The sequence below is a fragment of the Mustela nivalis genome (genome assembly GCF_964662115.1).
Source record: "Mustela nivalis genome assembly, chromosome: 7".
In the NCBI taxonomy this organism is placed as follows: domain Eukaryota; kingdom Metazoa; phylum Chordata; class Mammalia; order Carnivora; family Mustelidae; genus Mustela; species Mustela nivalis.
The window spans coordinates 95146101-95421257 of NC_139026.1; the positions used below are offsets into that span (position 1 = coordinate 95146101).

At 47.5% G+C, this 275157-nt stretch overlaps 19 protein-coding genes, 1 long non-coding RNA gene and 1 pseudogene across 76 annotated transcripts in view; 9 read left to right on the forward strand and 12 right to left on the reverse strand.

Annotated features, from left to right (window-relative positions):
* Positions 1–8325: 8325 nt before the first annotated feature.
* Positions 8326–12895, forward strand: MYL6B (myosin light chain 6B). Of its 2 annotated transcripts, XM_082741775.1 has the most exons (8): positions 8326–8658; positions 10096–10318; positions 11054–11081; positions 11318–11461; positions 11691–11864; positions 12378–12455; positions 12598–12636; positions 12777–12895. In XM_082741775.1, the coding sequence occupies exons 2-7, from the start codon at positions 10142–10144 to the stop codon at positions 12624–12626; spliced, it is 630 nt and encodes a 209-aa protein (XP_082597901.1). In that variant the 5' UTR covers positions 8326–8658; positions 10096–10141; the 3' UTR covers positions 12627–12636; positions 12777–12895. The 2 variants fall into 2 exon arrangements, with proteins under 2 accessions (XP_082597901.1, XP_082597902.1); XM_082741776.1 differs by lacking the exons at positions 8326–8658; positions 10096–10318 and adding an exon at positions 10578–10754.
* LOC309869941 (myosin light polypeptide 6) lies at positions 12852–16356 on the forward strand. Of its 7 annotated transcripts, none has more exons than XM_082741783.1 (7): positions 12861–13051; positions 13499–13526; positions 14400–14543; positions 14772–14945; positions 15039–15116; positions 15416–15460; positions 16167–16356. In XM_082741783.1, the coding sequence occupies exons 3-6, from the start codon at positions 14474–14476 to the stop codon at positions 15442–15444; spliced, it is 351 nt and encodes a 116-aa protein (XP_082597909.1). In that variant the 5' UTR covers positions 12861–13051; positions 13499–13526; positions 14400–14473; the 3' UTR covers positions 15445–15460; positions 16167–16356. The 7 variants fall into 7 exon arrangements, with proteins under 7 accessions (XP_082597908.1, XP_082597909.1, XP_082597906.1 ...); XM_082741781.1 differs by having other exon boundaries at positions 12989–13257; XM_082741782.1 differs by lacking the exon at positions 15416–15460 and having other exon boundaries at positions 12852–13051.
* Positions 16357–17098: 742 nt separating this feature from the next.
* Positions 17099–38723, reverse strand: SMARCC2 (SWI/SNF related BAF chromatin remodeling complex subunit C2). Of its 16 annotated transcripts, none has more exons than XM_082741690.1 (30): positions 38375–38572; positions 36126–36245; positions 35065–35150; positions 34537–34618; positions 34343–34435; positions 33678–33747; positions 33382–33451; positions 32534–32609; positions 31963–32094; positions 31742–31857; positions 31244–31368; positions 30129–30188; positions 29990–30027; positions 29574–29704; positions 29215–29286; positions 26318–26431; positions 25720–25873; positions 24940–25032; positions 24588–24704; positions 24434–24496; positions 23831–24089; positions 23434–23595; positions 23091–23155; positions 22809–22944; positions 22561–22727; positions 21603–21737; positions 19817–20195; positions 19413–19496; positions 19068–19133; positions 17099–18524 (listed from the first exon to the last, which is right to left on the reverse strand). In XM_082741690.1, exons 1-30 carry the CDS (start codon positions 38483–38485, stop codon positions 18448–18450), a joined length of 3453 nt encoding a protein of 1150 aa, XP_082597816.1. In that variant the 5' UTR covers positions 38486–38572; the 3' UTR covers positions 17099–18447. The 16 variants fall into 16 exon arrangements, with proteins under 16 accessions (XP_082597816.1, XP_082597815.1, XP_082597804.1 ...); XM_082741689.1 differs by having other exon boundaries at positions 24588–24707; XM_082741678.1 differs by having other exon boundaries at positions 19068–19496; positions 24588–24707; positions 38375–38723.
* A 10113-nt stretch (positions 38724–48836) lies between these two features.
* Positions 48837–79293, reverse strand: RNF41 (ring finger protein 41). Of its 4 annotated transcripts, XM_082741749.1 has the most exons (8): positions 79087–79272; positions 76483–76667; positions 57532–57644; positions 54764–54875; positions 53442–53713; positions 52560–52695; positions 51970–52073; positions 48837–51157 (listed from the first exon to the last, which is right to left on the reverse strand). In XM_082741749.1, exons 5-8 carry the CDS (start codon positions 53588–53590, stop codon positions 50806–50808), a joined length of 741 nt encoding a protein of 246 aa, XP_082597875.1. In that variant the 5' UTR covers positions 53591–53713; positions 54764–54875; positions 57532–57644; positions 76483–76667; positions 79087–79272; the 3' UTR covers positions 48837–50805. The 4 variants fall into 4 exon arrangements, with proteins under 4 accessions (XP_082597875.1, XP_082597873.1, XP_082597874.1 ...); XM_082741747.1 differs by lacking the exon at positions 54764–54875 and having other exon boundaries at positions 79087–79293; XM_082741748.1 differs by lacking the exon at positions 54764–54875 and having other exon boundaries at positions 78916–79277.
* A 189-nt stretch (positions 79294–79482) lies between these two features.
* Positions 79483–85341, forward strand: NABP2 (nucleic acid binding protein 2). 7 transcript variants are annotated; one of them, XM_082741764.1, is made up of 7 exons: positions 79483–79554; positions 81404–81505; positions 81859–81997; positions 82139–82210; positions 82386–82467; positions 82572–82635; positions 84808–85341. In XM_082741764.1, the coding sequence occupies exons 2-7, from the start codon at positions 81427–81429 to the stop codon at positions 85005–85007; spliced, it is 636 nt and encodes a 211-aa protein (XP_082597890.1). In that variant the 5' UTR covers positions 79483–79554; positions 81404–81426; the 3' UTR covers positions 85008–85341. The 7 variants fall into 7 exon arrangements, with proteins under 7 accessions (XP_082597890.1, XP_082597889.1, XP_082597888.1 ...); XM_082741763.1 differs by lacking the exon at positions 79483–79554 and adding an exon at positions 79755–79970; XM_082741762.1 differs by lacking the exon at positions 79483–79554 and adding an exon at positions 80856–80978.
* A 176-nt stretch (positions 85342–85517) lies between these two features.
* Positions 85518–91790, forward strand: SLC39A5 (solute carrier family 39 member 5). 2 transcript variants are annotated; one of them, XM_082741791.1, is made up of 12 exons: positions 85518–85606; positions 86312–86380; positions 86678–87032; positions 87951–88134; positions 89154–89316; positions 89494–89663; positions 89865–90005; positions 90377–90473; positions 90549–90719; positions 90842–90922; positions 91066–91256; positions 91538–91790. In XM_082741791.1, exons 3-12 carry the CDS (start codon positions 86749–86751, stop codon positions 91679–91681), a joined length of 1626 nt encoding a protein of 541 aa, XP_082597917.1. In that variant the 5' UTR covers positions 85518–85606; positions 86312–86380; positions 86678–86748; the 3' UTR covers positions 91682–91790. The 2 variants fall into 2 exon arrangements, with proteins under 2 accessions (XP_082597917.1, XP_082597918.1); XM_082741792.1 differs by having other exon boundaries at positions 91066–91166.
* On the reverse strand, positions 88395–109631 carry ANKRD52 (ankyrin repeat domain 52). Of its 2 annotated transcripts, XM_082741789.1 has the most exons (29): positions 109489–109627; positions 109084–109167; positions 108534–108612; positions 108263–108333; positions 106789–106989; positions 106157–106244; positions 105873–106015; positions 105362–105574; positions 105017–105095; positions 104596–104710; positions 104327–104409; positions 104103–104220; positions 103828–103896; positions 103506–103646; positions 103349–103429; positions 101839–101950; positions 101568–101639; positions 101073–101274; positions 100708–100795; positions 100514–100631; positions 99484–99703; positions 99192–99279; positions 99001–99084; positions 98745–98890; positions 98443–98525; positions 98151–98233; positions 97876–97967; positions 97270–97424; positions 88395–88620 (listed from the first exon to the last, which is right to left on the reverse strand). In XM_082741789.1, the coding sequence occupies exons 1-29, from the start codon at positions 109513–109515 to the stop codon at positions 88498–88500; spliced, it is 3258 nt and encodes a 1085-aa protein (XP_082597915.1). In that variant the 5' UTR covers positions 109516–109627; the 3' UTR covers positions 88395–88497. The 2 variants fall into 2 exon arrangements, with proteins under 2 accessions (XP_082597915.1, XP_082597916.1); XM_082741790.1 differs by lacking the exon at positions 88395–88620 and having other exon boundaries at positions 91751–97424; positions 109489–109631.
* A 6854-nt stretch (positions 109632–116485) lies between these two features.
* COQ10A (coenzyme Q10A) lies at positions 116486–119971 on the forward strand. Of its 2 annotated transcripts, none has more exons than XM_082741836.1 (5): positions 116486–116853; positions 117398–117544; positions 118335–118527; positions 118752–118853; positions 119159–119971. In XM_082741836.1, exons 1-5 carry the CDS (start codon positions 116720–116722, stop codon positions 119324–119326), a joined length of 744 nt encoding a protein of 247 aa, XP_082597962.1. In that variant the 5' UTR covers positions 116486–116719; the 3' UTR covers positions 119327–119971. The 2 variants fall into 2 exon arrangements, with proteins under 2 accessions (XP_082597962.1, XP_082597961.1); XM_082741835.1 differs by lacking the exon at positions 116486–116853 and adding an exon at positions 116881–117263.
* A 677-nt stretch (positions 119972–120648) lies between these two features.
* CS (citrate synthase) lies at positions 120649–150423 on the reverse strand. The gene is made up of 11 exons (XM_082741823.1): positions 150190–150423; positions 134631–134681; positions 133970–134077; positions 132773–132838; positions 132280–132411; positions 131837–132025; positions 123708–123907; positions 123128–123257; positions 122910–123011; positions 122505–122714; positions 120649–122202 (listed from the first exon to the last, which is right to left on the reverse strand). Exons 1-11 carry the CDS (start codon positions 150229–150231, stop codon positions 122032–122034), a joined length of 1401 nt encoding a protein of 466 aa, XP_082597949.1. The 5' UTR covers positions 150232–150423; the 3' UTR covers positions 120649–122031.
* A 4747-nt stretch (positions 150424–155170) lies between these two features.
* Positions 155171–155614, reverse strand: LOC309869971. Its single transcript, XR_014314385.1, has 2 exons — positions 155480–155614; positions 155171–155357 (listed from the first exon to the last, which is right to left on the reverse strand). It is a non-coding gene; the product is annotated as an uncharacterized lncRNA (long non-coding RNA).
* A 151-nt stretch (positions 155615–155765) lies between these two features.
* On the reverse strand, positions 155766–158931 carry CNPY2 (canopy FGF signaling regulator 2). Of its 3 annotated transcripts, none has more exons than XM_082741846.1 (7): positions 158418–158800; positions 158127–158209; positions 157729–157841; positions 157459–157574; positions 156547–156750; positions 156299–156395; positions 155766–155928 (listed from the first exon to the last, which is right to left on the reverse strand). In XM_082741846.1, the coding sequence occupies exons 3-7, from the start codon at positions 157814–157816 to the stop codon at positions 155885–155887; spliced, it is 549 nt and encodes a 182-aa protein (XP_082597972.1). In that variant the 5' UTR covers positions 157817–157841; positions 158127–158209; positions 158418–158800; the 3' UTR covers positions 155766–155884. The 3 variants fall into 3 exon arrangements, with proteins under 3 accessions (XP_082597972.1, XP_082597973.1, XP_082597971.1); XM_082741847.1 differs by having other exon boundaries at positions 158127–158190; positions 158418–158746; XM_082741845.1 differs by lacking the exon at positions 158127–158209 and having other exon boundaries at positions 158418–158931.
* On the forward strand, positions 158005–179136 carry IL23A (interleukin 23 subunit alpha). 8 transcript variants are annotated; one of them, XM_082741837.1, is made up of 8 exons: positions 173637–173925; positions 174292–174364; positions 175275–175362; positions 175849–175906; positions 177017–177585; positions 177811–177912; positions 178428–178574; positions 178680–179136. In XM_082741837.1, the coding sequence occupies exons 5-8, from the start codon at positions 177409–177411 to the stop codon at positions 178839–178841; spliced, it is 588 nt and encodes a 195-aa protein (XP_082597963.1). In that variant the 5' UTR covers positions 173637–173925; positions 174292–174364; positions 175275–175362; positions 175849–175906; positions 177017–177408; the 3' UTR covers positions 178842–179136. The 8 variants fall into 8 exon arrangements, with proteins under 8 accessions (XP_082597967.1, XP_082597970.1, XP_082597964.1 ...); XM_082741844.1 differs by lacking the exon at positions 177017–177585 and having other exon boundaries at positions 173604–173956; XM_082741843.1 differs by lacking the exon at positions 177017–177585 and having other exon boundaries at positions 173703–173925.
* Positions 159343–173431, reverse strand: PAN2 (poly(A) specific ribonuclease subunit PAN2). Its single transcript, XM_082741803.1, is given in 27 exon segments — positions 159343–160060; positions 160379–160576; positions 160831–160924; positions 161260–161439; positions 161572–161715; positions 161805–161962; positions 162547–162637; positions 163060–163119; positions 163256–163408; positions 163410–163427; positions 163699–163846; positions 163949–164022; positions 164554–164652; positions 164841–164947; positions 165084–165220; positions 165315–165514; positions 165642–165770; positions 166048–166167; positions 166376–166495; positions 167527–167623; positions 167821–168163; positions 168557–168824; positions 169223–169300; positions 169462–169582; positions 169695–169864; positions 172680–173075; positions 173338–173431. Coding segments are annotated over 26 exon segments (3624 nt in total). The 5' UTR covers positions 172962–173075; positions 173338–173431; the 3' UTR covers positions 159343–160025.
* A 1062-nt stretch (positions 179137–180198) lies between the features above and the next one.
* Positions 180199–200058, reverse strand: STAT2 (signal transducer and activator of transcription 2). Of its 6 annotated transcripts, none has more exons than XM_082741809.1 (24): positions 199928–200058; positions 197612–197697; positions 197301–197454; positions 196854–196949; positions 196586–196675; positions 196419–196494; positions 195877–195944; positions 195568–195716; positions 188003–188161; positions 187809–187901; positions 187433–187492; positions 187027–187047; positions 186719–186812; positions 186521–186568; positions 186355–186438; positions 185892–185990; positions 185661–185796; positions 185487–185539; positions 185266–185360; positions 184576–184712; positions 184215–184397; positions 183921–183978; positions 181795–182114; positions 180199–181510 (listed from the first exon to the last, which is right to left on the reverse strand). In XM_082741809.1, exons 4-24 carry the CDS (start codon positions 196914–196916, stop codon positions 181368–181370), a joined length of 2229 nt encoding a protein of 742 aa, XP_082597935.1. In that variant the 5' UTR covers positions 196917–196949; positions 197301–197454; positions 197612–197697; positions 199928–200058; the 3' UTR covers positions 180199–181367. The 6 variants fall into 6 exon arrangements, with proteins under 6 accessions (XP_082597935.1, XP_082597932.1, XP_082597930.1 ...); XM_082741806.1 differs by having other exon boundaries at positions 197612–197825; positions 199928–200054; XM_082741804.1 differs by having other exon boundaries at positions 195877–195962; positions 197612–197825; positions 199928–200054.
* LOC309869970 (large ribosomal subunit protein eL6-like) lies at positions 191375–192668 on the forward strand (annotated as a pseudogene). Its single transcript has 2 exons — positions 191375–191908; positions 192124–192668. The product of its transcript is annotated as a large ribosomal subunit protein eL6-like (transcript).
* Positions 200059–200721: 663 nt separating the features above from the next.
* On the reverse strand, positions 200722–205668 carry APOF (apolipoprotein F). Of its 2 annotated transcripts, none has more exons than XM_082741824.1 (2): positions 205481–205668; positions 200722–201708 (listed from the first exon to the last, which is right to left on the reverse strand). In XM_082741824.1, the coding sequence occupies exons 1-2, from the start codon at positions 205527–205529 to the stop codon at positions 200834–200836; spliced, it is 924 nt and encodes a 307-aa protein (XP_082597950.1). In that variant the 5' UTR covers positions 205530–205668; the 3' UTR covers positions 200722–200833. The 2 variants fall into 2 exon arrangements, with proteins under 2 accessions (XP_082597950.1, XP_082597951.1); XM_082741825.1 differs by lacking the exon at positions 205481–205668 and adding an exon at positions 204283–204401.
* A 4202-nt stretch (positions 205669–209870) lies between these two features.
* Positions 209871–236743, reverse strand: TIMELESS (timeless circadian regulator). Of its 4 annotated transcripts, none has more exons than XM_082741799.1 (29): positions 236581–236743; positions 224384–224544; positions 224081–224234; positions 223843–223957; positions 223684–223746; positions 223082–223183; positions 222745–222900; positions 222372–222505; positions 222086–222173; positions 220642–220818; positions 219964–220181; positions 219618–219721; positions 219301–219470; positions 216191–216325; positions 215941–216092; positions 215153–215250; positions 214941–215061; positions 214625–214826; positions 214226–214371; positions 213539–213624; positions 213335–213449; positions 213161–213246; positions 212792–212934; positions 212444–212618; positions 212295–212363; positions 212053–212171; positions 210857–211082; positions 210630–210734; positions 209871–210490 (listed from the first exon to the last, which is right to left on the reverse strand). In XM_082741799.1, exons 2-29 carry the CDS (start codon positions 224478–224480, stop codon positions 210417–210419), a joined length of 3630 nt encoding a protein of 1209 aa, XP_082597925.1. In that variant the 5' UTR covers positions 224481–224544; positions 236581–236743; the 3' UTR covers positions 209871–210416. The 4 variants fall into 4 exon arrangements, with proteins under 4 accessions (XP_082597925.1, XP_082597926.1, XP_082597927.1 ...); XM_082741800.1 differs by having other exon boundaries at positions 213161–213243; positions 236581–236737; XM_082741801.1 differs by lacking the exon at positions 220642–220818 and having other exon boundaries at positions 236581–236698.
* Positions 236744–238224: 1481 nt separating this feature from the next.
* Positions 238225–241330, reverse strand: MIP (major intrinsic protein of lens fiber; the record flags this gene model as incomplete). Its single annotated transcript, XM_082741828.1, has 4 exons — positions 238225–238516; positions 239818–239898; positions 240314–240478; positions 240971–241330. The coding sequence occupies 4 exons, from the start codon at positions 241328–241330 to the stop codon at positions 238331–238333; spliced, it is 792 nt and encodes a 263-aa protein (XP_082597954.1). The 3' UTR covers positions 238225–238330.
* Positions 241331–253083: 11753 nt separating this feature from the next.
* Positions 253084–255156, forward strand: SPRYD4 (SPRY domain containing 4). Its single transcript, XM_082741829.1, has 2 exons — positions 253084–253256; positions 253565–255156. Exons 1-2 carry the CDS (start codon positions 253172–253174, stop codon positions 254101–254103), a joined length of 624 nt encoding a protein of 207 aa, XP_082597955.1. The 5' UTR covers positions 253084–253171; the 3' UTR covers positions 254104–255156.
* GLS2 (glutaminase 2) lies at positions 255122–270191 on the reverse strand. Of its 4 annotated transcripts, XM_082741818.1 has the most exons (21): positions 269733–270189; positions 269487–269583; positions 269346–269375; positions 267001–267026; positions 263794–263893; positions 263230–263351; positions 262483–262612; positions 261871–261950; positions 261621–261784; positions 261347–261405; positions 260019–260051; positions 259675–259733; positions 259098–259164; positions 258896–258946; positions 258496–258672; positions 257670–257801; positions 257464–257556; positions 257235–257296; positions 256659–256735; positions 255953–256016; positions 255122–255800 (listed from the first exon to the last, which is right to left on the reverse strand). In XM_082741818.1, the coding sequence occupies exons 1-21, from the start codon at positions 269912–269914 to the stop codon at positions 255644–255646; spliced, it is 1962 nt and encodes a 653-aa protein (XP_082597944.1). In that variant the 5' UTR covers positions 269915–270189; the 3' UTR covers positions 255122–255643. The 4 variants fall into 4 exon arrangements, with proteins under 4 accessions (XP_082597944.1, XP_082597946.1, XP_082597943.1 ...); XM_082741820.1 differs by lacking the exons at positions 267001–267026; positions 269346–269375 and having other exon boundaries at positions 269733–270191; XM_082741817.1 differs by lacking the exons at positions 267001–267026; positions 269346–269375; positions 269487–269583 and having other exon boundaries at positions 269733–270043.
* A 346-nt stretch (positions 270192–270537) lies between these two features.
* LOC309869965 (RNA-binding motif, single-stranded-interacting protein 2) overlaps positions 270538–275157 on the forward strand; it is an 82831-nt gene continuing 78211 nt past the window's right edge. Inside the window, exon 1 of the mRNA XM_082741832.1 lies at positions 270538–270652. The gene's annotated coding sequence lies outside the window, so the exon portion shown is untranslated. The remainder of the gene's footprint in view (positions 270653–275157) is intronic.

The following is a 275157-nucleotide window of genomic DNA, read 5'->3' on the forward strand; positions in this document are numbered from 1 at the left end:
CAAAACTCAGTTCTACAAGGCATTGTCAAAATTCACCTTATTAGCAAAAGCTGAATTCAAATTTCATGCCATCCATGAATGCAGCTCCTATTTTTTCAATAACTTTCATACTCACTGCTGGTCCTCTGCTGCCTCTGTTTCCTTCCCACCAACTTATGAGAATTCTCAAGCTGTGGCCATGGGGGCAGAGCTGCCTTCCCCCCAACCCAGAAATTTAAGGAAGGAAAACCCAAGAGGAACTTACATTTCTAAGGCCTCTTATTGAGTTATTCGATACTGGGCATGCGGCCCAAGGCCTGCTGCTCTAGCTGGCTTCAGATAATACAAACAGGGATCTTGTAATGTGTGACTTTAAAAAGGACTCTTGACCTAGTTCATCATTTCAAGTAGTTACATTTCCAGAAAACTAGAGGACATGGCACAAATTCTCCCATCCAGGAGGTCCCTAATCTTTCCCAACCGTTGCCAGTTCCGCATATATAAGGGAAGAGGTACTGATCTACATATTAAATGCAAGACAAGACACAATTCAGTACATTGTGGTACTTATATATACAAAGATGGAACAAATTCAGGGTCATTAATCACAAGAATTAAACAAATGTATATCTGTTACTTCTCAAACAGCTGGCCAAGATACTAACACATACAAGATGCCTGCTTCTTTCAGAGAAAGGCAGATACCATTGCATATAGGTAGACTATCACTGATATCTGCAAATACTACCCTCTTTTTTTTTTTTTAAGTTTTATTTATTTAGGTAATCTCTATACCCCATGTGGGAGGAAGCATCCCTTCCTCCCAAGGCAGTTCTGAAATCACTTGGTCCACTCTCCTTCCATGTGGTAGTTAGGACTGATGGAGTACTCGAACTCACAACCTGAGATCAAGAGTCATATGTTCTTCTGACTGAGTTCACCAGGTGCCCCACAAATACTGCTCTCTTGAAATGTGACTTTACTGGCCCAAAGTGCTGTAGTTAACTGGATGTGGCAGTACAGTTGTCTGCCCAACAGCCATTTTCCCCTCTTCCCTACATACAGAATCCTAGAGCATTCCTGACAGTGTCAGCCCCAGGGGATTCATCAAAATCCTCTTTGCTGGATACTCTTTCCCAGCCTGCCCTGTAATGTGGGGTGGCTCTGTGTAGCCCCAGCTCTAGTCAATAAGATGTAAGAGGAAGTCAGCTGGGGACTAGAGTGTCAACAGAAGAAAGCCCTCATTGCCTCCTTCCTTTACCATTGGGTCACTGTTGGAAGGATGTGATGCCTGGAGCTTCAGCTACCTTTTTTTTTTTAAGATTTTATTTATTTATTTGACAGAGAGAGGGAACACAAGTAGGCAGAGAGGCAGGTGGGGTGGGGTGGGGGGAGCAGGCTCCCTGCTGAGCAGAGGGCCAGATGCGGCCTCGATCCCAGGACCCTTACATCAGGACCTGAGATCAGGACCTGAGCCAAAGGCAGAGGCTTAACCCACTGAGCCACGCAGGCACCCCGGCAGCTTCTTCTTTAAAGCCATGAGGTGACTACTATAAGGAGGAAAAGCTAACATGATTAAGGAATACATATTTTATAAATTAGGGTCATGTGGCATACCATACAATAAAATATTATTCAGCCATTTAAAAAAAAAAAAAGGAAAACTTGCCATTTGCAGCAATATGGACGGGCCTCCAGGGTATTATGTGAAATGAAGTAAGTCAAAGAAAGGCAAATACTGTTATGACTTCACTTGAATGCAAAAACAAACAAAATACTGAACTCACAGATTGTATATTTGAAAGTTGCTGAGAGGTAAGTTTTCATCATAAGAAAAAGATTTTGGGGGGCGTGTGGGTGGCTCAGTCATTAAGCGTCTGCCTTCAGCTCAGGTCATGGTCCAAGGGTCCTGGGATTGAGCCCCGAATCACACTCCCTGCTCAGTGGGGAGCCTGCTTCTCCCTCTCCCACTCCCCCTGCTTCTGTTCCCTCTCTCACTGTCAGATAAATAAAATCTTAAAAAAAAAAAAAGAAAAGAAAAGAAAAAACCTTTTCTAAACTATGTGTGGTGATGGACATTAATTACACTCACTGTGGTGTTTACCTCACAATGTACACAAATATAGAATCATTGTTACACACCTGAAACTAATGTTACATGTCAATTATACCTCAATACAAAAGAAAAAAAAAGAACTAAAAATCTAAGATTAGGCAAACAGAGTGATTATATACATAAAACCAAACATAAGAAAGGTACAAAGAATAAAGGGGAGCTAAGGGACGCCTCGGTGGCTCAGTTGGTTAAGCGTATGGCTTTGGCTCAGCTTATGATCCCAGGGTCCTGATCTGCCCGGCTGGGGCCTCGCTCAGCTGGGAGCCTGCTTCTCTTTCTGCCTGCCACTCTCCCTGCTTGTGTTCTCTCTCTCTCTGACAAGTAAATGTATAAAATCTTTAAAAACTTTTTTAAAAAGGACAGCTAAGAGAGGAGATGAGGGACCTTGTATCATCTCTGCAAACCTATGTCTACCTAACACCTCCCGTCCACTCTACTCCTTAAAATTATTTTTACACAAAGCTCACTCTGGCCTCCTCTGAAATCTGGCTCACCTCCCAAGAGACCTCATTCACCTGGAGCACCCTCAAGGGGAGACTGCTCCTTTTCTGTGAACCCCATATTCTTATACCAGGAAGTGAGGTCCACATTCTCCTTAGACCCCAATGCTGTTTCCCCACTGTTATTCTCAGAGCAGTAAAAATCTCAGCTCCTCTGGAGTTGATGCCAATCTGATACACTGTCTCTACCTTTTCTCATCTCTGTCATTCACTAAATACACAGACACTCAATATTTACTGAAGGGTATGGCACTCTGAATACTGCTGTCACCGTGGCATCTGCAAGGTATAATGGGGGCTATTCAGTAATTAACATCAAAGTTCCTCATTGCAGTGGACAATGTAGGTTTCCTCCCCAGTGTCCCTTCTACTCTTCCCCATTTGGATGGACTCCAGTCCACGTCCAATGGCAGACAGACCCTGACTGGCCTATCAGAGTAACATCTCCTTGTCATGGGGGCGGGCAAAACCCCACGCCTAAGCCAAACAGGGCATGTTATTTCCCTAGTCATGCTGATTAATTCAAAGATGGATGGGCATTTTTCTTAATCAGGCTAGTCAAAGTGAAGTTCAGGAACTGATTCCAACGGTGAAGAAAAGCTCATGCTACTGTGCCTGGTTGGCTCAGTCAGTAGAGCATGAGACTCCTGATCTCAGGGTCATGAGAAGAAAAGCTCATGCTGCTGTGCCTGGTTGGCTCAGTCAGTAGAGCATGAGACTCCTGATCTCAGGGTCATGAGTTCAAGCCCCATGTTGGTGTAAAGCTTATTTAAATAAATAAATAAATAAATAAATATTTCCAAAATAAAAAAGAAAAGAAAAGCTCCCTCTCTTCCTCCTGTGATATAAGGATGTGATACCCATGCAGCTAAGAAGGTATGGCTCCAGGAGGGAATCCAAGTATGAAGTCAACACATGAAGGACAGTGGTAAAAAAATTAGAAAGTCCTTTTGTGATGTCATGAAAGTTCTGGATCAAAATGAACTTGAACCCCACCCTACCTCTTGACTTTTCAATTACATAAGTCAATAAGCCCTCCCTATTGGTTAGCCAGTTTTATTTATTTTATTTTTTAAGATTTTATTTATTTATTTGACAAACAGAGATCACAGGTAGGCAGAGAGGCAGGCAGAGAGAGAAGAAGGGAAACAGGCTCCCTGTTGAGCAGAGAGCCCGATTCAGGGCTTGATCCCAGGACTCTGAGATCACGACCTGAGTCGAAGGCAGAGGCTTTAACCCACTGAGCCACCCAGGCGCCCCCACAAACCCTCTTTGATTCAGATTCTCAATCGCTTCCATGATCGTCCATCATCCCTACTCCACAAAACTCCAACCCATTACCATTTCCAGCTGCTGCTCTGTTCTAGCTCAATCATCCAACCAGCTGAGTACAGCTGGAAAAGGAAATCACTACCTCGTGGATTGGCATTATTACAAACTCATGATCTTCCATGACAACCACCCTCCATGCTACTCAGCAAGTTCATGTAGGGAGCACAGAGAAAGCAACTCAGTAAATGTCAAATGAGTATTTGTGAATGGGTCCCCAGTAAGCCACCTCCCACTTTTCATAGCACCTGTTTCAAACCTTCACCACTTTCTCAAGTCACCTTCTCCTCCTTCCTCTTTTAGCAAATCAATCACCTCATGTTCTACTATAGAGTAAAAATACCCAGGAACTCTATCTCCTGAATCCCTAATCTATTTCCTAATTAACTTACTACTGTCAGTATCCATCCTTGACCCTTCCCTTTTATCCAGAGAGCCATTCATTCTCCAGATATTTGACTGCCCAGTACATGCCAGGCACCCTACTCTGCTTGGCCCCAGAAAGTGTGTGTGTTAGTAGGGACAGGGGACAGAGACAGAAAAGACAGTGGCAACAACCTGAAAAAAAGGAACATGATCCCTTTGAAGATCTGAAAGCTAGTAGATGTGGCTGGTGTAGAGGTGTGGCTGGTACAAGCAAGCAGCGTTTGAAACTGCCGGGTTTTGTGGCCCAACTAAAGATTCAGTCTTTATCAAAACACATGGAAGGATTTTAGGTAGGGAGATGACATAATCAAATGCACATTTCAAAAAGATCACGTCTCTTATTAAAGCTGTAGTTACCTATGTTAGTTTGTTCTCTGTCCTTTCCGTAGCTAAAACTACCTTAAATAGATTTCCAGACCTAACACAGACCTAGAGTCAGAAGCTCTGCAGGCAGAGCCTGGAAGTCTGTCTGTTTATAAAATTCCCAGGAGATTCTAAAGAACAGCTAAGTCTTGGGGTGCCTGGATGGCTCAGTGGGTTAAAGCCTCTGCCTTCAGCTCGGGTCATGGTCCCAGGGTCCTGGGATCAAACCCCACATTGGGCTCTTTGCTCAGCAGGGAGCCTGCTTTCTCCTTCTCTCTGCCTGCCTCTCTGCCTGCTTGTGATCTCTGTCAAATAAATAAATAAAATCTTTAAAATAAATCTTCAAAAAGAACAGCTAGGTCTGAGAACCATATTTTAGAGCAGTAAAAAAAAAAAAACAAAAAAAAAACCTAGCATACTTACATATATTTCTTTTTCTGCTTATATCTTGCATCTAGTATGGTCTTATTAAAAATGGGACTTGGGGAGCGTCTGGGTTGCTCAGTTAGTTGTTTAAGCATCTGTCTTCTGCTCAGGTCAGCTCAGGTCATGATCCCAGGGTCTGGGATTGAGTCCCACATCCGGCTACTTGCTCAACGGGAAGTCTGCTTCTCTCTCTGTTCCTCCCCTCTCCTTGTGCTCTCTCTCATTCAAATAAATAAATAAAATCTTTTAAAAAATGGGACTGGGGAAAGACTTTATAAACTACCCATGTATCATGAAACATCCTTATTATCCTCCTCCTTCTTTCTGTTATGGTTAACCATGAATACCACTTCCTGGTCAAAATGCCAAAGGACTGAGGATATTATTCCTAACAAATTCTCTCCTATTTACTTAGGAAATAGTGTTCTCTCTTCCTAAACTATTATACATCTTAACACATTAGCTAGTGTTTAAAGAGCTAGTTAAGCTCTACAGGGTGAACCCACAATTAATTAAGTAACTGAAGATCTATAGTGCTGTGTAATTCCAAGAGTTGTTCTATTAGTTTTTTTGTTTGTTTGTTTAAGAGGGAGATAATGCATGCATGCAATGCAGGGGAGAGAGGCAGAGGGAGAAAGAACGTTAAGCAGGCTCCATCTCACAACCCTGAGATCTTTTTTTTTTTTAAAGATTTTATTTATTTATTTGACAGACAGAGACCACAAGTAGGGAGAGAGGCAGGCAGAGAGAGAGGAGGAAGCAGGCTCCCCGCTGAGCAGAGAGCCAGATGCGGGGCTCGATCCCAGGACCCTGGGATCATGACCTGAGCCGAAGGCAGAGGCTTAACCACTGAGCCACCCAGGTGCCCCACAACCCTGAGATCTTAAAGAGAGTCAAAATCAAGTCAGATGCTCAACGGATGCTCAACTGATTGAGTCACCTAGGCGACCCTGTGCTCTTAGGTTTTTTTTTTTTTTTAAGATTTTATTTATTTATTCGAAAGAGTGGGAGAGCACAAGCAGGGGTAACAGTGGAGAGAGAGAGGGAGAAGCAGACTCCCCGCTGAGCAAAGAACCAGATGCAGGGCTCAATCCCAGGACCCTGGGATCATGACCTAAGCTGAAGGCAGACACCTATCTGAGCCACCCAGGCGCCCCTCTCTTAGGTTTTTAATGTGTATTTTTCTTTTACTTTTAAAGATGTGCCCTTTCTAATTATTCTATGTTGAAACTAATATTAGAATAAATATGTAATCCCTAAAAACTTACAAGTCAAATGCTATGTGTGGAGAGAGGAGAGAGGCATTTGTCACAGAAAATCCAAAATCCACACATGTTGAAGAAATCACCTATGCCTGGTTAAGATCATGTTCAGTATAGTTTGCATTATTTATGATGAAAAAAAAATAGTACAAAGAACAAAGGAAATTCTCCAATCTGTTTGCCAAGAGTCTTCATGTTTTCTCTTTGCACTACTTCTTTATAAAGCAGAAAAAAATGCTAGGAAGTGGGGCGCCTGGGTGGCTCAGTGGGTTAAAGCCTCTGCCTTTGGCTCAGGTCATGGTCCCAGGGTCCCAGGGTCCCAGGGTCCCAGGGTCCTGGGATCGAGCCCCGCATCGGGCTTTCTGCTCAGCAGGGAGCCTGCTTCCCTTCCTCTCTCTCTCTCTGCCTGCCTCTCTGCCTACTTGTAATCTGTCTGTCAAATAAATAAATAAAATCTTGGGACGCCTGGGTGGCTCAGTTGGTTAAGCAGCTGCCTTCGGCTCAGGTCATGATCCCAGCGTCCTGGGATCGAGTCCCACATCGGGCTCCTTGCTCGGCAGGGAGCCTGCTTCTCCCTCTGCCTTGCCTTCCACTCTGTCTGCCTGTGCTCGCTCTCACTCTCTCTCTCTCTGACAAATAAATAAATAAAATCTTAAAAATAAATAAATAAATAAATGAAATCTTAAAAAAAAAAATGCTAGGCAGTCAGATGATGCTATAACCGCTTCTACTTGACAAAGTGCCAAAAGAGGCCTACAGCTAGATCAAGGGGAAGAGGGAAGAAGAAGAATCAGATAAACCACATTTTCCAAATCAACTACTGCTAACATGATGAAAGACACAAAAAGGCATTTGTGATACAGCTCTTCCCCAGCCTCCTAACCAAACACTTATGCTCTCATATTTCTTCTTGCTCCATTTCTTCAGGTCCAGTGATCGTTTACGGGTAGAAAATGGGGAAAAACCAGCAACTTCATATGTTGGGAAGAGTAAAGGAAATTTATTTCACACTTATTCACTACTTACTCTGTGCCACGCCCCATTCTATTTTACAAATATTAACAGATCTCCTCCTCCCAACAGCCTTATGAGCTAGCTACTACTATCCTTATTTTACAGATGGAGGAACTGAGGCACACAGAGGTAACTACACTTGTTGGTTACCAGCAAATACCTAGTAGAAACTGGGTTCCAATATAAACAGAGTGGTGTGAGCCCTTCTCTTTGGCTCCCCCTTTGCTGCCTGAGATAATTTAGCCCCTGGAGCGGTAAGGGCTCGGTGGAGGCTTCTGGGGATAGTTGCTTAGATTTCTACTCTTCTGAGCAGCTTCCCCCAACCAGCAAACATCACTTAGTGCCCATCAAGTTTATTTATGCTTCACCCTCCCAAGCTCGCACGGGCTTTCTACTCCGAACCTCTGCCTGCACACCTGCCCAGGTAGCAAATGCGCAGCATTTACTGACCCAGGGCCTGACCAGTTGGTTCCCCCCCAGCACAGGGCAGGGAACCTCTGATAATGGTTTGGGGAATGAGATGTCCAAGGCTAACAGAGATGTCACAGACTGAAAGGGCTGGAGTGCCAAGCCTCCTTTCCAGGAGGACCCGTGAAGTCCCGACCGCGGTAAGGAGAAACCTCAACTTGGGAGAAACTGGGGTAGGGGACCAAGCTTAATCCCAAATCTTAACAATGATTTCAACTACTAGCTCATTTAAATAAAAGGAGAGAAGAAAAAGAAACACTTTGGAGTTATTGTTCCAAGTCCCATAACAACTCTGTGACCTCTGCTCTCTTCTACCAAACCGCGAGTAAGCTAAGCCGGGGCGCTGAGTGCACCCCACTACGCCTTCCACCCGGCCCGCGGTGTCTTCGGCCCTCCCCCTGGTCCGGCGTTCTCCCACAAGCCGATTCGGAGAAAATATCCCAGTCCGCACTGGGGAACTCACGGCTGGGCAAGGGAGATATCCTGGGGGCCCCCCATACGCTTTTAGGGTCAGGGGAGGGGACTATAACTTGAGCATTGCCTTTTAGTTCCGGGACAAGAGGTGCGCCAAAACTTCCTGAGTCACCAACCGCTCCCACCTGCCGGAAGCCACGCCTGGGCGTCCTCCTCCTGCTAAACAGCTGCGTCTCCCGTGAGCCCGCGGGAGCTCGAGGACTACGACTCCCGGCATGCTCCGAGGCCTCTGGAGTTAACCCTTAGGGGCCCGCAGCCTCCTCCCAGCGCCCCGCCTCCACCCTTACCTGGACCCCGCAGGGTGAGTTTTTGCGAGCTGGGGAGGGACTCTTTCCTTTATTTAAGCTTGATTTAAGGTGTGCGTGCGTGCGTGCGTGCGCGTGCGTGTGTGTGTGATGTATTCTGGGAGGGTGGAATGATTCTGATTTTTCTAAAATGGGACAATGTTCAGTAATGAGATTCAGACGCATTTTTGCAAGTGGAAGACAGATCATCCACTCTGAACCCCAGGGTCTAAGGGGACTCACTACTATCTTACTCAGAATGCTGCCTAAATCCTTTCCTTCCTTTTCCCTAGAACAAAAGTAGCCAGCAACCTCCCCCCTCTCCCAACCACCTCAGACTTAGACCCAACCCTGGTGGCCCCTGTAAGGTTTGGGACCTGGGGCCAGTGTCAGAGTTTTTATTATTCTCTGGTTGAGGGGTAGGTACCCTTGGAGCCCATTGGACCTCCCACATCCTTTTGGATTAGAGATTTTAGGATTTAGGCCCTTTGCCTCTCAGGGCCTCCTGCCCTTCCCCTCAGGTGCCACCACAGAGTGAGTCCCTGCAAATTCAGCTGCATATTCAGCAGGCACCCTACCTTTGTCTGACCTGAATGACCATGGGCTTGTGGAAAAGGGTTCCTTCCTTGGGAGTATGGGTGGTGGGCAGTAAACCTGATCCTTGCCCCCACCCTTACCCTTAATACAATACTGGGAACAGGAGACAATGGGGGTGTCACACTCCTCTTTCTGTTACTATTCTTTATCTATATTGTGCACAATTCCAGTTCTGGGCTGGGAGGGAAGGCAGCAGGGACTGTAAATTTGGGGGATTATTAGTCTATGGGGTCAACTGCCCCTGTTCCTCAATCGTGGTCGGAGGGGAGTGGAGGAACTGCTTATTCTTTTCACCTTTCACTGCTCCCAGACCCCACTTTTTTTTTTTTTTTTTAAGATTTTATTTTTAAGTAGTCTGCACACGCAATGTGGGGCCTGAACCTACAACTCTGAGATAGGAGTCGCATGTTTTACTGACTGAGCTAAGCAGGTGCCCCTCCCAGACTCCTTTAACAATCCCAGTTCACAAGTTCCCCCTCCCTGCCTCAGCCTTCAAGAATCTAAAGCTGCTAGAAAAAAGGGCTACTCTGTGTCAGGGGGTTGAGGCCTGGAATGCCTGCATCCTCTTCTTTGCTTCACCCCTATGTCAGTGTCTGTCACTGTTCTCCTGGAGGTTAACTCCCTCATTCTGGGCCATCTCTGGCTTCCTTCCCCTGCCCCCAAAGGGGCCATTGTTCTGGCCAGCATTTGGGGCCAAGTGAACAGAAGCGAGAAGACCTTGGGACAGGAGTCCTGAACCATAGGAGTCCAGGGCAGGCCAGCATATCTCTCCTCTATCTCACCCTCCCCACTGCCAACTGGCTCCCTGCCCCTGCCCCCGCCCCTTGACATCCCAGACTCCCTGGCTATTTAAACAGAGATGGGTGCCCCCATCGGCACACTGTCCTTTGGCCACTGGACATCATGCCTCCCAAGAAGGATGTTCCTATGAAGAAACCGGCAGGACCCTCTATTGCCAAACCTGCTGCCAAACCCGCAGTTGGAGCCCCTTCAGCCAAGACCAAGGCTGAGCCAGCTCCAGCTGCCCCTCCAGCCCTTCAGAAAACCCAGGAGCCCCCCATCGATCTCTCCAAAGTGGTGGTGAGTTCTGGGAAGGTGAAGAAAGAATTTGGAAGGATGATACAGGGTGGGAAACAGCCTAGGAGATGAGGGGGTATCTAGAAAACAGGGAATCAGTGAGCACCAGCAGATACTAGAGATTCCTCTTAGTCCCCTGCCCTGCCCCCCGCCATTTCAAAGCATCCAGGCTTATGACTCTGCTGTTCTTTTTTGTTCTCTCCCTCTAACCTATAACATGTGTGTGCGTATGTACACACATTCTCACTGACCCCCCTGCCAGAAGCAGGGACCTGTGAGATGGGGAACATCTGGGTTCTGAGGACGGTTTCAAGGTGAAGAGAGGGAGCTTGTGCCTGTGCCTGGCTGACTGTTCAATTCTAAAAGCCACAGCTCTGAACCCCAGGAGGGAAGGCTGAAGAGGACAGACTTGTTAGACAATCACAGCTGGGGGCCAGGGGTAAATTTAGCCTTTGTTCAACCCCCAGTTATGTGAGGGATGCAGAGCTCAGGGCACTGGAGGGAGGGAAACAGGTGGCATGGGATTAACCCTGTTCCCAGGAAACCCTCCCCCCCATAATTCCTACTCTTGGGATTCTCCCAAGGTCCAGAGCTGGGAATGGGACTGAGGTGGCTGGGCTCCCAGCCTGGTCTCGTTGGGCCCCTCCCCAAGAGTGGCTGCCAGTTGGTTGAGAGGAGTGCTGGAGAGAGATTGAATGAGCCCTGTCATCCCTCCTCACCTGCTCTTTTCTTCCACAGATCGAGTTTAACAAGGACCAGCTGGAGGGTGAGGAGAAGCTGGTCCCTTAAGCTCCACTGTCTAGTCCCAAGCCCCTGATCAGATCCTCTTTCTCTTCCCCTGACTCCGGTCCCAACCTTGAAAACTTCCACACTAGTGGTCTTTGGGTTCCCTAATCTGCCCAGCTCTATCACATAGTTTCTGAATCTCCTTTCTGTCAGGGGTGGGGAAGGGGTGGCGATGGGAACCCCTGGTCCCAATACTGACCTTTGCTTATACTTCAGAGTTCAAGGAGGCTTTTGAGCTGTTTGACCGAGTAGGGGATGGCAAGATCCTGTACAGTCAGTGTGGGGATGTGATGAGGGCCCTGGGCCAGAACCCCACAAACGCCGAGGTGCTCAAGGTCCTGGGGAACCCCAAAAGTGATGGTGAGGGGGACGCCTGGAACACTGCGGGTTTTCAGTGTGGTGGTGGAACCGAGGAATGTTGGCAAGGTGACAGAGGATGCTGGGGTGGGTTTCAGGACTTCAAAAACTATCAAACGCGGCTAGAAAAACAAACTGAATGTTGAACAGGATGAAGGCCTACGTGGTAGGGTTGGGAGCTGGGTCCAAGGTGACACTGCACTGACCTCTCCCTCCTCTTTTCAATCATTAGAGCTGAAGTCCCGGCGTGTGGACTTCGAGACTTTCCTGCCCATGCTCCAGGCCATAGCCAAAAACCGGGACCAAGGCACATATGAGGACTACCTGGAAGGGCTTCGGGTGTTTGACAAAGAGGGGAATGGCAAAGTCATGGGAGCAGAGCTCAGACATGTCCTTACCACCCTGGGTAAGAACTCCTGTGGGTTGGAGAGGAGGGGGTGGACCAAGGTTAGCCAAGTAGGCAGAGCCAGGGAAGGATTATCGGCCTATAGGTCATGGGCAGGAGACTGAGAAGGTCAGAGCCATGGCGGCAGAATCTGAAGGGCTTCTTCCTGCAGGAGGTAAAGTGGGGGTAGATGCAGATGCCTCCCAAAGGACAGAGGAAAGAAGATGAGGTGGAAAACCTGATTTTCTGTTGTGGAAGAGATGCTTGTGCTCTGTGATCTGGTAGCCCCTTAACCCTCTGGAATTCACTTTCCCTCTGTGAAGCTTTCACCAGGTGCTAGTGCAGGTGAAATGGAAAACAAGATCCAGGGACAGCTTCTAGCTGTTACCATTACAAGGAGGGGATTCCTTTGGGGTTCTGTTGCCATGAGCAAGTTTCCAAGGGTGGGAGAAGAGAAGGTACCACCTAGGAGAGAGAGGCCTGGTTGGTGAGGGATGGAGGGCAGGGACTAAAATGCTATGTCTTGGGGCTCAGGAGAGAAGATGACTGAAGAGGAGGTGGAGACTGTTCTGGCAGGACATGAGGACAGCAATGGCTGCATCAACTATGAAGGTGAGGGGCCAGCGAAGCAAAAGGGACAGGAAAGAAGGGGAGGAAGGCTCGCGGTCTGTGGACACCCGAGGCCTAGATTGTCTAAAATCAGATGGATTATCCAAGGGCCCGCTTCTGAACCCCTCTTGCCTCCTCTCTGCAGCCTTCCTGAAGCACATCCTAAGCGTCTGAGCTCCTACAGGTAGGGCTCCTCCCTCCCCACTCCCCGAGAGGCAAGTTTCCTTTCCTTTCCTCAGCCAAGGCAGGAAAGCAGGGAAGTGCGTTTTCACGTCCTGCTGCGCGCGAGCGACCGGCCTTGGCCACTTTCATGTTTTTCCACAGATGCGGTGGGGGTCGGACACTGCCCCACCCCCACCCCCCTCCTCTCCGGCAGGCGGAAGCACGTTCCTGCCGCTAGGAGGCCACCTATTGTTTCCAAATAAAGAGACGATTCCTCACTAGGCGTCCGACTGTTGCTTTCTTCCGAGGTGGGGGAGGGAGGAAGGAAAGGGGCAGTGACCGATATCCAATCCGATATCCTCTGATCTTCCTGCTGGACCGAGTAGCAGGCTCTCCGCGCCCCACTCGATCCGCTTCTACGGTTTCCTCCTAGCCAGGTAGGGATAAGCCGAAGGAAGCAGCGGCGGGCCCCGCCCACCTCATTACTAATATAGCGAAGTTATCTGCATAAAGACAGGCCAGGACTCCTATTGGCTGGATCATCTGAGACTGACGTCATTGAGACGTACTAAGACTAGGGTTGGGCTGGGAACCGGAGCCATTACTGCAGGGAAAGGTCCCGCGGAGCGGAGCGGTCAAGATGGTGGGGCCCGGGTCCTGGAACGATGAGCGGGATTTGGGGCGAGAGGCGGGAAGTCGGGGGTGGGGGTTTGCAAAGGGAAGCTGAGGGCCTGGAAGGTCGGGGGTGGGGTTGGAAAGTTTGGGGGTCTTGTTCTGTCGGAAAGCGAGTCCCCAGCTTGGAACAGGAGTTTGTGGTTCAGTTTGTGGGACTGGGATAGAAGCTTGGGGTTCAGATGCTGACTGCTCCCCTCTTCCCTGAGCAGTGTGATTTCACCGAGGACCAGACTGCAGGTAAGTAATCTCTGACCCCTACTGAGGTCATGTTTAGGGAGAGGGACCCCCGCCTCTAGCACCTACCTCCTAACCCCAACCTGTCATCTCTTCAGCGCCCCCAGGGAAGTACTTACCGAATTCCCTTCTCCCGCTTTCTGGATCCTCCATTTTCTTTTCTCACTCTTTCTTCCTCCCTCCCCTTCCACTCTAGATCCGAGCCCCAAGCCCCGGGTGAGTTTTAGGTGGTGTGGGTATGTGAAACAACTTGGTCACCTAATGCCTGTTGTGTGTGGGATGTGGGGAGGGTGTATTAAGTTGCCTGTGCTCCTCTGTCCCTTAATCAGCTTCTGCCTCTTTTTTCCTCCTGTGACAACACCCCGCGCCCCCCCCCCACCCCCAGCTTGGAACTGTGAAGATTGTAAAAAGCAGTGACCTGGAATCTTGTGAAAATGGGGACAGGGGGATTTGCTGAGGATATTTCATAGCTGTACCCTCTGAAGGTCTCTTTCTGTACAGGAGGGGTGGGAAGTATCAGGCTGGGATGACCCCAGTCCCAGGCTGCTGCTCCCACTTCCTTATAAGGACAGGCCCCAGACAGGGCGGTGGCAAATTCCTGCCCTTAGTAAGAGTAGTGAGGCAGTTGGGCCGGCTTGCTGTAGGCAGGGGGGCATGTGAATGACAGTTCTGCCCAGGGAGGGAGGAAAGCTGTGTCATTATGTGGGACACCTGTGTTGGGAGGCAGGGACACTAGGCCCTCTTAGTGGACTTAGGTGTACAGTGGTACAAATACCTGATTTCCTCAGCATGATCGAAGTTGAATGGGCAGAAGGGGTTGGGGGGGTGGGGTTAACCTGCCATATGCTTAGTGCTGATGTATATCTGAATCTTCAGAGTTCAAGGAGGCCTTTCAGCTGTTTGACCGAACAGGGGATGGCAAGATCCTGTACAGCCAGTGTGGGGACGTGATGAGGGCCCTGGGCCAGAACCCCACGAACGCCGAGGTGCTCAAGGTCCTGGGGAACCCCAAGAGTGATGGTGAGGGTCCTTGCGGACAATTTCTCAGTGTGGTGATGGGCCTACAGCTCTTCAGCTGAGAGCTTCCCTTTATCTGCATAGGCCCAGAACTCAGGCAGGTTTATCTCAGCTAGCAAACCCAACAGATTTCTCCTGCTTTGAGTGGCAGCCACCTCCTCACTCGTGGTCCCTATCATGTCCTCAGTCCCAAGAACCTGCGTGACTTTCCTTCCGCCTCCTTTATGGCAGAGATGAATGTGAAGGTGCTGGACTTTGAACACTTCCTGCCCATGCTGCAGACTGTGGCCAAGAACAAGGACCAGGGCACTTATGAGGACTATGTCGAAGGCCTTCGGGTGTTTGACAAGGAGGGGAATGGCACCGTCATGGGTGCTGAAATCCGGCATGTTCTTGTCACCCTGGGTAAGGCTCTACCCTGGCTCCTGGAGTGGTGGTGCCACCTGATACATGCCAGCCACCCAGTCCCCAAAATGCATTTTTTTCCTCTCTCTACAGGTGAGAAGATGACTGAGGAAGAAGTAGAGATGCTGGTGGCAGGGCACGAGGACAGCAACGGTTGTATCAACTATGAAGGTGAGGGATGAATTGGGGCTCTCGTGGACGAAGTTGTCTAGGCAGGTCACCCCCAGCGTTTGGGGCTCTCCCTGTCCCTGGGCTCCAAAAAGAACCCGGAGGCAAGGGGCAGGGCCCAGCCCAGCCCAGGAGTGGGAGGCCATGGGAACATGACAGGAAAGGAAGGGGTAATGTGTAAAGGGGATTGGGAGGTGGGAAGGAATGGGAAGTCAAAGGGAATGTCTGTTCCTCCATCACCTGACCCCTTCACCCCACGTCTGTGTCTTGTCTTCACCACGAATGTCTCTTCCTTCCTGCAGCGTTTGTGAGGCATATCCTGTCGGGGTGACGGGCCCATGGGGCGGGTACGGCTCCTCCCAGCCTCCCCTTCTCTAGTTGCCCCCTCCCCAGTGTTTTTCTGCCCAACCTCTGCTCTCTAGCCCCTGCCCTTGCCCTACTACCATCTGACTTCCTCCTAGCATGTTTGTGCATGGAGCTGACTGGGAAGGGGAGGGGTTCCTCAAAGAGGAAGACAGCCTGGGGGTGTGGTACCTCCTTTTCTCCTAGAATGGGCTCTGAGGTTTTGCTTATAGGGCCCAAGGTGCTGGTGTCTGGGAGCTCACACCAGCTTGTTCTGGTCTTGCCTAGGGGTGATCCTCTGGCCCTGGGGCACAGGTGGTTGCCATAGGGGGGTTGGTTGCCTGTCCTGTTGTGCTGCTGGAGCTGACTAGTCTTTTCTTCTCTCTTCTGCTGGGCAGCTTGGAGGTACCCTAACCCAAACCTCTGTCTTCTCCTGCCAATGGCTGACAGTAGCTGTAGGTGTAGTTAAGAACTTTCCTGCCTCCTGCTGTGTTCTCGCTGCTCAGGGTGGGGTGGAGGGACTAATAGCGGGTGCGGGGGGAGCTGGGGGCCGAGAGAACTGGGCAGATCAAGGTGGCTCCTCCGCAAAGCCAGGGTTGGTTTCTGCGGGCGCACTCCTAGGCTACCTTCGTGGTCCTGTGGTCTCCTGGCCCCTGGTGGACCCCTCCCCGCGGCCCTCCTCCCTGGCTCATCCCTCTCTCCAATCCACAGAGCTTGTCCGTATGGTGCTGAATGGCTGAGGATGTTCCTGGTGTGCCCAAGCCCCGTGCCTTCCCCTGCGTGAGACTGCATGTAGCCCCAAATGTGTCCTAGGTCCTCTTGTCACAGCACCTCTGCCAGCTTGTCTCTTGGATAATATTTGCTGTCAGCAGTCACCAAATAAACTTGCTCTGTGCCCTAAGTATGGTTCTACTTTCCTTCCTGAGCAGGGTGAAGGGCAGGAGAGACCATCCAGGGTCCTAGGCCAGGGGCTGGGAAAGCTTGGGGAAGAAGGGCTTGTAGAATCCGTCTTGGTGTCATTTAAAGACTGCTGGCTCCATTCATTGATGCCACAAAGGCTACCCCCTGGGGGATTAAGGAAGCCAGACATACCCTTAGGACCAAGGCTGACCATGCTCGGTGCTGTCTCTACCAGGAGGTCCTCCTAGCCCTCCAGCTGGTTCAACCCAGCCCTCATCCTCCCAAGCACTGGTGGCCTCTTGTGGGGAAAGCCCAGGGAGTGTATGATGGAGCAAAAGCCAGGCCTTTGTTAGCACTGCCCACGCCTGTCACTTCATAACACAAATTGTGAAATGCCTGCCTTCTTCCCGCCTTAATAAGGAAAGGAATGAAGCCCTTACTTCGGCGAGGATAAATATGTAAAATCTCTAGGTTGTGGGGACGTTCTTCCAAGTCTCAGCTATTTTTAGGGCAGGTGAGCACCTCTGCCTGGCTCCCACACCCCAGGGCACAGTCCCCACGGTTGTGCTGCCTGCAGCCCATTGCAGAGAGAGGCCTAATGGCTGTGTCCCAGTGGCTGGCCCAGTGCCTCTCCAGCCCAGGCGAATGCCCCTGGGAAGGACTCCGGGAAGGCTGCCCCAGTCCAAATCCCCCTGCCTGATAGCCACAGGTCAGAGAACACAGAAGCATTCACAAGATGGAACTGAAAGCAAATTAATTTATAAAAAAAAAAAAAAAAAAAATGAAAAAAGGGAAAAGAAAAGGAAAAAAAAAAGAAAATTTACAGATAACCTTGAACAGAAGAAAGGTGCCAAGACGCAGAGGAAGAGAAACACTGGGACGTGAGGAACAAAGGCCTGGTGGGAGGGACCAGGGAGAGCTGGTGGGAGGCCTGGCGTCCTGGCTGCCTTCACATCAAGGATGAAGAAGGGAAAGGTGGTAGGGGAGGCAGTGGAATCCAGGGAGCAGAGCCAAGCTGCAAGCTGGGGGTAGGCACTACCCTGGGTCGGGCACCCCTCCTCCACTGTCCCCAAGTCCCAGGGAACCCCTAGCTACCAGTCAAGGTTCTAAGGATCTTGGTGGAAGAGGTTAGAGGGGTGACCCACCAAGTAATAAGAAGGAGGTGCTTAAGTGCTTTTTTAAAAACTCAGGTTTTTACAATTCCCCATCTTCTCTAGCTCCCCTCTCCCATGTCTTCTAGGAGCCCAGGGACTGGGCCCAGGGAGGAGGAACAGTGCTCTTTCTTCCTCTATTACCTATCACAGGAATCCCCAAAATACATTTCCCCACCAAATACACATACGCTGACATCAACTACGCAGGTGACTTTTAAAAACACAAAACTGACATTCAGGGGCAAAGGGGTCATCAGCTGAGCTGGGGTGGCCTAAAACAGCGACACTGAGGAGGCAGCAGTAGAGATCAGTAGGAATAGACTGGGGATGGGGTGGCCGAGGGAGTTTGGGAGTTGCTTCGGGCACTAACAAGGGGCTGGAGGAGACAGACTCTGCACCCTATTCTATCCCCAGAGCTCTCTCCCAGAAACCTTAAATCCCCTTTATCCTGTCACCTCCCTCCAAAAAATGGAATTTTTTTTTTTTTTTTTTTTTTTTTAGTGGGTGGAGGGAGCTCCAATGTGGCTTTTTTATATCTCTCTACTTCCTTTAAAGGGCTTCGTTTTTTTTGTTTTGTTTTGTTTTGTTTTTTCTTCATCCATAAAAAATGCAGTAGTTTTGAGGGGTGCACCCTTAAAAGTGGTTAATCAGAACCTTGTATAAACACCTTTCCCCAGCCCTTTCTTTGAGGGCAGCATCCCCATCCTATCCTCTCTCCCAGACATTAGAAATATCTTTTAAACAGAAGTCCTTGAATAATCCGATATAAAAATGCACGCCTCTGCCAGGCATGGTGGGGGCTTTGGAGGGGCAGGAGGAGCTTTCCTTACGTAGTGATGAACTCTCCAGGCTGGGGAAGGGTCCCAGTGGTGGGGAGAGGGCTGTTCCTGGAAACTTGATCTCCATAGGGGGTGAGAGAGAGAGGTCTGGCTGGCTCCTCACTGTGGAGGTGGCACAGGGGTGACTGTGCCTGGGCTCGGGGCCGTGGGATCTGGAGGCAGGGGGGTACCTGGGTCTGTGGAGAGAAGGAAGAGGAATCAGCCAGGTGGGCAGCGGAGGGGTCCGGACCCAGGCCACCAAAGACAAACAGGACGGGGCACGCATGCAATGGGTGGGTAGGTGACCGAGGCAGCCTTCCCCCAGCGCTCTCTCCCACCTCACAGCGAGAAAACTGAAACACCCCAAATCTTCCTGCCCCCAAGGGAACTCTCTCTATGGGGCGTTTGAACGTGATGGGAACAAGCAAGGGGGTGCCAGTCATCATGCAAACAGGTAGCTGTTTTTCAAGTTTACAACTGAGACGCTGTGCCTTAGGACTCCTCCGTGACCCACCAGTGAAAGGCCCCAACGTCATCCTAGAGGTGGCGGCTGCCGGGGTGGGGAATGGCAGAGGACAGCCAGAGAGGCCCTTCCCCCTGTGTTCTAATTTACCAGAGCGAGCATTCAAAAAGGATGGTGGAAGTTCTATTACCTAAGCCCTTCCCCTACCTGCCCCCCGGCCCCGTCCCTCCATGTGGACCCCTCTCCCTCACCCTTCTCCCTCCAGGACCCTTCTCACCTGGCAGTGGGCTGGCACTGGGCAGGAGGTTGCCCTGAACAGCTGCCACAATGGCAGGGCTCTGGGCTGCGGCGGATCCGAGCCCCGGCCCGAGAGGCAAGGAAGATGGCATGGTGGTGGTCGCCGGCAGGTTAGGGTGTAGAGGGTTCGCCATGGACACAGGCAGGTTAGGTGGGGGGAGAGTGCCCGGGGCGAACGGGAGATGGTGGTGATGCCCATGCAGGTTAGGAGGAGGGGGCAGGTTAATACTGATGGAGTCGGCTAGACTACCAAATGGGATGACGGATGGAGCAGGAGGAGGAGGAGGAGGTGGCATGCCGAAAGGCAAACCCAAAGGAGCATTACCCGCCACGCCTGGGTGCCCGCTGCCTGGCACTGCCCCTGGCATCATTGCGGGAGGAGTTTGTTGGTTGGGGAACGGTGAGGGGCCTGGGAAGAAAGAGAAGAGACCAAGAAGCTGAGAGGCAGAAAATCTCCCTTCTTGACTCACTCGCACAGCCAGGATGCTCTAGCCACGCCCCAGCACCCATTTGCCTGACGGACTCAGTGGTAAATCCTTAGAACAAAACCTCCAAGGCCTGGCCCTGGGGAGGGACCCCTGTTGGCTCAGGGATGTCACAGAGGTGAGCCCATCTGCAGAAGTCTCTAGTCCTGCCCTGTATCCCTTTTGAGGTGGGAGATAGGAATGTTCACCCAGAGGCCCTCAACCCCACCCCTGGTCAGCAAGAGTTCCAGAAACCATCACTTACCATGGGGTCCAGGGGGGGGTACCCCTGGTGGGACTGCCCCAGGCTGGGGGGCTCCAACTGGTTGCTGCTGCTGTGGCCCCGCGGCTGACCCTGCCTGCCCAATCTGTTCAGAGGGGCCCAAGCTTCCGGGGGGAGCCCCACCGCCAGCAGGAGCAGGGGCGACAGAGGCTGGAGCCATAGCCAGGCTGTGAACCACGGGCGGCCCAGTGCCTGCAGGTGGGACCGGCTGGGAGCCCGGGGGCAGGGCTGGCGGGGGCTGCTGCTGCTGTTGGTGCATTTGCTGGAAGTGCTGCTGCCGGGCCCTCATCTCTGCATACTTCAGCTGCTCCATATGGAAAGCTTGTCTGTCGGCCAGGAGCTGCTGCCTCTGATACTCCAGCTGCCGGGTCCAAGTGAGTACTGTTACCCATTACCCATGTGCATAAAACCCTGCCCCCTGCTCCGCCCTCCAACACACCCTGTCTCTCCTGGCCAGTACCGGCACCAAATGCAGATGCAGACCTCATGCTTGGGCTTCCTGGGCCCTGCCCTGTCCTCCCCACCACAACCCCCAGCACCCGATCTTCTGGCTGCCTGCATGACTTCTCACTGCAGTGGAGTTCACCTAGTAGGAGCCCTTACTCATTCCAGCTCCAGAGCTCTGAATCTGTCATTTGTTTCTTCTCTTTTTTAAAGATTTTACTCATTTATTTGAGAGTAAGAGAGCACACAAGCAGAGGGAGCGGCAGGCAGAGGGAGAGGGAGAAGCAGGCTCCCCACAGAACAAGGAGTCCAATGTGGGACTCAATCCCAGGACCCTGGGATCATGACCTGAACCAAAGGCAGGCACTTAACCAGCTAGGCCACCCAGGTGCCCTCTGTTATTATCTTCTTCTTTTTTTATTATTTTTTTAAGATTTTATTTATTTGTCAGAGAGAGAGAAAGAGAGCACAAGCAAGGGGAGCGGCAGGCAGAGGGAGAGGGAGAAGCATGCTTCCCCCAGGGCAGGGAGCCCGATGAGGGGCTCAATACCAGGACCCAGACATCATGACCTAAGCTGAAGGCAGATACTAAACCAACTGAGCCACCCAGGTGCCCCTCTGTCATTATTTTCATTTGGAAAATGCCTCCAGTTCCTGTCAACTCATGTTCTCTTCTTCCCTCAAAATTGCCTAAATACTCACCATTCTTAGGAAGCCATCACAGATCAACTCTTTAGCCTCTGAGCTTTGCCTTTATTTTGTTATCTCTCAGGACTTTTAATCTGAATTTGTCAGATACCTTAAGCATTCACTGTTTTAGATGCCTCCTTACTGAATATTGGATGTCTCCAATTAAACCGCAGGTTCTGTTAGGATCCCTGTCTTGCATTTCTTTTTATATCATCTCAGAAACAAAATGGTTCAATACCTTGTCCCTCCCATCCCCTTACCAAGTTCACCTTCTGGATCTGAAGCCCCTTCCCTCTCATCATCCGTTAAACCTACTTGATGGCTCAACAAATACTTATTTACTGAAAATCCAATGTACATCAAACACTGGTCAAGGACCTGGACATGAGGCAATGGAGAAACTGACTAGAATTTCTGCCCCAGAATGTCAACATTCCGTGGGACCTGAGGTTCCAGGTTTCACCAGTGGGCCACTTGTCCTATACTGTCCGGGGCGATTGCCTTCTCCTCAGCCGTGAAGCCCTGTCACTCTCAGTCTCCTGCCACTGCTGCTCACCCCCCCTCTAAACACAGCCCCCGTTGGGTGTCAAGGTGTGGCCCTGGGCTCCACAGGCCCCCAGGGGATGGTACTCACTGCCTCCCGCTCCCGGTCCATGATGGTCTCTAACTCTTCAAAGTGCCGGAGTTTGATCTCCAACTTTTTCATCTGGGTCTCCACCAGCAGGGCCACCAGCGATTTGATCTTCCTCTCCTCCACAGCGGCCAGGTGCTAGGGAAGGCAGAGAGGGTGTTGTGTGAGCGGGAGGGGCCCACTGGAGGTGGGCTGGGACAGAGCGGTAAGGCGGCAAGTTTTAAGAAAGAACTGGCTGTCGGGCGCCTGGGTGGCTCAGTGGGTTAGGCCTCTGCCTTTGGCTCGAGTCATGATCTCAGGGTCCTGGGATCGAGTACCGCATCGGGCTCTCTGCTCATCAGAAAGCCTGCTTCTCCCTCTCTCTCTCTGCCTGCCTCTCTGCCTACTTGTGATTTCTCTCTCTGTGTGTCAAATAAGTAAATAAAATCTTTAAAAAAAAGAAAAAATGTCTGTGGTCACAGCCCACAGAGTAGCAAAGGCTTCACATTCTTAAAAGTACATGAAAGGGGCGCCTGGGTGGCTCAGTGGTTTGGGCTGCTGCCTTTGGCTCGGGTCATGATCTCAGGGTCCTGGGATCGAGCCCCGCATCGGGCTCCCTGCTCCGCAGGAAGCCTGCTTCCCTCTCTCTCTCTCTCTGCCTGCCTCTCTGCCTACTTGTGGTCTCCGTCTTTCAAATAAATAAATAAAATCTTTAAAAAAAAAAAAAAAAAAAAAAAAAAAAGTACATGAAAAAAAAAAAAGAGTGAAAAAAGATAAGACAAGGTCAAATAACAAGAGGATAAAACCAGGCCTCATGGCAAAAAGCTTCAAATTGCTTTGAGAAGAGATGATCAACTCTCCCTCTCAGGTCAAACTGAGAAGGAAACAGGTCAGCCTTATGGAAGCAAGTGGGGAAGCATTTTCCCGCAGGGGTCATGAGATCAGAGAAGGTGGTGGCGTCTTCCGGGACCCTGGTCCTCACCTTGGCCTTCACTGCGGCGGCGGCCAGAGCAGCAGCGGCAGCGGTGGACAGATTGCCCTCCCCGATGTCCCGCTCCACCTTCGTCTTCCTCTCCCCCTCTGACTCTACCACATCCTTCAGCACTTCCTCCTGCCCTTCCTTTGGCTCCTTCTCCTTCTCCGTGTCAACTGGGCCAAGAAGAAGGTAGGGTTAGGGCTGTTGCCCACTTCCGTCCTCTGGACACCCAACTACCATGCTGGAAGCCTCACCTATGGGGTCCCCGTCGCTCTTCTCTGATTCCTTCTCACTGTCACCTTGTTTCCCTCTCTCTTCGTCCTTCTTGGGGACCTCACTGGTTTTCTCCTTTGTTTCTTCTTCGGCAGCCCCAACTCCTTCTCGGGGTTCCTGAGGTACCAGTGAAAGAAAAGTAGATGGCATCAGGTTGGCTGGTCCTGACACAGGGGCCAGTCTGGGAAGTGATTATGACTTCCCTCCCCACACTGCCACGCCCGGCCTCTCCACCCTCCCAGCCCAGCTCATTCCTGCTGCACCTTGGGCTCCTTCTTTTCCTCCGTGGCCTGGCCCTCTGCCCGCGCCTCGTCGGTCCCGCTCTCCTCTGGGCCCAGGGGAAAGAGAAAATGGGAAATGTCTGATGCAGAGGCTGTCCCAGGATCGCTTTCCCGAAAGCCCACTCTCCTAGCCAAAATCTTAGTGCGAGGGTTGGCAGGGAGCCACAGCTCCTAAGAGGGAGTTCTGGGGAAGAGAAAACCCCCACCAGTTCCCCACGTTGGTCTTGTGCTCTGAGGACAAGGCGAGGCAGGGATGGCACGGGGTCACCAAGTGGCGGGGGCTCTCGGTCAAAGGGGAAAACTCTGGGAACCCAGCAGTCCTCACCGATCCGCTCAGGCTCGTCAGAGGTGGTTCCTGCGATACCGCTGCTCTCCAGACCGAAGGCTGGGTCAGCCTTGCCTGTCACTTTGGCTGCCTCCTCCACTTTCCGAACGTGGGCCTCCACCAAGGCTGTGGGCACTTCTTCCTTCATTTTGGAGAACTCTTCTGCAAGATCCAGAAAGGACAAGGCTGGGGGCAGGGGCAGGCAGGCCATTTTGGCTGTCCCTGTGAAAGCTGCCTCAGAAGCCCATCTCTTCCTCTAGGCCAGCATGGAGCTCGACAGGTGCCTGAGCGGACGCCAGCGGCAGACAGTGCCAGTAGGGCAGCCAAACTTGAGGGTCTTTCAAGGTCTGAGTAACCAGCCTTTCAAACCAAAGAGGCCAGGACCCCTCCACATTACCTAGGGCCGACTTCGCAGCAGCAGAGGCGACTCGAGGATCGACGACAGAGGCCAGGAAGGCAACAGTGCTCATAACAGGGTTGCCTGACTGACTGAAGGGGATAGGCTGGTAGGCCAGGGGGCCCAGGGAGGCCTCTGAGTCCTCCAGGTACGGGTCTTCAATGGGAAGACGAAGAAAATGCAAGATGCACTCATCCTGCGTGCGGCTTCCCACGTGCTCTGACACTTTGTTCCAGTCATCTTTGTACATTTCCAGTGCCTGGTGGTAGTGGTGGAGACACAACTTCCTTACTTAGCCACTTTCCTTGAAGGTCAACTCCCCCCATCCTACTAAGGGCAGCGGGCTTCAAAGCTCTCTGTGTTGTGGTATTTGTGGATTCTGCTGGGTCCCAGGGGAATCTCCAAGTAGCACTACGAGAGGATATGGAGTTAATGAAATGGCCCAAATGCCTGGCTTGGAGCTGTTCCCTGGGGCAGGTGCAGCAGGCATTGGGGAAGAGAGAGACTGGGGACGAGATCACGCTCTGCCCACTCACGAGTGCAGCTGGCACCCAGGCCACTTCCGTTTTTCAGAGAAAACTCTCCTTTCCTTGCCCCAATTACCTCCAGGAGGAGCAGGGTCTCCTGTTCTGTCCACTCTCGAGTGGCACTGGCCGCAGCTTTACTCTGCAGGAGATATGGGTGTGTCAGAGAGAGGAGCCCATGTCTACTGGAGGGTGAAGGCACCCCTGCCCGGAGTCAGCCCACACCTCTGTACCTTGGAGGGGACGTTCTTCTTCGTGTACATGTCTGTGCGCAGGCCAAAGTTCTGCATGTCTGTCGGTTTCTCTTTGCCCTTGTCAGAGAAGTTGAGCATTTGCTGGGAAGCAGAGGTCTGCTATTTGCGGAGGGGAAAGAAAATGGTGAGGATGGGTGACCCCGGGAGCCAGGGGCGGACAGAGAGAGAAAACAGACAGAAGGAGCTTCCTTCCCAAAGCCAGGGACACCCCTGGGTGGGACTTCCTCCCTCACTGCTGTAGCTCCTCTGCTCTCACATCTCTTCTCCCCGGGCAGGGGCCCCCCAATAAAGGGGCAAATAAGAAGCCCAGCGGGGTCTACACCCCACCTACCAGCTCTGGCTTGCCCTTAGCCGTCTCTGGCACCAGGTCATCCAGCTCTTTGCCCTTTCGCCCAGCCTTGGTATCAGCATCAACCTGGCGGCCCTGGGGGACAGAGCTTGGCGTCATGGAGGCTGGGCGGAAAATGAGCAGGCCAAGGCCCTGGAGGCCTCAAGACCAAATGCTGGGCGGCTCACAAGCTCTGGGGGCACTCATGCCACTGTTCCGTGTTCCCATCATGATTAATTAGATCTGTAGTTGGCATGATCCCCATTTATGTTCACAGGGAACTTTATCGTTTCCCTCAGGAGCTGGACAGTTAGGTTCTAATCCTAGATTTGGTACTTTGTGACCCTGGGCAAGCCACATAATCTGTCTCCGCTTAATATCTGTAATGATGGAATGGAGGTGGAAAAAAAAATGGAAGTGATGATAAGTATGAGGCAAAAATGAAAAAAATGCTGGAAATGCCACAAAGTTAAAAAATTTCATGCAACTTAATTTTCAGCCATTTTTCTCTATCTGTTCCACGCCCTACACTGGCCTGTCTGCTCCTCAAGGACAAGGAGCATCTCTTCTCCCTCAGCAAGTCCTTGCAGTCTTAGGTACAGAGACTGAGAGAGGGTGCTAAAAACACGGGGCTGACTCCTATGGCCCTTTGCATCCCATGGAAAAGGAAGAAGCCTCAAAACACTCCTGAACCATTACCCTAAAAAAACAGAAAAAGAAAAGTCCAAAGAAGCCCAGTTTTTCCCAGCACCCCCACCCCGCCCCCACAGCCCCTCACCCTACCTGCGGGGTCTTCGGCTGTAAAGGCACCAGCCCGGAGGGCGTGTCTGCCAGGACATGGAAGTGAGAGGTGGGCGGAGGCCCCATCGGGGTTGGTCGACTCTCAGCATCCACCTGGTAGTTAATAAGACCCCACTGCTCTAGGAAGGCATGGACCCTGGCAGGAGAGAGGTGGAGATAGGGTCACGTGGGGCTGCCGGAAAGGGGTGGGGTGGGGCATAAAGTTCCCTCTCCCCAGCCCTCTTCTCTGCCCATTCTATTGCCTGGCGAACCCCTAAAGGCCAATGACATCCAGGCGTCTGCCTCCAGCCGGGACCTCTCTCCATATCCACCATCTCCAAACATCTCTTCCTGGAGAGTCAGGAAAACTGAACCAGGATCCCTCAATGACAAACGCACTCCTCCCTTCTTCCACATGCCAAAGAATGCCACTGCCATTCCCTCAAGCCACATGTGCCCTGAATGTGGACTGTGCCTTTCTCTAGAGGTGGGTTTTTTTTTTTTCCTGTTTGTTCCCCTATGCTCTTCGCTGCCAGCTCTCCTTCTGCCAAGAAGCGTCTGTGGCACCTTACATCCCCCCTCCCCTCAGCTGCAGACCCACCTCATGATGGCACAGACATCCCCGGCCAGGTTCCTGCGGCAGGCGGTGGAGGTAAGATATTCCTGGGGGTTCAGCCGGTAGGTGTCAATCATGAAGTTTCGATAAGCCAGGTAGCTTAAGGGAGGCGGGGAGAGAGAGATGAATGAGAGGAAGGAAAGTAAGTACGCTGAGGACTGAGGGGTAGGAAAGGTGATAAAAGAGTGGATGGTTCCTCCTGTGTGACTAAAGGAAACAGAGTGGGTCACAGGCTGTGGTGAACACGGGGTCCGCCATGTGCTAGATGCAAGGGTTTCCAACGTTGCCACGTTTGCCTTGATGGAAGTGGGATTCACTTAAGTGAATCATCTCCTGGGCTGTACTTGGGGAAGTTTTCGTCAAACTTTTCATCAGGCAATCAAAAAGCAAGAAAAGGTACCCTTATTTCCAAAGGCAGGTGTTAAGGGGAAGACTTTATCCATGCATCCGACTGTAGTCAACATGACGCACTATAAAGGATATATGTTTTGGGGCACCTGGGTGGCTCAGTGGGTTAAAGCCTCTGCCTTCGGCTCAGATCATAATCCCAGGGTCCTGGAATCGAGCCCCACATCGGGCTCTCTGCTCAGCAGGGAGCCTGCTTCCCTTCCTCTCTCTCTGCCTAACTGTGATCTCTGTCTGTCAAATAAATAAATAAAATCTTAAAAAAAAAAAGAATATATTTTTTTACTTTTTAAGCCCCACACTTAACAGGGAACAGGTGTGGAGCTTGCTGAGGAAAAAAAAGTATATATATATATATCTGTATTTTCTTTTAAAAAGATTTTGTCAGAGAGAGAGAGAGAGTGAGCACAGGCAGACAGAATGGCAGGCAGAGGCAGAGGGAGAAGCAGGCTCCATGCTGAGCAAGGAGCCCAATGTGGGACTCGATCCCAGGACACTGGAATCATGACCTGAGCTGAAGGTAGCTGCTCAACCAACTGAGCCACCCAGGCGTCCCTATCTGTATTTTTTAATTAGAGAGAGAGCATGCACAGGGAAGGGGCAGAGGGAGAGAGAATCTTTTAATTTTTTTTTTTTTAAGATTTATTTATTTGAGAGAGTGTGTGTGAGTGGGGGAGGGACAAAGTGAGAGAATCTCAAGCAGGCTCCCCACTAAATGTGGAGCCCAGTGTAGGGCTTGATCCCATAACCCATGAAGTCATGACCTGAGCCAAAATCACTAGTTGATGCTCAACTGACTGAGCCCCCCAGAGCCCCAAGGGAGAGAAAGAATCTTAAGCCGGTTCCACACCCAGTGCAAAGCCTGATGCTGGCCTTGATCTTATGACCCTGAGATCATGACCTGAGCCATAACCAAAATCGGATGCTACCGAGCCACCCAAACACCCCTAGAATATATATACATATATATATATTTTAAAGATTTTACTTATTTATTTGATGGAGATCTCAAGTATGGGGAGAGGCAGGCAGAAAGAGAGAGAGGAGGAAGCAGGCTCCCGGCTGAGCAGAGAGCCCAATGTGGGGCTTGATCCCAGAACTCTGGAATCTTGACCTGAGCCGAAGGCAGAGGCTTTAACCCACGAGCCATCCAGATACCCCGAATACATATTTTGAGGGTGGAAAGATCTAAGTTCAAATCCCAGTTCTACCATGATATCCTCAAGCAAAGTACTTATTAAAATTTTTTGAACCATGGTCTCCTAACCTGTAAAGTGGAGTGTCTGCTGAGCAACAGAAAGACCTGGAAAGATCTAGTACAGTGCCAGGCACATTTCAGCAGCTCAGCAAATAGTAACTATTGGGTGCTACAGCATACAGTTTGAGAACATGAGCCAGTCTGAAGGACTCAGATCCTGGTTTTTCTACTCACTGTGTGACCTTAATCAAGTGATTTAACCTCTCTCTGCTTCTCTGCTCACTTCCTCTTTGTATCTCAGTTTCCTAATCAGTAAACTGGAGAGGAGAATAGGACCTACCTCTAAAGCTGATGTGAAGATTAGTCAATGCCTATAAGACACTTAGGATAGTGCCTGGGAGATAGTAAGCTTTCAGGAAATGCAGGCACTTATCACTATTTACTATCTTAACCAAGAGAACAAAGTGTAGAACAATTCTAGATCAGGCCCTGCCTACGCTTGTCACCATGTTATTACTCTTTTCTCTTGCAGAGAGCAAGCTTCTTCATATATACTGCCTTCCCCGGGAAGAAGAGCAGAGAACCATACCATGCTCCAGGGAAAGAAATATGGTGGGAAGGCAAGATGGCCCTAGAGAGGGGAAGCTGAGGAATGGCTGGGAAGCAAGCTCAGGGAGATCAACACTTTCTCACCCTTCTCATTACATTTATCCTGGAGCACCCCTAGCCATAGGAGATTCCCAAGACTCAGTCAAAGCTAAATAGGTTTTGCTTGAAGCAACACCCAAGCCCCAAGCCTGTACTATACACAACACTTCTCTCCAGAGAGCCTTCTCCATCCCTTAATTCAGAGTCTTGGATCTTCATAGTTCCTCCTCTTCTTTTTCTATTAAAACCTACTTTCAGGGACCAGCAAGGTCATTTACATTTTAGTCAGAGCTATTATGTATGCTGAGGATACCTGTGTTTTGGATATCTTAGTAATGATGTAAGGCTGTGGACTCTGTTGAAACAAATGGAGGCATCAGAGCAGGTACCCATTTTGTACAGAAGACCATGCTTAATGTTGCCCCCAGGCAATCCTAGAGAGCACCCTACTGGGGTCACAGTGCTGGGCTGGGGCTGCCTGTGGACAGAGATCATGTCTTTGCAAGAGGAGCACAGTGGCTGGCTTTTGCAAGGAGCACAAGAAATATCTGCTCAATGGGATATTGCTGGATCAGGAAGGATTATCAGGGACAGGAGGGAGAAAGAGTGTCGTGAGCTAAAATTTCCTTACATTTCTGGAGTCTTGGACTTGTTCTTGCCGTTAAAGAACTCAGGGAGAGCCCTCCGCTCAATGGCATGAACACTGCAAAAGAAGACAGAACAGATTCAGAAGGCACTGGTGGAGAGATGGGAGCCTCAGAAGGAAAAGCCTAGATGGGAGGGAGGGAGAACACAGCAGTCGTCCCTTCTTTGGGGAGACCATCCCCCAGGGGGTGAAGACTCAAAGATACGAGCTTCCCTAAAACCAAAGTGTTCCCCAGTCTACCCGGCTGATGAAGAAATAACTTATTTGGAGACAGGAAGAGGAACAACATGTTGGCCCCAGAGGCAGGGCAAAAGAGAAGCAGGGAGGCATTGGAGTGACAATACCTGTTATAGTCAAACCAGGCGGCGTAGCTGGGAATGATGATGTGGTGGGTCTGCTCGGTCACGTTGTCCTCATGGAGGTCCGGATTCTTCGTCTGCTCCCCCTTGTTCCCCGTACTGTTTTCATCCTCATCCTAAAAGTATGGAGGATGCTGGACACTCAGCATTCCCATTATGCCCCTGGCAACCCTCTGCTTCTCCCACACCCCAGGAAGTGGGCACTAAGGGTGGGTAGGGAATGAAAAGTTACAGGCCCCAGAACATGGAAAGGGTCAGGGTTTTGAGTTTTGAACAATAGCCAGAATTAGTCTAAGGTGGGAAAAGTCCAGGTAGTAGAAAGCTCTGGGTAGAAGGAACTTTATAAGCACAACTCAGAATCCCGTAGAGAGGTAGAGAGGGCCTCTCTAAACTGGCTCCACCTTGCCCGTGGTTTCCATGCTTTCATCCTCCTGCTCATCTGAAAGAGAGAGACAGGGAAACAGAAGGTTGGAGCCTCCTGATGGGCAGGAGAATCCCACTCTCTGAAAAGGCTGGCAGCTGGGCACCCCCCATCCTTACCCAGGTCAGTCATGGTGCCTCCTTTGACTGGGGCAGACTCTGAATCCTTCTTAGTGTTGACTGCCAGGAGAGAGAGTCATTTTATCAGACAGGTTCTGCCCAAACCAAACCCTTATACCTCTCCACCTAAGTTAACAACTCTAGAGATCTCATCTCCCCTAAGTTTCTCCATTGGATCGCAAAAGGTGGTAACTCCCTCTGGGCACAGTCATTCTAGGCCTTGACACTCACTTGCCACTTTCCCTCCTTCCCCCACCAAAAATTCACTTAACTTTTTTCCTGTAAAGAAGCATCTTCTACTCAATGGGAACTCATAAGGCATTCCTGTCTTTGACAGGCTCCTCTGGTCCCTGTCTGTGAGTTCTTAATGGACCGAGACCGAGTCTGATCAAATCCCTGTGCAGAGTTGTGGCTGGATCTTCAACATTTTTTAAAGCACAGGGCTTCCCTTAACTGAGTCCGTACATGGCAGCTCCAGAGAAAACACGAATACAGAAGAGAGCCGTGTGATTGAAGAGAGCCCTGTGATTGACAACGGGGTGGGAGCCAGCGCTCCTCTCGCTCTGTGGCCCCCGCCCCCACCCCTGAAATACGCGCCAGGATATTTGCAGCTCATCCATGGAATACAGATCATAGTCCCCCTTTGGAACTGTACCACCCTCTAACACTGCAGAGCAATGGTCTCCAAAGTGGGCTTTTCCCATAGGATGCAATACAGGCAGAATACAGGCAGAGAATTGCAGAATTTCTCTTTGTATTTGTATTTTAATCTTATCCTTTACCTTTTCCCACTTTTACGTGACATTTGCATGTGTTTCATAATGTTCCTAAAGTAACGGTACATACATATACGTACAACGGTATATACATCTAACTTGTGCTTCAACACTTTCCTGCTGAGGGTACGTGATCAAAAGCAGTTTGGAGACAACTATCATCAGGCGCAAAGCACAGTCCACAGCTCCCATATGGATAAAGTCAGAGGACTGTCCATGATGATGAAAATAACTTTAATAACCAGCTAAACTGAAAGGGAAGGTCCTCCTGACCTGGAACTGGGCTGGGGAACTCAGCCCTGACAGAAGGTAGGTCCCAGGAGCTGGTGTGGCCCATACCTGTTTTAGGCAACGTCACCTCCTCTACGTTGGGGACTGGTGAAGGCTCATCCATGTCCTTCGTCAGGTCTTCTTGCTCCTCCTCTCTGTGGCCACGCTTCGACTTGGTGTAAGGTGTCGAGGGACTGGGAAGGAAAGGGAGTGAAAGATAACCCAGTCATCCTTGGACAGGAAGTCCCTGGAAGTTGACATTCAAGGGGAGTGAAGCCAGAGAGAACCCCAAATGTGGAGCTGAGCATACACAGAAACCAATCACTACAGAGTACTCAGAAGGGCAAAGGCTTCCACCAGAAGACTTAGCTCTGAGTTCACTAGTGGCTGCAACTAGAACTAACAACTGGGGAGCTAGAGAAGACCTCATCTTCCCTCTCAGAACATCCAGGAATCTGGCCTACCCCAGCAAGGGCCAGCTGGGTATGGGAAGGAGTTTGTCCTTCCTTCCTTCAACATGGCATGGAGAGAATGGTAAAGGTGGGGGCAGGGTAGGAGCTGGCATACCCTTTCTTAGCATTTTTCTTCTTAGCTTCCGGGGTTGGTGAAGGAGAGGGGGAGCGCTTCCTCTTCTTATAGTTCCCTCCTTTCTTGTCCCGCCGATCTGAATCTGGGCTGTTCACCTGCAGGTTGGAGAACTGGAGTGAACGTAAGCCAACAAGCCCCACTGAAGACCTATCCCAAGGCTTCAGCTAAGGGACCAAGGAAGAAAGAAGAGAAATTTTCACCTCATCTGTCAGCGTCTTAGCTGATATCTTCTTTCGGCGGGAGACAGGGCTTTTGTCGTCATTTACCTCGTAGTCTTCCTCGTTCATCCATTCATTGAAAGTGTCTGTGTCCAGAATCCACTTTGCATGAACCTAAGTATAAAGGTATGCTTTGCTGGAGAGAAGTCTGAAAGCCACAGCTGTCTAGGCACCCTTGACGAGAACCCCAAGGACATGGGCTCTCGAGCTTCACTTCCGAAGAGTGGCCTGGTTCTGGTACAGTCATGGTGAGAAAGGGAACACAAGCAGGGGGAGTGGGAGAGGGAGTAGCAGGCTCCTTCCAAAGCAGGGAGCCTGATGCAGGGCTGGATCCCAGGATCCTGGGATCATGACCTGAGCCAAAGGCAGACACTTAATGACTGAGCCACCCAGGCACCCCTCGTCTATTAAAAAAAAGATTTCTAAGTAATATCCACATACAACGTGGGGCTCGAACTTAAACCCCAAGTTCAAGAGTCGCACACTCTACCAACTGAGCCTGCCAAGCACCCCCTGGCATAGTTTCTTGGGCCAGGAGACAAGAAGGGCTCACCTTCCTAGGTTTCTCAGGAGTTGGAGCATCTTCCACAGCTGCTTCGATTTCACTGGCTGGGATCCACGTGTCGTAACTGCCACAGGAGATTGAGTGTGAAGCGGGATCAACAGGATGGAGTCACGGAAAAGCAAAGTGCAGATCTTTTACTTTTTCTACTTATAAAAAGTATAGGGTTGATGGGTTCTTTCTTGGTATGGCTATTTTTCCAATTAATATTGATATCCTTTCTTTCTTTTTCTTCTTTCTTTCTTTCTTTCTTTCTTTCTTTCTTTCTTTCTTTCTTTCTTATGGTATTCTTTCCATTATAAAGTAATAAAAACAACTCCAAAAAAAGGAAAGAGAGAAAAGAATCACCCAACATAACTATTTGGTATGTACTTTTTCTCAGCAAATTTTTCCTGTACAATTTTGTTTTTACATAACTTCAGTGTTATTTTATAATCACACTTTTTGCATTTTATATTTATCTACAAATTATCCATGTGATTTCTTTTTTTCCCCATGTTATTTCTATCACTTTGATGGCTGCATAATAGTCCACTCAGTAGATATGAAAACTGCTGAAGCATTTTCCCACTGTTAGACATTCAGACTGCTTCTAACATTTATCGGAGATTATACTGGAATAACTATTTCACATATAAAGCCCCAATCTTTTTAGTCTAACCCACATGGGATAAGTCCAAACGTCTCCCAAGACAGAAAATTCTCATAATAGAGAGGAGGAGAACAAATTAACAGAACTAAAAATAACCCCCAAAGAGTGTCTGCTTTCTTTGCTAGATGTTCTAAGGCTTCTCAGTCTGGCTCCTATACTTAAACCTACCCCAGGACCCTGTCCTCACCTGTCAGGATAGTAGCCCCAGTGCAGAAGAACCTGCTTATCCCGCTTCATGACTGGTCGTACCCATTCCTCTGGGGATAGAGACAGAACAATGAGAGATATAAGCTAAAGGCATACACAGAAAATAACTGTACACAGCTCGTGTTGCAGCCAGAGACCTGGACACAGGAACATAAGGCAATAGCAGGGCACAGCATCAAAAGGAGAGAGGAGCCCAGGCCTTGTACAGAGACTGAATGGTTCCCAACTCCTTGTCCAAGCTGTCCACTGCAGAGGTCAAGAAAACCCAGGTCTCACCTTCTTCCAGGTTCCCTGGGACAGGATACACAACATGGGAGGCATTGTTCTTATCTTCAGTGACTGTTCCCTGGATGCCAGGAGGAAAAGCAGGTAAATAGTCCCCTCTGAAATACTCATGGGTGTAAATAAGCCAAAATAAGACCTAACCACATATCTGCCTTCCTAATCATGTTTTGCTCAGAATGGTATTAAAGTCAGTTTGCATTTTTTAAACACACACCAGCTGAGAGGCAAAAGGAAATAGCTAGGATAGTGCTAATAATGAAGAAAAACTAAAGAACTAAAAGTTGCTACAGATAATCCTCTGAATACATAATCTGCACATGGGAAATGTGAAGCTGCCTGTCCCCAGCAATGGCATCTGCTTGTTATTACAGAGTTCCAGAGTAGATGTTTCATTTCTCTGAAATCAGGCAATCTCTGGCTTTCCTAATCCCCAGGCCAGTGCAGTCTCTAGAAACAGGGATCTAAGCCTGTCAACTGGGAAATGGGAGTGAACTGAGAAAGAGACGCTCAAGGCTTTAACTCTAGTATTTTTTCAAGTAGGCAGAGCCGCCTTTGCAGTAGAAAATATGTCACCCAAAGGACAGCTTATTGTACTGAAAACATCAGGAAAAAAGAGTCATGGAGTTTCCAAAACTTCCTCTGACCCACCCACTCACCTGGTGTCTCTTGATAATGTCCTTTAATTTCCCCAGCAGTTTGGGTTCAATTTCTGGGCACAGAAATATGTTAGGTCGAGACAGACAGTTATTCTGTAGGGAGAAGAAACAGATGCAATGAGATCATGGGAAAGGCGTGTTTGGGATTTTCACTGAGGGAAACGAGATGGACAGGGGAGGTTCTTGACTATTACCTGCACCAAGGACTTCTCAATGGTCATGAACATTTCCACGTTGCGGTCCATGCGTGATGGATTCTGGAAATCGTAACGCCGCCTGGAAAAGAGTCAATAATCTGAGTGATTTAGATCAGGCTCAAGACAAGGTTAGGGTATGTGGCTTTTTAGCATGGGAAATCAGGATGCAATCTTGCTCAAAACTGCTGTCAAAATGGCCTGGGATCTGGGGTTCACTGATCTCAACTCCAAATCATTTTGTACTTCATCCGAAAGGACAAAGAGAAGCTTGAGATGTCAACCAAAGAATTCCCTTCCCTCTGTGATACACACACCAATGCACACACACATGCTTGTTCACTCCTGGAGACTATTTTGGTTCTGTCAGCCACCTTTCTGACCCAGCACATCAGGTCTACTGATCTAGCAAAGTAAGAGACTCACAAGAATATCTACTCATGCTCTCCCATCCCAAGAAAGACCCAGGAAATCATAAAGGGGGAGTCCCCCTAAATGTTAAGAACCATAGAGAAGAAGAATTCTCACCATCCCTGGTCACTCTTGAATTTGTAGGCAGCTGCAAGTATGTGGCACAGGGAGCCTCCTGCTTTGAAATCTAGGAAACATTTGATCTACAAAATTGAGACAAGAAAGAAGAATGTGAGAGTTATATCCTGAATTCCCTTACTAAGAATCCTTTCACAAAATCCCATGCTGAACTAACCTTGCTCTCAAAGCTGGAATTCTTTTTTCTTTCTTTTTTTTTTTTTTAATTTATCTATTTATTTGAGAGAGGGAGAGAGTGTGCTGAGGGAAGGGGCAGGGAAAGGGAGAGAGAGTCTTAAGCTGACTCCTCATTGAGCATAGAGCCTGATGCAGGGCTTGATCCCATGACCCTGAGATCACAAACCAAGCTGAAATCTAAAGTTGGAGGCCCAATCAACTGAGACCTCAAAGCTGGAATTCTTTAACCTCTACGCCATGGTATCACGTGGCCTGGAAGGCGGCACGGGGAGAAACCAGTATTCATAAAGCCCCACCTTGTGCCATGTACTTACAGGGTTACCTCACTGACCAGTACAGAAACCCTATAAGGTAGAGATATTAATCCCATCCAGAGATGAAGGAACAGATACTCAAAAGGTTTAAACGGATTCCCCAAGATCACAGAGATACCAAGAGGCAGAGTCAGAATTTGAACACAAGCCTACATAAATCCAAATCTTGTACCCTTTTAACCATGCCATGAGAGTTTCATATATGAGCTTCGACACTCTCGGATAACCTGCTGAATGAAGTTTTGTGGGTTTTTGTTTTTTTTTTTAAGATTTTAAGCAATCTCTCCACCTAACGTGGGGCTCAAATTCACAACCCCCAGATCAAGAGTCGCACGCTTCACCAACTCAGCCAGCTACGTGCCCCTTGTTGCATGAAGTATTATGAAGACAAAGGGAGTGGTAAACTGGGGACTAGGGCAAGCCACTGACAGCCTCACTAGGGGCAGAGATAATAGGCAATTATCAAATCTCAAAAAAGCATGAAATTGATAAAAACCCCACAACTCCCTCTCCAGTTTGGAGGATTCATTCCCTGGCATTTGCACTCACCGGCAGTTTCGTGAGCGGTGCATTGCTGACATGTTTGCCAAAAACTTCTTCCTGAAACTGTAGCAACTGTACAACCAGGCTAGACAAGGACTTGTTGGTAGGTGGTTCAGCTTGGATATACTAGGGAAACAGAGGCAAAGGGAAGAAAAGCAGACCCCAGATAAACTATCCACTATCTTCTTATTTCTTCCCCCAAGGTTCTGGAAGCATCTGGGGTAGGAAAAAATAGTGTCTTCTTCTCCCATATGTCTAGTTTCTATAAAGAAAATGGCAGAAGGGAAGCCCTCTAAGCCCCTCACAGTAAGTTGAAATTCTGCTGCCCCCAACCCAGCCTGCCAGCACTCAGTGCTGGAGGCAAGTGGGGCTTCCTACTTTCAGCTACACTCTGAAATTGGAGTTGAAGGACCCTGATTTCTAGTCAACAGCACTGAGGGCTATAAAATCCTAAAGGTTCGTTAAGTTCAGGCAATGGAAGGAGTGTCTCTGAGACTCTAAACAAGACAACAGTGTATTTCTTGGGAGCAACTTCTTGGAAGGCCAAGACTCCCCCTAACTTACTAGGGGTTACAGGGGGTTATAGTCTTATCAGACTATAGACTATAGTCTTATTAGACTCTCATAGCTTAATAAGAACGGTGCAAGGAAGTGAGGCAAGACAAACTAAGAGAATGAGCTTGTGTGTTCTGTTTCTCCTAGGAACTGGGCACAAATGTCTTTGTAGGCTCTCCTAGAAGGCAAGAACCAAGCTACCACCAGCCTGGTGAGAAAGAGCAAGGAAACATCTCTCCTTTCTGAGGAAATTGTATCTGATACAGGCAACCCTGGGCCTTCTTACGCATTTCCATGTTATGCTACCTAGTATCCTAGCCTCCTGTTCTAATTTAAATCTGAGCCAGGAGGCTAACTTTCTCTTTACCTTTTGACCCCTGTTTCCTCAACCCTAATCACAGAGTAAAGTGCTCCTCTCAGTGGGAGATGTAAAGAGAGCCTTGAAGGAAAAGGTAAAGGACAAAGAGCTAAGAACTTGAAAGCTGAATTTGAAAGCTCACAGGCTGTCAATCCCCCCAGGGCTAGAGACTAAGCCCCTAGACTGATCTCCCTTCCAAAAGGTCAAAGGTGGAGGCCTGGGAACCAGAGCCTCACGCTGGGGTACAGGCATACCACAGACCCAACAGCTGTTTGTCAGGATTCTGACACTCAGAGAGACCTCCGAGATAGGCCAGAACCAGGATCAGAGGGGTGTACTCCTAAACCACCCATCACATTTCTGACAGGCTGGAAAGCTGGGCAGGAAGAACTGGGGAGCTAAGGAAAGCCAGAAAGAGAACCTCTAACTGGGGGTAGTGAAAGGGAAGAGGCAAACCATCTCCACAGAAAAAACCCACGTATAGATATTCCTTTCAACCAGGCCTAAAGACAAAGACAACACCAGGAAGAGGTCTGACAGAAAAGTCAGGTAGGGCTTTTTGAACCCTTTGTTCACTACCTTATTATCTCCAGTTAAAGGCTAGGGGGCTGGAGATTTAAAGCGTGTCTTAGCCTCTGAACCCCAAACCAAAGGCAATGCAAGGCCAGGTGGTCGGATGACTTCATTGTGAAGCTGAGGGATGGTTTAAGAGGTCGCTGCCCAGGAACTGTTATAACCTGGCTCCCAAGGGGTTTTGTTGTCCCTTGGGTGGAGGTGGGGGACGAGCAGTGGAGACAGGTGTGGGGGCTTCTTCAGGCTGATGAGCAGCCAAGGGCCTGCTCTGTGGCTGTTTACCCTCCTGCTTTCATCATCTCTCCGAACATACACAAAGCACTAGGGAGGCCTCAGCCCTGCCGGTACCTGGCTCCGTGGAGAGCTCTGGCGGGCACCGTGGCGGGCACGCTGGGGCGGGCGAGACGGGGCGGGGGGGCATCGGGCACCCAGTCCACCCTCGGCCGCCTCTCCCGGAAAAGCCCGGAAGGCTCTGGCCCAGGGGAGGGTGGGCGGCTGGCACCGGGACCCGCCGGGCAGTGGAGAAAAACAAGGGGCAGAGGGCGCAGCAGGGAGGGCGGGGGCTGGAATCCCAGGCTGCGGGGGGCGGGGGGGGGCGGTAAAAGAGGCTGGGGGAGGGGCGCGGGGCGCCGGCGGGCGCGCTGGGGCTGCTCCCGAGGCCGCGGGGGAGGGGCCGCGGGCTACCCGAGGGTGGGCAGGATTCGGGGGGGCTCCGGGGCCGCGGTCCCTTTGTCCCGCCCCCGGCCCCCGCGCGGCCCTGCCCGCGTACCTTCTTGTAGTTCTTGCCGAGCCAGAGCCTCACGTTGTCGAACTGGGTCACGGTGTCCGCGGCCTCGTAGTACTTCACGTTGGGGCCGCCGTCCTTCTTCCGCACCGCCATCTTCTCGGGCTCGGGCCCCGCCGCCGCCCGCCCCGCTCAGCTCAGCTCCCGCCTCCTCCGCCTCCTCCTCCGCCCGCCTCCCGCCGCCTCCCGCCGCCGCGGCCGCCGCCTCCCGCCGCCTGGGCCGGCCCCGGCCCGCGCAGCGCCCCCTGCCGACCGGCCGGGCACGGCGGCGGCCAGGCTCCCGACGCGGGACCCACCCTGGCGGCCTTCCCGGCGGCGGCGGCAGCGGCGGCGGGAGCTTTGGAGAGGCAGCTGCTTCCTGGAGGGGGCGCCCACTCTCCTGAGATCTTTCTCTACCCAAGGCGAAGGCTTTCCCCCTCCTTGCCTCTCAGCCCAGGGAGTGGGGTACCTCTCTAGCCTACCCCAAGCCGACGTCCGTCTCTGGAGGAACCCCCAGCTCATAGTTCCGCGTGGTCCTTACCTTGCACGTTCCCAACCCCACGGAGCCCTTAATCTTAAGGAACCCCAGACCCCTTTCCCCAGGAAGTTTCTTTCTTTAATCCATCCCCAGGACTTCCCCGTTTCAACTCTTCCGGAGTCTCCCTCACCCTTAACACCTTGCCTCAGCATCCCCTCTCACTCCTTAACCGGAGGAGTCCTCTAGCCGCCACCCTGGGGCCGAGCCTCTTCCCTCCAACTGAGTCCTCTGCAGGCCGCCATCGCCTTCTAAATAATTTTGCGCTCTTTGAGACCCCAATCTTGTCTGGGCGGGAGGACCCCCCCCCAACTCCCTCTCTGGGTCACCCGCTCCATCCGCTTGTTCCTTTGAGTGGCGTAGAAGCGAGGTAAGGGGCGGAGGGCGGGGGGTCCCAGGGTGTGTGCATATGGGGTCGGGCCGGCTTCCCATTGCTACATTCCCTCCGTGGTCGCTATGCGGACCCCTTCTGTAAGCGCGCGGCGAGATATGGTTTTGGAAGTCACGGTGGCCGAGTGGTTAAGGCGTTGGACTCGAAATCCAATGGGGATTCCCCGCACAGGTTCGAATCCTGTTCGTGACGGCCGCTTTTTTCCCCCTTCTTCAGGATACGTAAAGGGGACCCCCCGCACACGTGTCTTTCGTGCACTTCCCTTTCTGTCCCAGAAATAGAAGCCGAGAAGTCTCACGCCTGAATTGGGAGGGGGGAGAGAGGGAGGTGATCAAGGGAAGCTTAATCGTGCACAACTGTACTGGCTGCTAAGACACAAGACACTTTCTGAATCCTCTAACTTCGGGTTTGTTAGAACTTGGGCACACGTTTCATTCTTGGGGACGGGAATGGCAAAGGATTTGGTTGAAGAAGGGTTAGGTTTTTGAAAATCTGAATGCCTGTTGTGATATAATAGTCAAAATTCGAGTTTCCGGGAAAAGAGGGCACCTCTGGGTTTCATGACTGGAGGTGTGATTATAACTGAGACCCAGGAAAAGGCTTTTCTCTTCGGATTTCTTTGAGGAGGCTCATCTCAGATATCACTGGGCTAGGAGGAAGTAGCCTGTTGAAGGGTAAACACTACAGATCTAGCTGCAGCTGGAGTGTAGGAGATACTTTTTACTGATTGCTCATTAGGTGCCAAGTGCTGTTCTAAATTATTCGTGTATTAACCAAGCTAGGGAATTCCTTTTTAAACCTCTAACCTTCCTGTATTCACCTTATCTGGTTCTTCCCATCCCCTAATTTCTAATCACGGGGAATATGTAGGATACTTGTTGAGGACGTTCTTTTTGTATTTCATTTCTTGCACAGCATCATTTTTTCCAAGAAAGAGCTGCCAAAGGGCAGGGAGTTCAAGAGTAATTCACAGAGCTTTATACACCTTTCTACTTTGCAGTTTTCCACCTTCGTTCGTTTTTCTCATACTCTTCTTTCTGAGATCATCCTCACCACTGTCTCCTTCCCACCCTGGCACCCTCATCATTTATAAATTCCCATCCTGCACATCCTTTTATCCTTTCTCTTTGAGACTCTTGATTACTCCAGCTGGAACCTGTTGTTCTACCACCGCCATCGACTCCGTTGCATGCAAGACATCTCCTTTGACACCTCTTTGCAAGAACTGATTAAAAGTTATATTTATTCTGCTTCCTAAACAGATCTTAACTCTTTTCACATTTCTCAGGGTCAGTGCAGTCTAGGCCGACCACTTCCTAGAGTCATTGGGAAAGTAGATTGTGAGGACCACATGAGTTACTCTATGTGAAGCTGCACTAAAGCATCCCATTGCAGGGGCTCCTGGGTGGCTCAGTCAGTTAAGCAGCTGCCTTCGGCTCAGGTCATGATCCCAGTGTCCTGAGATTGAGCCCCACATCAGGCTTCCTGCTGGTGGAAAGCCTGCTTCTCCCTCACCCTCTGCCTGCTTGTGCTATCTCTCCGTCAAATAAATAAATAATTTTTTTTTTTTAATTGTTGTAGCTGGAGATTCTAAACCCTCCCGCAGCTGCTTTCTGTGTTTCATGAGCTGGTCCCTTTTCACTCACCATTCTTTCCTATTCACTACTTTCCAACCACTGGCATAGTTCCTGGTCTAGTATTTGTCTATGCTCATGCTATTCTCTGCCTGAAATAATCTTTCCCATCCTCACACATCGATGTTGGTTCTCCTGGGAAGTCATCTCTAACCTCTTGTCACCCACCATACCCTAATCATGTTTTGTGAAGTCTTTCTTCCCCGGAAGAACATCAACTCTTGGCACATATAAGCCACTCAATTAAAAAAAAAAAAATTTTTGTTGAGTAAATGGATTTTTTTTGTTTTTATAGTAGGTATATATACATGTTTTAATCTTCACTCAGAATGGACTATAAGGTTCTTGAGAGTTAGGGCTGTGTATTTTTTTTCTTTTTCCTTTACTAGGCCTTTATACACAGATGTGATCAAGTGTGTCCTGAATGAACACTCTTAACAGGCTCAGTACTCAGCTTCCTATCAAGTGCCATTTTGCGCATGCTCTCAGTTATGTCTGGAGAGGCAAGACCAAAATTGACCAGCAGAGGGCAACCAACAACTGTATTGCGAAGGGAAGGCGGCACCTTTGCTTACAAAATGGAGGACCTGGACGGATCTCCTACTCGGAGGTCCTACCTTTCCCTCTCAAATACTTCCCTTGTAACTGTCATAGATCAGAGGCCAAGACTTCAAACTTTAATGTACAATAGGTAATTTCAGATTTCTACCATCCCCACAGCTCACCTGAACTCCCCAATTCCTTCACCTTTCCTTTTCCATTTCAACAATTCTCTATCCTGATACATTTCCTTTGGTTATAGGATCAGGTACCTCCAGGCATTCCTTCGTTTCTGATTCGACATTTGACTTTGCTCATCTGCCCTAAAGCTACCTTCTCCACCTAGTCTTGTGATTCCACTCATTTCAACCTCCTAAGGAAATTTCCCTTAACAACGTTCCCTAACATGTTCAAATTCTATCCCACTAGATCAATCCATTAAATCACAACTAACCTACACTCTCACCTGACAATTCCAAATGATCACATTGTTTTCTACTTCCATTTTTTTCTTCAGGTTTTATTTTTAAGTAATCTCTACACTCAACTTGGGGCTCAAATTTAAACCCCCAAATCAAGAGTCCCATGCTCCACTGACTGAGCCAGTCAGGAGCCTCTACTTCCTTCTATTTTTTGAATGAAATGTATACACTCTGCCTCCAGCTTCACACTATCTTAATACCCTGTTGTAAAAACCTTTGCTATGTTTGAAACCATTGAGATCTTACTGGACTTCATAGACACTGTACATCTCATTTTTCTCCCTCCTCCTGTGGAATTCTGCGAAAATCTTCATTTTTCTCCCTCCTCCCAAGACAAAAATCCCAAGCTTAAATTGTGGTCCTATACCTTCAGCTATCTATATATCCCCTAAAATGCAACAAAACTTCTCCCTTCCCAGAATGACATTCTTTTCCCATTTCTGTTAATACTGTTCTTGCAATTCCATGGTTTCCAACCTTAAGAATTAATTTGGCATTTTTCTTTCTCCCATGCCTGACATCCATCAATCATTGTTTCTTCTACCACATCATCTAATTTGTTACAGTGGGCTTCCTGGTGCCCCAGTTTCACCACACTCAGAGTTCTACAACACTGGTTTCATCATATTCCTCTGCCCAGGGACTTCAACGCCCCATTTGATTACACAAATGCTCCTCTGATCAACACTTAGCCTAAATCACCCATTAAAAAAAAAACAAAAACCCAAGATTTGATAGAGAGCAAGAGCACAAGCAGGCAGAGAGGCAAGCAGAGGGAGAGGGAGAAGCAGGCTCCCTGCTGAGCAGGAAGCCTGATGTAGGGTTCCAATCCAATCCTAGGCACCAATCCTAGGCACCCCCTGAATTACCCGTTATATTTATTTATTTTTTAGATTATTTATTTGACAGACGGAGATCACAAGTAGGCAGAGCAGCAGGCAGAGAGAGAGGAGGAAGAAGGCTCCCCACAGAGCAGAGTCTGATGTGGGTGGGGCTTGATTCTAGGACCCTGGGATCATGACCTGAGCCGAAGGTAGAGGCTTTAACTCACTGAGCCACCCAGGTGCCCAGTGAATCACCCATTTAAAAAAAAAAAAAAATCCTTGGGATGCCTGAGTGGCTCAGTCGGTTAAGCGACTGCCTTCAGCTTAGGTCATGATCCCAGGGTACTGGAATCGAGTTCTGCATCTGGCTCCTGGCTCAATGGGGAACCTGCTTCTCCGTCTCTCTCTGCTTGCCAGTCTGCCTGCTTGTGCTCTCTCTCTGACAAATAAAATAAAATCTTTAAAAATAAATAGGGCGCCTGGATTGCTCAGTGGGTTAAAGCCTCCGCCTTCGGGCTCAGGTCATGATCCCAGGTCCTGGGTTTGAGCCCTGCATTGGGCTTTCTGCTCGGTGGGGAGCCTGCCTCTCTGCCTACTTGTGATCTCTTGTCAAATAAATATATAAAATCTTTAAAAAAAAAAAAAAAGACTCTGCCTTCAGCTCAGGTCATGACCTCCGGTCCTGGGATGGAGCCCCGCAACACAAGGGGCTTTCTGCTCAGCAGGGAGCCTGGTTCCCCGCCCCCTCTGCCTGCTGCTCTGCCTACTTGTGATCTCTGTCAAATAAAATCGTTTTAAAAAAATCTAAAAATACATAAATAAATAAATTCTTAATCCTTTCCAGCAAGATACCCCCAATCTGTTCAGGCTGAGCATCCCCACAGCTTAATTCCTTCTCTCATGCAGCTCCTTCACCTTATAGCCAAGTAGCTAATGTCACCCTATACTGATCTTTTCAGTGACAAATTCTTAGATCTTAACCAAAATTGCTTTTATGTGACTAAAAAGCTCATGTGCAGACATCTGACACACAAGAACTTACTGTCCCTTTCCAAGTTGCTGACTTGTTCCAAATGTTAAGAGGTCTGGAGCTCTGTAGTTTATCCAGTAATTATTAGAGGACTTCCGCTGACATTATCTCAACCTACACTTATCTCAGGAATGTGGTCATTGCACAAAAAGATTTCTGGAACTCCTTTATGGCTAGTTTATGGGCCACATTTAAATGATTCATTACTTGAATCAAAACACTTGAATCAAAACACACACCATAATTCTATTATTATACCCCAAAAAATCATTCCTTCAAAATTACTTTTTTTTTTTAAAGTGGAGGCATTTGCCAACTTTTTCTTCTATTTTTCAGATTAAAAAAAAAAAAAGATTTATTTATTTGAGAGAGAGAGTGTGAGAGAATGAGCATGAGAAGTGGGAGGGTCAGAGGGAGAAGCAGACTCCCTGCCGAGCAGGGAGCCTGATATGGGACTTGATCCTGGGAGTCCAGGATCATGACCTGAGCCGAAGGCAGTTGCTTAACCAACCAAGCGACCCAGGCGTCCCTATTTTTCAGATTTTGTTACGGATTACTTCTGGGTTTCCCCAAAGTCCCATTCTTAGACTAACTTCTTGCTCTTAAGTTCCATATCCATGTTTCCATTTACTGGCTAAACAGCTTTATGTGGAAGCATTTTAACCCAAGTTCTCTAAATGAGCTCATTATTTCACGCCTGAAACCTACTCATCCTCTCCTCTCTATTCGGGTTAGTTAATGATCCTATCTTCCATTCTCACAGACAAGAAATGTTTGTCTTTATCTGTGATTCATCTTTGGTTATGTACCTCGTTATGTGCAGTGGTTAGGAGCCCAGGCTCTGAAAGGACTGTGGGTTCAAATCCCAGTTCTGTTCATTACCCATGTGAATTTTGCCTATTTCCCCATATAGAAACTGGAGATGGCAAAAGCACTTTTTAATAAAATGGTTGAGAAGTCAAGATGTTTGATACTTAAAATAGTGCCCGACTCACAGTAAATTCTCAACCCCTTTTCCTCACTGCCAGTATCCCAACCTGTTTAGAACACAGTTCAGTGATTCTCCTGAGAAGTAGCTCACCATTGGTAGTAGGTAGTTGACCCCTTTCCTCCTTCTTGTCCCACTGTACTGAATCCTTATTAGCAATGTATTCTTCTTCATTTCCCATTCCTTGTTCAAATTCATGTCACCTATTGAACTACAGGTTCCCCTTACCTGTTTCTCAATTATTTGTGTATCCTAAATGCCTGACACCACATGTGACACAGGCCAGGTATGGTATAAATGTTGGCTGAGTCAGTCTAGTCAGTTACTAAGGCCTGTCAATTTTCTTCCCTGATATCTTGTCCTCTTTCAAGCTCTAACCCCCTTGCATGAATTATGGCAAAGCTTATTTAATATTGCCACCAGAATCATGAGGTGGAAGTTACTCTTGTCAAAAACTTACCTGTAAAACTAAAGTCCAAAAGCCTCCAAAGAATTGGCCCCAGAATAATTTTCTAGTCTTATTTTCTATTATTTCTTTTGACGAACACTATGGTCCAGATGACACTAGTCTCTTCCTTCTTCAACATGTCCTTCACCTCCACTTATTTTCATGCTATGATCTAAACCTAAAGCAGAGGTTGCAAATTGATGGACCCCAGATTTTGGGGGGGGGGGCACAAGTATATTTTTTATTTGAGCCAATACTAGGCTCAATTTTGGGCATAAACACTAGGATGGCCAATGGTTCTTTAAAAAATAAGATTTGGCAATGTGGGGCCCCTATTCTTGTGGGGCAACAAACTACCTGAGGTGCATTGCTAGCTATCCCCTTCTCTCAGGGCACCTAGCCAGCTTTTATTTTTTTAAAGAATTTATTTATTTGACAGAGAGAAATCACAAGTAGGCAGAGCGAGGAGGGAAGCAGGCTCCCCACTGAGCAGAGAGCCCGATGTGGGGCTCAATCCCAGGACCCTAAGATCATGACCTGAGCTGAAGGCAGAGGCTTTAACCCACTGAGCCACCCAGGTGCCCCTCCTAGCCAGCTTTTATTTTATTTATTTTTTTTTTAATTTTTTTTTTTAAGATTTTATTTATTTATTTTACAGAGAGAAATCACAAGTAGATGGAGAAGTAGATGGAGAGGCAGGCAGAGAGAGAGGGAAGCAGGCTCTCCGCTGAGCAGAGAGCCCGATGCGGGACTCGATCCCAGGACTCTGAGATCATGACCTGAGCCGAAGGCAGCGGCTTAACCCACTGAGCCACCCAGGCGCCCCTCCTAGCCAGCTTTTAAAAAAACTTCTCAACAATGCAAGTGTAAATGAAGAAATCAGGCTAATGGTGGGACAACCAGACCTATCTCCTGATGTTACATAACATAAAGACCACCTCTCCTGTGATCTCTTCTATCCCCAAAACTGCTTAACTCGAATCTCGCAGACTCTAGATCTGTTTAGTAAAAAATAGGGGGAGGAAGTTAAGGGACACTGTGAAGTAGCAATCAAATCCAAAAGACCGCTCTCTAGGGTAACTGGCTCAATCTCTTCAACAGATCACTGTTACAAAAAAGGTTGTTCCAGGAATCTAGATTAAGAGTATAAATGGGGTACCTGGGTGGCTCAGTCGACTGAGCATCAGACTATTGATTTTAGCTCAGGTCATGATCTCCAGGTCCTGAGATGGAGCCCTACGTCTGGCTCCACGCTCAGTGCAGCATCTGCTTAGGATTCTCCCTCTTCCTCTTCTCCCCCCACCCCAACTTACATATGCCCTCTCTCAATAAATAAAATCTTCTTTTAAAAGAGTGGGGCGGGGCGCCTGGGTGGCTCAGTGGGATAAGCCGCTGCCTTCGGCTCGGGTCATGATCTTGGGGTCCTGGGATCGAGTCCCGCATCGGGCTCTCTGCTCGGCAGGGAGCCTGCTTCCTCCTCTCTCTCTCTCTCTGCCTGCCTCTCTACCTACTTGTGATCTGTCAAATAAATAAAATCTTTAAAAAAAAAAAAAAGAGTGGGGAGCCTGGGTGGCTCAGTTGGTTGGGTCTGCCTTTGGTTCAGGTCATGGTCCCAGAGTCCTGGGATCTAGTCCCACATCCGGCTCTCTGCTCAGTGGGGAGACTGCTTCATCTCCTCCCCACTTGTGCTCTCAAATAAAATCTTTAATAAAAAGTATATGGGTGCCTTGGTCATTAAGCATCTGCCTTCGGCTCAGGTCATGATCCCAGGGTCCTGGGATCAAGCCCTGATTCAGGCTCCACACTCAGTGGGAAGCCTACTTCACCCTCTGCTTATGCATGCTAATAAATAAAAGCTTTAAAAAATAAAGGTATAAAAGATAGTTAAGACACATAACCTGGTGTAATGCATGCTTCCTGGATTGGATCCAGGGCTGGACAAAAATTAGCTCTAAAAGTACTTTTCTTGTGTACCTAGGTGGCTCAGTCAGTTAAGTGCCTGCTCAGGTCATGATCTCAGGGTCCTGGGATCGAGTCCCACATCAGACTCCCTACTCTGTGGGAACCCTGCTTCTTCCTCTCTCCTTCTGCTTGTGTGCTCTCTCTCAAATAAATAAATTAAATTAAATTAAATAAATAAAAGTACTTTTCCTGAGACAACTGGAGAAATGTACATATTAATTTTAAGAATTTGTTATGGTAGTAATGTAGAAAATGTTGATTCTTCAAATTAAAGTACCGAGGTAAAAAACTGAAACCAACCTTCATACTCCTGCCCATTCTTCTGGCCTTCAAAGTCTAGAACAGATTGGCAAAGTTTCTACACAGCCAAGCAGCAAGTATTTTAGGCTTTGTGGGTCATAGTTCTGTGGAACTACTCTGCTCTGCTGCTGTGATCTAAAAGTAGCCCCAGATAACACATAAGCAAATGGGCATAGCTGTGTTCTAGTAAAACATTTTTACAAAAGCAGGGAGCAGGACGCAAGCTCCAGTGTGCCAACCTCTGATCCAGAACAGATAAGTCTCGGAAACGTGTTTCCTGGTACCCATCTGAGTTAGTGCCTTTCCCTTCCCTCTGTTCACATAATGCTTGCAGATCTACTTACCACATTGATTACATCTTATTCTATCATATATTTATCTCCCTTGTGGAGGAAGTGCTTTCAAAGCCGGTGCCACTGTGCTACATGACACCCATCCCCACCTGAGTTCCTTGCACAATATATCCAGTGAGTATTGCTCCCCCAAACCAAATCTACCCCAAAAGAAAGATGCAGCACCCTTTGTGACACTCAAAAGAACAAGCAGCAGGTCCTGAAAGTAATTCTGAAGGAGCATCAGGCAAAACAAGAGCACTCCTCATCTCTCTAGATACTGTATATCCACTAGATAGCCCGAGTGTCGCCTCTGCCGCTCCACTGTGACGTGTTCACCATAAAGCATCAGACCTCGTGTGCACGCGAGTGTAACAGATGCCGTGGGCTCAGGGATGTCCTTGCACCCTTTTGCTTTTTAGCCTCACTAGAGTACCTAGAGAGCTAATGGATGTACATTAAGTGCATCATAAATGATCAACAAATTTAAAATATACTACTGGGGGGAGCAATTTCCTTTTTCTCAAGACCGAGGAGCAGGTGGCAGCAAATGCCTGGGTCAGGCTTCATCGAGACTTGACACCAGAACAGTACAGTCACCCCCTGCCTCTTGTTTCCTTTCTTGCTTTGGAGACGCTGGGTAATGGAATCCCAGATTCCACAACAAAGGTGCTTGTGGGACAAGGGAGAAGGGTGTATGCATATCTTCTGTAGAAACTGTCCTAAAATTCCAGGAGCCCTTAGGGGAAGACATGGAATTTGGGGCAAAGGCAAATGCTGGGAAGAACACATGTTGACTACTACAGAACAGGAGACAGGAGGGAGGGTGATAGGAGGTCACAAAGGGCAAAAAAATGAGATGCCCACTCCCAGACAGACATCCTGCTAAAACAGAGCTTAGTTCTAAGACAAGGGTACGTTATAAAGCAAGAAATAAGGTGAGAGAAAGGCCAAAGCAGAGGAGAAAGCTTCACGAGAAAGGGAGTGATGTTGGATTAAGAATTGAGAGTTGAGTAAAAGGTTTATTATTAGTGCAGTCAACATCATGGAACAGCACATATAACACAACCAGCAACCCGCAGAGACACTAGTGCAAGGGGAGGGAAGCCTTAACTGAGCTTCCTGGTTCCGTCTCAGGGTGACAACAGGAGGGTATGGGCCTTGGTAAGGCAGGTGAGGGCAGAGGGGAGCGGAAGAAATGTAGTAACCAGACTAAGTATAGCAGCGATTTCAAATTCCTGAGCACAAGGTCCTGGAGCTTCCCTACTCCCTTCAAGCTGTAACCCTCACCCCACCCCATTCCCAGTGAAGCCATGTCCCAACTCCCCAGGCCCATAGCAAGCTGGCCTGGAATAAGACTCCAGAGAAAGAAGCAGCTGTTATATGGCCCTATCTCTTCAACCCCCCTCCCACCTGCTTATTAAAATAATCACACCCTCTATCCCTTCCTTTCTCTTCCTCTACCAGCCACCCTAGGGATTAAGGAATGTCCAGGTAGCCAAAGATGGAGCTAAAGTCCTTAGAGGGCATGGGCGAGGCCAGAGCACAGCCTGTACTCAGAGGCAAAGAGACATCACGTCTTTCCCATCTTGCCTGGCGCAGCTTAGAACCCAGTTCTGGATCTCCAAGGAAACCGGGGGTGGGGGGGTAGGAATGTCTTCAAAATTAATACTCTATAAATACAGAGTTTAGCAAGGAGACCCATGGAAGGGCTGGGAGCAAAGTTCTCCAGAGTGCACAGGCATCGATGCTGGACTGTCATACCCATCACTGGAATAGAGGAAGCGCCTTGTCTCAGATGGGGTTATGGCGGGTTGGGGCAGACAGGTTCAGCCGAGGACTCCCTTGGCCCTTCCTATATTAAAGCCAAAGGTTGTGCTGAAAAGGAAAAATATAAAACAGATCCCCCACCCCTGGCCCACCCTATCCAGAATCCCCAAAATAGGAACATCAAAAAGAAAGTTTTAAGCTTTGTTAATTTTTTTTTCTTTTTCCTTTCTTAAAAAAAAAAGTAAATAAATTAGATTGCCAACAATGTGGCTGGGCTGGAAAAGTGGGGTAGCCATAACCAGGCCATTCTTTAAAAAAAATAAAAGGAGGGAAGGAAATACGAACTAAGGAATTATCAAAATAACTGGTTAGAATCACAGGGCTAGAGAGGGGTCCAATGGAACTATTATCAAGTAGGCAGTGCCTACCTGATTTCAGCAAAAGCCAGAGAGCTGCTGCTTGCTGGGCACATCCACCCCAACAGACTAATCCCCTACCCCCAACCCTGTCATTCCCTAACATTGAGAAAACGTAGGAAAGCAGAGCTCATCTGGAAAATTCCGGCATCCCAGCCTGCACACCTGCAGAACCAGCAGGAGCCTGCGCCCGGCAGGTGGGCTGGACAGGGTATTGCTTGGCACAGAGGTCCAGTCTTCCCGTAAGGGTCATCAGTTCCTGGTCTCAGAGCCGGTTACTGGCCTTACTGCATATTTCTAGGGTTTCGATTCCACCCTTACAATTTCTTCGGGATGTCTGCTCCCCAGAGCTGCCCTCTCATGCTGTTTAGTGTCAACAGGCCTGCCCGCTCCGATTCCCTGGTTTTGGAGGAGGAGGAACGATCAGGTAGTCCTCACTCTGCCCTGATCCTCTAGAGAAAAGGAATTCTTTGTGCTTTCTAAAAATATCTAGAACCAGGGACCCTGGGCAGGAAAAGAGATATAGAGGTGGGGACTTTACCCAAACTGACTAAAAATTTACAGACATCTTAGGGGAAGAAATTAAGCAAAAGGAAGAAATCTGGGTTTCCCACCTGAAAGGCTGAGCAGAATGCCCTGAGCCCTTCAGTGCCAGAAGAACAGGGAAACGGTGCGGCCCACATGTAGGCCACTATACTGTGGATAGGAGGGAGGACTCAGAGGCCGGCTGCTGGAGTGATGGGTCTTCTGGTCTCCATCTCTTCCTGCTAGCCCATGGAGATCTCCTATATCTCTTCCACGCCATGCGCAAAGATCATGACAAGGCCCGGCTCCTGCACCATGTCGTCACCCATGTGCTGGTTCTCACAGGCCATCACGACGACAGCCTGCTTGCCAGGGATGCGCTTGGCCACATAGTTCTCATAGTAGCGCCGGTTCATCTGTCTTGTCTCTAGGGTGGCCAGACCCTGCGGCCAGCTCCGCTCGTGGGCATTTTCAATCAGCTCGTTGACGATAGAGGCGGGACAGCCACTCTCCACCAGGGAGCGCTTGATTACAGCCTGGAGTACAGCATCTGGGGTCGAGATCATCCCTCCCCAGCGGGTCACTCTTGCAGGCTGCAGGGAGTTCACCCACCTGTGTGGACAGGGTGGGAGATGGTCACTCCAGCTCATTCCCCTTCTCTGCACTAGGCTTTCTCTCCTAATAGGAAGGACCACCCGCTCTGCACTCGGCCTAACCCTGATCTTCCATTTTCCTTTTTCCATCACTGGTTCAGAAACTCTACATCTTCCCCTGGTTGGTCCCATGTGAGTCACTACTTGTCACTCACTCACCAGATTAAACTCTACAACTGAAGAGTTTGTCATTTTTCTTAAAAATCCCAATACTTAGCACTTACGGCGCCTGGCACAAACTAAGTGTTCAACAAATGGGTACTGATTGAAGCCCCAGTCCCTGTGCCCCACGTGGCGCTATTTGCATGACATTTATTGATTCACACCTAGAATTTACAGGACTCCAGCACTGCAAGGGATTTTAGACTTTGTGTATGCTGCGCTTTGGATCACTCTCCTGGATTTGCATTCGCTCTCTTTGGATTGTAAGCTACCTGATGACAGTGACACTATCTCTTTCTTCGTGGCCCTCCTAGCCCTCCACAGCCTTTAATGCAGGGCTTGGTACCTGCAGGTACTCGCTAAAATCTGGATGGACTGCATCCTTGGGTAAGCTCTCCCTTCCATCCATCCAAAAGAATATGAGAGATTCTCTAGTGGGCTGAAAGTTATCCTCTTCTCTGTTCCTGTCCTTCATCCCAGTGTCTGAAAAGCGGTGGCCCCACCCAGCCCTCTTATTACCCTACTTCTGCCACTCCCCTGCTCCTCCTCCATTCAGGGCTGGGTGCAAGGACATGGAGCAAGTGACTCCGCATCCTGAGTGACACTCACTCTAGGATCTCATTGTATTCAATTGTCTCCTCCAAGTTCTGCAGGTTGGGGTTGACGCTGCGGATAGCTCGCATGTATGCCTTTAGCAGCTGGATATCTCGCTTCTGTGGGAGCGAAGAAGAGTCAGAGATGATGGTTAGCGCAGACAACAAATCAAAGACAGAAGTGTGTCTTAGAAGGAGGGTGACTGAGGGATCTGAAGAACACCAAGACCTGGAAACTTCATGAAGATGGAGATGTGACGGTCTCATTCACTGCTCTATCCCTGGTGCTTAGCAGGGTGCCTTCTTAGAGGAGGCATGTAATAAATGTTAGGTGAATGAATGACACTGATGGGATGAAGGAAAGGGAGAAGAGCTCCAGGCTGATTCCCTCCCAGGCCACAGGCAGAGTATCCCCTTCCCTGGATGCACACACACCTGTGCAGACCTGCATGCTCACAGGGGCGCATCTCACCCCCAGTTACCAGCACATGTGCATGGCATGTGTGCGTGTGTGCGCACACACACATACCTATCTGTTACATATCTGTTTTACGCACTTATCTGCATATTAGGGACAGGCTCATGCCTATGTTCTCTGGAGCCCACCTGCTCGGCCAGCTGGTGTTTGTGCTCGGCTGAGGTCTTCTCCAGCTCTGCGATGCGCGTCTGCTGCTGCTGCACCACGGAGCGCAGGTGCTTAATGCAGTTGTGATTTGGCAGCTCATCTTTGGGCATCTCCAGCCTGCCACCCAGAGAAAAGCAGAACGGGAGCATTCAATGGGACGTGTAGACAAAGGCAGGAAATTGATGAGAGGGCTTTCTCCTAGCCCAGATTTCGAATATGCAGGCCTCCCTCTCATTCCCTTCGCTTCCTTTTCCCCAGCTCTGCTCCCCGTTCCCACCCCGTACTCCTTTGCTCTCTACTTCTTCTGGGCCTCTTTCCCTTTCTAAGACAGTGCTTTATCTACCACATGGCTCTCCTATCTTCCTACAGATTCTGCCGGTACACTCATTCCTCCTGAGAAGCTCTAGATTCACGGCCTCAGCTAGCAGCATTTAATCAAATACTTCACACCCCAAAGAAAGGGAAAACGAAAACAGGGCAGGAGGAAATATGAGAAGCCTAGAAATTAGAGCAGTCAATCTGAAAAAGAGAAAGCGGGTACCGGGCTGACAGGGAAGAATAAAGGAAATCAGTCCTTATTATTAGCACACCGACTGGGAATTGTTGCCTCCTTCCTTTTATATAAAGCAAGAGCGCAAAGATCATAGTTGGAAAAGCATCACGGAAGTGAGATCTTGGGGCAGGGAGCCAGGGAGGCCAAGGACACTCCTTGCGTACATTCAGAGGAGACCTCCTGAGCTGGTGGGCAGGGGATCTGGAGACGGTGAGTGGGGATGGGGAGTGTGGTTGGTGGCGGGGTGGGGGGAGGTCATAAACCGGAAGGCCCTTAACTGTGTGGGGCAGAGGAAGGGAAGCAATCTCACCCGCAGCCCTGCTCACAGGTCACAGGCCGTTTGGGGTTGTGCTCACAGTCACTGAGGTGAGACATGAGGTTGTCAAGCCGGACAACAGCACTACAGCCAAACACAGCGTTGTCGCAGGCGATCTGCAGCTTTGACAACATGTTCCGCATGATCCGAGGTACTGGGCGCAGGTGGGCGACCGTCACAACGCTACGGTCCACCGGACATGTCTGCTGCTGAGAGAACCATTGGGTGATGCAGGCATTGCAGAAGGCATGCTCACAATGAGGTGCCTAGAAGGAAGAGCAGGGCAAAAGGGGCACAAGAGAATTAGCCGGAGTTAAGAGCCTGAGTATGATAAGTCCACAAAGCCACTCAAGCTCCTGAGCAGCTGCCAGGACCACGGGTCCCCGGGGGGCACAGCAAAGTACAGATGTGCCATAGTCAAGGCACTGTGTAGGACAGGCTTCAGACAGATTTCCTGTGCTCAGGATTCCAAATGGATTGTGACATAAGACAAACAAGTACAAAGTTATATAACAATAAGAGGTATAAATAATATTCCAGGACAATAGGAGAGATGACATGAGGCAGTTGATTATTAATTGCCGACTGGATTGCATACACAGTAACTGCCAAAGTCCAGAGGAGGATGAGATCTTTCTAGGCTAGGTCAGTCAGGGCAGGTATTTATGGTAGAGGACATAATTTGATATGGGTCTGGAAGGATGTGTGGAGAGGACAGGGAAGAGATTTAGTGCAGAAATACAATGTAAGAAAGCAAAGCAAAACAAAACAAAAGACTGGAACTCCTGGTGCGAGGTTACGAGTCCTCTCTGTAGGGGCCCAAGTTCCTATCTTGTGAGGGTTGATCTGAGGCATTGCTCTGAATCCTAATGGGAAGGACTAGCCTCCAAAATAGGGTCATTTTCTCACAGAATTACATTCTTTTCAGTCTCATAAAGATCGTATTTCAGCTTACTTTCTTGATAACTCAGATAAACTCTGAAATTAATCCCTCAAAGTTAGAGGATTCCCAGGCTTCTGTGGAGACACCATCTGCATGGGACAAACACAGCAGGCACTTAGTAGTTGATGAATAAATGGCATGCCATGTCCCAAATACTCTGCTAGGTGCTTAAGATACAAAAGACATCTTGAAGGCAAAACCTGTCTCACAAAAGACAGGTTTTGCCTTCAAGATGCTCACAGACACCAAAGACTGGAAACGTAGAAAGACCTTGGAAGAAGTCATTCTCAGGGCACCTGGGTGGCTCAGTCAGTTAAGTGTCTGCTTTTGGGGGCACCTGGGTGGCTCAATGGGTTGGAGCCTCTGCCTTTACCTCAGGTCATGTTCCCAGGATCCTGGGATCGAGCCCTGCATCGGGCTCTCTGCTCAGCGGGGAGCCTGCTTCCTCCTCTCTGCCTGCCTCTCTGCCTACTTGTGATCTCTGTCTGTCAAAAAAATAAATAAAATCGTTAAAAAAAAAAAAAAGTGTCTGCTTTTGGCTCAGGTCATGATCCCCGGGTCCTGGGATCAAGGCCCATATAGGACACTCCACTTAGCGGGGACTCTGCTTCTCCCTCTCCTTCTGCCTGCTGCCCCCACCCCTTGCCTTGTGTGTTCTCTCTCTCCCCCTCTGTCAAAATAACATCTTGGGGGGGGAACTTATTCTCAATGTCACTAATCCAACTGTCAGTAGATTTTTATTTTTCACTCAAAGACATATCTGAGTCTTTTCAAAATCTTTACAGACCTTATCTCCAAAAAAAAACCCCTAAATTTGTCCACTTTCCCCCATCTGTCCTGCCTCTAACCTAGTTCACCTTCATTATTAAGTATGTCTTCTGGTTGGCCTCCCTACTTCTACCTACCGCTTTGTAATTCAGGCTACCTTCATCAGTCAGAGTGATCACCTCAAAATGAGAACTAGATCTTATCACTCCCCTGCTTAAAACTTTACAATGGTTTCTCATTGTGCTTAAAATAAATCCAAAATCCCACTCAGGACCTATAAAATTCTGCTGGATCTGGCCCTGTGCCTCTGACCTCTCCTCACCTCACACCACACTCCCAGCACTGTGTTCAGGCCATTCTGGCCTCCTTTCTATGCTTTGTTTACATCCAGATCACTTCTGCCCCAGGATCTTCACTTTTGCTGCTCCTCTTTGCCTGAAATGCTCTTCCTCTAAATTTCAGCATGAATGTTCCCTTATTATTCAGATCTCATCCCCACTGTCACGTCCCTCATGACCAGCCCATCGAATCCTGCCACCCCTACAAAAATATACAGAATGTGCTATGTTCTGTGTAAGAAAAGTTGGACAAATAAACTAATACAAAGAGTTAACTGTCAGGGTGGTAGGGATTACATGGGCTGGGACGAGGACGGAGAGTGTATGCCTTTTTATACTGTTTTGATTTCTGAACTGTTTGAATTTACTGCCTATTCAAAAATTAAATAAATATGGGCGCCTGGGTGGCTCAGTGGGTTAAGCCGCTGCCTTCGGCTCAGGTCATGATCTCAGGGTCCTGGGATCGAGTCCCGCATCGGGCTCTCTGCTCAGCAGGGAGCCTGCTTCCTCCTCTCTCTCTCTCTCTGCCTACTTGTGATCTCTCTCTCTGTCAAATAAATAAATAAATAATCTTTAAATAAATAAATAAATAAATAAATAAATAAATATGTTGGAGGTGGGGGAACTGCCTGGCTCAGAGGAGAGTACAACTCTTGATCTCAGGGTTGTAAGTTTCAGCCCCATATTGGCGGTAGAAATTACTTAAAAAAAAAAAAAAAAAAAAAAAAAAAAAAAAAAGATGTAGGGAAATCAGCATTCCTAGCACGTGCCTTCTCCCCTTGGTATGTGGCTGCTGACCCGGCATCCTGAGGTCTGCCTGACCTGCTCCTCAGAAGGCAGAGGTGGGGGAGTGGGTGTGGCTCCTGATTTAGAATGTCACGAACCAACACTGACTTCTCCCCACGTGACTCACCTCAAATGACAGTGCCAGGGGAGGGAAGAAACTGACACAGCCCATGACCTCTTGACACCACCAGGAAAGCTTGCTACATGTCCAGCCAATCTGCTTCTAATGGCAGTAGGCTACAAAGACCTAGGCAGGGAATAGGTCCAGGGCTAGCGGCCACTGGAATACAGTCTGATTTTCAGTCAACTTGGGCATCTGCACTCCTTTGGGTGGTTGAAAACTGGAGTAAGAATAAACCCAAAGGATCAAGTGGAGCCCCTGGGAGCTGTATAAGCAGTGAGTGGGGGAAGGGCCATGAGACCTCACTGACTAGTGTCCTGGTTTGGAGAATGGGATTAGGTCTAGCTAGCCAGGAGTGGCAGAGGATTAATTGGTATTTACAGAGGGTGGCCAATAAGAACCATGCAGGATGACATCCATGAATACTACTGCTAAGGATTCATCTCCCTCATTATACTTGCCTGTTAATCAGGAGTTTCTCCTCATACTTGCCCCGGGAAGACAGACTCTGGTCTGGCAAGGCTTGTAGAGAAATGACCTAGTGAAGGGGGCAGCTTTCATATCAAAATGCAGAGTACAAGGCTGCATCAAAAACTGGTTTTTCTAATAAATCCCAGGAAGAAAATAGGACAATACATACAGTTCCCACTCCCTGTTACTTAGTAAGTAGGCTGAAAAGGCCTGCAGGCAAACCGGCTGATTAAGTGAAACATGACATTATCTTGAGAGAGAACTTATCGGGAAAATCCAGAAGTTCACTCATAGCTAGGAAGATGGAACCTAGTCAGAGCCCCGGCAGAGGAAAGGAAGTTCCTGAGCTACTGTCAGAAGACAGAAAAAAATTTCTGACCAATGTACAAGTGGAAAAATCTCAGTCCGGCCTCGGAAAAACCTGGAGCACTGGACTTCTGTGGCATCTGCCTCTAGACAGACTCTGGAAGGTCCTGTTCCTTTCATAGCCGTCACTGCTCCTCTGTACCAAACCTCTAGTCTCTGTCCGTGTGGCTGTCAAGGGGGTCAGGGGAGGGGAGCCAGAACACAGTGCCTTCCCCATTGGTCCCATCGCCTATATTTTCTATTAGCGCCACTGTCTAGGGCCCCACCAAAACTGCCATCAGACCAACTCACCTGGACTGGCTCCTCCAAGACCCCACTGCAAATAGGACAGATAAGGTCTTCGTCAACATCCCCCTGGAAACGGGTTACATCATACCCCATGTCTCATCACTGAAACCCAGGACCTGGAAGGAGCAAGAGAGGGGGGGAAAGCCAGTTCAAAAGAAGCCAGAAACATGTGCCAATTTGCACTTACTGTCAAGATCCATTCATTTGTTCAACAATTATTTACTGAGCACCTACTATGTGCCAGTCATTTGGGGGGGTGAAATCTGACTCAAGAAACTTAATCTAATGGGAGAAGATAATAAATAAGCATACATTTAAAATATGAAATGACAAATGCCTTGACAGGGCATTATAAGGGCAAAAAACGTGGATACCTAACCCCGGCTAGAAGGAAAGGGTGATTTTGGGAAGTTTTATGGGAGCAGGTATCATCAAAGGACAAGCAAGAGTAGCTAGGTGTTGGGGATGGGGGCAGGTAAGGGCATTAGCATTAAGGCTGTAAGAACATGAAATTGCAAAGCCCAGAAGCAAGAGGACATATGATGGATTCAGGGAACTCTGAGTGGTTCAGAAAACGGCATTCAGAAAATGGCTGATCTGAAGGATCCAAAGGAGGGAGTGTCTAGATACAAGGCTAGAGAGGCAAGCAAGGGTCAGGCCACGAGAAGTCTTACGTAAGGAGTTTGGGCTTTATCCTGAAGGCTATGGGAAACCACTGAAAGACTTCAAAGGAATGATGCAATGAAAGTACTCCTCACTCTGTCAACATGGGTGAGACTGGAAACAGGAAGAACGTGTAGGCAGGAGAGAGACAGAGATAGTCTGAAGTTAGGTGGTGGTGATGAAGATAGAGAAGGGAGGTTCAGGAGAGCAAGGATTCAAAGAGCAGGGAGGCTGCCGTGCCTCTTCTTCAGGCTTTCTAAGGGTTAAACCCAAAGAAGTCACTGAACGGTGACTGAAACCCTACTGTGGATTTCCAACTGGTGGGCTAGCTGCATTGAGGATGAGCACCTAATACAAGGACAGCCACACCACAGACCAGCCATCAGTTGTGATGTCCTAGAAAAGACGAAATAAGAGGGTTCTCGGCAATTTAGAATCACACTGTCTGACTCAAAAGGGCAAAAAGAACGGGATGCAGAAAGACCTCACGAGGTCAGTGCAAGCTGAAGTACAGCACTGGATTGAGTCAAGTGACTGGATTAATCGGTTGCTATTCACTAGGCATGTGACCTTGGGCAGGCTATATGAACTCCCTAAGTCTATTTATTTTTTTAAATAGATAAAATGGGTATAAATAATAACAGAAGTGACTTTCACAGAGTTATCCACAAAGAGATGATGTATATAAAACATTTAGGGCCACTTGGTTGGCTCCGTCATGTGAGGGCCCAACTCTTGATTTCAGTTCAGGTCGTTGTCTCGGGTCATGAGATCAAGCCTTGCGGTGGCCTCTAAGCTCGGGAGGAAATCTGCTTCTCTTCTTCCCTTTTTCCCTTTGCCCCAACCTCCAGCAGCACATGCGCTCTTTAAAATATATAAATAAGGGACGCCTGGGTGGCTCAGTTGGTTAAGCAGCTGCCTTCGGCTCAGGTCATGATCCCAGTGTCCTGGGATCGAGTCCCATATCGGGCTCCTTGCTCCGCAGGGAGCCTGCTGCTCCCTCTGACTCTGCCTTCCACTCTGTCTGCCTGTGCTCGCTCTCTCTCTCACAAATAAATAAATAAAATCTTAAAAAAAAAAAAAAAAAAAAAAAAAAATATATATATATATATATATATATATATATATATATATAAAAATAAATCTTAACAAAACAAACACATTTAGCAAAGTGCCTACTGGCCCATAGCAGACACTCAACATACAACAGTAATCACTATTTATATGCATGTTTAATTTCTACTACTTGATTAAAAATTCCTTAAGAGCAGGGGCGCCTGGCTGCCTCAGAGCACGTGACTCTTGTTCTCAGGGTCATGAGTCTGAGCCCCACGTTGGGTGTAGAGATTACTTAAAATGAATAAAATTAAAACTTAAAAACAAACAAACAAGTAACTAAAAATAAAAATTCCTTAAGAGCCGAAACTTAGGTTCTACGTCCCATGTAGCACCAAGCAGAGTTCTTACATGTCACTAAAATGTTTGGTGCATTCATATGCTGCTTTCAGTAGGAGCTTCCAGCAGTGAGAGCATATAATCTCCTATTTCACCTAACATCCCATTTTCTGTAAATAGAACCGGTTTTCATTTAGGAATCACAGCCTGCCTCCTTGTGGATCCTCCTTGTGGACAGTGAGAGTGATGCCTGGCACTTCTGTGGAGCTCTCAAGGGTGTCTTTCCCTGAGGATTGCATAGCTGGTAGAATGTATAACCCAGAGTGGTGAGAGATCATTTCTGCCATTAATGAGGAGGGTCTGTTTATAGAATGAAGGCAATAATGAAGAAAGCAGAGCTGAGCGGCGCCTGGGTGGTTCAGTCGGTTAAGTGTCTGTCTTCAGCTCAGGTCATGATCCCAATGTCCTTGGATTGGGCCCCACGTGGGGCTCCCTGCTCAGTGGGGAGCCTGCTTCTCCCTCTCCCACTTCTCCTGCTTGTCCTCTCCCTCTCTCTGTCAAATGAAAAATAAAATCTTAAGAAAAGCAAGCAAGCAAGCAAGGAGAGCTGAGAGAATTCAGATGAGATCATTTGAGGTCCTGCATTCCCCCATGCCTGAAGCCACAATCACCTTTTGAACACAGTTACATGAGCCAACAAATTCCCTATTCTGTGTAGGCTAGTTTGAGCTGGGTTTTTATCTCTTTCAACTGAGAAAAATGCTGGGGACGCCTGGCCTGTTCAGTTGGTAGAGTATGCGATTGCTAATCTCAGGGTTGTTGAGTATGAGCCCCACAGTGGGTGTGGAATTACTTAAAAAACAAAAAACAACCGAACAAAAAAAAACCCAAGCCAAACCCAACAAAACAAAAAAAATTCAGTAACGGCTAACAAGGCTAACGGGTACAAGAAATCCCTCTATCCATTTTATACAGGAACAATGACACCCCATGACACTGTTTCATTTATATTGACCTCTATCACTGCCATTTCTCTATACACTTGTTCCTCCTTTTTTAGGGCCTAAAGCTTATAAACAACCCCTCTGAAACTGTCACTGTCTACCACCTTGGCCAGACTATATCACATATAAAATGGGGTGGGGAGAGGGTACCTACCATGTACGTGTTTCCCCTCAGACCTCTGATCCGTTCCAAGGCCAACATGATAGGGAAAAAAATGGAAGCAAAGGATATAATTCTCTTGAATCTACAGTGATGGATCAGGATGAGTACATAAACAGTGATACTGAAGACCTAACACAATAAAATGTAAAACCCGGAACCAAGGTCCCTGTGAGTCTCCCTGTCGCACCTCACTGAACTGAACGAGGATGGAGATAAGAGAGCAAGGGTAGCCCACGGTGTCTTTGGTCTGTGTACTGCAATTACTAGGAGCTGCAGTGGGCCCCATGGCACTGGTGCCCCTGTAGCCACACTCCTGGGCTTGTGCTCCTCTCTCATCTGTCTGGCTCTGGTGGAGCCTTAGTGCTACGTAGCACTCCCCCCCAAGCTACAGCTGATTGGACAAAGGGTTACCCTATCCAAGTGGGGCCAATGGAGCCTATCCCTGAGAATTTATTTGAGCTGAACTCTAAGAAAATTAAGTTAGTCTTTCTCTGGTTGTCATATGGACTGAGGAAGACAAAATTCTACAGATGGAAAGAAAAGCTTGGAACAGAGACTGTGAGAAAGGCTCAGATAAGAGCTGGAAAGAGTCCTGAGGCTTCAAGTACCTAGTTTGATCCCAAGGCCTTCCTGTCTTTGGTTTCTGTGAAACATCATAGTATCCTCTTCTTGTTTATGTTACTTTGAGATGGGTTTCTCTACCTTACAGCCAGAGAATCCTGGCTTCTACAATAGCAAAGAAATAGCATATTAATATCAGAAGTCGGACAGGGAAGGATAAATTAAGAGCAATGTTTTTCTTTAATCTTAAACCTGTTTAGCCAAAAACCATACTGTAAAACAATCTACATAGTATTCACTTAATAGACATTTACTGAGTACTATCTATACATCAATAAGCCTAATAAAACCTAGTCGCTGTGAGGTAAGTGAAGAGGAGGAGAAAGCACAAGATATTAGAGGAACAAAGAGGGAGTTCTACCATCGAAAAGAATGAAAACTTGCCATCTGCAATGATGTGGATCAAACTAGAGTGTATCATGCTAAGCAAAATAAGTCAGTCAGAGAAAGACAAATATCTCATGATTTCACTCACATGTGGAATTTAAGAAACCAAGCAGATGAGCATAGGGGAAGGGAAGGAAAAATAAAGATTAAAAAAAGAGGGGAAAGGCAAACCATACGTGACTCTTAACTACAGAAAACAAGCTGAGGGTTGCTGGGAGGTGGGCAGGAGATGGGATAACTGGGTGATGGCATTAAGGAGGGCACATGATATGAGGAGCACTGGGTGTTATATGTAAGTGATCATCACCAAATTCTACTTCTGAAACCAATACTACACTATATGTTAACTAACTTGAATTAAAAAAAAAAAAAAAAAAGGGAGTTCGAGATCAGACTAGGGATGGTCAGAAAGACTTCCCAGAAATGTCTCTCAAAATATGTCTAGAACAAGGGTTCACAACTATAGCACTAGAGGCATTTGGGCTAGAAAGTTCCTTGTTGTAGGGGGCTGGCCTGTGCACTGAACAATGTTTAGCAGCATCACTGGACTCCACCCTCTTGAAGTTGGTAGTAATCCTCGAATCACGACACCCAAAATGTCTCTAGACATTAGCATATATCCTCTGGGGAACTAAATCACCCGTGGTTGAGAACCACTGGTTTAAAAAATGAGCTAGCATCATGGAGCAGGGCATGGGTCTTCTAGGTAGATAAAATAGCATGAAGCAAGAAGTCGCTAAGGGTTTGTGCAGAATTATGCTGAAAGAAGTGCAGAGAGGCGGGCAGGAGCCAAGCACTGAAGGCCCTGGGACATTTCACCAGACTTAGAATTAACCTGAAAGTTATGGGAGGTACCTGAAGGATTTCCTTTGTTGACATATATTTACATGTTTTAATCTTTTCTTTTTGGTGCCTGGGTGGCTTAGTTGGTAAAGCATCTGCCTTCGGCTCAGGCTGATCCCAGGGACCTGGGATTGAGTCCCTTGTGGAGCTCTCTGCTCAGCGGAGAGTCTACTTCTCTCTCTCCCACCAGCCCTCTGCCCTGCTTGTGCTCTCTCTCATTCTTGCTCACATTATTTTCAAATAACCACAATCTTTAAAAAAAAAAAAAAAAACAAAAGACACCCAACTTTTATTTTGACAATTTCAGACTTTCTGAAAAGTTCCACAAATAGTAAAAAGAACCCATATACCTTTCATCTAGATTCCGTAAATGTTAACATTTTACCACATCTTTTATAATCCCTCTTGATATACATGAATAGATAAAAAATTTTCTGAGCTGCTTGAGAGTAAATTATATCCTGGATGCCTTTTTTTTTTTTTTAAAGATTTTATTTATTTGACAGACAGAGATCACAAGTAGGCAGAGAGGCAGGCAGAGAGAGAGGAAAGGAAACAGGCTCCCTGCTGAGCAGAGAGCCCGATGAGGGGATCGATCCCAGGACCCCGGGATCATGACCCGAGCCGAAGGCAGAGGCCTAACCCACTGAGCCACCCAGGCGCCCCCTGGATGCCTTTATCCCTGAACTTTTTTACTGTGTATTTCCTAAAAAGAACACTCTCTGGGGTGCTTGGATGGCTCAGTCGGTTAAGCATCTGTCTGCCTTCACCTTGGGTCATGATCCCAGAGTCCTAGGACTGAGTCCCACATTGAGCTCCTTGCTCAATGGGGAGCCTGCTTCTCTCCCTCTGCCTGCCGCTCCCCCTGCTTGTGCTTGCTCTCTCCCTCTGCCCTCTCTGTCAAATAAATAAGATCTTTAAAAAAACAAAAACAAAAAAACCACCACAACAAAATTCTTATATGATAGTAAAAGTAGAGAAATCAGGATATTAACATTGACAGGATACTGTTATTTACAAAACCTCTTCCAATTTTGCCACTTGTCACAATAACCTCTTTCAGCAAAAGAACATTCAAGACTATGTATTGCACTGAGTTGCCAAGCTTCTTTCAACTTATTTTAAGATTTTATTTACTTGAGAGAGCGCATGTGGAAACAGGGGAGAGGGGCAGAGAGAGAGAATATCAACCGGACTCCTCACTGAGCATGGACTCTTATGCAGGGCTCAATCTCATGATCCTGACCCAGAAATCATGACCTGAGCCGAAATCAAGAGTCAGACACTCAACTGACTGAGCCACCCAGGAGTTCCTTTATTTATTTAAAGATTTTATTTACTTGACAGACAGAGATCATAAGTGGGCAGAGAGGCAAGTAGAGAGAGAGAGTGGGGAACCAGGCTCCCCACTGAGCAGAGCCTCCCCCCAATGAGGGGCTCCATCCTAGGACCCTGAGATCATGACCTGAGCTGAAGGCAGTGGCTTTAACCCACTGAGTCACCCTGGCGCCCCTATTTTTTTTTTTTTTTTTTAGGGGCACCTGGGTGGCTCAGTGGGTTAAAGCCTCTGCCTTCAGCTCAGGTCACGATTCCAGTGCCCTGCGATCGAGCCCCCATATCGCGCTCTCTGCCTACTTGTAATCTCTGTCCAATAAATAAATAAAATCTTTTAAAATTTTTATTTATTTATTTATTTGACTGAAAGAGAGGTCACAAGTAGCCAGAGAGGCAGGCAGAGAGAGAGGGGGAAGCAGGCTTCCTGCTAGGCAGAGAACCCAATGCGGCACTCGATCCCAGGACCCTGAGATCTTGACCTGAGCTGAGGAGAGGCTTAACCCAGGTGCCCCTTTAAATTCTTTTAATCTGAAGAAATTATTAACACTTTTGGGTCTTTCATGATCTTGATTTTTTTTAAAAAAGTTTATGTTTTAAAGATTTATCTATTTGACAGAGAGAGTGCTCAAGCAGGGGGAGCAGCAGGCAGAGGAAAAGGGAGAAGCGGGCTACCTGTGGAGCCCAACACAGGGCTTAATCCCATGACCCTGGGATCACGACCTGAGCCAAAAGCAGAGGCTCCACCCAGTGAGCCACTCAGGTGCCCCACCCTGAATTTTTTAAGAATACAGCCAGTATAATGAGAAGGTCTTTCAGTGTGGGTTTGTCTGATGTTTCCTCATGATTAAATTCAGGTTTCAAATTGGGCAAAAATGCCACAAAAGTCAGACTGTAATCTTAACGTATCAGGAGTACATGTTGATTTGCACCTTTCCTAGGGAAACTAACTCTGGTTAAGTGTTGCTGGCAAGGTTCTCTACTGTAGAGTTACTATTTCACTCCTTTGTAATTAATAAGAAATCTTTTGAGGAGATTTTTTTGAATCCTGAAGGGTTAAGAAACTGACATGATTTAAAAAAGAAACTGATGTGATCGATTTTCTGTTTCATTCAGATAATTCTGGCAACTGTGTAGAAAAAGTAGGGGGTAGGGAAGATAAGGGGAAACGAGACCTCTTTAGGAAGTTATAAAAATTCAGATCAAATGGGGCACCTGGGTGGCTCAGTGGGTTAAGCCGCTGCCTTCAGCTCAGGTCATGATCTCAGGGTCCTGGGATCGAGCCCCGCATCGGGCTCTCTGCTCAGCAGGGAGCCTGCTTCCTCCTCTCTCTCTCTCTGCTTGCCTCTCTGCCTACTTGTAATCTCTCTCTGTCAAATAAATAAATAAAATCTTTTTTTTTTTTAAAGATTTTATTTATTTATTTGACAGAGAGAGATCACAGTAGGCAGAGAGGCAGGCAGAGAGAGAGGAAGGGAAGCAGGCTCCTGCTGAGCAGAGAGCCTGATGCGGGACTTGATCTCAGGACCCTGAGATCATGACCTGAGCCGAAGGCAGCGGCTTAACCCACTGAGCCACCCAGGCGCCCCATAAATAAAATCTTTAAAAAAAAAATTCAGATCAAAAAAAGTATAAAGCCTCAAACCAAGGCATTTAAGAGAAACAATCTATATTGGTTTAGGAAGTAATTATTTACCACAATAAGAATTTCAAGAAAAAGATCAGGATTAGGGAGGAAAGATAATGATACTAATTTTGGACATGTAGAGTTTAGGGTACCAAGTACAAATTCTGAAGGGGGTAGCAGACATTAGGAATTCTGAAAGGCCACACAGGGAAATTAGACAGAATAAAAGCAGAAAATGAGTGTTCAGGGTAGGGGGCAGTGCCTAGATGGCTCGGTCGGTTGGGCGTCTGCGTTTGACTCAGTTCATGATCCCAGGGTCCCGGGATAGAAACCCAGGTCAGGCTCCCTGCTCAGCAGGGAGTCTGCTTCTCCCTCTCCTTCTCTTCCATTTGTTTTTTCTCTCTCTCTCAAACAAATAAGTAAATCTAAAAAAAAAAAAGAAAAAAAATAAAAGACAATGAGAGTGGGTCTGAAGAATACAGAACGCTGGACAGCACTGATTCTTTATTTTTTTTAATTAATTTTTATATTTTTATTTATTTTTTAAAAGATTTATTTATTTATTTATTTGTCAGAGACAGAGGGAGAGAGAGCGAGTGAGCACAGGCAGACAGAGAGGCAGGCAGAGGCAGAGGGAGAAGCAGGCTCCCTGCCGAGCAAGGAGCCCGATGCGGGACTCCATCCCAGGACCCTGGGATCATGACCTGAGCCAAAGGCAGCTGCTTAACCAACTGAGCCACCCAGGCGTCCCAATTCATCTTTATATTTTTAAAAGATTTTATTTATTTATTTGATAAACAGAGCAAGAGAACACAAGTAGGGAGAGGGGCAGAGGGAGAATCAGATTACCTGCTGAGCAAGGCACCTGACAAGGGGTTTCACAAGAGACTCGATTCCAGGACTCCGGGATCATGACCTAAGTTGAAGGCAGCTGTTTAACCGACTGAGCCACCCAGGTGCTCCACTCTGCTTTGTTTCTTAGACTTCTTTTTTCCACAAGTAATATATGACTACATTCCCATTTTAAAAGACTCAGAGAGGGGCGCCTGGGTGGCTCAGTGGGTTAAAGCCTCTGCCTTTGGCTCAGGTCATGGTCCCAGGGTTCCAGGGTCCTGGATTGAGCCCTGCTTTGGGCTCTCTGCTCAGTGGGGAGCCTGCTTCCCTTCCTCTCTCTCTGCCTGCCTCTCTGCCTACTTGTGATCTCTGTCAAATAAATAAATAAAATCTTCAAAAAATAAAAGACTCAGAGAATATAATTATTAGCCTTTCTTCCCACTTTCCTCTCCCCCATCCATTGCTGGGTGTACACTCATTCTTTCAATGTGCCTTCTCTGTCATACACAGATTCTTGTATGGACAAGACAGACAAAATCCCTGCTCTCATGTAGTTTTATGTTCTAGTGATAACAATTTCTAGGGGCACCTGCATAGCACAGTCAGTTAAGTGTCCACTCTTGGTTTGGACTCATGTCCTAATCTGAGGGTCCTATAATGGAGACCCATGTCAGGTTCTGCAGCCAGCAGTGTCTGCTTGAGATTCTCTCTACCTCTTCCTCTGCCCCTCTCACTCATGCTCTGAAAGTAAATAAATAAATCTTAATTTTTTTCCCCCAATCTACAGTCTAAACCTTGATTACAATATATTTTGCCATTCGCCCCAGGACTTCAGTTGCCTTGTTGCCATTTTTCCCCTGGAAAAAAACATGTTGCAATTAACATCCTGGTAATGTGATTTTATTGGAACACAAGATCAAATCTCTCTCCTAGAACAGATACCTGGAGGAGGAACAGCTGGGTTGGTTGAATAGTGTGCCTACTATTTATTTTTCTAGCTATATAATCTTCTGGAAAGCCCTTCGCAATTTAGACACCACCAAGGGTGCCTGAGAATACTTTTTTTTTTTTAAGATTTTATTTATTTATTTGACAGAGATCACAAGGAGGCAGAGAGGCAGGCAGAGAGAGAGAGGAAGGGAAGCAGGCTCTCTGCTGAGCAGAGAGCCCAATGTGGGACTCGATCCCAGGACCCTGGGATCATGACCTGAGCTGAAGGCAGAGGCTTTAACCCACTGAGCCACCCAGGCACCCCACCTGAGATACTTTAACGATAATATTTAAAAGCAAACTAAAAAAAGAGCCTGCCCCCACCACACCTCAAAAAAAGACTGAGAGTTGGGGGCACCTGGGTGGCTCAGTGGGTTAAAGCCTCTGCCTTCAGCTCAGGTCATGATCCCAGAGTCCTGGGATCAAGGCCCGGCATCCGGCTCTCTGCTCAGCAGGGAGCCTGCTTCCTCCTCTCTGCCTGCCTCTCTGCCTGCTTGTGATTTCTGTCTGTCAAGCAAATAAATAAAATATTTTTTTAAAAAAAGGCTGAGAAGGGCCTGAATGGCTCAGTGGATTAAGCACCTGACTTGGGCTCAGGTCGGGATCAAGCTGGCTTCAACTCTGCTCAGCAGGGAGTCTGCTTGTCCCTCCAACTCCCCCCATCACACCTCCACCTCTGCTCACAGGCACTTGCTCTCTCTCTCAGATAAATAAATGGGTAGAGTCTTAAAAAAACAAAACAAAACAAAAAAACCTGAGAAAGATTGATTAGATGAGAGAAAATCCTGGAGAGAAGAGCCTTGTAAAAGTCAAGGAAGTTGGAAGAAGGGGACTTTTTGTTTAATGGGTATAGAGTTTCAATTCTGCAAGATAAAAAAGTTCTGGAGATGTTTCACAACCACGTGAACATACTTAACATTCTGAAATACACACTCAAAAATGGTTAAGATGGTTAATTTTATGTTACTTAAAAAAAAAAGGATTTTATTTATTTATTTGACAGAGATCACAAGTAGGCAGAGAGGCAGGCAGAGAGAGCGAGAGGGGGAAACAGGCTTGCCGCTGAGCAGAGAGCCCCATGCGCGGCTTGATTCCCAAGACTCTGGAATCGTGATCTGAGCTGAAGGCAGAGGCTTTAACCCACTGAGCCACCCAGGCGCCCCGTTACATGTTTTTTTTTTTACCACAATAAAAAAATCAAGGAAGTGGAGTGCTTGGAGGAGGGAAGGGAAGTGTCAAAAGCTGCAGTCAAGTCTGATTTAAAAAAAAAAAAAAAAAAAAATGGCCGGGATGTGGGACCGGATACCAGGGCAGAGCATGGCTGCCTGCAGCTGGGAGGCGCCATGAGGAGCAGCTGTAGTGGCTCACAGAGGTGGTCCCAAGTAAGTAAGACGGGAGGCAGAGAGGCAGGGATGCAGAGAACTCTGCCCAAAGCTTGATTTCAAAGGAAGGGAAAGAGTACTACCCTAAGGATGATAAGAGCTTGAGGAAGTGGGTTGTGAGGGGGTCGTTTCCTTCCAATGAGAAAGGCCCCAGGATGCTGATATAAAGAGAGGAGAGTGCTAGTGAAGCGGGAAAGGCAAAGACAGGAGAGAATCCAGTCACTGTGCCAGTGGTAGGCAGGCGGCCTGGAATGAGGTTCAACAGGAAGAGGGACACCTCTGAAGCAGGAAAGAAGAATGGTACTAAAAACAGTCCACATAGGTTTTCAAAAATCATGTCAGTAAACCTTAAACAAAAATCAGATGATCCCTGATTCATTTACATGACCAGGAAAGTGTATAGTTGAGTGATTATGGTAATGCAAGCCCATTTGATGGAATAATGTATCTATTTTAAATGATGCTTATGAGGAATACGCAACAGAATAATGAAAGGTAAATATAGAAGGACACAAAATTGAATACTGAGCTGTTTAAGAACACCGTATATTTATAAATAATCCATACATAAAGAGACCAGAAGGAATGACCAAAATGTTACCAGTGGTTTTATTTGGGTGTAGGATAAGGATTTTTTTCTACTTTTAGTTACCAAAAACTTTAGTAGGTATACATTTTTTTTTAAGTCATAATTCAACTTTAAACAGTCTTCCACATTATGTAAAAAAAAACATATACTTTTTAAATTTAGATATTACTTGAGAATAAAAAATACAGAATGTTCTTACTTTTGAAGTACAGTAATAAAAGAGGACAGAATTTGGTCATACTGGGAATCGTCTCCCATGGACCTGGTTAAGAGTCTTATGTTTGCCTTTAGAGTTAGAATGGACTTTGAGAGACCATGTGGTTTAACACCCAGGGAAGCAATCTTCTCCACAGCACCCAAGAGTCAGTCACTCCCTGCTTAGACACTCCTGGGAAAGGTCAAGGATGTGGCAAGAGCACAGATGAGAAATATTTATCTAGCCCAGACTCATTTCTCTCATAGCATTCTAGAATGTCTATGTCCCTCTAAAACAGGGTACCCAGAGCTCCACATGCGGACTGACCAATATGGATACCTTTCCGGGGCACCTGGGTGGCTCAGTGGGTTAAAGCCTCTGCCTTCAGCTCAGGTCATGATCCCAGGGTTCTGAGATCGAGCCCCCGAATCGGGCTCTCTGTTCAGCAGGGGGCCTGCTTCTCTTCCTCTCTCTCTGCCTGCCTCTCTGCCTGCTTGCAATCTCTGTCGAATAAATTTTAAAAAATCTTAAAAAACAAAAAACAAACAAAAAAAACACTTGCAAGCTCCACCAAATGAGCCTGCCAGGAGCTCCTGCTTTTGGTACCTTTGTTTTTTTAAAAAGATTTTATTTAATAAATTTATTTATTTTAAAAGATTTCATTTATTAGGGGACACAAGCAGGGTGAGGAGCAGAGGGAGAAGCAGGCTCCCTGCCTCAGATCATGACCTGAGCTGAAGGCAGACACTTAATGACTGAGCCACCAAGTGCCCTGCTTTTGGTACTTTTTTTTTTTTTTTAAAGATTTTATTTATTTATTTGACACAGAGAGATAGATCACAAGTAGGCAGAGGCAGATAGAGATGGGGGGGGGGAGAAGGCTCCCTGCTGAGTAGAGAGCCCGATGCGGGGCTCGATCCCAGGACCCTGGCATCATGACCTGAGCCAAAAGCAGAGGCCTTTAACCCACTGAGCCACCCAGGCGCCCCCGCTTTTGGTACTTTTAATTCACTCAGTGTTTTTTGTTTCCTTTTTAAATATTTTATTCCTTTATTTGACAGAGAAAGAGAGAGAGCACAAGCAGGCAGAGAGGCAGGCAGAGGGAGTAGGAGAAGCAGGCTCACCACCAAGCAGAGAGCCCAACGCAGGGCTAGATCCCAGGACCCCAGGATCATGACCCGAGCCGAAGGCAGGCACTTAACCAATTGAGCTGCCCAAGTGCCCCTCACTCAGTTTTGCTTCTTTTTTTTCCTACTTCTTCTATAATGATCATATTTTAATTACCTAATTAAATAATAATGAAGTTAAAATAATAATAATGAAGTCAACATTTATAGAGCATTTCTCTACGCTAAGCACTATTCTAAGCATTTCTTGTATATTAACTCATCTAATTTTTACTACTCTGTTAGTTACTCTCTGAGGTTGGGACTGTCATTACCCACATTTTACAGATGAGTAACAGATGCACAAAGGTTAAAAAGCTTGCCTAAAATCATACAGCTCACAACTGGTGGAGACTGATTCAAACCCAGGCAGACTGGCTCCAGAGCCCAAGCTTTTAACCACCATGCTAAATTCCCTCTCAATTCGAAAAAATGCAAGCTGCAAAAGGCATGTTGTATGAATAGTATGGTCCCATTTTTACAAGAACAATTTAAAAAACAAAAATTACAGGTGCCTGGGGGCGCCTAGGTGACTCAGCTAGTTAGGCATCCAACTCCTGATTATGGCTCAGGTCATCTCTGGGTCGTGATGCTGAGCCCCGCATCAGGTTCTGCACTTAGTGCAGAATCTGTTTGTCCCCTCTCTCTGTTCCTCCCTCTGTTCAATCTCTTGCTTTCTCAAATAAATAAATTTTTTAAAAATTTATTTAAAAATAAATTTTTAAATAAAATCTTAAAAAAAAATTGGGAGTACCTGGCTCAGAGATTACTTAAAAATAAAATCTTTAGGGGAGCCTGGGTGGCTCAGTGGGTTATAGCCTCTGCCTTTGGCTCAGGTCATGATCCCGGGGTCCTGGGATGGAGCCCCGCATTGGGCTCTCTGCTTAGTAGGGAACCTGCTTCCTCCTCTCTGTCTGCCTGCCTCTCTGCCTACTTGTGATCTCTCTCTCTCTGTCAAATAAATAAATAAAGTCTTTAGAAAAATAAAAATAAAATAAAATAAAATCTTTAGGGGCGCCTGAGTGGCTCACTTGGTTGAGCAACTGCCTTTGGCTAAGGTCATGATCTCCGGGTCCTGGGATCAAGCCCCATGTCCCGCTCCCTGCTCAGCAGGGTGCCTGCTTCTCCATCGTCCCTCACCCTGCTTGTGTTCCCTCTCTCAATTTGTCTGTTAAATAAATAAAATCTTTAAAAAAAAAAAAAAAAAGAAAAAAGCAAATCTTTAAAAGAAATAAATAGGGGCGCCTGGGTGGCTCAGTCATTAAGCGTCTGCCCTCCGCTCAGGTCATGATCCCAGGATCCTGGGATGGAGCCCAGTGCCAGACTCCCTGTTCAGCACGGAACCTGCTTCCAGGGAGCCTGCTTCTGCCTCTCCCTGCTCGTGTGGTCTCTCTCTCCCTTGTGCTCTCTATTGCAAATAAATAAACTTTTAAACAATCTAGACGCTAAAATTTTACTTGGTTTTTTAAAATTTTATTTTATTTTATTTTTTAATAGGCTCCACACCCAGCATGGGGCTTGAACTCATGACCATGAGTTTAAGTGTTCCATGCTCTACCAGATGAGCCAGCCAGGTGCCCCACCAAGATTTTACTTTTGATCAGGTTATTTATTTCTGCAAGATTTAATTAAAAAAAAAATCAGTTATCCTTAGAGCAAAGGGCAAAAATTAAAATAACATTTCCCTTTTCTCCCTTGTTGCTATGGGGCAATATAGAAAGCAGGCCTAGAGGGGCGCCTGGGTGGCTCAGTGGGTTAAAGCCTCTGCCTTCGCCTCAGGTCATGATCCCAGGGTCCTGGGATCAAGCCCAGCATGGAATCAGGCTCTGCTTGGCAGGGTATCTGCCTCCTCCTCTCTCTCTGCCTGCCTCTCTGCCTACTTCTGATCTCTGTCTGCCAAATAAATAAACAAAATCTTTAAAAAAAAAACAAAAAAAAAGCAGGCCTTGCACTTTCCTTCATTTTATTTTATTTTACTTTGCTTTATTTATTTTTTATTTATTTGTCAGTGGGAGAGCACAAGCAGGAGGAGTGGCAGGCAGATGACCCCAAGATCATCTACAGACTGAGCCTGTGAGGCGCCCCTGTACTTTACTTTTTTAATTTATTTACTTATTTATTTGCACTCCTTATTCATTTCTTTTACAATAGACTCCATGGAGCCCATCATTGGGCTTGAATTCATGACCCCAAGATCAAGACATGAGCTGCAATTAAGAGTCAGACACAACCAAGTGAGCCATATAGGCGCCCCTGCACTTTCAATATACCAACGCTAACAGTATTTTCTTAAGGAGGAATACAGATTCTGAAACTTACCTTAATGGGGCCTCAGGAGATCCCATTTCCCAAAATAAATAGCAGAGAATTTGTCTCTCCTGGCAAAAGGATGGCCAGAGGGGGAGGGAAGCCACTAGTCAGTGTTAAGAGCTGGAAGGTTCCCACCATAAAGTCAGCATTTACAAAACTACAGACTTGCTAGGCATTGTTCTTTCTAGTTTTATTTATTTATTTGTAGTAATCGCTACACCCAGTGAGGGGGATCAAACTTACAACCCAGAGATCAAGAGTCACATTCTCTTCCATCTGAGCCAGCCAGGCACCCTGGCATTGTTCTAAATCAAAACCCCCTTTATCAGTAGGGATTCTCCTGTTTTATCTACTCTTACACAATTGCATTCTTTCAGGGGTGCCGCCTCAAGAATTAAGGGGAAATTTAGATTTATAATCTGATTAGGGTATTCCCTATTTGTCATCTATGGGAAACAAAAGTCTTAAACAACCTTGGAAGCCAGCTCTCTGCCCTGCCTTGCCCTGCCCCCAGGCAGAGAGTCAACCTGATGGGGTAGGCTCCTTGATGATTCCTTCCATTCTCTGGGACTCTCAACACTGCCATGGGGCAGTCAGAGGAGCAGGTTATCATTCCAAGGGGGGGAGGCATCACACAAGAACTCAACTGCTCACTGCCCTGGGGGTGGAAGCTTTAATAAAACTAACACTTTAGGGACCTCAATAGTCATAGGCAATGACCATAACCACTGGAAGCAGTTTCCTTGAGTTGTAGAATAGAAGAAAAGGCCTTCTGAAGGTTTCACCTGAACTAAGGAGCACTGAGGTGTCCCTTCAGGCTGTTCTGCCAACCTCCCTGATTTGAACATCCCAAACCCAACCTGAAGACTGCATTTCCAGCCTTCTTTTATAGGCCCAGAATTCAACAAGGTAATTACATTATTTTATTTCCTTACTGTCACACTGGAGTCTCTCTATATAATCCTCTCTATATAAACCTTGTCACTATTACCATAAAATGCAAGGGCTTTCTCAGATCCCTTTATATACCCTTTATATACCCTTTTACCTTGCTGTTGAAGTTGCTTTCTCTGGTCTACCCCTAAAGAGAGCCAGAAATTCAAAACTGATCGTTGCTAAAGGAACCTAAACATTTATCCTCCCTTATTCACAGTTTCTTAAACCTGTGTACATATGTGCAAACCATGCACCTTGTCTTTTTTAAAAAAATTTTAATTTTAGGGGCACTTGGGTGGCTCAGTGGGTTAAGCCTCTGCCTTCAGCCCAGGTCATGATCTCAGGGTCCTGGGATGGAGCCCTGCATTGGGCTCTCTGCTCAGCAGGGAACCTGCTTCCCCCCTCCTCTCTGCCTGCCTCTATGCCTACTTGTGATCTCTCTCTGTCAAATAAATAAATAAAATCTTAAAAAAAAGTTTTTTTAATTATGAAGATTTTATTTATTCGTTTTTTAAAGATTTTATTTATTTATTTGATAGACAAGTAAGCAGAGAGCCGGGCAGAGAGAGAGAAGAGGAAGCAGGCTCCCTGCTGAGCAGAGAGCCTGATGTGGGGCCTGGGATCATGACCTGAGCCCAAAGCAGAGGCTTTAACCCACTGAGCCACCCAGGCGCCCCGAGATTTTATTTATTCATTTCAGAGAGATAGAGTGAGAGAGTATGAGCTGGGGGCAGGGGCTGGGTCGGCAGAGGGAGAAGCAGACTCCCCACTGAGCAGGGAGCCTGATGCACTGCTCAATACTATAACCTGCTCCAATGTAAGGAAACAGGTGACTTCTAGGAATTTCATCATAGTGAAGAAATTAACTGGTGAAGGGTCTCACATTTTATTACAAATCTCCCAATGAAGGAACAGGTATGGAAAATAAGAAAACATAGTTGGGAATCCAGAAACTTGAGACCCAGTTCCAGCTCTATTACTGACCAGATGTGTGACCTTGGGCAAGTTACCTAACTGAGCTGAGCCCCAGTTCCCTTACCACACAAGAAATGAAGCATCTTGGACTACATGCATTCTGAGGTACTCTACAAGTTGCAGAGCTCTGAGATTCAACATATAAAACAGAAATGGCTAAATTAGGGTATAATTAAGTTAAAGAAGGTGCCCTGGCTTTACCACTAACTGAACTGACTTTGCTCTCTTTAGGCAACTCTCTTGACTTTTTAAGTGAAAGGAAGTGGTCCTAGGACACCTGGGTGGGTTGCTCAGTTGGTTAAGCATCTGCCTTCAACTCAGGTCTGTGCCTGGGATCAAGCCCTGCCTTGGCTCCCTGCTTAGCCAGGAGCCTTCTTTCCCTCTCCCTCTGCTGCTCTCCCTGCTTGTGCTTGTGTATACATTCTCTCTCTCTCTCTCTGCTAAATAAATAAATAAAATCTTAAAAGAAATAAAGTGGTCTCTTTATTTAAGCAGTAGAGTTCTTAGACTGAAGTTACTCCTTCTCTTAGAGAAATGACTTCTGAGGAATTCTGCTTCCTCACTTATGAGATGAAGGGGTGAGCTACATTGCCCCAAAGATTGTTTAATTCTAGAATGCTATGATCCATACTGGATTTACCATAGTGGACTGAATGATTGATTGATTGAAGTGAGCTCCACACCCAATGTGGGGCTTGAACTCATGACCCTAAGATTAAGAGTCCTCTGAAATCAAGAGTCGCATGGTCCATCAACTGAGCTGGTCATGTGTCCCACCACAGCAGATTTTAAAATTAAAATTCCTTAGGGGACACTCAGTTGGTGGCTCAGTTGGTTAAGTGTCTTGACTCTTGGTTTCAACTCAGGTCATGATCTCATGGTCAGGGGATCGAGCCCCGCATCTGGCTCTATACTGAGCTGAACACAGAGCCTGCTTAGGATTCTCTCTCTCTTCCCCTCTGCCCCTCCTCCCTGGCTCATGCGCTCTCTCTCATTAAATAAATAAATATTTTTTTAAATGAAATTAAATCCTTTCATATGTTTTAAGTGGTTCAATTTTCAAAGAATCCAGAGGGCACACAATACCTCAAGAATTTATTTAACACATGAAGTGAGCCCTACCAGGCCTGAAGGCCAGCAAGGACCTCCCACTTAGTCACCAACTCCAAGGACTATTTGTGTGGTTGCCCCAAACCTCAACTTCATCATCTACGCACAGTCACTTTGCCAGTAGAGACATGTAAAAGATAAAGAAAACAAAATCACTGTCCTCAAACAAAGGTGTAGGCTTGAGCCCAATGAATATACAAGATATAAAACACATAAAAAGACATAAAATTGACTGAGCAATTCACCAAAAAGTAAAAGTTAATAGTTACTGTCAGACATAAATATGCAAAGAACAGACTGATGTGGGTTAATCACAGAAAGCTTTATGCAGAAGAATCTTTAAGAACCAGGTTTTCAAAAGCAGAGGGAATCCAGACAGGCTGAGAAGAGACCTGAAGCCTGGAATGGGATTCTGAATCAAGGCTCTTTACCTTCCAAGTGTTGGGGGGTAGGTTCCCTGTTCACAAGGCTCCAACCCCCTGAGGCCTCCACTCAGTGCCACTCAGGAGACGCTCCCAGTGACCCATCTTGTTGGCTATTGTCCGACTGAGTCTTCCTTCCTAGTAACAAGCTCCATCGCCAAGGGGATGGATGTGATGTCACATTCAGGAGCACTCTATTAATAGGAACAAGGAAGAAAAAGGTGAGTCAGGGGAACTACCTCCACCTGGCAGTGAAACTAGACAGATTTGGATCTGGCAGTTGGCTGAGGAGGATGAGATGATTCCATTAAGGGCAACAGGCTGCAGGGCTGGGGACATAGGACTGCCTTCTAAAGATGGAGAGCACTGCCTAAGGAATCACATACACAGTCCAGGAGAGTCAAACATAGCTGAGAGAAACAGAGGAAGGAACAAGAAAAAAGATAAAGAAGAGCTCCTTGAGACAGAAAAAGATTCTCTTATTCAGTGCACACAACCACGAGTAATATCAACGCTTCCAGATCTGTGGCTATACAATGCAGAGATCAGTAACAGCTTACGTGCACAGTACGATGCTTTCATGTTTCCCAAAGGCTTTCACAGAAATTACTGAAGTCATGTAAAAACAATTCTAATCCCACCTCCAACTGGAAAATACTATTTCATAAGGAGAAGATACTCAAGAATCTCTGCAGGTGTGATTCTACTTCCCAAATCAGTTAATATTCCTGAGGGGATTAGCCTTTGAAAAAGCAGCAGCAGCAATTACTCCCAAGTGGACAACTGGGAGGATCAGAGGTATGATTAGACTGACTAAGAATGGGACGAAGTAAAGGGGGACAAGGCTTCAGATGAAGGGTGCTGTGAGATCTACTCACTACTACACAGGAAAAAAGTAAATATTCAAACTCCTTTCCTTCCCATCACATGGCTATCAACAGATTAAGGGCTGTCTTACAAAGCAACAGGACGATGATAATTTTTACACATAAAACTGAGACCATTTAATCTTGAGTCCAGTACACACGCTCATTGGTTTACAATGCTCATCAGCCACAACACGTTTAGTGTAATATTTTTAAATGAACCAGAGAGATAAAGGTGCAATGTCAGACACACTTTCTCTTTCGGGGGTAGTGAGGAAGCTGTTTCTCCCTCATCCATATCACAAAGCAGAGTATAATGCTGTTTGCATTTTGACACACCCTATTTCCCAACAACCTGGCACAGGCACCTGTACCTCACGAAATGCTTCCAGGAACCACTGTTACTGGTTATGCTCAGTCTTCTAATGACAAGCTCCAGACTCAAAATCTTGCCCATGCTGGGATGTCCCCTTAGCCAGAAAAAAATAGGATTTTTTCAACTGAGAAGAGGACCAGGAGTCAGGAGACTTGGGTTCTGGTCCCAGGCCTGCCAACTGTAGGACTTTAAACAAGCCATATATCTCTTCCATAGCTTCAATGTCTTCACCTGACAAGTAGGGAAGGTACCTGCCTTTATCTACCTTATATGTTGTTCTGGAAAATCAAAGACATAATAAATGTGAAAACATACTGAATACAGCTATGTTTCAGGTAAGATATTTGTAGTAAAAAATGTAAAATAAATTTATAATACTGAAGGCTAGTGAGGAAATGTTTGAAAAGGAGCTTGTTCCTTTTCAATTACAGGGAACCAGGCCCAGACACAGTCAGCTGGACAGAGAGTAGTAACATGATCACATAACTCAGATTCCCTACCACTAGTCTACCCCATTCCCACCTGGGGGAAAACTAACAACCAGCAACACTACCAGCTTCTTGCCCTATTATCAGACTCTAAAACCACCTGTTTAGGAAGTGGCCAAACTATCACTATCACAGCCCAGGCCCCATGAACAGTGTGGCTCCTTCAACAGCCACGGATGCTATTAGGGAGAATGAACTCAGTTTCTGAATGGGGAAGATGTCTGTGAGCCCCTTGGGCAAAACACTCTGACCTCTCAGCTTTCTGCTCCTTCTCCAGCCCCCTCCTCCCCATTCCCAATTCCGCAGAGTTCTGGGTTGGGAAAGGCTTTCGGTGTGCGAAAGGGCCTGGCTCTGCAAAGCCAGGGAAGGGATGTAAGGAATGTGAGATTCCTTCAAGGAGGGGTGAGAGGGGGAGGGGGAAAAGGAATGGAGGAGGAAGACAAGGCTGCCAAAGACAAGGCACGGGAGAGCAGCCAAGCTATGGCGCTTCGAGGGCGGGGGTTCAGATTCCGCCGCCCCTGCCCAGGCTAGCCCCCAGAATGTTCCCTCCCTCCCCTCGCTGCCCGTCGTCACTGCCCATTTAAACACCACGTTGTAACTCCAGTCCCCTCCTCCCTGTCCTCCAGTCAGCGTAGACCCCCTCCCGCACTTAGAACTCCCCTACTCCCAATGCACCTTCCCAACAACCCACCCTCCAGCGCCCCTTTCTCACCTCCGGACTCCTCCCTATTCCTGCTCTCTTCCTCCATTTTTCATCTTTACTCCTATCCCTTCTCCTGACCTCCAATACCTTGAGCCCCCCCGCCCGAACCCCCGTGGGACATCGCCCCCTCCCGCCCCACACCCTCTTTTAGGTGGAAGCCCGCGCCGGCGCAGTACGCACCGCCCTGGAAGCGGCCTGGACTCTCCGCACCCCGGCCCGACTGGAGCTGAGGCCGCAGCGGCCACAGGATAGCTCCGGTGCCGGGTCCCAGCCTATCCTGGGAGGGAAAGGGGAAAGGGAAGGAGAGGGTAGGTTCCAACCACTCGCCGTCCTGTGAGTTGGGTCCCTTGCCCCGCCCACCGCTGCTACGCAACCGGGCGGAAGCTCGTCACCAAACCCCGCCTCTTTGTTTAACTGGAATCTAGACTAGAAGCCAAGAGCGACCAACGAGGAGAGAGGAGGGTTACCCGGGCTTCCCCTCAACACCGGAAATCTTTATGATCCCAACGAGGGCTATATAGTCATTTGGGAGGGAGAACTCTATGATGTTTCCCGCGTGATTGTAGGGGGCGGAGCACGAGGCTGACTGCCAGCCGGTCTAGACTTCACTTTACGGGGGAAAACGAGTCCGATCTCCTATGGGATGAGGTGCGGGATTATTGCGAGGCCAGCCTGTAATGATACTTGGCATCTCCTGTTTCCAGAGCGGTGGTCAGCATCCCGGAGCCTCCCGACCCTATGACTCATAGTCACGGGAGTGGATACTGTAGTCTACAGGGCGACCACTGGGTGGAGAGTGGGGTAGTGTCTAACCGCAAGGCTTTGATCTTGGGTGCCCAACGGGTTGCCTGCCTCTCTGCTAGCCGCCCTCCTGCTGTATCTACGTTGGCTCTCCGGACACGACTAGAGTTCCACGAAACACCTAAGGGAAGGGGAGATAAGATGTCCCTCTTCCTATGTTATGCTCTGATTTCCTTAGGATACAACACCGTAGTTAGGGGTGTTGGGGGGAGTGAACCTGGGATGCGAGGAAAGTCAAAGCGGAGCCTAAAGCGCTCCAGAAGGTAAGGAAATAATCAAGCCAAGACATTACAATTACATGACCTGTTAGGCTAATCTGATATTAAATAGTATTTGTTAAGGGGGCGCCTGGGTGGCTCAGTGGGTTAAGCCTCTGCCTTCGGCCCAGGTCATAATCTCAGGGTCCTCCGATTGAGCCCCTCATCGGACTCTCTGCTTGGCAGGTAGCCTGCTTCCCCCTCTCCCTCTGCCTGCCTCTCTGCCTACTTGTGATCCCTCTCTCTCTCTCTCTCAAATAAATCTAAAAGAAAATCTTAAATAGTATTTGTTATGGATAGTCGGTAAACAAATGGTTGTGCACTCTGAAAGGGACTAATGTAAATGCTGTTCTCTGTGCCCTGGGTTCCATTCTTCCAAAAAGGGTGAGTCAGCCTCTGGTGTGAAGGCTACTTTTTCCAAAACCCTGACGAAGCAGGCTATGTAGCGCATTAAAGATGGGGACCCCAAATCAGGAATAAAGATGAGGGCTACAGCAGTGGGAGAAAAAACTGTGCCTGCTATGTGCTAAGCACTGCTTTTTATATAACTTACGTTTTCTTGTCTGCAAACCGGCATTGCATATTTAAGAACTGTCGATAAAATAAGTGAAGTGCTGAGCCTGTTTCAGACTTTTGTCCACCGTATTCCAAAACCCCTGGTACTTTTTCCAGGGCCACGTCTTAGAAATAAAGTCGTGGAGACTAAGCATAGTCTCTTAGTCAAGTAAGGAAAATTGGACCCCAGGCGCCCCCTGCTGGCCAATCTTTCTCGAGGTGCCAACCATCTGCGGGGCTCCTTTAATACATAAAATCCGCCCCTTTCGCGGCGCGTCAATCTTGGGTCCCGATTGGCAGAGTGGGGGCCGGCGGCGGGGCGGGGCGCATCGGGTCAGTGCTGATTGGCCGGAGGGAGGCCAGCCGGAAACTTCCGGGAATGTCCTCACTCCCGCGTTCCATCGGGCTGCATCCGGCGGCAGCGGGGCCTGTGGCTCCCCCTGCGGGCGGCTCTGCGGCGTGAGCGGTCCTGCCCGCTGGCTGGGTGGGTGGTGGGTGGCGGTGGCTGAGGGGAGGAGGGGATGGACCCAGTCCTGGGTTGTCCGGATGAGGGTTCGGGAAGGTTTGGCGAGTAAGGTTGCATTCCTTGGATCTGCACCAGTTTCCCTAACCCCGTCTCTGTCAGCTCCCCGACGTCGGGGATTGAGACTGAAAGAGCATCCCGGGACGGGGCCTTCCGGCCTCAAAGCAGCCTATCCAGAGACCCTCAAATTCTGATCTTGAAGTTGGAGGCTCTTGGGGAAGTTCGTTTCTAAACTTTTAGAAGAATTAGAGGATTTGCGGCTGCCTGACCCCAACCTAGTGTGGTAGGTAGGCCTTGGGAAGTGGAGCATGGGGGCGAAGTCTCCAAGCCTTGAGCCTTCATTCCCCTTTACTCCTTCTAGTGTGGTGCGAAGGCTCGGACAGCATGACGACGGAGACCTTCGTGAAGGATATCAAGCCCGGGCTCAAGAATCTGAACCTCATCTTCATTGTGCTGGAGACAGGTGGCTATTCTGGGATGGTGGGCGCCCTGCGCTGTCTCTCTGGGTTGGGGGGAGGGGTCGGAGGGGGGGAACATCATCTCCGCACTTAACTAGCTACCGGGATGTCAGGGCGCACCCCAAGAAATTGCTCACACCTAACCTCTCCTAGATCCTGGCCTGGAGAGTTGTAGTTGCGCGTAGGGTAGATGGAACTCTCCAGATCCAAGCCTCCAGCACCACTCGGGCCTCTTTCCACTAGCGCCCCTCTCCATGGTACTGTCCCTCCACTACCCCCCTCACCCCACCAGTATCTAGATCTCATCCCTCTTATCATCTGTTCCTCCCTCCCTCCCCACCATTTATCTTCCCTGCAGGTCGAGTGACCAAGACAAAGGACGGGCACGAGGTTCGGACCTGCAAAGTGGCAGACAAAACAGGCAGCATCAATATCTCTGTCTGGGACGACGTGGGTAACCTGATCCAGCCCGGAGACATTATTCGGCTCACCAAAGGGTAATTCCTGGTTACTTCTGGTTATCCACAGGCAGTAACAGCTAAGGCAGGGGTGTGTGTGGGAGAGGGGAGTTAAGAGTTAACAGCCCTTGTAACAACTTTTATGAGTATTCCAAATCTTACTTTTTTGTGCCCTCACAGGTATGCTTCAGTGTTCAAAGGTTGTCTGACACTATACACTGGACGTGGGGGTGATCTTCAGAAGATTGGAGAGTAAGTGTCTTGGGGATTGAGATGCAGAAGCACCAGGTCAGGGGGGTAAGTTTAAGCTTTGCATGGAGGCAGCATATGGTTATAGAGTCCATGTTTCATATCTGGACCTTTCTGAGGCCTCCAGCAGTGGCCCAGAGACTGGGTCCTAGGCTTTAGCCAACTTCTCCCCTTGCAGATTCTGTATGGTATATTCTGAGGTTCCTAACTTCAGTGAGCCAAACCCAGAGTACAGCGCCCAGCAGGCACCCAACAAGGTGGTGAGTTCCATGGCCTTGAGGCAGGGAAGGAGGGCATGTCAGTCCCAGGAGCATGGGGGGCGGGGGTGGAGAGCAAGGTCTGAGTATTTAATTTGTGCCTTCAGGTGCAGAACGATAGCAGCCCTCCGGCCCCCCAGCCTACCACCGGACCCCCTGCTGTTTCTCCAGGTACACCTCTTTCCTCCCAGACGCTGGTGCTTTTAGCTCCTCTTCTCTCCCCAGCCTGGAAAGATGAATTGCCTTCATCCCTTTTCCCAATTTCTTTTCTCTCAGTGTGTTCCCTTCCAGCCAGTCCTTCCTCCCAGCTCTTTTGCAAGTCCTTGTGGGGAAAAGATTTGGGGACCTGTTTCTGTCACTGCTAGAGCTCTGGGACTCTTGTGCCACTAATACTCAGGGACACCAGTGAGAACAGTATCTCAGCAAATATTGCACTCCTTCCTTGGAGCTTGTTTCTTTCTGCTTCTTTGGCGGGTCCTTGCCCTTTTCCCCTTGCCCTTTCAGTTCATTCCACCGTTCTGACATGGATGCAGAGGACTTAACATGGAGTCCACACTGTACAGCTTTAGAGCACCAAGGAGTTTCCTTTTAGGGTCATCACTCTTCTTGAAACTAAAGACCTTTCTTGTACGCCTTGGACCTCAGTGTTAGGATTCTTTCATCTCCTATACTTCAAGCCCTGCTTTTTCATTTCTTGCTTTTGATTAGAATCACTCACCAACATCATCTCCTTCATCCCTTCACTTTTCCTTAGGAACTGGATTTTTACTGCTCTTTTTCTCCATCTGGGTCCTTTCCCAGCTGACCCCAGCACTCCCTGGGATTTGGCTCTCTCTTACCTCTGATCGGTGCCTTAGGTTTCTGCGTATGACACGAGGCTTTGGGGTTGCTTCTGCCCTTCCTCAGTCTGTGCCTATATCCCCAGTTGCTATAGTTCTCAGAATTGTTTTCATCAGAACCACCAGGGTTGGGGGGTTCCTTGGACACATCGTGAAATAACATTTAATTCCACCACAAAAGTCAGCATCCATGTTTTCTTTCTTTCTTTCTTTCTTTCTTTCTTTTTTTTTTTAAGATTTTCTTTCTTTATCAGAGGGCAGAGGGAGAGAGCACAAGCTGGCAGCAGGGGGGGTGGGGGAAGGGCGAGGTAGGGGGCAGCAGGCAGGGGGAAAAGCAGGCTTCCTGCCATCAAGAAGTCCAATGTGGGACTCAATCCCAGGACCCTGGGAATTACAACCTGAGCTGAAGGCAGACACTTAACCAACTGAGCCACCCAGGCGTCCCAGCATCCATGTTTTCAATGGGAAATGTGACTGTTATTTATTTCCAGGTCTCGCTAACTCTGTAATTTGTAAAAAGTATTTTAAATAAGATACATGTTAGCCTCTTGGCCCCTCATATATACCTGCCAGATGTTTATTCACTTGGTGACCTGACGGGTAAAAAAGGCTTAACAAAAAAACAAAAAAATGTGGATGGCATAAAAACTTAACAGAAAAGCTTTCTATATTCTCTTCTAACATTTTTTGTGTCTTGAGCAAAAGGCATTATATTTTTCTGTTTTGGCTGTCTTGGTGTGGAGCAGCAAGGATGTGGTTGGAGAACTGCTAGCCTATGACTTTTGTCCCACTTAGGGGTCATCGTGCCCTCTACATATGAGAGGCAGGCCTGTGTCTTCACTTAACAAGCATGTCTAGAGGAGAAAGCCAGGAATAAAACACAGCGCCTGCCTTTAGGAGCCTGTAGTTTATGAAGGAGATATTGGAACATAGAGTCATACTGTGGCTGTGGCAAGGTTAGTAAGATGCCCCTTTGCAGGCGCTCAGGGGAATCATCTCACACACCTGGCTCCCATCAGACATGTAAGCTACCCACAAAAATGTTACTTATTATTTGGGGGGGAGTGAATAATAATTGTTTTGCCCACCCTTAGCTATATTTTGTGATACCCACTACTTTTTTTTTTAAGATCCTTCTTATATCTTAACACAGAAACTTCGGGCCCTTCCCCTACCCATGCGTCTCTGGTTTTACAAAGACTTTTGATAAAGGGGCATTCTTGTCAGAGGTCCTTGAATCTAGAACTAAACAGCGAATTCTGGGTCTGACCTCCCTGATACATAGACGAATAAAAGAGAAAAATATCACACTGGGGCTCACATAGCAACTTCTCTGGGGCTCCATTCATACAACCTCCACTTGCTTGGTCCTATCGGGCAGGAGTGCACAGCTGTGCTTGATGAAGACTGGGTTCCTCTCTGGGACCTGCAGCAGGGCCTCGGGGACGCACCGCTCTCCTTAGTTCTCTAATTCCTGTATTTCTTCCCCTTCTCCCACTGCTAGCCTCCGAGAACCAGAACGGGAATGGACTGAGTGCCCCACCAGGTCCTGGTGGTGGCCCGCACCCCCCTCACACACCCTCGCATCCCCCCAGCACCCGAATTACCCGAAGCCAGCCCAACCACACACCTGCCGGCCCTCCTGGCCCCTCCAGCAGCCCTGTCAGTAACGGCAAAGAAACCCGGAGGAGCAGCAAGAGATAGCAAGACTTTCTTCCTTCCTTCCCACCACCCACCAGAACCCCAGTGTCTTGAGTACCCAGCCTTCTAGGGTGCTGGCTTTGGTGGGGTGGGGTGGGGTGGGTAGGTAGTAGTATTTTAGCCACTAACTTTCACTAGAGGGGTGTGGTGAGCAGCGGACTTACCCACCCTAAGCCCATACTCCCTGCCTGCCCAGCTGAAACTGCCTATCAGCTGGGATTCAAGGCCCCCTGCCCACCCTTCTTCCTCTTAGAAACAAGTCACAGTCTGTTTCTGGTGTGTGTGATGTGGAAGACAAGTTGAATCCCTCCTTCCTAATAAACGTTACCACTCTGTACTGGACTCCTTTGTTCTTTGTGGGAAAATGAAGAGGTTAGCAGTCAGATATTTGGCAAAATGGGCTATCCCTAGGAGGTGGGAGGAAGACAGGTTACAGGTAAGGAGGTCTAGGCAAAGCGGGCCTGCCCCTTTAAGGTAGTTCCCTCCCCTGCCCCCCCCCCTGCAGGTGACCCTTGCCCGCCTGCCTGCTTACCCCCCCCACAGCTGGAACCAAGAAGGCTGTGTCCCCCTTCTTCTGGGCGTCCTTCCAGTCCTGCTGTCAGGTAACGCCAACCTCAACCCCCTAGGCAATTGCCCTAATCAGACTGCTCCCCGATCTTAAGCCAGGTCAGACATCTGAGGGGAGCCCAGTTATTTCTTCCCTCTTTCCACCAGAGCGTCCCCCTTCTTGATCACTGATTCCCAGAGCTCTGGCTCTTACTCTGCTGGGACAAGGAGTTGCTAAGTATGCTTTCTTCCCCACACTCCTGGAGTTGCCACTTATCTGCCTCTTTACCCCCTTAGCAGCCGAGGAACACCCGGATCCCACTTTCCCAGGGAATGTGGGGAATGGGGTTGGAAATGAAGGACTCCCAGTACCAGATGTAAGGTGGGGTGTGGTGAGAGGATATGTAGGGGGAAAAGCTGAAATGGTACCAAGGGGGTTAGTGGGGTGAATTATTTAGAAGAAAATGCCAGACTCGGGTTTTTCTTAGCCACGTGGCTTTTCCAGGGGCAGAGGGTGGCCCCTCCCTACTCGGGGGCCCAGCTAAGACTGACCTTTGACCCCCACCCCAGAGACCAGTGAACCATTAACTCCTCTCTGACGTGAGCCTTCCCACACTGGCTCCTCCCCTCCCAGACCCCGCCCCAAGGCAGGTGGGCTAGGAGTCGGGAGGGGGGGTTGTCCATCCCAGCCTTCCATCTGACGTGGCCTGGATTCCACCTGACCGCCTGGAGGCTGAGGCCCGCTCCCCTTCCCGACTCAGGAACATCTTAACGTCCACAGTAAGGCCTGCCCAGGACCAGAGGTGACGGCTCTCACACTGCTATAAAGGGTGAGGCCCTGTGGTTTGAGGGGAGATGGAGAGGTGGGGCAGGATTGAAGGTGGGGTTTTGGGGACAGGATGGGCCATCAGCTCTAGATCAGGTGAAGCAGGCGCTCTGGGTCAAGGAAGGTGTTCTGGGAATTGGCAAATAAGAGGCTGCTCCAAAAGGAGGCAATGGAGAGGGAGAAAGGAGGCTAGAATGGGCGCTGCAGCTAGGTTCTAGGTAGGACGGTACAGGGAGTGAGGAATCCCCAGGCCTGAGCTGGACAGCAGAGCAGAAGCCCAGGCCTTTCCTCATTCTTCCAGGTCACAGTCCTCAGGATGTTCCAAGGGGAATAGAAGCCCGAAGCAGAGCCTCTAGCCCATTCTCCCCAATAATGGGGCCCCCAAGGAGTTATCTGGTGGCTGGCCTGTGTATGTGGATGACCTTGGGCTGGGTAGGGGGCTCAGCCCCCAACCTGGGCCCTGCTGAGCAGGAGCAGAACCATTACCTGGCCCAGCTGTTCGGCCTGTATGGAGAGAACGGGACACTGACCGCGGGGGGCCTAGCACGGCTTCTCCACAGCCTGGGGCTAGGCCGAGTTCAGGCCCTTCGGTTGGGACACCATGGGCCTCCAGCTGGTCGGGCTGCACCTCCAGCTGGAGACAATTCCACGCACAGGTACTAACCCCTTCCCCCACCCCAAAATGCCACATCCCCCGCTCTTCCCAGGGCTTGCATCAGTCTCCAGTTGCCTAGCTCTGGCTTCCTAAAATCAGATTCCTGGAATTAGAAATTTTTCAAAATCTGACTCCCTGTATTCCTTCATGGTCCCCTTTGCCTCTACTGCCTTTTAATTCTCCCCTCTTCCAAATCCTGGGTCCTTCAACTCCTTGCTCTTAGTCCCAGTGTTCAATGTCTCCAGGCTGACTTGGTTCCCAATCTGTAGCATTTTCAGATGTGAGGTGGGGGCCTCCTATAAATCAACAATTCCCAGATCCTCCTAGAACTGACATTCCACGGCTTCTGGGTCCCAGGAACTCCAGCTAGTGGCTGTACCCTCCTTTTCCCCTTAAGCACCCTATGATCCTCAAGGGGGAGTGTCTTTCTTCCTTTTTAAAAAATTTTTTTAAAGATTTTATTTATTTATTTGACAGAGAGAGAGACAGATCACAAGTGGGCAGAGAGGCAAACAGAGAGAGAGGGGAAAACAAGCTCCCTGCTGAGCAGAGAGCCTGATGCGGGGCTCGATCCCAGGACCTTGAGATCATGACCTGAGCCAAAGGCAGAGGCTTAACCCATTGAGCCACCCAGGCACCCCTCTTTCTTCTTTTCTAAAGATTTATTTATTTATTTACTTACTTATTTGAGAGACAGAGAACAGGGGGAAGGGGCAGAGAGAGTCCTAAGTAGACTCCACGCTGAGCTCAGAGCCCGACTAAGGGCTTGATTTCAGGGCTCAATTTCATGACACTGAGATCATGACCTGAGCTGAAACCAAGAGTCCAACGCTTAACAAACTACACCACCCAGGCACCCCTGAAGGGCAGTTTCTTAAAGAACATGCGCTAGTCTGACTTGCTATCTCATCCATTCCAGATCACAGGACCCTGAGCTGAGTGTGGATGTCTGGGCAGGGCTGCCTCTGGGTCCCTCGGGATGGGGTGACCCAGAGAAGCCAAAGGTCCCAGCATCCCCCCGTGGGCCAGCACCCTCGGGCCTGGACCTCTTTCACAGGCTTCTGTTGTTGGACCATTCACTGGCTGACCATCTGAATGAGGATGTAAGTCTGGTGATCTCTAGATACAGGGTAAAGACCATGGGCTTTAGATGGCCTAAAAGGTTTAAAGAGTTATTTTTAAAAATATTTTATTTATTTATTAGAGAGAGTGCATGCACAAGAGACAGAGAGAGAGCAGGGGCAGGGGGAGACAGAAGCAGACTCACCGGTGAGCAAGGAACCCTACGCAGGGCTTGATCCCCAGGACCCTAGGATCATAACCTGAGCCAAAGGCAGACACTTAACAGACTGAGCCACCCAGGTGCCCCTTAAGAGTAATTTAATACAGTTAATTAAAAAAACAAACCAATCCAGATGTGCTCTTAGGGTATGTTATTCCAATAGTGAAATACGGTTCCTCTGGGCTCAGCACACATGAGCCCACACCAAAATCTCCCAGACCTGGCTTAGGGACCACACTGGGCAAAGCAGAGAATCCAGAGAAACAGCCCAGGGTAGAATTTGGGGCTGGCTCTCTGGAGAGGAAACCTGCAGGGAGAGGAAGGCTGTCTTCAGTCAGAAAGTGAGCTTGTTTTACACACACCAGAGGGCAGCGAAAGCTAACTCTGAAGCGGGCCTGGTGAGGATGAGCACCCTATCATAGGGGGCATTCAAGCCAAGGCTGGATGAACATGTGACAGGGCTGTTGCAAGGAAGGTTGGATGGCATTTCAAGTTCTTGCCCTCCTAAGATTCTGCAACAGAGGGCTCTAGCCATCCAACCAACTCCATCACCAAATCAACGAAGTCATCAGGGGCTTGGGAGGGAGGGAGATGGTGGCATTATTTATTAGCACCCAATCTGTACTGAATTGAACATTTGCACTGGACTGGATATTCACTAATAGTTAACAAATACTGATCATACAGAACTATCCCTACTCCCTGATGCACCTGCTGGGGTGAGCAAAGGGGACCCTGGAGAGACCCAGGAGTCCATGCAATGGAAGGACAGACATTAAAGATCTGAGTTACCGTTCTCAGCGGTGCCCCAGTGTGTGACCTCCAACTCAACTCCCCTAGTGTCTGAATGGCTCCCAGCTGCTGGTCAATTTTGGCCTGAGCCCCGCTGCTCCTCTGACCCCTCATCAGTTTGCTCTGCTGTGTCCAGCTCTGCTTTATCAGATCGACAGTCGTGTCTGCGTCCAGGCCCCAACCCCAACTCCCCCAGGGGATCTTCTGTCTGGTCAGTGAGTGAGAGTGGGTGGCAGGGCTCCTTGAATCCTGGCACAGAGTGGCCCCTTAGCCAAGCAAGGGGGTTCACTGGGGGTGCTGCCTCCCCTTGCAGGGTGTCCCTGCCCCACCTTGCTTCTGAGGCCCTCCCTCTACCCCTAGCCTAACTTCAGTCCCTGATTCTCCCTAGCTCTGGTTCATAGTGCCCTGGCAATCCTGCTGCTCAGCCTCCCCGCGCCCCTCTCCCTGCTCCTGCTGCGGCTCCTGGGACCACGTCTGTTGCGGCCCCTGCTAGGTTTCCTGGGGGCCCTGGCCGTGGGCACACTTTGTGGGGACGCGCTGCTCCACCTGCTGCCACATGTACGTGAAGCCCCCTTCAGGTACCCAAGGGCTTCCCTTCCCCTTCCTGTCAGCTCCCACGCTCCACTCCCCAGCCCCAGGCTGCAGCCCACACCTGCCTTCTGATAGAAAATGAATGAAGGCTTGCAGCCTCCCTCACACGAGGGAGATGTTGTAGGTGCACGGGCTTCTGGGGTCTGCCCTGACCCCCCTCTCTGGCAGGCACAAGGGGGGCAGCATGCTGGACCTAGCGGACGACCAGAGGAGGACCTGGGACCGGGACTGTCAGTACTTGGAGGTCTCCTCCTGCTCTTTGTGCTGGAAAACATGCTAGGGCTTTTGCGGCATCGAGGGCTCAGGCCAGTGAGTGATACTCTTTTCTCCTCCTTCCACCAAACCCAGAATTCTGGCCAACACCAGCCAGGTGAGGCGCCGAGGGTGCTCCTGGAGCTCTTGACATTTGCCTGAGGGTGCAGGACCTGACAGCTAATGGGGTGGGTTGGGGCCCCTCAGCACAAACCCAGGATTTCTGGCCAAAGGGCCCCTCCTCTCCCAAGTTAAAGTCAACAAGAAACAGGGAGGTGCCAACCCTGAAAGAGAGTGGAGAGGCCAAAAAAACACCCGCAAGTGCTAGAGGTGAGCCCAGGTATCCTTTTCCCAGTGAGCAGCCCGGCCTCTCCTTAGCCCCTGGCTCTGCTGCCTCCCCCACCAGGAGGGATACCCTCCCATTTCAGAGATGCTGCAGGCAAAAAAGAAAGGATCTCAGGGTACCGACCCTGGACCTGGAGGATGGCAGTGGGATGGCCCTTCAGTCCCTACAGGCAGCTCCAGGTAAGCAGAGAAAATGAAGAGCAGGCTCCCCGCTCTCACCTGCAGCCACCCACACTGCCCTTGTCCTTCCTGCAGAGCCAGAAGCTCAGGGCCGCGGTGAGCAAGCCAGCCAGCCCCTACCGGCCCCAGCCCCCGCTGGGCACCAAGGCCACAGTCATGGGCACCAGGGTGGCGGTGGTGCCCACATCACGTGGATGGTCCTCCTGGGAGACGGTCTGCACAACCTCACTGATGGGCTGGCCATAGGTGCGAGGGGAGGGGAAGGAGGGAGGCAGAGCCCAGGAGAGGGCACCCAGGAACTAGGGGAGAGGAGGCCCGGTGGCTGTGCTGTTCCCCAGATTGATGACCTCCAACCCTGCCAATCCCAGGTGCTGCCTTCTCCGATGGCTTCTCCAGTGGCCTCAGCACCACCCTGGCCGTCTTCTGCCACGAGCTCCCCCATGAACTGGGTAGGAATGACAGTGAAGTGGAGTGGGGTGGACTCCAGAAAGGAGAGGCCTCCGAGAGGGGGAAGCTGGGAGCCTGGCAGGTGACGAGGCTGAGGGGCAAGGGGCAGCCCTGGCTTATTCCCACACCACCCCTGTCCCCACAGGTGACTTCGCAATGCTGCTCCAGGCAGGCCTGTCCTTCCGGCGGCTGCTGCTGCTGAGCCTGGTGTCTGGAGCTCTGGGACTAGGGGGTGCAGCCCTGGGGGTGGGGCTCAGTTTGGGCCCTGTCCCCCTCACTCCCTGGGTGTTTGGGGTCACTGCTGGGGTCTTCCTCTATGTGGCCCTTGTGGACATGGTGAGAGGTGTGGGGTGGTGCAGAGAAAAGCAAGGGCAGCAGGGAGGTGGGTTTGGCAGGGAGGGGGGTGCTGGTCCCTAGTCCCTCCACCTCCGCCGTCCCCTATCCCCCTGGCCTCAGCCACCTGAAAGGGTGCTGGACCCCAGGTCCGGTGGAGCCTGAGAAACAAGGGCCTGGAGGAGTTTGGAGGGACTGCCGGTACTTTCCGACACCTCCCTCTCCTGCTTTGGGGTGGAGGGTAGAGACCAGGCCAGGATCCTGATGTTCTTCCTTTCTTTCAGCTACCAGCCCTGCTTCGACCTCCTGAGCCCCTCCCTATGCTCCATGTGCTACTGCAGGGTATGGGGCTGCTGCTGGGGGGCGGCCTCATGGTCACCATAGCCCTGCTGGAGGAGGAGCTGCGGCCCCCGGTCTCTGATGGCTGATGGGAACCAGCGGAAAGGTTGCCCTTCCTTCCCCCCAACCACAGGAATGGAGGCGGGACACAGGGCCAGTAGGAGCAACAGGATTTTAATAAACAGAACCCATCCCAAAGCCATGACTACGACAGTTGTACTTGCACCAAAACAGCATAGAAAACCAGGATGTGGTGGGAGGAGGGCTCAAAGCAGGTGGGGGCGGGGCAAGAGGACAGGAGCAGGGCCTGGAGGGGACAGGGTGCCTCCATCTGCAGGGAGAGCATTGTGCTTTAGCCCAGGGGGGAGGGGGAGGGGTGGGGCAAATGCACCGCAAGGTCCCCACTTTTTCCTGCTGCCCTCAGCACCCTGGGGATACAGGCATCTGGGCAGACCTGCCCTTTATTGCTGCCCACCAGCATTAAACACCCCCGACCCCAACACTAGCACCACAGGCGGATCTGGGACAGGGTACAAGGGCGGGAACGGGAAAATTGCTTAGAGAAAGATTCAACTAGAATCCAGTGAATTGTGCTCAGTTCTCTTTACTTCCTACAACCGAGTACATGGGTCACGGGGTGGAGGGGTGACAGGACATGGAACATGCCCCTCGGTGCCCCCAACACACCCCTGCACACAGGATGGTGGTGTCTGCAGCATCACAGGTCATGCAGGGCACAGGGGAGGGGGGTTCACACACACAGAGACGCCCACAGCGGGTACCAGACAGAGAACACCCCTGAATATACACAGCTGTACACAGGGAACCCCCAGGTCCCCAACCCAACCCTCTCCCCTGTCTTGCCGTCCCCCAGGCCGGAGGAACTGTATTGCTTTGAGAGAGCCACCCTGGGGGCTGCTCTGCCAGGCACCCTCCCCTCCCCTCCCCTCCCCCCCACCCCCATTTTGGCACATCTGCAAGACACGTGGCAGCGAGAGTAGGCACCCTCCCTCCCAGGCTTCTGTGGCTTGGAGCTGAGGAAGGGGGTAGGAGACTCTGTCCTCCATCTTGTCCCTAGCCCTTCCCAAACCCCTACCAAACCCACTCCAGCCGGAACCCACCCCCACCCCCCGAAACACACACATACAAAGCTGAGCTATCCAGGAATACAGGGGAACAAGGAGATTGTCCGGGACAGGAGCGGAGGCAGTCGGGGGAGAAAGGACTGGAAGCAGAGACCCCCACCCTGGTGTGGGGATAAGACTGGCACAACAGCTACTTTAGTGCAATTGGAGAGGGTGCCCAGAGTGAGGGATGGAGATGGGAGGGGAAGGCTCTCCCCGTCTTCCCTGGGGGGCAAAGCCAGGCTCCCCAGGGAAAGGGCCTAGCAGGAGCGAGCGAGGGCCAAGGGCAGATGCTCTCGTCACCCGCCACCCTCTGCCTTCCCAAATGCAGTGACAGTGTCCCCCTCACACCTAAGTGGGCAACAGCAGCCTCGGAGTCAGTACCTTCAAGTAATTCATAGAACAGACCCTCCCCACCCCAGCTTCCTCCCATCTCTGGGATTTGGTCGCTTCTCTAGGGTTGGGTCCGGAGGAGGGAGTCCCCAAGTCAGGCCCTTCCCTCTCCACCTCCCTCTTCCCAGACCACTGGGCTTGGTCCTCAAAGATTCCTTGCCTCCACCCTTGCCCGACCTGGGTCAAGGTCACGGAGGGCTGGAGCCACCACAATTAGAGGGGAAGGGGCTGCTTTGCTCCTTATCCCTCCTTCTTAAAAGGTAGGGTTCAAACTAGGCGGGATGGGGCCCCTATACTGGTTTGCCCCAGGAGGAGGGCTTCTGGGCTAGGGTCTGTAAGGCTATTTTCCTTTGCGGTGGGAAGGGAGGTGGGGATGAACACAGGGTGTGGGGAGAGGGGGAGGAATGGCGGAGAGGGAAGGAGGAAGGGGCCTCCCTGCTGGAGCGCAGTCACTGGAGTCATTCAGACCAAGAAACACTCCTGTGCACAGAATAGAGCAGGCCTGCTCCCAGGCCCACCAGCCAGGCCCTGCCCTCAGCTCGCCGGGCCCCTTCCAAGACCCCAGCGGAGGCTTCCGGGGGTACAGCTGCAGAACCATTCACTCTGGCCCCACGCCCCCCACCCTGCCCCCAGCCTCTCCTCCCCTTCTAGGTTCGGGGAGTAAGAAGGTGCTCGGGTGGGCAGACAGCGGTGGAAACAGTATTGAGTTTTCCTTTGGTTACATATTGAAGGCAAAGGTGAGCTGGACTTACAGTCAAAACGGATAGGGATGAGGAAGGAAGAGGGGCCATGCTGGGGTTGGAGAGGGAGGTAGGCCCTCCTCAGCCCCTCCACCCCAAGAAACACATGTCTAAGTGGGGTGGCAGTCCCTCATCTCATCTCTCCCACCCCCCACAGCACCAAACAGAAGGAGAAGCCCCCTCCCCCAGGGGCTGCTCCCCACCCCAACCTGGGCTGTACATTCAGTGGTTTTCAGCAGTCCTATGGCTCAGGGGGCCACGGCGGGGGAGGTGGCCCGTCAGTCTCAGTTGGACAGTGGCAGTGACCCGGGTCTGTTGGCCCATCCTGGGACCCACAGTTTGTGCCATTTGTTTTTCTGAAGGATAGTACACAACCCTACCAAAGCCACCGCCCAATCAGAAACATCTCCCCAAAAATCAGAAACTAAAAACTGGCTCTTTTCAACTCGCCCTCTGATTCACAAGCCTGTTTCCCTGTCTCCTATGTAGCCCTCGCTCTGTCTCCTTTGCTGGGACCTGGGGCTGTTCCCAGGGTCCTCACTTAAAATAGGCCTTTTCTCAAAAGTGCTTATTACTTGAAGCAAGTGCTTTAGAGCTGTGGTGGGGAGAGGGGGAGGGAAGAGGGAGGGCGAAGGGAAGGAGGTGTTTCCTCCCCACCCTACCCCCTTAAGATTGGGGGGCATTCTGCCTGTTTTAATTCTCCACACCCGTTTAAGTCAAAGAGGTTTAAAAAAAAATCTTAACATTAAAATAAATATGCAGTGGCCATGAGAATGGTCAAAACACTTCAAAAAACACTAGGGGCTGGGGAGCCCGGGGTGGGGTGTGGGATTTCCTTTGGCATAAGGAGAGGGGGCTGCTCGTCCTCCACATCTGCCTCCTCACAGCCGCACGAGGAGGGGCAGGGGACTCCCCACGACCTGCCCGAGCACTGCTGACGGTGTGCTGAAGGGGCAGCGGGGGAAGAGGAAGCAGCCAGAAATCTCATCTAGCAAAACAATGGGGCTCCTGATAAATACTCAGATTCTTCCTGTCATCGCCAAACATTGATAAAGGAGAACACGACTGATTCCCCACTGATACCCCGAGAGTCTTCTCTGGAGGACCCATCTCTCTGCCCACTCCCTGTCCCCCTACCCCCCGTCACCTAATTCCCAGCACCAAAATGAGAGGGAGGGGGTGGAATGGGAAGATTTGAGGAGAGAGAGTTGAAGTTAGGGGCAAGCTTTGCAGAACCAGCAGGGTTGGGGGTGGGGGGCTGCAGCCCTTAAGAGAGGTCACATTGATTGTCGTATTGGGGAGGGCAGGGTGTGAAAGGGAGGTGGGCAAGAGGGGCGTCGCAAGGCCCTTTGGCTTTGAAAACAAAATTAAAAACTAAAAGCTGCACAATCCTTCTCACCAATAATGGTCATTTGGAAGCTTTGAAATGGTTTAGGAACTGAGGTTTGGGGGAAGCAAGACACAGAGAGAGGGAATAGAGACCATGACAAAAAGAATAAGGACTTGGACAAACACCCCAGGCTTCAGGGAACCAGCATGAGGTATGGTTAAGGGTATCTGTTAGGGAGGGAGGGGTCCCTGGGATGCCCCCCTCTCCCCTCAGGACCCCCTTGGCGAGGGCAGCAAGACTTTCAGGGGACACGACTGAAAAGTGGGTGAGGTTGTGAACAAAGCAAGCGTGGGTGGGGGAAGGAAACTGAGGGATCCCCCGGGTGGCGGTGGGGCGGGGGGTGGGGGGAACCCTGTACTGTGTAAACGAAGCCTGTCCAGTTCTCAGGGGACAATACTGATGGCAGCCAAACTGGGCAAGGGTGCACTGTGGGAGTGGAGGGGGCATGACCTCTATTCAAGTTCTGTGTCTTGGCCCCTGGCTGAGGTATTGAGTGTGAGGAAGGGAACACTGGGCTGTGGGAGTGGGTCCAACTGTCCAGGAGGCTTAGCTGGGAGATGGATGGACAGGGCGTTGGAAGGGACCAGGGCCAAATTCAATGCTACATTTAGAGAGAAAACTGCCCCCTCCTCACTCCGGCCCAGTTTGGCTTTTGGGGTGCGACTTTTGGGAATCTTCTCAGTGCAGCCCCTCGCTCAATCCCATCTCTCCCCAAGGCCAGGAGGGCAGGGACCAAGCCTCAGCGGGTATTTATCGCTCCCTAGATCAGAGCTTCATCCTCACACTGGAGGGGAAGCCGGTCCCGAGTCGCCACGGTCCCTAGTCTGCCCTGCCCCTCCCACCATCTTTGGCTTCAGATCAGGAGTGACTGGGGGCGGTGGGTACTCTTGGACAAAACGGAAGGTGCGGGCACAGAGGAACTATGAGGTTTGGGGGGCACAGGAGGAAGAACACGGTCCTTCCCTCCCCACACATGCAAACACATGCCTGAAACACACAGGACATACTAGGGCTGTGGTTTTGAAATGGGCAGGAAATTAATTTGTTTCTTTCCCTAAAGGATAAAATGCTTACTTAAAAATTCATGACAAGCCTCAAAGTTAAGGGAGGGGGAGCCAGGGCGGGAATGGCCACAGGCTCTGCCCTCCCAAAAGAAGTGAAAAGAAAGAAGCAAGGTTAAAGTGCGTGGTTAGGGGGCCAGGCCAGCGAGGCAGGAAGTCAGGGAGGAGCAGGCTGTGGGGGCAGAGCCAGCCCTTGATTTGCATATGAGGAGCCAGGGGAGAGTGCAGGATTGGGGCCCAGGTACAGTAGTTGCTGCTTCAAGTGTTTTGCATTTGAACTTTAGGGGTGACAGGGTACAGAAATGGGGAAAAGCTCCAGGCCCCAGTGCTAAATACCCTCCCCCCTCATCCACTAGCTGCCCCTGAAGGGGGAGGGGGACACCCCCAGAGTGCTCACACAGTACCAGAAATTAAGGCTTCTCACTGCTGCGGGGGTGGAGGGGCCAGCCGAGCAGGGAGGCAGTGATGGGTATGGAAGAGGAGGAAGGATCTGCCTGGCAGTAGGGGCAGGGGGACCCAGAGAGGAGAGACAGAGGGAAGGGAAGGGGGAGTTGGCAGCAGAAAGGGGAAACCGAGAGATGGGGTAAAAGAGAGGGTAGCCAGGCATTTAGCAATCATTTGGGGACACTTGGCAGAAGGGGTTGCCCTGGGGGTGCCAAGGGCCTGGGGTGCTCCCTGTCGGTCCCAGACCCCTGCCAGGCCAGGATGGTGTGGCAAAGGGGTGAGCAGTTGCTCCCCAGTGCTTCTTCCCCCCGCTCTGTCCCCCCCACCCAGTCGTGTTCTCCTTTAAAGTGCCCTAAATGTATAGACTTTTTCTAAATAAATAGAATAAGATATCAAGCCACCGGCAGGGGGAGGGACACCGAAGGGGGGCTACTCCGAGTAGCAGCCGTCTAAGCCAATGGCGCCGTGCCGCTCCTGGCTGTAGGGGCAGGAAGCCCCGTGGGGCAGGGCGCCGCAGCCACCCACCGTCTTGGCTGCTGCGATGCCGCAGTTCTTGAGCAGGCTGAAGCTGAAAGGACTGACGGCGTCCTTGGGTGGGAAAGGCTTCATGGTGGAGAGGATCAAGGCCAGGCAGTCTGCCACATCTTTGTTGGGGGCGCAGGCCAGCGCTGGGGTGTGACCTGCAGGGCAGAGGGGGAGAACTGAGGCCTGGGTCCTGCAGCCCCAGAGCCCCACCCATCTTCCCCCAGGCCCTGAGCTCCCCTGCTCTCATCTGTGGAGGGGAGCCAAGGCAGGCAAGCACCCAGAACCATCAGAATTCAAGGCCAATGAGGGCCCAGGGGGCTGACAGGCAGACTGTCAAGGTGGGGGGTAAAGGGCAGAGCACAGGGGACACAAGGCTGGGAGGCTGAGGTGTGTGGGAGGTCTTCCTGAGGACAGTGCTGGGTCTGCCTAGTTTTGTCAGACTGCCCTCAGAGACTCTAGCATATTGGTATTCTGTCCCTGCTCTGAAGAGTTCCCCTGGGAGAAAAAAGACACCCCAGTTTATAGGTTAAGGTTAAGAAGTCACCTCCTGAAGAGTGTCCCTGACCCCAAACCCAGGAGAGGCAGGGGGCTCGGGACCCCACTCACCTTCTTCATCCACAGCCAGCACTGTGGCCCCACGACTCAGCAGGGCCTGCACCACAGAAGCAAGACCATTCCGGGCAGCAATGTGGAGTGGCCTTGGAAGAAAGGAAAAAGGAGCAAGAAATCAGTAGGGTACCATGCTGCCCTTCCTCATCCAGCCGGAGTATCCCAAGTGCTGAACAAATACCGGGAGTTCCAGAGAGCCCCTGGATGGCGGGTGGCTCTTTCTTCACCCACCTGCCTCCCCCAGCCAGGAGCCCCCTTCCCCGGGCACTCACATCTGCAGCGCACTGTTGGTAGCATTGATAAGGCCAAGGTCTTGGGTTTCTGCCAGGATCATGAGGGCACATTTCTCATGGCCCTGAGGGAGAGGAACAGAGATGGAATGGAAGCAGGCAGGCTGCAGAGCAGGAGTTGGGTAGCGGGAGGACAAAGAGCTATGCAGGCTGGACAATCCTGATGGCCGTTCCAGTCTGCCCCCGAGGTGGGCAGACCCTCCCACGGCCCCCCCGGCCCCTCGTCAAGCCCTGCCCCTTACATAGCCCTCGCCATCCCTGATCCGGGCCATACCTTGCTACAAGCCAAGTGGAGGGCAGTGTTCTTGTTCTCATCCAGCACAGTAAGGTCTGCCTTCCCTCGATACAGCAGAAATTCTGCAAGAGAAAGAGGGCAGAGGACTAACGCCTTTTCTCCAGAGCAGGAGCCCTCCCGGCTCCTAGTCCTCCCATCTGCATCCACTCTGCATGCCATCTGCAGAGAATGAACTACCCAGAGACATGCCTCCTGCTTCCTGAGGCATGCCACAGGCAGGGCTGCCCCATCTTGCAGAAACACAAGGATAGCTCCCCCTCCCACACACAGCCCCTACACACCCACAGCAGCGGTCTGGCCGTTCTCGGCCGCCGTCATGAGCGCGGTGCGGCCGGTGTGGTCAGTGGCGTTCACCTCGGCTTGATGCTGCAGGAGCATCCGGAGCCCAGATATGTTGTCCGCGAAGGCAGCGGCGTGAAGAGGGGTCCTGCGGGGGAGTAGGGGGTGTCAGGGCAGAGAGGAAAGGGAAGGCTCTTCGCTTGAACAGAAAGAGGCCAGAGGCAATCAAGCCTGTTCTCTAAGCCTTCCACCACTCACCGTCCTTTGGCATCTCGGCTGTTCACAATCTTGGCACCCAGAGCTCCCAGCAGCATCTCTGTGGTGCTGTCCTGGTTATTAATTCTAGGGGAGGAGGAAGGGTCAGTAGGAAGGACAAGGAAAATGGAATGCTTGTCCTAAGCCCCAGTCCCAGACCCCCGAGCAGGGTGGAGGTGCAGGAAAGGACTTACACTGCACAGTGCAAAGGAGTGAAGGGGTTTCCCTCCAGGTATGAAAACGGGCTGTGTTCAAGTAACAACTCCAGACAATCTTCATGTCCTGAGCAGGAGAAAGGAAGAGCAGTGGAGGGTGAAGAGGGACGAAGACCACCTCTGTCCGGTGCCATCTTGGGACATCCCACTTCCGGATGCAGCTTAACCTGGGTCCCTCCCTCAACTCCACAGGGCCTCAGTCTCTGTTTTGTTCTGCCCTCCCCCATGCTGCACCCCGACTCCCGCACCCGCCAAGACCGCAAGCCCGCACCAGTGTAGGAGGCCCAGTGCATGGGCGAGTATCCACTGTAATCCACGCCAGCATCCAGGGGGTCTGTGGAAAGGGCAGCCTGCAGCAGTGTCCGTAGCACGGCGGTGTGGCCACAGGCTGAGGCCAGGTGAATGGGGGTGCGGCCCTTGAAGTCTCGGCACAGCACAAACGCGTCGTGGTCCAGCAGGGCAGCCAGGCAGTCCTCACAGCCGGTCACTGCCTGTGGGCGACATAACGGTGTGAGGGAGGGCACAGGGCCATTCCCTGCCTCACAGCCAGTCGCCAGAGCTCGCCCCGAAATGAGAACCACTTCCAGGGTGCCCATCGTTGTCTTTGCGCCAACTCTAAATGTTAGGTGTCAGCATCTCCTGCCTCCCTCCTCTCTATGCCAACAGACAAGCAGAATGGCAAGAGTTCTGGCACTCTGGAGTAGGGGACAAATGGCAGTGTTGGAAGATGAAGGGATCGAAGCATCCCCTGAGTTGAGGAGGAGACAGCTTTAGGCCAACTGATGGTGGAGAAGGCCTGAGATGGTGGCATCATTAGCCAGGGGCCCAGCACCAGGGCTGGGGTTCCTGGGGCATGGACTGGGTAGTGAGCATGTGGCTGTATGAGATAACAAAACAAGGGAATTGGGGAGACCTGCTACGAATGTCAGGTACTCCTCCTGGAGCAAACACAGTAAGGCCCAGTTAAGACTCTGGGCACAAGGGGCGCCTGGGTGGCTCAGTGGGTTAAGCCGCTGCCTTCGTCTCGGGTCATGATCTCAGGGGCCTGGGATCGAGTCCCGCATCGGGCTCTCTGCTCAGCAGGGAGCCTGCTTCCCTCTCTCTCTCTGCCTGCCTCTCCGTCTACTTGTGATTTCTCTCTGTCAAATAAATAAATAAATAAATATATTAAAAAAAAAAAAAGACTCTGGGCACAAAATACTGGCCCACCTGCTAGACAGACTGCTGTCCTACTGCTGATGGGTCCTGTGTTCCCAAGTCCAGGACTGTCAGTGAGCAGCCCCACCCAGGAGGTCACTCACCCCACGGTGGAGGGCGGTGCGGCCCCGGAGGTCAGCAGCATCAGCCGTGGATCCTTTCTCTAGCAGCAGATGGACACAATCCACATGGCCATTCATGATGGCCAGCATCAGTGGGGTTCTACAGAGGGGGCAGGAGAAAGGTGAGGGCCCGCAGGGACATGAAAAGCTGCTCCCTGCCCCTGGCCCACACTCACTGTCCATAGGCATCCATGACATCTGTGATGTCAGCTCGTTCCCCACTGTCGATCAGCAAGTGCAGGGAGTCAGTGTGGCCAGAGGCAGCTAGGAGAAAAGGGTCTGGGTCAAGGCACAGTCAAGGGGAAGGAGGCAGCCAGGTCAAGCAGAAAGGACTCAAGGGTGGAGATTAAGGGAAGACCTGGAGAAGCAGGCCGAAGTCTTAGGGGAACAGGAAGCCACAAATCAGAACTTGAAGTTTCCATTCTCCTCGCCCTGCTCCACTCCCAACCCTAGGCCCGTTCAGGAAGGGTTCAGGAAGGGTCTGGGACCCGTCTCCATGCCCTCCAGCAAGGGGAGGGAAGCGCCTGAACAGCGTCCTCACCAGCAGCGTGCAGGGGCGTCCACTTGCGTCTGCGCTCCCTGACAAGTGCGGAGGCGCCGTGGGCCGTAAGTACCTCCACACACTCGGTGGAGCCCCGCTCGGTGGCCAGGAAGAGCGCGGTCCGGCCCTTGTGGTCCCTTACATCCAGATTCACCAGCGTCTCGGCCAGTGTCTTCAGGGCTTCACAGTGACCGTTGTAGGCCTGGGTGGGGCAGTGGGGGGGGGGTCCAGGTAACCGATGGATAGAGCTCGGGACACTGTCCCCACTCTGCTCTTGAGCCCCATGGGGAAACTCCAGGCAGCAGTCCCCGCCACGAGCTCGGGCCCCTCAGACTCTCGACTTGTACCATGCCCAGCCCTCCCCAGACCACTGCCTGCTTGCCACATCCCCACAAGAAGGCAGAAGCTAGGACAGATTCCCAAGTGCTCATGCCTGTGTGTGGGTCTGGGGCAGGGAGGGTCAAAGAAAGCAGGGGGAAAGGACTGCAGACTCACAGCTAAGTGCAAAGGGCTGACTGGAATGGTGCTCTCCACATCCTCCAGGCAGTTAAAGGACATTTCTAAGAGCTGCAATGGACAGGAAAGTAGGGGCAGAGGTTCTTGAATTTCTAAGATGTTATCCCTCCACCCCCACAGTGACCCCCGAAGCCCCTGGCGCTAGAGACCACATCTGAGTCAACCACCCCTCAGTTTCAGAATCCACAAACACAAAGATGACGATGTGCCCTGCCCCTCTCCTCTACTCCTCGCCAGATCCCGCACATACCAGTTCGAGGTTCTGTCTGTTGCCGTAGGCGGCTGCATAGTGCACAGCTGTGTAGCCCTGCCTGTCCCGCAGGGAGGGGTCTGCACCGTTATCCAGTAAGAACTCCAGACAGCTGGGGGACAGGGGCACACTGTGAGGCAGGGACAGGCCCAGCAGGGGAGGGCCCAGTTGTGCAAAGTGCAGAGGAGAGGGGGAAGGGAGCCCCTCCAGGCCAAGCTGCCCAACACCAAGTCCTCTGCTCCACGGAAGCCAACTCCTGCCCATTCGACCCTGGCTCCAGACCCACCACCTCTTTCACATCAGCCCTACTCTGGCTTCGATGCCGTCCTTTATCCCTGGAACGCTCTCCTGGAGAACCTAGAGCATAGTTATTAGTTACCAACACTTTCCACCCACCTCCACACACGCTGACCTCCTGTCTGGAATGCCTTCTCCTTCCAACATCTCTGAAGAAGTCCTACTTATCCCAAGCTTACTCCTAGCCTCCTCCCCTTTGTGAGGCCTTCCCCAACCTTCCCACTGAGGTGCCTCTTCCTCTGTACTCCCTTGGCACCCTTCTCAGAGGATCAGCTTAGAAGTACTAGCAGCAATAATAATAATCAGCACTTTCTACATGTCAAGCACTGTTCTAAGCACTTCAAGTGTATGAAATCGCTTAGTCTGCATCACGCTCTCATGGTCTTATTCTTATTCCGATCATAGTTAAGGAAATTGAGGCACGGAGAAGTTAAGTTGCCAAAAGTCGCACAGTTGAGTTTCTTGGATTGGAGTATCCTTCTTTAAAGAAAAACAACCCTTTCATTTCAGAACACTCATAGATTTACAGAAAGACTATAAAGATAGTCTAGAGTTTCCACATGTGCTGCACTATTCTCCCTACTGTTAATATCTAACATTAGAATGTGTAAATGCCCTTTCATTTTTATTTCCCAACAGCTTATTCGTTTTCAAAGGGTAGAAATTTGAGGATTTTTTATTTGTTTGTTTGTTTGTTTGTTTTGGAGAGTAAGATGCAGGAAGGAGCAGTGGGAGAGGGAGAGAGAGATTCTCAAGCAGGCTCTAAGCCCAGCTCGGAGTCTGACGTGGGGCTCGATCTCATAACCTTGAGATCCTGACCTGAACCAAAATCAAGTCGGATGCTTAACTGACTGAACCACCCAGGCACCCCAAGAGCAATTCATCTTTTATCCTTGTACCTATCACAGTACTTAGTATCTAATAAGTAAATCCTCAATTCTTCCAGAATAGATAAGTGATTTGGTGTGTTTAGCTCATCTGATTCTCTCAAGAAGACCACCCATTCCCTGAGGGAAGGAACTAGGTCTCCTACTTTGGTTTGTACCCACAATACTTAGTCTAGGACTGGGTTCAGAGTGCGCCCAATGTACTGCAGGTGGCCCAGCTGCCAGCAGCGGAAGTGAGAGCGGGATCCAGAGTGGATGGGAGTGCGGCTGGGCCATAGCCAAGGCCACTGGGACAGCACATCCAGGGGCTCTACTCAACGACTCACAAGAAGGCCTCCTTCCTGCGAGACTCCTTCAGTGGCTCGTCCTCTTCAGCGTCGTGGCTGGAAGATGAGTGAGGTTCCGCTCTGGGGTACAGATAGTGAAGTCAGGGGAGGCTCAAGGAGGCGAGTGGAGCTGAGAAGGCCAAAGTGGGACTCTCACCTCCGGTAGGTGTCAGAGGCAGCGGCATAGTGGAGCGGAGAGCAGCCTTTACAGTCGGCCTCATTGACGCCCGCACCAGCCGTCACCAGCGTGACTGCACACTGGTAGCTGCCATTGGCGGCTGCGTAGTGCAGTGGGGTCCTGTGGAGAAGGCAAGGAGGGTGGGTGAAGAGCCGAGGGCAGACCCAAAGGCAACCAGAGGAGCAGCCTGCAGCTGCTCTGTAGTACTCTCCCCACTTAGTCTCCAAGCCCCTACCACTCCCTCCGTCGTCTGTCTCTCTTAGCTGACATTCCCCACATCTACTGCTGCGTATCAACACACCTTCCAAATTTGTCTCTCCTCCTCAAGTCAGCTCCACTGCTCAACAGCAAATTAAGACATTCAACGTTCCTAAAAGGAAAGAGGATGAGGGTTAAGAGAGCGAGAGGCTCAGAGAGAAGCCACAGGCACAGGGAGAGGCTGAAAAAGGATAGCGCCGCAGACAGTTCTTTCTGCTGTTGACTGCTCGCACTGTGACAGGGGAGACATCTGGGCAGCAGAGAAGAGCCCACTCTCATGCCCAGATCTCAGTGCCTGGGAGACAGAAGAGAACTCACCCTCCAGAAGCAGCAGCATGAAGACAGGTGCGGCCAAGGTTGTCAGGCGTATTGATGTCAAACCCAGCTGAAAGCACGTGCTCATTGCTGAGTGAAGATACAATGCTATACAGCTGACCTGCAGGGCCGGAACAGCCACGGATCCCATCTGAGGGCCCTGACCAGAGGGAGAGGCCTGCACCCACCTACACACCTGCCCAACCCCCCAACCAGTCAGCACATACCTGAGGAAAGAAGCTTACGACAACAGTCAGAGAATCCAAAGAGAACAGCTAAGTGCAGAGGGAACATGTCGTGAATGCCGCGCCTGGGGAGAAATTGAGGGACTCGGTCCTTAGGTCCAGGAGAGACTGGTTATAGACTTCCTTTCTGTAGGCCCCCTCCCACTAGCCCAGGAGATGGTGGGGTTCAGCAAGCTTCCTTTTGGCAAGCTTCTTTGTGCCTCCACGTTTGACATGAGAAGCCTGTACAGATCCAAAGGACCCCAACTCACCGGGCGGTATCCGCGCCATTGGTCATGAGGGTGCTGATGAGCAGCTCGTGTCCATAGCGAGCAGCCACGTGCAGTGGCGTGTTCCCAAATTTGTCGGCACAATCAATCTCGCTGCCTGAGAGGGGAAGCACACAAACTCAGGCTGACCTTAGGCTCCAGGCCACTCACACCACCAAGCTACCATGTGAGTGCTTGGTTCATGCCGTGTCCCAGGCCAAGCCTTCCACAGGTGTTAGCTTGTTTGTAAGCCTTAAGGACAGGCAGACCAGGGCCATTTCCACAGATGCCTTGCTCAGAGCTCCAGGTGCTCATCCTGGCTGGAAGGGGGTGTGGGAGGTGGAATGAGGAAACAAAGGGGTTTCTAGGGATGAGTTCTCTGGGGAAGTGGGAGAAGAGAGCACAAAGTCCCCCAAGTTCATACCATTCTGGATGAGGATCTGGGAGCGGGTGAAACGACCATGGATGGCAGCCATGTGCAGAGGACTTTTGCCTTCCTTGCTCTGTGAAAATATGGCAATTTTTTTGTTTTCAGCACAAGGCACTGAGAAGGCCCCATTCCCCTTTCAAAAGGACACATCTCTGAGGATGGACTAGTCTTGTGGACATCTGCTCAGCCCATACTCTCCTGGCAAGGTCTGATCAACCAAGGAGGCAAGTGACGATTCCCCAGAGTTATCCACAGGGGAAGATATGGTCAGGACCCCCAGAGCCAGATTCCTCTCCCAGCACTCCCAGAGCCAGGCTATGGCGTCATCCCTTCAGGCACCTGGTAGTTGACATCAGCCCCATTATTGACCAACAGCTCCAAGCAGAGAGCGCCATTGGTAGAGACTGCAGCCACGTGCAGTGGCGTGAAGCCCTTGTCATTCGGCTGGTTGACATTGGCTCCTGCATTCACCAGCTCAATGGCCACAGCATCCTGGCCCAGGTAGCAGGCGATGTGCAAAGCTGTGTTTCCAAAAGCATTGGGCTCGTCGATCTGGATTTCCAGGGGTGCAGATAAGGGCACAGGGAAGTATCAGTTTAAATAAAACGGAAGCCAACACAGATAGCCTAGAGAACCCCAGAATTCCAACAACCTCCCAAGACACCTCAGGATCCTGACTCAATAGACCGAGCCTATTCCTTACAGCAAGCGCTATTCACTGTGTTTCACTGTATCCTGCTGACCTCCCCCAACCACTCCAACAATCCCAGCACCTTACGTCTCTACACACAGACTCCGACGCCCAACTCCCTGTCCTTAGCACCCAGCCTCCTGGGCTCAGCACCCTGACCTCAGCCCCCATCCGGAGCAGGTACTTCACCACTTCAATCTGGCCACTGGCCGCAGCTGTGTGGAGCAGCCCATAGCCCTTGCGGTCCTTGCAGCCGAGGTCTGCTCCCCGTGCCACCAGCAGTTTTAGGACCTCCAAATGCCCTAGAAAGAAAGAGGAGGCTCTCAAGGGTGTGGAGGGTGAACTAAGACCCCAAGTGCCTCTCTCCAAAGGCTGCAATCCCCATCCCTGCCTTAGCAATCCTAAATGTCAAATTCCTCCTCTTTCCATGAACCCTTTCTCACCCAGAAAAGCTGCCCAGTGCAGAGGCTGCCGCTCCTTTTTGTCACAGACATTCAGGCTGGCTCCCTTGTTCAGGAGCAGGTTCACCGTCTGTATGAGGATATGAAAGACACCTGCTCAGAGCCAGGTTCATGCTTTCAATGTACCTAAGGGCAGAAGCCTCAGTTCCTGAAAAGGCTGAGGCAGCCAAATGTCTTTGTTCTTGAACAGAACAATCTGGAGAACTAAAGGGAACAGAGGAAGCAGATACTAAGAAGGAGATCCCATACATATTTGGAAGTTTGAGGGAAATTTGAGGGAGTGTCTTCCTATGATCTGCCGGTTCTTAAATTCTTTTGAAAAATCTTCTAAAACATTTTGAAAAACAGGGACACTCACTTTTCAGAAAGAGGCATGCATATAAACATTTTCCATCCAACTTCAGAGAGTTTACCTTGGACTTAAGTCCAAGTCAAGAATTTCAATCTAACCCAACCATTCATTTGATGCTCAAGCCCAAGTGTCTATCCAGGCTGCTGTTCCCCAGACCTGATGGCCCAGAAGCAGAGGAAGGTAAGTGGGGTGGGAAGGGAAGGGAAGGGCCGGGACAGAATGGGACGGGGCTCAGCTGGGTATGGATTGGAGCAGTCCTTACCTCCAGATGCCCACTATGCACTGCATGGTGCAGGGCACTGCGCCCACTTCTGTCGGCCACGTTGAGGCTACTCAACAGGGGTGCCAGAGCCTCAGCACACTTCGTGGCCCGGTTGGCAGCAGCCACATGCAGTGGTGTTTGCCACAGCTTGTCCCGGGCATTCACATCTGCTGAATGTGCCAGCAGCAGTCCCAGCACCTTCTGTAAAGGAGCAGGGGATAGGAGAGAAGAGAGAGGGGAAGTAGAAGGTAAAACAAATGGAGGGAAGAACAGATCAGCATGGCACATGTGGCCCCATGGAATCCGCCCATAACCCCCATCCCCCAGCACAGAGTCTCTTCTCATTTTTCCAACATACGTAGCCTCTCAACCTCTACTTCCCCTCTTCTGGATTTTTTTTTTTTAAGATTTTATTTATTTATTTGACAGAGATCACAAGTAGGCAGAGAGGCAGGCAGAGAGAGAGAGGGGAGGAAGAGGCTCCCCGCTGAGCAGAGAGCCAGATGCGGGGCTCGATCCCAGGACCCTGGGATCATGACCTGAGCTGAAGGCAGAGGCTTTAACCCACTGAGCCAGCCAGTCGCCCTCCCTCTTCTGAGAGTTTAAAATCTTCCCTACCTTGCTGAAGTCCCCTCCTCTTCCTCAAGCCACCTGGTATCACTCCCTAACGCAGACCCTGAAAATCTTCACCCACACATATAGCTACGACCAAGCAAATCCACATATACAGAGAATCCCAATCCCTCATACTTTTCACTAGGAAAAAATACACACTCCTGCTATGTTGCCCCAAATGCCCTCCTTCAGTCCTTCCACAGGCACAAAAATAATTTCCGTTACTTCAGTAAGCAAACAGATGCTGGTTCCTCTCTAAAACTTGGGCTAAAGGGTCCCTCTTAATCACAACCCACCACATTCCCATTGGTCCCCCATTCCCTTTGGTCTTAGTCTCTCCCCTGGTAGTTGGAGCCAGGGAACTGACCATAGAACCAAGGGAGAGGTCTCCTTACCTCCTCCCCCACACCCCACCCGTTCTCTTCAGGGTTGCTGGACCCAATTGATGAGGCACGTTTGACCTCTGTGCTGTCAACTTTCATGCTGCTTGAGAGGCAGGGATGCAACAGATCACCACCCTCAATCCCTCCATCACAAGGTAAGAAATCTCAGTGCCCAGAGGGGTATCAGACTCCAAGGTGGCCCCCCAGGGAAGGATGAGTCACTCAGGCCTGGCAGCAGGGCCCCCTGCAGTCTGCCAGCCCAGTGTTAAGCTCTCCCCTGACGTCACATCAGCTGGCAACACTCAGCCCCCCTTAGCAGCCAGTTCTAGGGGTAGGAAGGAGGGGCCAAGGTCTAGTCTCCTGACCTAGGGATAGACCAGCTTGTAAGCAGACAGCTGAGGCTCTCTGATCCTTAACTTCTACCTTTAACCAACTCATCCTCTCTGAAAGGGTGAAAGGGCAGAGGAGGCCAATACCTCATTTCGGGAAGCAGCAGCACGATGAAGAGGGGTCAGCCACAGTGTGTCCTTAGCATTGACATTAGCACCTGTGGAGATATAATTTCCTCTTTGGGTGGGAAGTGGACAGCAAGTAGGGAAGGAAGCCAGTAATCAGGCTAAGGAATATGGATAGAGATGAAGCCTCTCCCAGAACAAGTACCAGGGAACAATTATTGGATGGGCGGGGGGAAGCTCTTCCCTCAGGTCCCCTCCCTAGGTGCCACACCTTCCAGCTCCCCACTTTCACCTGACATCAGTAGCAACTGGAGGATGGGGACATCGCCTACATAGGCAGCAGCATGCAATGGGGTCCGCCTCTCTTGGTCCTGGGAAGGCAGAAAAGAGCAGCAGCTGTGCTGGAGGGTGAACTATCAAGGACCCCAACCCAAGTCTTAGAGCTCCAGGCCTTTCCCCACCTCTTCCCCTAGGTTCTGCAGGCTCCTAAATCCCTATCCTAGGTCAAAACAAGCACCTAGGGAGGGTGGAGTCAGGGAGTCAGGGGGTCAGGGCCAAGGGGCTGTAAGGCAGGCTCCTTCTTCCAGGAGGGGTGGGGGCGCTGCAGATACTGATGGTTCAGAAAAGAACACCGTTTCTGGGCATCCTCAGCTCCACTGTTCTATGCTTCAAGCCTGACCTGCTCTCCATCTCCAAATGTAGAGCAGGCGCCCATCCCTGGGTAGAAAGAGCTGTGGCCTCTTCCGAGCCAAGGAGCCACGGAGCCGCCCCACAGGTTGGGAGGGGTCCAGAACACCAGGGCCCAGATTACTGGCTCCCCATCCTCCCTGATCCCAACTCACCAGTACATTGATGTTCTCCTTCTGCGAGAGGAGGGAACGCACTTCCTCCACATCTCGGCTAAAGATGGCCTGGACCAGGGGCGGCTGCAGGAAGAACCGGCGTTCAGAGAAAGCGGGCCGGAACGGAACCAGCGGTGGGGGGCGGGGGACACCTGGCTTGATGAGGGGCGTTGCTGGAGGGGCTCCGCTCTGGGGTCCTGGCTGCAGAGGACACTCCCGCGGCATGTTGGCCGGTCGCCAGGCCCCCAAGGACACCGGCTCGGTTGAGGGGAGCACGGCGTGGGGCGGGGCGGGAGCAGCGGGAGCCCCGGGCTCGGGCCCAGCCTAGGCCGCACATCCCCGGGCTCGCGTGGCGGCGGCGCCGGACCCTGGAAGGAGGAAGCGGGCAAGAACAGGAGGGCTGACCTGGTCCGTGATGCTGAGGATCCCCATGGCCCGGCCCGGGCTCCGTCCGCATCGAGCTCCCGGCGGCGGCGGCGGCGGCTCCACCGGGGACACGGGGCGGCCCAGGCGGCGGCTGCGGCGGCGGCTGCGGGGAGAGCGCGGCCCCGCCTACCGGGGGGCGGGCGAGCGGGAGCCCGCAGCGCTCCCTGGCGGCCGTCCTGGGCCGGGCCGCGGGGCTCTAGCCGCGCTGGCGGCCCCAGGCCTGGCGCCCTCCGCCCTGTCCTGGCGCCCGGAACGGCCCCGGCGCCCCCCACCTCGCGCACTGGTTCCCCGGCTCCCCAAGCCGGCGCCGTGCTCTCTGCTCCAGTCTGGAGGCTCGGCGAGTTTCTCACAAGACCCAAGCGACAACGCGGGCCTTGGCCCTGCGGGGCCTCCCACCACCCAGCCCACCACAATGCCTCCGCCGGAACTAATTCCTCCCGTCTGCGATTACATACCCCCAAATCCGCCACACACTTGGGGAAACAGGGGCGTGGAGACCCGGGGGTTGTATATGGCAATAGCCCCAGAGAGAAGGAAGGCGTGTATCTTCCACTGGCGGTGACATGAGTTGGGTAGACAGGAAATAGCGAAAGTGCTCAAACTGCTGAGAGAAATCCCAAAAAGGATTCTCCAGCTGCAGAAAATCCCCACAGAGAGGCTGGGACAGCTGGCAGCTGAAGAAGGCCTCCAAGGCCGACACAAGGGGCACTTCCCGAATTACTAATTACTTCATGGCCAGGTTAAGGTGGTAGGGTGGCTACACTTTAAGAGGCTCAATGGCTTCTCCCCAGAAAAGGGTGGGGTGCTTTCCCTCCTCCATTGGCGAGGCCAGAGAGCAGCCAATCAGGCAAGATCTAGATGGAGGTCATCACAGCCCAGAAAAGGAAGAGTGAAGAAAACTGGATATTGAAAAATTGCTGGAGTTTATAAAAGGTGATCCAGGGTCCTTAGAGCTCAGCAACTCACTATGAATGTTCTAAGAGGGAACACATTTAGGAAGAAGTATAGCAAGTTGGCCCCCTATCAAGGTACAGATATAATAAAAGCTCTTCTTTGCTCTCTAACAATGTATGCCCTTCGTTGCCTTTGGTGTCTTGATTCCCACCAGAAAGATACACAAGACACTGATATCTGTGATTTTTCCTGGAGAGAGAAACTAGGGAACAGGGAATGAGGAATGAGAGGGGAAAATACCCATCACTACATATCTTTAATAATTTTTGAACTTTTGGGGCGCCTGGGTGGCTCAGTGGGTTAAAGCCTCTGCTCAGCGGGGAGCCTGCTTCCTCCTCTCTCTCTCTGCCTGCCTCTCTGCCTACTTGTGATCTCTGTCAAATAAATAAATAAAATCTTTAAAAAAAATAATTTTTGAACTTTTACCATATTGAAAATAAAATTTACAATATTACTCAAAACTGAACCTTTTCCCAGGAGTCTTTCCTGGTTAACGGGTTCTTTTCCTTTTGTTACATCCTTAACCCTTAAATATTTAGTTTACACTGTAGCTGTCAGGTTTATTTATTTTTTCAAAGATTTTATTTACTTGGCAGGGAGGGAGCACACACAAGCCTGGGAAGCAGCAGAGGAAGAGAGAGAGGCAGGCTCTCCACTAAGCAGGGAGCCCAATGCCGGGCTCAATCCCAGGACTGTAGAACCAGGACCCGGCCTGAAGGCAGATGTCCAACAGACTGAGCCACCCAGGCACCCTGTAGCGGTCAGGTTTAAACTGCCTACCTTTGTGACTCATTTCACCTTAATGTTTTTTTAAAAGATTTTATTTATTTATTTGACAGAGAGAGACCTAGTGAGAGAAGGAACACAAGTGGGGGGAGTGGGAGAGGAAGAAGCAGGCTGCCTGCCGAGCAGGGAGCCCGATGCAGGGCTGGATCCCAGGACTCTGAAATCACGACCTGAGCTGAAGACAGACACTCAATGACTGAGCCACCTGGGCGCCCCTCACCTTACATGTTTGACATACAAGTGTCCAACATTTCAGAATGGATTTTAAACTCCTTAGGCAGTCTTCCAACACGGGACTATGCATTACTTTGGGTTTTTTTGTTTTGTTTTCTATGAAAAAAGGATTTTGAGCTCTCCAAAGGCAAGCGTATACATTATTCTTTGTAGCTTTAACAGAGCAGGAACAGACACTTAACATTTGATGAGGAGGAGAAAGATGAGGCTGAAGAAGTAGAAACTAAAGGAAGCTGGGGATCAGAGGGATATGGGTGTTAGGACATGTTGACTTGACTACTGGACCTTCCAGGAAGGGCTGAGCTAGGATATGACCCAGAGGATGGGGAGGAGCGGACTACATGGCCTTCATTGCCTGAAATAGCTCCTGGTAACCTGAGGAATTGGAGTCAGGGGTTGAGCTGAGGTCACGTGCCTGGTTCTGGTGTGGGAATAGAGGTGAACAAGTGAGGTTACCAGCCTGGTACTTTGGGCAGCTGTAAGAAGAAGGAAGAGCTAAGGAGTTATTTTTAATATTATTCAGAGCACAGAAAGAGGATTTCTCAGTAGGGGGAAAAAGGGATGTAATGTAGGTAACACAGATACTTCCAAGGTTCAGGGAGAGGCATAGGGGTTGGGTGGTGGGAGTGGTATTTAGGCTGGGAGTAGTTGCAAAGCCCTTCTATGAAGACAGTCCTATGATTCAACTACTGAATTCACATTTGGGTAACTCTAGGCAGATATCTGCCTATTTTTAAGCCTCAATTTTCATTCTTTTTTTTTTTTTAAAGATTTTATTTATTTATTTGACAGAGAGAAATTACAAGTACACTGAGAGGCAGGCAGAGAGAGAGAGAGAGAAGGAAGCAGGCTCCCTGCTGAGCAGAGGGCCCGATGCGGGACTCAATCCCAGGACCCTGAGATCACGACCCGAGCTGAAGGCAGTGGCTTAACCCACTGAGCCACCCAGGCGCTCCTCAATTTTCATTCTTTTAACAAATGCTGATTGAGGACTCAACCATTATAGAATGCACAGTACAGCACTATACTAACTGGCTTGGAAGTAGAAACTTAGAAGTAATAGTGTCTATTTTTGTGGAACTTCGAAGAGCATACATATACATACAAAACTACTAGAAGTAATAGTGTCTATTTTTGTGGAACTTCGAAGAGCATACATATACATACAAAACTACTAGAGAATATAGGATACATGCTATTTTACATGGCATCGTGTGTTTGGAGTAACTTTCAGGAATGAGTTCAGTCAAAAGATGGTCTTCCTCGAGTAGATGTATTTTGGGTTAATACCTGAAGGAAGTTATTGATGTAGAGTGACAGGGAAATGGAAGGAAATTGGTTGTTCAAGTACGAGGAATGAACTAGGAAAGTTTAAATGGCAGTAATTAGCTAATCTAATTAGTAGGGGGACAATAAGCAAATTGGCTCGGCAGGCCTATTGTACCTTGGGGATTCTGCAGCAGTTAACTCGGTTAAGGCATAGTGTTAATGAGGTCACAGTTCAGTCATGTATCCCAGTTAATTTCTGTCTTTTATCCAGACAGAACCTTTCTCCTCACTCTAAGCAGCTGTCTCACATGTGTAAGCCCTTAGTCAGAGGGAGTGGGTCTGGACAAGAAAGCAAGGCTGGAAAGAGTAAATCTGTCCCTCAAGGTCACATGCCCACTGAGAATGGCTCCAGATTACCATCTTTGAACTGGAAAGTGATACTGACTGTATCCTGGTGGTGGGGGTAGGGGTGCTGAGGGAAAAAGAAGAAACGTTAGGAGAGAAAAAGAGGTAAGATCATTCTCCAATTTGGGGCTTCATGTATATATAATATAAATATAAATATAAAATAAGGATGAAAAATGCCTTCCTTTTAAAAAAACTTTTTTAAAGATTTTGTTTATTTGTCAGAGAGAATGCAAGCACAAGCAGGGGAGAGTGGCAGGCAGAGGGGAGAGCAGTCTCCCCACTGAGCAAGGAGCCCAGCAAGGACTTGATTCTGAAGCAGATGCTTAACCACCCAAGCGTTCTCCATAAAACGCCTTCCTTAAAATGTTAAATGTAAGCCAGAGTTCAAGGGAGGGTTCTTGGTCTTCGACATTCAAATAAAATAGGCTCATAATTTAAAAGCAATCCAGGGCCACCTGACTGGTTCACTTGATAGAGGATTCAGGGTTGTGAGTTCGAGCCCCAGGTTCGGTGTAGAGATTACTTTAAAAAATAAAATCTTTTTGGGGCGCCTGGGTGGCTCGGTGGATTAGGCCTCTGCCTTTGGCTCAGGTCATGGTCTCAGGGTCCTGGGATCGAGCCCCACATCGGGCTCTCTGCTCAGCAGGGAGCCTGCTTCCTCCTCTCTCTCTCTGCCTGCCTCTCTGCCTACTTGTGATCTCTGTCTGTCAAATAAATAAATAAAATATATATATATATATATATATATATTTTATCACAGTAGGAGAGAGGAAGGGAAGAGATCAGAGAGAGAGGAAGGGAAGCAGGTCCCCTGCTGAGCAGAGAGCCCAATGTGGGACTCGATCCCAGGACCCTGAGATCATGACCCGAGCCGAAGGCAGCGGCTTAACCCACTGAGTCACCCAGGCGCCCCTAAAATATTTAAAAAATATATTTTATTTATTTGTCAGAGAGAGAGAGAGAGAGAGAGCATAAGCAGGGGAGCAGCAGGCTACCCGCTGAGCAGGGAGGCTGATGTGGGACTCAATCCCACAACCCTGGGATCATGACCTGAGCAGAAGGCAGAGGCTTAACCAACTGAGCCACCCAGGCATCCCTAAAAAATAAAATCTTAAAAAAAAATTAATCCATATCCAATGGAAATCCCAAAATTAATGCCAATCTCATTAGTGGGGAGATGGAGGACTTCTGTTTCCAGGCCCCTGTTTCTAGAGAAGCTGTTTCTCTTCCACATCAGTTAGACCCCAAATGCGACATAGTCTTTAATTACTTCATCCTTCTTCCCCTTTCTACACATTATTTTAGACAAAACTTTCCTGAGTGTGGAAATGTGACCAAAGGTTTAGAACAAAAACAGAGAAAGGGTTCATAAGCAAGCACCACCATTCTTTTCTTTTCTTTCTTTCTTTCTTTTTTTTTTTTTTTTAAGATTTTATTTGTTTAGGGGCGCCTGGATGGCTTAGTGGGTTAAAGCCTCTGCCTTTGGCTCAGGTCATGGTCCCAGGGTCCTGGGATCAAGCCCCACATTGGGCTCTCTGCTCAGCCAGGAGTCGGCCTCCTCCCCTCTCTCTGCCTGTCTCTCTGCCTACTTGTGATCTCTGTCAAATAAAATCTTAAAAAAATATTTTATTTGTTTGGCAAGCCTGGGTGGCCTAGTCAGTTAAACATCTGCCTTGGGCTCAGGTCATGATCCCAGGGTCCTAGGATGGAGTCCTAGGGGGATCCATCAGGCTCCCAGCTCAGTGGCCAGCCTCAGGGAGGCTGCTTCTCCCACGGCCTCTCTGTTTCTAATGAATAAAATAAAAATAAAGTCTTTTTAAAAAATAAGATTTTCAGGATGCCTGGTTGTCTCAGTTGGTTAAGCTGCTATATTCAGTTCAGGTCATGATCCCAGGATCCTGGGATCGAGTCCCACATTAGGTTCCTTCCTCCGCAGGGAGCCTGCTTCTCTCTCCACCTCTGCCTGCTTGTGCGTGCTCTCTTTCTCTCTCTGACAAATAAATAAAATCTTTTTTAAAAAATAAGATTTTATTTATTTACTTGAGAGATAGAGAGGGATCACACACAGGGGTAGAGGGAAAAGCACACTCCCTGCTCAGCAGGTAGTCTGACTCCTGGAGGGTCTCTATCCCAGGACCCTGGGATCATGACCTAAGACAAGGGCAGACCCTTTACCAACAGAATCGCCCAGGCGCCTTAGGCAGCGCCATTCTTAAAATGTGTGGAGAATTTCAATTACTTTTGCACCCATCTAGATCCAATCTTCCTATTTTTATTTTCCTTTTGTTTTTCCCACTTTTATCAGGAGCATTGTTTTCCCTACTTGTATCAGGATGGAAAGCAGTATAGTGATATCTTTTTTTTTTTTAAGATTTTATTTATTTATTTAACAGAGAGAGATCACAAGTAGGCAGACAGGCAGGCAGAGAGAGAGAGAGAGAGAGAGAGGAGGAAGCAGGCTCCCTGCTGAGCACAGAGGCCGATGCGGGACTCGATCCCAGGACCCTGAGATCATGACCTGAGCCGAAGGCAGCGGCTTAACCCACTGAGCCACCCAGGCACCCCAATACAGTGATATTTCTTTGCCTGGGTTCCCGCCCTGAGGTCGCACCCTTCAGGTGCACACTTCCAAAGAGGGTTTTCTCCCCTAAAATTAAATCTTGTTCTTCCCCTTCCCCCTTCTTTCTATCAATATCAAAAGAAAAAATTGTGCAAAACCTTAGCCCAGAGGTCGGAAGATTAATTTCCTTTCACAAAGATGTACAGCATAGTACCAGGCACTATAGAGGCTACAAAGATTAACAGAAATTCTACTCATGAACGAGGAAGAATATAATAACGGCTCTAGGGGAGCCTGGGTAGCTCAGTGGGTTAAAGCCTCTGCCTTCGGATCAGGTCATGATCCCAGCCAGGGTCATGGGTTCGAGCCCCGCATCAGGCTGTCTGCTCAGCAAGGAGCCTGCTTCCTCCTCTCTCTGCCTGCCTGTCTGCCTACTTGTAATCTGTCTTTGAAATAAATAAATAAATAAATAAAATCTAAAATAATAATAATAATAATAATAATGGCTCTAAAAGAGACGTTCAGAAGATCAACAGATGTCTGACGATGACGCGCCCACGAAGTCGCTTCTGTTCTGCTTATGTATCAATTCCGTGACCACAGACTCGCCAAGCAGTTTGCCACGCGACTCCGTTCCTCCTGGTCATCTCTGCAGCTTCTCATACACTCACTCCTGCGCCCTTTATCGCTAGAGGTGTGAAACTACATCTCCCGAAAGGCCGCGTTGTCCCCTTCCTTCCTCCCTTTCCCAGTTCCGAGCCATGGCAACGGCGTGACGTGGGGGTACTGGGAGCTTTGGGAGCAGCGGTCGCGGCTTCAGTTCTAGGCTACCCCGCCGCCCGGGCGGGAGCAGGGCGAGAGGAGCTGCAGCCCCGAGGCGCTCCTGTTCTCGGGGACCCTGAGCCCGCCGGGCGGCGGCTTCCTGCCTCTTTTCCTCCAGAGTGTGGAGGGCGCAGCGGGGGTCAGAGCCCAGAGGGCAAGGGAGGTTCGGTCCCGCGCATGGCCTCGGCGGGTGCGCGGCGGCTCCCAGCCGGGACGCGCGCAGCGGCCCAGCGTTGCTGCGGCTTCACGCTCCCCCCGGGCACGCGCCCGGCTCCTCCCCCGGGCCCTCCGCGACCGCCGCGACCAATGAGGTGAGAGGGAGGTGTGAGCGTCTGCGCGGCTGGCAAGGGGGTCGCCCCGAGGCCCCAAGTTCCACCGCGGAGGCTTTTAACCCTGGGGTGCGGGCGCGGCGTGGGGCGGCAGCGGTCTTTCCTATGGGTCTCATATAGAGCTTTGGGGAAAGGGGAAGTACCCGGGATGGGTGCCCTATCACTACGTGCCCCTCGCGGGAGCCCTGGCAACGCCCGGCTTGGCAAGGCCCCAGAGACTGGGATACTTTCTGAGTCCTAGCTTTTAACAGTATCGTAGCCCACACTCCAAGGCAACTACGCTTCGCATGCACCCCACTTTTCCCCATCTCCTCCCCCGGCACTGTCCTCATCCGCCCTCGACCTTTCGCACTCGTGACTGCCTGGCAAGGGAGCCTGTCGGGCTGCAGCAGGTGCTGGGGAAAACGCTTGTTTGTTCCTATGACCTTCCTCTGGGATGTACCCCCGCCCCCTTTCGCCTTCCCCTGGGAATGGTTGAAGAATACAAAGAATCTTGACGTCCTCTCTCCTTTCCTTTTGTCCGTAGATTTCTGATGTCTTGCAGCCTTTTCTTGCCCCGGGCTGCCCAGGTCTTGGGGGCCGAGGTTGGCTTACCTCCTACGCGCTCCTTCATGGGCTTTGCTGCCCCCTTCACCAACAAGCGAAAAGCTTACTCTGAGCGTAGGATCATGGGGTGAGCATCCTCCCCTGTCCAACATTCTTCCATATTCCCTTCCTCCCCAGACAAATGATTAAATCCAAGCTAGAGTGTAAAGGTAGCAATAGTGAGCAAGATTCATCCCTGGCCATCTCTTTACCAAGCTATTATTACTGATCCTTTATCCTTCTCTGCCAGCCTTCCAACCTTAATTTCCCTCTTCTTGGTTGTCCTGCATATGCATTAAGTGAAACGGGATTAGATTTGGACAATATAAGACAACAGAGTATTATTTCTCTGCCGACCTTTTAAATGTATTTGTGGGCAAGATATAATACTAACACTTAATTGAGCACTTGCTACTGCTAGTAGTTAGACTACTCCAATGTTTTAGGTAGGTTTTCTCATTTGATCCTCTCAAAAGACCCATGAACCAGGTATTATTATTAACTCTGATTTAGGGATGAGAAAACAGAGGTAGTTTACTTAGGGCTACATTTTTGGAAAGTTGTAGAGCTAGGTTCTGAGTTCTTGTGTGATCACCAGTAAAACTGATAGCTTCTGTTCCTCCTAAATGATCTCTGTTAGGATCAAAATAGATAATAAATACAAAAGCATTCTGTGAACTGCAAAACATAATTTTAACATCATGGAAATTTCCATGTTTGTTTTTGGGAAGTCATTCATCTGGGCTTCTTTGGGATCTCTAGTTCTTGAAGGTGAATGGTTGATGGGCAAAGGCATGGGTAGGGGGAGGGCAATTAGGGCAAGGAGGAACCTGACCCAGGTGGCAATCCCTTGACCTCTCTCTGATTCCTTCCATTAGGTACTCAATGCAGGAGATGTTTGAAGTGGTGTCCAATGTCCAGGAGTATCGTGAGTTTGTGCCCTGGTGTAAGAAGTCCTTGGTGGTATCTAGCCGTAAAGGTCACCTGAAGGCCCAGTTAGAGGTTGGCTTTCCACCTATTGTGGAACGTTATACCTCTGCTGTTTCCATGGTCAAACCTCACATGGTCAAGGTGAGGCTTTGGGAAGGATAAATTAGCCAAGTTTTTGTGTTCTCTTGCGTTTTTACATTTAAGGGCTATTTTGGCCTTCTTTGTAATGATTGTATCTCCATGTGTCAAATACTCTCCTAAAAAAACATTAGAAGGGAAAGAAAACGTTTCTTTCTTATACCCTCCTCAACCTACTACAGGTTTTATCCCACTGTAATATTATTTACCTGACTGCCCTCTTCTAGGCTGTTTGCACTGATGCCAAGCTCTTCAACCACTTAGAGACCATTTGGCGATTCAGCCCTGGTATTCCTGCCTACCCCCGAACTTGCACTGTGGACTTTTCGGTGAGTCAAGAGGCTGTGTAGCAGAGCGCTACAACTGGTTTGTGAGAGTTGAGCAGAGGTACTATGAAAGTTATTAGGTATAGCTAGCACTTAGCATTTTCCGAAGTCAATGACACTTTCTACAGGTCTGAGATTATATCAGACTTATACTCTGTGCTCAGTCCCAAGTAAGGGCTTTTGAAGGGATCTAAGGAACTGGAGGGGGAGGGAAAGAAAACACACTGAATAGTAAGTATCCTTGTGTTTGGCCAGGAACTATCCAACATGGTCCTGAGTAATTTCTGTCTGTCTCTTACCTATTCCAGATTTCCTTTGAATTTCGTTCTCTGCTGCACTCCCAGCTGGCTACCATGTTTTTTGACGAGGTTGTCAAGCAGAATGTTGCTGCCTTTGAGCGTCGGGCAGCTACCAAGTTTGGTCCAGAAACAGCCATCCCCCGTGAACTGATGTTCCATGAGGTGCACCAGACTTGAGGCAGGATTGTTCCCTGGCCTCTCCTCTAGTTTCCCTCCCAACCAATTCTCTTATTTATTTCATTTGGCTCCTGCTCCAATATAAGGGAAGAGTTTGTGTTCATACTGATGTTCTCCCTCTCACTTCCCCAGAAATTGGGTTATAAGCTGGCTGGAAATGCTGGGGCAGAAAGGCAGGAGGTTATGGAAAGGAGACATGCCAAGGAAATGGTCAGGCTCACCTTGAGAGCCCCATATGCCTGATGTCTGCAGCCTACCTACAATGAATTATAATCAGGACAGTTGGTTGTCTCTGGACCCTGTCAAGGTGTTTTAGTATATGACCAGGGGAAGATAGCAACTTTCTAGGGAATGAATAAACTGAGCTTTTTCCTCTGACAGAGGTATTGAGTGGTTGATAACTGCTGCCTGCCCAAGACGCCTCAGGAAATGCCTGAGATCTGGCCCCAGCTTGAAATCCATATGACCTCACTTTAAGAATATTTCCATGCTGCCTGGTTAGTGGAGAGTGAGGGGCTTTCTTAACATCAGTGCCCAGGGGCAAGGAGAAAAAAAGCACTGAAGAGAATTGTACTCTTGGATTGTATCTTTTTCTTCTACTTGGCTGAGTTTTTATAAAATTTCAATAAATTAAATGTGACAGTATGAATTTAGCTTTTTTATACTGTCTTGGGGGAATAAAGGTGCAAGAAGGCCTCTTGGACATAGTGTCCCTGCTAACTATAGTAGCACATTCTACAAGCCAGGACCTAGTACCCACTCCCTTGGCTATTTATAGACTTTTTCAGAAGGTCAGTTGTAGCAGGAGGCTCAGGACAGAATAATCTGGCATCAGATCTACCATATAGCTGATGGTCTTAGGACCACCTCTTACTTTGAGGACTTCCTTAAGAGACTGCAAAGAGGAGGCATTCCACACAGTACCAGAGCCCTCTAGTGGCTCAGATCCAGAGTTAGCAGTCCTCCTCTGCCCTTGGTATGGTTTTGTTCTTTTCACCCAGTGGGCTGCACCAGTTTCCTTGGATTAGTCACATATGCAGTTGTGAGGTCTCAGCTTCGGTCCTCGAGTGTTCTATCTTACAACAAAATTAGGAAGGATGGGGGGCTAAAGGTCAAGGACATTTAACCCTGAGGAAAAACAGAACTCTTCTTTGGAAATTTCACAGGGACCCTGCCTTATTAGGGTAAATGAATGTCAAATCCACATAAAGATAAAGGATGTATAGGATAACTTAGAACCCACTTAGTCTAGGATCTTGCTAGTCAGATTCCTTACTTTATAACAGAGATTCTTACAGGCCTTATTTAATAGCAGGCTCAAGCATTGTTAATAAAAACATTTATTTTGCATTTTATACAGAACAACCTGAAGTCTGGATCATGACTTGACAGTTACCCAGGGGTATACAGACAATGTGTCCATCTCAGCGTGGTTCTAGGGATTAGGGATCCACACAAACACAGGCAGGAGTTGCAAGAGAGGAAGGGGGCACAGTAGGAGTGTATTTCAATCCTTTCTTAAAGAAAAGGCAGTAGAGCATTCTGAGTCACTGAAAACCTGTGCAAATGGGGCTTCTAAAAAACAAACACTGTACTGTGAGCTCTTGGGGAAGGGACTGGATAAGGAACTTGATAAATAAAGGGATATTTCCTGGTAGCAGAGAAAGAGAAGGGAAGCCTATTATTAATGTTCTCAGCCCCAGGACCTGATATTCAAAGGAAACCACCACCAATCTTAAATTTCCCTGCTCAGAAAGTACCCATATCCCTGGAACCAGACTATGAAGATACCATGCTAGTCATTCCCAAGTCCTTACTCAGTGGCCCACAGCATATTAAAATAAAGGGGGAAAAAAGTCAGAAGATAGTGGCTTGTGTTCCATGGAAGTGAAAACTCAGTTCATGATAAGCACTGATAAAGCCAAATGACTGGGAAGGACCACAGTTCAGACAGTGGCATATACAACCTGCTGAAAGAGGTCTCTAGTGAGGACCAAGAAGGGAAGGTCTGGAGCACCTTCAGCTTGAGGTGCAGCAGGTACAGAAAATCTGAAAGGAGGGTCGTATTAAAGTAGTGGGGAAAGAACACTCTAGATCTTAATTTTCATGGGATAATTAAAAAAATCAAATACTGGGTGCCCGTCACAATGAATCCCATCGCCTTTATGGTCACCTGGTAGCATAAAAGTGCCAAAGATGTTCGACTAACCACAGGTCTTGCTAGAAGTGTCTGTGTGCATGGGAGAGAGCAATGGGGTTTGATAGAGCTGACAATCCAACATGATTCCTATGGAAACAGAAGAGGCCAGAGTCCTGATTTGCTGGCCTCTGGAGGGCTGGAGACAGAAGAACTAAAAGCTCTGAAGTGGTTGCAGAGAATCTGCAGCTTCAACCCAGGCAAAGGAAAGTGAGATTCTCACTCTAGATTTGGTGGGGGGCCCAAACCTAACCCATACCACATGCACTAGTCCTGGTCACCCTACAGTTGATGGGCAACTCACCAGGCAGGAGAAAGGAACTGACTGGGGAAGAAGGGGTTACTTTTTATCTTTTAAAGTCTTAATTTACATTTTAACCTCAAACTTATTATCAGTGCCTCAGATACAATTTAATCTTAAGTCTTAAAAAGCCCCCTGAAACAAAACAAAATTATACTTTTTTTTAAAGCTCCCTCACTTTCTGATAGTTTCCCCCAGTCTTCAGTTTTACCCTGACTTAGAGTCCACAAACTTCATCAGACCATCCGTGCTCATGGACTTGGGCCTCTCTAGTGGGAAGCCTAGGGCTCGGCTCCAGATGAGTTGTGCCAGTACACCCAGTGCCCGTGACACCCCAAACAGGACTGTGTAGTAATTCATCTCTGTCATGCCATAGTACTGTAAGATAAGAGAGAAAAAAGTTTTGTTAAAGGCCCTGGGGTAATGGCATGCACAAGTCCCAGGTGATAGTAACCTTAACCAACTCAGCCTTCAACAGAAATGACACTAGGGAAAGTACAGTAACTAGGATTCTGAAAAGAGAACAGCCCGTTCCTCTTGTCTGCACCTGCCCTCCGCCATATGCAACTTTATCAAAAGAATAAGGAAGAAGGCATGAGTCCTTGCTCTGATTTTCTGCATGGCAGAGAACATTAACATTTGGCACAAATTAAAGGGAATGCAGAGAAGGGAAGACTCACCTGGAGCAGCACTCCACTGTGAGCATCTACATTGGGCCAAGGATTTTTGGCCTTGCCCTGCTCTAACAGGACATTAGGCACAATCTTGTACAGCTGAGCAACCAGCTTAAACATGGAGTCATGAGGCAGGTGTTTCAAAGCAAACTCTCGCTGACAGGTATATCGTGGATCAGTCTTCCTTAGTACCGCATGGCCATAGCCTGGGACAACCTGCAAAGAGCAAGGGTAAAAAGCCAGTTGTACTCTCAAGTAGAAGTTCTTGTCTTTTCTAAATTCTTCAAGATAGACAAATATGGGGGAAGTCTTCTCTAACTTAGGGGACCTCTTTCATTCTATTCTTTATTCTTCCAAATTGTACAATTTGGGTCTTGGCTTCTTTCCTAGCTGCTAAGCATCTCTGCTTACCCGTCCTGAGTTCAGTGTGTTCCATATGTAGTCTCGTAACTTCTCATCTGACACATCTTTGCCAACTTCTTTCTGTAGTTGTGTCAACCAAACAAGTACTTCCTGTGGGTAAGGTTTAGGGAATAAGATAGTATCAATACATATGCCAGGAGAGAATGCCAAGATCAGAAGCATGGGAGTAAGAAAAACAGGGAGCAGGAAAAGAAAAGGAGTCTTACCTGATTTGCCAAACCATGCAGGGGCCCTGCTAGCCCATTCATGGCTGCTGCAAAGGACAGGTAGGGGTCTGAAAGGGCACTGCCCACCAGGTGGCTAGTATGGGCACTTACATTGCCTCCCTCATGGTCACTGTGGGGGAAGTAAGAAAGGAGAAAAGCTCTGGTAAGACAAGTCCCAATCTCATTACCAGCCTTTGTTCACTAATCCACAGAGCTGGAGAGGTCACTGATGATGCCTGTGTGCCAAGCTCCCACACTCTCACTCCAGCTTTAACAGCAATGGCCAGAAGAGGGAGCTCCTGGAAAGCTGAAAGATCATCTACTGCAGCAACTAGCACCTTTCCCAAGCTTCTTAGAAGCATTACTTTGTTCTTATTGTGGTTATGGTAATTTCCCCACACCTCTGGACTTCCTTTACTAGACTCCTTTTTTGCCTTGTGTGATCCTTCGCCAAGTTTCCATCTCCATGTTGCCTGCCACCTGCCACCTGTTCCCAGAAGATGAGAATGTTAAGGAGCTTTTCTTAAAATTTTCTACCAACCCAGGCATCTGGTAGCTGTGGTTCCTGGGTCTAGCTTACCTGTGGATGGTGAGGTACAAGCGCATAAGCTCAGTGAACTGAGCATCGGTATAGCCTAACATGTTGGTGAAATTGTGGGACCAGTCCAGCTTAGAGTCAATGGCCCCAATACTGCTGCCCTCCCGGTAAAGATTCCGGTAAATCTTTGCTGCAACACAAGGTAGCTTTGCGATCAGATCCATACAATCTTCATAAATCAACTGAGGAGAGGAGGAAAATGGAGAAAAAAGAAAAGAATTTATCAACAAAAAAAGAATTAGGCAAGGATGCTCTTTGTCCCCCATGGATTGGTTGATGGTGTTATGCTCAGCGATTATATATGGAGGCTAACAACAATAACTATTTAATCAAATAATTTTATGATCCAGGCTCTGCACTAAGGGATTCACACATAGGATCTCATGTATGTCTTGTGTATATTAAAACATTATTTCTGGGGACACCTGGGTGGCTCAGTCGTTAACCATCTATCTTCGGCTCAGGTCATGATCCCAGGGTCCTGGGATCAAGCCCCATGTCAGGCTCCCTGCTCTGTTAAGAAGCCTGCTTCTCCCTCTCCCTCTGCTTGTGTTCTCTCTATCTGTCAAATAAATATATTAAATAAATAAATAAACCACATTATTTCTGGGGTGCCTGGGTGGCTCAATCACTTAAGTGTCTGACTTAGACTCCCCCTGCTTAAGCTACCCCCCAAATAAATAAATCTTAAAATACCCAAATCTTAAAATAATAATACCCAAATCTTAAAAAAATACCCAAATGAAATCTTAAATAAAAATTTCCAATTTTTGGGGCGCCTGGATGGCTCAGTGGGTTAAGCCGCTGCCTTCGGCTCAGGTCATGGTCTCAGGGTCCTGGGATCAAGTCCCGCATCAGGCTCTCTGCTCGGCAGAGAGCCTGCTTCCCTTCCTCTCTCTCTGCCTACTGTGATCTCTCTCTGTCAAATAAATAAATAAAATCTTTTAAAAAAAAATTTACAATTTTTACCACATAGTGACCTCTATTTTAAAGGTGAGGGAACTAAAGCTCAGAGCGTTCAGCTAAATGCCAAAGTCAGATTTTTTATTTTTATTTTTTTTAAGATTTTTATTTATTTATTTATTTGTCAGAGAGAGAGAGAGAGAGCGAGCACAGGCAGACAGAGTGGAAGGCAGAGTCAGAGGGAGAAGCAGGCTCCCTGTGGAGCAAGGAGCCCGATGTGGGACTCGATCCCAGGACACTGGGATCATGACCTGAGTCGAAGGCAGCTGCTTAACCAACTGAGCCACCCAGGCGTCCCCAAAGTCAGATTTTTAAAAAAGAGTTATTTATTTATTGGTGGGGATGGACAAAGGGAGAGGGAGAGAATCTCAAGCAGACTCTCCACTGAGCACGGAATCCCATGCAGGGGTCGATCTCATGACCCTGAGATCAGGACACCTGAGCCAAAACCAGATTTGGATACTTAACTGACTAAGCTACCCAAGCGCCACCAAAGTCAGATTTTGAAGCCTTTTATGTGTAATCATGATCCTTCTCAGTACATGACTCAATGAATGAGCTAAGACACTAGGTTTTAACAATTAATTCTATGTTCCACCTTACAAAGAAAATTCACCATATATACCAAGGGTCAAACAGTGGCATTCAATTGTTAGTTAATAACAAAGGCTTCCATTTTTAAAGCACTTATTATATAATAGGAACTGTGGTATGTTATTTGCATTTTTTTTTTCTTTTCTCACAATAGTCCTGTAAGGTAATACATCCTTCATTTTATAAATGAAGAAATTGGGGCTTAGCCAGGTCAAGTAACTTGCCCAAAGTTACCCACTCAGCTAATAAGCATCATGTAGCTTAAACAATTAACTCATAGACATTTTTGTTTCATCACACCTTTACTTTCCCCTCCCAAATTACTGTGAGTAAATTGCAGACATTATATATTCCAACACATAAATACTTAAGCATATTATCTCTAAAAGATAAAGGCTATTGATAAATAAAAATCACAAAACCCTTATCCCACAGTAAAAAAATTAGATCCTCAATATCATTAAGTATCTACTCTGTATTTAAGTTTCCCTGATTATAAAGCCCCCCACCTCATTCATTTGATTCAGGACATAACAGCCCACATTGCAATCATCTCATGCTTCTCTGAAGTCTCTCTCTCTCTTTTTTAAGATTTTATTTATTTGACAGATCACAAGTAGACAGAGAGGCAGGCAGAGAGAGGAGGAAGCAGGCTGCCCGCTGAGCAGAGAACCTGATGCGGGGCTCAATCCCAGGACCCTGGGATCATGACCTGAGCTGAAGACAGAGGCTTTAACCCACTGAGCCACCCAGATGCCCCTCTGAAGTCTCTCTTTTTATAATCAATGTTAAGCTCCCTCTTGTGCTCTTTCTTCCCCCCCCCCTTTTTTTTAAAGATTTTATTCATTTAACAGAGATACAGCGAGAAAGGGAACACAAGCAGGGGGAATGGGAGAGAAGAAGCAGGCTTCCTGCCGAGCAGGGAGCCCAATGCCGGGCCCAAATCCAGGACCCTGGGATCCTGACCCGAGATGAAGGCAGACCTCCAACGACTAAGCCACCCATGTGCCCCTGTCTCCCTTTTTAAACTTTGCAATTTATTTATGGAAAATTGGATCACTCATTCTGGAGAACTTCCCAGTTTAGATTTTGCTGGTTATATACCTGTGATATCATTTAACGTGTTCCTCTGTCTACTGTATTTTCTACAAACTGAGAGTTAGATCTAAAGGCTTGAGTAGATTCAGGTTCAAGTTTTTTTAGGAAGACTACCCAAATGAGCAGCTGGTGATATATAGAAGTACTGAACCACTATATTGTAAGTTGAAACTAATACTATACTGTATGTTAACTAACTGAAATTTAAACTTAAAAAAAGACTACCTGATTGGGGCGCCTGGGTGGCTCAGTGAGTTAAAGCCTCTGCTTTCGGCTCAGGTCATGATCCCAGGGTCCTGGGATCGAGCCCCGCATCAGGCTTTCTGCTCCGCGAGAAGCCTGCTTCCTCCTCTCTCTGCCTGCCTCTCTGCTTACCTGTGATTTCTCTCTGTCAAATAAATAAATAAAATCTTAAAAAAAAAAAAAAAAAAAAAAAGACTACCTGATAAATAGCCTTGTGTTCATTTATTAAGAGAAACATAGAAAAAGAAAAAAGAGAAACACAGTTGGTAGAGCGTAAGACTCTTAATCTTGGGGTTATAAGTTCGAGCCCTACACTGGTTATAGAGATTACTTAAAAATAAAATCTTTTGGGGTGCCTGAGTGGCTCAATAGGTTAAGCCTCTGCCTTCAGCTCAGGTCATGATCTCAGGGTCCTGGGATCAAGCCCCATGTCGGGCTCTCTGCTTAGCAGGGAGCCTGCTTTCCCCTCCACCCTGCCTGCCTCTCTGCCTACTTGTGATCTCTCTCTGTCAAATAAATAAAAATAAAATCTTTAAAATTAAATAAATAAAATCTTTTAAAATTTTATTTAATTACTTGACACAGAGAGAGAGAGAGCACAAGGCAGCAGAGTAGCAGGTAGAGGAAGAGGGAGAAGGCGGCTCCCTGCTGAGCAAGGAGCCTGACATGGGGCTCGATCCCAGGACCCTGGGATCATGACCTGAGCCAAAGGCAGTTGCTTAACCAACTGAGCTATCACGCGCCCCAAATAAAATCTTTTTAAAAAAGATAGAAACGTATAATCTAGCCACCTGTGATATTAATAGCTTACTCAACTCTTATGTCTCAATTCTATCTTCTCAACGGATTTTAAGTTCCTTAGGGACAAGACAGGATTTTGGCATTTTCTTTTTTAAAATAACTTTAAAGGGACGCCTGGGTGGCTCAGTGGATTAAGCCGCGCCTTCGGTTCAGGTCATGATCTCAGGGTCCTGGGATCGAGCCCTGCATCGGGCTCTCTGCTCAGCAGAGAGCCTGCTTCCTCCTCTCTCTCTGCCTGCCTCTCTGCCTGCTTGTCATCTCTCTCTGTCAAATAAATAAATAAAATCTTAATAAATAAATAAATAAATAACATAACATAACATAACTTTAAAAAGTATCAAATAGTGAATTCTGTCAGTGCCGCTGGATTCAATAAGTTAAAAAGCTACTCGAAGCAAGAAATACTCAGCCTAACACAAGCTCTTAGGAGAATACTTATATGCCAATCATACTACTAACTATACCTCCTTTATATCCCCCAAGGAAGGAGGTTACTTCCAGAAGTCTGCATCAAGTATATGCAGTTCTAAGAGACCTGGATTGATTAGCACAATGCCAAGAAGAGAATCCTGGCTAGACAAATTGTTATCTGTGGTATATATACTAACTTGCAAAACTATTTGGAAAGTATGGATGGCCACATCAAAAAGAAGACATATAAAGGAGATTGTGTGTCAGTTTCCACTACTGAGAATGAAGTTTATAAACCAACATGTATCAGATCAGGTGGAATCCTTACTATGGTCAATGCAAAAGATCAACACAAAACAAAACAAAACAAAAATGACAGAAAACTCCTGCTATTTATTTTTTAATAAGCTAACACTGAGGTGCTATTAGCTATTTGTACCAACACATTCTTCATCAAGCCTTGGAATTAAAAAGACAATTAAGACATGTCAACATCACAACTATCTGCAATAAAGGTTACAAAGCTGACTATAATCATCAACGTGAGCCAGCATCTCCATGGCTACCAAAATCCTGGCCAGGTAGTTAGCTTTCAATCATTTTTAAGGAGACAAAGAAAAAGAAGAAAGCTAGTATTAATTGTGAATAGCCCCCAGAGTGAGGGAAACTCAAGTTTGAATCTGGTCTCTATCATTTTTAGCTGCAAGACCTTGGGCTACTCAACTTCTCTAATCCTGAGTTTTCCCATTCAGTAAAATGAGAATAACAAATAACATCTACCTCATAGGGTTGTTCTGAGGATTAAATCAGATAATGATTAAAAAGAATTTAAGCGGGGCGCCTGGGTGGCTCAGTGGGTTCCGCATCGGGCTCTCTGCTCAGCGGGGAGCCTGCTTCCTCCTCTCTCTCTGCCTACTTGTGATCTCTCTCTGTCAAATAAATAAATAAAATCTTTAAAAAAAAAAAAAAAGAATTTAAGCATAATATCAGACATGTATTCAAAAGTTTTCAGGTGTTTGGATGGTGATTTTATGAAAACTTCAAAACCTATGTATACCAGTCATAGGCTTTATAAAGGTGGCATTATCAGGAAAACTTGATCTGCCAGCTACTTAGCAAATTTTACTGAATTCAACATTTTTTTAAAAAGATTTTATTTATTTATATGACAGACACAGTGAGAGAGGGAACATAAGCAGGGGGAATGGGAGAGGGAGAAGCAGGCTTCCCACTGAGCAGGGAGCCCCAGGACTCTGGGATCATGACCTGAGCCAAAGGCAGACGCTTAACAACTGAGTCATCCAGGTGCCCCTGTATTCAACATCTTAAGGTTATTTCATAATTAAACATCTGGTAGCGTCATAGCAATCTCCTGGTCATGAGTGAAGTGAGGTCATTCAGCAAGAGACCTAACTTTTTCAACTCAATAGATTATACTATACTATTGATCTCTGTTATGGAAAAAATGTTACGTTCTAAAAATCATCCTCTTAAGGTATATACATTAAAAAGAAAAAGGAAAAAAAAAGTATGAACTGACTGATGGCTCTAGTAAAAACTCAGGTCATGCATAAACTCCTTGACATAAATTTTTATTTTTTTAATTTTTATTTATTTATTAGATTTTATTTATTTATTTGACAGATCACAAGTAGGCAGAGAGACAGGTAGAGAGGGGGAAACAGGCTCCCTGCTGAGCAGAGAGTCTGATGCAGGCAGGGCTCAATCCCAGGACCCTGAGATCATGACCTGAGCCAAAACCAGAGGCTTAACCTACTGAGCCACCCAGGCACTCCTCGACATAAATTTTCAAACAGAAATAACCAGCCTAATGATGTCATGCATTTCTACTTAAGTAACCTATGGTTAACCAAGGCAGAGTATTGAATAGAAATAGTGTGTCTGACCACTGAGAGAGATACAACATGTAATACCAAAAGAGCACGAAGCTCTACTGAACTAAAGCAGTTACCAGTGCTAGTGTTTGTGCAGTGTAAACTCATCAGACACATACCCTACGGCTGACAAATACATCAGTACTGCTTATAAATACTCTCCAAAAGATCGGCAAAGTTGTGGAATATAACACATTCACCTCAAGACAACCACACTCACATGACATCTCATGAAGAGATAATGGCAGAACAAGGAATGATATACGTTGAAACAGGATTCATTTTAACAATTCAGTAAAGAACAGTATAAAGTAATGAAGCATGTGGGATGCCTAGGAAATATCTTACAGACATCTATTGTAAAGCATGAAGAAGCTGTTTTCTCCCCGTCTCATGACAGTCAAGACAACGGCATTATAAGCAGTTAACAGCCACATCTACGTGGTAAATTTCTAAAAGACAAGTTTTACAATAGCAGAACTGCTCATCTCAATTTAACCTTTTCTGTTATGGTGACCCATAAAAATAACAAGCTTGAATAGCAAAAAAGAAAATGGAAAGCAATATATTCAGATTCTACAAACTTCTGAGCCTGCTGATATATGGCTTTAAATACACTTTAAGCACTTGTGAAAGTGTATATTTTCCATCATTCCTATACCTTCCTTCTCAATGCCAACCAGATTAATTTCAAACCCACTCTCCCTTTTTCCCCCAATAGCAAACACAATTCTTTATACACAGTTGGCACTGAGTAAATATTGACCAATCAAATGAAGGAGGATTTGCCAAAACCCTAAGAGCATTGCATCAGACCAGTGGGCGATGCATGCTCTTCTGTGCCAGGCATCAAGTGAACTCTTTGGGGGCTTTCTCCTGGTCAAATCATCTAATATACCTGCTTTGCAAAAAGGAACTGATCTGTTCTGTATTATCTGTCTCCAAACAAGGAAAGAAAATGAGATTTCTTGCTGTAAACCTAGCCAGATAACTTGTCCTTTACCCAGTGTTTGTGGGTACCATGTGGGGTACTGGAAAGAGGACGGAAGCAATTATGTACTATGCATTGGGACAAGGCACAATAGTCTTCACATACTCAGACCAGTTCGAACTATTAAAATCACATTTCATTTTCAGAAAGTAAAGCTCGGGGCGCCTGGGTGGCTCAGTGGGTTAAAGCCTCTGCCTTCGGCTCAGGTCATGATCCCAGTGTCCTGGGATCAAGCCCCGCATCGGGCTGTCTGCTCTGCAGAGAGCCCGCTTCCTCCTCTCTCTCTCTCTGCCTAGTTGTGATCTCTGTCTGTCAAATAAATAAATAAAATCTTTAAAAAAAAAAAGAAAAGAAAGCTCATTTGTGTCTGGATCCCACTTCCAGGATACTAACCATCCTTCTGCTCCTGAGAGGTATCTTGAATGGGACAGTACAGAACACTGGCTGATTGGTATTAGTCCTCCTAGACTCTAGAACTGCCTTAGTGCCATTCACCTAATGTCCTTATTTGAAGAAGAAGAAGGGACTTTTGGGGGCTAGGGTGAAACTGCTCTGCAAAATCTTCCTCTGGGACCCTCCAGTTAAGTTACATCCTTTCCAGTGTTCCAAAAGCCCTGTTTAATACCTCTATTACAGCAAGACTACTGAACTGTAATTTTTTTTACACGTATATCACCCTAACCAAATCAAAAAACTTGGTGATAGAAAGCATGTTCTAGGGCGCCTGGGTGGCTCAGTGGGTTAAGCCGCTGCCTTCGGCTCAGGTCATGATCTCAGGGTCCTGGGATCGAGTCCCGCATCGGGCTCTCTGCTCAGCAGGGAGCCTGCTTCCTCCTCTCTCTCTGCCTGCCTCTCTGCCTACTTGTGTTCTGTCAAAAAAAAAAAAAAAAAAAAAAAAATCTTAAAAAAAATAAAAAAAGAAAGCATGTTCTATTTATCTGTGTAATCCTAAGGACTGAAAGAAAGCAAGCCTAAAATAAAAATGTGTTAAATGAGCTTCTAGCATAACTCAGAGAAGTAGTTCTCCTGAAGATTCTACATTCCTTTTTCTTCCTTCACGCTCAAGTTCTTTGAATCTCCACCACACATCAATCATTGCCATCAAAATTTCCTACCTCCCAGTACTTGGTTCGGTTGATACCCTCTGCGTATGCTCGGGCAAAGTTACTTTCACTGTTGAGGGCTGTAATAGCAGCACTGAGCTGAGACATGGGGTGTAGATTGGTAGGAAAGTTGTCCAGCATGGTGACCACATGGGAAGGTAGAGCTGCCCTCTTTGCCCACTCTTTTGAGAGCCAAGACACCTGTGGAAAGGGAGACATTGCTCAGAACACTAGGCAAAGGAAAAGAGGAGAAATAAAAAGACAGTGACATCTGAGTAAAGAAAGTCCAAGAGAATTCAACCCAGTCCACTTATACAGAACTCTGCTGTGATTCCTTCCCCTCACTACACATCCCTATAAACCACCACCCAGAGCCAGATCAGAATTAAGTGTCTGAGATTAGAGAAAGGCAAAGGAGGAAGAGAATGAGAAGGGCCAATAGCTTTCTGCTTTACCTGTTCCTCTGTTGGGATTTGTCCAGTTACCAGCAACCAAAATAAGCCCTCCGGCAGTGGTTCTTCACCCCCTTTAGCCTTGGGCAGCAGTTTCTGGCATTCAGGGATACTGTAGCCTCGGAAACGGATGCCCTTGAGACAGAAGAGTAAGAGGTGCAAATCTTAAATGTATCAGCCTAGAAGTCACATAATTGACTACTCTCACTCTTATTAGACCTTTCAACAAGTTAGAATTTCTAAAGCTTAAAAAAAATTGTTTTTAAAAGCTTAAATCTTCATATGACTTAATTCTGTTTGGTACTTTTAGTTTTACTCATTGATATATTGAAAAAGTAGACTTATTCTTCAGTTATTCCATATGTACCTTATTTTCCATCTTCCAAAACATGAAGGCAGATGCTTTGTTTTCCTTACCCTCACCAGTCTAATCCAGGGTGTGCAAACAGTCAGTAAACTCAGTTATTATTAGTGTTGACATAAGGGTCTCTCTTACCTCATCAGGATCAAGAACTGATGTTTCATATACTAATCCCTTCATGCCTCTCATGCCACCATACATCTAAAAGAAAAAAACAAGATGTAACCAGTAGTCAGAATAACTCAGACTAGAGCTTGTTAATGTTTCACAAGATCTGAGAGATGAAATGTATTCTCTGACTTACAACACTTCATTTTGGAAAGATTTCTGAATTAACTAAAAACTTTGTAAGGAAGATCACTAACATTGGAAATGAAAAGTTTAAGCTGAAAAATCATTATCTTTATTTAACTATTCAGTCTTACCTCTCATTCCCACCAACCAAAGTCAACAGAATGGGATCTACAGGAGCGCTTGGGTGGCTCAGACTTAAGGTTAAGCATTTGCCTTAGGCTCTAGTCATGGTCCCAGAGCCCTGGGATTGAGCTCCACTTTGGGAATCTCTGCTCAGCAGGGAGCCTGCTTCTCCCTCTCCCTCTGCCTGCCCCACTCCTCTGCTTGTGCTCTCTGTCCAATAAGTAAGTAAAATCTTAAGAGAAAAAAAAAAAACAAAAACAAAAACATGATCTATAACAGGAAAAGGAGATAGAGACCACAGACTAAACAGTGTTGGGGAATCATCATCTGAGCTGCTCAGACTCGTCGGGCTGGAGAAGAAGTCATCCTAAAACTGTTCTCATTGGTCTGCTAAAGCTGTGGTATAAATCACAGCATTAATTCTAATAGTCCTGGCCCCAAAAGCTGAGGGGTTGGGAAGAAGAATAGAAGAAACTTTATTCATCCCTCCCATAGATAAATTAGGTTAGGCTCAACTATTAAATTCACAGAAAAGAATAGTCTAATTTCTTTTTTTTTTTTAATTTTTTTTTTTTAAGATTTTTATTTATTTATTTGACAGAGAGAGATCACAAGTAGGCAGAGAGGCAGGCAGAGAGAGAGGAGGAAGCAGGCTCCCTGCTGAGCAGAGAGTCTGATGTGGGACTCAATCCCAGGACACTGAGATCATGACCTGAGCCGAAGGCAGCGGCTTAACCCACTGAGCCACCCAGGCGCCCAAATAGTCTAATTTCTAATGAACATCCTAAGTGCCAACATTTCCATATTTGGGACAGGATGCTTGGATGCTTCTGAATAGCCAGTGAAGAGAATGGTATTTTTTGTTGAGGCACATTACAGAGCTACTTTTTCCAGCCAAAACCCCGTAATCTTTACCATGTCCACAGTGATCTGGCCCACTACCGTCTTGCCATGTTGCTGCCTGAAGGTCTTTATTCTGGCCTGCTCCTTAGGTATCAGGTCAGCCAATATATCTTTCAAATTCTAAAAAGAAAAATAGAGAAGTTAAGTGATGATCAAAGTGTTGATTATATTTTTCCTACAAAGTAGGTATGTTGAGACTGCTTTTTAAAATCTGGCTTTCTCAATCTGCCAGAGAAAATCAGTCAACTACTGTGCACAGATGAAGATAAAAGAAGTAGAGAGGGAGGGGAATGGGAGAGCTTATTATTTAATGGCTACCTCAATTTGGGAAGATGAAAAGTTCTGGAGATGGACAGTGGTGACAGTTGTACAATAACATGACTGTACTTACTGTCACTAAACTGTACATGTTAAAATGGAAAACTTTCTGTTATGCATATTTTACTACAACTTAAAAAATTAGGCAAAAATACTTGATATTTCCATCTTACTACACTACTGAATTATTTCTTAAAATAGTAATAATAGTAATAATTTATAACAACAGTAACAACAGACATCTCTTAGAGTTATTTAGAATAATGATGAGAGGCTACGTGGTAACCAACTGCTGCTCCCCACCCCACAATCCCAAGATCAGATTGCCTCAGTGATTCTCCTTTCCAAGCCTTACCGTAGGGGAAGTGCTGGCATGCCGAGCAGCAAGAACAAGACAAGATGCATTCTGCAGAGAAAACACAAAACCTTATGCAACAGTTACTCTTCCCTCCTATAATATTAAAAAGGAGTTATAGTGACTCATCTCTTTTCATCTTAGCCTCCAAGGACAGTCTGACATAAAAAAAGAGCTGTGAAAGGCCCTAAACAGCTTTGAAGGAGTTCCCAGTCTGAAGCAATAGCAGACCTAACTCTGTGTCTTGCATCCATAGCTTTTTTTTTTTTTTTTTTTAAAGATTTTATTTATTTATTTGACAGAGAGAAATCACAAGTAGACGGAGAGGCAGCCAGAGAGAGAGAGAGAGAGAGAGGGAAGCAGGCTCCCCGCCGAGCAGAGAGCCCGATGCAGGACTCGATCCCAGGACTCTGAGATCATAACCTGAGCCGAAGGCAGCGGCTTAACCCATTGAGCCACCCAGGCGCCCCTGCATCCATAGCTTTAATAGCATTCCCTGAGGAGAGGGTCCTTCCCATCATCTGGGTTTCTGCCTGGGCTTTGTTAGGCACAGAAAAGGTCAGAGGGGCAATTGTTGGGAGTACCCAGGCCATCCCACTCAAGCTGTCAATTGTTCTGGGTAGGCCTCAGAAAAGCAAATGAAGAAACTGATAACTACCTCACCCTGCTTGTAAGACCTCTCCTGAATCTAGTCTTTTGGCAGCACTTCAACCCCTCCAGTCTAGGGCAGCCCACAGGCAGAGGCTGCCTTTCACAGGTTTCTGGAAAATGCACAGAGAAAACAGAATACCTACAATGTAACAATGGACAGACCACTCAAAAACAGCATTGGGAAACTAGAAAACTGGAAAATTACATTTCAAGTGCTGAGAGAAAATAATCAAGCTAAAGTTGTATATCCAAGTAAGGAAAAAGTCTCAAAAGAGGGCGAAAAAAAGACATTTCAGAAAAACAAAAGCTGAGTTTATCAGTGACACACCTGTACTAAAGGAATTTTTAAAGATATACTTCAGAACCGTAAAGACAGGTCTGAGATTCAAGGCTATTCTTTACTACAAAGATGAATAGTGTAGCTAACCTATGTTTTCTGTTTAGAGATAGGTTTTTTCCCCCCAAAAGAAAAGTTACTTTCTATGAGAAGACTGCTGAGTTGCAACAGAAAGTTCCACACTGCCTTTGAAAAAGGCAACAATTATACTACTAACCAGCTATAAAGTTTGACAAGATTAACTTTTCTGCACCAGATTATTTTGAATATAAAATGAGAAAGTCAAACTAAGCCTATTTAACTGGTGTTAAATACCCACCACATATCTCATAAGTTGTCTTGTGATAATTAAATTACAATATTGTGAAAGCACTTTGCAAACTAAAAAAATTACATACACAGACAAACTAATCCAATAGCAAGATCAAACCTTTCTTCTTTTTGCCAAAAGGCCAGATACATCTTTTCTTGTAGTAACTACTGCACTGTTGCTTGATTGTGTTGAAAATCATTTGAAGCCATAGTACTGTGTAAGTTCTAAAACACCACACGCCTAAGGTGAGAGTTCAGAAAGGCTGGAGATTTTTTAGAATTTAGTATTCCACCTTCTGTTGGGGTAACAGGGAGAGCTGAAAAGGGAAGAGATCCTTCAGAAAAGCTGTGTTTTTTGTTTGTTTGTTTGCTTGTTTTGTTTTAGAGAAGGGGGAGGGGGAAAGGGTGAGGGAGAGAATCTTTTCTTCTTTTTTTTAAGATTTTATTTATTTATTTGACACAGAGAGAGAGATCACAAATAGGCAGAGAGGCAGTCAGAGAGAGGGCGAAGCAGGCTCTCTGCCGAGCAGAGAGCCGGACGTGGGGCTCAATCCCGGGACCCTGGGATCATGACCTGAACCGAAGGCAGAGGCTTTTTTTTCTTTTTTTTTTTAAGATTTTTATTTATTTATTTGACAGACAGAGATCACAGGTAGGCAGAGAGGCAGGCAGAGAGAGGAAGGGAAGCAGGCTCCCTGATGAGCAGAGAGCCCGATTCGGGGCTCAATCCCAGGACCCTGGGATCATGACCTGAGCCGAAGGCAGAGGCTTTAACCCACTGAGCCACGCAGGCGCCCCAAGGGAGAGAGAATCTTAAGCAGATTATGCGCCAAGTACAGAGCCAACTGGGGCTTGATCCCACCACCCTGAGATCATGACCTGAGCCAAAATCAAGAGTGTGGAGACTACTTGAGATTGTCTCTCCCTCTGCCCGCCTCCCATCTTCCACACATGCAGCCTCCCTCTAATATAAATAAAATCTTCAAAAACTAACAAGATTAAAAAAATTTTTAAAAATTTAAAACAAACAAACGAATTCAAAGCTAAATTCAGAGAGTACAAGGTAAGTTACTATGCCCCTAAAGTAAAGGGGGCTGCCTCAGCTTTGTTAACCGGGACTGTCTTTAACTCCTTTCATTAACTTCCTAAAGAGTCTCTTCTGGTTCACTGAAGACCATCTGGGCAAAAGTAGGTGGCACAAATAGGCCTTTAGTCTCTTCACCCTACATGGGGCAAATGGGATTTGACCTAACACCTAAGAAATAATTTTACCTTTTCTTACTAGTCACCAAAAAGTGAACAAGAGAAAACATGAGAGTAAGTTCTATTCCACGCTCTGTGGTCCCACAGTTCCCCTGTTATAAAAGGGCCACCTCCCAGAGACTGTATCAGCCCTGCAGCAGACCATTCAACTGTGGTTGGTTGGTTGGTTGGTTGGTGTGGCAGTTTGGTTCTAAAAAGGCTACAGGGGCACATATCATCTTAGAGAAGAAAGATGTTAAAATCTCCTCATAAATAATTTTTCCACTTTTATTATTATTATTATTATTATTTTTAAGATTTTATTTATTTGTCAGAGAGAGAGAGAGAGTGAGTGAGCACAGGCAGACAGAATGGCAGGCAGAGGCAGAGGGAGAAGCAGGCTCCCTTCTGAGCAAGGAGCCCAATGTGGGACTCGATCCCAGGACGCTGGGATCATGACCTGAGCCTAAGGCAGCTGCCCAACCAACTGAGCCACCCAGGCGTCCCATTTTTCCACTTTTTTTTTTTTTTTAAGATTTTTTATTTATTTATTTGACAGAGAGAAATCACAAGCAGACGGAGAGGCAGGTAGAGAGAGAGGAAGGGAAGCAGGCTTCCTGCTGAGCAGAGAGCCTGATGCGGGACTCGATCCCAAGACCCTGAGATCATGACCTGAGCCGAAGGCAGCGGCTTAACCCACTGAGCCACCCAGGCGCCCAGCCATTTTTCCACTTTTAAATCATCTTTAAGTTTCTATAACGGCAGGGTACCCTGCTGGCTCAGTTGGTAGAGCATCTGACTCTTTTTTAAAAAGATTTTATTTATTTATTTGACAGACAGAGATTACAAGTAGGCAGAGAGGCAGGCAGAGAGAGAGAGGAGGAAGCAGGCTCCCTGCTGAGCAGAGAGCCCAATGTGGGGCTTGATCCCAGGACTCTGAGATCTGACTCTTGATCTGGGGGATTGTGAGTTCTGCTCCATGTTGGGTGTAGAGATTACTTAAAAGTAAAATCTTTGGGGGCACCTGGGTGGCTCAGATGGTAAAACATCTGCCTTTGGCTCAGGTCATGATCCCAGAGTCCTGGGATGGAGCCCCACATCGGCCTTCCTACTCACTCAGTGGGAAGCCTGCTTTCCCTCTCCCACTCCCCCTGCTTATGTTCCTGCTCTTGCTGTCTCTCTGTCATACAAATAAATAAAATATTTTAGAAATAAAATAAATAAAATATTTAGGGACACCTGGTGTGGCTCAATTGGTTAGGCATCTGCCTTCAGCTTGGGTCGTGATCCCAGGGTCCTGGGATTGAGCCCTGCGTCGGGCTCCCTGCTCCTTGGGGAGCCTGCTTCTCCCTCTCCCTCTGCGGCTCCCCTTGCTTATGTTTTATGTCGAATAAATAAATAAAATCTTGAAAAAAAAGTAAAAAAAAAAATCTTAAAAGAAAAAAAAGTTTCTACAATAGCTGGCTGGCTGTATTTTAAGGTTAAATCTTATGGGGGTAAAAAAAAAAACCTATCCAAGGTCAACAAAGAGTGACTGTCCACATCTTAATTTAGATGAAAATGGAGGGGTGCCGGGATGGTTCACTCAGTTAAGCATCTGACTTCAGCTCAGGTCATGATCTCAGGGTTCTGGGATCGAGCCCCACACTGGGCTCTGCACTCAGCAGGAAATCTGCTTGTCCTTCTCCCTCGGACCCTGTCCCCTGCTCATGCTCTCTCAAATAAATAAAATCTTAGGAAAAAAAAAAAAAAAGAGGAAAATGGAATTCCCTCAGGCTGAAGTCCTTTCTTCCACGAATATGAAGTAAAACAGAACAAAAATAGTTTCTTTCCTCCTTGTGAGAGAACTGCTAGAATTAATGAGCTGCCCTCTTCTTTTACTTCAAGATAAAACAAACAAAAAACAGCAAAAAATGAGGAAATCAGAAAGAAAAGGAAGGCAGATCACCTAACAAGACTGTGAGATGAGACACCATTCAAAGGAATCAGATGGGTCATGACTGCTGCTTTGTTATATTCATTTCTCAGATCTATTTATATGAATGCTACTTTAGGAGGATGCATAGGAAGAGAAACTGAGAACTAAACTATCACCCCACTTCCAACATCAGTGAAGTCTTCATTACCTTTATTTATATGGAGTATCTTTGCCATTTCATGTGAGGAGCTTCAGGAGTAACTTAGAGGGATGATCTCTACTATTCCTGATCTCCATCTGCAACACTTCTTAGCCAGAACTCCAATTTGCAAAGCAACACTAGTTTGTGGATAGCATGGCTATGTAACTATAGAATAAAGCCAGTATATTCTATTTCTAAAGCCCTTTTTTGCCACTTATCACCTGCGTGATTCCAGCCAAGTCATTTAATGTTTCTATGCCTCGATTTCCTTATCTATAAAATGGGAACAATAATAGTACCTATTTCAAAGGACTGCTGTGAGGATTAATTAAGTCAATACTTAAAAAGCACTTAAAATGACATCTGGCCTAAAGCAAATATTCTGCATTTGTTATAAAATAATTATAAAATTAGGGGTGCCTGGGTAGCTCAGTGGGTTAAAGCCTCTGCCTTCCGCTCAGGTCATGATCCCAGCATCCTTGGGATCGAGCCCCGCACTGGGCTCTCTGCTCCCTCTCTCTCTGCCTGGCTCTCTGCCTACTTGTGATCTCTATCAAATAAATAATAAAATCCTTAAAAAATTATAAAATTAAACAGTATGTCAATTTTCTCACACCCTTCAGCATCAGGATTAGTCATATTTTTAGCTAACCACAAAAACTAAAGAAATTAAAAGGATTTTAAAGGCAGCAATTCGGGGTGCCTGGGTGGCTCAGTGGGTTAAGCCTCTGCCTTCGGCTCAGGTCATGATCTCAGGGTCCTGGGATCGAGCCCCATATCAGGCTCTCTACTCAGCAGAGAGCCTGCTTCCTCCTCTCTCTCTGCTTGCCTCTCTGCCTACTTGTGATCTCTCTCTCTGTCAAATAAATAAATAAAATATTAAAAAAAAAAATAAAGGCAGCAATTCATGATTTAACCACTGAAAAGGGTAGAATAGGAAAAATTCAAGTTAGAACAATTTTATCTAATGATGTAGAAGACAGAGCACATAACTTGGAATTTGGAAAGGAAACCTGGGTTTTAGCTACAGCTCCATTATGAAATAACAGACATCCAAGGCAAAACAACTAACTACCGTTGACTCTTGAACAATACAGGAATTAGGGATACAGACCTTTCCCCAACCCACCCCCATGCAGTCAAAAATCTAGATATAACTCTTGACTCTCCCAAAATTTAACTACTAATAGCCTACTGTTGAGAAGCTTTATTGATAATATAAAGTCTATTCATACCTATCTTGTATGTTACATATATTATATACTGTATTCTTACAAAAAAGCTAGAGAAAATGTTACTAAGAAAATCATAAGGAAAAAAACATAATTCCAGTACTGTACTATAAAAAAGCCACATGTAAGTGGACCAGCACAGTTCAAACTATGTTGCTCAAGGGTAAACTGTATTGTTTTCCTTTCCTTCTCCATATTTAGAATAACACTCAAGCTACTTAGCTCAAAGTCTGATAAGTCTAATAAGGACATATGTAAAGGTACTCAAAAGCCTTGCTATTTAAAATATAACTGCCTAGGGGAGCCTGGGTGGCTCAGTGGGTTAAAGCCTTTGTCTTCGGCCCAGGTCATGATCCCAGAGTCCTGGGATCAAGCCCCACATCAGGATCTCTGCTCACCGGGGAGCCTGCTTTCTCCTCTCTCTCTCTGCCTGCCTCTCTGCCTACTTGTGGTCCCTGTCAAATAAATTTAAAAAAAAAAGAAAAAAAAAAAAGTCTTTAAAATATGACTGCCCAGCTGGTAGCATTAGCATTACCTGGAGCTTGTCAGAAATGCAGAATCTTGGGCCTCACCTCAGACCTACTACATCCAAATCTGCAGTTTAATAAGCTCAAAAGGTGATCTATATGAACAATAAAGTTTGAGATACATACATGGTCTAAAGTGTTAAGCAATGGAACAGAAGGATAAAATGTAGATCCTAGGATGTACAATTACTAAGGATCAGTCTTAAGTCCAGGTTCTGCCACTACCTTGCTGTGTTACCTTGGCTATATGACCTAACTTCTAGGTCTCAGGTTTCACACCTCTAAATTGATAATAATAAAGCCAATTCTGGGGTAGATAAGTAGACTGTACAAAACAATCTGCATGAAAGCATCTAGAACAGTGCCTTATACATAAGTAAGCTCCAATAAATATGTGTCTCTGGGGTGCCTGGGTGGCTTAGATGGTTGGGTGGCTGCCTTCAGCTCAGGTTAGGATCCTGGGGTTCTGGGATTGGTCCCCTCGTCGGGCTCCCTGCTCAGTGGGGAGCCTGCTTCTCTCTCTCCCTCTGCCTACCTCTGCCTGCTTGTGCTCTCTCTCTCTGTCAAATACATGGATAAAATCTTTTAAAAATAAAAAATGAAATGAAATGAAATGAAATAAATATGTGTGTCAGAAAAGTGTTGGCCTATTACCGACCATGTCAAGTGTCACTACCCTCTCCTGTAGTTGGATTCCAGGAAAGAGGCAGTCAGACCTGAGCAAGGGGTAAATGGATAATTCCCTCTACCTGTAGAACAGGAAATAAAGCCCTGATTTCCTTTTTAAGGGCCTTAAAGGCCTCCCGATCAAGAGGGGAGGCGTCTCAAGGAAAGAAAACAAATTTAACTACCCAGCAGAACAGACAACTAGAAAGGAGATACTGGAGGACTGTTCTACCCAAGGCTACACACCTCAGTTCTCTATCTCCTAGCTGCCAAAGAAACCTGCTGAATAGCTTTGTATAGGGCATTCAGACTATACTCACTGATGGGACAGGCAGATACAAACTTCTGAGTCATCCCTGAACTTTCACCTACCAGCTCCTCCCCCTAACTCCGAGGTGTGGCAACTAGGCTTTTGCCTTCTGGAGGCATGCCACGTGTAGAGTCACCCTACTGCAACAGCAGCTGTCAGGTGAATCAGGGAGTCACCTCATTCAACAGGTCAGCTCCTTCATGAGGAGAGATGGAGACAGCTGCTTCCAAAGACAAGGGCCTGGCTCACGTGCCTAACAGCCAGGATTCTCCGCAGGGTGGGGGTGGGGGTATTATAACCACTAAGAGGCTTTGTCAAACCTCAAATGCTGCCACCCCTTGCAAGAACTCTCCTAGTGAGTTCGCTATTATTGATGGAAATGCACTATCATAAAGGGCCAAGAGAAGAAAGGACTAATCAAATAAATAATGCAGGAAATTCTGCCATGCCAAAGACTTGCCTATAAAACTTAGGTTATTTCTGGAATAGGGTTAGCCGAATCACCAAAAATCATCTGAAACTACTTCCTCTGCCCTAAAATTCTAGGAACAAAGGAATCCTATTTGAATAAGTACTTTATTTTTTTTTATTTGTTTTTTTTTTTTTTAAGATTTTATTTATTTTATTTGACAGAGAGAGAGATCACAAGTAGGCAGAGAGGCAGGCAGAGACAGAGGGGGAAGCAGGCTCCCTGCTGAGCAGAGAGCCCGATGCGGAGCTCGATCCCAGGACCCTGAGATCATGACCTGAGCCGAAGGCAGAGGCCTAATCCACTGAGCCACCCAGGCGCCCCTGAATAAGTACTTTAAAAAGTGGTTATTTCTCTCTCATGCTATTACCATCATTGATCCACACCTAGGACCTTTACTTCAAAGGGGAAGAGCCAAATTTTCTTTGGTCCTCCATCCCAGGCACATTTAGAACGTGTCCTGCAACATATTTAAGAGCTCCAACATTAGAAGCCTGAGAAAGATGCTCCTGATTTTAATAGAGCCCTTGTCCTTCATTAAAAAAAAAAAAAAAAAAATCAGAACTTGCCAAGCCAGAACTGGCTTAGTTGATGAAGCAAACATAATGCACTAATAACTGGCAGGAAAAATCTTGTGCTGCAAAGGCTTCCAATGCAGAAGGAACAACTTGCATTAAGGGAAAAAGAACACACATAGGACAAAGGCTCCTCTCTCCCCAAAACCAGGTCAGAGAACTAAAGCCTTTTAACATCTATGTTTCACTATGGTGATACTGGAAGGCGGCCTGCACTACTTGGTCAGCCCACTTAAAAGCCCCAGCACAGCAATCTTCAGATTTCATACTTTGATCCCCTTCATACTCACAGTAGTTTCCTTAATGATTCTACATAACTGTCATTTTCTAACAGACTCTTCCCTAAAGATTTACTCCAAGGAAGACCACCAAAGACCTCAGAAAAGAATCAAGAGTCCTAATTTTCCTTTCAATAGAAATCCTTGGGGCGCCTGGGTGGCTCAGTCGGTTAACCGTCTGCCTTTGGCTCTGGTCATGATCCCAGGGTCCTGGGATCAAGCCCCGCATCGGGCTCCCTGCTCAGCGGAAAGCCTGCTTCTCCTTTTCCCTCTGCCTGCTGCTCTGCTTACTTGTGATCTCTCTCTGTTGAATAAATAAATAAATAAAATCTTAAAAAAGAAAAGAAAAGAAATCCTTACCATTCTTTAACAAATATTTTCTCAACATCTACTTATTCTATACACATTACATATATACTACTGAATAAAGTCTACAGGATCTGCTGTCCTACTAGTTTTTGGGGAACGAGAAACTGCTCTCACTTCTACCAGGAGTAAACAAATTTTAGTGCCTAGCACTTTGGTTCAGAAATTTACAAGACATTTCCCTTTCTTTCTTTCTAAGATTTTATTTATCAGAGAGAGAAAGAGAGAGCACACACAAGCAGGGGGAGTGGCAGGCAGAGAGAGAAGCAGGCTCTTTGCTAAGCAAGAAGCCCAATGCAGGACTTGATCCCAGGACTTTGGGATCGTACAACTGAGTTGGACATGAACCGACTGAGCCATCCAGGCATCCCAAGAAACTTTTCTAAAGGCATTTGAAAAAAGGCCTAGGTAAACAAGCCTAGAGAAAATAGCCTAATGAACTATTGCTTAAAATAGTCACTTTTGAAGTCCATTTTAAAAATAATCACAAAGGGGCGCCTGGATGGCTCAGTGGGTTAGAGCCTCTGCCTTTGGCTCAGGTCATGGTCCCAGGGTCCTGGGATGGAGCCCCACATCGAGCTCTCTGCTCAGCGGGAAGCCTGCTTCCTCCTCTCTCTCTCTCTGCCTGCCTCTCTGCCTGCTTGTGATCTCTGTCAAATAAATAAATAAATAAAATCTTTAAAAATAATAATAGTAATAATAATCAGAAAAAGCCCAAATACTCAAAAATTTCATATATACATTCTCCAAGTTGCAAATAAAAAGTCCTGCATGTGGCTTTACTGGCCCAACAGAAGGGGACCACAAGGCACTATCAGTCAACAGAAGTCCTTGGAAAACAAAACAAAACAACAAACAAGTTTCCAGATCCCATCTCAATGTTGCTGAACAAGAATCTGGAAGACAGGATTCATGAACGTGCAATGTGAACAGGTAACCCACGTGATGATGCCCACTGTGAACTTACAGAACTTTCATTTTTTAATTATTATTTTTATTCTTTTATTTTTTTTAAAGATTTTATTTATTTATTTGACAGAGAGAGATCACAAGTAGGCAGAGAGGCAGGCAGAGAGAGAGAGAGGAGGAAGCAGGCTCCCCACCGAGCAGAGAGCCCGACGTGGGACTCGATCCCAGGACCCTGAGATCATGACCTGAGCCGAAGGCAGCGACCTAACCCACTAAGCCACCCAGGCGCCCCTATTTTTCTTCTTTTAATATATTTTTTAGATTTATTTATTTACTTATTTATACGAAAGAGGGATAGAGACAGCGAGAGAAAGAGCACAAGTGGGATAAAGGGCAGAGGGAGAAGCACACTCCCCACTTAGCATGGAGCCCAACATAGGGCTCAAACCTGGGATCCCAGGATCATGACCTGAGCCCAAGGGAGATGCTCAACCAACTGAGCCACCCAGGTGCCCCTATTTATTATTTTTCATTCCTTTTTTTTAGTGGGGGTGAAGGAGAGAGAAAGAATCTCAAGCAGGCTCCATGTCCAGCACTGAGCCCAACTTGGGGCTTGATCTCATAACCCTGAGATCATGACCTGAGTCAAAATCAAGAATCAGGGCGCCTGGGTGGCTCAGTGGGTTAAGCTGCTGCCTTTAGCTCGGGTCATGATCTCAGGGTCCTGAGATCGAGTCCCACATCAGGCTCTCTGCTCAGCAGGGGGCCTGCTTGCCTTCCTCTCTCTCTGCCTGCCTCTCTGCCTACTTGTGATCTCTCTCTGTCAAATAAATAAATAAAATCTTTAAAAAAAAAAAAAAAAAAGAATCAGGGCGCCTGGGTGGCTCAGTGGGTTAAGCCGCTGCCTTCGGCTCGGGTCATGATCTCAGGGTCCTGGGATCGAGTCCTGCATCGGGCTCTCTGCTCAGCGGGGAGCCTGCTTCCTCCTCTCTCTCTCTCTGCCTGCCTCTCTGCCTACTTGTGATCTCTGTCAAATAAATAAATAAAATCTTTAAAAAAAAAAATCAAGAATCAGGTGATTAAACAACTTAGCCACCCAGGCACCCCAAGAACTTTCAAAATGATAATGTGTTAAAAGAAATACAGGGATCTATGGGGCGCCTGGGTGGCTCAGTGGGTTAAAGCCTCTGCCTCTGGCTCAGGTCATGATCCCAGAGTCTGGGATTGAGCCCCGCATCCAGCTCTCTGCTCGCTGGGGAGCCTGCTTCCCTCCCTCTCTCTCTGCCTACTTGTGATCTCTGTCAAATAAATAAATAAAATCTTAAAAAAAAAATAGAAAAGAAAAAGAAATACAGGGATCTAGGGGTGCCTGGGTGGCTCCGGAGGATGGGCATCTGCTTTCAGCTCAGGTCATGATCCTGGAGTCCCTAGATCAGGCCCCACGTCAGGCTCCTTGCTCAGTGAGGAGTCTGTTTCTCCCTCTGCCCCTCACCCTGCTCTCTCATGCTCACTCGCTCTCAAATTAATAAATAAAATCTTAAAAAGAAAGAAAGAACAAAAGAAAGAGATACAGGGACCTAAAGAATTTGGGCAGTTCAGGAGATCTGGCTCAGTCATGGGTGTGCAACTCTTGATCTTGGGGTCATGAATTCGTGCCCCACATAGAGACTGCTTAAAAACAAAAACTGAAGGGAAAAAAAAAAAAAAAAGAGAATTTGGGCAGTTGAGGAAAAAACTGAAAGCCCCTCAAATACTCAGAAACCCATTGTTAGCTTTGCTTCACTGTTTCAAACTTCACGACCTACTCAACTCTATTGCATAAAGCACTGAAACAGGGCAAAAAGAATTACGGAGTAGCTTTAGAGAGATGTACCACATCTGGCTTCCTGCCTTCTGCCCACTTGGATTCTAAGAAACAGAAATGCCAGCGTTCCCATCTAATGGTCTACTTCAGCACTGCTCACCTCACTGCTTCCTCATACCCATATATTCATCTGTTACCAATCTAAAGGCCACTAGGAAGGACAAATGCAATCATCCCACCATTAGCACATGAGGAGGCTTTACTTTCTATTTTTTATCTTTAGCCCACCTAGTAAGCATCAAGGAACTGACATCACTTTGGGTAGGCTAATAATCAAAGTTAAGATACACAGATGTGGGCACCTGCCTTTAAAAGTTCTAGGCTGGGGGCACCTGGGTGGCTCAGTGGGTTAAGCCGCTGCCTTCGGCTCAGGTCATGATCTCAGGGTCCTGGGATCGAGTCCTGCATCGGGCTTTCTGCTCAGCAGGGAGCCTGCTTCCCTCTCTCTCTCTGCCTGCCTCTCTGTCTACTGTGATCTCTGTCAAATAAACAAATAAAATCTTAAAAAAAAAAAAAAAGTTCTAGGCTGTAGGGCACCTGGGTGGCTCAGTAGGTTAAGCCGCTGCCTTTGGCTCAGGTCATGATCTCAGGGTCCTGGGATCGAGTCCCGCATCGGGCTCTCTGCTCAGCGGGGAGCCTGCTTCCTCCTCTCTCTCTCTCTCTGCCTGCCTCTCTGCCTACTTGTGATCTCTCTCTGTCAAATAAATAAATAAAATCTTAAAAAAAAAAACATTAAAAAAAAAAAGTTCTAGGCTGGTTTAGTTGGAAGAGCATAGGACTCTTTTGATCTTGGGGTCGTGCGTTCAAGCCCTATGTTGGGTGTAGAGATTAAATAAATAAACTTTAAAAAAATGTTTAAAAAATAAAAATAAAAGTTCTGGGCTGTAAGCCTAACTAACATTTCACAGAAAAAACTGACTTAGTTTTGTTGAACCCAATTTCAGAATAGGATTTTTTTTTTTTTAAGATTTTTATTTATTGGGCGCCTGGGTGGCTCAGTGGGTTAAGCCGCTGCCTTCGGCTCAGGTCATGATCTCAGGGTCCTGGGATCGAGTCCCACATCGGGCTCTCTGCTCAGCAGGGAGCCTGCTTCCTTCTCTCACTCTCTATCTGCCTGCCTCTCTGCCTACTTGTGATCTCTGTCTGTCAAATAAATAAAATCTTTAAAAAAAAAAAGAAGATTTTTGTTTATTTATTTGACAGAGAGTTCACAAGTAGGCAGAGAGGCAGGCGGACAGAGAGGGGGAAGCAGGTTCCCCGCTTAACAGAGAGCCCAATGTGGGGCTCAATCCCAGGACCTGAGATCATGACCCGAGCTGAAGGCAGTGGCTTAACCCACTGAGCCACCCAGGCGCCCCTCAGACTACGATTTAAATAAATGCTCAGTGGTGTAGGTCTACTATAAAGGAATTAATGGGTATTCATTTAAGTGTCTTGAAAAGGTCTAGAAATAACATAAAAATACTTTTGTCTTGATTTTCTCAAAATCATTGAACATCCTAGCTTTGAAGAGCAAATCTCAATGGTACAGGATGTAACTAGAATTTGTTAAGTCACACTGGTGTTAAGAGTCCAGAAGTGAATTGGTAGCCATACTCTAACTCCCAACCCAAATCCAAACCCAGATCACATGTGAAAAAGTAATACATCACAAAGCTAAGGCACCCACAGCTGATACTAAGGTCACTGCTAAGTATAAGTTCACTTGGGTAAACAAGAAATCAAATAATCTGGAAGCTCTGAATTCGTCTCTTTCCAATTCAGGTGTTCATTGAATTACCTAAAAGTAAGTTAGGTAGAACAACACAACAATGACTGGCATGTGTGTCACCTAGCAAGGTTAAAAAAAAAAGTATTCTGAGAAAAGTGAAACTATATCTGACCTTGAGAATCAAAGTGGTAAGTGTCAGTTCTTCCAGATCAGAAAACCATTTATTTTTGCCTTTCAAAGCCTCCCTTAACAGCAAAAGTAAAACTGAGTACCACTTAAGCTGCAAATCTGGAAAACACAGGTAGATACTAACAATGCTGACAAACTGAACAGGCTTCCTGTTATCCTGGCCATTCTACTTAGATCTCAGGAAATTTCCACTCCTGCATTTTTTGGGCTTTGCTCGTTTTAAGGGTCAAAGCCTTCAAATAGCTTCCAAGTTACTGGGATCCTCAGGTTCATACATAACAGTGAAGTAAACAAAACAATAATGATTCTACAATTATGTAGTCACCCCAAAAGCTTTCTGGACTTCCCCAGAGGCTTACAAGATAAAGTAAATTCAAAAGGTAAATTCTAAAAGCTTTTTCAAATTCACTGAAGAGTTAGATTATCTATGTGGTCTGGGTTAGGAGCTCTGGAATGAGCTAATTATAGTGTCATGTCCCCTATTCTGCCAAAACACTATCTAGAACTTGCTTCATTTCCCAAGAGGCTTCCTTACCCTGTTCCCTGGCAGCAGAAGAAGCAACAGTCAAGTAAGACAAGTGTCTCCCAAATGATCAGCCTCCACCTTGCTGCTGGGTACCTGGAAGAACCCCAGTGTAAATTCTACAGGCTTCACCTTATCTGCCAACCATGCAATATAACACGCAAAACCATTCTAAGATTTTCCTTTCCTTCAGGTGCTGGCAGCTTTAATCTGCAGAAGAGAAAGCATAAACTCTTTGCAGAAGTCAAGGTCACTTGTGGGACTGTCCCTGCCTGGATGAGAGGACTGGGACTCCCCCCTTAACAGAGAAGTTTCTCTATTTAAAGAGCTAAGTTACCCAGAGACAAAAGTCCTGGCAATCTGAAATTTAAAGCACCATTACCTGCAACAAGATTCCTATGATCCAAAGGAAACAAAATTCAAATAAATTAGGGCCTCAAAGAATGAAAGGACTCTCTCCTGGGTAGACTTAAAAGCAATAGCTAAACCTGAGCGAGCAAGTAGTAGTAGGTCATGTGACTTTAGCAGTACTGTATCCTGCCCAGTATCTTCACTTAATTGGCCTGCAGTTTGAAGGAACAATCTTTCTGGTTCTTTCTCCAATCATATGTGATAACCATGCAGAAGGTCTTACAGAAGGGCTCCACCCTACCCAAGCTCCTCCTATGTGAAGAGTAAGTGCAAGAGTCCCAAGGACAAAGAGGACCTGAGTCCCACTCCACTAGCAGGAACTACTAAAGCTTGGTCTCTGAAAGCTTCAAAAATTGGGTTGGTGAAATGGAAAAAGGCAGTTTAGAAACCGACAAGGCTCTCTCTACAAGGCGGAAGCCGAAATTAGTCACTGCTCCATCTCTGGCCCTGGGACAGTGAGCACATCTGTTCACTCCTGCCACTTCTCCTAACCCCGCACCCCCTCCTCCAAGCAGGCCTCTTCCCTAACTCCAATGGAACAGAACACCTATGTTCTCCACTGGCAGCTCCCTTTTTTTACATGGCTCTTCCACCCTAGACATGCGGGTGTCTGTAGGGTCCGAGCTCTCCACCCGCCCAAGACCGCACGCCGGGGGCGGGCAGGGCTCTCTTCACCCCCAGGCGCAGAAGGCCAGCGTAGCACATGGTCCTGAGAGCCCCACAGAGGGCTGGCGACCAGCCAAGAGCAGGGCCCCTTTAAGGCTCGCGGGGGTGCGTCTGGGTAGGGGAGGGAGACCCCGCGCTGGAGGGCCTGCAGTCGCCTCAGCCCCACCCTGGGGCCGCGCGCTCCCTCCCATAGTTGCTCACCTTGGCTCCCAAGAGCCGGGCGGCCGCAGTGAGTAAAGCCATGACGGGCGAACTCGGGGATCTGGCGGGGAGGGAAGGAGGGAAAGCGCTGCGGCAAGAACGGGAGCTGCAGCCGCTGCACCAAAGGCCGCGCCGACGGGTGGACAAGGTTGAAAGGAGGTGGCTGAGGGAAAGGGTAGACAAACCGGCGGCGGCGCCCAGCCCGGGGTCCTCAGTGAGGCCCCGCCCACTGCCCGAACTCGCTCCCGCCCCTCTCAGGGGACTCGCCTCAGGCTCGGCCATTGGTCCGGTGTATGTGGGGGCGGGACCTGAGCCGTTGACAGCAGTTGTGGAGGGCAGGATTGGATCGCCTGGGTTAGGCTAATTAGGGATGGGCGCGCGGGGTGGGAGGGACGTGTAGGTGACTAAATAAGTGCCTGATAAGTCAGTTAACTTCCTTCTTAGGCTTCCCTTCTTGCCTTTAATACATTTGGGGTTTGTTCTGAGGTGAATATGAGAGAAAAAGGTCCCAAGGACTCCGACCTTAGAAGGCCCTCGGAAGCCAATCCCTTAATATTCTATCACAGCTACTGATCATTTACTGCTCCTCCTACCCATTGGCACGATTTCGTGATGAATGTCTTTGGTCAATGACTTAATGGCCATAGAGGTGATGTCACGTGGACAGAAGCTATGATGCCAGAGTTAGCTGCCTGGAGACAATTTGAGGTCAGCAGAGGCCATGGTATTAATAGGTACGAACAGACCCCAATATGTGGAGAATGAAAGCAAAGGCAGGAGCCTGAGTATCCAGTGCTCTTTATGGGCTGTCAGTTCGGCATCCAGTGTAGGGAAATTGAAGTCTTACAAATGCCAGGGGCACCTGGCTGGCTCAGTCGGTGGATCATGCCACTATTGATATCGGGGTTGTAGGCTGGAGCCTTATCTTGGGTGTAGAAATTACTTAAACAAAATCATAAAAAATAATAATAATAATAAATAAATAAAACAAAACATGGGTTTCCATCACAGGCTAGAACCTCTAGGTCCTGGGCATTATTCTCATTGCCACTCCAGTCACATGAACCCATGCAGCCAGCCCACCCATCTAGCCATAAGATCAAAAGCTGCAGACTACCCCACATTCAAAATCAGGCATTAAGCACCCTCTCTTTTTGTCACATCACTCCCACTGGGCCTCTGGACCCCTTCTCTTACTTGGCTGTCTTCTATACACCCTTATCATATGCTTCCCAGAGACCATTAAATGAACCACAGTACTAAAGTGACCTTCCACATCACTCTTGACTAACTCCTCTAGCTAGACAAGAAGAACCTTAGAACCTTTCTACTGCCCAAGAATATCATTGTCATTGACCAAGGGGCAGAGAACTGACCCAAGGACCAGGACACCTTATCTATAATCCAGGCCCCAAATGAACAGTCCTTTTATCTCTTCACATAGCGGTAATAAGATTCAGAAGTCTCAGTGCCATTTAACCAGGTTTAGATAGACCTACTTTATAAAGAAACTAGTTTATATTTTGGAGTTGGGGAAAGAGAAGGAAAACCACCATTTTCTCTTCCCAAGTTACCTTGGACTAGCTTCACACCTACCAACCAATACTCCTTTGGCTTGGGGATCAGATAGGTAGGTCTTAGGAAAGAACTTCAAAAAGAGAAGCCAAGCAGAGCCCCAAAGGAACACTGACCTCAACTACCTTCTCGGTGACTTCAAAGCACCACTGATCAATATTTGCTCCCAATTTAGCATCTCACAGAGGATTTCCTCCTAACCCTAGAATAGTCTGACCTGATTTCTGCTCTCTGGTTAATCATCCACAGAGACTAACCAGCTGACCAGAAGCTTGAACTCCAGTGCCCCGAAAAGACAGGAGGCATTCTCAGGGTGAGGCTACCAAAGTGATAATAATAATAATTGTTATTCTACATATTATCATTAGAGATTTTATTTTTAAGTAATATATATGCCCAATGTGGGGCTCGAACTCAGAACCCTGAGATCAAGAGTCTCACTTTACCTAGTGAACCAGACAGGTGTCCCCCCACCCCCACCCCAAAGAGATAATCATTGAGTGTCTTTAAGGGTAACCTACTTTGGAGCTCTAATGATTGGAGGGAGGGTGGGAAACAGCAATGCTCTAAGCCTCTTGACACTGTGTTTTGGAGCCTAGTGTTACAAAGGCTTTATGGACTTGTTTTGAAGTTGTTTAGTCCAGACATCCACTAACATAAAGCCAGTGGCAAAGGCCAGGGATGAGAAGGACTAAATGCTACCTCCCAGAATCTAGCTTAGAATCAGTTTCTAAATGTGAGTGGGACCTGGGGAGGAGAGAAGAAAGTTAAGGCAGGATTGGCTCAACTAAAGCAGCCAAATGAGCTTTAGGTCCAAATACACCTAAGTGCCGCAGGAGAGGGGCAATGCATAGAAGGCTGACAATTGAGGTCATCTTGACCTTGGCAGGACCTCTTTTTAAAATGGACAGGGGCAATGGTGCCCCCTCGTGGCTAAGGGTAAGTGGGAAAATGCAATCTAAACTTCAACTGAAACTGCCTACTTCAGTCGGTCTCCTGTATTTAACAGGTAATACCTTAAATTTATTGAATACTTAAAATTTCTAGGTACTATCTAAACGTGGTACATGCCTTATCTTAATTAATCTTCACAACAACAACTCTAAGGGATGTAGATAATAGGATCTCCACGGAGCAGAAAACCAAGGTTTAGATAAAGTATCCTGCTGAGGATCATAGTTTGTGATTGGCCTAAAGCTGTATCTTAACTACTAAGCTGTATTGTTTACATGGTGATGACTGTGAATTATCAGCTGCAACTCTGAGTCATTGTTAACTGTCTCCCGGGCACGCCAGCTCAATGTGTTCTATGAAGTATTTTACAAAATAAGAACTATAGTCTTACTTATCTATAAAACTTTTGTACATTAATACCTGGAAATACAGGATAAATCATGACCCTCCCAGAATACATACAGGTAGGAAAAACAAACAGCACCTAAAGTGACCAGGGGTAGAATGGCTTCTTATTACAAGGAATAATCAGTCTGGAGAAATAGCTTGCAGGAGGTATGATGCCTTTTTGGTGTTGATTATTAGAGTCAGAGGGCATGTATTCAAACTTGGGAGGTAGTTTTCAAACAAATAAAAGTACTAGTGTACACAGGCACTGGGGACTACATGGAGACTCAACTATAGGGAGTGAAATGTAGCAGAAAGACCACTGGCCCAGGGGTAAGACGATCACTAAGACTGAAGTCTTGGCTCCCCAAGACACAGTCCCTTTGAGCTTAGTTTCTTCATCTGTAAACTGGGAGTAACATTTATTTCTTAGAATTGTAAAGATTAAATAAGGTGTATGTGCTTGTTATAGGAGGATTCACCATATACTAGTTCTTTTACCCTTGCTATTCATCCGTGTCCTATATTTAAAGGATAATCTTATCCCTGCTCTGAATCCTTTTTAATAGCATAAAACCCCTCTAAATCTTTTTTTTTAATTTTTAAAGATTTTATTTATTTGAGTGATTGAAAGGGAGAGCATGAACAGGGAGAAAGGGAGAAGCAGGCTCCCCACTGAGCAGGGGCCTGATGCGGGGCTCAATGCAGGACCCTGGGATGATGACCTGAGCCGAAGACAGACGCTTAACAGACTGAGCCACACAGTAGCCCCTAAAACTTTTAAAGAACTAGATTTTCACATAATAAATTTGCTTAGTCACATCCAGATCTCATTTAATACTATGTCTGAGGATGTTTCTTTAAGTTCTAACATTTTACTGATAAACTCATTTAGAAGATATCTAAAGCTTAAGGTGTAATCAGGTATGCAAAGTTACTATTTGATCTACCAAATAATGAGCTAGAATAATTTGTTGTAGGGAACCTCCAGAAGGGTTCAGATAAATTGGTGGATTCCTTGTGGTAACCTGTGAAATGAATAAAGAACTGTGTAAACTCCTGAGGATCAAGTCAAGGACAATATGTCCACTCTTCCCTATGTAGGATACACCCCTGTGTAGCAATGGCAAGGATTCTTGGGCAGGAGAGATCTTAACAGCTATGTCTTGACAGACTAGTGAGGTGTATCACTATTAATTTATTGTCAGCTAACAGTATTTTATTAAAACTTGTAAATAATTTGCTTTTTTATACATTAAAACAATTTCGAGTTTCCTATAAGAGTACTCTCAGACTTCTGATAAGCTTTCTGATGGAAGAGTAAGTTTTCAGACACAAAACAATGGACAGAATCCTGGGTATACTACAGGGGTATGAAGCATGTGAACATTATTCATATGCAACATAGAAAAAAATGGTTAGTGACAGCTGGTCTGGAAAATGGACTTGACAGGATATAGCATTTCTTGTGTCTGATGAGAGAAGAAGGAATTAACACTAGACCCTGAGTTTAGTTGTCAACTAATATCAGGATACTTGCTCTGAACTAGTTCATGTGTTAGATTTCATAGGGATTTGTGGTACAAAAAAGCTTCGTTGAACCTGTTCACTTTGTGTGCCAGGCTTAGTGCAAGGTATTAAGAGAAAAAAAGATTTAAAATAGAAGCTACTTTACACCTCTATTTGATCAGACTGACACTTGGGAACATTAGCTTATTGATCCAATTTTGCCACTACAGAACTTCAAGACTGGTGGTATCTCTGGGCTTCAGCTTCTTCATCTGTAAAATGGGCAGAGGTGAACTAGATGACCTGCGAAGTCTCTTAGATTCTAAAACGCGTAATTTAAAAAGTCTTCAAAATGTTTATTCAGGTGTTCTTACCCTGAGGCATTCCCGGGATAGAAATGTTCCATTCCAAACCCTGAGACAGACACACCTCTGGATCAGAGGTGTTTAGAAGCTCCTTATAGAAGGTATCATCCCTATAGGTTTTCATCCCTATGCAGTACAGAATCTCTACACATAAAAAGTAGGGACAGACTTACAGTCCAGGGTGACAGATGGAGATGATAAAGGTATACTTTAATGTTGCAGTTGGCATCAAGATCTAAAAGCTTAGGTCAATAAGCAAGGGCCTTCGTTAAATAACACTCCTTACCTCATCTCTCCCTATCTGATAGAGCCCTTACGTTTCAGATGAGTTGATCATATCCATTTCCCCTTTCTGTCTGCTACTGCTGATCCCTCCGTCTGGAAGGGCAGGGAGGGGAGAATAATGCATGTCCGTTATTTCAAGACCAAGTTCTGTCTTACTTTGTTTCATCAGTATAAATACAAGTAATTTCTAGAATCCCATACTACCACACACTTACCTATGTTCCCTTGCTTATTCACAGAAGCTCCTCTTCTCACCACGATTAGTCTCTAAACACATGGTACTGAGTAAGCACTGGTAAGTGCTTATCTAGTTTGTGAGTCCAGCAGGAATCTCAGATGGCAAAACAAAGAAAGCCTCAGACTCCTCCTACCTCCATGCTTTTCAAATACTTCACCATTTCCAAAGCTCCTCCTTCCCTTTCCTTTCCTATTGGGAATCCCCTATCTTTAAACCTAATATAAGGATTAATGCTGGGTATGAAAAGACAACACAGTTCATACTTTTGGTTTCACAATTTTTCAGTTCATTTCAGTAAAAACATAATATAAAAGGCATTGCCACCCTCTTCCCCTCCTGGGGGTGATCCATCAAGCCTGTCAGTCTGGGCCGCTCCAGTAGTTCAAAGCTCATCATGCGATATGTGCAGGGCATGGTCACAAAGATCTGCAAATAGCACATAACAATTTGAAGGAAAATGCCACTCTCATATCGATATATGCCACTATCGAGAAAATACCCAAAACCAAACTAGCACACACCAACCATCATTTCTCAGAGCATATCCTTTTCAATGACAAAACATTCCCACTATCCTCTCACCTGTAGCTCAGGTGAGGGAGCCACAAATTCTAAAAGCTGACAGGAAGAGAATGGAGAGGAAGAACCCAAGTCCCTAAGTCATAAGTAATAGAAGCCATGTCTGGAGCTACTATCAGAGAATGGGGCATGGGGGCGGGAGGTGGAGGAACATGCTAGGGAATGTGCCGGGTTCCAAAGGGCTGTGAAGACTGGCAGTAAAATAAGAGTAGTTTACCTGTTCGCTTACTACAAAGTTTGTCTTTAACATTGTCAGCCTCTCGGGAAAAGAATTCAATGAGTTCATCCTCATATTCCTCCACAATGCTCTCACACTGTCAACCCAAGGGAGAAATGAGTGAGAGAGGGCAGCAAGAAGAAGCCTCCAGAGAGGAGGAGGAGGAGGATGTTAGCAGAGCTTGCCACTTGGGCTCTCCAGTAACTCCCCGAATCTTCAAAAACCAGCTACCCACTCCCAAAGCTCACCGCAAACTTGAGAGTGCCACTGATGTCTGAATCAATTCGGATGCCCTGTAGGTCCAGTTCATTGGATTCTCCATTCCGGCCCACTACACGTACATAGTTCTTGCGGTGGGTGGAAGGGTCAATCTGCTCCCCATACTCCTTCATCCGGTCACATACCTCCTCTAGCAGCTCTGTGAGGTGGGCCTCTGAGCGAGCATAAGGCACCTAGAAATGTCCTCAGCCTTGGGTCACATTCTTCTACGTCTGTACATTAGTAATTTATATCCTTACTTTTCCTTCCAAATCTAGTTTGATCAACTTATCCTAGAATGCCTTCCTTAATTAAAAACAACAGAATTCATCTGTATAGTTCCAAAGTGCTTTCAAATATATGATCTTATTTTACCTCATATACTAGATGCAAGCTAATGATTTTATTTCTTTGTATTAAATGAGACTAATACCTATCCTCAACAGGAGCATTAGAGAGGTGGTATAGGCTTTGAGGATAACAATTATTAAAGCATCTCACAGACATTGTAGCCTTAAGTTTTCTTTATATACTGCTCATTAGATACAGCTTTGCATATTTGTGTTATGTTTTCAACTAAAACACAGATTTCCTAAATACGAGGCTAAGACCTTCTCTTTCTATTTTGAATGAATGTACATATACGATTATGCCATAGTGAAAACATGAGTGACATAAATGAAGGATGTGGAGAAGGGTGCTGATCTGGGTTTGCTGACAACAAACCACAGCAGAAATAAAGTCTAAAGGTTTGGGACCAGGAAACACGTGCAGCCTTATCTTTTAGCTACCTCTCTGGGTCAATGTTTTCTTCACTTCTATTAAACCAAGGTTCTTAATTAGTCGAGTTCTCATTCAAAGTCCGAGTGAGCTACTTTATTTGGGGGAAGAGTAACAGTTACCTCCACCACTGACTGGCTGCCATCCGGATTAATTCGGAAAGAGCCCATCTGAATGGTCTTCTTGGGATCCACCTGGGCAATTTCCCACTCTAGTTCATCCACCAGAGCCCTGCAAGCTGGTGGGAGGGGAGAGAAAGGAGAAGGAAGGAAAGGAGAAAGTAATCACCAGGAATTTCCATTCATCTTTCTCCCAGGCCCTGGATCTCATGCTCTCCCAAGGCTCTGTCTTCTCCACCCTCCTTCTCTCACTTTTTCTCTTTGTCCCCTTACCTCCACAGTGTAGATCCTGGCTCCTTCGAGCCCAGGCAGTTCCCAGCAGGGCCCCCAGAAGCAGGGCCAGACAACCCCAGCCTTTCATCTTTAGCGTAACGGGGTTGCTCCACCTGGGTTTTGGTTGGAATAAAACATAGGTGTGAGCAGCCGGCTCCATTACCCAACCCCCATCCCTCATCCCAAGGCCTACAAAGGCCTCACTGTGACTGTGGCTCTACTTTTCAGGAAACGGCCAGGACACAAAGGGGCTCCTCTGTTCCCAGCGCCTGAGAACTCGGATTCCCGCGGCCGTGAGTGAGAGCGCGAGCTAGGGACTTGGGGCTCAGCCCCAGACTCTACGTCGACAGGTGAGTCCCCAGATGTTGGTACTTCAGCGTCGGCTGCCTAGGACTTACAGGGTTATGTGGCAGCTGCGGAACGGAGGCTGGCGATTAAGCGAGAACAGCAGGCACAGAGGACCTGCCGCCAAGGGAGGGGGCTGATTCAGGCCAGGAGGCAGCGAGGTGGAGGGCGGGAGAAGAGCACTCAATAACGGGCCTATGTGGACCCACCACCTTAGATTACTGCATCCCCACCTCCAGCCCATAAGCTATTTCCCGAGGGGACCAGCCCCCTTTCTAAGGACGCCGCCATTGCCTTCGCTTCAGTCCATCCCCGACACTTAGTGCCACTTGCACCCTTCCCACCTCTGCTCCCAGGGCCGCCGCCGTGGCCCAGGCGCTCGAATACGGCCGGACTCTCACTGTAGCTCCGAACCCTAGCACCTGGCTGCTGGGGAGCGGGGCTGTCCAGGCTTCTCCAGAGCGCTCCAGCACTTTCCAGGCAGGGTGCCCCAGCGACTGCCTGACCCAGCTCCCCGCACTCTACGCGGGCGCCTAAGCGGGGCTCCGATGCGCGGCAGTGCGAGCCCCACACCGGTGACCGACCCCAAACCCGCCCCTCCAAACTCTCGCGCGAACAGGCAGCTCAGGAGGGGCTTCCAGGCAGCGAGGACCCCGGTGGATCGCAGAAGGACCCAGACTTGCGTGGCGAGCAGCTCCACGTGACCACCAGGGGTCAGCCGGAGAATAGGAGTGGCCTGAAGCAAGGACAGAGCGCGGCGTGGCCTAAGGAGGCGGTCTGACGCGCGCGTCTGTCAGTCTAGGTGGGCTAGTACCTTCCAAAGGAAAGGTGCACTGCTGGCGGGTGAGCCCTGGTTTCAAAAGTCAGGGAAGTCGGGAAACTACAACTCCCAAGAAGCACCGCAGCACTACACGGATCCTGTTAGTATTTACAGATCTCAAGATAACCTGAAACCTGTAGTTTGTCAGCTTCCCCAACTTTCCTTTTGCAATGTTAACGAGGAAACCATACCTTAAGTCTCAAAAGAATCCGACCTTAGGGCGCTGGGCAGCTGCAGCAAAGACCTAACATTGTGGAGGAAAGACAGAATTGTATTCCTCCAAAATCTTTAACTTTGGGCTCCAGAGCTTCACCTTCATTTCTAGGTGGGAATTTGAAAGCTTTGGTTTTTCTCCCAGTTTTAGAAAGCCAATACAAAGAAAGCAGAAGAAGGGCTTAAGTCAGAGCATCCCACACTCCCAGGTCTCTAATGACATAGATAACAGCCAATAATATTTTTGTTTTTATTTTATAAAACATGCAGTTTAAAACAAAATTTTAAAAAATAACAAAACATGGGACAGGAGTGTGGATGGAAGACAGATGCTTCTCAGCTGTCAGCAGGAGTGAAGCCAGCAGCCAAGCTTTGTCTAGGACCCAAAGGCCCTTTTGGCAACGATGGTGTTGGCAACACTGGTTTGCTAGGAACACCAATACTCAATGTCCTGGCCCCTCCCGGCATCCCTCAAGCAGTCAGAGACTTGAGCTGTCCTGAGCTACTGTTTAAGCCTGTCACTGTCCAGGACTTCAGTCCTTAGCCAACTTGGAACTGAGAGTACTGGTTCCAGGAGCATTTGTTTTGTTCTATGTGGGGTTTTGTTTTTGTTTTTGTGTGGCCTGGATATTAATTACCCAGGATATTAATGGAGAATACCAATTACTTTCCATTTGGGTCATTTCTAGACTCTGTTTCTGGACTTCTATTTTGCAAAGGACAAAAAAGGAATCTGGCTCCTCTTCCCTTTGCAACAACTCTGCTGCATTCCAGTTCTATTAATAGCACCATCTGTAGACCCTGAGCAGGTCCAATTCCGGAAGCGGATAAGGTATAGCCAGCTTGGAAAGCCATCTCCCAGTTCTGGGGCCACAGAACACTGAAGGGAGAGGGGGCAGTTCGCTGGAAGAGGGTGAGGTCAGAGTGCCAACACTGAGGAGAAGACAGCTGCATCTATCAAAGACAAAACCAAGAGCATTGACTCTTAAGGTGAGTGTAGAAAAAGCAAGAGAAAAGAGGGCAAACTTGCCCCAAACATTTTAGAACCGGGAAATGAGGTTAGGATCAATGGAGAGTTTCAGTAATCAAATCTATTTCACCAAATGTTGGGAAGATTAAGTGCTTTGTAAACTACTGAGTGCTTTACAAATACAAGGTGGCGGGGTAGTGTTGCTGACATCACCATGATTATTATTATCACCCTGGGTATAATCTTTTCATACAGTCAAAACCCACCCTGTCCAGTTTCCCTTGTCCCATCCCAGGTCTTACTCTTGGGACTTGTTTGGCCCTCAGGTTCAGGCACCTTCCAGTCCATCTTTCGGCCCTTCTCATAAAGACCCTTGAGCACTTTGTGGAAGGACTCAGGCTCAGTGCCATTTTTGCTTAGCTCCAGATATTTTCGGTAGAGCTGAAGGGCTGTGCGGGCATCCTCAATACTGTCATGGGTTTCCCCTTGAATCTTCAAGTCTGTGGGAATCAGAAGTGAACAGTTTGAGACCTAGCAAAGGAAGGTAAGATCATGTCCCCTACTCACATCTCCAACTCCCATTAAACAATAAAAAACTTGACTGCCCCCAAGGGAAAGAGCCAAACACCATCCCTAATGCAGAGATACTGGAGCTTCTTAAATCCATGAGTAACTCTCACTACTAACTCAGGGTCCTCCCTACTCCTCTGATGAGCACCACAGGGGCCTACAAGGTACACCAATACCAACTCACCCAGAAAGTACCAAGCAAGGAATCGCAGGGATATCATTCGTTTTCGGGGCATGTGAAACAGATAGACAGTGTCAAGGACTTGGTCCTTGGGCACCTGGCAGAGATAAAAGAGAGAGAGACTGAAGGCAGGTGATCTGTAATTTTCCATTTTCTGAAAGCAAAACGTATACCCTCAAGGGCCTACACTCAAAGACTCTTAAAAGAGCCCTGCCTGGGATGCCTGGGTGGCTCAGTTGGTTAAGTGGCTGCATTCAGCTCAGGTCATGATCCCAGCAGTGTGGGATTGAGTCCCACATCGGGCTCCTTGCTCGGCAGAGAGCCGGCTTCTCCCTCTGCCTCTGCCTGTGCTCACTCACTCTCTCTCCCTCTCTCTCTGACAAATAAATAAAAATCTTTAAAAAAAAAAAAAAAAAAGAGCCCTGCCCGAACCATGAGGTTGATGACCCGGAAGTCCTTCTGCAGACCATGACCCACAAACTTGACTCCAATGTCTATAAGAAAACGAAGCTTTAAGTAGGTAGACTTGAGAGTTGTAAGGTGCTTAGAGGAAATCTTGGCATCTAGGTCTCCTGGCTTTATCCCCGAATACTGAGTCAAGTAATCCACCACCTAGGCATAAAAAAAAGGATAAGCCGCTCAGGAAGTGAAGTGCAGAGTCTCCCTCAACCACTCTTCCTGAGGGTCTAGAGCACTCTACATATGCACAAGGTCTGTCTCACTTGCACCTCCATATCCTAATACCTGCTCCTGAGTAGAGATGTAGTCATCAATGAAGGGAATACCCTCATTGGGTCCCTGGCCCCGAACACAGGTGATCCTTGCTACTGACATCTGGCTTGGTTTGATGGTAGACTTAGTGCCATCACTGCGTAACTCTGCTTCCTCCTGCGTGACGAGAATTGATAAGAAAATTATAACTCCTAATATCTCTCCAGAGTTCTGTTCCAACACCACACCCTTTTGGACTTTGTTACCTCATTAAGGGTGACAAACTCAGCATCCAGGCCCACCAGGTCCCCAACCTGTGGCATCTCATTCAGCATCAGTGGAATAAAGGTAGTATGTGTTTTCCGCTGCTTCCGTGCTAGTGAGGCTTCAGCCAGCAGGACACTTGCCTCAATAGGGTTCTTGACTGGAAGGAAAAGTCCAGAAGACAGATGGCTTGGGATAGAGAAGTAACCAGAGGAGGGAAACCCAGATGGCCAACCAGAGACTGGGTTCTATGCTGTGATCCCTCAATAATCAAAGCATGTGAGTAAAAAAATCATGGCTGATGAACAGATGGATGGAACAGATCAAATCAGAAAACTATTAAGGAATATGTTATGAAAAAAACAAAAAAGCATAGAGGAAAGAATAAGACTTTATCTTAAAAAATCCAGAAAAATAAAGCTGCAGGGAAACTATGGTTAAAGACACCAAAAACGGCCTCAGTAAGGAGTTAACCTCTAAAAGAAGAAGAAAGCTTCACTTGGGGAAAAGAATGATTAGACTGAAAATCATAACCTTGGCCATTTTGATCAGATTTCTCCCCATCAATTCTTCCCCCATTACACCTCAGGATTTCCAAGTTCTAAATTTAAGGCCTGATGAAGAGGACTCTCTTTAGTATCCCTGGAAATGTTAACACTGTTACCTATCCTAATCTTAACACAATCTCTCCCTAAAGACCAATCTTAATGGCCCACACCCTTTGGTCTACTCTGTACCACTTACTGTTCAAGTTGTATTTGGAATTAAGATTCCTTTTGACGTAATAAAGGATAGCAGGCACTTTCCAATTCATGTCAAACTGCACAGCTTCGTGCTGTAAAAGAAAAAAGCACTTAATGGCCTACATATATAACCCTTTTTCCTTTTTCCCTAGCCAGAGAAAAGATAGAACTAGGTGCTATTTTTTAATTCTGCTAATGCTTTTTATTTATTTATTTTTTTTAAGATTTTATTTATTTATTTGACAGAGAGAGATCACCAGTAGGCAGAAAGGCAGGCAGAGAGAGAGGGAAGTAGGCTCCCTGCTGAGCAGAGAGCCCAACTTGGGCCTGCATCCCAATCATGACCTGAGCCAAAGGCAGAGGCTTAACCCACTGAGCCACCCAGGCACCCAACACTTTTTATTTTTAAGGATCCCTCTCTCCCTCCCGAATCTGCAATCTGCATGGCATTCTCTAGAAGGATGAGAACCGTAGAAGGGGAGAGAAAGGGAGAATGGAATGTGTTACAACTAACCTTATCAATAGGTTCAATAAGAAAGTCATTGAAGAGATACCACTGCTGGTGGGTAACACCCTGTGGAGATAAGAGAAAAAAGACTGACACTAAAGTGACAGCTGGACCACTCTGGCTCAGACGTAAGATGGGGCAGACCTGGGACTCCACTGTGGCTACCGCCAGGAGTGTCCCCGCCTTGTAGAATCTCACTCACCTCCTTACGCTGGTGGTAGGTCTCTCCGACTTTGATGTGAGCCACCAGGCTGCCCCCTGTGCGCGAGTCCAGGATGTGTACCACAGTAGCCATCAGGTCATACACAGAGACACCATGCTCCTCCTCTGCCCTGGCTGGGCCCCACTGTGAGGGGGGTACCCAGGCTGCTAAGCTAAGTTTAAGGATGGGGAAGGAAGGGGAATGGGGATAGAGGACAGGGAGTTTGGGGTATGGGGATGGGGGACCAGGGTGGGTTATCTCCATTCTAGCCCATCTATGACTTTTAATACTGAACTGAGTCACTCCGGAAAAGCCCACAACTGGGAAATACTCGGGTTTATTCCCTTTCTTTTCCCTATACTAAATTCCATCTTCCCCTTGCCCTGCTTCTGTCCCAACCTTCTCTCCCTTATTCCCCTTTCTCCTCCCAGTTGTTCAACAACCTGTATCTCATCTCCATCAGTCCAATTGCAAACGTCCAGCCCTTTGTTCTTGGTTATCTTCATGCGAATGGAGAAAGGAAGCCAGACATTCTTCAGCTCCTCAATGGAGGAACACATCAGCATGCCCTCTGGACTCCCTAGTTCTTTCCTGTCAGGACAAGAAAATTAGGTTTGTTCTAAAATCTAGCCAGTGACAAGAGAAGCCACAGGGTAGCTCAATTTTTTGACTGCTGCCTCAGGCCACACCTACCAATCAGCCAAAGCAAACTCCTTGTTCTTGGAGATTTCCCCACCATGCTTCTTTATTGCCATCTTGAAGGCAACCTGAACACGAAAGAAAAATATCTGATTCCCAGGGCGCTTGGCTGGCTCAGTTGGTTAAACGTCCGACTCTTGGTTTCAGCTCAGGTGATGATCTCAAGGTCATAGAATCAAGCCCTGAGTGAGGCTCTACACTCAGCACAGAGTCTGTTTGTCCCTCTCCCTTTGCTCCTCCCCCTGTGCTTGCTTGCTCTCTCTCTCAAATGGATAAATAAAATCTTAAAAACAACAACAATAATTGGGGATGCCTGGGTGGTTCAGTCCTTAAGCATCTGCCTTTGGCTCAGGTCATGATCCCAATGTTCTGGGATGGACCCCTGCATCAGGCTCCCTGCTCAGTCACAAGCCTGCTTCTCCCTCTCCCACTTCCCTTGCTTGTGTTCCCTCTCTCGCTGTCTCTCCGTCAAATAAATAAATAAAATCTTAAAAAAAAAAAAATCGGACTCCCCAGGAACATTAGTCATAAACGGAGCACAGAAGGGAGAGAAAACTGAAAAGTACACTTAAAGCCCTGCTTCCAGCCCTGGTCCTTACCTCAGCCTGCATTCTCCAGAAATCAGCTTCTTTCAGACTGTTCACCTCACAGTTGATGACGAGAATATCTGGCAAATGGCGGATGTTGCGGGTCTGAATCTGAGAGGACAAGACAAACAAGGAATGGCAGGGAGCCTACAGGAAAGGAACCTGGGTAGGAACAGTAAAACCTGGACCTGCACTTCCAGTTAGAGGTTCTTCCCACTCCCTATACATCTCTGGATGGCAGTGCTGACAGCTCGTCCCAGACAAGACCCCAGCCATGTCCCCAAGGCAGGAGGACTCACCGTGGGCTGGTACTTCTCACAGTTTTCACACCAGGCCTGTGTATTCTGCTCTAGGCAGATGCTTCGCTTCAGCACCTGAGCAAAGTCACAGTTCTTCCCAGTTTTATCTGAGGGGAAACCGGATGCTTCGCTCTACATTCTTCCTTTGGCCTACGGTCAGCCCCCCAACACCCTCTCTTTGATGTTACAGGACATCTGGGGGAGGCTTCCCAGCCCAGCTGCAGGGTATTCCACTGGTGATACCTTCGGGGTAGGAGAGTGTGAAGAGCAGGGTGGAGGAGGCCCGCACGGTCTCGCTGCCACAGCGGCACAGGCTACAGTTCTCCATCTCACAGCTGAACAGCTGCCCAATGACTGAGTCCCCCGATGAGCAAAAGCTGCTAAGAGTGGGGAAGGCAGTGCATGCACATGGAGCCAGTGAGGAGATCCCTGAAGTCACGGGGGGCCTTCACTGTTCAAGGCCCGATTTCATACCTGCCTCCAGCACCTCGATAAGCCTGAGGTACTTCGAGCTCCTGCATGTCCTGATGCAGTTGAGTGAGAATAAAGCGATTCCACCTCTGAATAAGCCTGGCCAGATTGCCTTTGCCTGAAGCCTCATCTGAGTCCGCCAGGATCAGACCAAGGGCTGATGCCTCAGGGATGGTGCGGAATGCCCGAAGAAAATTACTGCCCTGGAATCCAGGAAGTGTGTTGGTAAAATGGGGCAATTTTCTCTTTTGTGGTTGTTTGCACAGCAATGTAGATGCCTACCGGCAACTTCCCTTCCCCTTTTATGGTCTCAGGTCTCCAGACACTGACCTGACAAGGGTCACCCCGAGAGAGGTCCAACATATGGAAGAGGAAGCCCAGCTCACATGCCAGGCAGAACTCCTTCTGGCAAAGATGGTTCTGGATTAGACAGCGAACAGGTTCCAGGAAGTAGAGCACCTGGTGGTGGAGAGAGCAAGAGAATTGATGCAGGCAACCAGTACAGGGAGGAAGAGAAATGGGAAGGTTAAGAAAGCTGGTGAAGAATACAGAGCAGGAGGCCACTGAAAAATGGAGTACACAGAGGAGACCTGAAGGCTGTGGAGCAAGAAAGAATAGTGGCGGAGGCCACAGTCAAGTGGGCTTGGCTGGAGAGGCCTGGAGAAAGAATAGTGGATGTGGGGCGACAGAGGAGAAAGGCAGTAGGCGTGTTAATCGCAGGCAGACCCACCCTTACCTGGATCATGCAGTTACAGTAGGCATTGGGGATGTGGGGCTCCAAGCCAGCAAACAGGGTCTTATTGTAGTGTTTGAAGTCAAAGTCCTCCAGCCCTAGCTTGGAGTATTTGATAGTTACCTGAGGCAGAAACAGTCTAAGCAAGATGAAGATATCCTCAGAGTTCCCCATATCTTCTGAGTAGTCAGAACCTTCCCCAGAACCTCCCTCCTGAGTCTAGGTGGTAGGTGAAGGCATCTTGACTGAGCCCTTTCTCGTATGACCGCCCCCCTCCCCAGGGAACCTTTCCCCATGTCCCAGAGGGCTCCTTCCTTGGTATCCCCAGCACCTTGCGGTATTTTTTAGAGACCATGTGGAGATGTGGCTCCTCTTCCCGCCCTATCGGTGACTCAGTGACCTGGCTGAAGCTGTCAAATTCACTGTCTGACTCCTTGAGTCGGTAAGGAATCTAGAATATTTAAGAAGAGGTACTTTTATTGAATGTCTTTTTTTTTTTGTTAAGATTTTATTTATTTATTTGACAGAGAGAGCGATTAAGGGAACACAAGCAGGGGGAGTGGGGCAGGGAAAAGCAGACTCCCTGCTGAACAGGGAGCCTAACTCAGGGCTTGACCCCAGACCTGAGCCAAAGGCAGACGCCTAATGACTGAGCCACCCAGGCACCCCTGGGTGTCTTAATTATCTTTGGTATCCCCCCACTTTGATCCCAACACTGAACTTTATGATTTCATGGGGTTTTCAGCAGCCACTGCTTCCCTTTTTTCCCACTGCCACCACCTGACCTCGTCACAGCCCGACAACGATGATGGCTCCCACGCCAGGCTCTGCACATTCACTCTGTCCAACATCCCACTACTAAACTGTCCCAAAATGCCTATTTCAGTGCATCAGTTCTCCCACTATACACCAGTGTATCAAGGCTTCACAACTGGGCCCTTTCTAACCTTAACGCCTTGTGCTTTTCCAAAACAAGCCACAACTGTAGGCATACTGGTCCCAGCACAGTCCCCATCAGACATGCCTTTCACAGTTATGCTTCTTGAGACCTTTGCTAACACTGATCTCTCATCTTGAACATGCTCCCATATTACTTTCTACTTACCCATCTTTCACCTTTCCAGCTCAATATATCCACCTTTTTCAGTATGTCTTCCCTGACCACTCTGGCCCAGAGTAACATTTTTCCTCCAGACGGCCCCTGGCACTGAACTAACATTCCTTCTGAATTTCACCAGAGAATATAAATAACTTGTTACAGACAGGTCTTATCTTTACCAACCAAGTACTAAACTTCTTAATGGCAAAGACTATCTTCTGTGTCTCTGAATCCTCCCTAACACCTGGCATGGTACCTTCAATTCAGTAGGCCTCAAAAAACCTTCACTGACTGACCTAAAACTGAAAACTGCTGAGGACTAGTAAAGAACCAAGACAGGAGAAATGCCAGGGTTAGGGCTGACCCTCTCCCTCTGAACATACCTGATTGCGCAACCGGGTGCGGGGGTTGGGTGCATAGCCAATGAAGCCCACCTTCTTCATGGTGCGGAGAATCTCGGCATCCACAGGGGGCGCTCGCCTGTAATGCAGTACAGTTCTAGGCCTGAAGGTTGTGGGGTCTGCCCATCAAATCCCCAACCCCCAAGGAGCCAGAAAAAAAGATAATGAAGGCAGTCAAAAATCAGGAAAGATGGCTACTCCTACAGGGCTTGCTGAGAATCCTGGTATCCTGGCCCTTCCCCACTCCCTCCTTTTGGCCCAGATGTAAGGTACAACCTGGGAGCTGGAGCGGAGTTGGCAGCAGGCCAGTCAGAGAGAAGTGTGTCAGTGGTGAGCGGGACAGGGATGAGGGAAAGAGGCAGCAGGTCTTGGCTCCAGTCCAGAGGAGGCAGTGAGTCCACGAGACAGGGCAAAGCAAACTCGGTCTCACGGGAGTAAGGGTTGAAGGAAGGTTCAGGGGAATCAGTCCAGAGGTGCACACAGCCCTCAGAATCCCCAAAGGCCAGGGCCTGCTTGCTGGCTGATACGTCAAACGTCATTAGCAGAGGCCCCACAGGATTCACATGAAAGATGTCTGCTGGGTTGGCAAGGCCTGTGGGCTCACAAAACTGGCACTGCCCTAGAAGAGAGGAGGAAGCTCAATGAGCCCTGGAAGTTGAAAGGGGGCCATCGTCTTATGCCCTGGTATCAAGGAAAGATGGTGCCTAAGTTCATGCCTAGAGATACAAAGAAGACCACCTGATGCCTTCCCATAAACCACAGGCAAGTCCCGTACCAGTAAAGGCAGTTCTAAAGTTGATTTGCCTGCTCCACCTTTATCTTGTTCTGTGTTCTTCACGCGGAGGGAGAAAATGTAAGTCCTAATCTCTGGCCAAACCTAAGTATGATCCTGAAAGCCCACTGAGAGGTTACTGTTTCCGGGAGGTTCCTGGGAGTACAGGCCTTCTGGCACCTAGTTCTCCTTCACTCATCAGTGCCCTCTGACCTTATCCCTCCCTACATCCCTTCCTACCTGACTGGGAGATGATAGCAAGTCGAGAAGTATAGGTGGGGATGAAGCGCAAGAAGGCAGGATCCACGTGTACTTGAAGGGGTGTGATGGCACGCATCATGCGCAGATCATACACCTTGAGGAAACGGTCACAGGCCAGGCCGGTGAGGCGGCTGGAGAAGCCGCAGGCAGCCAGCAGGTTGCCATGTACATCAAAATCTGACAGACTCCCTGAGAAAGCATCGAACTCATGCTCCACCTTAAAAGTACGGAGGTCTCGCAGGGAAACCTGAAGAAGAGAGGACTTGGTTATCCTCCAACATTGGCATCATGAAAGGTACCTGCCACCTACCTCACCCTGTGAGGCCCTTGCCCAAAGAACTAAGGCTCTAGGATATGGGCAATCAAAGCACAGAAAAGGCAGAAAGAGAAACCAAGAGCTGGAAGGCACCCCCAAGAGAACTCTTGTTTATTCTTGTGCCTTGAAGGTATCTAGTTACAATAGAAACCATCAGACTGAAAGATAATCTAGTACATTGTGGCTGAGGAGGAACTCCGTTCATTCCTCCAGTTCCCCCCCCCCACCCCGCCCCAACTATAGCCCCAGCTTTGAGGGAAAGGAAGATCCCAAGCACATGTCTGATGAAACAGGGCCTTGTGGTAGGAGGAAACACAGAACCGAGTCACCTTGCCAGATGTGTGGCCACAGAAGAAGAAACGATTTGTCTGTCTCATAATAGTGACTCCAGGTGTCTCAACCGCATACTGGGGAGGAAAGCAGGAAAAACCAGTGAGAATAATTCTTCCCACACACCAAAGGAACAGAAAGGTCGCACATACACTTAGTCATGTTCCCAGCTCAGGCATATCCCCAGCCTCCCAAAGTCTCAGACCCTGCCTGGGTCCTTCCTGCCCCAGGTTTGTACCTTCTGAGTCTCCTGGACAGTGTTAAGGTCAATCTCTAGTATGTGGTTCTGCAGCCCACCGACAAGCAGAGTGCTGCTGTCAGTCAGCAGGAGACTGTGCATATCCTCACTCTCATCTAGCCTGTGGCAGAGAGAAAAGGCTAAGGGACCAGGCCCTCGAAAGCTTCCAATCCTTTAGCCTTCCATTCTAGGAGGGACCCTCTTTCCCAGTCCAGAGCTGAGAAGCCACTTACAGGTAATCAAATATAATGAGGCCCCCACGGGCCATATACTTGAGGTTGTTCTTGGTGAGAAAAAGGATACCATTTTCTAGGCTCTGGATCTGTCGAATGTCATCACTGCCATTGACCTGAAAGGATGAGTAACGCTCCAAGGCTGGGCCGAAAAATGAAGTAGCATGGCCCTGTTGGGGGAAAAAAGATGAGACACACCCTGAATGGATGGGCAGGGCCATCCCAGATATAGGTCAGAACTGGACAGTCCTCGTTCAGCTTTCTTCCATTCTTGCTTGGGCTTTCTGGTTAGCAGCCCCCAAGGCATAAGCCTGGGGACCAATCTAAGTGATAAAGACATTGATGATACTATCTATGTTCGCTTAATGCTTTACAAAGTACTTTTGTAAATTCTACCTCATTTTATCCTCATAGTAACCCTGCTGAATAGGTAATGGCTCTGTTGGTTAGAACAGTTTCAGTGGATCCTCCACTGGCCTTCTGACATTCCAGAGTCAAGTCTAAATCTCTACCAGCCATCTGGGAAATGTGTACTATGGGTCACAGGCTGGAACAGAGAGAATGTGAAACTCATTCCACGCTTAGCTCCTATTACATCATTCCACTACTGGTTTCTCTCCTGACTCTTAACTCATACCTTCTCCTTATGTGCTTCCCTTCAGACCACTCTTGAAACATGGCTATTCCCAGTCCACTACTTTCTCATTAGTCCTCCTAGGTAATCTCATCCACTCTCAAGGTTTTCACTATCCATGTTTTTAAACTGATCGATCCTAACTCCCTTCCCTAGCCTAGACCACTGCCGCAAGCTTCAGACTTATACATCCAAATACCTGTTAAACATCTCTTTTCAGATAATTCTATGAGAACCCTAAACTCTTTACATTCCCACTTAAATTCGTTATTTTTATCTCATCTCAATTCTTAACTATATTCCTTATGGTACCATGACCCATGTAATGGACTAAGTCACTGGTAGTCAATTTAAGTCTTGTTTACTTCCTAAATATTTCCCAAATCTGTTCCAATGTACGGATCTCTACAGTGCTTCATTCAGGCCTTCATATTCTATGTGAACTGCTACAATAACAAAGTCTCTACTTCTACCTTGGCACTCTAAGATACAAACCTAACCTTATCATTCTGGATAAAAAATCTTCAGTGGTGTGAAGGATCAAGTCCAAGCTCTCTCAGCACAGCATACAAGGTTTTTCTAGAATGTTTTCCCCCCAAATAGCTACATGGCTTCCTCTCTCCCTTCTAGGGGACTGAGAATGGACAGTGTGGCCTGTATTCAGGTGTGGCTTCATCAGAGAGACCTTTCCCTGACCAACTATCTGAAACAGTAACATCTCCCCCCTTCATTACCTCAACCCCCTTAGTCCACTTTATTTTCCTTAGAGATACTAAACAACACTTAATGTATTATAAATGTATTTTTGATGCCTTATTAAAAGTTCATTCTAAACCTAGACCACAGAGCAAGGTCTAGCACTTAGTAGGTGCTCAAAACACACTAGTTAAATGAAGTCATGTCTATCTCTTCACCTTTCTCTCCTAGTGCGGTAAATCCTCATTGCTTATAGTTCCTGTACTCTGCAATCACATTGTATAGTATCTTGGAAATCTTTATCCTGTTGCTTTGGCCAAGACAGCATTTTCCCCTCTTTGCCTGGCTCCTACTCACCTCTCAAAAACTCACTTCAGGTGTCATTTCCTTCTGAAGGCCCTCTGACCCTTCTCCACCCAGTACATATATTTATACTGGCACTTAGTAGTTTATAGCTTATTTCCTCTATCTTATTTCTTGTATTTTAATTAATTCACTAATTAATAAGTGAAACAGTTCAGTTTCTTCTAAAGTATCATGAAGTTATCTGTTTATGTATCCTCTTTTCCTCATTGTTTCCTCATGTTCCCTCATTCCTTGAGGGCCAGGATTATGTTTTATTCAGCTTTATTCCGTGGGCCTAGCATAGCAGTAGACTGCCTACTGAAATCAGTGTATTATCAAAAAAGCTCATTCTAGGGGCGCCTGGGTGGCTCAGTGGGTTAAGCCTCTGCCTTCGGCTCAGGTCATGATCTCAGGGTCCCGGGAACGAGCCCTGCATCGGACTCTCTGATCAGCAGGGAGTCTGCTTCCCACCCCCCATCCCCCCCACTGCCTGCCTCTCTGCCTACTTGTGATCTCTTTCTCTCTCTCTGTGTGTGTCAAATAAATAAAATCTTAAAAAAAAAAAAACTTATTCTTTCTAATGGGAAAAGCAAAATTCATGCTCTAGGGAAGGTAAATTAGTAAACCAAGGATAACATGTTATTTCTTACAATGTCTTGGGCTACCTAGCATATTGGCAATATAGATACACATTAAAAAAAAATTTAACATTGATAACTGCTCTCGCAGAAGACTAAAATCAGCCAGAGAAAACAAAATGATTCCACGTAAGGTAGCAGAAACACGTGTTAAACATTCTATAATTAAAAAAATGGGGGGTGCCTGGGCAGCTCAGTGGGTTAAGCTCCTGCCTTCGACTAAGGTCATGGTCTCAGGGTCTTGGGATCCAGCCCTGCATGAGGCTCTCTGCTCGGTGGGGAGCCTGCTTTCCCCTCTCTCTGCTTACTTGCGATCTCTGTCAAATAAATAAAAACTCTTTTTAAAAATGGAAAACAGAGGAGGGGTATTAGAGACTGGATTTGATTACAGACTAACTGATGGGTAGAGTTAATAAGATTAATCAAAGCTTGGAAGGGGCAAATAGTAGTAGAAATAGGACGATTCCTATTTCTTTGGAAAAGACCGCCTATGTAACTTCTCCCTGGATCCTATGGTTCCTTTCACTCCCTTCCTCCTAACTTAGAGACCTAACTAACTCTCATCACCTCAACTCAGTCTGGTTCCCAGTAAAACAGCTGCCCTTGGGCTAAAACCAGATAAAAGACCTCCAACAACTCCTTTCATCCCTTACAAAGGGGTACAGTTCTTACCCCGTGGCTTCCCACCCATAGCATCTCCTCGTGCAAGTCAAAGTGGGAGACGGAGACAGGCACACCCACTTCAGCCACCACACTGTGCAATTCAGAGTAGACACCTTCCATTATGTGCACTGACTCCTGGACAGGAAGAGCCTCCAAGGCCACCCCCTCCGGATCCAGCTCCACATTCTGTAGCAGACTTGGGTTCAGATGGGCATCCAGGACAGGGTCCAGGGTAGAATGCATGGCTGGGGCATACTCTGCCAGTCCAGGATCCAGACCCTCGAAGTTCATGACGACGATGGCAGATTAGACCCTTGTCACACCCTCCCTTGCAACAGCCCCTTAAGAGGCCTGACCCAACCTTCAGCAGAACAGCACCAGTGGGCCTAGAATGGACATCCTGGCCTGCAAAGGGAAAGAGGCAGCTGAGTCAGTGGCAGGCCCAAGTATTTGTATTTAATGTGTTCTCGATTATCTGGGCAGGAGGCAGGCAGAGGTGAGAAGGCCAGGTAGGGGATGAAGCAGGCAGGAAGGGAAAGGGCAGCAGGGGTAGAGGTGGAAGTCTTGTCCCTTTTTCTCCTCTAGGCCCTCTGTACTCACCACCACCCCCACTATCTAACCTAATACTTGACTTCCTTTCCATCTCCCTTCAGGCCTGCTCACTTGCCTGGTTCACCCCAGAACCATCAGTGGAAAGAGCAGCAACTGCGGGACAGGAGTTAGGCACAGGGGCTAAGGTGCTTGTTTCCCAAATCAGGGATGAGGGGTAGGGGGTTGGTAGGTGAGAACGAAAGAAGTCGGTTTCCCAGAATCCTCTGCATGTTACCCAGGATTCTCCAGAGAAAAATAAGAATGTCCAGTTACCCACAATTGGGGCGGGGGTGGGGGGACATGATGAAAATGCCTAGTTACCCACAATTCTCTAGGGGAACCAGAGAAATCAATTACCCAGAATTCTTCCCAGGCAGCGGGGAGGGGAGGGATTAGGGCAGGGGTCAGATGTGTTCTTGGGATGCTTATGGGGATTGGGTCATTACCAAGATTTCTCCATGGCGGATATTTTGGAGCGCGTGGAATTAAAACGAGTAGGGGGAGAGAAAGCGCCGTCACCTCCGCGGGAAATTCCAGTTTCCCCAATTCTCCCCCGCGCCTGACGCTCAACCAAACCCTAAGGCGGAAAGGACGTCGCTCTCCCAGGCAGAGCTTCCAATCAGGAAGGGCGTGGGGCTCACCTAAGCCAATCAGAAGGATCCAGGTACAGACGGCTCCGCGAGAGGACGCGCGACGTAAGGGCTGGGCAAAGACATGGTTACGGGCCGCCGGTGGGGACAAACGGTGTCAGACCCTGGCCGTATTTGGTGTCGTGAAACGTAGTTTTTTCTCGTTTAAGTTTTCTTTGAGCAAAACTAGAGAACTCGCTTGGAAACCGACCTTTCACACTCCCTAGAACTTTAGAAACTCCAGAATTAGGAACGCCCAAGGTAAAGTACTGGGAATCATCTGCTGGGTATTCCCAGCATGGTCCAGTCCACCCCCTCTGTCCGCGGTGCTCTTGTGAGCTACTGCGCTACCTTTCACCCTGTTGCCCCCGAAACTCGCCGGCATTTCCTGTCATTTTCAGGCATGGGAGAGAAAAAAGGAAGCGGGAGCCGGGCTCTTAAGACGGTCCAGATAGCCGTGGCTTTTACGATTCTGTAAGCATCCGTCTGAATCACCCATCTGTGATGATCCCTTCCCCACATGCTCCAATGATAGTCCCAGGGAGCAAGACCCCTCAGCCATCAAATTTCCCTACCTCTTGAAGCTGGGCATTCTCCCTCAGAGAGGGATGAGCACAGCAAATTGGGACATTTGCTTACCGCAAACTCTTAGAGATTTAGCACCAACGGTTATTTTCAGGGATTCTTGGGGTCTGATTCTGAGCTTGAACTGCTGTGGAATGGGGCCAGGTTGTGAGATGTCTCCAGGACGCTTTAGTACAGTTTCTAAAGGCCGCAGAGAGGGCCTCCCTGATGGAAGGAACTTCTCACCAAGGATAGAATGTTAAAGGACTTCTCTCTCAATAAAGGCTGCTAAATACACTGTAATAAAAGGATTCCAGGGGTGCCTGGGTGGCTCAGTCAGTAAAGCATCTGCCTTTGGCTCAGGTCGTGATCATCCCACCTGGGGCTCCCTGCTCAGCGGGGAGCCTGCTGCTCCCTCTCCCTTTACCCTTTCCCCCACTCATGCTCTCTATGGCTCGCTCCCACTCAATCTCTCTCTCAAATAAATCAAATCTTTTTAAAAAGAAAAGGACTTCGTAATTTAGACTTCCAGGATTCACCGGGTCCTAGAATCAGTCAGAAGTCAAAGATGGAGAGAAAAACACCTTAATTCAGAGGGTCTCTCAAACTGATCTGGCTTCACAGTTCCCTAGATTTAAAATCTTGGGGAAAGATGGGTGCTGAGAGACCTAGACAGTTTGTACACTTTGAGAGATTTCCATATTGAGGTCTCAGATTGAGAAAAACTTCACAGACCTATGGGAATTACAGGGCCCGAGATACTCAGAGATACCTGGGCTAAATGAGCTACTTTATAAAGATATTTTGTGTCTTCTCACAGTAGTGTCCAATGTAATAGAATGAGAATGCAGGATCTGAAACCAGATGGTCTGCACTGGACTTCTGGACACTCAACTCTGTGATCTTGGGTAAATTACTTATCTCTGTTTCTTCATCTGTAATACAGGGATAATAATAGTAACTACTTCAGTGGGTGGTTAATACATGAAAAGTGCTTAGACCAAGGACTTGGCATAACATGAGAGTTGCATATATATTAGCCATCATTACTAACTCCCTAGGGGTACCTCAACTGGATTTGGAGTCTGGGCATCCAACTGGAAAGGCCTGCTTAGGAGTGTCTTGTAAATGTGATTTGCATAACGGTTGAGGCCCTGCTGACGTCAAGGGGTCACTACAGCTCCAGGTCAGATCTAGTCCTGGAAGTAGCTCCTGCCACAGAACAGTCCCACAACAACCCCACCTACCTTGCTTCCTACCCAACTCTCGAAGCACCAGGAAGTGAAACAAAGCAGCAGAGCCCCGTGCCTCCAGCTCACCCTTGTCTCTGTCATCCCAACCCCCAAGAGTCTACTTCCTCTTCCCTCTTTTACCTTTCATCTCCTATCCTTTAGGCCTCCCAGAATGGGGCCACATTTGGGAAGAAGACAGGAGATATTAAACACAAGTGAGGTGAGCTTCCCCTCCTTCCTCCCACCCCCATTTCCTTATTCCATTTGTGTCTACCATGTGTAGAAAGAGCCAAACTGTTTCCCACTCAAACTGAAATAATCAGTCCTGATGCTGGGAACGTTCCATCTGAAGGATAGATTTACCACAGAGACCTAATTTTTGAATTAAAAGTTTCATTGGGCAGTTTTGAATAGTTCTAAGGGAAGGGAGACTTCTGTCAAGGGTAACTTTCTCAGAGAAGGGTCAGCCTCTTGGGGAGGCTTTCAGGACCATCTGTGTGGTCAGCCATGTCCTCATTCTGACGTCCAAATCGTTCTGGGACCCTCCACTGGGTTGGGGCAGTCCCAGATTTGGACCACTCCCCACTCCCACGCCCAACCTCACATTCTCAGCTGTTTCACTGGATGTTGCATCAGGGAGGGTGATGAAATCAGTGTCCGTGGATTTTACCCATGGATGCAACAGGCTGAAGGACGGGTCAGTGTCACTAACATGGTACACCTTCAACTCCCCAGAACTCCTGGACTTCCTAGTTGTGGGATAGGGGCTGGGTGCTGGAAGATCTAAATTTGACTCCTAGCCCTTGCTTATGCCAGTATCCCAAAAGAACCAACGCCTGAACCCCACAGGTCCTATGAAACTTTTGGCCACTAAGGCTGAGGAATCAGACAGTTCTTAGCAACAACTCTCTCCCTCTTCAAGAGCCCTCCTAGCCTCCACAGCGAGCCCTGAAGAAGGAGCAGTTATACCTTATATGGCATTATCTGGCTTCCCAGTTCACAAAGTCCCCTCGAATTGTGGACTCTCTTTCAGTGAAAATGACTGCTCCCAAGGGAGAAAAAGAAGCCCCCTGGGTCTTAGATAGAGGGCACTAGGTGGGAATCACACTTCATTCCAAACTGAGCTGGCTATTCTACGGGGAAATAAACAAATGCTTCTGTTTTTGGTTTTTCCTCAGGCAGGAGGTAAGGAAATTAGGTGCTGGGGGGGGGGGGAGGATGTAGCCTGTAGCCTTGCGAGGCAAAAAGATGAGGGAAAGGTTAAACAGGAAGGAACTTGAGACTAGATTCATTTAAATATTCATTCCTCCTACCCCCACCCCCTCCACAGCCACCACGATTCATGGAGAACATTACACACATACCCCATCCCAGGCCTCCAGCCACAGCAACCACACGCCTCATTTCCCTTGGAGCTGAGGCTGCATACCTGGGCTCCCCACGGAGGGGGATGATGCAGGGAGGGGAATCCCACCTGCTGTGAGTCACCTGCTGCTATAAAGGGCGGGCCTTACAATGCAGGGACCTTAAAAAGAGACTCAGAGACAAGGGGAGAGAAAACAGCAGGAAGCAGCTCAGAAACTCAGTGAACAACAGAAGGAACCAAAGCAGAGGTGCGCAGAACAGACAGCATCAGGCTCAGAAGAGAGGGAAGTGGGCAGAAATTCCACAAGGACCGGCGCAAGGCACAGAGCCAGCCAGATTTGAGAAGCAGGCGACGGGATGCTGGGGAGCAGGGTTCTGATGCTGCTGTTGCAGCTGATGCTGCCGCCACTGACCTGGCTGGCTGAGACCCGGGCCGTGCCTGAGGGCAGTCGCCCTGCCTGGGCCCGGGGCCAGCAGCTCTCACAGCAGCTCTGCACGCTGGCCTGGAGCACACATCCTCCGATGGGGCATGTGGTAAGTCACGGGCTCTGGAGACTCTCCAAGCTCTCCAAGGCTGCGGTGGAAGACTCTGTGGCTTTGGATGAAAGCTGGAGGGTCGAGGGTCATCACAGAGTAAGAGAGGAAGGGAGGTGGGGTGAGGAGTGGTGTTCCTGGGAAAGGTGTGGGCCTGAGGGTCCCAGTGGAGTTTGAAAGTATTTCTCTTATATCTTCACTCTTCCCACACCTCCTCCGTTCCAGGACTTACCAAGAGAAGAGGAAGATGATGAGACTACACAGGAGGTCCCCCGTATCCAGTGTGGGGATGGCTGTGATCCCCAAGGACTTGAAGACAACAGTCAGGTAGTAAGAGGAGGCTGGATCACAAGGAATAGGGACTGGGACATCGTTGGGTATCATGGTGAACTAGCAAAAGTTCTGTCCTTGTCCATTCAGCTTGCTATATAACAAATACCATAGACCGGGTGGCTTATAAACATCAAAAATAATTTAGTTCTCACTGTTCTGGAGGCTGGAAGTTGGAGATCAGGGTGCTGGCACGGTCAGGGCCCTCTTCCAGACTCCAGACCTCTCATTGTATCTGGCAAAAGGGCCTTGGGAGTTCCGTGGGTCTCTTTTAGAAGAATACCAGATGCGTTCAAGAGGGTCCCACTCTCATGACTTCATCACTTCTTAAAAGCCCTCCCTCCTAATACCATTATATTGAGGAGTTAGAATTCGACACATGAATTTTGTGGGGACACATTTAGCCCATAGCAGTGTCTAAGAATGGCAAAAACTGGGTGGGTCTTTGGAGAATGGAGTAGGAGGAAGGGATCTGTTTTTTCACTGCTTTCTTTCCCCTACCCCCACCCCAGTTCTGCCTACAAAGGATCCACCAGGGCCTGGTTTTTTATGAGAAGCTGCTGGGCTCAGACATTTTCACAGGGGAGCCTTCTCCACTCCCCGACGGCCCTGTGGGCCAGCTTCACGCCTCCCTCCTGGGCCTGAGGCAACTCTTGCAGGTATGAACCAGGGGCCTGGAGAATGGGGGCCTGCAGGTACCACAGGTGAGGACTGGAGGGTGAAGGATCTCAAGTTCTCTCTGATTGTGTCCTATGTCCTTTCAGCCTGAGGTTCACCACTGGGAGACTGAGCAAACTCCAAGCCCCAGTCCCAGCCAGCCATGGCAGCGCCTCCTTCTCCGCTTCAAGATCCTTCGCAGCCTCCAGGCCTTTGTGGCTGTAGCTGCTCGGGTCTTTGCCCATGGAGCAGCCACCCTGAGCCCCTAAGGCCAACGGCTTAAGGACGGCACCCAGATCTCCATGGCTCAGGAGGGCTGAAATCAATCAGCCCAGGCCCTGGGAGCCAACAAATTAATTAGTCCATTAATTCTAATGAGACTTGCATATGTTGAAAATTACCAATACTAACTTATGCTCCTGATCTAGGACCAAGTTGAGTATTTATTAAATAGGAAGGGAAAACTTGAGATTATTTATCCTCAGGACAGCAGCTTGGGGAGGATTATTTATTATATTTATTCTGAATTATGTACTTTTTTCAATAAAGACTTATTTATGTGGATATCTGAGTGTGATTTCTAGCCTTGGTTGGGAAAAGGAAAAACAGGGCCAAAAGACTATAGTATGCATCTTTCTGTTCTGCAGGGCTCCAGTGGAGGGGCTGTGTCCTCATGATCTTCTGGTGTGCGCATAAAGTAACAGGGATCTTTTTGGTCTAGATCCCTGTATAGCTAAGCAAGATGAATGGGATTACCAAGGATTAAGACTAGGAAATTGGACCAGTAAATGAGACTGCTTTTGCTGCCTGACCCTGTGCTTCCTTACTTTCTTGGCCAAGAGTGTATTTGGCCAAACACAGGAATCCCAATCACTGCAGGATCAAAAGAGCTTTTGGAGCAGGAAGGGCATTCCAGAAAGATGGTGGTAAATCCCTCAAATTAATGGAATTCTCCCTGAGTGGTCATCTGTGAGCCCCATTAGAGGGTTTGACTACCCAAAGGGAGGTCAGCTACCTTTGGAAACAAAGAAAAGGGGAAGGCTACTGTGGTCATTCCCGTCCTTTTCTCCATAGTCACAAGATTAAAAACACATGGGCTTTGGAATCAAACAGACCCCGTCTTGTATCTTGGCTTTGTCACCAACCAGCTGAGTGACAATGGGCTAGTTATAAAACTGCTCATCATATACCCCAACTCACAGATGGCTCCCAACGCCCCTGGAAGAATCTAAGGGACAGGAAGACCTGTTCTAAATAGGGGGGTAAGGAGTGCCTGGGTGGCTCAGTCATTAAGATTCTGCCTTCAGCTCAGGTCATGATCCCAGGGTCTTGGGATTGAGCCCTGCATCAGGCTCCCTGCTCAGTGGGAAACCTGCTTCTCCCTCTCCCCATCCTCCTGCTTGTGTTCCCTCTATCGTTGTGTCTCTGTCAAATAAATAAATAAAATCTTTGAAAAATAATACATAAACAGAGGGGTAAGAAGAAAAACATCACAAGAGGATGCCTACTTGGGTGGCTGGAAGACAGGTTGTGATTTGCTGACCTCGATCCTACATAGCCTGCCGGTGTCTCCAAGGACATCAGTCTTTGTGAGCAGAGAAGTAAAGAAGTTCAGAGAGGAAACACTTGTAGGTCAGCACAAAGTTTATTAGCCACTTCTGCTAAGAAGGGCCTCTTTCTGAAGAGGCTGATTCCTCTAACATACCAGCCAGAAAACAGCCATATGTACAGGGCCTCACTTTCATTCCATCTCAAGTTATGCTAGAAAAAAACAGCAATTGTCCTGGGATTCCCTGGGAATGATTAATGTGTGAGACTGTCTGGAAGCCAATAATAAACATTCAAAGTTCTAAGTTCGGGGAACGTGGTTTTTGCCCAGGTCCACACCCAAGGAATAGAAACTTTCCTTTCAGATAAGCAATATATTGTACAAAAGAACAAATGGTTATCTTAATAGAGAAATATCTAAGACCCAGGGCTTCTGTTCCTCTGTAAAAATACCACATTCTATCTAATACTATAAAAAGTGATCCCTAAATTCTCAGCCACCCTACCATCCCTGGCCTCCAAGAGTGATTTGTCTCCTAAGCATTGAGGAAGTGGAGACTGAACGGAGTAAATTATTGTGCAAAGCTTCACAGAATATTAGATTGGCAGGATCATTTTAGGGGAAGGAACGGGTGTGGCCAGCTTGGGGGGCAGGGGAAGACACTGGTACGCAGGGGACGTTTATCTCCTATTCCCTTCTGCTAAGGGGAGCTTCGCATGGTGGGCTGAAGCAGGAAGCTCTCAGTCATGGCAGAAAACAAAGGAATTTAGGCCTTGAATCAGGAGTGAGTGGGAGAAGGAAGGAAAAGGTTATTCTAGACATGAAAGAACCAGAAGAGAGAAATGGAATCCTATCACATGTCTCTGTTCCCTATGGATGGCCAATGCTAGTGGGCACCACCACATTAGCCTTACCAACTATTCAAATGTTGACATCCTCCTTTACTGGAAAGAAGCCACTCCAAGTGCCTGGGCCCCCTCAACACCACCTAACTGTGCTGGCCTACCCTCAGAACTCCGGTACCTCCCCAAACAGCAGCTGGCCTCAAAGATCCTAGTTAGAGTCATGGCTAACATCTCTTCTGGTTCCTTGGTGCCCCTTCCTTATCCATAGTCTGCCTTTACTTCCCACTCCCAATGCCAGAGTTAACCAGCTTGGAGCAGGTTTTCCATCCTTGGAAAGTAACACTGTGATGTGGGGGGTAGAAGGGACAAAAGATACAGGAAGAACAGAGAAAATGTTGTTCCTAGTAGTCAGAAGGTATCAATGGCCCATCCGTGTGGAAATGGCTGGGGTGGAAGACGTAAGCCTCGTCCACGGTGTTCTGTCCAGCAAACAGAGGGTCACCATTTGTCATGATTTCTTCAATCTTCATAGTGTTTCTGAAGACTAAGGTAGTCCAAAGAAAGAAATCAGGCCCTGATCTTAGGTAAGGAGTTCCCAACCCAGCAGGGAAAATGAGGGAGGATGGCAGGAGAGGTCTGAACAAGGCCCAAGGAGGCACTTAGGTTGGGGAAAGAGGGGCATGTACATTTCCTAATAAAAGGAATCACAAAGAAATGAGCCTCCCTCCAAAGAGGAGCTTAGAGCTCAGCTTTTTCTATAATGGGTAAGGGAGGGCAATGGGTAAAGGGAATGTGTCCCCTCTTCCCGAGCTCCATCTCATCACTTACTTTCCATTTCGTCAGTGTTCAAGTGTCTTAGGTCATGGGGCAAATCTGACTCTGACACTGCCTGGGATACAGGGTCTAGAAGAGGCTCCAGCTTCAGCTCTGGTCCCACGTTTGGCTCTGGCATTCCTGCTACCACATCTAGTGTGGGCTCTGGCAGGGGCTCGAGGGCTGGCCCCAGGTCCAGGCCTGCCTCTAGCAGTGGCCCTAACTCCAGGCCTGTTTCTTGCCCTAGCAATGGTGCCAGGCCCGACTCCAGCTCAGATGACTCCGCCTCTGGCTCCAGCTTAAGGTCTGGCAGTTGCTGCAGCTCATCGACCTGTCTGGATACCACAACACAGACAAAGGTGCAGGGCTGGTTGTTTAGGGGAAGTGGGGAATGGCAGAGCAAGCAGAGACTATTTCTCTAGGCTAAGAAGGCAACAGAGCGGGGAGGGGGGTGGGTAGTGCCTGGTTGGCTCAGTGAGTTAAGCATCTGACTCTTGATTTCAGCTCAGGTCATGATCTCAGGATTTTGAGATCAAGCCCCAGGTCAGGCTCCATGCTCAGTGTGGCAGAATCTGCTTGAGATTCTCTCTCAGCCTCTCCCTCTACCACCCCACCCTACCCCACTGCTCACCCGCTTTCTCTCTCTCAAATAAATAAATACAATCTTAAAAAATAAAAAAGAAGAAGAAGGCAACAGAGCAACAGAGCAGAGGGCTTAAAAGCACAGGCTTTGGAATCAGGCTTGCCAGAGTTTGAGCCCTATTATTTATTGGATGGGTGATCTTTAGCTTTCTGAGCCTCAGATTTATCGTCAATAAAATGGGACCACCACCGCCTAATAGAATACAAGAGGCAGTAGGATGGTTAAATGCAGGACTTTGGAGATTCTCCTGTCGGCTTTGAAGACACAAGCTGCCAGGAATCCTACAGCTCTGAGAAAATTAATTCAGCCAACAATCACTTGAGCTTTGAAGAGAACCACAGCCTCAGATGAGACCGAAGTCCTAACCGAAACTCTGAACTGCAGCCTCGTGAGGCCCTGAGCAAAGAACTCAGCTAAGCCATGACCAGACTCTTGATCCATGGAAAATGTGAGATAATAAATGGGTGTTGTTGGGGTGCCTAGGTGGCTCAGTGGGTTAAGCCTCTGTCTTCGGCCCCCGTCATGATCTCAAGGTCCTGGGATGGAGCCTTGCATCGGACTCTCTGCTCAGCAGGGAGCCTGCTTTCCCCTCTCCCTCTGCCTGCCTCTCTGCCTACTTGTGATCTCTCTGTCAAATAAATAAATGAAGTCTTTTAAAAAAATAAATAAATAGATGGGTGTTGTTTTAAGATGAAAAAAAAAAAAAAAAAAAAAAAAGCAGGACTTTGGAATCTGGCAGACCTGGATCGTTTCTTAGCTAGGTACCAGAAGCATGCCACAGTAAACCTCACGTTCTTTGGATACAGAGGTTCATACCCACAGCCACCTCATGGGCCTAGTACAAAGATTCAATAAATCAGAAACTAAACACAGACATTTAGTCCCATATCTGCCATATGATAAATTTTCCTTAAATGTGGCTGTTAATCACCTACTTGGGTGGATTCTCAAAAGGATTCAATAAAATGAAAAAACAGGGGCACCTGGGTGGCTCAGTGGGTTGAGCCACTGCCTTCGGCTTGGGTCATGATCTCAGGATCCTGGGATCGAGTCCCGCATCGGGCTCTCTGCTCAGCGGGGAGCCTGCTTCCCTCTCTCTCTCTCTCTGACTGCCTCTCTGTCTACTTGTGATTTCTCTCTGTCAAATTAATAAATAAAATCTTAAAAAAATAAAATAAAATAAAATAAAATGAAAAAACAAAACAAAAAAAACAACCAACCCTGTTGTTAAAAAAGTATTTAGTACCATGCTTCAAGTAGCTGCCCAGGAACATCAGTGGTGATGGCGGGTATTAGCAGGGAAGGCCTGTAGAAACAACCTAAGGATGGCAGCAGAACACTAGAGAGGAAAGAGGATGGCAGAACCAGAAAAAAACCCTAGAGGCTCAAGAGTATGGGTTAGTAGGAGAGTAGGTCAGCGAGGTGAACTGGGCAGATCTGGGTCACTCCATCAGCCAACAAGGGTTAGGGAGGATGGGTCGAGAAACACATCTCTCACCTGTTAGAGACCACGATGAGCTTATGTTTCAGGTATTTCCTCCGTTCTTCAATATTAACTGTGGGGCACATATGCAAGAGGATAGGGACGTCAGGGGGCTGGATGCATAGCCCAAGGACCCCTCATGCAAATGGTCCTGATAACCATGTCTCCCCACTAACAATTGGCATCCTAGGCACAAAGCCTTTCACTTCTCTGGCTATCCATTTTTCCACGTCTGGAGGAAAGATGTTGGGTTTGTAGATGCCTGAGAACCCCTGCCACCTTCCAGGGACGTGTGTCAACACTTCTCACCTTTCTCTTGGTAGTAGCGCCCGAAAGCCTCATCTCGGGGGATTCGGGGGTAGAGGAAGCGCAGTGGGTTCTCTGGGATGTTCTCCTCGGTGAGCAGCTGATAGTGGCGAATGATTTTAGTCAGTGGGAGAGACTGCAGCACGTCCTTGGTGAAAGGCTGCACGGAGTAGATGAGCACCCTGTCTGCAGAAGGGATGTGGGAACAGGCAGGCATGAAAGAGGAGGTTGGGCCTGGGATGACCCCGCCCTGCCCGTCCAACCCCAAGCCTGCTGAGAGATTGCGGACAGAGCCAGGGAAGTCCAGGGCGGCCGAGGGCCAGAGTGGACCGGCTCTGGGGACCTCGAGGGCAAAGCTGCTGACCGTCATCCTGATGTTCCACCCACGAGCAGGTAATGCCCCCTTCCGATGTTTCGCTGAAGCGCAGTAAAAAGGTGCCCGACATGGTCTTCTTGAGCAGCTTGCGCTCCTGGCTCCGGCTCACGAAGCCCATGATACATCTGAAACACAGAAAGGCTGCCGTGAGGCTGACCCGCCTCCCTGCTCCCCCGCTCTCCCTGTCTGGGGAGGGAGGGCCTTGCTCTCGGCCAAGTCACTTCATCTTACTGACAGTATTGGTATCCGCCTTCCATGGTTGGAGGAGGTACAAGACTTCCGCAAAGTCAGAGACGAAAAGCATCTTGTAAGAGGCAAAATGCTGTACAAATGAGCAAGGCAGTGTCGTGCAAAGCGCGTGGGCTTGCAGACAGGCCTGGGTTTGAATCCCAACTACGCCCGTTGGGTGAATTCTTGAACATCTCTGCGACCCCGCGTCGTTCCAAGGAGTACACGAAAGAACTCATAAAGAGCGCTCGTCAGGCTCCCAGGGCTCAGTGGACACTGGGCGTGCGCTGGCTGTGACTATTTTTGCACACCGGAGCAGATGTGACCTTGCGATCTTGCACCAGTGTTTGCTCTCTCCTTTTCCACCACAGGAGGGCGCACCGGTCCGCTCTCAAGCCCAGAAAGCCAGAAAGGGAGTGGCGGGGAGAGGGAGGCTGACCTAGGCCTTACCCATCATTCCAGAGATCCTTCAGGTGGTCATGCACGAGCTCCAGAATTTTGTCCAACCACGTCCAGAACGGTAGCTTGCCAGGAGGGCTCTCTCGCTGCAGGAGGAATGGGAAAGCAGGAAGAAACGTGGAGGTGTCCGCAGTGAGCAGAACGTGTGAGGAAGGGAAGGACTAGGGTTTTCGTAGAAGCTTGATCTGGCCGCATGGGATGCAGGGAGTTACCTTAGTGAAGTCAGCCCAGGATAACAGTGCGCCCTCCATCCTACAGTTCTGCCCTGAGGGAAGACAGGCAGTTCAGATAATGGAGAAGGCAAGGCCAGGGTCCCTGGAACAGAACGGATGGAGGGTTGGGGAGACAACAACGAGGGAAAGGCTGAGGGAAAAGGAGGTCTGTACCAAATAGCTTGTTCTTCAGCATGCTCAGCTGGTCTTGGTCAAGACCTCGGCCAACGTAGGAGGAGAACTGCCAACTGAGAGCAGGACCCAGCAAGCTCCAGGGGGCCTTGGGGGGGCTGGAGAAAAACTGCTGATTCTGCACGGGTGGGAAGAATGGCTCAGAAGAAGTGCCCTCATGCCAAGCTTCCACACCCCTCCTGGCCATCCTTCACCGTTGGCCCCACCTCCTACCTGGGGGTTTGAGCTAAGCAGATTGAACCAAAGAACTGAGGCCCAGGCAATGGAGACTTGGTTCATGTTAGAAATAATCACCACAGGGAGGGTGTCCGTCTGAAGAGAAAACAGGAGTCAGTGGAGGGATGCAATGTTTCTAGCTTTGACGGGGGCAAAGGGGGAGAATTTCCCAAGGCTTCTATTTATTTATTTTTTTTTAAGATTTTTATTTATTTATTTGATAGAGAGAGATCACAAGTAGACAGAAGGCAGGCAGAGGGAGAGGGGGAAGCAGGCTCCCCGCTGAGCAGAGAGCCCAATGTGGGGCTCGATCCCAGGACCCTGAGATCATGACCTGAGCTGAAGGCAGAGGCTTAAACCACTGAGCCACCCAGGCGCCCCCCAAGGCTTCTATTTAACCGCTTCTTAATGCCTTCAGCCAAATCTGCTTCATTTCTCCCTGCCCTCCATTTTCACTCACTTTCAGCTCCTCCTGCAGACCCTGGTAGGTGTATTTGACGGTAATGCTTATAATGTGCAGTTCCTCTGTCACACCCACCATTCCCTAGGACAGCCGAAGACACAACCATTAGAGGGCCCTTTGGCAAGTTCCTCCCATCCCCCCATTCTCTCTGTCCAGGCCTCACCTTATTGCAGCCCTTTCCTGAACCACCTGAACGTTGCTCCACCAGAGTCTGTGAGTTGAGAGAAGGAGAGAAAAATGCCAGAGTGGGGATGTCCAAGGTCCCTGGAACCCCTGTTTTGCCTCAAGACTTCCCAAGGCCTGGGAATTTCCTTCAGCCTGTTCCACTGGACCAGACACTTAAGCTACTAGCCCTTCTTACCAGGTAGCGGAAGTCCCAAATTAAGCCCTGACTCTGCCCTTTCTCCGGGGTCAAAGTTTTCTGGTTTGAGGTTAGAATGTTGAACTTCCGGAAGCTATTTCAGGGGGAAGAAGATATATGGAAAACAGAAGCAGAGTTACTCTAAAAACTCAGCAGGAAAAACAACACATATTCCGCCTCATGTCGGTTCTCCCTTCTCCCTTTGTCCATACCCCAACCAAATCAACCTCCTCCTTGCCTGCGCCCCCATGTGGTTGTGCAGGTCGTGCAGCGCCCAGATGTTTGCAGCATCCTTGTCAGACACCTACCTTTGTGATTGAGGAGGATTCCTGAAAAGGAAAAAAAAAAATCACTGGGAAGCAAAATCAGTGTAGAAGTTAGGAATTTAGTCTTTAGGAATAGATAGACCTGGGTTCAAACCCAGATCTGCGCTCACTAGCCACATGGCCTTGCACAGGAGACATACCCTCTCCAGGCTTGTTTCTTCATTTGAATGGTGCACTGATAATACCTAACTCATGGGGTCCCTGTGACGAACAAGGACTTGACAAGCTGTAGGTTATGTAGTGCTCGACAAAAGTGAGGAGTTCATTTCTGAGTAGGCATGGACAGGGTAAGAACACAACCCCAGGACCTTATGGTGAAGACTGCGTGTCTCCTCTGCCCCAGCAGCCTATGCCCCAGCTTCCCCATGGTCCATGTGCCCCACCGGACCTGTCAATGGAGACTTCTGCAGTCAGTGACTCATTGCCTTCCTGGAGTCTCACCAGCAGCCTAGGGAAAAAGGAGTTGGATAGAGAAAAGCAGTCAGTCTCCATCTCCTGGAGAGATCAGATGTTTGAAGAAGACAAGGTAAGAGATTAGAAGACCTAGGTGACAGGAGGAAAAGAAGCAGAAGAAGAAGAAGAAAAAGAAGAAGAAGGAGAAGAAGGAAAAGAGTAGGAGGGGGGGTGGATAGTGGTAGTGGTGGTGGTAGGTGGATTGGGGAGAAAAGAGAGAAGACAAGAGCAGAGAGATCTGTAAAGCCAGAAAGCAAACAGTAGTACCAGAGCTGGAGAAAGGAAGCAGGAATGAGTTCTGAAATGCCAACCTTGTTTGGACAGTGAACTTGGTCCCAGTCTTGAGGATGAGGGGTCGATGGGGAGTTTGGGGCATGCAGGGCTGGATTTCTACCACAAAGGCTCTGCAGAGAGAGATGGAGGAGAGAATAGAGCTCAGTCTCTATACGGATGGCTCCTCTTGCTCTTTCTGCCCTCCCAGGAGCTCCCACACTGGCCTCTAGACCTTTGGAGCAGGTGGTGTAGCAACTCCATGACCTGAGCCTCCCGCAGGTCCACCCCTCTGGTCAGAGGGTCATTTTGATAGCTAACCAGGCATCTCAATCCCTTCAGCTCCTTCAACAGCTGGCGCAGGTGAAACAACAGCTTGGCTCCAGCTGTGAACCTGGGTGATGGGATTCCAGAGAGGGAGAGAGAACTGATGAGTGTCCTGGTGCCCCCAGACTGGCTCCAGAAGCTCTCCTTTAACTAGATGGAAAGCAAGAAACTGACTGGGACAAAAAAGAACCCAGAAGCATATGAAAGATGATGCAACATGACTGATAATCCGAGGGATTAAAATCAAAGCCACTTTCACATATGAAACTTCTGAGAGATTTATTTCTATAATGAAGCTATTTTCATATGATGCTTGATATGTACTATTATTCTAAGTACTTAATGTATTTAATCCTTATCACAACTCGATGAGGTGGCTACTATTATTAGTTCCATTTTACAGAGAATTGAACTGTAGTAGAGAAAGGCTAAGTGACTTGCTCAAGGTCATAGAACTAGTATGGAATGAGTGGGTGATCCAGGCAGTCTGGCTGCATAATCCAGACTTTTTTTTTTTTTTTTTTTTAAAGATTTTATTTATTTATTTGACAGAGAGAGAAATCACAAGTAGGCGGAGAGTCAGGCAAAGAGAGAGAGAAGCAGGCTCCCGCTGAGCAAAGAGCCCGATGCGGGGCTCGATCCCAGGACACTGAGATCATGACCTGAGCCGAAGGCAGCGGCTTAATCCACTGAGCCACCCAGGCGCCCCAATAATCCAGACTTTTTAAAGTAGGCTCCACCCCCAAAGTGGGGCTCAAACTCACCACCCCAAGATCAAGAGTCACATGCCCTACCTACCAAGTCAGCCATAATACTTCAACTTCTGTACTTTACTATCTCTATAACAAAAGATAATAATAGGCAATGTGGTGACAGGAAGTCAATTATACGCTACATATGAGCAAATAGACTAGGATAGCAATTTGGAACTAACGTCTAAAAAGACTCAAAAAACATGCACACCATTTGCAGTATTTCTTTTCTCTCTCTCTCTCTCTCTCTCTCTTTTTTTTTTTTTTTGTAGGTTTGTGCCCAGCATGGAGCCCAATACAGGGCTTGAACTCACAACCCTGAGATCAAGACCTGAACTGAGATCAAGACTTAACCTACTGAGTCACCTAGGTGCCCCTGCAGTCTTCTATTTCTAAGCTGTATCCTAAGGAAATAATCAGACAGCAACTATTAATCATATAGGTTCAATTGCTTTTAAGTTTATTAATTTAAGTCATCTCTATGCCCAATGTGGGGCCTGAACTCACAACCCCAAGATCAAGAGTCACACCCTCCAGAAACTGAGCCAGCCAGGTGCCTAGGCTCAAATTTTTAACTTGCAAAAAGTATCCAAAAATACTAAATTGTTAAAAATCACAAGATAGTACATATATGATATGACTCCTATTTAAAATAAATATACAGGGGTGCCTGGGTGGTTCAGTCAGTTAAGGACCTGCTTTCAGCTTGGGTCATGATCCTGGAGTCCTGGGATGGAGCCCCATGTTGGGCTCTATGCTCAGTGGGGAGTTGGCTTCTCACTCTCTCCCTCGGCCCCCCACCAAATAAATAAATAAGTAAATAAAATACTGAAAAAACAAAACAAGGGATGCCTGGGTGGCTCAGTCAATTAAGCATCTACTTTCAGCTCAAGTCATGATCCCAGGGTCCTGGGATCAAGTCCTGCATAAGGCTCCTTGCTCTGCAGGGAGCCTGCTTCTCCCTCTGGCTGCCACTCCCCCGTTTATGCTTGCTTGCTCGCTTTCTCTCTCTCTCTGACAAATAAATAAATAAAATAAAATCTTTATTTTTATTTCTTTTTTTAAAAAAGATTTTATGGGGCACGTGGGTGGCTCAGTCGTTGTCTGCCTACAGTTCAGGTCATAATCCCCAGGGTCCTAGGATCGAGCCCTGCATCCAGCTCCCTGCTTAGCAGGAGGCCTGGTTCTCCCTTTTCCACTCTCCCTGCTTGTGTTCCCTCTCTCGATGTATTCCCTCTCTCACTGTATCTCTCCCTGTCAAATACATAAATAAAATCTTTTTAAAAAATTAAAAAAAAAAAAAAGGGATGCCTGGGTGCCTCAGTCAGTTAAGCCGCTGCCTTCAGCTCAGGTCATGATCCCAGGGTTCTGGAATCGAGTCCCGCATCGGGCTCCTCGCTCGGCAGGGAGCCTGCTTCTCTATCTGCCTCTGCCTGCTACTCTGTCTGCTTGTGTGCATGCTCTCTCTCTGACAAATAAATTTTTAAAAAATTAAAAAAATAGAAAGATGAAAAAGATTTTATTTGGGGCATCTGGGTGGCTTAGTTGTTAAGCATCTGCCTTTAGCTCAGGTCATGATCCCAGGGGCCAGGGATGGAGCCCCGCATTGGGCTCCCTGCTCAGTAGAGAGCTTGTTTCTCCCTCTCCCTCTGCTGCTTCCCCTGCTTGTGCTCTCTCTGTCAAATAAATAAGATCTTTAAAAATAATAATAAAAGGGGCATCTGGGTGGCTCAGTGGGTTAAGCTGCTGCCTTCGGCTCAGGTCATGATCTCAGGTTCCTGGGATCGAGTCCCGCATCGGGCTCTCTGCTCAGCGGGGAGCCTGCTTCCTTCTCTCTCTCTCTGCCTGCCTCTCAGTGTACTTGTAATTTCTCTCTGTCAAATAAATAAATAAAATCTTTAAAAAAAAATAATAATAATAATAAAAGGGGCATCTGGGTGGCTCAGTGGGTTAAAGCCTCTGCCATCGGCTCAGGTCATGATCTGGGATGGAGCCCCACATTAGGAATTTCTGCTCAGCAGGGGGCCTGCTTCCCCCTTCTCTCTCTCTGCCTACTTGTGATCTCTGCCTGACAAATAACCAAATAAAATCTTTTAAAAAGTAATAATAATAAAAAATAAAAAAGATTTTATTTATTTGACAGAAAGAGAACAAGCAGGGGGAGCAGCAGAGGGAAGAGAGAAGCAGGCTCTTCGCTGAGCAGGGAGCCCAATGCAGGGCTCGATCTCAGCACCCTGGAATCATGACCTGGACCAAAGGCAAATGCTTAAACAACTGAGCCACCCAGGCGCCCCAATAAAACAAAACAAAACAATGAAACAAAGGATCAACACAATAACACCACCAAAAGAAAGGTGTATCTTTTAACCCAGGAATACAACTTTTGAGAATTTATAGTACAGAAATAATTAGGGATATAAAGATAAAGCTATGAGGATGTTTACTGCAGCACTGTTTAAAATAGCAAGAAATCGGGGTGCCCAGCTGATTCAGTTGGAGCAGCACACAACTCTTGATCTCAGGGTTATGAGTGTGAGCCTCACACTGGGTGTAGAGATTGTTTAAATAAATAAATAAACTTAAAAAAAAAAAAATCCTTTCTCAAAAAAAAAAAAAAAATCCTTTTTCATCTTACAAAATGGTGGGTGAAAAAGATGAGAAGCCAGATCCTAAGGAAAAGAAACCTGGAGCCAAGAAGGCTGAAGCTGGTAGCAGGATGAAGGAGGGTAACCTCAAGGCTGAAATGCCAAAGAAATGGGAGCCCCATTGCAGCCCAAAACCCTGTCCTAGTCAGAGGAATTGGCAGGTAGTTCCTATCGGCTATGTATTCCAGAAAGGCCATGTGCAACAGGAAGTATTCAGCAGCTAAATCCAGAGTTGAAAAGAAAAAGAAGGTTCCTGCTACTGTCACAAAACCAGTTGGTGGTGACAAGATTGGTGGTACCGGGGTAGTTAAACTTCCCCAAATGCCTAGGTATTATCCTACCGGAGATGGGGCTTGAAAGCTGTTGAGCCATGGCAAAAAAAACCTTTCAGGCAGCATGTGAGAAAACTGCAAGCTAGTGTCACCACTTTTTTTTTTTTTTTTTAAGATTTTATTTATTTATTTGAGAGAGAGAGAAAGAGAGAGAGAATGAGTGGGGGGAAGGGCAGAGGGAGAGGAAGAAGGAGAAGCAAACTCCCTGTTGAGCAGGGAATCCCATTCAGGGCTTGATCCTAGGACCCTGAGATCATGATCTGAGAGGAAGGCAGACACTTAACTGACTGAGCCACCCAGGTGCCCCTCCAGGCACCACTGTGATCATCCTCCCTGGGCTCCACAGAGGCAAGAGGGTGGTTTTCCTGAAGCATTAGAACAGTGTGGCTTGCTACTTGTGACTGGACCTCTGGCCCTCAATCAAGTTCCTCTGCATAGAACATACTACAAATCTGTCATTGCCACCTCCACCAAGATTGCTATCAGCAGTGTGCAAATTCCCAAGCATCTCACTGATGCTTACTTCAAGAAGAAGTTGCATAAACCCAGACACCAGGAAGGTGAGATCTTTAACAGAAAATTGTGAGATTACAGAGCAGTGCAAGGTTGACCAGAAAGCTGTGGAATTGCAAATTGTGCCAAAACTCAAAGCTGATCTTCAGCTCCAGGGCTACCTCTGCTCTGTGTTTTCTCCCATGAATGGAGTTTACCCTCACAAACTGGGGACTTTTTTTTTTTTTTACAAAGAATCTAAAAACTGACCCATTTCCAGATTAAAAAAAGAAAAAAAGAAAAGGAAAGGGAAGAGAGAGGGAGGGATGGAGAAAGAAAGAACAAAAGAAAGAGAGAGGGAGGGGAGGAAGGAAAAAGAAAAAAAGGGAGGGAGGCAGAGGGAAGAAGAAAGAAAATGAGGCTAGGAAAGGAAGAAAAAGCTTGGAAAAAAACAAAATATTTGTTGAATATATATAATGGAATATTACTCACTCATAAAAGGAATAAAGTCTTGCCATTTGCAATGACCTGGATGGAGCTAGTGTGCATTATGCTAAGTGAGTAAGTCAGTCAGAGAAGGACAAATACCATATGATTTCATTCATATGTGGAATTTAAGAAACGAAACAGATGAACATAGTGAGGATAAAAAGAGGCATACTATTGAACTGACTCTTAAACCATAGAGAACAAACTGAGGGTTGCTGCAGGGGAAGTGGGCTTAAGGAGGACACTTGTGATGAGCACTGGGTATTGTATGTAAGGGATGAATACCTAAATTCTATTCCTGAAACTATGGTGACTAACCTGGAATTTAAAAAATTTTTTTGAAAAAATTTAAAAATTAAAAAGAGCAAGATGTCACTAGTAGGTCAGAGTTTACCATACCCTATACAAATGATGGCTATGTTTGCAATTGCAGTTTAAGTAGTGATTCTTTATACTAAGCCCTATATATCTGTTTTCAATTTACGTGAACATTGTTGTGATTGATTCTTAATAGTTCACTTTTTATTTATTTATTTATTTATTTGATGGAGAGAGAGAGCGAGAACAAGCAGTGGGAGCGGCAGGCAAAGGGAGAGGGAGAAGCAGGCTCCCCACCAAGCAGGGAGCCCAACCCAGGGCTCGAGCCCAGGAACTTGGGATCATGATCTGAGCTGAAGGCAAACACTTAACTGACTGAGCCACCCAGATGCCCCAATAGTTTACTTTTTAAAATATTATTTAATTTTTTTAAAGTAAACTCGTGGGCGCCTGGGTGGCTCAGTGGGTTAAGCCACTGCCTTCGGCTCAGGTCATGATCTCAGGGTCCTGGGATCGAGTCCCGCATCGGGCTCTCTGCTCAGCAGGGAGCCTGCTTCCTCCTCTCTCTCTCTCTCTGCCTACTTGTGATTTCTCTCTGTCAAATAAATAAATAAAATCATTTTTTTTTAAAGATTTTATTTATTAGTCAGAGAGAGAGAGGGAAAGAGAGCGAGCACAGGCAGACAGAATGGCAGGCAGAGGCAGAGGGAGAAGCAGGCTCCCCGCTGAGCAAGGAGCCCGATGTGGGACTCGATCCCAGGATGCTGGGATCATGACCCGACCCCAAGGCAGCTGCTTAACCAACTGAGCCACCCAGGCGTCCCAATAAAATCTTTAAAAAATAAATAAATAAATAAATAAAGTAAACTCGTGCTCGCTTCAGCAGCACATATACTAAAGTAAACTCTACCCCTAATATGGGTCTTGAACTCATGACCCCAAGATTAAGAGCTGCATATTCTACCAACTGAGCCAGCCAGGCACCCCCATTTTTAATAAATAACAATGAATTTTCTCATTAGAAAATATTTAAAACAGTAGGTGTTTTAAGTATATTGAAAGACATAATTAGTTTTTTTCCCCATCACAAAACATTAATATAAAAGAGCTTACTTAAAAAAATAGCAAGAACGGGGCGTCTGGGTGGCTCAGTGGGTTAAAGCCTCTGCCTTTGGCTCAGGTCATGATCCCAGGGTCCTGGGATCAAGCCCCACATTGGGCTCTCTGCTCAGCGGGGAGCCTGCTTCTCCCTCTCCCTCTGCCTGCCTCTTTACCTACTTGTGATCTCTGTCAAATAAATAAATTAAAGAAAAATAGCAAGAAAGTAAAAAATCTAAATGTCCAAAAATAGGAGTTCATTAACTAAATTATGTTACCTCCATACAGGGAACTATGATGCAACCATTAAAAATAAAATGGGTGTAGGGCACCTGGGTGGTTCAGTCAGTTAGGCATGTGACTCTTGATCTCAGCTCAGGTCTTGATCTCAGGGTCGTGAGTTCAAGCCCCACGTTGGGTTCCATGCTGGGCGTGGAGTCTACTTAAGCAAACAAACAAACAGACCCCAAAACATGGGTAAGGGGTGCCTGGCTGGCTCAGTCAGTAGGGCATGCAACTCTCAATCTCAGGGTAGTAGGTTTGAGTCCCACGTTGGGTGCAGAGTTTACTTAAAAAATAAATAAAATCTTGGAAAAAAAGAAACATCAGCCTGTCTTATTTTAAAAAAACAAATAAATAACACAGGTAAATACTGTAATACACTGCTAAGATAAAAAGCAAAAACCACAGTTCTCGAAACAGTACAAAAATACGATTCAATTTTTGTATAGTGTTACAGTAGCTACATCTGGGCAATAATAATAGGTAATGGTCTTTCTTTTTTTCTGATATTATAGTCACTACAGTTTAAAAAAAAAAAAAAAAGTAGTGGGGCACCTGGGTAGCTCAGCTGGTTAAGCAGCTGGCTTGGGATCTTGGCTCTGATCATGATCTCACAGTCCTGGGATTAAGCCTTGTATCAGGCTCCGCACTCAGTAGGGAATCTGCTTAAGGATTCTCTTTCTCCCTCTGTCCCTCTCTCCTCCCCCGCCCTGCTTTTATTCTCTCTCTTCTAACATAGATAAATACATCTTAAAAAAAAAAAAGTAAAAAACCTATTTCTTAGGTGATTAAAAAGGAAGGAAAAACCAGCTATGGCTTAAACCATTCTTTTCACCAAAGCAAAGACCGGGCTCTGGGTTCTCTGCATGGTGAGAATGAAGAGAGGTTCACTGTGGTCAGACAAGGGAGCTGGGATCATTTTGGGGAGCAGAGAGTAAGGACAGCAATATCTCCTGCCTAGATAGATCATTCATTACATGAACAAGAAAATTCATTACAATTCATGGTTTACAATTTACAAAGCACAGCGGCGTGGTTGGGACAAGGGCTGGGCGGGCCTCTCACCACTTCTCCAGCTGTTCCAATCCTCCATCCGAAGGTGCTCCGATGCAGGCTTTCTGCTGTTGGACTTTCCATTCCTCCAACTTGGGCAGCAGTAGCTCCACGAGGGTCGTTAACTGGCCTAGCAATGCTTTGATGGCATCCAGCACTTCCTAAGAAAGACATAAAGTAAGTAGTGAGCACTTCTCACGATCGCCCTCCACCACCCAACTGGGGAGGAAGAGACAAAGCAGCCAAGGCTAAGAGGCCAGGCCTCCCACATCCCTCATTTTTCCCATTCTCTGTTGCCCACTCCTTCTGTCTGCCTCCCACCTTTCTCCTTTTGTCCAGTTCATTGAGAGTCTCCTGCAGAAGCTGCTGCTGTCTCGTCTGATGGGGGTCTAAAGAGAGTGTCTTCACTGGATGATAGGAGCAGGAGTGAGACAAATGCTCAGACCTAGGGCTCCTTCCCCTCTCCATCCTGACCAGGACCTCGGGCAGATTTGGGGGCAGGGAGCAGGGAGCATTTTGAAGGGAGAAGAAGGGGACCCAAGCAAAGCAGAGGCACCTTTGGGCCCTTGGGGAGACTCTGAAGGGTCATGCCAGAACCAAAAGCCCACTCGATCTGCTGAGGCAGTTTGTCATGCATCTCCCCAAGCGCCCACCCACTGGCCCTCAGCCACACCTCCAGCCTAACCTCCAGAGCCCTGGCTGGCCCTTGTAGCTCTCCCTGGGAGTGGGGCTGCACCCACTGCAGTTGGTACAGTAGCCAGAGATTACTGCTTCTTGGGGCTCTTCACTTCTCCCCTCTTCCACCCCTGGCCTCCCAGCAGGCACTAGTGTTTCGACCACCCCTCAGTGTGCTTGCTTCCTACCTTGGGCCTGGATCTTATATCGGAAGCAGAAGACATCCTGCTGGTCTTTCAGGTGGCAGATGGATTTCTTCAGTGTCTGGAGACGAGATAAGACCCAGAGGAGGCTGCTTCTGTGGGAGATGGCAGGCTGAGCCCTACTGACCCTAACTTTTCCCACATCCACTCACCTCCATCATAGCCTTTAATTCCAGGATCCGGGATTCAATCTCATGCTGCTGGCTCTCTGCGGGTGCTTCGAGGACTGGCTCTCCTTGCTCCTGAAATAAGAGACTCTGAGCACATTTTAATTCCGATCTTTCATCCCTAAAATCCAGCCTGCAATTATATATATCATGGAATGTGGGGGAGGATCTTGTTCTGAGACAAACTTCTGAGTCCTTTCCACAGTCACTCTCTACTCCAGGAGCTTTCAAAATCACTACAAATTGTTCTTACCAACTGAGCCCTCTGAGCCTGGATCAGAATTCTTTTTTCTTCCAGAAGGAGATTAAAGACCATCTCAGCCAACTGGGTAGGGCCCTGGGGAAGACCCTGCAGTAGGAAGATAAACAATTGGCTAAACTCAATTGTCATCAATGATCTAGCCCTCCAGACCTGCCCCACCACTGATCCCAGTAAGTCCCCCTCCTCCAGGGTCCTTAGCCCTCCCCCTCTTCACCACTGGTACCCTAAAACCTAGCCTCTTCCCAACAGGGTCATCTAGACTCTGCCTTTCTCTCTGCCAGTGATCCCCCCAAGTCCAGACCTTGTCCTCCCTTTGCCCGGATTTGCCTCCATCCTTTCACATCTCCAGGTCCTGTTCCATACCCTAAACCATACTTCTCTATACTCCTCTATACTTTTCTATTCAGCTTTTTGGCTCTTGCTGGCTCCTCTAAGTACCTGAATGTCCCGAGAGAATTTTCGCAAGTTGTGCTGTAGTAACAGGAGCTCAGGGTCCTGACTGCAGCGGCCACACTCATTGTTCAGTTGGTCCAAGAAGTCGAAGAACAGCACGATAGCCTTGGAATCATCATTGCCCAGTGCAGCCTCTTGCCTGGGGATCAGAAATGACAAGGATTAGTATCACTGCAGGGTTGCTACTGTCTTTTGAGGCCTTCTAACCCCAGCCTGCTTTTGGTGTCTCCAGGATCCTGGCGCTCAGAAGAACACTGTCTTCATCCTACCCACATCCAACTTCTTGAGGCACTCACCAGTTCTGGTCTTCAATCCAGACAGCTAAGTACTGTCGAATGTCCACCGGCAGGAGGCTATCTGAGTACAGCTGGTGCAGCTGATCCTGAAATGGGTTGTTGAGATTCTGCAACATCTCCCACTGCGCCATTTGGGGTCTGAGTCTGAAGGATGCAGGTTCCAACCGGAAATTTTGCTAGACTAAATCAGCCACAGTCTCATCACTGCTTATCACTACAATAAAGATTTTTAATTACACAGGTAAGAAAAAAATGCGCACACACACATACAATTAAAGCTACATTGACCCCGCTCCTAATCTTGGTCCCTTCCCCTCTTGTCTTCACACATAACCAGTATTACCAGTTTGGTTCACGTTCTTCCAGAGAGTACTATTTAAGAGCTCTAATATGGGGGCCTCTTTAAAGATAATTTTCAGGGGCACCTGGGTGGCTCAGTGGGTTAAAGCCTCTGCCTTCGACTCAGGTCCTGATCCCAGGGTCTTGGGATCGAGCCCCGCATCAGGCTCTCTGCTCAGCAGAGATCCTGCTTCCTTATCTCTCTGCCTGCCTCTCTGCCTACTTGTGATCTCTCTCTGTCAAATAAATAAAATCTTAAAAAAAAAAAGATAATTTTCAAACACACACACCAAGAAGAGTGAATAGGATAAGAACCATCCATGTATCCATCATTCAGCTTCACTAAACAATATTTACAACATCTTTATTTCATCTATCACCCTCAATGAATTTATTTTAGATTTATTTGCTTGTGTTTGTATTCACTTACATCGTAGATATTTATTTCAGCATGACCCCTGCTGGTCCCAAAACTTTATCAAGGGCTGAAACCTCTTTAGAGATAGGTATAACTTATAATCTGCTCTCCATACAGGAAGGAGGAACTCCATTCCAGATATTTAAATACTGCCCAAGGGGTCACTTAATCCCTAAGACTGTGATACTTCTAAGACCTCTATCGACCTCTGATTCTTCTTGTAGATTATCAACTTTGTGATAACTTTCCCTCCACCCCCCCCAACCAGGGTGGGGTCAGGCAAAGAAAGCAGAGGTGTTTGTTTTTTCACAGTGAAATTTCACTCAAAACTGGTTCTTATGTCAACAAGTAGGCTGGGCTAAGAATCTTTCTTCCTCTCTTTCCCAGCCCCTGCCATCTGTCTGTTTAGGAAATCAAAACTTACTCTTGCTGCAGCCTGAACCTAACAGAAAAAGGTATTTACATACATCTGTGGTCTAAAAAAGGTCACATGATCTTATTACAAATGAAAGAAATATCTCTGCGGTGGGAGAGATTCTCTTCCACCAGTATGAATAATCATGAGATGCTTTTTAATGTCTTTGAAGTAGAAACACGGGGAGGAAAGGACTGGTCAGGAGTTCCTATTTTTCATTTTAAACCTTTTACTAGTGCTTAGCTTTTTAAACTATGCACCTGTACTGCTTTAAAACAAATAAACAAATAAAAAACCAAAACAAAAAAATGGAGAGCCCCCCCCCTTCTCCAGGAACGAATCTCCGTTATTATTAAAAGAGCAAGGTGGCAAGTTAACCTTGAGGTTTAAATATGAAAAAACAAAACAACAAAAACCCATGGTCTTCCCAAAATTGATCGCAAATACGAGGGTTAAAGGCTGTAACACTTAACAAGTTTTTTTTCCAGCATCTCCCATTCTTTTAGGCATATATTTTGTGCTCAACAGCTTTTGGGAAAAGAATTGCATTTTGTATGTGACCTCAGGCAAATCGTTTCACCTCTCTGTACCTTACACTTCTTTTTATTTATTTATTTGACAGATCGCAAGTAGGCAGAGAGGCTGGCAGAGACAGAGGAGGAAGCAGTCTCTCCGCGGAGCACAGAGCCCTATGCAGGGCTCGATTCCAGGACTCTGGGATCATGACCTGAGCCGAAGGCAGAGCCTTAACCCACTGAGCCACCCGGGCACGGGCACCGCTGTACCTTACACTTCTTAACCTAACAATGAAGGAAGTGAAATCGTATCTACCTTCAGACATCGGTTTATTTGTTTTTGGGTTTTTGTTTTGTTTTGTTTTTTGGTGAGAATCAAAATTAAGACAGACCGGAAGGTAAAGGCATTGGCTAAGGGTATTGGAGGCTGCCAGGGAGTTTGGGAAGATGGGTGTTAGGGCTGGAGAGCTGGGCTGGATGGGGAGATTCGGTTATGCAGCAGGAGACAGTTCCTTCAACCTGGAGACGAAGTTTTACCACTACCGGGCGTACACCCGGGGCCTGCTGCGTTTCCCACGCAGGAACTCGCGCCTGCACCCGACCCCCGCGCGCCCCCTCTGGGCCCGTACCTGATAAGGGTCTCAATCCCGTCTCTCCCTAGCGGCTCAGGGCCAGGCTTCCGGCCGCAAGAGCTCCAGCGCCCGGGCTAGCGCTCCGCCCTCGGCTTGGTCCCACCCCTCGGGTCCGCCCCCTTGTAGCTGACTTTGGAGCGGAAGGCTGAACCCGGGAGCCAGCCATTCGCTGCCTGGCAACCGTGACGCTAGCTGCCATTCAGCCAAACCTTCCTAAGTTCATTGGCGCCGCCACAACTCCTCCCCCCCGTGGGGCGGGACAGGAGGCGCCGAAACCACACTTCCATCTCGAACGATTGGTGGGCTAGCTCAACTACGCCCCACCCCGTGCCCACGGAGGGAGGAGTCCAATTAATGGAATAGCCTGGAACTGAAACAGCTGATTTCCGAGAACCCTCGCTACTGGAACGAAACCGAGAGTTGCACGGGACCCTACAGGCTCTGAGAGCGCTTGGAGAGGTGGGACCGGAATTTCGACACTTTGGGATAGAAAGGGACGAGCTGTAGTCATATTTATTGATAGTACCTTGCTAAGAACTTGAAGTTCATTGTTTGGTTTTTAGTTACCACAAAACCCATACAGGTGAAAAATGATAATCACAGACATTTTGAAAATTGAGCTTGGAGAAAAGTTGTTACTGGTCAGTGATTACTGAGGTTCTTACAAGGGGAGCCTGGATTCAAATCTAAATCCTCGGACTCCAAGCCCCAAACTTAAAAATTCCTGCATTTTACAGCATTGCCTTCCTCCTTGATAACAGCCAGAGATTTGGATTTTGAACATATACACATTACAGCTTGTCAAAATATTAGATTTATTCATTCTGTGATCACCAGCTTTTATATCCAAAGACTGCCATTCCCAGGATCTAAGTCATAGCCATTAAATAAGTCCTGTACTAGTCAGGCCGCTGAACCAAGACCAAAGGGCCCGGTGGTTGTTTCTTCCAGGTCACTCACACCTGAGGCCCCCCACAAGACCTCCCTGCTGATCGCTGGTAGAGCCGTGTTTGCCTCTTTCACTTCGAAATACTGGATCAACTGTTCAATCCCAGCCTTCACTGCAGGTTTAAGTGCAGCACTGATTAGTAGTCCTGTGGGTCCCCCGGACAATCCAGCCATGGTCATCAGAAGGTCATAACCCATATCTACGACTCCATCTTGGCCTCGTTCCTTGGCCTTGTCTGGACAATTCTGAGCAGCATAATACAAAGCTGTGCCGAGATTGTAGAAGGTTCCCACTTGTGGCAACAATCGGACTATATTGTACACACCTTGCTCCTGCTTCTGCTCACAGTTATTGATAGGGGGGGAGCGTCGGGCCCTTGGTGGGCCTGTTTGCTCCCTGGTCAAAAACTGTAGAGCAGAGAATAGGTCATCCCCTGAAACCGCCCTCACGGTGCTTCTGCTTTTCTGGAGTTCTTGAAGATGGTGGATGAGTTTCTGTGTTGCTTTTACACCTCCCTGGCGGTACAGCTGAAGTTGCAGTGTCCAGACATCAGCCTGGCAACCAGCTTTCTCCAGGGCAATCACCAGTGGCAGAGCTACCAGGAACTTGGGTAGAGGAGGCATGTGAGTAAAGCCAGGCAGGGACTTTGGGAGCAGAGTCTGGCAGGACAAGGGGTCTGAGGAAGGTGGCCAGGATCTCAAGGATGAGGGAATATTTGTCCGGTTTCCATATGAAATAACATCCACAGGGTACAGCAGGAGGTAGCAAAGAAGCAACTCAACTTGTATTGTGATGAATCTGAGGCCAAACATGTCTGAAACAGAATATGCTGGAGAGGGGAGAAACAAGAAACACACAAACCGTTTCCCTAAGGGCTGTGGTCTGAAAGGAGCCCATGACACAGGGCACACCTCATCCATCATCTCCAAATTTCTGTTATTTTTAGGCAAAAGCCCAAGAATCAAGAAGTGCAGCCCAATTGTTCCCACTTGGCCTTCCCCATTTTCAAGTCACCAGAGACTTCCTCTGCTTTATTTCCACCCATTTATATGGGGCGCCAAATTACCACAAAGTTCACGCAAGAACTGAAACTGTCTTGATAGGTTTGGTTACTCCTCAATCCAGTTCTGCCCACTTCTCTGCCCCATGAATAAAGGATATATTTGCTTTCCCCCATAATCAGTAAGAGATGCAATCTCTGCAAGTATTTGTCCATTTGTATTGGCTGCTCAAACCTTGTTCCCTTGTCCCACATTGACCTCAACACCTAAGACCCTTTTCTTTGGCATTTCCTACACACCCCTGTCACTTTTCCACTCTAGCTCACGATATGAGCTGGGAGACCCAGTCAGGAGAGATTAGATATCTATGATTCGCTCTTACTGTATCTCTTTTCAGTTTAAGAATTAAATTAGTGAGCTACAGCATCTAGTTGGGGATTTAGTACAGGGTTGATGAATGAGAAAAAGGTTAAATTACCTCTCATGCATAGTATATATTACATGCACAGTATATGATGACTGAAAGGAAAGAAAAGAGCAAAATGGAATAAGAACTAGGGGCTGGGAACTACTAAATGGAGAGGGTTAAGACTAATCCCAGTCACATGTATGATTTAGCTCTGGCATGAAATAAAGTACATCTGTTGAGTGGTTGTCTACCTTTCTTTTTTCTTTTTTCATAATATTTTTGAGGAGGAATCTGGGTGGCTCAGTCGGTTAAGTATCTGCCTTCACCTTAGGTCATGATCTCAGGGTCCTGGGATCCAGCACCATGTCAGGGCTTCCTGCCCGGTGGGAAGCCTGCTTCTCCCTCTCTCTCTGCCTACTGCTCCCTTTGCTTGGGCTCTCTCTCTATGTCAAATAAATAAATAAAATATTTAAAATAGTATTTAAAAATAAATAAAAATATTTGGGGGACACCTGGGTGGCTCAATTGGTTGGGCGAATGCCTTTGGCTCAGGTCATGATCCTGGAGTTCTGGGATCAAGTCCTGCATCAGGTTCTCTGCTCAGTGGGTAGTTGGCTTCTCCCTCTGATCCTCTCCCCTCTCATGCTCTCTCTCTCTCTCAAATAAATAAATAAAGTCTTTAAAAAATATTTTAAAATTTATTTGTCAGAGAGAGAGAGAGAAAGCACAAGCAGGGGGAGTAGCAGGCTCTCCGCTGAGCAGGGAGTCAGATGTGGGGCTGGACCCCAGGACTCTGGGATCATGACCTGAGCCAAAGGCAGACACTTAACTGACTGAGCCACGCAGGAGCCCCTGGTCTTCATTTCTAACTACCTCATCTATCCCACCATTGAATAGTCCCAAGAAAAGAGACTTATTGCTGGGGTGTCACCGAGTATCTGAAGTAAACGTAGACAAATTCCTGAATGAATTTCTCCATAAAGCCCTCCCAAATAGCTGTGGAAAGTTTCATAAATTATATTGTCATCATCTGTAGACACCGAGAAGTTCTTAACTTGGAGAACCTTAACTTAGAGGTTTCTTCAGCTTTTTGCCTCATTCTTCCTCACGCTCCCATCACTGCTTCCTGCAGCTCTAGGGGGTACTGACAGCAAAATTTTTGAACTGTGTTACCAGTAACAAGGCAGATAGCTGGTAGACCTACCATGCCAGGGGGTGTATTTGCCACCAGCAAGACATTCCTCAGGCAAAATAGCTGAGTGTTAGGTTCTCCAAGCTTCCCTGCAGGTCCCCCCAGATTCCTCAGTGACCTGAGTACTGTCAGTGTTTTCCTTCTCATTGTGCTCTCCTCTCATGGAGGAGAGTTTCAGTGATGGCCTTTCCTCCTATCCTAACAAGCTTACACTGCAGAATGTGGGCCTCAGTTGGGCAGTCAGCCTCCTCCAGGGCCACCCCCAGAGCTAAGTTGGATAGGCACTCAGGCAGAGGGGCTAAGGAGGAGCCGGTGTGCAAGAGATCCATGCAGGTCTTGGGATCTGGCTGGAGAGTGTGTTCAGAGGATGGCCAATTTTTTGTCAAAAATGGCTGGAAGGTCAGGGCTCTTTCTGGGCATTTCTTGGAAAGACAGCCAACGGGGACAACAAAACACAGCAAAGGGGCACCTGGCTGGCCGAGTTGATAGAGCATGAGACTATTGATCTTGGGGTTGCAAGTTTGAGCCCTATGTTGGGTGTAGAGATTAATTAAAAATAAAATCTTAAAAAAAAAAAAAAGACACAGCAAAGGAGCAGCACAGCCTGGATCATGGTGGGTCAGGAGGAACAGCCCACAGGAAACAGGAGAGAAGTAGTGGTAGAGGTGAGAAGTGGGGAAAGTCTTGGGACAAAGAAAAACCAAGACTAGTCAGGCTAAGAAGTGGCTTTTCCCTTGGGAACTTCAGTTACACCTGGACATAGCTTTACCCCCACCCTTGCAAGCTGTGGGCAGTCCTCACCTGCTCCAGAAGGAAATAAGTCAGAGGAACAAGACGATAAGACGATCCAAACACGTCCTTTCCTCAGTGCTTCTCTAATCTGAATGCTAACCTTCTCTACACTGCAGTCAAAAAAAGTTGGCCCTTCTGAAAACAGTGAAGGACATATGCTTACAAATATTTATCCACCTCTTCCTGGCTCAGGCTTTTCCCCCTCACCTTTGCCCCATGCTGACAAAGGGCCATTGCTCTTTGTGGCTACTGCTTTTCCTGCCTCATATCCCTGTCACCATAAGGATTTCTCTAGACCTAAACCTAGATCAGGAAAAATGCCTCAGTCCCTTCTGGAGAAGCAGGGAGGCAAAAGGCAGGGATGCCAAGGATTTCTGGGCAGGAGACCCCAAAATGGATTTCAATGGACTTACCAGGTAAAAAAATGAGAAAATACAACCTACTGGCAAGTCAGATCAAAGCAGAGCAACTTTTGTTTTATCTCATTATCCCAGCACAATACCCTAATTAAACACTTGCATTACCCTGATAGTACCTCTTTCTGAGCTTGTATTAGTGTAGGAATTGATCTTCATTGCTCATTTCTGAGGGTCTAGATGAGAAACTATAGTCTGGAAAATAGGGAACAATGGCATAGGGTGCCTCCTAAAAACTGGTACAAAACCCCCATCATTTTACCATACAGTTTCCTCGCTGGTAATATCATCTAACTCTGGAAGACAGCCAAATGCATTAGGCTAATGAACAAATCCCAGGTCCCTTCTATCTTACTCACTCCTCTCAGTCCCAGGAGGGGCCCTAAGTAGCAAGGAAATCGGAGGGGAGAAAAAGTTTTCTAGAACAAGAGGAATAAGTCTTCAGAATGCTACTGGGACACAATCCTACAACTGGGAGAAGGATGAACTGGATCTAGAGGCATCCAGCCCAGCTGCTTGAAATTCCTGGAGTCCAAATCCATGGAGCGTCTCAAGGCTCTGCTGCTTCTCAACAGTTCAGGGAAGTTTGGGGATCCTGTCAGATTCTCCCATTTCTTTTCTTTTTTAAAAGATTTTATTTATTTATTTGACAGACAGAGATCACAAATAGGCAAAGAGGCAGGCGGGGGTTGGGGGGAAGCAGGCTCTCTGATGAGCAGAGAGCCCAGTGTAGGGCTTGATCCCCGGACCCCGAGATCATGACCTGAGCTGAAGGCAGAGGCTTAACTCACTGAGCCACCCAGGCGTCCGATTCTCCCATTTCTGACTGGAGTTGGCCATCCATAGCAGGGCCCATCTTCACATCCAGTTTGTCAGTCAGCATTACCATCCCCCTTAACATGAAAGTGGCTTCTGGTTGAAATTCCTCCAATTTCCAACTCTAGTGTCTTGGGAGTGACCCTAGAGAAAAGAATGTGTGAATATGGCGGGGGGAGGAAAAGTGGTGATGAGTTCGTCTCCAGGATCAAGGAGCAAAATGACAGAAGGAGGAGGCCAAAAGCAGATCCCCTCCCCCAATCCAGCTCCCTAACTTTGGTCCTGTCCTGGTCTTCCACCTATTCCTCATTAATTCCCATCAGTTGTCAGCTGAATTTTTTTCATTGTTATTTCAATTAGTAGAGTATTTTTTTTTTTTAAGACTTTATGTATTTATTTGACAGAATGAGAGAGAGATAACAAGTAGGCAGAGAGGCAGGCAGGGAGCGGGAACAGGCTCCTCACTGAGCAGAGAGCCCGACGCGGGGCTCGATCCGAAGATCCCGAGATCATGACCTGAGCCGAAGGCAGAGGCTCAACCCACTGAGCCACCAAGGCACCCCAAGTGGAGTATTTTTGAAAGTATTTATCTATTTATTATTTTTTTAAAAATATTTTATTTGAGGAGGGGAGCACAAGCAGGGGGAGCAGCAGGCAGAGGGAGAAGTAGGCTCCCCACTGAGCAAGGAGCCCGAAGTGGGACTCCATCCCAGGGTCCTGGGGCCACGACCTGAGCCAAAAGCAGACACTTAACTGACTGAGCCAGAAGTCCCAGTAGATTTTATGTATTCATTTGAGAGAGAAAGCATGATCAGGGGAGAGAGGCAGAGGCAGAGGGGATAGCAGACTCCATGCTGAGGAGGAAGGGCAATGCGGGGCTGGATCCCAGGACCCTGGGACCATGACTTGAGCAGAAGGCAGATGCTTCACAACTGAGCCATCCAGGTGCCCCAGGTTATTTATTTGAGAGAGATATAGTGGGAAAGAGCACAAGCAGGAAGAAGAGAGAAAAGCAAACACCCCACTGAGCAGGGAGCCCCATGTGGGGTTTGATCCTAGGATCCTGAGATCACGACTTGAGCTGAAGACAGAAGCTTAAATTACTGAGCCACCCAGGCACTCCACAGCACATCTATTTATAACATGGTGTATTGAATATTTTAAGCTCACTGTTGAGACTTACTGCTCAGAAAAAATGATTCCTTTCAAAATATTACTGCTCATTGACAATGCACCTGGTCACCCAAGAGCCCAATGAAGTTAATGTTTTCATACCTGCTAACACAACGTACACTCTGCAGCCCATGGATCAAGGAGTCATTTGGGCTTTCAAGTCTTATTAAAGAAATACAGTTTGTAAGGCTCCCATAGATAGTGATTCCTCTGGTGGATCTGCACCAAGTAAACTGAAAATCTTTTGGAATGCAATCACCATGTGAGATGCCATCAAGAACATTCATGGGATGGCTGGGTGGCTCAGTAGGTCTAAGCAACTGCTCTCACCTCAGGTCACGATCCCGGGGTCCTGGGATCGAGTCCTGCATCAGGCTCCCTGCTCAGTGGGGAGTCAACTTCTCCTTCTGCCTCTACTGCTCCCCCTGCTTGTGCTCTCTCACTATGTCAAATAAATAAAATCTTTAAATAAAATAAAAATAAATTAAAAAAAAAAAAAGAACATTTGTGAGTCAGGGCACCTGAGTAGCTCTGTTGGTTGAGCATCCGACTCTTTGAGACAGGTCATGATCTCAGGGTCATGACACTCCAGGTCCACGTGGAGCCCTGCGTCAGGCTCTGGGCTCCACATGGAATCTGCTTTTTTCCCTCTCCCTCTGCTATTCCCCCAGCTTGTACTCTCTCTCCCTCAAATAAGTATAAATCTTAAAAAAAAAAAAAGTCACGATTCATGGGAAGAAGCCAAAATATCAACATGAACAGGAGTTTGGGAGAAGCTGATTCCAACTCTCAAGGATGACTTTGAGGGGTTCAAGACTTTAGTGGAGGAAGTTTCTGCAGATGTGATAGAAATAGCAAGAGAACTAGAATTAGAAGTGGAGCCTGAAGATGGGATTCAGTGGCTGCAACGCCATGATAAAACTTTCTCAGATGAGCAGGTGCTTCTTACAGATGAGCAAAGAAAGTGATTTCTTTTCTTTTTTTTTTTTTTTAAGATTTTATTTATTTATTTGACAGACAGAAATCACAAGTAGGCAGAGAGAGAGAGAGGAGGAAGCAGGCTTCCCTCTTAGCAGAGAGCCCGATGCGGGGCTCGATCCCAGGACCCTGGGATCATGACCCGAGCCGAAGGCAGAGGCGTTAACCCACTGAGCCACCCAGGTGCCCCCAGAAAGTGATTTCTTGAAATGGAATCTCCTGGGGCGCCTGGGTGGCTCAGTGGGTTGGGGCCTCTGCCTTCGGCTTAGGTCATGGTCCCAGGGTCTTGGGATCGAGCCCCGCATCAGGCTCTCTGCTCAGCAGGGAGCCTGCTTCCTCCTCTCTCTCTGCTTCCCTCTCTGCCTACTTGTGATCTGTCTGTCAAATAAATAAATAAAATCTTTAAAAAAAAAAGAAATGGAATCTCCTTCTGGTGAAGATGCTGTGAAGAATGTTGAAATGACAGAAGAGAATTTAGAAGGTTACACAAACTTAGTTGATAAAGCAGCGGCAGGGTTTGAGAGGATGGACTCCAGTGGTGGAAGTTCTACTGTGGGTAAAATGCTACTAAGCAGCATCACATGCTATAGAGAAATCATTCACGAAAGGAAAGAGTCAATCAGTGCACTAAACTTCACTGTTGTCTTATTTTAAGAAATTGCCACAATGGTGGTGTCTGGGTGGCTCAGTTGGTTGGGCGTCTGAATCTTGGTTTTGGCTCAGGTCAGGATCCTGTGGTCCTGGGATGGAGCCCAGAGTCAGGCTCCTTGCTCAGTGGGGAGTCTGCTTCTCCCCCTGCCACTTCCTTGCTTATGTGCTCTCTCTCTCTAATAAATAAAATCGTTAAAAACAATATTTAAGGGGCGCCTAGGTGGCTCAGTGGGTTAAGCCGCTGCCTTCGGCTCGGGTCATGATCTCAGGGTCCTGGGATCGAGTCCTGCATCGGGCTCTCAGCTCGGCAGGGAGCCTGCTTCCTTCCCTTCCTCTCTCTCTGCCTGCCTCTCTGCCTACTTGTGATCTCTCGCTGTCAAATAAATAAATAAAATCTTTAAAAAAAAAAAAAAACAATATTTAAGGAGGTTTGGGAAGTAGGAAAAGAATAAATGAAACAAGATGGGATTGGGAGGGAGACAAAGCATAAGAAACTCTTAATGTCACAAAACAAACTGAGGGGGCCAGGGGGAGGGGGGTAGGGAAAGGGTGGTGGGGTTATGGACATTGGGGAGGGTATGTGCTATGGTGAATGCTGTGAAGTGTGTAACCTGGTGATTCACAGACCTGTACCCCTGGGGCTAATAATACATTATATGCTTATAAAAAAATTTTTAAAGACCCCAAAAAACAAAAAAACAAAATTTAAAACTATGGAGTAAATAAATGGAAAAGGACAGCAATACTTCTGTACCCAATCATAGTAAATGGTCTATACTTAATAAGAGAAACTGGTAGAAGAAATTGGGACTGGAAGTTTCAAAGAAGGCTGGCAGGTCAGGGCCCCTTTCAGGGCATTTCTTGGAAGGACAGCCAATGGGGACAGCGAGGCATAGAAGAGGAGCAGGAACAGCCCTGCTGAAAAGAAGCAATGCTCGGGTTGGGAAGTGGGGAAAGGCTTGGCATAAAGATATACCAAGACCGATCCTAGCTGGGAAGTGTCTTAACCCTTGGAAACCTCAATTACCCTGGAGGTAGCTTCATCCCTACCTTTAGAGGCTGTGGGAGGGAAAAACAAAACAAAACAAAACAACCCCCAGCAAGTTGAAGGAACAAGGCAGTACAAACGAATCCTTTACCTAGGGCTCTCCCTGATCTGAATGGTTATTTCCTAAATCTCTCCTTCACCCTACCTTAGCCAGAAACACAGAGCCAGAAAGCTGACAGTTTCCAAGAACTGGGAAGGACATGACATTTGCGATATTTATCCATCTCTTTCTTGCCCAGACATTATCCTTTACTCTGCCCCAAGCTGGCAGACTGGCTCTTGCTCCTTTTTGTGGCTCATGCTTCTTCCTGCTAGATACACTTGTCACACTGAAGATTGACCCTAGACAAAGGGTAGGGTACACCTACAGAGGTGAGAATGTTTTTGTGTCTTCTGTAGGGAAGGCAGGAGAAAAGGGATGGGTGATGGTTTCTTTTAATCCAAAGAGTTAAAAGTTCTTCCAAGAACATAGGTGGAAGGCTGGGGTACTTAGACAGATGGGCACATTAGATCAATGCTGGTGACTTTTAATTTAATTAAACACATTTCATTTAATACCAAACACATTCGTCATCTAGCGAGTACTGCATCCTAACCCTACCTCAACTGCTGGAATTAGGTTCAATCTGGTGTCTATGGGGTGATCACAGGAAAGAAATGAGGATGGGAGCATCTGGTGCCTTTTAAAACTGGTGCAACCCCCCGCCCCCCCATCATGTCACAAAGCTCCCCATCTGGTGTTATGACCCACCTCTAGCAGAAAGCCAAAAGTGTTCCAAGGTGCCTTCTATATGTTACTCACTTCTCCCATTTGCTAAGGGGCGCTGCTAACCCAAAGAAATGGACCCTAAAAGAAGAGGAGTAAGTCTCTGAAGAGCTACTGAGTCAGACTGTTAAAACTGGGAGAAGCAAGGAATGACTGCAGAGTTGCCCACTGCTGTTGCCTAAACTTCCTGAACCCCAGATCTGCTTCTGTCCGGTAAGAGAAGTTTTTGGGTCCTGTGTGACTCTCTGAACTCTGACTTAAAAATGGTCTGCCCTTCCCCGAAGCTTCTGGCTCCTCAGTCGCTCTCATCTTCATCCTCAATCTGGAACCGTTTCTTCTTTGGGATTTCTGGAGCTCTCGACTCTGGGCCTAGGGGAATGACAGGGGTGAGAAGAGAGAGTATCTAAATACGTTAAGGGGGAAGAAGGCCGGTAGTGTCAGTCTTCAGGACTGAGGAGAAGAGTGCTAAGGGTGAGAAGAAAAAGCAGATCCCAATCAGACACCCTACCTTTGCTCCTGCCCTCGTCTTCCTCCTGTTCCTCATCACTGTCTAGCAGCTGACGCTTCCTGGGTGCCATTTTCAGCTGTTCTTTTTCGCCAGCAGGCCCTTCCCCTGAAATGACCGTAAGAGGTCTGGAATTAGGGAACCGGGCCCCCAAATATTCTCAAAATACCCTATCAACCTTTGTGGTCAACATGGCTGGTCCATAATACCCCACAGGTAAATGGTCTTACCCTCTGGGGACTCCAGGCCGGCTTTCTTTCTTCTGGCTAACAGGAGGGCCCGTAGGGCCTGTGCACGGTACTCCTTTTGGTGTTCCTCTTCAGGGCCTTGCTCTTCAGAGACGGTAGGTTCCAGTCTTGACTGAAGTTTTCCTTCCTCCTCTGGCTGACTCAAAGAAGCTGCTATCTTCCGGAGCTGGGTAGGACTCAGCTTAGCTGGAATTCTCCAGAAGGTTTCCTACAGGAGCAAAAAAATTGAAAATGGGAGTGATATGGAAGGAGCAATCTCTAGTTCACCAGATCTTGACATTTTCACGAGTAAATACGACCCCACATTGGTGGAGGTCCACATCGGTTGTCAATTCTACTTCTCACTTATTTATCCAATGTATGCACAAAGTCTAACACAATGCCGGAGACATCAGAAGGTTCCCAGTAAATTCAGTTGTTAAATAAATCAACAAACAAATATCAGGGATCTAAAGGTGAATGAGATACGATCCCTGCTTTCAAGAAACCCACGATCTAGTGGAAGAAAGAACCAACATACTGTAACATCACGGGATTGGAGCTACATCGAGGGAATGAGCAAATCCCAGCTGCCAAAGGTCCTACTTTCACCTCAGTGGGGGAAGGAGTGGTAGGGACTGCTTCTCTGAGGGGACAACTGAACTGACTGTTGAAGGCTGAGTGGAGGTTCAGCCGGAAGATGGGTGATAGGTGAGTATCGCCTTGTATATGTGGTTGGAGACCTCCAGTGGAGGGGCTGGCGTGATCAGCTGTTTGGAGGTATGGAAAGTAGTCCTGAACAACGACGGTGAAATAAGGTGTGTGGGTGGCGTGGGTTTGAGGCTGTGAAGGCTGGCCCAGGCTCAGCATGCCCCCCAGAGGCTGTGGACTGTGTCCCACCAACAGTACAGAACCACCCAGTGCTCTGGACAGGGGGGTGATGTAATAAAAACCGTACTTTAGGAAGATAACTTGGGGGGCAGCATGTAAGGTGGAACAGGGGACTAGGGGATCAGAAAACATGAACAGGACGCCTTGTGCAGGAGCCTTAGTCAGAGGTGACCAGTAAGGAGGTCAGAGACGGCAACTGCAACAAGGAGGAAGAGATGTACAGTTAAAAGAAAAAGAGAGAGAGAGAGAGAGAGATGTACAGTAGCAGCAACACGCCCCGTGGCTGGAAGTGGAACTGGTGTTTTTACCTGCCCAGAGGCAGGAGGCCGAACCCCTAGCTTGCGCAATAGCTGTTGAAACTGCTCATTTTCCATCGCTTCCTCGTTTTCTTCTGTCAGTGGCACCAAAGGCACTGCCTGGGAGCAGCCTAGGACGGGGGCAGTAGTCATGTGGTGAGAGTCAGAAGCTAGAACCGGTCGTCCTCCCCAGGGCCAGGTCTCTGGCAGCCTCCAGTATCCTCAGCCCCGAAAACCGTCCTCTATCCACTCACCATCCTCTTCTCGATCGTCTGCTGCTCGAATCAGACAGTTCTGGAGCCACAGAAGGGGAGCAGAGAAGCCTACGGCAAGTAGGGAAGCTTAACATTGGCTCATGCTGCTAACCCCTCCACTGGGACACGTCTCCAGCCCAAGCGCTCACCTTCCTGAGACAGGCTTTGACCAAGGGCTTCGGTTGAAAGGACTGAGCTACCCTGGGCTTGCCCTGCTTCTGAGTCCTCCTCTTTCTCTTCACCCTCGTCGCTTTCTTCCTCTGGCAGGTTTCCTTCTTCCAGATCCTCCTGGCAAACATCTTTCCGGGACTCTTCTCCGTTAGGCTAAAATTCAGTGGGGGTGGGGATGGAGCGGAGTCATCTGGAAACTGAGGGTACCCGGCCAGAGGAGCCTCAGGCAGGAAGCATGCAGGTGAGCAACCCAGCAACCAGTGAGGAGCACTTGGGGTGGGGGCGGTGGAGAGGGAGGGCCTGCAGAGCCAGGGAAGGAGCATTACCAGGCTGGAGGGCGCCAACTTCTTGCGGCGTTTCTTATACAGCTCCCGCCGCTCGGCTACCACTCCCAGAGCCAGCAGCTTATCCACGATCCGGGCCCGTGAGCGTCTGGCAGTGATATTCTTCATGATATGACCCAGCACATCTACAAAGAGGGAAAGCGTGTAGAGCGGCAGCGGAGAGGGAGTAGTGAAGGAGAGCAGAGGCCTTTGGAAAGAGGCAAACTGAGTGAATTACTCACAAATGACACCACAAATAGAGTAAAGGGAAAGAAGGGATGGGATAAGCCTTCTTCGGGACTAGGAGGCAAGGGCAAGACAGGGACAGCTCGGCTCCCATCTCAGAGGCTTGGAAGCCGCCCCATCACTTACCATCTGAGTCCTGGAACTCCTCAAAAAGCCGCTGCAGCTCTAGCTCCTGATCTTCCGTCCACAGTACAATATGGGTTCCTTTCCTGCTTAAGGAGGTGTCAGTGGAAGAGTGGGCCCCAGAAGCAAACGGAGGACCCCTTATCTCAATGCCCCCCAGAGCATATGAGCCTCTACCTCTGGAAGTCCTTGACGCTGTCAGCCAGTCCCAGCCGTACCAGATGGTGGATGACCTGCTTGCGTGTTCGAGGCGTTTTCAGCTGGGCCAAGATGACGTCCACCACATCCTGACCTAAGGTGGAGGGGGAGTGAAGCAGTAAAGAGGGGTCCTAGAGCTCCTGCTGCTCACTGCAGAAATCTTCAGATCTCAAGGACTCATACCTTCCACATCCCGATGAGCAAGGTACAGTTCCTGAAGCTGGGCCTCCTCCTCTGGGCTCCAAATAGGGGGTCTGCGACTGGAAGATCTAAACGGGGCAAGGAGAAAGAGAGCATGTAGGATGTTGGCCCCGAAAAAGGAGACCACAGGCCCGATTTGGTCAGCTCTAAAAGGAACAAGGGCAACGCAGGGAACTCAGAGAAGCCAGCTAGTGGATGTCTCCGTGCGCTTCCTTTCCCTCATTGTCCTTCCACTTAATGAACCCAAAAGTCAAATGAAGAGACTTTCCGAGTTGGGCCTGTGGAAGCAGACACTGCAGGCGCTCAATGGATATGGAAAAAGGAGAGGAGCTGAGTTCCAGGAAAAGAGGGCAAACAGTTCCACGAACCCTCATAGTTGCCCAGCACATTTTGGGACAGGGCATATAGGGACTTTCTCCAAAGAGCCAAACCCCACTGACAACTGACTGCCCCCCACGAAGGCGGGTGAAGGAAGGAAACCAGAGTAGAAAGGAGACTTAGGATCCAGTCCCATTTCCTCTCTTGAGTGGTCTCAGGGAAAACTTGAGGGCTTGTTTTTTCACCTATGAAAGGGGAAGTCCTACTAACTGATCTGCAAGCTTCTCCAGCTTTGACACTCTGTGCCCGTGTCGCCCACCATTGCCCATCTTTCCCCATCTTCAAGCTCACCCGCCATCCAGAGAGCCATAGCCCTCGGCCATCTCTCGAACCACAGCTGTGTTTTTCCAGAACAGCAGCTCCACAAAGGCTTTCTGGTTGACGGCAGCCAATGCAAAAAACTTGCCCAGGATGTACTTGGCGAAAGTCACCAGCTCCTGGGGAAGAAGGAGGCTGCTCTGAGACCTCTGGCCTCAATGTACACATCAACCAGACCTTCTAGGTACTTTCTCTCTATCTGTCCCCAGCTGCCCCTCCTCCCTCAGACTATCTTCCAGCCTCCCTCAATCTGTCTGCCTACCTCCTCACCGTTCTGTCACCTCTCAGCACGCTTTCTCTCCTGAAGACTATCCTTTGTGACCCTAGAACTGCCCTAAGCCTCTCGGTCCCCACTGCTTGGTGTGTCCTCACTTGGTAGGCCCCAGCGGCTGGGTCACTAAGCACACGGTTGAAGAGGCAGAAGAGCGAGAGCTGGAAAAGCAGGGCTTCCATCTTGAGGTCATGGGCCAAGCGGTGCAGCATCTTGACCAGGCAGTGGTTAGTGTGGGCGCTGTTCTGTCGGTAGCTCCGAAGCAGCAGCACATAGGCTCGCACGACAGCTGAGCTCGCAAAACTACACCGAGACGGGGAGGCAGAGCGGGCATCAGCACGAGAGGGGTGCCGCTCACCCTCCCCCCAGCTCTACGATCTCCACCCTGGGGCCCAACTCTGTGTGCTCGGCCCGCACCGTTTGAGGTAGTCCAGGAAATTAAATTCTTTCTCTGACACCTGGACCGCTTGCAGCTCTTCCTCCTCTTCTTCCTCCTCCTCCTCTTCCTCTGCCCCTTGTTCCTCTGGCCCCTGCTGCCCTATAGAAAAAACGAGACTTATCAGGTCTCTGTGACACTGGTTCTGGAGAAGAGCTGGAAGGAAGGGGATGTGAAGAAAGTGGAGACTCACGGGGGAGCGGGGCACCAAGGATTTGTTTCAGCAGCTCGATCTCTTCCTCTGCGGAAATGTCTTGAGAGCCAAACACATCTCCTTCTGGCCATACCTCCCTGAAGCACAGAGGAAAAAAAAAAAGACCTTCGTCAGCGGGGAGTCGGAGTTATCATTTGAAGTGGGTGAAGAAATATGGACTCAGCTCTCATCTGTCAGCCAGAAAGAGAATGCAAACTGTTACCTCAAGGATGAAACAAAGACTCTAGGGAAATCAGCCACACTGCAACCCATACCATAAGAACAAAACGCAAGCAATCTAAATGTGTCACAATCAGTTGAACAAATGTACATTTCACACTGCCATTAACAATTATGGCAATATGTCTCATGAGAAACGATGCTCACAATAATACTGAGAAGTAAAAAAAAAATACTATAAAACAGTACGTACAATATTTCATTCTTGTCAAGGCAACTCTGTATGTCTATAGATAACACAGGAGGAAAAAGATGACTCATCAAAATGTTAAAGATGATTACCTTCAGCCAATAGAATTATCTGTATTTTCTCCCCAATTAACTGTGCTCGCTGATATTTCTCAAAAATAAAATAAAAACTAAAAACAGACCCCCCCAATAAGCCAAATGAAATTGCCCAGGATTCAGTGCTCAGTACAGAGCCCCTGTGCTTCTCATGGGATTTCTCTCTTTGGAAGACAAAGAACCTTGGACCACAATGAAAGCCTCCCTCTGCCTCCAAAAGCCCAGGAGTTGGATCCAGAAGGATGTGGGGGCAGGGCTCTTACCGGGCAGACCTAAGGAGGGCCAGGGCCTGTGGGGCCTGGCCAGCCAGGAGACAGTCTTGGATCCGCACCATGGCTTCTGCCCGCTGCTCTTCCACTGGCACCTCTGAGGCCGCATCAAAGGGAACCACGGAGTCCAAATTGAGCTCTGGATCCTAGAGTGGGATTAAGGCTATGAGAACAGAGGAGGGAAACCCAGACAGCCTACCAGCACACTACCCTAGGGAAAGGCAGGGTTTCTGCAACTACCCACCTGGGCACAGCACTGAAGCTGCTCGGCCAGGGACAGCCACATAGCCTCTAGTTCCCCTGCACTAGAGGGGACATCTCCAGATGCCAGAGGCTGATCTAGGACCTTCTTTTTCTTCTTTCTCTTCTTTCGTTTGTTCTATGGAGAAAGAACTGTTGTTAGGATGGCTGGAAAGCTAAGGAGATGTTTTCCTGTCAATGTCTTCTCTATTCATTCATTCATTCAAGGTCTGAATTAATTAATTCAATAGTCACAGAGTGACCATGTGCTATTCATAAGCAATAGGGAAGCAAGAGTGAGCGGTCTACTTCCTTGCCCTTGAGGAGCACAGTCTAGTGGAGGAGACAGGTGTGTAGACAGGTAAAGTATACTACAGTATGGATAAGGCCTAGAGTATGGCTGGGCATAAAATGCCAGAGCAAAACATAGGGATAGTACTTGACTTATTTCTTGGGGTCAGAGATTTCCCCAAAGCAGTGATATCTTAAGCAAGTTTACAGAATGAACGGATTTGCTAAGAGGATATGAAATTGTATATGAAAAGGCTTCGTAAAATGCAAAGCCCTATGGAAACATAAACTGTGTTTTTTTCTCCTGAAAAGCAGGAAAATGAGAGTCAACACCTCACCCCTGCTCCCCCAAATCAAAGCTGTGAACCAGTTTGGGGCATAAATAGAAGGACTAGGAGGCACTCGAGGTTCACGCTCTATTCAAGAAACTCATAACACACCAAAGGTTAGGAACATGAGCTTCGGAGCCCGACAGATGGGGACCTAAGTACTGACACTAGCCACTAGCAAGACCTCGAACAAGCTGCTTCACCACTGTGTGCATGTGTCCTGGCAAGACTGCAAGGATGACATGAAAGCCTTAGCACAGTGTCTGACACACAGTAGATACTCAATAAACAGTAATACCAGGGCGCCTGGGTGGCTCAGTGGGTTAAACCTCTGCCTTCAGCTCAGGTCATGATCCCGGGGTCCTGGGATCGAGCCCTGCATCGGACTCTCCGCTTAGCAGGGAACGTGCTTCCCCCTCTCTCTCTGCCTACTTGTGATCTCTCTATCAAATAAATAAAATCTTGAAAAAAATAACAAAAAAAAAAACAATAGCACCTAGCATTTCTGATAATGCAATAGAGCCCTGAATGTAAAAATATCTTTTCTCAAGGTCTCACTGGTACTACTGGCCCTTTTAAGTCCAGTTCTGACCAAATTTTAAGCCATAGCAAAAAGAATTACAGAAAAATTTTTACAAAGCAGAGTGCCTGAGTCTTCAGGATACAAATTCATTGAGATTTTCTTCTTGTCTTAGACTTTATCATTTTTTTTTCAATCACGGTAAGTGTATTCTTTAATCCTCATCCTTCATTTCCCCCAACCACCCACCCACCTCCTCTCTGGCAACCATCAGCTTGTTCTCTGTAGTTAAGAGTCTGATTCTTGGCTTGTCAGTCTCTCTCTTTTTTCCTTTGCTAATTTGTTTTGTTTCTTGAATTCCATATATGAGTGAGATCACGTGGTATTTGTCTTTCTCTGCTGAATTATTTCACTTAGCATTATACTCTCTAGCTCCATTCATGTTGTTGCAAATGGTGATTTTATTCTTTTTTTTTTTTAATTTTATTTATTTATTTGAGAGAGAGTGTGTGAGAGTGGAGAGGTCAGAGGAAGAGCAGACTCCCCGCCGAGCAGGGAGCCCAATGTGGGACTCAATCCCAGGACTCCAGGATCATGACCTGAGCCGAAGGTATTTGCTCAACCAACTGAGCCACCCAGGCACCCCGATTTCATTCTTTTTTTTATAGCTGAATTATATATATATATATATATTTTCCCCTGCCCCGCTCCGTGGGGAGCCTGGTTCTCCCCCTCTCTCTGTCACTCCTCACGCCTGTGCTCACCCATGTGTGTGCTCTGTCAAATAAATAAATAAATGAATCTTTAAAAAAAGGAAAAAAAACAGTCACATGCTCCACTGACTGAGCCAGGAAGGCACCCTTTGTCTAAGGCTTTTAATTTTTTATTTCATTTCAGGCTTCTTTTTTTTTTTTTTTTTTAAGATTTTATTTATTTATTTGACAGACAGATATCACAGATAGGCTGAGAGGCAAGCAGAGAGAGAGAGGGGGGAAGCAGGCTCCCTGCTGAGCAGAGATCCTCATGGGGCTCGATCCCAGGACCGAGATCACTAGAAGGCAGAGGCTTAACCTGCTGAGCCACCCAGGTGCCCCTCGTTTCAGGCTTATATTATAATACCATCTTAGGGATCTGGCAATGATATGAGCAGCTTGAGTTAGTCTAACAGTTACTAATACAGAATGAGATTCTAGACCTCCTGGCTTTTTTTTTTTTTAAGATTTTATTTATTTATTTGATGGGTTGGCAGGGGACAGCACAATCAGGAGAACTGTAGGCAGAGGAGAGGCTTCCCCACTGAGCAGGGAGCCCAATGCTGGCCTTGATCCCAGGAACCAGGACCCTGGGATCATGACCTGAGTAGAAGGTAGACACCCAACCGAATGAGCCACCCAGGTACCCCTAGACCTCCTGAGTTTTAACTTAGGTCTCCTTCCATGTCACTACAATGCTTCTGAAGTATAACCAGGAAAGATCACAGCATAATTACTAAACTCTAAAATTATGAATCCCAGGCGCCTGGGTGGCTCAGTTGGCTGGACGACTGCCTTCGGCTCAGGTCATGATCCTGGAGTCCCAGGATCAAGTCCCATAGCAGGCTCCCAGCTGCATGGGAAGTCTGCTTCTCCCTCTGACCTTCTCCTCGCTCAGGTTCTCTCTCACTGTCTCTCTCTCAAATAAATAAATAAAAATCTTAGAAAAAAATAAATAAATAAAATTACGCATCCCCAGGATTTATATGCTTTGCCCATAATAGGTGTTTCATAAATATTTCCTGTGAATTAAGATATTTACATTACATTGGAGATTAATTTAATGAAAGCAGGAAACTGTATTAGACTCACAGAGGCAACATCAGCAAATCCCTTGACCAGTAGTTCTCATAGGTCAGCTCAAGCTACAGAAATATGAAAAGAGTTCCCTGTGCTCTGCCCCTCCCTGTGACTCTTTCCACATCCCAGGGCTGTCCAGTACCTGCACAACCAGGTTCCCACGGCTCCGACAGAACCGCTCCAACATCTTGAGGAAGAGGTGAGTGGTTTCCACCAGGTCACGAAGGAAAGAACGTGGCTGGCATCTCTCATCAAACTTTCGGAAGAGTGCCAGGAAGAGTTCTCGGTACTCCATCACATAGAATATGTTGTCTAGGAATGGGGAAGAGAAAGGAATGGAAGGATTGGTCTGGAAACTTTGGGAAAGAGAGAGAGACGGATGAAGCTGGAACTGGAAAGAATGAGAATATAGTTAAGAGATGGGAAAGGCCAGGATTAGAGACCAGGCCAGGGCCTTACTCTTGATGATGCGGCTGCTCTCCCTCACAGCCTCGTCTGGGGACATGTCCATCTCATTCACTGTGGCCAGCAGTTCCTGATAGGCCTTCAGCGCCAGGTGCATCCTGGGAGATGAGGTGAAGAGGAAACACAGAGGACAATTTAGGAAGTTGGCCTGTGGAAATAGTACCACTCCTACCCGTTCCAAAAAATATTTCATCAAAAACAGTAACCCAGCCTGTCCTTGCTCCCCAGCCTAATCACCTTAATCCTGAAACAGCAAGGAAAGTACCACTCAGAATTCAGGCACTCAGATTCCCAGCCTGGCCAAGATGCCCACTTTGACCCCAATTCTTGTCCCACTCACCGACGTGCCCAGGAGGCAGCTTCCTTGCGGTCAGTCAGCATCATCTCATAGTAGTTGGTGAGGTTCTGCTCAATGAAGTGGAAGGTACGGACACTGAGGGTCTCAGAAACCAGGCCTGGCCGGAAGGAGGCAGCTCGGTTGAAGGCCATGAAGAAAGCCAAGGACCACATGTAGTAGGTCTCGTCATGCTGCTGAGCCTTCTCCCGCAGCAGGTGATCCTGATGTCCAGGAAAAAAAGACCACGTCATGACTCCAGGGCTTCCAACTTTTTCCTCACCTTACAGGATGATGGGATAGACTCTGGACACCATTGTAACATTGTAATATTGATTCCAGGATTTGGAATTTCCAGCCCTCTCTTGTTCTCTCCAGGTCTTTCCTCTTCCTCTGGGAATTTCTCTAAGCCTCTTTTTAAAATTTTTTATTAATTTTTAAAATTTCTTTTCAGTGTTCCAAAATTCATTGTTTATGTACCACACCCAGTGTCTAAGCCTTTTTAAAACAGCCCCAATAACCCACTCCTCCCAGCATTCTCACCATCTCTCAAGGGCACCCTATACCCCGCCTGACTTACTAGTCTACACTCTGGGATCAGCCTCCCAGAGGCTCTTCGCCAGGTCCCCTTCTTACCCACCACTGGCCCCATCACCTCTCTGTTCCACCTTCCCAGGCTCTCACCTTCACTGAGCCCATGAGCCGGTTATAACAGTTCTCTAGGAACTCAGAGCAGAAGTCTCTGAGGAAGAGTCTCACATTGAGGGCAGAGCGGCGCTGAATGGACAGCTCCCGGGCAGCTTGGCGACGTTTAGGCACCCTTCGGGGCTGCTTTCCCAAATCTGAACTGTAGTTTCGGAGCTAGAGGTGTAGGGTGGGGAGGTCAGAATTACTTCCCACCACCACCTTCCCCCTGCAGCTTTTTCCACATTCCTACAATTTCCTCAGAGGAAGCTCTTAGGGGTGCCTGGGTGGCTCAGTTGTTAAGTGTCTGCCTTCAGCTCCGGTCATAGTCCCGGGGTCCTGAGACCAAACCCTGCATTAGGCTCCCTGCTTGGTGGATAGCCTGCTTCTCCCTCTCTCACTCCCCTTGCTCGTGTTTCCTCTCTAGCCGTCTCTCCCTCTGTCAAATAAATAAATAAAATTGTTTTAAAAAAAAGAAAGAAAGAAACTCTTAGAAGGTTCTCTCCCTCTGGTACTAAGTGAAGACATAGATAAAGACAATAATGCCGGAGGCTCAAAAATTTTTCTCCTATTGTCTCTAACTTTCTTTTTATTTTTTAAGATTCTCTTTCTTTCTCTTTCCTTCCTTCCTCCCTCCTTTCTTTCTTTGTTTTAAAGATTTTATTTATTTGAGAGAAAGAGAGGGGTGCCTGCATGGCTCAATTGTTAAGTGTCTGCCTTTGGCTCAGGTCATGATCCCAGGCTCATGGGATCGAGTCCCACATCGGGCTCCCCGCTCATTGGGAAGCCTGCTTCTCTGTGTTTGCTTATGTTCCCTCTCTCACTGTGTCTCTCTGTCAAATAAATAATAAATAAAAACAAAATAATTTTAAAAAAGAGAGAGAGAGAGAAAGAGAGCACACGCGCAAGAGCAGGGAGAGGAGCAGAGGGAACTGGACAAGTGGGACCCCTGGGATCATGACCTGACACTTAATGGACTGAGCCACCCAGATGCCCCCCAAACTTTTTTTTTTTGGAGACAGAGAAAGAAAGAAAGAGTGCACATGTGAACAAACAGGGAGGAGGGCCAGAGGGAAGGGGAGAAGCAGACTCCACACTGAGCGGGGAACCCAATGAAGCACTTGATCTCAAGACCCTGAGATCATGACCTGAGCCAAAGGCAGAAGTTTCACTAACTGAACCACCAAGGCATCCCTGTCTCCAACTTTCTAAGCCCAAGAACAAAGACAGTTTACTTCCAGAGATGCTTGCTTACTTTTATTTCTTTTGTATGATTTTATTTTTAAGTAATCTCTATACCAACATGGGGCTCAAACTCACAGCCCCGAGATCAAGAGCTGCATGCTCCACCGATGGAGGCAGCCAGGCGCTCCCTCCCTTACCTTCCTTCAACTCTCACCCTCAACTCCACAGTGTTCCCACCCGGGATAAGGAGCATACTCACGTTGTGGAGACCTTTGTGAAAGATGAGGTCCCTCTCCCCAATGGATTTCAAGCCTTGGACAATGTAGGAGCCCCCAAATCGAGAATGCCTGCAGTAAAAACAATAGTCCAGGGTGATTCCTCAATTCTCTGGAAGCTTTATCCCCATTCTCTCTCATCAGCACATCAGAGCATATTATGACTCCAAAATGTTATCTGGTCACCACTGTCTTAGCCTTTGGCCCAAGCCCTCAGCCTTCCACACTGAAGGGCTGGGGACAGAGGGAGGGCACCTCCCTGTCACTCACCTGTTGCCTCGCTGAAGGGCTCGAGTCTTCTTTTCTGCCATCTCTCGCTGGCGTAACACCTCCAGTTCTGCCACATCCGTGCTTCGCTCCTGCGCTAAGCGTCCCTGTCCTACTCCCGCCAGCTGTTCAGGGTTCTAGATTCAGAACAGAGAGGAAGAGTCAGAAGGACAGTCATTCCTTATTCTAGGTTCAGTCCTGCTGGGAACAGAAGAGGTGAATGAAATAGAACTGTTGAAGGTAACCCATACTCAGGACATGGTCACCTGTCACCCACCTGCTCCCAGATAATTCAGTCACCGTTTCAAGAGTATGTCTGGCTACACAGCAGAAAGTACATGGGTGAAGGGACTAGAGAAATACGCCAGGTTCTCACCTGGTCACGAAACATAAGGGAGATAATCTCTAGCACATGCAGGCTCCACTGTTGCTCAGCGGGTGAGCTGGCCAGAAAAAGAAGTAGGTCATCCAGACCACTGAGGTGAATTGCCCAGAGAAGCTGGTCATGGACACTGGCGTCATCGTCGATTCTCTGGGGAGTGAGTGATAAGGAGAGGAAGACAGGTCATTTGGTTTCACTGCCCAGCCTTGAGGTTCTCCAACTCATTTCTTGACCAAGGTTCCCCCCCTAACTTGTCAGAGGGCAGAAAAGCAAAAAAGGGCAGCTCACCTTAACCAAGCATAAGAAGGCATACAACCCAAAACCCTCTCACCTTCTCCTGATCAAGGTCAGTAGGAACATGGAGAATATTTCTGACCAGCAGCAGGATCCGTTCAATCAGCAAGTTATCTTCCTCTTGCCGCTCCTCCCAGCCCTAGTCAGATGGATGGTTAGAGGCAAAGACTCCCTGTGGAAGGCAGCCAGCATCCACCCTCGATAAAGGGCAGAAGCCCAGAGAAGAACCAGGATTAAGGGAGAAAAGAGGGGTGCCTGGGTGGCTCAGTGGGTTAAGCCTCTGCCTTTGACTCAGGTCACGGTCTCAGGGTCCTGGGATTAAGACCTGCATCAGGCTCTCTGCTCAGCGGGGAGCCTCCTTCCCCCACTCTCTCTCCCTGTTTCTCTGCCTACTTGTGATCTGTCTCTGTGTCAAATAAATAAATAAAACCTTAAAAAAAGGGGGGGGGGAGGATAAAATAGTACAAGCAGTCCTGAGGCAGCCAGAGACAATGGACGGGACCATGTATTGCCAAGGACTAGGACCGTATCTCCAAACTCCACTGTCCTGACAATGACCAGCCAGCCTGGTGCTCTGCCTGGAGGAGGAGCAAGGCACTAAGAGTCTCCTGGGATCCTGGGAGGTGGACCCTCACTCACCAGCTGCAGCAGCTTATACAAAGTTTCACTGAGGACTCCAAAAGCCTTCTCACTGGCAAAGGCCTATAAAATAGGGGAATGGACCTTAAGTGGTACCCATCCTCCCTTTTCCTACCGCCCCCAACTTTGGCCCCAGGGGGCCCTGAAGGAGAGCCTCACCTCTTTGTAGGCCTGCAAGTAAGCTAGCACTTGCAGAAAATGGCGCCGGAAGCTAGGCTCCTTGGGCACACTGCCAAAACAGAGCAAGGCTGGTTGTGTCAAATTCACCATCAGCCTGGGGAGACCATGAAGGAAGGAGACGTTGTTCAGTTTCCTCACTGGGGTCAAACGCTGAAATCTATCAGTTCAAACGCCAAAGGCTGGCACATCGTAAAATGGAAAAAGCTGGGGAACCAACCTGATAACAGCATCAAAAAGAGGCTTGTCCTGGCAGTGCTGGGTAAGCATGGGTAGAAGGTCACTCTGCAGGATCTGGGCTGCCCCCAGCTGTCGCCGCACATCGCGAGTATCATCCTCATGCCTCAAGTACCGGATCAAATCCTTCACACTCTCTTCAGGGACAGAATAAACACTTACAAGAACCCTGGAAGAAGCTCCATCCTGGCCCCCAGGCTACCCATACCCACAACTGGAGAAATTCTACAGACCTCTGCAATTCAAGCAAGTTTATTTTTACCTGTTTCCTCAAAAAGGTACTCACCTAAGCAATCTGGTTCCTTGTGGTAAGTGTCTCCCTCTAAGTACCCAAGGGCACTACACGTGGCTAGAAGTTCACAATTCATCATGTACAAGTCCATACACCAGTGGAGCAGCCGAGAGAGACAGATGGTAGGTGGAGACAGGACTCAGCAAGGAGGAGGCCTGTAGAGACAGGGAAAGGTAACACATGGAGGGTCCTCTCCACGAAAGGGACAGGGGAACAGAAGAGGACCCTAATGCTCAGAGTATTCTAAACAAGGTCCTCAAATGCTTCCCTTTTGTCAAAAGTACCAAAAGTCTTATGCCTAGTTCTAGGGAAAGCTTAAATGAAGGCTTCTACCTCATCAAAACCAAGGAGACCCCAAGCCTAAGAATTAAGCATCTGCTCCATACTCTAACTTGGATCTAAAACTATGGAAACAGCCTGTTTCAGAGTCAAGGTAATATATAGAAAGAAGGGCTGGTCAGAGAAAGGCATCAATCCTGACACTTTCAACCTCAGCGAGCTCCGTAACCTTCTGGAGGAAGGGTGGGGCAGGGTGGGATGAGCTTCCCTCTCCTTTAAGGCCCCTCCACCTACCACAGCCCCTCCACACACCCTGTCACAGCTCTGTGTACCACAAGAGCTAAGAAACACAATGATTCTACTTAGGATCTGACATTCCTAGGAGTCCAGAGGCTTCTGAGGCACTGGGGATGCAGAAAGTTCCCTCACCATCCTCCCCAAAGTTACTCTTAAATTTGGGGCATCTTAGTAGAAGCTAGTGTCTAACAGAATAGGTATGGAAAAGAACTAAATAGAAACCGGTTCTCAGAAGAACCATCTTCCTTTTCTAAAGCTTGTCCCTTTTGATTAAGATCCCTAAACCCTCATCAGGTAATCAAGTAGGCGGAGATCCTGAATCTTGGATGTTTCAGAACCTGACCCTAATAATGCAGACATACACGCACACATTATATTCACTAACCTGTTCCTGTGAAAAACTGGGAATGTCCTCAGTCTTGTCCCCTTGGCATATTCAGCTACACTGTTCTCAGGCCTTGGCAGCTTCCTCTGAAAAGACCTTTCCCTGTTCCATATAGCCACTTCTAGCCCCTGACTCCACCCCTGTTCCCCAAGAGTAAATGGGTAGTGTCCAAAGGACTAAGGTTTAATGCCTGATGTTATCTCCTTGCATTTATGTAATTGGTCTGCTTCTCTAGGCTACATGCTACCTTTCTACCCACACACAGTGTTAATCTACTTTCTGAACTCTCAGCCCAGCAAGAGTGAGCCTATAAAACACTGAAGGACTAGAAGTCTGAAGGGAGACTTCTGGTTCAGTGCCTTCTCTCATGGGACCTGTAGCTCCTCAGACCTGGACTCCAGTGTGGTAGGTGCAGTGTGTGGGATCTCTGATTCTCCTGAGACACATCCTGCTTTTTCAGATAGGTTACTGGCGTGTTTACATACGTACACACACGGACACGTGCACACACACACACACACACACACACACACACACACACAGAAACACATACAGACTGCATACTTCCCTGTCTGCTCTCTCTAAGTGGCAGCCTAGGGAGCTGACAAAAACAAATAGAACAGTCTGTAAAGATGCTGAGTCAGCACATCCTCCTCGAAATAAGAGCCAGCATCACACTCTGGTACTGAAAGGTGTGACAGGGTAAAGCCTTCTAACAACAGAGACAAAGCTATGTCTGGGGGCCTCTAAGACATAACCTCATACAGTCCTAGCTCCTCTTCCCCGATATCTTTGTAGACTGTAGACCAATGTGATGTAAAGATTCAGTATTTGTAAAATTGGCCCCAACAGAGTACTCAGACGTCTGCTTTCAACACTTTACCTGAAAGGCAAAAATAGTGAGCTAGTAACAGCTACCTGCTACTTGGCTATCGAACTAAGAAGGGAAGGGGAAAGGAGATGGGAAAGGAGCGGTCCTTGCAGACTTGAGATGGAAAGAGGTTATGTAAGAGACCCAGGACTGCAGATTCTAATCCCCTGCAGGTTTGTTTTTATCCCCCGCTTGCAGTTCTGACAAAACCAGAGAGCAACAGGCAAAGCAGAGGAAGAAATGGGTCAGATGACCTAATGGAAAGCTCTCTGGTCATGAAGCAAGCTGGCAATGTTGGGCCTGTCCATTAGCACTGCAATCAAACAGCTCTCTTACGCATTTCAGCCATTCTGGGTGGAAACGCGCTATTAGGAAATCATCCAGAGACAGAAAACTTAAATAGTTCACTCTTCATTCATTTAACGAGAAACTACTCACTTTAACTGTCTGGTCTCATCTTCCTCTCCTAGACCACTTATACTCTGATTGTCTTATTCTCCTTTACTAAATATTGGCTTATGGATTTCTGAATGCACTCAATGTCTTTCATTTAAGAATGACTGGGTAGGGACGCCTGGGTGGCTCAATCAGTTAAGCTGCTGCCTTCGCTCAGGTCATGATCCCAGGGTCTTGGGATTGAGTCCCACATTGGGCTCCTTGCTCAGCAGGGAGCCTGCTTCTCTCTCTGCCTCTGCCTGCCATTCTGCCTGTTTGTGTGCTCTCTCTCTCTCTCTGATAAATAAATAAATAAAATCTTAAAAAAAAAATCATTGGGTAAAAACTAACACAAAGAACAGTACAAGGGTCACAGGGTAGGGTCAGGGTCCTGGCTTCTCTTCCTCCCTCTCTGTTCTTCACCAAGGCAGAGTCACAGAAAGGATGCTGTGACAGCCACGGAGGTGCCCACTCGGAGATTTCTCATCAAGAAAGAGCTTGTCAGGATGCCTGGGTGGCTCAATCACTAAGCATCTGCCTTTGGCTCAGGTCATGATCCCAGGGTTCTGGGATCCAGCCCCACATCTGGCTCCTTGCTCAACAGGGAGCCTGCTTCTCCCTTTGCCTGCCACTCACCCTGCTTGCGCTCTCTCTCTCTGACAAAGAGATAGAATCTTTAAAAAAAGAGAGAGAAAGAGAGAGCTTATCATTCAGCTGCAAAGAACGTGGCTTGCTGACAGCACCTCCAGGATCCACCCCAGCTCTGCGCTTCCTGGGCAGCCCCTCAGCGAATGATAAGCACAGGGGTCCTCAGGCCCAACAAGGACCCCTCTACCAGTCAGTCCTTGCTTCTGAGTTTCTCCCTGGCTTGGCCAAGACTGGCCAATCAGCTCTGTGGGCTGAGCCTCTTGCTGCCCTCCAACTTGCTCCCGCCTTGATCTATCACAGCACTCCTCACTCCACTCAGCACCTGCTCCCCAGAGGCGCTGAACTGACAGACACCTACCTCACTTCCATTACATGGTTACTGTATTGTAAGAAGTTTGTTAAGTTATATCACTGCACGTTGTAAACGCAGATGAATACAAAGTTAAAATAAAAATCAGTGGTTCCCAAGCCTCATGATTTCATGTATCAGTGTATGTCCCCCCCCAAACTGGAGAACCCATCTTCACTGGTAAAGATAATAAAGATAGGGATATTAAAAACAAACAAACAAAAACCAAATACTTTTTAAAAGCCCCACTAACATCTATTAACACCAGTGTTTCATAAAAGAAAAACAGCTTAACACACACACAAAAAGTAGATATTATATAATCTCAGCTATGCCCTTTCCTTTAAGGTACGTAAACAAGTCTTAATGAAAAACTCCCTACACTGTCCTTCTTTTTCTCATTTGACTTCAGACTGATAGAAATGTTATTACAGAGCAGTACTGTTCTGCTCACTGGCACTTAAGAATCATTGATTTATATATTTATATAATAAAAGACGGGGCACCCGAGAGGCTCAGTTGGTTAAGGCACGACTTTGGCTCAGGTCGTGATCCCGGAGTCCTGAGACTGGGTCTCCCCCATCGGGCTCTCAACTCTGTGGGGAGTCTGCTTCTCCCTCTGACCTTCTCCCCTCTCATGCTCTCTCTCCCTCTTTCTCCAATAAATAAATAAAATCTTTAAAACTAAAATAAAATAAAAGTCGTAAACCAGCCCAACAAAAAGAAAGTTCCCCGAAGACACGGTTTCATTTTACTGTTTATTGCTGTACCCCTCAAAGCCTAGAATATGCCTATAGAGAGCACGTTACATATTTGCTGAATGAATTAATTTTGAATTAATGGATTATCCTGGGTCATAACCTCTGAACCAGTGAGCCCATTTTGGAGATTATAACCCAAGAAAACAATTTAAAAAAAGAGAGGAAAACAAAAATAATACCTCTTCTTAAAACATTTTAGTTTATAAAATGTTTTCATAGCTTTATTACACTTTGAACCTCACAACAGTCCTAAGTGATAGATACAATCATTTCCATTTTACAGATGAAGAAACAGGCTCAGAGAGAATGAACATTTCAGAAAGATGTTTATGGATGAGTTATCTTTAATGGTGAAGGCTTGGAAACAAGTCAGGTATCCCAACCCTGAGGAACAACTAGGAAAACTTGATAATTTCAATAAACAATATGTCATATAAATAAAAACTAACTGCACACTAAAATTCAAAAGTTTATATTAAAAAATGGCACATAGGGGCTGCCTCGGGGCGAGGGGCTGACTCTAGATTTTGCTCCCTGCTCAGTGGGGAGTCTGCTTATGATTCTCCCCCTCTCTCTGCGCCCCACTCATTCAACCCACTTGTGCTCACGTGTGCTCTCTCTAATAAACAACCCCCCCCCCCTTTTAAAGATTTTATTTATTTATTTGTCAGACAGAGAAAGAGAGCAAGCACAAGCAAGGGGAGCGACCAGCAGAGGGAGAAGTAGGCTCCTTGCTGAGCAAGGAACCTGATGCACAGGATTCAATCCCAGGACCCTGGAATCATGACCTGAGTTGAAGGCAGATGCTTAACCAACTGAGTCACACAGGTGTTCGAATAAATAAAATCTTAAAAAAAAAAAAAAGGCTTAATTCTGATGCACAGACGAGAGAGAGTGGGATTTCCTATAGTTACCCACCCCCCCAAATCCTTTCCTCCTACAAAGAAGGAAAAGGAGAAACCACATGAGCTATTTCCAGGCTTGGACAGAATAAACAGAAGTCTGTAATTTCTCTTTGTTCTAAAATAAGAGCATTTGATTACACTTCCTGGATTTTCTGCTTTGAAAGCAATTCCTCCCATGTTGCCCCTTTCACTCACAACAGAGGCAAAACGGGAAAACCATCCATTCTCGTTTGCCAAAGAACCAATAGAGAAGGAAGAAATTCCTTTTTTTTTTTTTCCATTAATAAACTCTTGGATAGGTTTTTTTGTTTGTTTGTTTGTTTGTTTTGAGAAATGCAGTGGTTTCTGAACTGTTGGATTTCATAGATGGGTCTTTAATTTTTTTTTTTTTTTTTGGGTAACTAACATAAGGTTGCATACTTCACATTTTGTAACTTAAGGACACTTACACACACACATATTGCTTACTCTAAAATGGTTCAGCTGCTGTAGAAAATAGGCAATTCCTCAAAATGTTAAACACAGAGTTATCCTAAGACCCAACAATTCCACTCATAAGTATTTATCTGAGAGAAATAAAATGTACGTCCACACAAAAATGTGTACATGAATGTTCATAGCAACATTATTTATACTAGTCACAATGTGGGGAAGAACCCAAATGTCCAACAGCTGATGAACAGATTTTGTGAAATGCAGGGATAAACAAGAAGTGGCATATGTATAGAGTAGATATTTGGCAACAAAAAGAAACAAAGAGCTGATACATGGTACAACAGTGATGAAACTGGAGAACATTATTTTCGGTGAAAGAAGACAAACACAAAAGGTTACATAATTTATGTTCCATTTATATGAAATGTCCAGAATAGGCAAAAGCATAGAGACACAAAGTAGATTAGTGGTTGCCAGCGCCTGGGAGAAGGAGAGATGGAATACAGCTGGTACAAAGTTTCTTTAGGGGGTGATGAAAACACTCTAATGTTAGTGCTATTGGTTCTACAACTCGGTGAACTGTACCCTCTGCAAGGGTGAATTTTATGGTCTGTAAATTATATCCCAATAAAGCTGTTATGAGAAAATCTCATGCAATTACTATATATCCTATTTTCCATTTAAACATTAAAACAACAACAACAACAACAACTAAGAATAAAATCTCAGGATAAAATACAGACCATTGGGTGCCTGGGTGGCTCAGTTGGTTAAGCAAGTACCTTCAGCTCAGGTCATGATCCAGGAATCCCGGGATGGAGGCTCCCATCTGGCTCCTAGCTCCACGGAGAGTCTGCTTCCCTCTCTGACCTTCTCCTCTCTTACAGTCTCTCTCACTCTCTCTCTCTCTCTCTCTCAAATAAATAAAATCTTAAGAAAAATACAGTCCATTAAATTTGATAAACTAGAATTTATGAAAAAACTAACTATATTTTACTTTCACAGTTCATCAGAGACAGATGGGAACCTTGTCAAATACCTTAAAGCCAGCAGACCTGGACATTTAAAGGGATTTTAGTTACTTTTCCCACTCACCTAAGTACCAAGTGGTTCAGAGGAAGCACTATTCCTCTGAAACATACTTGCATACTTGTAGGCCTCAAAATGCAAGAACCAAATAAAAGCAAAGGATAATATATTAAATACATGTACTATTGAAAATAGAAAATTAACTCACTTCTTGAAAACAAAGTAAATCCAAACAAAAAACTCTGCCCCAAACCAACTCTAAGAACCAGCTCTGAGAATCATTAGTATGAACAGAATGACACTTGGCATTTGGATTCCAATTCTGACCAGTACTAAATTAGTGATCTTGAGTTTATGGCTTAACCTAAAGCTCAGTTTCCTTATCAGTCTACCGAGAAGATAAACAGGAATATTTAAATGCCATCATACATGGAAAGCAGTGCTTCTCAGAGCATGACATGCAGACCACTGCTGGTCCACAGTCTGCATCAAGTATAGACATGAAGCGTAAGCATTTAGAACATCTTACAGGGGCGCCTGGGTGGCTCAGTGGGTTAAGCCTCTACTTAGGTCAAGTCATGATCTCAGGGTCCTGGGATGGAGCCCTGCATTGCTCTCTCTGCTCAGTGGGGAACCTGCTTCTCCACTTCTCTCTGTGCCTACCTCTCTGCCTGCTTGTGATCTCTGTCTGTCAAATAAATAAATAAAAAAAAGAACATCTTATAGCACGTAAGAGTTAATGTTTGTTGAATCTAATAATTTTTTAAAAGATGCATTTCTTGAGGCGCCTGGGTGGCTTAGTGGGTTAAAGCCTCTGCCTTCAGCTCGTGGTTTATGATTCCAGGGTCCTGGGATCGAGCCCCGCATCTGGCTCTCCGCTTGGCAGGGAGCCTGATTCCTCCTCTCTCTCTCTCTCTCTCTCTGCCTGCTTGCCTCTCTGCCTACTTGTGATCTCTATCTGTCAAATAAATAAAATAAAGTAAAATAAAATAAAATATGCATTTCTTTATTTGAGAGAGAAAGAGAGGGCAGGGATGGGCAGAGGGAGAGTCCTAAGCAAACTGCACTGAGCACAGAGCCCAACATGGGGCTCCATCCCATGACCCTGAGACCATGACCCAACCTGAAACCAAGAGTCAGCCACTCAACCAACTGCGCCACACAGGCTCCCCTTGAATCTAATAATTTTAAAAACTCTATATAATTCTGTATTTTTTCCATGTTATTTTTCTAGTAATTTAATTTAGTTTAGGTCCTGAGTATCGCTAGATTAGATTACTCCACTGCTTCCTAACCTAACCTCTTTCCCTGCCTTAGTTACTAAGTCTTTTATAATATGGTTGCCGGATTTCACCATATAACCACTCTACCTAAAACCCTTCAATGGATACATAAGAAACTTCATAATGATTATCTCTGGGGAAATTGGGGGGCGGATGTCTGGGGTAGGAGAAACATTTATCTCATTTGTCTTTCACTTTAGCACTATTTAAATTGTTTATCATTAGTAATTAAATAGTTCCAGTGTTTTACAAAAGTGTTTTTAGAAAAGTACTTTATATGTCAATTCTAACTCAGTAAAGGCGGAGGTGGGAGAAAAAAGAAGGAAAAGTACTAATTTTTAACACCTTCGTGGAGGTGGGGAGGGGAACCTACTTGGTCCTTTACCAAGATAGTTTGAGAAGCACTGATTGCTACCAGGCACTTAACTGAATGCTGAGCACAAAGTAGAACTCTCAAAATGTTCATTTCCTCTCTGCCTATTGGACTCTATAATCAGCCACTAAATGCTTATGATGAGCCTCCAAAGAGAAAAGGTGCTAAAGGAACTTAAGAAATGTAGTTGCAGAAATAGAACCCGCCTAATAGAAAAGGAATAATATAAAAGACAAGTCAGGATAAGATCTAAGGAAGTGACACTGAAAAAAGTTTTCTGAAAAACTAGGGCTCTTTTCAGGTAAAAGTGGTCAAGGAGGTTTGGTCAGAGGAAGTGTGACTGGATTGGGGCCTTCGAAGGTTCCACAGTGTCCAGGCAGCTGAGAGGAGGTGGGGAGTTTAGGTAGAGAATGACCAGAGCAAAGGCCAAGAGGGAACCACTGTGGATAACTGAAACTGACAGGACAGCAGTAGAAAGGGGGGTTGGAACTGACTTTATGGGACAACCTTGTCTTTGTCTACCAATTCAAGGATTTAAACAAAAACCAAGAAGTCATTGAAGATTTTTGAGCTGAAAAACAAAATGATCACACTGGGGTCACACAGGCAGTATCACATAACCTGGTAGTGTATCACTAAATATCATTCTCTGCAAAGGGTCAGTCTTTTTCCTTTCATTGCATTCAACCCTACAAAAGATCCCAACCTCAGTTCAGTTCAACCATCCACTTCCCAGACTCTTGAACTTAGGTCTGGACTCAGACTTGCTGAAGAAAACCAAATCCTGCAGAATAATACACAATTACTGTGTACTCTCCAGGCTGACCACAGCCCTCAGCCCGGCCCAGCCAATCTTTTTTAGTGTTCCTAGGCCACTTCCTCTTCTCTTTCCCAAGGAACAACTGTTTCTAGCTTTCACCATTATCCTCAAGTCCCTCTACTCCACTGCTTCCCAGACCTTTTAGCTGGTTTCTCTACCCCCTTCCTCTGAGGAACTCAGTCCGTCATCAGACAAAGAACTCTTTCAACTTTCTCCACCCAAGCCTAAAAACGTACATATTTCAAATGCCCATCCAGACTTCTTTGCTTCTAATCTAAGCCCTCCATTTGTGATTTATCAATCACTTCCTGTCCCTTAGTTGGTTGTTCCTCATTTCTTTTCTTAAAAGATTTTGTCTTTTGCCGGGTGGCTGGGTGGCTCAGTCCTTAAGTGTCTGCCTTCAGCTCAGGTCCTGATCCCAGTATCCGGGATCAGGTCTGCATCAGGCTCCCTGTTAGCGGGAAGCCTTCTTCTCCCTCTTCAGCTCCCCCGTGCTTGTGTTCCCTCTCTCACTGTCTCTCTCTGTCAGAAAAAAATAAATAAAATCTCAAGAAAGAAAGAAAAAGAAAAGAAAAGAAAGAAATGAGGGAAGAAAGGTGGATATGTAGGAAGGAAGATTTTTATTTTTTTTAAGTAATCTTTACACCCAACATGGGACTCAACACACTGAGATCAAGAGTCTATCAACTGAGCCAGCCAGGTGCCCCAGTTGTTCCTCATTTCTCATTTGTTTCCGATCTTCTTTATATTGGCCCATAGAAGTTGCTCGAAGCCCTTCCATCTCAGGGAGGAAAAAACCCAACATAAGACAAAACCGTTCCTTAATGCCATAAGCTACTCTCCTTCTCAAGCACAGGTGGTCATAGGCCTTGGTCTTCAGTTCTCTTCTGGTCTTATTCTACATAGCCTCTTTGGGCAAACTCATCCATTCCCACATCTTCAACTACCATCTCTGAGTCATTAGCCAGCAAATCTCTACTCTTGCCATACTGAGGTCCCATGGTGTCAATCTCACATTCCACTAATGAATAGCATTCTCCATTTTTATGTCTCACTGATACCTCACATTAAACATGACCAAAATGGAGTATCTTCCCCCTAAATTTGTCTCTACTTCTATTCTGGATCTCTTTAGGGACTGACACTCTCTACTTGGTCATTCATGTAGGAAAGCTAGGCGTCATCCTAGATACCTCAAGTCATTAACTCAGGCTAATTCTACTTCCTTAACCTCTCCTATCCAACCCCTATAAACCCCCCCCCTGCTACTGCCTTTGTTCAGACCCTGAATATCTCTAGCTTAGGCTACTCAACCACTTCCTAACCTCCTTTTCTGCTTCTAGTCTTGTTCCCTTAAATCTATTCACAGAATGGTTACTAGATTTGGCCATACAACTATAACTACCCTGCTTAAAACCCTTCAATGGATACATAAGAAACTTCATGGTGATTGTCTCTGGGGAGAATGACGGGGGCGGGGCTACAACAGAAGGAAATATTTACCTTTCCTTTAGTACTATTTGAATTATTTACCACAGCATACACTACAAAACCAAAGTTTCAGCAGCTTCAAATGCCTACAATACAAGGTCCTTCATAATCTCCCCTGCTGGTTTTTAAGTTGCTCTCTCAAGTTACTCTTCTGTCCTGAATGCGCTAGAGTCTATCCTTTCATCTTTTAAGATTCAGCCCAAATTGTACTTCCTCCCAACTTTTCCATACAGAAGAGACCTCTCTCTCCTGTGTGTCTACTTTGTGCTGTAAATATACTTCCATCATGGTATCTACAGATCATGTTATATGTCATACTTAAACAGATTGTTTGAAATGTCTGTCTCCCTCCCTTAGCATTAGATTCCCTGAGGGCATGAAGTATTTCTTTCTCATCTCTGAATTTTCAGAGTCTAGTTACAGAATCCGAACTTACATGGGGTTGGGCTTGGACAAGAGTGTTTTGAAAGTGCTCATCGGTAATTCTAACTCAATCTCCTGTTAATAACTGATCTAAATTATAAACTCCTTGAGATCAGGAATCATTGTGACCAGCACAATGTGAATGATCAAGAAATGGTTTTTAAACTGGAATGGAAGCAGACAAGTCCTGAAATTGAGGGAGGAAGTGTTGGAACTGGAGATTTGGAGGCATCAGAATACAATGTGTGTGAAACTGTGGCAATAAATAAGCTTACTCAAGAGGGTCCAAAGTGAGAGGAGTTAGGAAGCCAGTGCAGACTTGTCACCCAGTAACTGCAGAGGACTCATTTACATGTGTTTTTCCATCTAGACTGTGAGTTCCTTAAGGTCAGGAACTCTATCCTATTCATCTCTGTCTACCTGTCGCTGAGCACAGTGCACAGCTTAGAACTTTTTACTAGGCTGTATCAGTGACACTAACAGAAGGAGGTACAATACTTCCAGAACACAAAGGAAGAAGTGACTACTTTGGCCAGGGCAGTGGGGGGCCAGAAATAGAGGTTTTCAGAGGGACAAATGAGCTCAGTCCTGAAAGAGAAGTTCATTTGGCAGAGAAGTAGTTCAAGTGGAGGGAACAGCAGGAGCGTAAGGCATGAAGGACCACAAGGCAGATACACCCCTTCCATGTAGCTGGGATTCGAGTGCATGGCACAGGAAAAATGTGGGCGCTTCAGAAAATTAGTCTGAGAGGATCAGACTGTGAAGGGCCACGGACGCCACCAAAGGATTTAAACCTGTCTGTGGGGGACCAGAGGGGAGTTTTAAATTTAATCTGAAATGACCAGATTGACTTTGTAAAAAGGCAATTAGTGGCAGCACGAAGGGCAGAGTAAAGAACCAAGACTAGGGGGAAGGAGCTTCATTAGTAGCTGACAGTCCAGCTCACAAACCCAAGCAAGAACTGTATCCTCCTTATGCCTCCCACCCGAGAGAAAGGAGCTAAAGAAACGAGAAATCCATTCTATAAACACCTAAGATTTAAGTCAAGCGAATTCCGATTTCCGACTCCTGCTTGGCGGGCTGCATCTGTTTCTTCGGGTCTGAAGAGGATGGAAAGTTCCAAAGTGGAAATGCCCGGGAACCTTCTGTTCTACCTGAGGGGTTCCACGCCAACCAACCCATCACAGTCGCACCACTGCACGAGGACCGGCTGTGCAGCCGAGCGCGGGGTGAACGCCGCGGCACCTACTGAACTCGGGGTGGAATTGCGCATGCGCGCCTATCGCGCAAGCCCCGCCCCCTGCCTTGAAAGCCGGTGGCGGGAAACCAGACGCAGCACTTCTCGAGGGTGCCCCCACGGTTCGGAAAGGACGTTGTCCGGTAGAGCCCTCTCTCCCCCACACTCACCCGTTCCCGGCCGGTCCTCAGGATCCCTGCGGAGCCAGCGGCCCTCAGGGGCCCGGCCGCAGCCTTTCCCGCCACCCGACCCGGCGGGACCAGTCCCCGCCTGCGCGGGGAGTTGGGCGGGCGAGCCGGGCTGGTCCATGTAACGCCAACCGAGCCGAGGGGTGGGGAGGGATGGTGGTGGTGGTGATGAAGTAAGGAAAAGGGAAGCGAGTACAGGTGCTGTTTGATCTGAGCTGATCCCCTATGGTGAGCTAAGAACCACAGCGCTATAAATTTTCTGCTAAGATAATAGGGATCAAAGCCCGATTAGAGGTAAATTTGCAAACATTCACCCCCCGCTTAGTCAAGTGGATTATTCCAAAGTCTCAATGGTTAGTTAGAAAAATTAGGCTTTATTTGGGAGGAAGTGGAGAGTTGAGCTACAGGCTAGAGTGGTCTTCCAAGCTAGAGATATAGTTTTAAAGCTTGCGAAGCGAGCGGGCTCCTAAAAGGAAGAGAACAACAATAAATATTCATTGGTAAGTTGAGGATCTCCTCTGGACTCTGCTGAGATGAGTGTATTTTGCTGATGACAAAAGAAGATAGGGCTCAGACGAATAATAATCTGAATCATTAAGCATTTGAATAGAAGGAGTCAATTTTGCGGATATGAAGAGAGTTTTAAGAGATTTGCTGAAAGGATACACGAGAGAAAAGTGAGAAGACGCACACAAAAAAGGAAAATAAAGAAGACTATAAAACTAGGGGTAAAAGCAGAAAGATACCATTTGAAGAGTGTTTCTGATCTGGTCTAACGAAATTAAAACTCGGGATCAAAGCCTCTCCCTCCTACGGCCCCCCACCCCTACCTCTGCATTTGCTCTGGGCACCAGATTTCCTGTTTTGACCTTAGGGAGCTCTCCTTTGGCTTAAGTACCAGTTGCCTGGAGGCACCTCTGGTTATGTCTGGTAGAACTGCTAAACTATTTAAATTTTCTAGGTTCTAGGCTCACCCTACCTCTTGTTTAGATTGGGAGCTCACTGGCCCAGGAGATCGGTCATACCAGAAAAACCCAGCTGGTGGATGTAGACAAATTTGTGTGGCTTTACCCAACAGTTCAAATCCCACCTGCCACTTTTCTCAGAGCTACTTCCCCACCCAAGTCCCTGGGGCAAGCATCCCCAAGTTGGCTACACTCTTCCATTAACTTCTCCCAATTTTTTTTGTACAATTGCAACCTGGTATGGGGCTCATGCCTCCATTTTCTCTCTCCCTGCCCTCAGCCCCTTCTCCCAACCCTTGGAATGCCATGTCTCCATCTGCCTCCTGTGAGGAGTATCCCCTGCTTCCCTGCTCCCGCATAAACCTAGGGCCATAATAAACTTGACTGGCAGCAGGGCGAAGGCCAGAAGCTGAAAGGTCTTGGTTCCCTGTGCTCACCACAGTGGGTTGGGAGAGTAAGGTATACCCTACCTCTCCTGCTGTGCCCCAAAACTCAGACACAGCCACATTCACTCACATTCATACCATTCATACGCACAATCATACACACAGCGGCGAAGAGAGGTGGGATGGGGAGGAAGGGAAGTTTGCACAAACCAGCTCATGAATGCAACTTGAAAGATTTCACACAGCAAAAGGGGGGAAAAAAAAACACACATAAATTAAAAAATAAAGAAGTATATGTCCCTCCCCCAGTCGTCCAGGGGTTGGCTTAGCCCCTCTGAGTAAACCCAGAAGCTTCCTACTCCCTCTAGCCAACTGGAGTTTTCACAGGGCCTGGGTCTTCAGTTCAACAGGTTCCCCAGTGCCCTCTGGTTGTCCATTGGAGTCACTGGGCCTGGCGCCCTTGAGAATAGACAGTCTCTCAGAAACACTCTTGAGCCGGGGAAAGAGGAGAAAGTCGTAGAGGAGACTGCCTAGTCCCCCTCCAATGATTGGGCCCACCCAGTATACCTGTAGGAAAAGGGAGAAGAAAACAAACATCTGTACTTGGCAAATACAACTGGGCACTATTTAAGCAGAAACCAGTGTTTGTTTTTAAATTCTAAATTGCTCTACTGCTTGTACTTAAAACTTACCATTTCTTTTCTGACTCACCAAATTAGTCCTTTATCCCCCATATATATCCTATTTTTTGTTACCAGTTTTCACTAGTTTATAGATTGCTTTGGGGGGGGAAAGGGTTTGATTGTGGTAAAACACATGACATAAAATTTACCACCTTAACCTATGCTAAGTGTACAGTACAGATGTATGTTAAGTATATCATACTGATGCACAACAAACCTCCAGAACTCTTTCTTCTGGTCAATCTGAATCTCTGTACCCATTAAACAACAGCTCCCCATTGCCCTTTCTCCTGAACCCCCATCAAGTACCCTTATACTTTGTTTCAGTGAATTCGACTACTCTAGACACTTCACATAAGTGGAGTTATACAGTATTTGCCATTTGGTGACGGTGTATTTCATATAGCATAATGTCCTCAAGGTCCATCCCATGTTGAGCCTTTGACAGGACTTCCTTCTTTGTAAGGCTGAATACTATTTCAGTGCATGTGGAGACTACCTTTTGTTTATACACTCACTTGTGAGGGACACGTGGGTTGCTTCCACCTTTTGGCTTCTGTGAATAATGCTGCCGTGAAAATGGGGATACAGCTTTGAAAAAATTTTTTAATTATTTCTGTATGCTTGGCTGGCATATGACTAAATAACATAGACATAGCCCATTTTTATTGAGGTCTTAGTCCAGACCAGGTTCTGTGCTAAATATTTCACACATACAATGTTCACACTTACTTCTCCTCACCCCCGTTTTATGGTAAGGAAACTGGGACAAAGAATGACAGCGTCATTTACCATGGTCACACACCGGGCCAGTAATGTGCTAGAACTGGGCTGAGGTGCAGGCCCATCTGTACGCATACATATCCTGAGCCCTGAGAGGAGCAGGTTTTGACTTCCTGTTCAGTTGTCTATCCTCATAGAGCTAGTTTTAGAATCCTGTGGATACTTAGTAAAAAATCCCTGACCAACCAACCAGTGAAGGAACAACATGAGCAAGAGCTTATCTTTCTAGCAAATTAATGAATTGTGCTCACAGAGGCATGCCAGATTCTGCGACAGCCCCTTTAGCTGAGTGCTAGTAAAGCAGTTAACATATCCAGATGGAAAGCAGGAACCAAACATGGAGCCTGCAGCCCACACCCATAAAGGAGGGCTTTGGGATCTTGGCCCTCTCCCCTCACTCACCCAGTGGTTGGTGAAGTTTCTGGTGAGAATGGCAGGAGCAAAGGAGCGGGCAGGGTTCATGCCTGCACCAGTATAATAGATCTGCAAAAGACACAGTCATAACTGAGACACTTTCCACTACTTCACCCCAGCTTCTCTCCCCACAACCCACATGACCCCAAGGGCTGGCACCTTGCCCCCAGCCAGCAGTAAGAAGGGAAGGATGAACTGAGGGTGGGCGTTCCATAATGGAGTAAAGGTACTATGGATCCCTAGACAAAGCTCACATCTACCCCTGAAGCATACACTTCACCTTGGGGTCAAGAAGGACCAGATATAGAGATCACAAAAGAGAGGATTAGAAGAGGGTCAACTCCTCTGTGCCGACCAAAACAGAGTGAGGAGGACTATGTTCATGTTTGACCATGAGCTGGGCAGAAAAAAACTTTAAAAGGTTGAGAAAGGTCTAAGGGCCATAGAGTCCTTAAACAAGAAGCTTCTCTCCTCTCCTGCTTACCCCAAAGAGGTGTCCCAGGGTGAGGGAGAAGCCAACAGCCAGGGCTACAGATCCCAGGCGGCCATTGCGCCTCTCGTCGTATGTAGCAAAGATGCAGAGCACAAACTGGAGCGTCAGGAAGATCTCCACCGTGGTGGCCTGGCCCACACTCACCCCAGGGTGCAACTGGGCAGAAGAAGAAGAAAGGAGGCAACTCATTAGGGTTGTCCCAATGTTACTTCCTCAGTGCTTCCCACACAGTAAGCCCTGTATGGCATCATTTCCCTGGAGAGGGAGGATGATACAACCCCCTTCATAGTAATTGTATTTACTTCTTATTTCTCCCAATAATACTCCTACATGGTAGAAAGAATTGTACCCACTCAGGCAGATGAGGAAGCTGAGGCCCTGTCAGGTAAAATAATTCTCCCTCAAGAACCTGCAAGGAGTTGGAAGGAAAGCTGAAACCAGAACTTGGGTCTCTTGAGTCAGTCCAGGCCTTTATGCCTTCCTTACTCCTCCAAACTACACTTGACACACATGTGTGTGCATGTGAGCATACACTCCCCCCAACCCCCCATCCCCACAATGTCCCAGACCCCTGAGGAACTGATTGGCCTCCGCCAGGCAGGGAGTCAGGGTACCAGGTTCGTCCAGCCCCACTTAGCTGACCATTACCGTATTAAGGGCTAGGTTTCCTCGGACGGCAGGCGGGGTGACACTGTACAGCACGGCGGCCCCAGCCACGGCTCCCAGGAGTTGGGCTGCCATATAGCAGAAGGCCCGGAGCAGAGACATCTGGGAACCCACAAGGAAGGCGAAAGTGACTGCAGGATTGACATGGGCTCCACTGATGTGGCCCACAGCCTGCACCAGCGTAGCCAGGGCCAGGCCAAAGGCCAGAGCCACCTGCAGGACATGCAGGGGTCCGGGGGTCCAACGTAGTGAGGCCCCCAGTCCAAAAAAGACATAGAAGAGGGTGGCAAAGAACTCAGCAAATATGGCCCTCCAGAAGGAGGCTGACCTTAGTTCCCACATGGCAGGGGGGATGGGCACAATGCCTGGGTCCCTGATACCCCCCTGGCCTGATCTGGGTGGACAGTCCCCTTTATAGAGGACTCTTAATCCCTGGGAGGGGCAGGCTGAAGTGGCTGGTCCAGCCTCTTAACCCCTTCAGAGCTGCAGAGGGCTGGACCCACTTTTACGCATCTGATAAAGCTGCTGGATTTTCCCCTCCCTCTTCCAAGGGAGATGAGCAGAGCTGTGGGTGGGTGTTAGGGTAGGGGTAGAGCCAGGGCTAGAGAGACTCTGAGAGAAAAGGATCAAGAACAGGGGGACCATCGAAGTCCGTTTCTCTCTTTGTGTCAAAGTTGGGGTTCATGGTCCTGATTGACATCTATATTAGAACATTCCTCAGTTCTCCTTGGAAGATCAGTCAAAGTGAGTTCACTTCACAGGGTATGAGACTGTGCTCCTAGGGGCCTTCAGTCTCCTCTGAGTCGGCCACGGGTAAGGGTGGGGGTGGGGGTCAGGAGTGGGGTCCGGCAGGGAAGTTGGATAACTGAAGAGAATTCTTTAGTTCTCTGGGATTAGAGGGCCTTTCCCCATTGGTTGGTTTGGTCTGGAATCTGTGGACCCTGCAGCTCTGGGACAGAATAGTTCTGCTGTGTCTGTTTTTCTCCAAACCCAGGTTCCCTACCCCCAATCCATGCCAGCACCTCCCTTTCCAAGCTCTCAGCCTGGCCTTGTAAACCACAAAGATAAGAGGAAGAATCTATCTTCTATGGATAGGGTGGGAGTGAGCTTGGGGACTGGGGAGGAGAAAAGGGCTTAGTAGTTAAATTTCAGAATCAGCTTATCCTTCATCTTTCCTAACTCACAAAGTCCTAGCAGGAAGTACTCAAAAGAAAGAAACTGAGTCATGGCTATGGAGCAATGCAAGGGTCTAATGCTTCCTAATATGGTCTTAATCAGGACCCTGGGGCCTTAAATCTTGATCTCTAAGGAAGAGAGGGGATGGGAGTGTCTAGACAAGCAAGAAGAGGACAAAATGGGGTAGAAGAGCATGGGGAAAGAGGTTCAGTTGTGTCCAGGCTTGATGGGGTACCTAGTGGGGGGGCTCTGCAGTAGTAGAGAAGGCAGATGTCAGCTTAGGTCTCCTCTCAGGATTGTGAGTTCATGCCCTGTGCTGGGTTCCATGTTAGACGTGGAGCCTACTTAAAAAAATAAAATACAAAGTGAACCACCACCGTGATACGCATTAACAGGGAGGAGCTTTAGCAATAAAATATCAAGTAAAAAAAGAGTCCCAGAAGATTATACATGGCATGATAAACTTTTTATAAAATAAAATTAAAAAAAAATCGGGGTGCCTAGCTGGCTTAGTTGGTAGTGCACATGACTCTTAGTCTCAGGGTTGTGAGTTCTAGTTCCATGTTGGGTGTAGAGATTACTTAAAAAAAAATCTTAAAAGAATCTAAAATAAAAATATGCTTTTCAGAACACATACAGATAAGATGAAACTACACAAAAAAGTAAATAAAGAATGATGAAATGGGATTCAGGATGGTGTTTACCTCAGGCAGGGGGAGCAAGGGGATGGAGTGGAATATTTATTGATTTCTGTGATTCTCAAGGCTCTAGTTTTTCTGTTACATGGTTGGTTTAATTGGGGTGCCTACGTGGCTTAGTCGGTGGCACACCCAGCTCTTGATCTTTGGGTCGTGAGTTCAAGCCCTCCATGGGGTGCAGAGATTACTTAATAAAACGATGCTTAGGGGCGCCTGGGTAGCTCAGTGGGTTGAGCCGCTGCCTTCGGCTCGGGTCGTGGTCTCGGGGTCCTGGGATCGAGTCCCGCGTCGGGCTCGGCAGGGAGCCTGCTTTCTCCCCTCTCTCTCTCTGCCTGCCTCTCTGCCTACTTGTGATCTCTCTCTGTCAAATAAATAAATAAAATATTTAAAAAAAAAATAAAATAAAACGATGCTTAGTTTGTTACTTAAAAAAATAAATTAGGGGTGCCTGGGTGGCTCCGTTGGTTAAACATCCACTCTGATTTTTGGCTCAGGTCATGATCTCAGGGTGCTGGGATCAAGCCCCATGTCAGGCTCCACACTCTGTGTGGAGTCTGCTTGGAATTCTCACTTCCAGTTCCCTCTGCCCCTCCCCCCCCAAGCTCACACTGGCGCTTTTTCTCTCTAAATAACTAAACTAAACTAAATAACTTTTTCTCTCTCTAACTAAATAAATAATAGTTTTAAAAATTAGGGGAAGCCATATATAGGCCAATGAGGAGGGGATGTCATAAACAAAGGAATAGTCCAAGCCCTTGAAATCCTTAACAAACAACAGAAACAAACAAACAAACAAAAACAACTGGCTGAAGTTATCCCTACTAAATATAAATTCCAGAAGGGCAGGGATGTGTCTGACTTGTTCACCACTGCAAACCCAAAGCTTAACACACAGTAGAAAACAAATAAATTATGTTGAATAAATTAACATAAGCTCTCCAAGCCTCAGTTTCTTCTGGATCAAATAACATAATGTAGGTAAAGTCTTAACATACTGTTTGGTACAGAATAAAGCACTTAATAAAATAAATAGGAGCCATTTGATTAGGGTTTTATTAAAAGCAAAAGCTTATCCCTAACCACCAATTCTATAACCTCTTGTAGTAAGGAACAGAAGAGCAAAGTGCATCTAATTCAGTCCCCTTGTTTACATCAAATAAAATTATTAGATTTCCTTATTTGAAGCTATCAACTTTTTTTAAACTTTTTTTTTTTTAAGTAATCTCTATGCCCAACATGGGGCTCAAACTCATGTCCCTAAGATCAAGAATTATATGCTACACCGACTGAACCAGACAGACACCCAAATCTCTTCTCTTTATTCCTCACCAAATATTGACTAGAATCTCATGGAAAACTGAATCCTGGCCCATTTCCTTTCGCATTGGCTACTTAACTGAATGACAAACTTCCAAATTCAATATAAGCTCTCAAAAGCTCACTTAAGTTTTTGCACAGATTTACATTAAACTAGAATAACTATTATTTTCCATTACCCTAGACTCTTGATTTTATTTTTTTAAAGATTTGGTTAGTTAGTTAGTTAGTTAATTAGTGAGGGTTCAGGATCAGAGGGAGAGGGAGAAGCAGACTCCCTGCTGAGCAGGGAGCCTGATGTGGGGCTCCATGTCAAGGACTCTGGGATCATGACCCAAGCCAAAGACAGATGATTAATTGACTGAACCACCCAGGCACCCTTAAAGAATGATTTATTTGAGTGAAAGAGAGAGAGAGAAACTACATACACACAGAGGGAGAAGGAGAAGAGGACACCCCGCTGAGCAGGGAACCCCCACATAGGCTCAGTCCCAGAATCCTGGGATCATGACCTGAGATGAAGGCAGCCACTTAACTGACTGAGCCAGCCAAGCACCCCTAGCCTAGCCTCTTTAAAGGCGGATGGGGAGGGCACCTGGGTGGCTCAGTGGGTTAAAGCCTCTGCCTTCGGCTTGGGTCATGATCTCAGGGTCCTGGGATTGAGGCCCGAGTCAGGCTCTCTGCTCAATAGGGAGCCTGCTTCCCAGCCCCTCTCTCTCTGCCTCTCTGCCTACTTGTGATTTCTGTCCATCAAATATATAAATAAAATCTTAAAAAAAAAAAAGGCAAATGGGGGGGCGTGGGGGGTAGCTGTGTCTCCCTTGAGGAGTGGAACCCAGGCTTCCCCAAGGCCCTGCTTGGTATGGGTTGGGTTCTTACCAATGCCAGTTCTCTAGTAGTCACTGAGCAACCCACTGCTGGGCTGGCTGGCTCACCTGCTTCCAGGCACTGTAGTGAGCCACAGCAAACGTGGTGAGTACCTGCTGGATAGGGACAAACACTTCACGCCCAGAGATTGGCCTATGACTCTTTCTGCTCACCTAGATGAGACCAGAGGTGCTAGGACCAGAGTGGGAGGACACAAACTACCCCCCTGCTCCCGGCAGCCTCCCAGACCCCACCACCTATCTACCAAGCAGCTGTAAGCAAAGGATCTGCAACAAGTTACCCAAATTCTTGAGTGGCTGAGCCTAACTCATTGGCCTATTTGCATCATACTGAAGGTAGCTGAATGAGAGGATGCAGAGAGCAGGGGGCCCTCCTCTTTTGTTCATTTCTTGAAGTCCTATCAGCCACCTGCTTTCATTACCTACCTAGTGTCACCCTACTCAGGAAGAGGGGCTGCTGCCTACCTGGATGAGTAACTGTGCTGTAGCCACCTGGGGCAGTGCTAGGTAGAAGAGGACCTAGGCCAGGATGGCTGCTGTGCTCTTGGCAAGGATATAGGACACCTCCTGGAGGGAGTCAAGCCAGTGGGCACAGTGCAGTGCCAGAGTGAGGGCAGGATTTGTCTGGGCCCCACTGACCTCATCAAAAATCTGTGCCAGACTCACCACCATCAGCTCTTCAGGCAAGAGTTGAGGGACTGTGCCTGGCACAGAGCTCCCACTGGGGCACTGGCCCTAAAAACAACCCCTACAAAGACCAGGGTGTCTAGGCCTTTAGCCAGAAGGTCTCTCCCAAACCATTGGCACTATAGGTCCTGGGGGAGAGGGTGGGGAGGGGTCGGCAAGATCAGGCTGGCTGTGTGGGCTGGCAGTGTCTGCTTCACTCTTTTCCTCACTGGTCTCCCACCTCTCTCCTCCTCTTCCTCTTTCTGTTCCTCCCCCCTCAATAAACTCTCCAGCCTCTTCATCCTGCACCTACTGTCCACCCCCCACCTCACGAAGCACCTGTCATGAGAGGATGGGAGAAAGATTGAAGGACAGAATAAAGGAGTACTCAGTGAATAAGCCTCCATTTGCTTTTACTGGGATTTAACAGGAGAGAAGAGGAAAAGTCTCAGTTTCAATAGGAGAAGGAAGGAGTCTATAGAAAAAGATGGTGGTTTCTCCTTTCTGCAGGAATCTCATCTTCTAGAACACCATTTCGCCAATCTGGTTCAGAGTCTCTGTTGAGTATCCTGCTCTGGTTTGGAGACTGCTTTTCTAGGTCTAGGTGAGTGGAGCTGGGATGAGGAGCAAGTGTCTCAGGTGCTTTCTCTGAAGAAGGAGGTAGCCAGACAGGGGAGAGCTCCACTCCTGTGACTAGAGAACATTCCGTGTTCTTCCTTCAGCCAATAGAGAGGAAGCTCATCCCTCAAACTGCCACCCCTACCCAGTCAGTGCTCTCCCCAATGAAGCCTTAGACTATCATACTCACACCTAGACATTCAGTCTCCCCAATCTTGTGCATTCCCTCTCCTACCCATCTCTTTCTTCCTCTTTAGCCCTCCAACCCAGACTCACCATGGGAGGGGCATGAGCTTATAATGGCTTCTATCTACCAGAAGTGCTCACAGTGAAAGTAGGACTCATCCTTCCACTTCCTAATCATCTTTATACAACTGGGTTTCAGGAGCCAGAGAAGTGAAGAGGAAAGCTAAAGCAAGGATCTGGAAAACAATGAGGATTCCAGGGAAGGCAAGATAAGGATATTTCCATTCCTCACCAGAAACAGAGCAAGCCAGTGAGAAGGTACCAATGATGAATTGGCAACTGGGCCACTAGAATCTGCAAAGGAAAGTTCCTCTGAGGAATTTCCTGGGACTGCAGGGGATTCCTGGGGTTGAACACTTCTAGGATTACCCAGGACACATCCCAACCTATCCTTGTCATCTCTTCTGGTTGGCTTTGGTCACTTTCTTTTTCTTTTCTTTTCTCTTTTTCTCTTTCTTTTTTTCTTTCTTTCTTTTTTTTTTTTTTTTGCTATCACTCTACTTTGTTATATTTGGGGTCCTTTCCAGGGGTTGCCAAAATTTTAAATTCTAGATTCTCTCCCTTTCTTTCTTCTGCCATTGAGTAGGCATACACATGTTTTTGATTTTTTTTTCCTACTAAGAACTATGGATGTGGAGGAAAAGGATTTGCAAAACAACAAACTTGGAGTAGTTACAAACTTATTTTAAGTATTAACTGCTTGTAGAAGTGAGCATCCTGGAGTCTCATCTATCTCTACACTAACTAGACTGAGTTATCTCTTGATTACTAACAATCAGCCTTCCAAACTCTTTATACTCCTGGGGCTAGGTATCCTAAATTTACTGTACCCTCTTCAATAAAGAAGGCTCCATTTCTCAGTCTCTGGGAGGTGCCATAGGAAGCATAATCTATAATATTAGGGAGTAAGTACATCTATAAATCTCAGGGAATCTTCAGGCAGAGCTATTTGTCTTGTCTCATTTCTCCACAGTGGGTCCCATGTGATTACCACCACCTCTGATGGTATCCACCAGCTTACTACCTCTCTGAAGCCAAACCACAGCCAGCCTGTATGATCAAAACTTAGAGCATAACCTAGGTCTGAGTTCAATAGAAGTATCTAACTTGCTGATCTTATAGGATTTTATGAGGATCAAATGAGATATACCCAGGCAATAAACATGTGTTAAGTTAGCTGCCTTCAAATGTAAATGAAGTGATTCATGAATTAATCAGATATACACATAATTTATGGTTATCAAGTCTTGAACATCCTCTGTGGCAATTACAACGTAGGGTGAATTGAATTGAGATGTGGTCCTGAGGGGCTGGGTGAGCATCTGTCTCTGCATCCCCCACATGGAATCTCTATCCTAACCCATATTCAGAATGTCACATCAGCATGTAACCCAGCTCCATTGTGTGGACAGTTTCATAGGACAAAGGCCCCAGCATAGCACAAGCCAGCCTAGCAGCCCCTTTGGCTAGCTCCTGAGGGCCCCCCTTCTCTCTTTTTCTCTGGTTATGCTTTGCTGACTGCTGACTCCTGGCAAAGTCCAGAACAATCACCAACATCTGAGTGCCTCATCCCTCTCGTGTCTATAGCTAAGAGCTCCAATTAGCATGTGGGTCAGATGAGGACCCCCACATGTTAAAAATGGCCTAATCTAAGAAATAAGGTGAAAACAGACTGACACATCCTGTTCTTGCCTCCTTCTTCCCTTTTCTTCCTAGGGAGTCATATATAACTCCATGCCAGACAAATCAATGCTCATTATGGTTAGAACCTGTTTTAAGTACTTACTTAACAGTATATGTGTTATCTAAGATACTGGTTTTCACTAGCATTGCACCATCGGTTTATACCCTTCTTATTCTAGTTGACAGCCTCTCCTTAGATGACTTCATCTATTCCACTCTCCCTCAAAATTTATATCCACATATTTACAGAACATTTTCACGTGGGTGTCCTGTAGACACCTCAAATACAGCCTGCCTGAAACAAAATGAGGGATGTCTGGGTGGCTCAGTTGGCTGGGCATCTGCCTTCAGCTCAGGTCATGATCTCGGGGTCCTGGTATGGAGCCCCACATTGGGCTCCCTGCTCATCAGGAAGTCTGCTTTTCCCTCTCCCTCTGGCTCTCCCCACCCCCCCCTCATTCTGTCACAAATAAATAAACAAAATATTTTTTTTCTTTAAAGATTTTGTTTATTTGACAGAGAGAGAGAGAAAGAGAGAGAGATATGGAATAAAAGCAGGGGAAGTGGTAGAGGGAGATGCAGGCTTCCCAGAGAGCAGGGAGCCCCATGCTCTGGGATCATGACCTGAGCTGAAGGCAGACACTTAATGACTGAGCCCCAATAAATAAAATCTTTCTTAAAAACCCACGAAAAAACAGAAAGAACTATATTCCCCCATTCAAACATGATTTTCCTTTTGTATTCTCCCATTAAATCAGAAACCTATGAATCAGCTTTTTTTTTTTTTTTTTTAAGATTTTATTTATTTATTTGTCAGAGAGAGAGTGAGTGAGAGTGAGCACAGGCAGACAGAGTGGAAGGAAGAGTCAGAGGGAGAAGCAGGCTCCCTGCGGAGCAAGGAGCCCGATGTGGGACTCGATCCCAGGACGCTGGGATCATGACCTGAGCCGAAGGCAGCCGCTTAACCAACTGAGCCACCCAGGTGTCCCATGAATCAGCTTTGACTCCTTCTCCTATCCTCTCACTCCCACCTAACCAGTCACCAAAACTCGACCCATTCTACCTCTTACATGGCTTAACCAACACCATCTCTCACCTGAGGATTCTAGTGGCTTTAGACCCCATTGACTGTTTCTTTTTTTTTTTTCCCCCAATATTTTATTATTTGACAGAGAGAGAGAGAGAGAGAGAGAGAGAGATCACAAGCAGACAGAGAGAGAGAAGGAGAAGCAGGCTTCCCACCAAGCAGAGAGCCTGATGTGGGACTCGATCCCAGGACCCTGAGATCATGACTTGAGCCAAAGGCAGTGGCTTAACCCATTGAGCCACCCAGCCACCCTCTTTTTTTTTTTTTTTTTAAGGTTTTATTTATTTGAGAGAGAGAGTGAGAGAGAACATGAGAGGGGAGAAGGTCAGAGGGAGAAGCAGACTCCCCATGGAGCTGGGAGCCCAATGCACTACTCGATTCCGGGACTACCAGGATCATGACCTGAGGCAAAGCAGTTGCTTAACCAACTGAGCAGTTAATGGGTGCCCCCATTTGACCCTGTTTCTGGTCTCATTCCCTCAATTCATTCTCCATGTTGCTGCCAGTTTTATCTTTATAAAAGTGCCTGTAGGGGTGCCTGGGTGGCTCAGTTGGTTAAGCACCTGACTTTAGCTCAGGTCATGATCTTGTGGAGTCTGTTTTTCCCTCTTCCTTTGCCCTTCCCCCTACTCATGCGTGTGCATGCTCTCTCTCAAATAAAATCTTTTTTTTTTAAAGATTTTATTAATTTATTTGACAGAGAGAGATTACATGTAGGCAGAGAGGCAGGCAGAGAGAGAGAGAGGAGGAAGCAGGCTCCCTGCTGAGCAGAGAGCCCGATGCGGGACTCGATCCCAGAACTCTGGGATCATGACCTGAGCCGGAGGCAGCGGCTCAACCCACTGAGCCACCCAGGTGCCCCTCAAATAAAATCTTTAATAGAAGTACTTGTAGGGGCGCCTGGGTGGCTCAGTGGGTTAGCCTGCTGCCTTCGGCTCAGGTCATGATCTCAGGGTCCTGGGATCGAGTCCCGCATCAGGCTCTCTGCTCAGCAGGGAGCCTGTTTCCCTCTCTCTCTCTCCCCCCCTCTCTGCCTGCCTCTCTGTCTACTTGTAATCTCTGTCAAATAAATAAATAAAAATCTTTAAAAAAAAAAGTACTTGTAATTTGTCATCTCCCTGTGGCCCTTCAACTGTTCCTGAATGCCTGAAAGACATTCTTACTGTGAATATGTGACTCTTCATAATTCAGCTTTAACTGAATTTAACATAATTCAGCATATCTCCCCATGATGAGGCCGACAATTTTGTGCTTCTTGTCACTCCTCAAAACTTCATTCTATTTCATTACCCAGTGCTTTAGCAGAAGCTGTTCCCTATACCTTGAATGTCTTTTTTTTTTTTTAAGATTTTATTTATTTATTTAGCAGAGACACACAGCGAGAGAGGGAACACAAACAGGGGGAGAGGCAGGCAGAGAGAGAAGCAGGCCTCCCACCAAGCAGGGAGCCCCATGTGGAGCTTGATCCCAGGACCCCAGGATTATGACCCGAGCTGAAGGTAGACACTTAATGACTGAGCCACCCAGGCACCCCTACCTTAAATCTCTTTTCCCCTTTTTTCTATCAAGTGAAACTCTATCACTTCTTAATGATTATGCATGGAAATGTTAAGAATTAATTACTTGTGGGGCGACTGGGTGGCTCAGTGGTTAAGCGGCTGCCTTCGGCTCAGGCTGTGATCCCAGGGTCCTGGGATTGAGCCCTAAATTGGGCTCCAGCCCGCTCAGCAGGAAGCCTACTTCTCCCTCTCCTACTCACCCTGTTTGTGTTCCCTCTCTTGCTGTGACTCTCTCTGTCAAAAAAATAAATAAAATCTTTTTTAAAAGGGAATTAATTATTGTATATTAGCAACGAGGTAGGTAAATCATCTGAACACTGAAGGTGAGTTTATAGGGTGGATGGTCAGTGTGCAAAAGTGAAATAACAAAAGAGATGACAAGCAAGAAGCTATTTCCTGAACAGGAATAAAGTAATAGAGGTGTGTCTAACTGACAGTGTGAGGGATATGCAGTGATTGCTTTAGCTCTCGCATCTAGGATGGAACCTAAGGAGAAAAACTATAGAAACAGAACCCAGGAACTTTTCTCTCATTACTACCAAGATGCAAAGTATTGACAGAGCAGGACTTTTCTGAAGGAAATCTGTCCTCCATGCCTTTGCTCCTAGAATTAAGAGGAATAGAAACATCTCTTCTCACACATTAGGCAGGATGTAAAGGCTGGACCAGGCTGACCCCTGGCGGAGAATGAGCCAGCCACTGCACTCCAAGAATGTGGGTACAAAACTTTCTCCCTTCATCCTCATTCATGTATTAATTCAAAAACAACAGTACACTTACTCTGTGTTAAAGGTAATACTGAGGCCCTAGGGCACAGAGAACAAAGGATTTAATTCCCATTCCTAAGAATTCTTAAGAACCCATCTTAATCCCTATTTCCAAGAACTTAACAGGTGGAGCACCTGGGTGGCTCAGTAGGTTAAGCATCTGCTTTCAGCAGGGGTCATGATCCCTGAGTTCTGGGTTCTGGTCCTGGATCAGGCTCCTTGCTTCTCTCTTTTCCTCTGACTGCCTGTCCCCTGCTTGTGCACTGTGTGTCAAATAAAAACAACAACAAACGAAAACACAACCACCCTAACAGGCAAGGGGCACCTACCTGGGTGGCTCAATGGTTAAGGGTCTGCCTTCCACTCAGGTCATAAAAGCAAGGTTTTGGGATTGAGCCCTGCATAGGGCTCCCTGCTCAGTAGGGAGTTGGCTTTTCCCTGCCTCTGCCTACTCCCCCAACATGCTCTCTCTACTCTCTATTTCTTTCAAATAAATAAATAAAATCTTAAAACAAAACAAAACACCAAATACATGCGTTATCTAGCTGCCTCTTTAAATGTTCCCTCTTCCCAGCAATGGGGAGAATGGGGAGTCCAGTTAGAAGGCCAGTGCAGTAATCCAGGGGAGAAATAATTTGATTGGGGTTCAAGGACAATCAGATATGTGAGATGAGGGAGACAAAGAAGTCAAGGACTTCCAGGTTTCTAGCCTGGGAAGCTGGTTGGTTATGGGTTGTACTTCACAGAAGTCAGGGAACCTAGGTAGAGGAGGAAGCTTGTTTAGGAAGACAAAGTAAGTTTTAGACATGTTAAATTGAGGTGACTAGCTAACTGGGGGCAGGGGGAGTGGGGGTCAGGAACATCCAGGTAGAAATATCTAATAGGTTGTTGAATATACAAATCTGCCAATGAGGAACGAAATATACAGTAGAGATTGAGTCCTTCTCCAACAACCCTTAAAATACAAAACCAACATTTACAGTACTTACATATTATTATTTATTAAAACAACCTGTCACTTCACCTAGGAATCGCTTTTTGTCAGGTTGTATTCTAGGTTATTCTCTCAATTTAATTTTTACCAAGGTCTAAAGGGTTATTATTTTTGTTTTACAAATGAAAACACTAAGGTTCGGAGAAGTTAAGTGATTTGCCCAAAGTCACATAGCGGAGCCGTGTTTGAATCCGATTATTGCTTAATTCTAAAATCTACTTTTGATCTCTTACTACTCCATCTTTTTAAAGGTCCTACTTGGTAAAAACGTGAGCAGCAAGCCCCTCAGCAAAAAACTAAACAAACTGTACCTACCAGGTCCTGACCTGAGCAGAATTCACTAAAATGGCTCCCCTACCGGGCGCTGGCTCTTTTACGTCATCATACTGCGCTGCGGCCACTCGCGCACCACGTCGGAAAGGAGCTGGCAGGCAGATGGCGAGGTCCCAGGCCAGGGGGCGTGCCCTAGTCATCCCTGGCGCAAGATGGCGCTGCCTTTTGCACGTTCGTTTTGCTCATGCCGCTGGGGAGCCAAACGATTGGGGGTTGCCGCCGCCGAAGCCCGCAGAGGTAAGATTATTTCCTTTTACTCTCTTTTATCTCCAAAATGGTTACCGTTATTCCCGGGAGCTCCTTTGGTTCATTTCCCCTCCCCATCTGCGTTGGTCTTGGAGTCCAAACAGGGGGCACTTTTTTTTTTTTTTCAATCCCGAGGGGTCCGAAGGTCCATATTGAAGTGCCCCACTTTTGCCCGCGTGACATTCTCTTTCCCATGTACTCGTGAACTCATGACTGCCTTTCAGATCGTAATGTGTATGTATCCCTAGTTGTGGGGTTCTAACCGCCGTCATCATCCAGTTTCTTTGCTCTGCTCACAGGCTTCAGCTTCAAACTGGACGAAAGAACGGCTCACAGCAGTCTAGCGCTCTTCAGAGGTGATACAGGTGTCAAATATGGCATAGTGGGATTGGAGCCCACCAAGTTGGCCCTGAATGTGGAGCGCTTCCGGGAGTGGGCTGTGGTGCTGGCAGACACAGCGGTCACCAGTGGCAGGCACTACTGGGAGGTGACAGTGAAGCGCTCCCACCAGTTCCGGATAGGAGTGGCAGATGTGGACATGTCCCGGGACAGTTGCATCGGTGTTGACGATCGTTCCTGGGTGTTCACCTATGCCCAGCGCAAGTGGCACACCATGTTGGCCAACGAAAAAGCCCCTGTTGAAGGCATCGGGCAGCCAGAGAAGGTGGGGCTGCTGCTGGAGTATGAGGCCCAGAAGCTGAGCCTGGTGGATGTGAGCAGGGTTGCTGTGGTTCACACGCTTCAGACAGATTTCCGAGGTCCAGTGGTACCTGCCTTTGCCCTTTGGGATGGAGAGCTGCTGACCCAGTCAGGGCTTGAGGTGCCTGAAGGCCTCTAGTATGTCCATTGTTGGAGTCCCTAATCATGCTCTCAATCATTCTCTGAAAGTGTCTGAAACCTTTTAATTTTGCCACCGCACAGTGTCTCATTTGGAAATGCAGTGTTGGGTTCTCTGTGCAATATCTTAGTCTTCTTCCTCTCCCATACCCCGTGAAAACTGGGCATACAGCTACCCTTCCCCATCCCCAAATTACTGCTGATTTCCCAAGCTATCATGTGTGTACTTTGCCTGACTGGCTTCCTTCAGCTCCTCTGCTTCCTTGTACCCAGAGCTTTCTCAGACTGCATTCAGTCCTGGGGTGTTAGCTTTGAACTTTGAATTTATTCATCACTGTGATACCTCTGCCTCCTTTTGCCCCATATAATACCCCCCCCCCCACCTTGGGGCACTACAGGATCTCTCCAGAGTAAATCCTTTCTACCTCTGGCTGGAGGAGTGGTGCAGTCAGTGACTTGGACCTTTCTCTCTATAGCACATAGAGTCTGGGCTCTGGATCCCTCAGGAAGTGCTTTACTGTGTCTGAATGAAATAGGGCCCTCCTTCCCCAGTACCTCAGTGCCAGACTCTCAGCCCCACACAGCTGCAGCTGTCACCACCCAGAGTCCATCTGCCTTAATCTGCACACCTCTGACATTTGGTCAATCTGTTAGAATCACTGGGCTAGTTACAACAGTGACCAAAGGAGATAAGATACTTTTGCCACAGTTGGAACTTCCAGAGGGAGGAGGGAGGCCTGAAGTCTTGCACAACCCATTTTGGGGCCTGCTTAGTCCCAAACCCTCATGTATTGCCACCTCTCCCTCCCCGTCCCCCCCACAACCTGACCTCTGGCAGGTGAATACAGTTAACCTACAGTAATATTTAGGGTTGAGGAAAACGTGGTGGGGTGAGTATATATGTGAAATAGGTATTCTCAGGCTCTGACCTTGCAGTTCCTTTTTATCCTCCTTTCTGATGGTGATGCGGCTGGATACCCCAAAGGAAGAGGGATAAGAACTGGGTTTAACAACAATAATAATTTGTGTAATTAAAGTTTATTTGAGCACAAAATACTTTCTCTGTCTATAAAATTAGCAGTAGCAGCAGTACTTTCAAGCCAAGGAGGGCAGACCTGTCCAGACTGTTAAAACCTGGTACATGGCTGTCCTACTTCCTCTTTGGACATATACCTGTGCATGGTGGCTAGGGCCCCTTTTCCAGAGTATCTCTGTCTCTCTCATGATGGTTTCTTTAGGGGAGGGAGAGGGGACCTGGGCGAAGACCTGGGATGATTCTGAGTGGGCCAAACCATTAGGCTGTACCTTGAAGAAGCTCATCGTCTCCATGGATTGCTGTACTGCATGTGTCCACCAAGGCACTTCTCTAGACTCTGTCTGTCAAGGGAATGGGGTATTTTCACTCTCACAGAAAGTGGTGGCCTAAGTCTTGGTCCCCACTGAAGCAGTGTGGCTGTCCATAGCATGTTTGGTGGTTATGGATTAAGTGTGTGGCCAGCTCGTGCTTTTCTTCGAGCAGGGACCATGTGCATGTCCCAGGCTCACACCATGCTCTCTAAGTTCTCTTTGGACAGGGCTTCTGCTGCTGCCTCGGCCTGAGTCTCCGATGGTGTGTAGGAGTCCTGATAATCCTGAAGCAGCTTCACCACCTCTAGGTGGTTGAACTGCACAGCATCATCCAGGGGAATGTTGCCCCACCTAAAAGGAACCAAGATTGGGATCAGGGAAAGAAGACAGTGACAGTGCTCTGGTCACACTACATGACTGGGGTGGCTGGAGGGCACAGGGAGAGAAGCTGTGCCCAGACTCCACCCCCGCCCCTGCCACCTCCAATTTTAGCTTACTCTTACCTGTCCTTGACAAAAGGATTCACTTTGCAAGCTTCAATCAGGAACTTAACAACTTCAATATGTCCTAGGAATATGAGCAGAAGGAAAATGAGATGGTATAGATCCTCAACCTTTTGGTGTTAGCCACATTAGACTTTGGCAGCTGAAGTCTGAACCAAGAGGGGTGGGGGAAAGGCCTCTTCCCATTGTGCTCCCTGTGGCAGCCAATAATAGTTGGCCTGAAGACTGCAGGGCATCTGGACAACACTAGTTGCTGCCCCTGTAACCTTATGGGCATATACAATAGGGAGTACTCTTCATAGAAAAGAAATGGTCTTGGGGTGCTTAGCAGGCTCAGTCGGTAGAGCATGTGACTTTTAATCTCAGGATTGTGAGTTTGAGCCCCACACTGGGAGTAGAGTTTACTTAAAAAAAAAAAAAAGGTATTGGGGCGCCTGGGTGGCTCAGTGGGTTAAGCCGCTGCCTTCGGCTCAGGTCATGATCTCAGGGTCCTGGGATCGAGTCCCGCATCGGGCTCTCTGCTCAGCAGGGAGCCTGCTTCCCTCTCTCTCTCTCTCTGCCTGCCTCTCCATCTACTTGTGATCTCTCTCTGTCAAATAAATAAATAAAATCTTTAAAAAAAAAAAAGGTATAAAATATTTTTTAAAGAGAAAAAAAAAAAAAGGATCTTAAGCTCTGGTTCCCCTTTTATTTAACCTTCAGATACCTTCAGCTGCAGCAACATGCAGGGCTGTGCGGGAGTCATAGTCTTTCTGTTCCATGTCCATGGCTGACAAGGCAAACCTGAGGGTAGTGGAAAGCAGCTGGAATTACCCAAATTAGTCTAGAATCACTAGTGTCTTTTCTGAAGTGGGGTTCTGACTAGATAGGTTCCAGAAAAAATAAAACAGGCTCACTAAGATCTGTAGACCCTGCATAATCATGTTCCATACCCAGATGAGACTGTTACTCCCAAATCAGACAGGGGTGTGATGCTTCCAGAAACATCACTGCCTACCCTTGGAAGGTGCCCAGCACATGTTTGTTGATGTTGGTGATCTACTTGAGGCAGGGTGCTTACTTCCCTCCTAGGACTCTGCTCTTAGCACCCAGATTAATCATAACATGGCTGCCATTATTTAAATTAGTATCACATTGCAGTCACTGTACTTAAAACAATCTCATTTAAATGCAGTCTGTATCCATTCTATCTGGCTCTAAAGCTGAATCCTTTAACTATTTTGCGGTGTTGACTCCTAATGAGATCTCTGATCAGGAGTATTTTACTGTGTTTATTTGGTACCTTCGAAGGGCTGAGACATCTCCACTATAGGCAGCAAATAACAGGTTCACCACAGTCTTGTTCTGGAAAACAAATTCCCACCTGAGATTAACTGTGACTTTGGGCTCACCCATGCTCAGCTCTGTCCTGTGACCCTTCTCCAAAGATGCTTAGCCAAGGGTATTGCTAAACCACTAATGGAATGTTCTATTCTGAAATAGTCTTACAAGCCACCTGGGGTTTTCCTTACCCGAACTTCTCCCCCTTCACGCCGTGGGTCTAACTTTCGAGCACAGTGCCTCAGGTTGTCGTAGTTGTGGAAATTGAACAGAGACACCAGCTTCTAGAATTGTAAGCCAAAGAGATTGATTATTTACTCCCTGCACTCACTAGGAGCTCAAAATTTTTTCATTTACTCATTCAAAATCATTAAGATCTTCAGGCAAAATAACTCACCTGGCAGAAGCTGATGCCCCTATGGCTGTTCCCTAGCTTGTCCAAGGGAGGTGACAGACACATCATTCCCATGACATTGGGCACCACTAGGAGGATGGCTCCTGATACAGCTGACTTGGCCGGCAGGCCCACCTTGGAGATAAAATTGAGACTGAGGATAAGCTAGTGGTGCCCTCAAGTCTGGATTAATAAATTCGTCTATTCCAAATGACTGCACAGGCAAGGTCATGTCCACCTCAACCTCTTGGCTTGTTAATTAGCTTCTTACTCCTTACTCCTTACTTACTCCTTACTCCTCTCCTGTCCTATCTCCTTTAAACTCGTGGCTTCAGTAAGAAAATACTTGTTGAGTGTCTATGCTGTGCCTGATGCTGCCCTAGAACTAGGATAGTCTCTTGACTTCATGCTGGTGGTAGGAGATGGACGATCAAGAGACAAAAAGAATCACAGCTTATGAGATAACACAGGAGGAAAGAAGCAGAGTGCTGCAATAGAGAAAGCAGTCGGAGGGGGGCCTACTGGAGACAGGATGGTCAGCAGAGCCTCTCTGAGGAAGGGACCTCTACACCGAGGCCTAGAGGAGAAGTGCCAGGTACATGGAGGGTGGCAGAAGTGGGGTTCAGAAGCCACAACATCATGTATTAATGTGTTTGAGGGACTCGGTGTGTTTGACAGACTCGCCTAAGGACTCTCAGCCCAACTGCTAGACTAGGAGTTACGAAGGAGAGGCAGGAACAAGCTTCCAGCCTCTACCTTCAGAGACTCCATGGCCTTACTTCTTGGCTCCAGACCGGTAGCAAACGATGGCAGGGCTGGAAGCACTCACATGGAAGGCAAACTGGCCTGAGAAGTCATACATGCCACAGGAGTGCATGAGGCTGAGGGTGTTGCGCACTGCTTCAGCACTCAGGACGCTCTCTCCTGTGATGGGGCAGATCCCGCCATTGGCCAAGGTGGCTGCCATGACACTGCCTGACTCACAGGTCACTTCCACTGAGCACAGCTGTAGAGACAAGGCAGAGGGGTGGGTGCAATGTGGACCATGAACACCATGTTCTTGGGCACAGAGCCACGTTCTTGGCCTCCTGATCTTTCAGAAAGTTCCCCTGGTGTTTCTGAAGGACACCAAAACCACTGGAGAGGACGCATCCCTCATGTGGGTCAGAGCAAGGATGGCGGACTGTCCTATTCCTTTGGCCCTGAGCTGAACAGCAGTGTGTGCTTACCTGGAAATAGAGGTCGAGGGCTGCCATCATGTCCACCCCCTTAGGAAAGCACTGTAAGGAAGAAGAGGGAGAACATTTCTTTTCAGGCCATCAGCAAACCCTGTCACACTGCCAGGATCTCAATCAAAGTCCCCAAACCCATGTGCCCTTCCACCAGCTGCAGAATTCGCAGGGACTTTCTCTACCAGCTTCTCCCAGTTACCTTCTTTTCCTTTAGATAATAGCCGATGGCATAATTCCGATCGCCTGTTTCCTTCTCTGACTGGAATCTGAAGCAAACACCCAATTTAGTACTTGATGGTTGAGGGGTGAGTTTTAGGAGAAGGGGAAAAAATACCTTCCCTGAGAGAGACAGAACTAGATCACACGTGTCAAACTAAGTCAGCCCCCAAATAAATCCTCACGGAAATCATGGAGAAAACTACTGACCCTGAGCAAGCACTGGACATAGCTTTACTGTTAAGTGTGAAAAAGAAACTCCCAACCCCCAAATTGTCTAGTCATCTAGTTTGGAGAAACTGATGAGGAGGTTTCTGGCTTGGAGAGGCTTGGCAAGAAGGGCTTGGGAATAAACCCTCACACTGCCTCTCTAAATACTAAAGAGAAATGGAAGAAATTATTTTACAAGATAAACCAATATCAATGAATTGGCTCAGAGGAAGCTGGGTAGCCAAAATTCTCCTGGATTTCTTCCTCTTAAGCTTCTATCATCCCCCTTCTCTATGGCAAGTGCACATATCCCACAATGTATTCGGCCAATCCCGCAAACGGGGCCTTACGTGGCATTGCTGAAACCCATGTATTCGTTCCCAGCCATTTTGTTCAGATATTGCAGCACCTGAAAGAGGAAAGGGGGCATGAAAGGCATCACATGGGTGAGGACCCCTACTGAACACATACTAGCCTGATGAAGCCTTCTGAATTTCTAAGTCATTATCCCAGCAGAGACTCAGGAGTCTTTCCCCTCTGAGGCCATAGATTCCCACGCCTCTGGAAATAAGGCTTCTAGTAGTATGGGCTGGTGCACTATCAGAGTGGAGTCAGAGCTGAGCACTGGGGTAGGTGGAGGGGACAACATGCTATGGAGAAAAGCAGCCAGGAGCTGAGTAGCAAGGGAACTTACAAAATCAAACTTCTCTGCTTTGTTACAGTCCATCTGCAGAGAGAGGGAGAGAGAGAGAGAGATCGAGATCGAGAGATCAATCAGCATTCCAAGCCTAGGATGACAGGGGAGTGTCAGGAGGACTTAGTGGAGTTTAATTGCCACTGGGAATATTTTACATTTTACAATGATGATTTTTTTTTTTTAACGACTGATATATATATATGGAGGGGTATGCCTACATATCTAGTGATCTTAAAAACCAAACCATTTAGATTTTATTATCAAGTAATGAGTACAGATAACTTCAGCCCATCCATGAGTCTCACCCATCTGAGTCTCACTTCCAATTCCATTCTCAATCCCAGGCCTCATCCCTGCCTCTCACTTCCATTGTCCTGAGTCCAGTCCTGTCCCCCAAGTCCCACTCCAATTCTGATCCGCATCCCCATCCCTTACAGCCCAGGCTGGCGCCGTACTTTAAGATATCCCTGACTCCCATTGCTATCTCCAATGGGATTAACAGAAATGGGATAAGAGGTGTGTTGCACAGAATATTGTTATATAGATTATATTGATAACCAAAATAAAGCTGAAGATCTTAGCTAAGAGTCAGGTCCAATAAGGCCTACTTCAATGGGAATAGGATGAGGCAGGTGCGGGTTATAGGGCTGCAGGCAGAGGTAACCCAGGGCAAGGGAGAGCTTGAGCCTGGTCTCCCACCCCACCCCCACCACACCCTGTTGCTTCCTACACATGTCAACTATAGTGTCAACACCATAGGGACACTGACACCTGAGTCCCTGGGGGGAGGGTTCCTAACACCACCTTCCTCAGGAGGGGCTGTGATTGGCTCTGGAATGTTGCTGCCCACGCTGTTCTCAGGTTCTTGCTCAAGCCCTGGGAGACCTACAGCTGACAGGCCAGCCTGATGCCCTTGCTCAAGGCCAACTCACAGTTTCAGGTGACGTGAATAGCTGCCCTGGCCTGGCCATTCACCCTTCTTTTTGTGTCCCTCACCCAGAAGTGGCCAATCAGTGCCCAGTAGTGCTGTCCTCCCCCTGTATCTGGCATGTGGCCCTTGGTCCTAGGCAGGGGTCAAGACCTGCTCACTTCTCTAAGGGCCAGGAAGCTCTGGGCTCCAGACTCATGGGTGGGGGCAGAGGTATAGTTCCTTTTACTAACATCTTCAATATATGTGGTCGTTGCTGTGCCCTCACTGCCACCTGGAGACCCTCAAAGGAATCAAAGACCCAGTAATCCCCCTGAAGAGCTGGGCAGATATGAGGAATATAGAAACAAGGGGATTTAGAGAACAGTACCTTCCAGAAGGCTAGGATGGCACTGACCTTGATCAGGGAGCTCACGACAATGGCACCAGCATTGACCATGGGGTTATGGGGGATTCCTGGGGAAATACAAACCACCCAGTCTTATTAGCCACTGTGCAAAGCCTCCTTTACAGCCTGCCCACTCTGCAGGCTAGACAAATCTTTCTTTGCTGGGGAGGATAAAATGACAGAACTGACCAGGAAGGTCAGGGAAACAAATAGGGCTGCAGGGGTAGGTGGGAATAAGAAGGGGGACACCTATGAGTCTGACCTGAGCTCTGGTGGCACTCACCTTCCTCATTGAGAGAGAGCTTGTTGTAGCGTAGGCCACTGGGCTCCTTGCCCACAAACTTGTGCACGTAGTCAGTGCCGAGGGTGCTGATGGAAATGGCATAGGTGAGGGGCTTCACACAGGACTGCAGGCAGAAGGGAATCTTTGTGTGGCCCACGGAGTGCCTGCAAGCAGACAGGTGCCGTGAAAAGGATCAGCCTATGTTCTGCACCTGTGCCCTGCCTCCCCATCCTCTCACCAGGCATCTCACCGCTGACCATCCACAGTGCACAGGGAGACACCCCACAGGTCCGGGTTAGACTTGGCCAGCTGGGGAATATAGGCTGCCACCTGGGCGTGAGTGGGGAGAGAAAACAGAATGGGGATATGGATGTAGAGAGGGGAACAGAGCTGAGGTTCAGGGTCAGGAAATTCTTTTAGATAAAAGTGAGAATTCTGTCTTCTGCAGGGCAACAGGGTTCCCTCCTGCCTGTTGTTCCCAGGGACACCCAAGTCTTAAGTCTAAGAAGGCTTTATCTTTCTGTAGCCTTATCCCGATAGAGATGGCAGTAAAGCCTACAGAAGGTAAAAAGTAGAGAATTTGGGGGTCAGCTTCCCTTTTTGGGTCTTGGGCTTAATTACCCTACAGGTCTCCTTCAAAGTTCTATTGAATCCTTCATGCCAGTTGTCCCCTTTGGAACTGTGGCTTCCCTCCTCTGCTCTAGAAATCACATGTATAGAAATACATAAAACCCTTGTCCCCATTTTTAGAGATTCTGCTTCTCATCTCTCAATCATGGATTCCCAGCCCCCAGAAATTTCCAAGAAGCAAGGCATATCTGGCCCAGAACCCTTGTCCCGCCCTTAGTCCCCTGGCCCTCACTTTGCCTCCAGTGAGCTCTTTGGCATCTTCAAAGATGCGATCCACATGGCTCGTGAACTCCTCAAAATCAGGAATGACAAACTTCCTTCGGAATGCCTGGGTCAGGAGCACAATGTTGCTGCTCACACACCTGGATCCCAGACACGATGGGGTTAGGGGGCTGGAGAGATGCAGCTGCGACTCACTCCGGAGCCAGGGAAGTCAGGAATAAGGAGAGTGTGAGTGGTCATTAGGTTTGGGACCAACAGCTGTTATATAACCTTTGGCACATTACTTTATCTTTCTGGGTCTCAAGTTTCTTTTGCCCCTAAAATGAGGGGTGGCAATGATGTGGAAAGATAGCCCAAGACACAGTGTCTTAGGATATGAGAAAAAAAAATAAGTACTCAAATAATATGTACAGTGGGTCACCTTAATATTTTTTAAAATTCCTAAATCATATAAGTATATTTACATATATTCCTATATGTACATAAATGCATAGGACATTATCTATAAGATACCCACTAATCTGTCAACAATGCTTCCTTCCAGGAAAAGGGACTGGGGTTGGGGAGACAGGGAAGGGAGAACATGTATTTCTATGTTGTTTGCACTTTTAATAATGAGTATGTGAACATTCATATGTTACTTGTATAATAAATAAGTAATACATTGAGGAGTTGGACTTGATCCAGTCCCCAGGAGCCCTCTCTGCTGTCCACAGAACAGTTCTGAGAATGGTGCCCTTGACTGTGGGGCCCTCACTTTTGGAAGAGATCTCGGTCCAAGAGGCCACCACTGCTGGACTCTCGAACCATGCGACGCATCTGGCTCATGCAGTCCCGGAGCCGGGGATCTGATGTCTGCAGTCCGGTGGCCTTCAGTGCCTTTAGGGGAAAGAATAAGCCTGGTAAGGTCAACTACAAGGACAGTAATGCAATCCTAACCTTCTTTCCCAATGGATAACAATTAGCTCAACCCCAACTACTACGACAAGTGGACCAAATGGGTTTGCAGACTAAGAAAGGAGGAAAGGTGCAGGGTTGAAGGCTGATAAGAGTTTCCTGCCCTTTTTCATCAAGGCAGCTGGTTTCTGAACCCCTTGGGTCAAAGTTTCAAACTAAGAATATGGATTGAGTCCGAGGGTTTAATCTTTCCAGCCTGGAGCAGAGATAGGATTGCCTTATGAGCCTTGATATCTACTGCCATCTCCTACTTTTCACCCTCATGAGGCAATGTGTTAGCTGCCCTACACTTCCTGTCCTCCTTTTCCTGCTTTGCAGAGATCCTGCGGGCTCAGCATTCTGAGAAGATAAGAGAGGAACTTACGGTAGTGAACTTGTGGATAGGGATTCGTTCCTGTCCTTCAGCAATAGTGTAGAAGAGCAGATCACCCAGGCGGGATAGCATGCCACTCTCTGATGAGTCACTGTTTGGGGGCAGAGATAGGAAAGGAGGAGAGGAACATGAGAACTCTCTGCTTATCCTCCTCGAACATGGCCTTATAAATAGGTAGATGTCCTAGGGACACCAAAGTGGTTCAGTCGGTTAAGCGTCTGCCTTCCTTCAGCTCAGGTCATGATCATAGGGTCCTGGGTTTGGGGGAGGGGGGGGTCCCTGCTCAGCGGGGAGCCTGCTTCTTCCTCTGCCTCTCCCCCTTGTGCTCACTCTCTCACTTGCTCTGTCTGAAATAAATAAAATCTTTAAAATAAATAAATACATAAACAAACAAACAAACAAACAAATAGGTAAGTGTCCTCACTCTACCTCACTCAACCCTCCTGCCTGAATCATTTGATCTCTCCCTATACTTCCAGCTTTCACATCTTTCCTGGGAGGTCTTAAATCTTACTCTCTAGCTTTCTTTTGTTTCTAACTTTCAGACCTTTATTTCTAGCTGCCTTCTAGACACTTCCATTTCTAGATGTCCTATAGGCACTGTCAACTCAAAATGTCCAAACTTGATGTTATCTCACCTCCCTCCCTCTGCTCCTCTTCCTGTGCTCCCCATTTGGGTTAATAGTGGTATCACACACCCTGGTGCCAAGCTGGAAACTTGAAATCATTTGGAGAGTTCCCATACCTTACATCCACGTTCAGTTGGTACCCCACATTATGGTAACCACCATAATGTCTCTCAAATCCACCCTCTTTTCTTCTCCTATGCCAGCATGGTATAGTAGAAAGAACCGAATTTGCCCCTTAGAAGCTGTGTGACCTTAATAGGGTTAGTAAGTCAGATTATTTAATCTTGCTGAACCTCCTTCCTCATCTGTAAAATAAGGGTAACAATGTCTACTTCACATGGGTGAAGTAGGCTTAATTAACATACCATTTTGCGAAAAAGTCTTTCACAAAGTAAATGCTCAGTAAACCATGTCTCTTTATTAGCAGTCCACGTTGTCTATTCCCTAACTGTTACTACACTCCCTTGACTTCCAACCCATTTTCCACCATGTGCCAGTTCTTTCTAAAACTCAAATATCAGAGTGTCTGGGTGGCTCAGTGGGTTAAAGCCTCTGATTTCAGCTCGGGTCGTGATCCCAGGGTCCTGCGATTGAGCCCCTCATCGGGCTCTCTGCTCAGCAGGGAGCCTGTTTCCCTTCCTCTCTCTCTGCCTGCTTCTCTGCCTACTTGTGAACTCTGTCAAATAAATAAATAAAATCTTAAAAAAAAAAACTCAAATATCATTTCTCTACTCAAAAACCTTTGATAGTTCCCCAGTGTCTACAAAATAAGTTCTTATTTCTTGGTTTGGCACTCAAGGCTCTTTAAAACCTGCCAACAGGGGCACCTGGGTGGCTCATTTGGGTAAGCATCGGACTCTTGGTTTTGGCTCAGGTCGTGATCTCATGAGTTATGAGCCCTGAGTTGGGCTCCGTGCTTGGTGGGGAATTTTCCAGAAGAGTCTCTCCCTCTGCCTCTCCACCACATGCACACACTCTCTCTCAAATAAATAACTCTTAAAAACAAACAAACAAAAACAAACCAGGCCTGCCAACCTTCCTTTCCTATTCTCCACCATGCCCTGACACTCCAGTTATGCCAGATAATAGGTAGGTGTCCAAATGGGCCAGGCATTGTCAGCGTTCCTGGCCTTTGCTTATGCTGCAACTTCTGTATGAAATGACCTTTTTCTCCTTCACTTGGGACAGTCCTGCTCATCCTTCAAGGTCCAGACAAATATACTAATTCCGTAAAGACTTCCTCAAACCTCCCAATATTGTTTATACTGCTGGTATGACACAACCCACCATCTTATTGACAGAAGGATCTCCCTTGCTCCACTGTTAGGTCTTTGTGATTTTTTTTTTTTACGACACTACATTCATTATTTTTCTAAATTAGAAGTGCATTGCAAAATCTAAACAGATGATATTTTGGATTATAGATTAAATTTAGAAAAGATGTAAAAATTTCCCCTTTTTTTAAAGATTTTATTTTTAAATACCCTCTGCACCCAATGTGGGGCTCAAACTCGTGATATGGAGATCAAGAGTTGCATGCTCCACTGACTGAGCCAGCCAGGTGCCCCAAGATGTAAAAATTTCTTTTTCTTTTTTTTTAAGATATAAAAATTTCTAATTCCAATTCTCCCAATTTTTTTTAAGGCTTTATTTTCCACACCCCCACCCATTTTGCCCATTCTCCCACCCCTCCCTCTTCATACATCTTTATCTCTCTCTCTATATATATATCTATATAGATCTAAATATATATCTATATAGATCTAAATATATATCTATATAGATACATATCCCTCTATAAATTTTTGCCTCCTAACATTGAGCAAAGTCCCTAACACATAGTGGGTCTTCAATAGAGAATTACCAATTTACATTTCTAGGAAGCTTCCTGTTTCCCCAAATCTCTCTTTTGCTGGCTTATAGTGCTTAAAATTTCAGGTACTGAAGACTTCTTGGTTTTCATGAATTCCGCTACTAATATGCCAACAGATTTAGAGGAAATATTTTTTCAGATCATTCTAAACATGACAGGTATTTGAAATTAAGATCCTTTAAAACTCTTTGACCCAACAATTTGACTCTGGGTATTTATCCTGTAAGTGTATACTTACACACCTGCAAAGTAACATATTCACATTTATTGTATTGTTAGTAATAGTTAAGACTGGAAATGACCTAAATGTGCATCAACAGGGAACTAGCTAGGTAAATTATGATATATTCATGTAATGACATATTATGCAGTATAAAAAATGAAATGAGAGAGTTCCTTAAGTACTGATATGGAATGTTATCTAAGATGTCATATTGCTGCACATCAGGCTCCCTCCTCCAGGCTGTGTTCTCTCTCTCGCTGTTTCTCTCTGTCAAATAAATAAAATCTTTAAAAAAAAATAAGATGTCATTTTAACTCAAATAAGCAAGCTGTAGAACCATGTTCATAGTATGGTACCATTTATGTTAAAAGAAAAAAGATATACTTCCCTCTTCAGGCACAAAATATTTCTAGAAGGATATATAAGAAACCTATTTAAAAAAAGAAAGAAAGAAAATTTTAAGTCTGATTTACCTTCCTCTAGGGTGATGAAGCAGGTGCTGGGCAAAAGGAGTAGGAGGGATATTGTCCACTACATATCTTTTTGCATATTTTGAATTTTGAACCATATGAATATGTATACAGTATTTATTGAATATGGTATATATGAATATGGACATACTATCTATTAAAACAATGCATTAGAAAATAACAAGTCTCTCAAGAAACTTGGCATAGACGATGCATGTACATATTTAGGGCCAGGAGAATACCAGGAGAGGGGCATTTCTTTTTCTGAGGAAATCCAGTTGTCACACGAGGCCAATGACTTTAGGGAGCACAGGATCCATGCAATGATAGAAGAAGGGTGAAAAAGCTATCTGAGGAATAAGTCAAGAAGGCTATTATATAGAACACTTTAGGGCAGGCCTCTCTGTGTCTGGAAGCTGAAGGAAGACAGGAAATTATGCCACACCACTAAGGTATCACAAGCCTTAAGTAAACTGCATACCCTTTGGCTCAAATATGGATTGATCTATAATATGGGGGGGGGGACAAGGTGCAGGACAATGTATACAGCATGATGAACAGAAAATAATATCAACATGTATTTGCTGATACATGCATAAAATATCTCTAAAAGGTTATACAAGATACTGATGACAGTTGTCTCTGGGAAGCAAAATCTCCTAGGAATTTACTCTAAGAAATAATTGAGTAGGTGCACAAGAATTTGCAGGAACCAGACTGAAAATTGATTACATAAATTATGATGCCTCATATAATATAATCTCGAAATGGTTAAATAGCCACCATTAAAATGATGATATCACACATACATATTCAATATTAAAAACTGCTTGTAGCTATTGGGTGGCTCAGTTGTTAAGCATCTGCCCTCGGCTCATATCCTGGGATCAAGCCTCACATCAGGCTCCCTGCTCAGTGGGGTGCCCACTTCTCCCTCTCCAGCTCCCCCGTTTAAAAAAAGCTCTCCCTCTTTAAAAAAAAAAAAAAAGCTGTTCATAAATGAAAAAGATAGGTTACCAAAAATATGAATACTATGATCCTATTTGTGTTAAATTTTATATATACATATATAAGGTATATATGGATATATAGTGGGTTACCTCTAATATTGGGGTCCTTTATTTTCTTGATACTCTATCTTGTTTTTCTTTTATAACAAAAAATAAGAAAGCTAAATATTAAAAAACAAACAAGAACCCGAATAACAGGGCATTTTCTCTTTTCTCCTTTCCTTTCCCCCTCAAACACAAGAACCCCTCCCCATTATGGTATCACACTCCCAGAGCGCATGCCCTCCCAGTCCTTTCAACTCGTTCTGCTCAAGAGAACACCAGATCAAGGCCCTTACCACGAATTCCCTGGGAGCACAGAGAGTCAGAGGCAGGAGGATCAAGGTTCCCCAGAACATGTCTATCACCTGATTAAACTGGACAAGGAAGAGTGTGTGGAAGGAATCAGGGATACCCCTCGCTCCCCATCTCGCAGAAGGTTTTAAGGTGAGGGAGGTTAAGGCATTGCGCTATCCCACCATTTCTCTCATGGTGATTACTTGGGAAAAGTTGGAATAGAGAGTGGAATGGAAGAGAGAGGGCTAGTTTTTGAAAGTTCAATATTCCACGTTTCCTTGAGAAGAGGCACGTATAGCCTAAAAATTAATAAGTAAATCATACCTTACTGGTCTGTTACCTGTCAGGACAGAGGCTCCAGTGGTGGTGAGACAGTCAGTGCTGTGTCTGTCTGGCTACTTTAATTATGATGTACATGTCTTTCTGAATGTTATCAGTACATGTCAATGACAGGGAGATGGTCCATTTTTGTTCCTGCTATAACAGAGCAAGAGCTACTTGGGCAGTGTCTACGTTGGCTTCTGGAAAGGACAAAATTTCCTTCTCAGCTCTGTCTGCATTTCGGAGAAAAGAGGCTCAGCCACCAAGTGTTCCTGGGTGGTGGAGAGAGGTGCAGCCTCTGGGGCAGAATAATAGCCCAAGGGAAGCAAACCTTTTATTATTATGATTTCTTTGTAAGAGAACCTTTTAAATCGGGGAGCCTGAGCTGCACAAACAACGGCTCTGACTGGGTCTGATTTGAGAAATCTGTATCTTGCGATTTTTTCCCTATTACGACTTTCCTCATTCAACAGCCAATTGGAAACTACCCTTATTCTACAGATTTGAGGGCCCTGACAACGCACACATCCAACACATAAGCAAACGACACACGCACATACCTGCGCACTAATAATACACGCGCATCACACATTACACGCCGAGGACATGCCGAACACAGACACACCATATAGCTGGACAGACCCAAGTACACCAAGCACGAGACGGGAGGCTGTTCCATACCCACTCATCCCCTAAAATACATCCGTGGACCTAGGAAGAGAGAGGGAGGGTGAGGATGCGCGGTGCGCACACGGCCCTGCACTCAGACACGTGCACCAAGCAACACTCCGCGCCCATCTGCGTTCCCAGTTAAGTACGCACCTTGGACAGGCACCATCCCGAGGACCGACCTGCCCAAACGCCCTCCCGGGCGGACGGCGTGTTACCGCCCGAGCGCGGCGGACCCAAAGCCCCAAATCTAAAGGAAAAGGCATCGCAGGCTAGTGAACGAGGAGAAGAGAGGGGAGATGATATGCGCTCTCGGGGTAAAGGGACTCGGGAACTGGCGACAACGACAGTGGGAGTAGCGAGCGAGCCTGTCCCCTGCCCCTGTCCCGCAAGCCTTACTGATCCTGGCGCTGCGGCTGGTGGCTGTGCGGCGTCTCCCTGCCCAGCGCCGCGGCCTCACTGAGGTGGTGCCGGACGCCCCCGCCAAGGAGAGGGCTCCGGCTCAGGTGACCCCAGCCTCCCAGCCAGCAGTGACTGCCGGCCCCGCTCAGCGCATTCTGCAGAGCCCTCATAGAGCGCATCCCCCCAGCGCGTCTCTCGCTCGGCCCGAGCGCCCGAGGAGTCTGAGCGCTGGTTGGAGGGAGGGCGGGAGGAATCGCGAACGCCGCAAGGTGGGGGGAGCTGGGTGTTGGAGTGCGGAGCCTAGGATGTGGAGAGGAGGGGTGGGGAGGGGCCCAGTGGGTGGGGTCCCGGAGCAGGGGGAGGGGCCGGTCCCTAAGTGTCTCCGACCATTGCGAAATGCACTCACGCGCCCCTAAACAGGGGATGGGCGAGCAGTGGATAGGAGAGAAAATGGGGGTGGAGGGGCGTTTAGTGGGTGGTTAAAAAAGGGCGGTGCCCGAAGGTGGGATGGACAACGTTCAGGTCCAATCATCGGGGAAGCAAAGACCTTGGGGGCGGAGAAAAGAGGAGGCTACCCAATGAGAGCAAGGCGGTGGGCCGTCCGCGAAAGCTCCGTGAATTCCTTCGTCCCCGGGCACCTTGCGGCGGCCTTGCGTGCGGACGTTGAGGGCGGGAAAGCCGAGGGTTGGGGCTTTGCGAAGTCAGGCGAGCTCCCGGAGGACGCGGCGGCGTTAGAACGATGGCGCTCTCGGAGAGAGCGGGGAGGAGTACCTGTCTACACTTGGATAAGAATGAGCCCTTTTCTAGAGGCCGCTTAGTGACCTTCAGCATTCGAAGGCCAGACCCGACCACAGTAACCCGCTGCGTCGAGCGGCATGGAGGTCAAATGAACGCCTCGTCTCCGGCACGCGGCATTGGTGAGTGAGGATTCAGATGGCCTGGCCGGAAAATAGCCCGACCAGAAACAGCCCCGGGCACTTCAGGGAGGGCCTGAGCTGGATGAAAAGGTCATCCTGATGGTTACTAGGTTGCCTGGGTTCTCATTTCAACTCTGACAGTCATTTGGCGCCTGTTAGGACTTGCATGTTCTTGACTGGGCCCTTAACACATTTTATAAACCTTTACGTGCTCCCAAGATTTTAGGTGTTTTTTTTTTTTTTAAAGATTTTATTTATTTATTTGACAGAGAGAGATCACAAGTAGGCAGAGAGAGAGGAGGAAGCAGGCTCCCTGCTGAGCAGAGAGCCCGATGCGGGACTTGATCCCAGGACCCTGAGATCATGACCTGAGCCGAAGGCAGCGGCTTAACCCACTGAGCCACCCAGGCGCCCGATTTTAGGTATTTTAATTGCTTGCCCCTGTATTCCTTACGGAAAAGAGGTGATCTAGAAAAGAAATTTGGAAAACTAAGGAAATTTATCATTTGCAACTAGAAAAACATTCATCTGTGGTTTTGCAGTGCTTAACACAGCATCTGTGTGTAATAGAAACTGTAAATATTAGCTACCATCTAGTGCTTATGGTGGATTTTATATGGTCTATCACTCCCACTTACCAGAGACTTCAGAATAGTTACAATTAGTCCCATTTGGAAGATGAGGAAACTAAGACTCAGAACTAGGACTTATTTGAATAAGGTAACCCAGTTGTAATTTAATATCAGAGATATCATTGTAATTTAATATCAGTCTGGAATCAGACTCAGGTAAGTCTCTGACTACAAGGCTTTCTTTGTCATGAAGCTCTTCCCAAAATTAACCCATTGAATTGGATTATCCCAGGAAATGATCCTATCCCTAAAGGAAGGGTTTTATGTGAGAAACATTATGGTAAGGTACTGGGAGTTGTCTAGAGGCTGTATCACAAACCCTTTTCTTAAAAAAAAAAAAAAAAAAAAGGGCGCCTGGGTGGCTCAGTGGGTTAAGCCGCTGCCTTCGGCTCAGGTCATGATCTCAGGGTCCTGGGATCGAGTCCCGCATCGGGCTCTCTGCTCAGCAGGGAGCCTGCTTCCCTCTCTCTCTCTCTGCCTGCCTCTCCATCTACTTGTGATTTCTCTCTGTCAAATGAATAAATAAAAAAAATCTTTAAAAAAAAATTTTTTTAAGGGACCCCTGGGTGGCTGAGGTGGTTAAGTAACTGCCTTTGGCTGGGGTCATGCTCCTGGGGTCCTGGTATCAAGCCCCATGTCAGGCTCTTTGCTCAGCAGGGAGCCGGCTTCTCCCTGGCCATCTACCTGCTGCTCTGCCTGTTTGTGCTCTCTCTGTCAAATAAATAAATAAAATTTTTAAAAATTTGTAATTTCTCCGTCTAACGTGGGGCTCGAATTTACAACCCTGAGATCAAGGTTGCACACTACCTTCACTTTTCATTTAGGGATTAAAATGAGCATCAAGGGCATTTGGGAGAATAAATATCAAAACCATTTTCTGGTGTGTTTTGTAGAAAGGCAGTTCTCCTTTGCTTTGGTTGGGGATGGAGGGTTTTTTTTGGGTTTGAAACCAGATAGAGTGACCTTTCTTTTGTTTGTTTTTCCCTCTGGCGGTCATACCATATCTGCCCTATCTTCTACTGGGACTCTCTCTAACTCAGGAACTCTAACTTGCTCTCAGCTGCTTCCTGCGTGGCTTTGCCCATGACTTTAAGAATGTTCTGGTAGGGACACCTGGGTGGCTCAGTTGGTTAAACGTCTGCCTTCCGCTCAGGTCATGATCCCAGGGTCCTGGGATGGAGCAGGAGTTCCGGCTTCTTGCTCAGCAGGATGTCTGTTTCTCCCTCTCCCTTTTCCCTCCAACACTGGCTTGTGCTCCCACTCCCTCAATAAATAAATATTTTTTTTTTTTTAAAGAGAGTTCTGGTAGTATAAACTCAAGCCAGCATTAGTTTTTCCAAATATAATAAAGCTAATCTTATCCTTTTCTCACAGGAATGTAATTTCTCTGAAGCGTTTTAAGCTATCAAGAAAGCGATACCATATGTTAGTATTTCTGAACATTACCTAGAAGTTATTTGCTTCCTTTTATTTCCTCCCCCTGCTTTTATGAATTAGCCTTAATTATAGTTAGTAATGAGGTCCTCAATCTTCTTCCCAGTTCTCTCTGACTAGAGGAACATGTTGAGCAGTGAAGTAAATCTACCTGTAGAAGGGGAGGTTCTTAGCATAGAGAACTAGCTTCCAGCTGCCCTTTGACCTTCGGTGTGATTCTTCTTCCACTACAGTATTGTTAGATTTACATGAGGATGGAGCATGAACTAGTGACTTGGGACACCCAAAATACTGTGTAAAGTATAAAATATTCAAGAAGAACAAGTTTGTCATTCCAGGTGGTTAAAGCTTGGTAGTGTCAGATCCTTTTTTTGTTCTTGATTTGAAAAAGACCCATCTAGTTAAATCTGTGCAAAAGTATTAGCCAACTGTGACATGACCAGCTAGAAATGAGGCTTTCGATAATATGAAAGAAATCCTCTGTCATGTCTAATAGGTTTTTAGGTCAGTCCCTGGTTCTGCCAGAGTTTTGTGGTGTATGGGGAAGGATTGGTCTTTTTTTTTTTTTTAAAGATTTTATTTATTTATTTGCTAGAGATTACAAGTAGGCAGAGAGGCAGGCAGAGAAAGAGGGGGAAGCAGGCTCCCCGCTGAGTGGAGAGCCCGATGCGGGGCTCGATCCCAGGACCCTGAGATCATGACCTAAGCCGAAGGCAGAGACTTTAACCCACTGAGCCACTCAGGCGCCCCGGGAGGATTGGTCTTAATGATTTTGAACCTAAATCAGAAAAGCTAAATCGTCTGTGGTACAATATTGGAAACTTGGTTTGTGTTTGGGGAATGTGTTTGTTATGATTTAGAGATTCTCATTCGTTCTACTCTTTAGATTGTAGCTAGGTTATTAATTAGTGCAAATGAAAGATTTCACATAAACTTTTTTTTCATAAATCTTTGTCCTGCTAATGTTATTATTGGTGCACATGCCTTCCTGCTTTAGTTTTTCCATTTGCAAAAGATAATCTGGTTAAATATTATATTTTGTATATATAACATATGTATGTATATATATAATATATATAAAATAATACTGGTTAAAATATAAGTCCTGGGGGCTCTAACATCATCTTCCATTCATTCAGTGAGTATTTATTCATTGGCCTATCGTGTGCTGGCCTGGAGCCAGGGAATCCAGACGTAAAGCAAAAATAAACAAAACCATTTTCTGCTATTGAAAGAAAATGAGAAAGCAGTGCTTGGGATACTTGGGTGGCTCAGTCAGTTGAGGGTCTGACTCTAGATTTTGGCTCAGGTCCTGATCTCGGGGTTATGGGATCAAGCCCTGGGTCAGGCTCCAGGTCAGTGCAGAATCTGCTTGTCCCTTTCCCTCCTCCCCCCCCCCCCCCAATAACATGCTGGTTTGCTCTCTCTTGAATACATAAATAACTTGATGTTAAACCTTCATGGAGTAAATGAAATTTCATATAAATTCAGATGTATCTATGATCTATACCAGTGTATGTTTCTAATTCCTGTTCAGTTTAATAATTACAAAACTAAATTTTAACAGTTTTTTTTAAAGATTTTATTTATTTATTTGACAGAGAGAGATTACAAGTAGGCAGAGAGAGAGAGGAGGAAGCAGGCTCCCTGCTGAGCAGAGAGCCCGATGCGGGACTCGATCCCAGGACCCTGAGATCATGACCTGAGCCGAAGGCAGCGGCTTAACCCACTGAGCCACCCAGGCACCCCAAAACTAAATTTTATAAGACTGAAAAAATATACACAAGAGGGTGTGAAAAAAAATCATAATATATCACTACACTGGGTCAAATTTACAATGCCTAATATATATTGTCTCTTTTGCCAAATAATCTCTCTGTAAATTGGTTTCTTTGATGGCCATAGAATAGATTATAGCAAGTGTGAATCATTATAATATGCTAAGAGAATGTAAAGATTTTTAAAAACTCTTTTTTTTTTTTTTTTAAAGATTTTGTTTGTCAGAGAGAGGGAGAGAGAGCATAAGCAAGGGGAGAGGCAGCCTCCCCCTGAGCAGGGAGCCCAGTGTGGGATCCATCCCAGAATGGGATCATGACTTGAGCGAAAGGCAGATGCTTAACTGACTGAGCCACCCAGGCGTCCCTAAAAAACCTCTTAATAGACGAAAGTGAATTTGAAAGAATTTGAAACAGCAAAAAGAAAAAACCTTTAGTGGATGGTTGTGGTTGGTAACATTTTTTTTTTTTAAGATTATTTATTTATTTATTTGAAAGAGAGAGAGATTGAGAGCAAGATAGGGAACAGAAGCAGGAAGAGTGGGAGAGAGAGAAGCAGGGTTCCTGCAGAGCAGGGAGCCCGATGCGGGGCTTGATCCCAGTTCCCTGGGATCATGACCTGAGCTGAAGGCAGAGGCTTAACAATTGAGCCACCCAGGCGCCC

Excerpts from the sequence above, each read along its gene's own strand:
- MYL6B (XM_082741775.1), top strand. The coding sequence starts at position 10,142 with ATGCCTCCCAAGAAGGATGTTCCTATGAAGAAACCGGCAGGACCCTCT. Across the intron at positions 11,082-11,317 it reads TAACAAGGACCAGCTGGAGG|AGTTCAAGGAGGCTTTTGAG; the intron begins GTGAGGAGAAGC and ends CTTATACTTCAG. Across the intron at positions 11,865-12,377 it reads ACATGTCCTTACCACCCTGG|GAGAGAAGATGACTGAAGAG; the intron begins GTAAGAACTCCT and ends CTTGGGGCTCAG.
- LOC309869941 (XM_082741779.1), top strand. The coding sequence starts at position 13,469 with ATGCTGACTGCTCCCCTCTTCCCTGAGCAGTGTGATTTCACCGAGGAC. Across the intron at positions 13,527-14,399 it reads CACCGAGGACCAGACTGCAG|AGTTCAAGGAGGCCTTTCAG; the intron begins GTAAGTAATCTC and ends CTGAATCTTCAG. Across the intron at positions 14,946-15,038 it reads GCATGTTCTTGTCACCCTGG|GTGAGAAGATGACTGAGGAA; the intron begins GTAAGGCTCTAC and ends CTCTCTCTACAG.
- SMARCC2 (XM_082741678.1), bottom strand. The coding sequence starts at position 38,485 with ATGGCGGTGCGGAAGAAGGACGGCGGCCCCAACGTGAAGTACTACGAG. Across the intron at positions 33,748-34,342 it reads ACATTATCAAGAGACACCAG|GGAACAGTCACTGAAGATAA; the intron begins GTGAGTGGGTGG and ends CCTGGCATCCAG. Across the intron at positions 25,033-25,719 it reads TACAGCCGAAGACCCCGCAG|GGCCGCCAGGTTGATGCTGA; the intron begins GTAGGGTGAGGG and ends TCTGTCCCCCAG.
- RNF41 (XM_082741747.1), bottom strand. The coding sequence starts at position 57,621 with ATGGGGTATGATGTAACCCGTTTCCAGGGGGATGTTGACGAAGACCTT. Across the intron at positions 52,696-53,441 it reads ACCTGTGAGCAGGGCTGCGG|GCTGGAGATGCCCAAAGATG; the intron begins GTGAGATTGCTT and ends TCTGGGTGGCAG. Across the intron at positions 52,074-52,559 it reads AACACCAGCTGGCCGAGCAG|AAGCGAGATATCCAGCTGCT; the intron begins GTGGGCTCCAGA and ends TCGCTCCCACAG.
- NABP2 (XM_082741764.1), top strand. The coding sequence starts at position 81,427 with ATGACGACGGAGACCTTCGTGAAGGATATCAAGCCCGGGCTCAAGAAT. Across the intron at positions 81,998-82,138 it reads ATTATTCGGCTCACCAAAGG|GTATGCTTCAGTGTTCAAAG; the intron begins GTAATTCCTGGT and ends GTGCCCTCACAG. Across the intron at positions 82,468-82,571 it reads AGCAGGCACCCAACAAGGTG|GTGCAGAACGATAGCAGCCC; the intron begins GTGAGTTCCATG and ends TTGTGCCTTCAG.
- SLC39A5 (XM_082741791.1), top strand. The coding sequence starts at position 86,749 with ATGGGGCCCCCAAGGAGTTATCTGGTGGCTGGCCTGTGTATGTGGATG. Across the intron at positions 89,664-89,864 it reads TGCTCCACCTGCTGCCACAT|GCACAAGGGGGGCAGCATGC; the intron begins GTACGTGAAGCC and ends CCTCTCTGGCAG. Across the intron at positions 91,257-91,537 it reads ATGTGGCCCTTGTGGACATG|CTACCAGCCCTGCTTCGACC; the intron begins GTGAGAGGTGTG and ends CCTTTCTTTCAG.
- ANKRD52 (XM_082741789.1), bottom strand. The coding sequence starts at position 109,515 with ATGGGGATCCTCAGCATCACGGACCAG. Across the intron at positions 103,647-103,827 it reads AGGAGAGACAAATTTGGAAG|GACCCCACTGCACTACGCAG; the intron begins GTGTGTTGATAC and ends CCTTCTCCACAG. Across the intron at positions 101,951-103,348 it reads CGCAGGAAGGAGGCCTTCTT|CTGTCTGGAGTTCTTACTGG; the intron begins GTGAGTCGTTGA and ends CCTGTCCCCCAG.
- COQ10A (XM_082741836.1), top strand. The coding sequence starts at position 116,720 with ATGGCCTCGGCGGGTGCGCGGCGGCTCCCAGCCGGGACGCGCGCAGCG. Across the intron at positions 117,545-118,334 it reads TCTGAGCGTAGGATCATGGG|GTACTCAATGCAGGAGATGT; the intron begins GTGAGCATCCTC and ends TCCTTCCATTAG. Across the intron at positions 118,854-119,158 it reads CTTGCACTGTGGACTTTTCG|ATTTCCTTTGAATTTCGTTC; the intron begins GTGAGTCAAGAG and ends TACCTATTCCAG.
- CS (XM_082741823.1), bottom strand. The coding sequence starts at position 150,231 with ATGGCTTTACTCACTGCGGCCGCCCGGCTCTTGGGAGCCAAG. Across the intron at positions 134,682-150,189 it reads CCCGGCTCTTGGGAGCCAAG|AATGCATCTTGTCTTGTTCT; the intron begins GTGAGCAACTAT and ends TTTTCTCTGCAG. Across the intron at positions 122,715-122,909 it reads ACACACTGAACTCAGGACGG|GTTGTCCCAGGCTATGGCCA; the intron begins GTAAGCAGAGAT and ends TGCTCTTTGCAG.
- CNPY2 (XM_082741845.1), bottom strand. The coding sequence starts at position 157,816 with ATGAAAGGCTGGGGTTGTCTGGCCCTGCTTCTGGGGGCCCTGCTGGGA. Across the intron at positions 157,575-157,728 it reads CCAGGATCTACACTGTGGAG|CTTGCAGGGCTCTGGTGGAT; the intron begins GTAAGGGGACAA and ends CCCTCCCACCAG. Across the intron at positions 155,929-156,298 it reads ACTTTGTAGTAAGCGAACAG|ATCTTTGTGACCATGCCCTG; the intron begins GTAAACTACTCT and ends TGCTATTTGCAG.
- IL23A (XM_082741838.1), top strand. The coding sequence starts at position 177,409 with ATGCTGGGGAGCAGGGTTCTGATGCTGCTGTTGCAGCTGATGCTGCCG. Across the intron at positions 177,913-178,427 it reads GACTTGAAGACAACAGTCAG|TTCTGCCTACAAAGGATCCA; the intron begins GTAGTAAGAGGA and ends CCCCCACCCCAG. Across the intron at positions 178,575-178,679 it reads GCCTGAGGCAACTCTTGCAG|CCTGAGGTTCACCACTGGGA; the intron begins GTATGAACCAGG and ends ATGTCCTTTCAG.
- STAT2 (XM_082741804.1), bottom strand. The coding sequence starts at position 197,742 with ATGGCGCAGTGGGAGATGTTGCAGAATCTCAACAACCCATTTCAGGAT. Across the intron at positions 187,048-187,432 it reads GCAGAAGTCTCCATTGACAG|GAATCCTCCTCAATCACAAA; the intron begins GTCCGGTGGGGC and ends TTTCCTTTTCAG. Across the intron at positions 182,115-183,920 it reads CTCATCGTGGTCTCTAACAG|ACAGGTCGATGAGCTGCAGC; the intron begins GTGAGAGATGTG and ends TGTGGTATCCAG.
- APOF (XM_082741824.1), bottom strand. The coding sequence starts at position 205,529 with ATGGCCAACTCCAGTCAGAAATGGGAGAATCGGACGCCTGGGTGGCTC. Across the intron at positions 201,709-205,480 it reads TCGGACGCCTGGGTGGCTCA|CATATTCTGTTTCAGACATG; the intron begins GTGAGTTAAGCC and ends TCCCCTCTCCAG.
- TIMELESS (XM_082741799.1), bottom strand. The coding sequence starts at position 224,480 with ATGGACTTGTACATGATGAATTGTGAACTTCTAGCCACGTGTAGTGCC. Across the intron at positions 222,506-222,744 it reads CCCTTATGTTTCGTGACCAG|AACCCTGAACAGCTGGCGGG; the intron begins GTGAGAACCTGG and ends TTCTGAATCTAG. Across the intron at positions 212,935-213,160 it reads GGAGTTCCAGGACTCAGATG|ATGTGCTGGGTCATATCATG; the intron begins GTAAGTGATGGG and ends CCCTCTTTGTAG.
- SPRYD4 (XM_082741829.1), top strand. The coding sequence starts at position 253,172 with ATGGCGCTGCCTTTTGCACGTTCGTTTTGCTCATGCCGCTGGGGAGCC. Across the intron at positions 253,257-253,564 it reads CGCCGCCGAAGCCCGCAGAG|GCTTCAGCTTCAAACTGGAC; the intron begins GTAAGATTATTT and ends CTCTGCTCACAG.
- GLS2 (XM_082741818.1), bottom strand. The coding sequence starts at position 269,914 with ATGCGCTCTATGAGGGCTCTGCAGAATGCGCTGAGCGGGGCCGGCAGT. Across the intron at positions 261,406-261,620 it reads GCTCTCTCTCAATGAGGAAG|GAATCCCCCATAACCCCATG; the intron begins GTGAGTGCCACC and ends GTATTTCCCCAG. Across the intron at positions 259,734-260,018 it reads AAGCAGAGAAGTTTGATTTT|GTGCTGCAATATCTGAACAA; the intron begins GTAAGTTCCCTT and ends TTCCTCTTTCAG.